General features: G+C 48.8%; 9 protein-coding genes, 1 non-coding gene and 1 pseudogene across 17 annotated transcripts; 3 read left to right on the top strand and 8 right to left on the bottom strand.

Annotated features, from left to right (window-relative positions):
• Positions 1-8,838: 8,838 nt before the first annotated feature.
• Positions 8,839-11,398, top strand: CD248 (CD248 molecule). Its single transcript, XM_030811256.1, has one exon. The coding sequence runs from the start codon at positions 8,850-8,852 to the stop codon at positions 11,121-11,123; it is 2,274 nt and encodes a 757-aa protein (XP_030667116.1). The 5' UTR covers positions 8,839-8,849; the 3' UTR covers positions 11,124-11,398.
• A 16,257-nt stretch (positions 11,399-27,655) lies between these two features.
• On the bottom strand, positions 27,656-32,607 carry TMEM151A (transmembrane protein 151A). The gene is made up of 2 exons (XM_030811255.1): positions 32,364-32,607; positions 27,656-30,115 (listed from the first exon to the last, which is right to left on the bottom strand). The coding sequence occupies exons 1-2, from the start codon at positions 32,436-32,438 to the stop codon at positions 28,784-28,786; spliced, it is 1,407 nt and encodes a 468-aa protein (XP_030667115.1). The 5' UTR covers positions 32,439-32,607; the 3' UTR covers positions 27,656-28,783.
• A 2,819-nt stretch (positions 32,608-35,426) lies between these two features.
• On the top strand, positions 35,427-40,090 carry YIF1A (Yip1 interacting factor homolog A, membrane trafficking protein). Of its 2 annotated transcripts, XM_003274227.3 has the most exons (8): positions 35,442-35,697; positions 36,383-36,594; positions 36,759-36,863; positions 36,993-37,071; positions 38,911-38,968; positions 39,133-39,288; positions 39,705-39,798; positions 39,887-40,090. In XM_003274227.3, exons 1-8 carry the CDS (start codon positions 35,667-35,669, stop codon positions 40,031-40,033), a joined length of 882 nt encoding a protein of 293 aa, XP_003274275.1. In that variant the 5' UTR covers positions 35,442-35,666; the 3' UTR covers positions 40,034-40,090. The 2 variants fall into 2 exon arrangements, with proteins under 2 accessions (XP_012352366.1, XP_003274275.1); XM_012496912.2 differs by lacking the exon at positions 39,133-39,288 and having other exon boundaries at positions 35,427-35,697.
• Positions 40,091-40,458: 368 nt separating this feature from the next.
• Positions 40,459-46,471, bottom strand: CNIH2 (cornichon family AMPA receptor auxiliary protein 2). The gene is made up of 6 exons (XM_030811254.1): positions 46,090-46,471; positions 42,323-42,391; positions 41,891-41,938; positions 41,523-41,635; positions 41,279-41,422; positions 40,459-41,100 (listed from the first exon to the last, which is right to left on the bottom strand). Exons 1-6 carry the CDS (start codon positions 46,168-46,170, stop codon positions 41,073-41,075), a joined length of 483 nt encoding a protein of 160 aa, XP_030667114.1. The 5' UTR covers positions 46,171-46,471; the 3' UTR covers positions 40,459-41,072.
• Positions 46,472-47,137: 666 nt separating this feature from the next.
• On the bottom strand, positions 47,138-56,024 carry RAB1B (RAB1B, member RAS oncogene family). Its single transcript, XM_003274228.4, has 6 exons — positions 55,869-56,024; positions 52,714-52,786; positions 52,331-52,426; positions 52,124-52,219; positions 48,676-48,807; positions 47,138-48,586 (listed from the first exon to the last, which is right to left on the bottom strand). The coding sequence occupies exons 1-6, from the start codon at positions 55,880-55,882 to the stop codon at positions 48,392-48,394; spliced, it is 606 nt and encodes a 201-aa protein (XP_003274276.1). The 5' UTR covers positions 55,883-56,024; the 3' UTR covers positions 47,138-48,391.
• Positions 56,025-56,700: 676 nt separating this feature from the next.
• Positions 56,701-66,896, bottom strand: KLC2 (kinesin light chain 2). 4 transcript variants are annotated; one of them, XM_030811252.1, is made up of 16 exons: positions 66,792-66,896; positions 65,700-65,975; positions 62,559-62,789; positions 62,339-62,408; positions 61,497-61,719; positions 60,788-60,875; positions 60,583-60,684; positions 60,316-60,489; positions 60,094-60,193; positions 59,462-59,511; positions 59,299-59,366; positions 58,790-58,898; positions 58,541-58,699; positions 58,336-58,460; positions 58,063-58,120; positions 56,701-57,678 (listed from the first exon to the last, which is right to left on the bottom strand). In XM_030811252.1, the coding sequence occupies exons 2-16, from the start codon at positions 65,925-65,927 to the stop codon at positions 57,595-57,597; spliced, it is 1,869 nt and encodes a 622-aa protein (XP_030667112.1). In that variant the 5' UTR covers positions 65,928-65,975; positions 66,792-66,896; the 3' UTR covers positions 56,701-57,594. The 4 variants fall into 4 exon arrangements, with proteins under 4 accessions (XP_030667112.1, XP_030667110.1, XP_030667111.1 ...); XM_030811250.1 differs by having other exon boundaries at positions 66,651-66,813; XM_030811251.1 differs by having other exon boundaries at positions 65,700-65,938; positions 66,651-66,813.
• A 13,541-nt stretch (positions 66,897-80,437) lies between these two features.
• On the bottom strand, positions 80,438-241,892 carry PACS1 (phosphofurin acidic cluster sorting protein 1). 2 transcript variants are annotated; one of them, XM_030811248.1, is made up of 24 exons: positions 241,273-241,892; positions 128,619-128,706; positions 114,859-114,948; positions 114,056-114,181; positions 108,934-109,078; positions 108,586-108,677; positions 108,422-108,502; positions 105,396-105,455; positions 104,412-104,572; positions 103,956-104,049; positions 97,606-97,686; positions 94,557-94,672; positions 94,280-94,415; positions 92,944-93,048; positions 92,158-92,264; positions 91,281-91,435; positions 90,978-91,088; positions 89,778-89,880; positions 89,252-89,294; positions 86,340-86,382; positions 85,909-86,044; positions 83,529-83,755; positions 82,151-82,270; positions 80,438-82,017 (listed from the first exon to the last, which is right to left on the bottom strand). In XM_030811248.1, exons 1-24 carry the CDS (start codon positions 241,623-241,625, stop codon positions 81,902-81,904), a joined length of 2,889 nt encoding a protein of 962 aa, XP_030667108.1. In that variant the 5' UTR covers positions 241,626-241,892; the 3' UTR covers positions 80,438-81,901. The 2 variants fall into 2 exon arrangements, with proteins under 2 accessions (XP_030667108.1, XP_030667109.1); XM_030811249.1 differs by lacking the exon at positions 241,273-241,892 and adding an exon at positions 197,058-197,080.
• LOC115834986 lies at positions 163,187-163,291 on the bottom strand. Its single transcript, XR_004029966.1, has one exon. It is a non-coding gene; the product is annotated as a small nucleolar RNA U13 (small nucleolar RNA).
• Positions 241,893-243,198: 1,306 nt separating the features above from the next.
• On the bottom strand, positions 243,199-259,638 carry SF3B2 (splicing factor 3b subunit 2). Of its 2 annotated transcripts, none has more exons than XM_030811246.1 (22): positions 259,452-259,638; positions 259,250-259,296; positions 258,863-258,940; positions 256,774-257,013; positions 256,504-256,554; positions 255,144-255,261; positions 254,723-254,832; positions 253,972-254,068; positions 253,717-253,808; positions 253,080-253,295; positions 252,785-252,922; positions 252,528-252,608; positions 252,114-252,341; positions 251,407-251,556; positions 250,374-250,463; positions 250,154-250,261; positions 249,021-249,128; positions 248,591-248,733; positions 248,404-248,505; positions 244,061-244,160; positions 243,773-243,958; positions 243,199-243,432 (listed from the first exon to the last, which is right to left on the bottom strand). In XM_030811246.1, exons 1-22 carry the CDS (start codon positions 259,582-259,584, stop codon positions 243,361-243,363), a joined length of 2,688 nt encoding a protein of 895 aa, XP_030667106.1. In that variant the 5' UTR covers positions 259,585-259,638; the 3' UTR covers positions 243,199-243,360. The 2 variants fall into 2 exon arrangements, with proteins under 2 accessions (XP_030667106.1, XP_030667107.1); XM_030811247.1 differs by having other exon boundaries at positions 256,504-256,551.
• LOC115834996 lies at positions 258,739-258,823 on the bottom strand (annotated as a pseudogene).
• Positions 259,639-262,775: 3,137 nt separating the features above from the next.
• On the top strand, positions 262,776-270,008 carry GAL3ST3 (galactose-3-O-sulfotransferase 3). Of its 2 annotated transcripts, none has more exons than XM_030811244.1 (3): positions 262,776-262,962; positions 266,418-266,654; positions 268,281-270,008. In XM_030811244.1, exons 2-3 carry the CDS (start codon positions 266,530-266,532, stop codon positions 269,449-269,451), a joined length of 1,296 nt encoding a protein of 431 aa, XP_030667104.1. In that variant the 5' UTR covers positions 262,776-262,962; positions 266,418-266,529; the 3' UTR covers positions 269,452-270,008. The 2 variants fall into 2 exon arrangements, with proteins under 2 accessions (XP_030667104.1, XP_030667105.1); XM_030811245.1 differs by lacking the exon at positions 262,776-262,962 and adding an exon at positions 268,041-268,068 and having other exon boundaries at positions 266,565-266,654.
• The last annotated feature ends 1,664 nt before the right edge of the window (positions 270,009-271,672 follow it).

The following is a 271,672-nucleotide window of genomic DNA, read 5'->3' as shown; positions in this document are numbered from 1 at the left end:
CCAGCAGCTGGGTGTCTAGCAGGGGTTAGGCCAAGGGTGGGGGCAGGGGTGTGGTGACCGTCTTGGCCCATTTTGGCCCCTCAGGCCCTCAGGCTCACGGCTAAGAGGCCCCAAAGGGCTGGGTCCGCCTGGCTGGGTCTGGGCCAACCGGGTTACAGCCCCGCACAGCCCTGCCAGGCGAGGTCTCTGCCAGAGAGCCGGGAACGCACGGGCTGTCCCCATGCCAGGGATGTTTTCCTGCTGAGATCGAGCCCTGTGTTCCTGCCACCCCCAGAACCCCTGTCTCCCGGGCCAGGCTGATGCTCAGAGGAGGTGGGGCCCGCAGCGCCCAGACCCAGCTGCAGGGTGACAGGAAGAAAGGATGGGGCTGGGGGCAGGGCGGGGGTGCAGGAAGTGCCTTTCTTGGAACTCTGCACAAAAATAGTCCATTCTGTCCCTACGCCAAGTCTCAGGGTCCCACGGGGAGGTGTGTGTCACCAAGGAGACCCTCAGCTGGGAGGGGCCGGTGCTGACCTTAGTCTGGCTTCTGCTAGCACCTCCCTCCCTCCACCCTCCACCCCTCCACCCCCACTGCGGCCTCTGCCCCACTTTGAAGTCCTAACATAAATATCATGTCTGCTTGGGTTCCCCTTCCCGGCCTGGTCACAGCCCCCAGACCTGGCTTCCACCCCAGCCAGCCCCGTGGGGGTGTGGTGCCAGGAGACAAGAGGGAGGTCTGGACCACCCAGGGAAGGTGTCGAGCCAGAGACCCTGAAACAGAGACAGGGAGATACCGGAGGTGGAGAGGGGAGACTGAAGTGATCAGAGAATGGAGAGACAGACCCCAGAAACCAAGCAGGGGACGATCCTGAGGGCAGGAGAGGAGAGACTCCAGAGACAGAGAGGGAAGAGAGGGGAGCAGAGAGAAAGAGACCCTGCAGCAGAGAAATGGAGTGAGACCCTGGGGACAGGAAGGGGCAGGAGGAAGAGGGCACAGGACAGGAAGCAAAGGGGAAAGTAAGAACCTTCAGAGAAGGTTCCAGAGATGGGGTGGGGGAAGGCAGGGACAGGGGTAGCAGGGGGAAGGATGTGGTGGAAAAAGAAGCGTCCCTGGCAAGTGGGACCAGCCATCTCGATTTCCTGGGATTGGCGGGGGTGTGGGGGTGTCCTAGGACATAGGACTTTCAGTGCTGAAACCAAGAAAGTGCTCAGCAAACCTGGACGAGTTGGTCGCCCTGGGTGGTAGGCCTCTGGCAGACACCATGGGGACCACAGTGTCCACTCCACAGCCACCCCTTGCACAGGTGAGGAAACTGTGACCCTGAGAAGGGCTGCTCCTACACTGGGCGGGAGGCCTGGGCTCTTCTAGCTCTGACACGTGCTCTGGGACTCCGGTTCTTGTGGGCAGATGGGGCCAGATGTTCAGGTCAGGATACTGCCAGGAGAGGGAACTGGGGTCCCAGCTGGGCCGAGGTTGGACAATCTGGGGGCAGCCATATGCTGCTCCCTCACAGCTCTGGGCACAGGTGTGGACTTGCGGGGACACACGCACATCACCCAGCTGTGCACTCACGGCAGTCCCAGGCCTTTGCAAGCACACACATGCACACGCACACACACATGCACACGCACACACACACGCACACGCACACACACACGCACATGCACACACACACGCACATGCACACACACATGCACACACACACACATGCTCACATGCAAGCACCCAGGAACACGAACATGGCCTCTCACCATGGTAAATACACCCCCAACCCTCAGCCCACCGAAGGGTCGGCAGGATCCTTTACCCTCGGGGCTAGGCCTGGTCTGGACCACACTTTCCTGGGCCCCCCTTCCCCAAGCCTATTCCTCCCACACGGCCCAGTCCCCAGCACCACTACCTCCCCTTTGGGCAGGGATCTCCCATCCAGAAGCACACAGGTTGGGGAGGGGGAGGAGGCTGCAGTCATTCCCTTCCCTCCCCAACTGGGGAGGTGCCTGGTCTTGGGTGGGAGGGACCTCCCAGCGCCCACCCAAAACCAGGGGCCTCCCACCCACCACACGTCAAAGCTTCCTCCTGACAGCCCGAAGGCTGGGGTGGTTTGGGAAGAATTTAGGCGTGGAGGGAGATGGGGGATGGGAACAGAAGAAAAGGAGAAAAGGAGGTGATTTGTACACAAAGCAATGTGCTGGCTCAGCGGCCTGGCGTGCCAAGGCCGTCCAGGACGCCTGCCTGGGGGGCGTCCCCTAATCACACTCGATACCCCACCCTGGCTGTTCCACTGGGCCCTCTCTGGGCCAGCCCCTCTTCAGGCCGTCCTCACCCTCACCCCCACCCCCACAAGCCCACACATGGCATCCCAAACCACTATCTGCTTCTTGCCTGTCCCAGTAGCTGCAAGACAAGGCTCCTTCTTGGGCCATGGGCTTCTGTGTTCATGCTCTTCTTCAGATGAGCTCCCCTCACATGGGCTATGATCAGAGCAGGGAACCCCAGCCTCCCGACCCCCAATGTGAGCTGAGCCTGGCCTCCTGAGCTTGGAAGGTACATTGTCCCTACCCTCAGCCAGGGAGACATGTTGGCCTCAGAATCCAGCAGAAAACAGGCTGTTTGGTACCACGAGAAGCATCACGCTTGATCCCTGCCAGTGGTAGTCTAAGTTGTCCTGTCCTCCTGGGCTGCACTTCTGCAGAGCCGCAGAGTTCTGTTCTGAGCATGTCATTCATCATGGTGGCTGCTAGTTATGACTCAGGACCTCCTACTTCTGCCTGTGGCCCTGTATCCAAACATGCATCTCAAAATCTTCTCATCCACACACCTGCCCACCTACCCATCTATCCATCCATCCACTTACTCATTTCTACATCCTTCCATTTAGCCTCCTGTCCACCCAACCACCCATCCACCTATTCTCCATGTAAACATCCTCCCACCCACCCATGCATCCATGCATCCATCCATCTATTCACTCACCCACCCATGCATCCATCCATCCATGCATCCACCCAACCATGCATTCATACATGCATGCATCCATCCATCCACCCACCCACCAATGCATTCATCCATTTGCCCATCTACTCATGCATCTACCCACCACACACCCATGCATCATCTATGCATGCCTCTGCCCACCCATCCACACACCCATGCATTCATCCACCCACCCACGCATCTGTCCAGCCACATACACCCCATGCATGCATACATCTATCCATCCATCCATCCACCCATCGATCCACCCATCCATCCATCTTCCGCCCAAGCATCATTCTACCCCCTCATGCATCTGTGCATACATGCATTCATCCATCTACCCATCTACTCATGTATCCACCCACCCACACACCCATGCATCATTCATGCATGCATGCATTCACCCATCCATGCATCCATCCACCCACACACCCACCCATTCATCAACATCCATGTATCCACCCAGTCAGCCACCTACTCATTCATTATCCATGCATGCATGCATCCATCCGTCCATCAATCTATCCACTCATGCATGCCTCCATCCATCCATGCATCCATCCATCCATATATCCACCCACCCATCCTCCAAGCATTTATTGAATCAATTAGCATCTTCTCTCTGCTAGGCTCAAAGACTAGCAGGAAGAACAAGACCCCAACCAACCACTCTCCAGCCCCTTAAACCCAGATCCCTGATGCTATGCCCACTACATCCCCCAGCCTCACTAGATAAAACAGTTCTTGGGCAGCCTCAACCTTACCTCACACAACCTTGGGGAGGCTGCTGGGTGCTGGGCACCCTCCCGAACTGAGCAACCAGATGCCTCTCCAAGTCTCATTCCTAATCCACCAGACACTTAGCCTCGCAGAGGCCAGAGGTGCCCCCTCCTGCCTTCTCCATCCCTCAGGCTGGCTCAGGCCTCCTTCCACTTGCTAGTAGGCCCAGCCAAGACATCTGGAATTTGGCCTTTGACCTTTCTTCTCCTGCTTTGCCTGCTTGCCCGCCAACCCCTCACCCCCGCAGAGGCTGGACTCCTGACCTCTGATCCCATCCACCCACTTGTCAGACGGCCTGCAGCCGTCCGTCCCCTTAGACGCCCTAGTACTGGCCATTGCCCGAATCATGACTGGGCTCGCCACACCCTTGGACCAGGCTCAGGGCTGCCCCTAAGGAGCCCCCGGAGGCTGCCTCCCCCAGCCCGGCCCGCCCTGCCGCCAGGCTCTCCAGCCAGCTCCCTCCCCTTTCCCAGACTATTGCAACAGCCTCCTAACTGGTCCCTGGCCTCCAAGCCCCCTCCACCCACCACACACAAGCCACAGAGATCTCTCATCATACCTCTCTTCCCCATGGCCTCCAGGAGGGAGCCCTGGACTTTTAGGGACAACTTCAACACCTTTCAAGACAGGCCCCTACTCCTTTTATCCACTCCTCACTGTCCCTAACAATGTCCCTCACTTCAGCCTGGTGGAGTCCTTTGTATTCTCCAAACCCATCTTGAGCTCTGCCACCTCAGTAATCTTGCCCAGGCTGTGCCTTCTTTCTGGTATGCCTTCCTCCCATCTTGTTTTTGTTTTTTCGAGATGGAGTCTCTGTTACCCAGGCTGGAGTGCAGTGCTGTGATCTCGGCTCACTGCAGCCTCCGCCTCCCGGGTTCAAGCGATTCTTGTGCCTCACCCTCCCGAGTAGCTGGGACCACAGGTACCCGCCAACACGCCGGGCTAATTTTTGTATTTTTAATAGAGATGAGTTTTCACCATGTTGTCCAGGCTGGTTTCGAACTCCTGGTCTCACGTGATCGGCCCACCTTGGCCTCCCAAAGTGCTGGGATTACAGGCGTGAGCCACTGTGCCGTGCCCCGTCTTTGGTTTTTGACTTGAGGCCTAACTTTCAGACTCTGCTCACATGATGCCTGAGGGTGCTACAGCAAAAAGAGAACTGGAAAAAGAATTAGGAGACCTTGGCTCTAGTCCCATTCCTGCCACCGACACTCTTTGAAACTCCTTGTACCTCAGTTTCCTCATCTGCAAAAAGGCCTGCCGATTGCCAGAGGTGGTCTGACTTCATGTGGAAAGCCAGTGAGTGTTGGGGACAAGTGGGCTTTGGCTGCAGGAAGAATCCCAGCTCCCCACTCTGTCTCCCTGAACCAGGTTCATCACTTCTTTGAAGTTCATTCACGAGGCATCGTGAATGAGTCAGGAGCTTTCTAGGCTTGGGGATAGAGCAGGGAACCAAATAACAACCCTGCTCTCATGGAGCTCACAGTCTCCAAGGGCAGAAGTTCTCCCCTGGGGGTGATGTTGCTCCCAGGGAACATGACATTTGGCAATGTCTGGAGTCCTTTTGGATGGTCCAACTGGAGGGATGCCACCGGCATCTAGACAGGAGCCAGGAACACTGCTAAACACCTTGCAATGCACCACGCGGTCCCTACAACAAGTAATTACCCAGCCCTGAATATCAGTAACTCCAAGGTTGAGAAACCCTGACTAGGGGAGATTTGGGCCATAAGCAATAAGCAAATCCACAAGTAAATTTATTTTTTTTCTTCCTTCCTTCCTTCCTCTTTCCTTCCTTCCTTCTTTCGTTCCTTCCTTCCTTCCTCCCTCCCTCCCTTCTTCCTTTCCCTTCCCTCCCCTCCGCACCCTTCCCTTCCTCTCCTTTCCTTCTTCCTTCCCCTTCCTTCCTTCCTTTCTTCCTTCCTTCCTTTTTTCCCTCTTTCTCTCTTTCTTTCATTCGTTCTCTCTTTCTGCCGAGACCAGCTCGGTCGGGGAGACCCTAACCCAGTGGCGCTAGAGGAATTAAAGACACACATACAGAAATCTAGAGGTGTGAAGTGGGAAATCAGGGGTCCCATAGCCTTCAGAGCTGAGAGCCCTGAACAGAGATTTACCCACATATTTATTAACAGCAAGCCAGTCATTAGTATTGTTTCTATATATATTAAATTAACTAAAGTATCCCTTATGGGAAACGAAGGGATGGGCCGAATTAAAGGAATAGGTTGGGCTAGTTAACTGCAGCAGGAACATGTCCTTAAGGCACAGATCACTCATGCTATTGTTTGTGGCTTAAGAATGCCTTTAAGCGGTTTTCCGCCCTGGGCGGGGCCAGGTGATCCTTGCTCTCATTCTGGTAAACCCACAGGCTTCCAGTGTGCGCGTCATGGCCATCATGAACATGTCACAGTGCTGCAGAGATTTTGTTTATGGCCAGTTTTGGGGCCAGTTTACGGCCAGATTTTGGGGGGCTTGTTCCCAACATCTTTCTTTCTTTTCTTTTTCTCTCCCGCTCGCCTCGCCTCTCCCCTCCCCTCCGCTCCTCTCCTCTTTTCTTTTCTTTTCTTTTCTTTTCCACAGTCTTGCTCTGTTGCCCAGGCTGGAGTGTGCGGTGGCGCAATCTTGGCTCACTGCAACCTCCACCTCCCAAGTTCAAATGATTCTCCTGCCTCAGTCTCCTGAGTAGCTGGGATTACAGGTGCACCACCACGCCCAACTAATTTCACAAGTAAATATATTTAATGTCAGATAGTGATAAGTGCAGAGGGGGAAAATGCAGGAAGATCCAGTGGTCAAGGAGCCCCGGGGGGCAGTGTGGGGTAGGGTGAGGTGGTCGAGGACTCTGGTACCTGAGCTGAGCCCTGGAGAAGGTAAAGAAGCAGAGCATTTTTATATTGCAGGAAGAGCATTCCAGGCAGCGGGAACAGCCAAGACCAAGGCTGTGAGGCAGAGTGTCTGGAGCATTTAAGGAACAGCAATGAGGCCAGAGTTTGGAGGCAGATCACACAGACCTGGAGGCCACGGCAAGGACTGTGGCCCTTCCTCTAAGCGAGATGGGGGCTCAGAGGGTTCTGAATGGAGAAGTGACCAAATCTGACTTGGATTTTGAAAGGATCCCTCTGGCAGGATGGAGAGGGCAAGAGAGAGACCAGGGGAGAGGCTGCTGGGGAACTCTAGAATGGCGTTGCTAGCCACCTGGGCTGGAGGTGGGTGGCAAAGAAGGTGTCCAGGAGTGGTCAGATTCTGGATCTCTTTAGAAAGTGAAGCCAACAGGATTTGCTAAGAGACTGGATGTGGGCTGTGGGAGAAAGAGAGGAGTCAAGCATGATCTCAAGGTTTGGGGCCTGAGCCAACAGAAGGATGAACTCCTCCATCTTGACTTTTGTCTCCTGAGAAGGGGAGTCATTCTGTGTGCGTCACATGTATAGACCTTGTAAGAAGGAATTTCCAGGCATATGGCAAGAACTTCCTAAGCCCTGGTTCTCGAGGGGCTGGCTGGGTCTGCAGGGCCAGCCTAGGCACTGTAAGGTGGTTTGCAAAAGCGCGCCCTGGTCTCCACCCACCACACATGCTCAGAAGACTGAGGAACGTTTGCTTCAGGCTCCACAGCTGACAAAGCACATTTGCAAACACTGAGTGCTGTGACACAATATCTCAGCCCTGCCGAGCTAAAAATCCTGGACTCATTGCCCTCATGTTGCAACTGAGAAAAAAGGAGACCCAGAGAGGGCCAGTGACCCCCCTGCAGTCACAAAGTCGATCCATCTGTGGCAGAGGGGGAAGCTGCATCAGGGCAGTTTACTGAAGGGCAGAAACTCTCCCCCACCTCCCCACCGTTTCTAACTTCTGCTAAGAGTGCGGCGGGTGTGCACGGGTTAATCCGCCAGCCAGCTCCCCAAAGGCCATCCTGGGTGATGGGCTCAGTGCACATGCCTCCAGAGGCCTCCAGGAGGGGCAGGAAGAGGACCCTGGCAAGGCCCACACAGCAGGCCCCGGGGGCAGGGAGGGCTCCACACACGTGATGCCTGTGTCACATACACACATATATGTCACTGTGTGCCCCATGCCCATACATGGCCTTGCATGGGTCCCCTCACAGCCTTGCACATCCTGAGTGCAGCCCAGCCCCCACCCAACCCCCTAAACCACGCACCCTGCCTTCCTGATGCAGGAGCCCAGAGAGGCATTTCCTGTTTAGGGGCTGCCTCCTCCCGCTCTAAGCCCAGGTTCCCAGGGCCCCAGGCTGAGCTGGGGTGAGGGGAGGGCAGCCCCTGGCCCCCTCACTCCCCCAACACCCCCACAGGCTGGCCCAGCTGGAACCAGAAAGCTTGAGGGTAGGGGAAGAGGCTGAGGCAGGGGCTCAGTAAATAAATGAGAGGCTGAGGATGCCTGTGCCTGGGCGACCAAGCTGTTTCCATTCACGCCCTGCACCCGAAGCGGAGGTCTTCATATGTCAGGCCATGTAGAATGCCACACCATTTTTGTATGTGCACCTAGGGTCTCAGCATGTCAGAATGTGTGTACGCGTGGGAAGGGAGTCATCTGCAAGCCGGCATAGGTCTACGGTGAGGTGAAGGGACAAACAGCTTGGCAGAGAGTGCACTCTTGCATGGGGTTGGGGGTGGGGGAGGAGCATGCGCGATTCTGTGGGGCAAGAAAGGAGTGGGCATGAGGGTGTTCCCGTGCATGGCGAGCAGCTGGGCTGAGACTGCTCCCGGGTGTGATGGGGCTGCTGTGTCCAGATTTGGGTCTCTGAGTCTCTGGGAAGCGACCTCACCCCACAGCCCCGAGCCCCAGCTTGAGGGTCACAGAGCTCGGCAGGCTGGCTTTTCCCACCCCCTGACTCTCAGCCCCATGGGGCCTGGGGCAGCCGTCAACTGCGCCTCCTCCCCTCCTCCGCCCCCCACCTTAGAGCCCCCCACCCCACTGCTTCCTGCTCTAGCGGCCCCCGGGGGGAGAGGGAGCAGGGAGCTGGCAGCCGCCCCAGCCCACTCCTTACAAGGCCTGAGCCCGGCCCCAGGCCCGCCCCCGGCCCGCCCGCAGGAGGCCCCAGGCCCTCCCCCTGTCAAGAGCTGCCGCCGGCCCGGGGCCGGACCAGTCCGGGGGCATCGCGATGCTGCTGCGCCTGTTGCTGGCCTGGGCGGCCGCAGGGCCCACACTGGGCCAGGACCCCTGGGCTGCTGAGCCCCGTGCCGCCTGCGGCCCCGGCAGCTGCTACGCTCTCTTCCCACGGCGCCGCACCTTCCTGGAGGCCTGGCGGGCCTGCCGCGAGCTGGGGGGCGACCTGGCCACTCCTCGGACCCCCGAGGAGGCCCAGCGTGTGGACCGCCTGGTGGGTGCAGGCCCAGCCAGCCGGCTGCTGTGGATCGGGCTGCAGCGGCAGGCCCGGCAATGCCAGCTGCAGCGCCCACTGCGCGGCTTCACGTGGACCACAGGGGACCAGGACACGGCTTTCACCAACTGGGCCCAGCCAGCCACTGGAGGCCCCTGCCCGGCCCAGCGCTGTGTGGCCCTGGAGGCAAGTGGCGAGCACCGCTGGCTGGAGGGCTCGTGCACACTGGCTGTCGACGGCTACCTGTGCCAGTTTGGCTTCGAGGGCGCCTGCCCGGCGCTGCAAGATGAGGCGGGCCAGGCCGGCCCAGCCGTCTATACCACGCCCTTCCACCTGGTCTCCACAGAGTTTGAGTGGCTGCCCTTCGGCTCCGTGGCCGCTGTGCAGTGCCAGGCTGGCAGGGGAGCCTCTCTGCTCTGCGTGAAGCAGCCCGAGGGAGGTGTGGGCTGGTCACGGGCTGGACCCCTGTGCCTGGGGACTGGCTGCAGCCCTGACAACGGGGGCTGCGAACACGAATGTGTGGAGGAGGTGGATGGTCACGTGTCCTGCCGCTGCACTGAGGGCTTCCGGCTGGCAGCAGACGGGCGCAGTTGTGAGGACCCCTGTGCCCAGGCTCCATGCGAGCAGCAGTGTGAGCCCGGTGGGCCACAAGGCTACAGCTGCCACTGTCGCCTGGGTTTCCGGCCAGCGGAGGATGATCCGCACCGCTGTGTGGACACAGATGAGTGCCAGATTGCCGGTGTGTGTCAGCAGATGTGTGTCAACTACGTTGGTGGCTTCGAGTGTTACTGTAGCGAGGGTCATGAGCTGGAGGCTGATGGCATCAGCTGCAGCCCTGCAGGGGCCATGGGTGCCCAGGCTTCCCAGGACCTCGGAGATGAGTTGCTGGATGACGGGGAGGATGAGGAAGATGAAGATGAGGCCTGGGAGGCCTTCGATGGTGGCTGGACGGAGATGCCTGGGATCCTGTGGATGGAGCCTACGCAGCCGCCTGACTTTGCCCTGGCCTATAGACCAAGCTTCCCAGAGGACAGAGAGCCACAGATACCCTACCCGGAGCCCACCTGGCCACCCCCGCTCAGTGCCCCCAGGGTCCCCTACCACTCCTCAGTGCTCTCCGTCACCCGACCTGTGGTGGTCTCTGCCACGCACCCCACACTGCCTTCTGCCCACCAGCCTCCTGTGATCCCTGCCACACACCCAGCTTTGTCCCGTGACCACCAGATCCCCGTGATCGCAGCCAACTATCCAGATCTGCCTTCTGCCTACCAACCCGGTATTCTCTCTGTCTCTCATCCAGCACAGCCCCCTGTCCACCAGCCCCCCATGATCTCAACCAAATATCCTGAGCTGTTCCCTGCCCACCAGTCCCCCATGTTTCCAGACACCCAGGTCGCTGGCACCCAGACCACCACTCATTTGCCTGGAATCCCACGTAACCGTGCCCCTCTGGTCACCACCCTCGGTGCCCAGCAACCCCCTAAAGCCCCAGATGCCCCTGTCCTCAGAACCCAGGCCACCCAGCTTCCCATTATCCCAACTGCCCAGCCCTCTCTGACCACCACCTCCAGGTCCCCTGTGTCTCCTGCCCATCAAGTCTCTGTGCCTGCTGCCACCCAGCCCCCAGCCCTCCCCACCCTCCTGCCCTCTCAGAGCCCCACTAACCAGACCTCACCTATTAGCCCTACACATCCCCATTCCAAAGCCCCCCAAATCCCAAGGGAAGATGGCCCCAGTCCCAAGTTGGCCCTGTGGCTGCCCTCACCAGCTCCCACAGCAGCCCCAACAGCCCTGGGGGAGGCTGGTCTTGCAGAGCACAGCCAGAGGGATGACCGGTGGCTGCTGGTGGCACTCCTGGTGCCAACGTGTGTCTTTTTGGTGGTCCTGCTTGCACTGGGCATCGTGTACTGCACCCGCTGTGGCCCCCATGCACCCAACAAACGCATCACTGACTGCTATCGCTGGGTCACCCATGCTGGGAGCAAGAGCCCAACGGAACCCATGCCCCCCAGGGGCAGCCTCACAGGGGTGCAGACCTGCAGAACCAGCGTGTGATGGGGTGCAGACCCCCCTCATGGAGTAGGGGGAAGGGATGTGCGCTGGACACATGGCTGGGGCTGCACCAGAGACCCATGGGGGCTGCCCAGCTGGACAGATGGCTTCCTGCACCCCAGGCCCAGCCAGGGTCCTCTCAACCACTAGACTTGGCTCTCAGGAACTCTGCCTCCTGGCCCAGCGCTTGTGGCCAAGGATACACCAAAGCCCTTAAGACCTCAGGGGGCGGGTGCTGGGGTCTTCTCCAATAAATGGGGTGTCAACCTTACCCAAGGCTTCTGATCCCCACTGGTGCTTGAGGGAGGTTCTGGGAGGACTCAGAAAAAAGGAAGGGATCTTCTTTCAGTTTGTCTGAGTCCTCAAAGAGATAAGGTAAGATCCCTTTAAGGGAAGGTATGCCTCAGAGATTCTTAGGGAAGCAGGAGCCCAGAGAGGGCAGAGCCTTGCCCAAGGTCACACAGTTGAGCCCCGCAGTGGGAGGTTTGGCATGGGGAGAATTTCGTATTTATTCCTCATTTTACCAAAGCTCCAAGAAGGTGGGGCTGAATCTGGGGGAGGGTTGTGGAATTAGGGCATCTGCTGAACTGGACTGCGGTTTAGGGGTCAAAGTAGGCTCTGGGGCTGGTGATTCAGAGGAGTGAAGGAGGGGTCTAGTGGGTGAGTTGCTCCTTTCTTCAGACACTTCCCTTCCCGTCCCTGTAAGCTTCGCAGAAGTTGGGGACTGGGGCTCAGGGTAACTCAAAGGGACTGCCAACCCCTGGTTTGTAGGTGCTCTTGAAGGCATTCCTCCGCTTGCTCCGGGGAGGAGGCTGGGAAGGGAAGGGCCGGGAACCCAGGAGAGATCCCATGCTAACTGCTTGGACAGCTGCAGGAGCAAGGCCTTCTTTTGCCAGGGCCGCACTTTGCTCCTGTCCGTGTTGGCTGGGGATGGTGGGAGACAGACAGAGCTCAGTAGACCTGAGCTTGAGCAAGGGCTCCGGCTGCTCAGGACTGAGGTGTCCCAGGAACTGGAGGGCCTGGTCAAAGATCACAGCCTGGTGGGAGTGACCTCCCTCATTTCGGGCTCACAGCTTTGGGGGGCGGGGGTGAGACCTGGGCAGGGGAGGCGCCAGTTCCCACCGCCTCTGTAATTTTTCAGTTACAGCCTCTCGGGGGCCTCTAATTAGGACGGGGCAGAGCCGCCACGACCACCCGGGCAGGCTAGGAGGAGTGGCCCAGCGCCCCCTTCGGGCCTGGACCTGAGCTGGAAGGCTGAGCTGGGCCCCAGGGAACCAGGAAAGGAGGGGCCGGAGCTGGGGATGAACCAGGGGGTCGCGGAGGGGGCGGAGGGAACGCTACGCACCGCCCCCGGTGCCGGCTCTCACGTTCCCCTAACTCAAACCAGACGTCCCCGCCAGATCCTGCACAGCTTTAACCTCGGAGACGCCGTCGGGCAGGTTTGCTGGATGCCCATGAGGGTTGCGAGGCGGCCCAGACGGCTGAGTCTGGGAAGGAGGTGAGGAAGCCTGGGGAGCGACAAGGCCTGCCAAGACGGGAAGGTCTGGAGTCCCCTCCTTGACCTCGGGTAGGGATCTAGAGCGCCTTGAGGGCAGGAAGGAGTTAAATACACTGCAGTCGGAGGCGGGGGATGGGAGTGGGGAAGGGGGCCCAGAGCCGGCTCTTTGTCATCTGGTAATGAGCACCAGATGCGGAGCTGCGTGCAGGCCTAAACAGACGGCCTCCTAGGGCAGAGCCCCCGCCTGCGCCCGGCCCGGGCTCAGCCCACTTACTCTCAGGCCCCGCCTCATTCGGGCGCGGCCGAGAACTGCATACTGCGGCGGTATCAGCCCGGACCCGGGAGCTACGAGCCACGCCTACTCGCTGCAGAACCGAAGGGAGCCCCCGGGAGCTCTCCAGAGGCCCCGCCCACAAAGCCACAAGCCCCGCCCCTGCCAACTCAAAGATTCCAGCAGCGCTTGTGCCCGCCCCCTGCCCTCTTGGCCCCGCCCAGTCACCCGCCCACAACCCACAAGCCCCGCCTCCTCCGCTCGGCGCGCGCAGATTGGCAGAACTATTAGTCTCGGCTTCTAGGAGGTATGAACTTCGCCCCGAGTTTACACATTCTCTTCACGCGGCGCTACAGGCCCCGCCCAACACAACTGCAAGCTTCGCCTCACAGAGCCCTGGACACTGCAGGGAAATCCCCCAGAGGTCTTAACTCTGTCGGGGGACGATGTAAACTCCGCCCTCCAGGGAAACGTGTGAAGTTCCCCTCAACCTCCTCTTCAGGCTCCGTCCCCAGCTACAAGCCCCGCCCCCTCTCAAGCTCACAAAAGTGGAAGAACTGCGCCCTTGCAGGACTGTCACACCACACGTCGAGCGGAGGTAGCAGTTCACCTACACGGAGCCCCGCCCCCGGGGCCGCCCACGAAAGATGCAAGCCACGCCCTCGAGGGGGGGCCCTCGAGTCCCGCCCACCCAGAGCGTCCTAGCTGCGGCCTAGCGCACAAATACCGCTCTGCGAAGAGCGCTACCGAGCCTCTTATCGCACGCCCCGCCTCCCACGGGTGCTAGCCCCGCCCACACTCAGGCTCACCCTCTTGGGCGCAAGCCCCGCCCACTCCCTTAGCACCTTCGGGATATGCCCAGATCCACCAGTCCTCCGAACCCCTCATCTCTCACCAGGATGCCCTTGAACCTGGCCCTGGAGCCCTCTTCTTCCTCCACCTACGGTTTCCGTTTGTCCAGATTTCGGGTTCTCTGGGCGAGCCCGGAGACTGGGCCTGGACAGCCGGGCAGATGGCGTCGATGGGCCTTTGGCGCCACCTGGCCTCGGCCCCGCGGACTTACAGCCACCGCGAGGCCTCGGCAAGGCCTCTCTCTCAAAGCGTACTTACTAATCGCTCAGTAAATAGCTGCTTAATTCATTAAATGTTAGTGTTACTTAAATATCTGCCGATTCCCCCCACGGGACAGCCCATCCTTTCGCAGATGCCCTTCGTCGTATGTGGAAATTCGTCCCTAAGGGAGCTTCGCACTGGCCCTCGAGCCACCCTATGAGCTGAGCGCCCTTGACAGTCTCTAAAGTGGCTGGCTGGTCGATCTCTTGCTGTCTCTCCCCGACAAATCCTTTCGCCTGGAGGGCGAAAGCATCGCCTCTCGTCTGGCGGCCTAGGATTCCTAGGACCACGTTTCCCCCGCCCCCACCTAGTGCTCCAAAGGCTAGACACCTTCCCTGGGGGGTGTGTTGCGAAGGGGTGGGTTTGGGCGAGGAAGCCCTCAATTAGGAGCTGAAGGTCGTAGTTTTTAGGGACAGTGTCTCAAGGGAGACCCTATCTCAGCTCTCATCTCTACCTCTGAAAATACCAGCCTGGAGGGCAGGAGACGCGGAAGTTGAGGGCTAGGAACCCAGTAAAATATTTTTCAAACATTAGTGCGACAGACAGGGAGCAACCCTTGAGGAGGAAGGGAGCTGACACCACTGAGCTCCAGCTGGGCCCTTTGCTTCCTGCCTTAGCTGCCAACTTTGCCCTTGCCCACCTCTGGGCAAATCAGGCCTGGGGAGAGGGATTCTTTCCAGACCAGGTTCCAATGCTCGTGCACTAGCCATTACAAATGTAAATAGGGTTTAGTGCTAAATAATGACGATAATAATAGTGAATGCTTGAAGCACTTCTGTTTTGTTTTTGTTTTTTGTTTTTTGGGTTTTTTTTTTGAGACGGAGTTTCTCTCTTGTTGCCCAGGCTGGAGTGCAATAGCGCGATCTCAGCTCACTGCAACCTCCGCCTCCCAGGTTCAAGCGATTCTCCTGCCACAGCCTCCCAAGTAGCTGGGATTACAGGCACCCACGACCATGCCTGGCTAATTTTTGTATTTTTAATACAGACAGGGTTTCACCATGTTGGTCAGGCTGGTTTCGAACTTTTCGCCTCAGGTGATCCACCTGCCTCAGCCTCCCAAAGTGCTGGGATTACAGGCATGAGCCACCATGCCCGGCCTTGAAGCACTTCTTACATGCCCGGTCCTTTTTTAAGGGCTTTACTTGGCTTAATCCATGTAAGATTCATAACAACCTCCAAGAAGTAAGTGCCATTCTTACCACAATTTACAGAGTAGGAAGCTGAAGGCACTTGCCTAACTGCATTAAGCCATCTGCCCTAGTTGACCAACTAGTAAGTGGAAGTTTGAACCCAGGCAGATCCTGTGATCTTTACCCCCTACAGCAAAGCCAGTCCATATGCGATAGCCAAGTCTCTAATCAGAAAATGCCCACACCTGGCCAGACGCGGTGACTCAAGCCTGTAATCCCAGCACTTCGGGAGGCTGAGGCGTGGGGATCACTTGAGGTCAGGAGTTCGAGGCCAGCCTGGCCAACATGGCAAAACCCTGTCTCTACTAAAAATACAAAAATTAGGCCGACGAGCCGGGAGGCGGGAGGCGGCGGCTGCGGCGGCTGCTGCTGCTGCTGCTGCTGCAGTGGGACAGGAGGCGGCGACCGGCGGCGTCCAAGGAGATGGAGGAACATTGGGAGGCTCTTTATTTTCTGCGTGCTAAGTAGTAGGAATATAAATCTGCACTCAGACTGAGCTGTGCAAAGGCATTCATAATTGCGGGCAGTTGCATCAGAGCTCAGAGTTCCATCTCTAAAACAAAAACATTTTCCTTCTTTTCTTTTCTTTTCTTTTCTTTTTCCCTCTGTGGCCCAGGCTGCATGTAATCTACTCGCCTCGCTGCTGCCCCGCACCGCGGACTGCCTGGGACTGCCAGCGCTCGCCAGCCTGCTTTTCCTCCTTTGGCTGCAGGCGCCGTTTCGCCATGTTGGCCACGCTGCTCTCCGGCTCCTGACCCCGTGCTCTGCCCGCCTCGGCCTCTCGAAGTGCTGGGACTGCGGGCGGAGTCTCGCTCACTCGGTGCTCCATGTGGCCCGGGCTGGAGTGCGGTGGCGTGGTCTTGGCTCGCGGCAGCCTCCGCCTCCCAGGCCTACCAGGGTGCTGGGATTGCAGCCTCTGCCCGGCCGCCGCCCTGTCTGGGAGGTGGGGAGCGTCTCTGCCCGGCCACCCATCGTCTGGGAGGTGAGGAGCGCCTCTGCCCGGCCACCCATCGTCTGGGAGGTGAGGAGCGCCTCTGCCCGGCCACCCATCGTCTGGGAAGTGAGGAGCGCCTCTGCCTGGCCGCCCTGTCTGGGAAGAAGTGGGGAGCGCCTCTGCCCGGCCGCCCCGTCCGGGAAGAAGTGAGGAGGCCTCTGCCCGGCCGCCCCGTCTGGGAAGAAGTGAGGAGCGCCTCTGCCCGGCCGCCCGTCTGGGAAGTGAGGAGCGCCTCTGCCCGGCCACCCATCGTCTGGGAAGTGAGGAGCGCCCCTGCCCGGCCACCCATCGTCTGGGAAGTGAGGCGCGCCCCTGCCCGGCCACCCATCGTCTGGGAAGTGAGGAGCGCCTCTGCCCGGCCGCCCCGTCTGGGAAGAAGTGAGGAGCGCCTCTGCCCGGCCGCCCCGTCTGGGATGTGGGGAGCACCTCTGCCTGACCGCCCCGTCTGGGAGGTCTACCACGGAGGCCAGAAGCAATCTGGGGGCTGGACGTGGTGGCTCACGCCTGTGGTCCCGGCACTCTGGGGGGCCGAGGCGGGTTGATCACTTCGGGCTAGGAGTTCGAGACCAGTCTGGCCAACATGGCGAAACATATGAAAAATACAACAGACAAACCAACCAACCAACTCAGTGACAACAAAACAGGTCTATCCTGGAGTCATACTCTAATTTTTTCTATTTTCCTCCCTTTCTGATCCTTTATCCCACTTTCTTTTTCTTCCTCTTCCTTCTCCTTCTTCGTCAAATAGAGGATTGAGTTATTATCACTGATCCATATAAAGTCCCTCTCTCATTTATTTTCATTCCCACTCCCCATTTCTATTCCCCGTCTTCCCATGTGCAACCTTCCTTATATGTTTGATACGCATCTTTTTGTTTGTATGTATTTTTAGAAAACGTTTATTGTTTTTGTGTGCAAAAAAAAAAAAAAAAAATTGTCTTATGCCCCAACCTTCTCCCTGGGTTGGTTTTTAATCCTGTCCTTCCTTTTTAAAACTTCTCTAGGTACAACTTGTATTCTGTACTATGTCATACACACCTTAAATTTTAAATACATATAATTTTCTTAAGCACAGAATAATTTTTCAAAGGGGTATGTCTACTCTTGACTTTGGAAACATACCATAAACTTGGTATTTACTGTCAAAAAAAAAAATACAAAAATTAGCCAGGCATGGTGAGGGCGCCTGTAATTCCAGCTACTCGGGAGGCTGAGGCAGGAGAATCGCTTGAACCCAGGAGGTGGAGGTTGCAGTGAGCTGAGATCATGCCATTGCACTCCAGCCTGGGCAACGAGTGAAACTCTGTTTAAAAAAAGAAAAGAAAAGAAAAGAAAATGCAAACACCCTGGGAAACTCACTTTTAAGGGTGAGGCTGCAAGACACAGACTCTCAGAGAGGCTGATGGAACTGAGATTGACCACAGAGATTGAAGCCTTCCTCCCCCAAGGAGAGTTTGTCGTCTGTGGCTTTGGCAGGTGATGCTGGTAAATAAAGCATTTGCTGGGATCGTGGAATCTGGACCATGTGCCCAGGCGAGGTGCGGCCTTGGGGCATCTGTCAACCCATGTGTTAGCCTGGTTTCAGTGAGTCCAGTGATTTTTCTGGGAGGCCAACTGGCACAATGGTAAGAGCTAGCACTCTGCATCAGCCTTGTTTGCATGCCAGCTCCACTGCTTAGTGGCTGGGGGAACTTAGGGACATTCCTTTATTGCTCTATGTTTGCCTCCTCATTTGAAAAGTGGAGATACTATAGAGGAGGAAGGATTCTATATGAGGAAAACCAAGGTTTCCTGCTTGAAGCCTATGAGTATCTTCAGGATGGTGCAGGAACCTGCTATCAAAGACACTGTCTGCTTTAGCTGGCTCTGGGAATCCCTGAAGACAGAGTCCAGAAACTGATCATGGGGAGAGCTGAATTGGCAGAAACTGACGTCTGAAGCCCACCACATCCCTGAGGTAGAGGCTTTGAACACTCTCCTAAACTTGTCTTGGGTGTCTCAGTAATTTTTTCCTGACACCATTGGCCGAAAAATACCTAACAGTTTCATTTCATAAATAGGTCCAACAACATAGTAATTTTTTCATGACACTATCGAACTGCTGTTAGGTATTTTTTGGCCTATGAATGTCATGAAAGAATTACTCCACAGTTCCATTTCATAATGCAGTGGCTCACGCCTGCAATTTGGAAGGCCGAGACGGGCAGATCACTTGAGCTCAGAAGTTTGAGACCAGTCCAGGCAACATGGCAAAGTCCTGTCTCTAAAAAAAAAAAAAAAAATACAAAAATACTAGCAGAGTGTGGTGGCATGTATCTGTGGTTCTAGCTACTCAGGAGGCTGAGGTGGGAGGATCACTTGAGCCCAGGAAGTGGAGGTTGTAGTGAGTCGAGATCATGCATCTGCATTCCAGCCTGGGTAACAGAGAGAGACCCTGCCTTTAAAAAAAAAAAAAAAAAGTTAGGTCCAAACAACATAAGAAATACTTGTTGGCGGCCGGGCATGGTGGCTCATGCCTATGATCCCAGCACTTTGGGAGGCTGAGGCAGGTGGAACCCGAGGTCAAGAGATCGAGACCATCCTGGCTAACATGGTGAAACCCCGTCTCTACTAAAAATACAAAAAATTATCCAGGCGTGGTGGCACACGCCTGTAGTCCCAGCTACTTGGGAGGCTGAGGCGAGAGAATTTCTTGAACCCAGGAGGCGAAATTGCGGTGAGACAAGATTGCACCACTGCATTCCAGCCTGGGCGACAGAGTGAGACTCTGTCTCAAAAAAAGAAAAGAAAAGAAATACTTGTTGGCCAGGCACAGTGGCACACACTTGTGATCTCAGAACTTTAGGAAGCTGAGACAGGAGGATCGCTTGAGGCCAGGAGTTTGAGGCCAGCCTAAGCAATATAGCAAGACTTAGTGTCTAAAACATTAATTAATTAAATAAAAAAGTATTTGTACAGAAAAGAGGTACTTGTGTTTTGGCTTTTTTTTGAGATGGAGTTTCACTCTTGTCGCCCAGGCTGGAGTGTAATGGCGTGATCTTGGCTCACTGCAAACTCCATCTCTGATCTTTGCACACTGCAACCTCCACCTTCTGGGTTCAAGCAATTCTCCTGCCTCAACCTCCCGAGTAGCTGGGATTACAGGCACCTGCCACCATACCTGGCTAATTTTTGTATTTTTAGTAGAGACGGGGGTTTCACCATGTTGGGCAGGCTGGTCTTGAACTCCTGACCTCAGGTGAACCTCCTGCCTTGGCCTCCCAAACTGTTGGGATTACAGGCGTGAGCCACCGCACTCGGCCACTTGTGTCTTAATACCAGCTAGATAAAAAGTGGTGGGCAACTTTTATGTGGCAGTTTCTCTCATTAATAGGCAAATAATAAAGTGTAGATTTAATTTTCTGCCCTCCCAGGTGTTTTACTGCAGGACTTGCCCACAGAGCACCTGCCTAGGCTATTTTCCTGGTTCCTAAGAGGGTAACTTACACTCAGAGTTCCCATATTGGCTTCTGACCCAGGGGCTATTTCAGGTAGAGGCCACTGGAGCCCCCTGCACACTAAGATAATAAACTGTTCATTCATTTATTCAATATTAATTGAGACCCTGCTATGCCTCAGAGACTCCACTAGGGATGAGGGATACTAAAGTAACTAGATAGGAGAATAGCAAGTATACTTATGATAAGACCACTTAGGGCACTGCCCAGGCAAGAAGAAATCTTAGGCAGAGGCAGAGTTGGAACAGGAGAAGATGGCAACATTGAGGGGTGGCCGGCAGGAAGATTTGAACAGGACTCAGTGACTGGCTGAATTGAAGGAGAAGAACTGTCCTCTCCTGGGTAATGCCATGCACGGAGATGGAGACATAGGTGAAAAAGGTGCTTTGGGACGATAGATGATGTGGTCAGCTTGGGCTATGTTGAGTTTGAGGTGTTGGGAAGTTATCTAAGTGGACTGCTTGGTAAGATACCTGGCTACCCAAATCTGGGGCTCAAAACCGAGGTCCCGGTTCAAGGTCAGATTTGAGTTTCCATTATACCCCACTGCTGGGAGAGTCCCAGAAACCACCAGCACCACCACCTTAAGCATGACAAGGAGTCCTAGCACTCCTACCCATGGTTTCCCAGTTTGGCTTTGGAAAGCGACAGAGGGCACTCCTACTCCTGACTTCATATATGTCCACATTGTTTGAGTTTCTACATGATTATGTTTTCATCTCAGAAGTTAATTATGGAGGTTTGAACTTGATCTTTTTAAAATTAGGCTGGGCGAGGTGGCTCACGCCTATAATCCCAGCACTTGGGGAGGCTGAGGCAAGAGAATCATTTGAGCCCAGGAATTTGAGACCAGTCTGGGTAACATAGTGAGACCCTGTCTCTTAAAATAAAACAAATGAAAAACGTGGTGGTGCATGCCTGTAGTCCCAGCTACTCAGGAGGCTGAGGAAGGAGGATCACTTGGGCCTGGGAGGTCAAGGCTGCAGTGAGCCGTGATCACAGCACTGAACTCCAGCCTGGGTGACAGAGTGAGATCCTGTCTCAAAAAACATTTTTTTTAACTTAATTTAACTAGAGATAGGGGTTTCGGTATGCTGCCCAGACTGGTCTGGAAATCCTGGCCTCAAGCAATCCTTTGGCCTTGGCCTCCCCAAATGCTGGGATTATAGCCATGCGCCACCATGCCCAACCGGAAGTTGATCTTTATTAAAATAGTCTCTATACTTTTGGCAGTCTTTTTTTTTTTCTTTTCTTTCTTTCTTTTTTTTTTTGAGATGGGCTCGCTCTGTTGCCCAGCCCAGGTTGGAGTGCAGTGGCACGATCTCGGCTCACGGCAGCCTCTGCCTCCTGGGTTCCAGCAATTCTCCTGCCTCAGCCTCCCAGTAGCTGGGATTACAGGCATGCGCGCACCACGACCCCCAACTAATTTTTGTATTTTTAGTAGAGACAGGGTTTCACCATGTTGGCCAGACTGGTCTCGAACCCCTGACCTCAGGTGATCTGCCCACCTCAGCCTCCCAAAGTTCTAGGATTACAGGCGTGAGTCACCACACCTGGCCCACTTTTGCAGTCTTTTATAGCACAATGTTATTGTCTTTTGTAATGTATCATGCTTTTTTCTTTTGAGACAGGGTCTCACTCTGTCACCCAGGTTGGAGTGTAGTGGTACAATCACGGCTCACTGCAGACTCGACCTCCCAAACTCAGGCGATCCTCCTACCTCAGCCTCCCAAGTAGCTGGAACTACAGGCGTGTACCACCACGCCCAGCTAATTTGTGTATTTTTTGTACAGACGAGGTTTTGCCCTGTTGGCCAGGCTGGTCTTGAACTCCTGACCTCAAGTGATCCGCCTACCTTGGCCTCCCAAAGTGCTAGGATTATAGGCATGAGCCACAGCGCCCAACCTGTATTGTGCTTTTATAACACATAAATTGAAACTATTCTACTGAAAAAAGTATTCGTATTTTGGTCTGTTTTGTTTTATATGTTTTTTAAAAAGAGAATTAAAATACATCTATGGCCAGGCATGGTGGCTCATGCCTGTAATCCCAGCACTTTGGGAGGCCAAGGTGGGTGGCTCATGAGGTCAGGAGATCGAGACCATCCTGGCTAACACGGTGAAACTCCGTCTCTACCAAAAATACAAAAAATTAGTCGGGCGTGGCGGCACACACCTGTAATCCCAGCTACTCGGGAGGCTGAGGCAGAAGAATCACTTGAACCCAGGAGGTGGAGGCTGCAGTGAGCTGAGATTGCACCACTGGATTCCAGCCTGGGCAACAGTGAGACTCCGTCTCAAAAAAAAAAAAAGAAAAAGAAAAAAGAAAAATACATCTATCTTTTGGACTATGACCATGGGTTACTGAGAACTAGCCAATTTTGAGACTAGAGTCTTGCTCTGTCACCCAAGTTGGAGTGCAGTGGCACAATCACGGCTCACTGCAGCCTTGACCTCTTGACCTTCCAGCTCAAGCAATCCTCCCACCTCAGCCTTCTGAGTAGCTGGAACCACAGGTGAGCTCCAACACACCTGGCCAATTGTTAAATTTTTGGTAGAGATGGGCTCTCACTGTCTTGCCCAGGCTGGTTTCAAACTCCCAAGCTCAAGTGATCGTCTCACCTCAGCCTCCCAAAATGCTGGGATTACAAGCTGAAATTTTACATAATACAAAGTTTTTTTTTTTTTTTTTTTTTTTGAGAAGGAGTCTCGCTTTGTCGCCCAGGCTGGAGTGCAGTGGCGCAATCTCGGCTCACTGCAAGCTCCGCCTCCCGGGTTCACGCCATTCTCCTGCCTCAGCCTCTCCGAGTAGCTGGGACTACAGGCGCCCGCAACCACGCCCGGCTAATTTTTTTTTTGTATTTTTAGTAGACACGGGGTTTCACTGTGGTCTCGATCTCCTGACCTCGTGATCCGCCTGCCTCGGCCTCCCAAAGTGCTGGGATTACAAGCGTAAGCCACCACGCCCGGCCCATAATACAAAGTTTTAAAGAAAGAACAGGCCAGGGGTGGTGGCTCATGCCTGTAACCCCAGCACTTTGGGAGGCTGAGGCAGGCAGATCACCTGAGGTTAGGAGTTCAAGACCAGCCTGGCCGACATGGAGGAACCTCATCTCTACTAAAAATACAAAAATTAGATGGGTGTGGTGGTGGGTGCCTGTAATCCCAGCTACTCGGGAGGCTGAGGCTGGAGAATCGCTTGAACCCTGGAGGCGGAGGTTGCTGCAGTGAATGGAGATCACGCCACAGCACTCCAGCCTGGGTGACAGAGTGAGGCTCGGTCTCAAAAAAAAAAGAAGAGGCAGCTGGGCCGGGTGGCTCACGCCTGTAATCTCAGCACTTTGGGGGCCTGAGGTGGGCAGATCACGAGGTCAGCAGTTTGAGACCAGCCTGACCAACATGGTGAAACCTCGTCTCTACTAAAAATACAAAACTTAGCCGGGCATGGTGGCATGCGCCTGTAATCTCAGCTACTCAGGTGGCTGAGGCAGGAGAATCGCTTGAACCCGGGAGGCGGAGATTGCAGTGAGCTGAGATCACGCCACTGCACTCTAGCCCAGGTGACAGCGAGACTCCATCTCAAAAAAAAAAAAAAAAAAAAAGAGGCGGCCGGGCACGGTGGTTCACGCCTGTAATCCCAGCACTTTGGGAGGCCAAGGCGGGCAGATCACAAGGTCAGGAGATCAAGACCATCCTGGCTAACACAGTGAAACCTCGTCTCTACTAAAAATACAAAAAATTAGCTGGGCATGGTGGTGGGCACCCGCAGCCCGAGCTATTTGGGAGGCTGAGGCAGGAGAATGGCGTGAACATGAACCTGGGAGGTGGAGCTTGCAGTGAGCCGAGATTGGCCACTGCATTCCAGCCTGGGCGACAGAGCGAGACTGCGTCTCAAAAAAAAAAAAAGAAGAGGCTTGCCGTGCAGGTGCCTGGCTTAGGCAACTGGCTGAATGGTAGCTCTATTTCCTGAGATGGAAGACAGAGAGAAGCAGTGGTGGTAGGGGTGGAAATTACAGGTTCTGTTCCTGCCATGCTGTGGGTAGCCCATGTCAGGAGAGAGCAGAGGCAGAGGCCACTGGGGTTTGGGAGCCAGGCTTTGCACCCCTCCTCAGGCATGAATTCTCCTCTTGAGAACGGTTTAGAACAGAACACCCTGGCTTGATGTTGACTCCAAGAGAGTCTGAACACGTGGCCACCCTGTCTCCCATCAGGAGATCGTGAGCTGAGAGCTGTCCATCAAACACTGGGGTTTCTGGGTCCCTCCTCTTCCTGGCTGTGCAGGCCCAGTGCCCTCCCTCATGAGGTGCAGGTGGGTTTAGAGCCTTGTGACAGTGATCATGTAACATGTGACAAATCACTCCAAAATGTAGTGGATTAAAACAAGGATTTATTTCCCCTCATTCTATAGGACAGCAGTCTGGGCTGGGATCAGCTTGGTAGTTCATCTGCTGGTCTCACCTTGGGTCACTCCTGAGGCTCCTGTCATCTGTGGCTCAACTGGGGCTACAGTGTCTAAGATGGCCTCAGTCATCCCATATCTGGAGCTGATGCTGGCTCTTGGCTGGGGGCCTCAGTTCTCCATGCAGCCTCAAATCTGTCAGGAGGCTTGGCTGGACATCTTTACAGATGGTGGTCTCAGGATTGCAAGAGGGCAAAGGTGGAAGCTACAAGAGTCCTTGAGGCCTAGCCTCCGAAGTGGGCTAACATCTCTTCCCTCACATCTGACCGGTCACGACAAATCACAAGTCCAGCCCAGATTTAAAGGGGGAACAGATTCTACTTCTTTTCTTTTCTTTTCTTTTCTTTTTTTTTTTTTGTGAGACGGAGCATTGCTCTGTTGCCCAGCCTGGAGTGCAGTGGCGTGATCTCAGCTCACTGCAACCTCTGCCTCCTGGGTTCAAGTGATTCTCCTGTCTCAGCTTCCTGGGTAGCTGGGACTACAGGTGCCCACCACCACGCCCGTAGTAGTTGTAGTTTTAATAGAGACGGGGTTTCATCATGTTGGCCAGGCTGGTCTTGAACTCCTGACCTCAAGTGATCCACCTGCCTCGGCCTCCCAAAGTGCTGGGATTACAGGCGTGAGCCACTGCGCCCGGCCTGTTTCCACCTCTTGAGGAGAGGAGTGGCAAAGAATTTGTGGCCATATTTAATCTACCATAGGCCTGAAGGTCCCCATAAATGATCTGAGCAGCTCACTCTGCCTGGAGTAGGCCCATATCTGACATGCCACCACCTTCCTCCCTTAAACAAGCACTATAAAGAGCTTGGTGTTCATTTTGCAGATCACTTCACAGGTATCAATCAGTTAGGAATGGCAAATGGCATTTGGCTCAGTGGTCGATTGCATTTTTGAAGATGGCCACTAATACATCTCCCATCCCACGTGCTTTTCTAACAATGTGACATTGACAAGCCTCCACAGAGAGATGAGATCCTATATTCCCTCCCCTTGAAACTGAGTGGACCTTCATAGTAGCCTTGACCAATGGAAAGGGGCAGAAGTGATGCCATGTGACTTCGGAGGCTAGATCATAAAGCGCAATACAGCTTTCACCCTCTCGGTACACTTGTTCTTGGAACCTAGCCACCATGTTATGAAGAAGGTCAAGCCGCTTGGAGAGGACCTGTGTGGGTGTTCCCACCAACAGCCCTAGTTAGGCTCTCAGCCCTCAGCCCTCAGCCAGCAACAACTGCCAGACATGTGAGTGAATGAGCATTCAGATGATTCAAGCCCCAGCTTTTGAGTCTTTCAGCAGAGGCCCTGGATGTCATGGAGCATAGAAGCCATCCCCATTGTGTCTTATCTGAGTTCTTGACCCACAGAAGCCAGGAGAGAGCATAGTAATTATTGCTCTTTTAAGCCACTAGGGTTAGGATAATTTGTTATGTGGCAGTAGATAATTAGTAAAAGCTGCTGGTAACAGAGACAAAAAAAATGGGCTTAAGCAGACTTACAGTTTATTTCTCTTTCTCATTGAAGTCTGGAGGTAGGCAACCCAAGGGATGATATGGAAACTTGCATGGTGTCATCAGAAGCCCAGGATCTTTTAAATTGTTGCTCTGCTATCTTCAGCATGTGGCTACAATTTTCAAAGTCACTTCCTGCTCCAAGATAGCTGCTGGTGTTCCAGCTATCACATATGCATCCAAGGCTGAATGCAGGCTGAAGCAGAGAGGACAAAAATGGCCTTCACCAATACTGCTTCTATTCAAGGGGCATTCTTGGAGACCCCTTCCAGCACCTTCTGTTTATATCTAATATCCTAGAATTCAGCCACACAGTCATACCATATATGCCAGGAAGGCTGGAAATGTTGCCTTTTAGCTGGGCACATTGCCATCTGCAGCAAAACTGGGGTTCTGTTTTTGGGGAAGGGAGGAGAATGGATAGTGGCCAGTGGGCAGTTGTTGGCTATGGTGTTAGAGCAGAATGGTGGAAAAAGTGTCTTTCCCATGGCAAGGAGCTGAAACCAGCATGCTGGCCTCCCTACACGCTGGAGCCTTTTTTTTTTTTTTTTTTTGAGACAGAGTCTCAGGTGGAGTGCAGTGGCGCAATTTCAGCTCACTGCATCCTTTGCCTCTCGGGCTCAAGCGATTCTCCTGCCTCAGCCTCCTGAGTAGCTGTCACAGGTGCCCGCCACCACACCTAGCTAATTTTTGTATTTTTTGTAGAGACGGGGTAGGGGGTCTCACCATTTTAGCCAGGCTGGTCTTGAACTCCTGACCTCAAATGATCTGCCTGCCCCAGCCTCCGAAAGTGCTGGAATTACAGGCATGAGCCACTGTGCCCGGCCACCCTCTGCGGCCTTGTTGAACGTTTGGGCACCATAGGGTTTTCCACCTAATTTGCTTCTGAACGAGGAACTGATTTCACACCCAAAGAAGAGAGGCTATGGGTTAACGCACAGGGAGAACTCTGGTCTTTCACTCCACCCTCCCCACAGAGCCAGCAGGTAGCTGGACTTTTGCTAAATATCCTAAAATGCAGCCTTGACTGTATCACGTCCCTGCCCAACCCCCTTCCATGGTTCCAGATTGCCCAGTTTGCTCCAGTTTAAGGACAAATTCTAGGATTTGGCATGGAAGCTGCAGCAAAGCCTTCCATGGCTTCTTGCTTCTATCTCTCTCCTCGTCACACCTCAGCTCATGCCCAGCAGCCAGGCCTTTGTCTGTCCAAGACGCTGCCTGCCCTGTCTTTGCTTAGGGAAATCCACCCATTCTCAGCACCCTTCCCGGGTCACCACTAGCCCTTATGCCACCTTTGCGTGAAAGGGAAAAGGGTCCCCCTTCTCCAAGTGGATGTAGCTCCATGCCAGAGTTTGGGGAGTGGCCTGTAGGCTGGATTCCATGCACGCTTGCCCCTTAGCCCACTGCCCTTGCCCTTTACTGCTGCACATGTGACAATGCCACGTCCAGGAATCTTTCAGAGCTCCATCAGGGAGTCAGGACCTTCCTTTTCCCTGATGTTTTCTCTGCCTTTGGATTCCATGCCAGCCTGCCCCGGTTTGGGGCTGCCCTTTCCAGCTTTGTGTCCTCTGACCTGCTTCATGCCCTTTCCCTCAGACTGATAATGTCAGTAGCCGCTGGGGGACACTGAACTCGAGTCACAGACCATAGCTCTTTCTCCCCACTTTGGGGACCGGCCACCACTCCCTTAGCCCTCAGCATGCCCAGCAGCAGAACGGAATGCCCCACTGAGCTGGAAGAAGGGCCACCTTGACAATGCCTTAGCAGTGACCCAGGCCCAGATACCAGAGTCAGGGGAGCCAGGTGCTCAGAGCGACTCACACTTGAGTCTCAGAGGCCCCAGGCTACACAGGGGAGGTTTCCTCTCCTCCCCTTACTTGGTTCCTGGGAACACTGGAGCCCAATTCTGAGTCCCTTCCCAGAACCCCTCATCGTGCCCTGAACCACAGGGGCCCATAATGCTTGCAATGGAGGGCTTAGACCCACGACCCAGGAATGCACAGGCCTTCCATTCCATACCTTTATTTAATCTGCATCTTCTCAGCCTCCTCCCTTCCCCACCACCCCTTAGAGGGCGTGGAAGCCCTCGTTGAAAGAGAAGGAACTCCTCTCTCCTCCCTGGGGGTCAGTGTCCCCTGGGCCAAGACTCGTTGATGGGAGAAGCAAGGGCCTGCGTGGTGGAGCAAGGACATCATCCAAGAGGCTGTGGCCGAGGCCCGGCCCCTCGGATGCCCTCTAGGCCTGGGACCCACGGATCATGAGGAAAGTGAAGAGTAGATAAGTCTGGGAGGGCAAGGAACGGGCATCCCTGCGTGTGTGTGGCTGATGGAGGCAGACATGGACTTTGGGAGGCAGGAGCAGAAGCCAGGGGATGTGGGGACCAGGTGAGGCCCTGAGAAGGAACCCCAGGTTGTAGGGGTAGCTGAATGTGGGGGGAGGGTGCGGTGGGCACCAGGGGAAACAGTACGGGTGGATGGGGCAAGGCTGTGCTCTAAGAACCAGGCTCCCAGTGGAGGAACGGCACTGCTAGGTCCGATCAGTGACTGGCCCTGAGCAGTGGGCGAGAGGGCAGGCAGGGAGAGGGGCCTATCAGGGGAGGATGGGAATGTTGGGTGAGTAGCAGGGCCAAGGCCATGGTGCCACCACAGCCAGCTCTTCAGCCCCAGGGAAGCCAACTTGGCTGGGCATGGCCCCAACCCTCCAATTTGTGCTTCTGCGTCACTAGGGGGGCTCCCAGCATGGCCTCAGCCCCGGCAGGGAAGTGTCCACAGGCAGCCTCTGCTGCAGGCAACAGCTGGCCGCAGGACTCCTCCTCCATCCCAGCCTTTCTGGAAGCTTCTTCTCCTGCCCTTTGTGAGAGGCCTTCAGGCCAGATCATCGGCCATGGGGGGGCGGGGGGGTGAAGCCATGTTGGGGGCGATTCTTAGGCTCCACTTAGGTGGCTTCCATTTCCTCCAAAATGACCACAGGTCACTGCATTTCAGTCTGTTTAAGGACCCCCCACCCCCACCCTCACCCCTGCCCCTTGTGTGTGGCTGGTCTGTTTTCCCGCCTGTTTTGGACAACAGTCACTCGGGCATCTAAGCCCATGGTGGAATGGTGGGGAGGGGGCCACTCTGGGGGCCGTGGGGGTCTCAGAGCGCGCCCTGCCCATCCCCCTGGCAGCCGCTGTCTCCGTGGACAATGAGCACCGGGAAGTAGAGGGCGTCCTCATAGCAGGGCGGGCTCTCAAGGGGTTCCGTGTCCTCTCCACGGCGCCCCAGCGGCCCCCCGCTCAGGCTGCGGAAGACCCCTGGTGTGGCCCGGCCGCCAGCACCCAGCGAGAGGCGGCTGCGGCTGAAGGGCAGGCGGGGCCCGCTGGGCCGGGCGGGGGGCAGCGAGTTGCTGCTGACGGAGCGGCGGCAGCGCTGGCAGCCTCTGAGGTAGGCGCCCGAGCCCGCGCCCATGACCACGGCCTCCGAGTAGCTGGGCACCAGCTGCCGGTTGGAGCAGATGTGCCACTCGAGCTCGGTGAAGTCCACTGTGGCCACGCGGGACAACGGGGGCCCGCTGGGCACGGCCCCCGGTGGGGGCGAGCTAGCGCCAAAGAGCTTCTCCACCTGGTAGTGCACGTGAGCCGTGCCATAGGCGGCCACGACGCGCAGGGGCCACGACAGCGTGGCCGCCGACACGAGCCAGAAGACCCAGGCGCGCGCGTACCAGGGTGGGCTGCGGGGGTCGGCGAAGACCATGAGCGACTCGCGGAAGTCCACGTCCTTCAGGTGCATGCCCTCGCGCGCCTCCAGGTAGTCGTCCAGGCCCTCGTTGGCGCTGAAGAAGCGCGCCCGCTGCGTGAGGTACGAGGCCTCGGCCTCCGCGCTGCCGAAGCTGAAGCACTTGGTGAAGCGCAGCCGCGTGGCCGCGTGCTCCGCCAGCCCCACCAGCTCCTTGGAGACGTCGCGGACGCCGTGCGCCGAGTAGTCAAACTCGCCGCGGGCCGTGCGGCTGTCGGCGCGCTCATGGTACACCTGTGTGGTGGTGTAGGCGTCGCCGTTGCGGTAGCGCGTGATCTGGCGGGTGCGCCGCACGTAGTGATAGCTGGTGGCCTTCCACCAGACGCATGGCGGCGCCTGCTGCAGCCGGCGGATCAGCGCCAGCACCGTGTGGGCGTCGGTGCGTGGCGCCTGGCAGGACCGCACGTGACAGTGCCAGCACTCAGCCAGGTAGAGGAGGTAGAGGAGGGAGACGAAGGCCAGCGGGATGTACAGGTAGCCATCGGAGCAGGGGCTGGCCGGGTAGGTCGGTGGCGGGTCCCCGGCTCCCCGGGCCAAGGCGGCCTCGGGCCCCAGGACCAGCCGTGGCACTGTGGCCAGGCGACACCAGGCCACCACGGCCCCGCAGGCGTGGATGAGCAGCGTGAGGAGCAGGCACTTCCAGTGCGACTCGCGGCACAGAGAGCTTCCCAGGGACTGTTTCAGGGGCCGCTGCTGCAGGTGGGCAGAGAAAGGGAAGTCTGTGTCAGGTGGGGCCATCAGTGGGGCCTGCCACTTTGCTTAACCCGGCTGAGGGAGGTGATACCGTGAGCCCCATTTTACAGAGGAGGAAACTGAGGCTTAGAGGGATGAGCAGCTTGCTCCAGGCTTCACATTTCCAGCTCACTCACAGTGGCGCTGCAGATTCAAACCCAGGACTCGCTGCCCCAAACCCATCCTCCACTGTGCCCTGCTAGCACTCGGCCAACCGCACACAGGACACAACAGGCCCACCTCAGCCAGGAGGGATGGATCCTTACACTGGCTATTGTGGGTTCTAGTCCTGGCTCTGCCCTGATTTGCTGTGTGGACTTGGCTACATCTCTGCCCTCTCTGGGCCTTGATTCTTGGTCCTGTTGGTCTGGGAAGCCAGGGTGGAAGGGGTCTGAGGTGTAAACAGCATGGGATTTGGAGTTCCACTGCCCAGGAGCCAGTGCTGGCTCCACCACTTACTGTATGACTTGGGCAGGTCCCTCATCCTCTCTGGACCTCAATTTCCTCATCTGTAAACTAGGTCTATTGTGAGGATTCAACAAGATCATATGTGTGAAGATGTGAGCACAGGGTCTGGCCATGGGAATAAATATGATCACCATTACCCTGAGACTCCCTCTGGTCCCTTGTTCCACAGGGACTCAGAAGTCTCGGCAGAGGCTTTTGAGTTGACGAGAAAGAGGGAGCCTCAAGAACGGGGGAAGTGCGAGTCTTGGGGTGGGGAGCAGATGGAGGGCCATCCTCCACTCCCCATCTGTGCTGAGCAAGGGGGTGGGACACAGCTACTCGGCAGCAGGGGCCACTCCCTGGCTCAGAGGGCTTGCCACACCCTCCCTGGCAGGGCTGCCAGCCTAGCCACATCACCCTCAGGTGCCCATGGAGAGAGAGGCAGGTAGGGATAAAGTGGGGAGAGGGGAAGGGTAAAAAGGGGAGGAAAAAAGTGGAAACAACAAAAGAGGGGTTAGGGGCCACCTCTCCTACCCCAGACCTACCAGGCCTCTAGAGGCCCAAGAGGAGAGGAACCACCCCCCAGCCCAGCCCAGATACAGCCTGTCCCCATCACTCAGCACGGGAGCACAGCGCCACCTGACCTGCAAGGCCTGTCAGGTGCACACACACTTGTCCACACCTCTCCAACACATGCTCCTCACAGACCCACCCACCATGGAGGGCCACACTGCCTGTCACCCAGGAAACTCCAGATCCTCGCCTGTCCCCAGGGCACAGACTCCCAGAATCGTAGCATGGTACACATACACAACACACACACACACAAACACACACACACACACCACATACCCATCCACCACAGGACACACACGTGCACATACACGTTGCACATGCAGTGAAGCCCAGAGACATACCAGACCTTCACTTGACCACAGTGCACATCTCCCCACCCCCCACTGCAAACTGACCCCCACGCTCCTCAGACTCCACAGAGAGAGACCCGCCCACAACGGGACTCACTCACATGCACACACCTAGAGCACTGGGTGACAACCCGAGCCAGGCACCCACTCGCCCCTCACCTGACTACAGGGCACACACATCCAATTCACACACCCACACAACACACACACAGAAGCAGGCTACATTCACCCAAATGCACACACAGCCCCACTCACCACCCTATCACCCCACACATCACCCGGGGCCCCAGGTCCTGCAGACCTTCCTGGCTAGGGCTGAGGAGGGGCCGTCGGGGGTCCCAGCCAGCAGAATGGGCCCTCAATCCTCACCTCGAGGACAAGGAGAAGGGGTACCCAGGCGCCTCCCTTCCTCTTCCCCTCCTCCCCTCTAGGCTCTCTGCGACTGCTGCTGCATTGCAGGCGCTGCCCGGACACCTCGTGAGCGGCTGGGCCGGGCTGGGGACCTGACCCCGCGGCCCTGGGGGTGGGGGCAGCATCCCCCGCTGCGCTGCGGCACTGGGACGCGTGGGGGCCAGGCGCTGACGTCACAGGACGGGCGAGGCTGGATGAGGGGGCGCCGGGGGCGGAAGTCGCCCCGTATATTGCTGTTCAGCCTCCCCACCCCTACCCCCAACGCGGGCCCCTGGACCCCTGGCAGGGCGCAGGTGACCCCAATGACGTCATTGGCCGTAAGGGCTCTGGGACTTCCCTCCTCAGCCCCTCTGTTGGGGTCGCCTTCTGCACTGGTCCCTCTCACGCCGCCCCAGGCCCGGCTCCGGCCCCCCCCGCGCCGGTACCTCTTCCCGCAGCGGCTCGCCGTCCGGGATGAGCGCGGGCACCTCCCCGCCGTCGCCAGCGCCGTCCTCGGGCATGGTGTCCTGGCTGCTTGGGCGGCCCCAGCCCGAGCACCGGGCATGATAGGGGGGAGCACGGAGGGCTGCGGCGCGGCCCCCGGGGGCGTCCGCTCGGCTCAGCGGCCGCGGAGGGAGTGCGCGGAGCTCGAGCCCAAGCGCCGCGGCAGCGGCTGCGGCGGCAGCAGCGTTGGCGGCCCGGGTGCCCGGCGCCCCGCCCTCCGCTGACCCCGCCCCCGCGGCACCGGCGGCGCCGCCGGCAGCGCCTGGCACCGCGGGCGCTCCGCCCGCCCCCGAGAAGCCCCCGCTGGGCGGCTGGACCCCTGGGTTCTCCTCCGGCCGCGCTCGCGCTCGCGACCTTGAGCTGTCTAACCCTCTGGCGCCTGAGCTTCCTGGGCTGTAAAACCCTCGAGGAAGGAGAATCTCCAAGGTGGGTGGGCGCTCGCAGGGTCCCATCTCTAAGGAGTAGGCCCAGAGTTAAGCCCACCCAGATCCCATCCCTGAAGCCTCACTTGGAGAAGAGGGTGGTTACAGCTGAGAAAAGCGTGGTGAGTCTCACTGGCTGGGCAGGGGTGCTGGGCTCAGCTTAGCACAGGCAGGCTGGGGCCAGGACACAAGGGACCCTAGGCTGCGTGACCTTGGGCCAGCATGCTCCACTCTCAACCTCAGTTTTCCCATCTGAGAAATGGGGATAGAAGCTGGACTGAATGGCTCATGCCTGTAATCCCAGCACTTTGGGAGACCGAGGTGGGAGGATCACTGGAGCCCAGGAATTCCAGCAGCCTTGGAAAGATGGTGAAACCCTGCCTATACAAAAAATTAAAAAATGAGCTGGGTATGATGGTGTGGTGTGCACCTGTATTCCCAGCTACTCGGGAGGCTAAGACAGGAGGATCAATTGAGTCTGAGAGTAAGAGGCTGCAGTGAGCTGTGTTTGCACCACTGTTCTCCAGCTGCGTGACAAAGTGAGACCCTGTCTAGAAGGAGAAGGAGAAAGAGAAGGAGAAGAAGAAGAAGAAGAAGAAGAAGGAGAAAGAACGAAAAAAGAAAGAAAGAAAGAAAAAGAAAAAGAAAGGACATAGAAAGGTTTTGGATTCAGTTTACAAGCATCCATCATGCCCTGTACTTCAGCCTGTGTGACAGAGTAAGACCCCGTCTTGAAGAAGAAGAAGAAGGAGGAGGAGGAGGAGGAAGAGGAAGAGGAGGAGGAGGAGGAAAGAAAGAAAGAAGGAAAGAAAGAAAAGAAAGAAAGAAAGAAGGAAAGAAAGAAAGAAAGAAAGAAAGAAAGGACATAGAAAGGTTTTGGATTCAGTTCACAAGCATCCATTGTGCCCTGCAGTGACATGGGAACTGACTTGCATTAGATGACCCCCTCCTAGGTACACGTGGCCCCAGTGCTACTTCCTAGCCCTTCAGGGCCTCAGATCTTCACATCTGAGCCTGGGTCTAGCTTTGCTCCCAAACCAGACAATCTGGGCAGAAAATGAGCTGCAATACTGGTGGGTTAATTCATTGAGTATGTGCGTGTGTTCAGGCAAACAGCAACTCAAAGACCATTCAATTAAACATCCTTACCCACTTAAAGATTAGGTAACTGAGATGTGGACACAGGAAAGGACTGGTCCAGGGTTTTGTCTATTTATTATGTATTTCTTGGACACAGATGTTTATTAGGTGTCTTCTATATGCAAGTATTGTGCTTGGCACTGGGAAGACAAGGGTGGAAGTGGAAAATGACAACAGGGCCTGTCCTCATGGAACTTAACATGCAGGGCAAATTGGGTGCACCCAGAGGGGGCCTAGAACCCAGCCTATGACCTCCACCCCTGACCAGGTCAGGTCTCTGTTCCCTTTGTCCCTCTGAGAGGCACGAGATGAACTGGCTCTTAAAGATAACTAGGCTTATGGACGAGTGGATATGAGGGGGAAGGGCATCCCAGGTGGAGGGGACCTCTGGGCAATGGCACTGCAATCAGACCACGTGGGCTGAGTTTGGGGAGCAGGAAGGTCATCTGGTGTAACTGGATACCTGGTAGCTAATTAGAGAGGTCGCAGAGAACCTGCTCATGCTCTCTAGAAAGCGGTGGCTGAAGGTCTGTGAGAGGGAGGCCCCCGAAGACTGTCTCCGCGGGGGTGGGAGTGATCAGAACCTAGGTGGAGAGAAAGGAACCCCCGGGACTACAAGTGAGGCTTGGGGGCCTCACTTCGAGAAGACCACAGGCCCCGCGATGACTCAGGAGTTTAGGCTGCAGCTTCAGGACGCATATCAGCACACCTCTGCCCCCAAATCTGCTGGACTACGGGAGAGTCTATGGGACATGCCCGAGGCAGGATCCTGCCCCACCTATACCACCCAATCTCTCAGACTTCGGATCCTCTGGGCCCCAGTTCTGCAGTATGCGTGTATGTGTGCGTGCGGCCACGCGCTCGCACCCCAAATCTTCCCATCCGCAGGCCCCCGGGAGTCTACAGGATGGCGGCAGAGGCGGGAGGGCATTTTCAGCACCGGACGACGGACAGCACCCGCGCGGAGAAGAGGAGTGGGAGGCGGGAGGAGTCAGCATCCTGGGGCTTGCTTGGCAGCTCTGTCACTGATAGGTCCGGACTCCCACCACCACCTCCGGGGCTGCCAGGGCTCCGTTCCAAGATTGGGTGAAGTGTAGGTGACGGGGGAGGAAAACAAGCCCAGAGAGGGAGGAACAGGCGCCCCGAAGGGCAGGGCTTGGTTGGAGCTCGACCGCCCCATTCCCTCCCGGAGTACGTCCCACCAAGGAAGCTTTGTTCCTGACTCCGGCCGCAGGTTACCTCTCGGCTCCCTGGTGTAGTCGTGGCAGGGTACGTCAAGTGCCTCACCGCGCAGGCGCGCAAATAATTCTCGCCCACCTTCTTCCTTAACTCTTCTATTGGCTGTTCCCACCGCGAACTGGCAAGCCCGTGATCCAATCCCAGGCACCGCAGGTGGCTCCGCCTATCCCTCACCCGGATGTTGCCTTCTGCCGAATCCGCTCAGGGCAGAGCTCGTCAGTGGCCAATTGGGAGAGGGGAGGGGCGAGCCGGCGCCGCCGAAGAGCCAATGGCAGGCGCGGGGGATGACGCCACGGACATGGTGGCCGAGACCGGCGAGGTGGGGGACGTGTTGCGCGGCCGGGTGGCCTCGGTCGGTACCCTGGGCGCGGAGCAGCTGCCTCATTAGTATTCGTACCCACGAGGCGGCGCAGCGGGCCCTCGGGGAGAGCGAGCGTCGCGGCCATGGCTTATCACTCGGGCTACGGAGCCCACGGTGCGTGGGGCGCGGGCGGGGCGCGGCGCGGCCGGCGGGGGGAGTCGGCGGCGCGGCCCGCTCACCCCGAGGGAGATAGCGACTGGGACCGCTGCCCAGGGCGGGGGTGTCACTCGGGTTCCTGCCCCTCGCAACACTCCAACGCGTCCCGGACTTCGCCCTCTCGGCCCAGTCCTGAGACCGGGCGGTGGTAGCACAGCTGGGAATCCTATGCCGGAGTCGGGCAAAAACGGGGTCCGCCTCCGCCTCCAGAAACTCCTTTGACTGTTGTGAACCTGGGGAGGTCCCTGAGCACTGTCCAGGGCCTCCGGGTAGCCAGCTGTCGCCTCTCTCCGCTTTGCTCACAGAAGGATGCCCTCCCAGTTATTCTCACCTAGCAAACTTCTACTCACTGTGGCTCAGTTCAGAGGTCACTTCCAATGAGAGGCCTTCAGAAACCCCGAGTGGGCAACCAGTTCTAGGCGCTGCCTCAGCTCTTCCTTTGCCTACATTTAGCAACGGATTTCTCGCAAAGGATCCGTCATCAAAGTTTTTTCTCAGTTAGCTCCCCCTCACCCAACTTGGGGTCCCCTCACTGATCGGTGCCTGCAGGACCCGTGCAGGGCTGTCCAGCCAGGGAAGGGGCGGTGGTTTGCGCTCATGCTTGGAATTTATGTCATCTATTCTGATACCTCCAAACCCACAGGCTCCAAGCACAGGGCCCGGGCAGCCCCGGATCCCCCTCCCCTCTTCGATGACACAAGCGGTGGTTATTCCAGCCAGCCCGGGGGATACCCAGCCTCAGGAGCAGACGTGGCCTTCAGTGTCAACCACTTGCTTGGGGACCCAATGGCCAATGTGGCTATGGCCTATGGCAGCTCCATCGCATCCCATGGGAAGGACATGGTGCACAAGGAGGTGTGACCTGCCCCCGGGGCACGGGTGGCAGAATTTTTGGCTAGGGCTGGGGCATCATGGGATTCCACCCGATTCCTCACAGTGCTCTCAGGGATGGAGCACACAGAGGGGCACCCTGAGGCCTGGGGTGCGGCTTGCCCACAGCCTCCTCTCTCCCCTCCCAGCTGCACCGTTTTGTGTCTGTGAGCAAACTCAAGTATTTTTTTGCTGTGGACACAGCCTACGTGGCCAAGAAGCTAGGGCTGCTGGTCTTCCCCTACACACACCAGGTGAGCTTCCTACCAAGGGAGCTGGTGGGCCTTCCTCATTCTGCCCGAGTCTGGCCCCCAGACCTCAACCCCCTTCTCTCCTCTTTTCTCTTTTTCCTCTCCTGATGTGGCCGCTGCTGCCACTGCCAGAACTGGGAAGTGCAGTACAGTCATGATGTTCCTCTGCCCCCCCGGCAAGACCTCAACGCCCCTGACCTCTATATCCCCAGTGAGTCTCCAACCTGGGCTGGGGAACATGGTGGGATGGGGTCGAGGGGGACTTGTGCCTTGAGGGATGAATGGGAAGAGAGGCTCAGCTAATGAGTCAGCATCTGTTCTTGGTGCTTTGTGTATGTGTGGCAGTTGCAAGACACCAGGCAGGCAGTGCAGGGTGACCAGTAAGGAGCTTCCTGAATGTGCCTTCAGTGTCCCCAGGACACCCTTTTGAGACCTTCCTGTCCCTTGATTTGGACTATATCCCTCCCCAGCCTGGAGCTCTGGGTTTAGACCTGGCTTTGCAGATTCCAGCTGTGGGACTTCAGGCTGGTTATTTGTACTTTTCGGTGAAACAGGACTAATGTAGTCCCTACCTCAAAGGACTGTTGGAGAGATTCAGCAAGGTGATGTTTGCTCAGCACCTCACCTGGCACACAGGAAGGACGTAGGAAACATTAACTCTTATCATCGTTATTGCTTGTCCTCCAAGGCGTGCTCCGTTATCCCTTCTTCCAAGAAGCCTTTCCTGACCCCCTGAGCAAGTGGTGGCTCCCTTCTGGGTTCCCACAACTGCCTGTCCACATGGCATTTTTCAGGCTGCCCACATGTACAGGTGACTCTTCTCTGTTTTGTTGGCTGCACAGGGCCAGGCCCATCGTGGACACCCAGGGTGAGTGAGTGTGCAGGGACCAGCCCGCAGATGAGCTTCCAGTGAGGGCAGCCAGTGGGACTGAGGGCAGGCAGCCAGCCTAGGTGTGCTGGGCAGCACAGGGGCTTCCATCCTTCATCACGTGTGCCCATCATAGCCACCGTGTAAGGCTGGAACTGGCATCCCCATTTTACATGTTGAAGCCAAGCCTCAGAGGACCTTCAGTGTCGTTGAGGCCTCAGAGTTGACAGGTGGTACAGCTGATTTCCTGACTCCAGAACTCCAGACACTCCCCGCTGGTGGTCATGTCAGTGCTTTTTTTTTTTTCTTCTTTTGAGACAGGGTCTCACTCTGTTACCCAGTCTGGGGTACAGTGGTGTGGTCTTGGCTCACTGCAACCTCTGCCTCTCAGGCTCAGGTGGCGATCCTCCTGCCTCAGTCTCCTGAGCAGCTGGGACTGCAGGCTACAGGCGCCTGCCACCAGGCCCAGCTAATTTTTGTATTTTTAGTAGAGACAGGGTTTTGCCATGTTGCCCAGGCTGGTCTTGAACTCCTGGGTTCAAGTGAGCTGCCTGCCTTGGCCTCCCAAAGTGCTGGGATTACAGGCATGAGCTACTGTGCCCAGCCAATTCTAGTGCTTTAAGCGGGGCAGAAGACAGAGTTAAAACTGCTACTAATGCCCGGCTCCCACTGGCTCTGAGCTTTTATGAATACTGCCCAAAGTTAAAGTTGGAGTTCCCTGCATTGTTGGGCAGCCAGAGCCCTAGCCAGTGCTGAGACTTAGAATTGCTGACTGCGGTGAGGTCATCTCCATGGCCCCAGACTCAGGACAGCATGGGTGTCCACTGAACCTGCATTCTGGTCTTGTCAGAAACCAGTTTGGTCCCTGTATAGGCGGAACAATGGCCTTGGCCCATGACACAGTTTCTGAGATGCAGCAGAAAACTGATGAGCTTCCCAGCACAGGGTAAGGAAAGGTGGCTTGTGGTCCTGGAAGAAGGGTCAGGTGGCATTTACACAGTGGGAGAGGGCTGATCGGAGACAGGCACCCCAGTCAGGGCATTTGGGAGCAGAATGTGGAGGTCAGGCCATGCTGGGCTATGCAGAGAAGGAAATATGGGACGTGTCAGTGAACCCGAATGCCTAGTAAGGCAGCTCTGATGGAGGAAGCCAAGCTGATCGCATCTCTCTGGCACTTGGCAGCGATGGCCTTCATTACTTACGTGCTTCTGGCTGGGATGGCACTGGGCATTCAGAAAAGGTCAGTGCCAAACCCCTCCCTTACCCTCCCCTCCCTGTGAGCTCTTCTCCCAACCTCCCTAGGGCATATGTGGTGGTCCCCAGCTCACCCTCTGTTGCCCCAGTCTATCTTCCTCACCCCTGCCTCAGGATGCCTGGCTCTGAGCCACCCCTGCTTTGGCGCAGGTTCTCCCCGGAGGTGCTGGGCCTGTGTGCAAGCACGGCGCTGGTGTGGGTGGTGATGGAGGTGCTGGCCTTGCTCCTGGGCCTCTACCTGGCCACCGTGCGCAGTGACCTGAGCACCTTTCACCTGCTGGCCTACAGTGGCTACAAATATGTGGGGTGAGCACTTGTGGGCCAGGGGGAGGTGGCCTTGGGTCTGGGCCTGCATAGCTGTAGCCTCGAACTGTGACCCTGGACATGTCTCGGCCACTAGTGACCTCTAGCACTGCTCTGTTAAGAGGGAGCAGCTGTCTCCAGCAGTCTCCTGAGGACCTGGGTGCCATGCAGAGGTTGGGGAGGTGTTGAGAGTCACTCTGCGAGAGTCTTGGGGAGAGAAGGGGGTCTCAGATCCAGGTCCTGGGGCTGAGTCCTGGGCCTTCCATATCCCTTTGGGGTCTGGTTCCCTGTGGGGACAGATTGAGAGTAAAAGGCGCTGTGGGAGGTGGGGTCTAGCTGGGCTCTGGGCATTGGGGGTAGGGCCAATCTCAGGCCTAGACCCCTGGGGGTCACCAACCCTTTCCTCCTCCCACCTCCAGAATGATCCTTAGTGTGCTCACGGGGCTGCTGTTCGGCAGCGATGGCTACTACGTGGCGCTGGCCTGGACCTCATCGGCACTCATGTACTTCATTGTGAGTCTGGCACGCCCCCCATTCCCCTGCCTTCACTTGAGGGCAAACCTCCCCCTCCTGGCCAGGCTTCAGCTCTCCTTTCTTCCAGGTGCGCTCTTTGCGGACAGCAGCCCTGGGCCCCGACAGCATGGGGGGCCCTGTCCCCCGGCAGCGTCTCCAGCTCTACCTGACTCTGGGAGCTGCAGCCTTCCAGCCCCTCATCATATACTGGCTGACTTTCCACCTGGTCCGGTGACCCCCTGGCCCCAGATGGCACTGAGTTTTTCATTCATTGAAGATTTGATTTCCTTGACTTTGTCTGGCCCTTGTTCCTGGGGCCTGATGGGGAGCTACAGATACCTCTGGGCCTCTATATTGCCCAGGGGACCAGGCTTGGGGCTGTCTAGGAAGAAGGTGGACCCAGGGAGGGCTTCATGACTTTGGTGACCTTGATACTGCCTTGTAAGGGTTTCAGCAGCCTCAGCTGGGAAAGAGAAGATGGAAGGAGGCTGCTGAGGGGACCTGGAAGGCCTCTGATCCCTCTGGGGGGCTCCAGCAGGGTCTGTGGGCTAGTGGGGTGAGACAAGCCAGGCTGGGGATTCAGCTTAGGGCTGCCCCCTATACAGTCCCTGTAATCAGCCCCCATCTCCTCTTCAAGCTTTCCAGGAGCAGAACCGGGGCCCACATATTTGCAGTAGTTTATTCATATTTTGTCACAAATGGCCGGGGAGGGGGTGCCGGACTCCTCCAGGCGACATAGAAAATAGGTCCAAGAGACAAGGTGGGCTGGGGTTGGGGCAGATGGAGACAGGGCTGGAGAAAGAGCCTAGGGGAGAGGGGAGGGCAGACTAGGGGTGGGGCTGCCCCCCTGCTGAGCCTGCTCATTCCCGGTGCGGGTACCCCCCCACCTGCAGGGGGAGCCTCAGGGTGGGGGTGGAGGGGGTGGCCCAGAATTTCCAGGGTCAAGCTCTGCCCCTTGGCAGGGCCCAAGTTTCCCCCGAAATGGACAAGTTTGGAGGTCCTGCCCCTTCCAGGAATGACTGCCATGCTCACAGGCTGGCAGAGGAGCCCCTGCCCCTGTTTCGAGCTCTGCCCAGCCGCTCTAGTCCAAGGGGGAGGGCTGTGAAGGCGGGGGGGGGGGTGGTTCCCCGCAGCAGCAGTTTGGGGGTTGGAGAGGCTGGGGGCACCAGTGCCCCCTCCCTCCCCAGGGCTGAGGCCTCTGCGGCCAAGGGGCAGGGCTGGGGGTGCACAGGCGTCCGGTCCATTCTGGGCTCGCTCCCTGGCCGGCTTCCCCCTTAGAAACTCACCAACGTATAAACCATACTGTGGGAAGATGAGCCAGTGAGCCTAGCCCTGCACACACACAGCCACCCAGATGCCCACCTGGCCACACCCCGGGCTGCCCTCAGTCCTCAAGGGCAAAAAGCAGGAACTTGGGATTGGAAGCATGATGCTGGGACATCCCTTCCCTGAGTTCTGACTGCCGTGGGCAAGGCCTCACCTGTACAGGTAATAGAAGAAGGAGAGCAGGTAGAAGGCAAGTTTGCACCAGGACTCCTTCTGGCAGTAGTTGAGAATGTCAGCATTCATGATGGAGACCGCATCATACATGACCTCAGAGCCATCTGCAGGACGGTGGAAGTACCTGAGGCAGACAGGGGCTTGAGTGTCTGCCATCAGGGCTCCCACCCCCATCCTGCCCGTGTTCCCCAACTCAGCCTCCCCAAGGCAGCTGCTACCCTCACCTCCAGAGGTGGTAGAAGAGGAGGGGGATGTTGAGGCCCAGGGTCACCCACTCTGCTGCACACAGAAACATCAGACAGAAGAGGCCGTGGATGGAATATTCTGGGACCACCAGCTGGGGGAGTGAGGGTGAGAGGTCAGCAGCCTGGTGCTATGACAGACCCAGGCTTCAAGGGCACAGAGAGGAGCTGGGGTTTGGGAGGTGCCCACCCACTGTGACCTCTGGGGATTAAAAGGCCTCTGGCTTCCCACTCCCTCCCAAGTAGAGTGGATCAAACAGGCCCAAAGCAGGGGAAGGCCTGGTTCTGGGCCACAGACAGTGGGGGCAGCGCTGGGCTAGGAGCCTCCTGCCCCCAGCCCTGACACTGACCTTCCTCAGGAGGCAGCAGATGCGTTCGATGTTTTTTAAACGCTCGCGCTGTTGGGGGAAGGAAAAGGCCGCGATGGGGGAGGCGGAGAAGCAGGTACTGGATCAGCTCCCACCGCCCCGCATGTGGCCGCCAGGGGGCGCCAGAGCGGTCTCTGCGGCACTGTCGGCGCGGCTGCTTCCCGGCCGCGCCGTCCCCATGGAGACCGTCACCATGGAGGGGCCTTCACCCGCGTCTCCATGGCAACGGCCCAGAGCCTGGCAACCACCGCCCCGCCAGGAGGAACTCAGCCCTGAGCCCGCGCCAGGTGTTTGCTGGGGGCGGAGACAGAGAGGAAGGGGGTACCCCCGTCTTCCCGTCTCCCACCCCCAGCTCACGACAGATGGAAAGACAGACGGACGGACACACCTCGGCACAGCACATGTATCACTTACTGCCCGCGCAGGGTTCCCCTGGTCGATGGGGTTCTTGAAGTCGGTCCGCAGCTCATCAAAGGCTATGATCTGGGGGAGGGGCGTGTGCCCGTCAGGGTTGGGGCAGCAGCTTATGTCCTCCCCTCAAGTCCTTCTATGGGATAGTTTACTGAAGAGGACCAGCCAGGTGGAGCTTGTTGCAAAGGTGGAGAAACCGAGGCCCAGGGAGGGGCAGGGCCTGGTCCAAGGTCATTACAACAGTCCAGAAGGGAACCCTAGCGTCTGGATGCCCAGTTCAGGCCCATGTCCACTACACCCCCTTCCAAAACATCCCAAGACATGGCCTCGTGTCTGTCCTGCCAGGTCTCAGGCCCTGTGCGGAGCACTGGGGCTCCAGAGGCCTGGGATGCAGCACCTGCCCGGGAGGAACCCAGGACCAGAGGGATGATCACTCTACCTTCCAGGTGATCAGGGTTTGGGGTACAGGGAGGACCTGAGGTGGGCGCTTAACCCTGTGTGGGGGGTGAGGGAGTTCAGGCTCGACTCGGAGTAGGTGTTGGTGAGCAAATGGGGGAAATGCAGTCCAAGCAGTAGAAGGTGCAATGGCAGAGGGGTGAAAGGTCAGGAGACATTCTGGAGGCTGTGGGTTTCATGGGGCTGGCATGACAGCGCAGCGAGCAGGAAGAAAAGAGAGTGGTGGAAGAGGAGTTGGAGAGTTCAGCAGAGCCAGACATGGGTGCCCTGCGAGGCCAGACCAGGATTTTGGACTTTAACACAAAAATATTGGGGGGAGGCATTGAAGAGTACACAGCAGCAGAGTGGGGTGGTCAGGTCCATGTCTTAGGATTGGTCCACGTCTCAGGATTGGTGGGGCAGGAAATCTGAGCTCAATGACAGTCACAGCTGAGATCTAAGTGGTGCTTCTGCTGGCCGGTATGTGGATTAACTCATTTAATTCTTACAACCTAATGACTTAGGTACTAGTTTCATTTTCATGTCTGTTTTGCAGATGAGGAAACTGGGGAAGGTTAAGTGACTTGTCCAGGGCCACACGGCTGGTTAGTGGATTCTAACCCAGTGTGACTCCAGAGTTAAAATTCCTAACCACTGTGTCATACTCAGGCCAGACCAGCAAGGGGACGGTTTGGAGGGTTAGGGGCAGGGCTGATGGTGGTCTGAGTGAGGAGAGTTGTAGTGGAGATGGAAGGCATGTATGGGATTCTACAGCTCTTTAGGAGCCAGACTCCAGAGGGTTCAAATGGCCGAGAAGTGAAGGCAGAAGTCTAAGGTGGCTTCAGGTGTTGGGGTGTCTGACAGACAGTGTCCTCATGGGTGGAAACTCTCCAGGGGAGCAAGTGTTTGAGGGGATGATGGGATGGGCCTGGAAGGAGCTGACAGGTGACTTGGGGGAAATGGGCTGGCAGAGGAGCCTGCTGGGGTCCCCTCCCGTCAGCTCCAGCCCCAGGATGAGGCAGCAGGCCCACCACCCCCACGCATCCCAGACCCCAGACGGCTCAGAGAGAAAGAACATGGACTTCCTGGAGGGAGCTGGGGCCATCTGGATCACCCCCGCCCCTGCCCAGCTCCCCATTGACTCTGGGCAGCCGCCGCTTGGCACGCACAGCAACAGGGTCCACAGGGAGCAGAAGGGTGCCGTCTGTGCCCCAGAGCTGGCACCACCAGCAGGCGGCGGGCGTCGCGCCTCCCACCCCCCAGCCTGCTTGGCGCTGACTCAGCCCCCCCGGAACAAACAATCCCCCATGGTGACAGCTGACACGCGTCACTCACCGCCAGGGTTGCCTAGGAACACTGGGGCCTGGGCTGAGGGTCTGAAGTGGGATCTGGGGTCCTGCCCTGTAAGAGTCTAGTTCTTAGCAGCTGTGGACTGAGGACCACACCTCCTATCCCCCTACCACCCAGCAGACCGCACTAGGCGCTCTGATGTGCACAGGCCCAGTTTGCCGGCGAGGAACCAGACTCGGGACAAATGACTTGCTAAGATTGTCCAGCTAAATGGCTGAGTGGACAAGAGTACCTCACACAGGTGCTCAATCAATATCTGTTGAATGAACAAAGACATTTCTTCAAAGCTTGGGCCTTTCCTCCTAGCCTGAGTACTCCACAAGGGCAAAGTCTGGGTTTTATTCATCCTTGACCCCCTCAAAGCCACCCAGAGCCTGATCTTTGGGAAGCATCAATGCAGGCGTGGTGGATAAACTGCTGAGAATCCCCTGAGGACAGGGACCCTACAGGGGCTGTGGGAAGGCCCTGGGTGGGGAAGGCCCCAAAAAGGGGCTTCTTGAATTCCAGGAGCCCTTCTCCCAGGAGCTGGTCAGCTCTGCATTCCCTAGCCTGTGGCCGCCAGCTCCCTCCAATCCTTAGAACCCTAGCCCTCCTGCCCCTACCCCACAGAAAGAAAAATAGAGTAACTCGGGGTGCGGGGGAGGGGGGGAAACACAAAGCAACCAAGACCCAGAGAGAGAGCAGAGCCAGGCCAGGGAGTGACAGTGCTGAGGTGCCTGTGGGGGCTCACTCCTCACACAGTAGGTGTTCAGTCAGTCTATGGAATCCCGATGTCAAAGAGCAAGGTGTCAGGGGATGGCAAAGGGAGCGCAGGGGGAACCATGGAGCAGGCGGCAGGTCCCAGGAAGAGAAAGGAGAGAGGAAGTGGGGAGCCCGGGAAAGAAGCAGGTGAGGCACCGGGAGGAAGGAGGGAAGGGCTATGGGAAATGGGATCGAGGGAGGGATAAGAGGACCCCCCGAAAGGGAATGACAATCAGGGAGGTGTGCGCGGGAGGTGTGAGCAGAGGATGCTGAGCTGAGCCGGCCAGGGCCGAGCTGGGCAGACTGTTACAGAGACAGGCACGGGGTTTGGGTGGGGGTGGGGAGGGAGGGCAGTAAAGTGGGGCGAGGGGCCCCCCAACAACCAGCTGGAGGCTGATTGATAGTTCTGTAGTGAGGGGAAGGGAGCCAGGCAGAGGAGGCCCTGGAGGAGAGGGGCTGGGAGGGGAGGAGGAGGGAGCCTGGGGGAAGCAATGGGTCGGATGCAGGATAAGGAATGGACATTTTGAAGAACCAGGTGTGAGGCTAGGCCAGGGTGAGGGACAGACCAAGGGGTATGTGAGACAAAGGGGAAGGGGAACAGGAAGAGGAGGGAAGCTGGAAAATGGAGAGGAAACCTGGGGGGCTGGGAAGCCCCCAACAGGAGGGGTAGGGAAACCCAAGGTGAGCCGGTGGTGGGGGCTAGGTCTCTGGGAGCTGATGAGAGCCAACTGCTGCTTGGTCAGGGAGGGGGCGGGGAAGGCAAAGGGTTAATGGGCTCTGAGATCTGTGGGTCCTGTAAACAGATGCAGTTGCCATAGCAACCAGCTCCATCACTCTGGCTGGAAAAACCCACAAAGGAGGGGGGGGGCAGCAGACAGACAAACTGCCCGACGGACTAATGGAGGCGGCTGGATGGTGTGGGGGGGGGGGACGTAGAAGAAGATAAAGGAGCAAAAATTCCAGAAATTCCACTCCCCACCTCACGGGCTGCATGGGGCAGAGGACGAGGGCAGAGGAGGGGGTCAGGGACCGACTGACATACACACAGACAGGCGGGGGCGGCGGAGGAAGGGGGGCCCCAGGAAGAAAGCCGACCATGGGGGTGTTAATAGGGGCGAAGCCGACAAGCCGACGGCTGGGGGATAGCAAGTTTCCCCTGGGCTCTGAGACCACCCGCCCTGGGTCCCTCCAGCTCCGCGTGGCCCCTGCCCCCCACCCCGCCCCCAGCCCCAGCCCGGCCTTACGTGCCAGATGACAAAGAAGATGAGGGAGGCGCACAGCACCAGGGTGAGCATGTAGCAGAACGCGGCGAAGGTGAACGCCATGGCCCCCGCGCCGGGCGGCGGCCCGGGGGGCGCCAGCGCGGGGCCCGGGCGCAAGGGGACGCCCCCCGGCCCGCGCTTAGGGCCGGCCGGGCATGGCCCGTGCGGCTCGGGGGAGGTGGGTGATGCGGCCGGGACCGGGACCGCGGGGCCGTGGGGGGCGCGGGGCGCGGGCCGGTGGGCTCGGGGGGCGCGTCCGCTGCCGGCTGCCCGGGCCCCGATCGCTCATCCTGCGATCCCTCGCCCGCGGCTCCCTCGCTCTCCAGCCCGCGAAGCCGGCGGGGCGGAGCCGGGGGCGGGGCCGCCGCTCGAGCGGCCTCGGGCGGGGCTGGGTCTCCGCGCGCCCCTCGTCTGCCCGCCCGGCTCGGGCGCCACCCCCAGCCCCGACGAGCTCGCGGCCGTTCACCCTCCGGACAGCATAGACGCGGCCGCCCCCCAGCACCCCGCACCCCTAGGCACTCCAGCCACCAGCACGGTCGCACTCGGCCCCCTCGGGCGGGCGCTCAGGGCAGAGGCTGAAGTGCGAGGCACTTGTCACTGTCGGAGGCGGCAGAAGCACCTGGCTGGGACACACAGTGAAGCCAGGACAGGGGCTGAATGGGGGCAGCGGGGTTTTGGGGGGCGCTGAAGGAGGTCGGGCCAGGTGCAGTGGAGGCCCTCTCATCGGCTGCCCGACCCCACACCTCTGCCGTGTGCCCCGCGGGAGTTGGCGAGGTCACGGCAGGTATGAGCTGAAGGCCGCCCGCCTCTTTCCCTGACAGAACGGTGCTGGGCCCTTGGGGACAGACCACAGAAGCACAAGCAGCTTTCCTGGCCCCAGGAAACGGGGTCAAGGGCTTTCGCCAGCAGCCTTAGGACACAGAAACCAAGCCAGGACCCCCGTGCACCCCACCAAGCCCAGGGTTCCAGTTCCATCCCCCCACCCCAAGGCTGGGCTTAGACCACAGACCACACTTGGCCACCACACAACTTCCTTGCAAAAACCCTCAGCTCACCCGAGGGCCAATGGAAATTTATTAATTTTTTTTGTCCTTTTCCATCTTTCCCCAAGTGGCTTTTCCTTGCAAAATGCCTGACATGACACCAGAGGGGAACCTGGGAGCGGGGGGCACCCCAAGGGGCAGCCCAGGGACTTAAATACAAGCTGGAGGGCAGGGCACAGGTGGGACAGGCAAGAGACAGCACAAGGGACATGGCTTCTCAGGGAGACCGAAGACTTGCTTTCTTGCAGGAAGCAGCTGTGCCAGAGGGCAGGGGACTAGGATCCTGGGTGCAGAGTGGGTGAGCAGAGAGGCCCCCAACCCTGGATGGAACCCACATTCCCCAGAGAAGTAGCGGCAGGGGATGGGGGCCTTCCCTGGTGGGCTCCAGAGACCGAGGGGAGAGTGAGCCAGATGTGCTGCCTCGGGGAAAGGGAGGAGGTGCTAGCAGAGTGAGGGTTAAGGCTGGTGCCCAGCCTCTGGCACGGTGGGCCTTCCGCCTCCACCTCACATGGGGACAAAGGGGCATGGTGGGCAGGCAGCGCATGGGTCTGTCTCTGGCAGGGCAGAGGGCGGCAGAAGCAGACTCCCTCCAGGCTCAAGACACAGGCCCAGCGCTGCTACCCGCCCACCCGCCCTAGATATACTCAGACCCCACCGCAGCTGGACGGCTCGAGCTGGGAGTGTGGGAGGGGAGAGGAGGCGGTGGGGAGAGGAAAGGGTGGGCTGCTGGGCCCCTGTGGCCTCCATGCCTGTCCTGAGGTCCAGCCCAGGGCGCTGGATCCCAGGTCCTGGATCCCCTGGCCACACTCCTGGCTCTGGGCACTGACTGCAGCCAGGGCAGTAGAGGCCGGGGAGACCCTCAGCTCTTGGGCAGGACAGCAGGAAGGAGGAGGAGAGAAACCCAGTGCAGCATACATGGGGGTGGGAGGGAGACCGACAGAAGAGCCCTCGTTCCAAAGAAAGGTGTGTAGGGGGGCATCTTGGAAAGTCACCTAGAGGCAGCAGCAGAGCAGGCCTCCGCCCTGCCTGGCCACAGGTCCTGAGTGTCCTCCCTTAGGGACCCTGACAGAACTGGGGCTCAGGGCAGCAGGCAGATGGGCCAGAGGGAGATGGGGAGCCCAGGACACCCCAAAGCCACAGACTCAAATGCCCCAGGAGAGGGAGAGGGAGGCACCTCCTGCCCCCTCCGGGGACATCATCTGGAGAAGGTGCCCCCTCTTGTCCCACTCCATGTGCCCCTCCTAGCAACAGCCACCGCCAGCCGGCTTTACAGGGGTGCTGTCGATCTTGAGATTGGGCCGCTCGCCCCCAGACGCTGCTCCAGGCCCCATCCGCTTTTTGATTTCAGCAGCCATGGTCATGAACGCCTGCTCGACATTGGTGGCATTCTTGGCACTCGTCTCCAAGAAGGGGATGCCCAGAGAGTCTGCAAACTCCTGACAAGGGAGAGGAGAGGAGGGGAGAGCAGGGTGAGGGGCAGCAGGCCCCAGTGCCCCCACCCTGGGCAGACCGGCCCATCTGCTACCTTGGCTGTGGTGTTGTCCACCACCTTCTTGGTGGTGAGGTCGCTCTTGTTGCCCACCAGGAGCTTATTGACGTTCTCGCTGGCATAGCGGTCAATCTCCTGCAGCCACTGCTTCACGTTGGCGTAGGACTCCTAAAGGGGGCCAGGGGCCAAAGTTGTTTTGCTCCTGTCACCCCTACCCCAGGCCCGGAGAACAAGACCTTCTCTGAGGGGAACAGTACAGCTCCGGGTGCCTTGAGTCCTGGGTTCAGGGATGTAGAGGAGGCCCTCTGCTCCAGGCTGAACCTTCCTCCTTGCCCTCCTCCATCCAAGACCCCGAACAGCCCCAGCAGCCTGCCAACTGCCCCAACACCTCAACAGCTGCCCCAACTTGGGCCTGCCAGCTCTGCTCCCTGCAGCTGTCTCTCTCCCTGAGACACTTGCAGGCCTAACCACATGTGAGAAGCAAAGAGAGGGCGGAAGGGAGACAGGAACAGAGAGTAACAGGTCCGCAAGTCACAATTCCCACCGTGGCCTGAAAATCCCTTTGAGGTTTGAAGCCTTGGAGCACAGAAGGTCGAGGGTCCTCTCAGAGGCGGCCCTGGCCTGTGGGGAGACAAGAATCCTGGGAACAGCCTAAAATTCATCCTACTTTTGGCACCAACAGCCTCATTACTCGGCTTCAGACTCTCCCAGCAGCTTGCGCCCCTACCCCACACACAAAGGCAGGACTTTCAGGAAAGTGCTCAAGCTAGGGCCACTTTTCCTCCTTAGGAGCCAGAGGCCTGGTGATATCACACGGGCTCAAACTTAGACCTCCTGCCATGTTCCAAGTTGGGTCCTGTGCTAAGTGCTGGGGACAAAGGGGGAAATCACACTTGGGCCCGGCCCTAACATGTTCACGGGACACTAGATGAATAGACCAGGCCACACACAAGGGCAAAACAGGTTAGAAGGCAGGGGCTGGGGAGCCCCCAGACCACCTCTGCTTGAGGTGGGAGCAACAGTGGACCTAAGCCTGCAGGTGATAACTGGCCTTGTGCAGGAGAGGTGCCAGCTGGGGAGCCAGCATGTGCCAGGTCACTGAATGGGAGGGGCATGGTGTCTCTGGGGAATGGGAGGAAATGGAATGTTGCTGGGATGCAGACACCCAACAGGGAGGGGAGAGGGGGAGGGGAATGGGGAGGGGGGAGGAGAAAGGGGAAGGGAGAAGCGGGGAGGAAAGAGGGGGGATTGGGGAGAGGCCAGAGCACAGACTGTCTTAGCCTGGCTAAGTCTTAGACTTAGACCAGGAGCCAGTGGGCGTTTCTTAGGCCAGAAGCAACAGAATCACACCTATGCTAGTCTTGACAGGAGGCAGAGGCCAGATCAGACTAGCAAGATAGAGACCAACTGCGAATGGTTGGAATAACCCAGGGAAGAGAACGTGCACCGAGCCAGGGAAGCACACAGGATTTGGTCAGACCACCGCTGCTGAAGGCCTGGCTCAGCCATTTACTGTGTGACCCCAGGTATGTCACCTGACCACTCTGAGCCTCAGTTTCCTCATTTCTATAAACAGTACCTCCCAGAAGGGCTGATTGTGAGCATGAAGAGAATGAATGCAGGCTTGTCTCATAACAAGTGCTTAATTGGCAAGAGCTGCTATTATCTTCATCACTGCTATTATTATGAGGGGACAGATTTGAGAAAGATGATGGGGAGGTAATAGAGGGGACTTGAGACTGACTGGATGGGGGAGGGAAGAGTTTTCTGGTCAGGCTGACAAGGATTGTGTCACAAAGATGGGGATGCAGCTGGGGCATGGTGATGTGTCTATAGTCCCAGTGACTTAGGAGGCTGAGGCAGGAGGATCCCTTAAGCCCAGGAGGTTGAGGTTACAATGAGCTATGATCACACCACTGCACTGCAGTCTGGGTGACAGAGTGAGACCCCACGTCTTAAAATAAATAAAAATATTAAAAATGGGGATGGAGGCACTGGTTTGGGGAGAGATAGGCCAGCGCTGGACATCTGAGTTCTGCAGAGGCTGCTTGAGGGTGGGAAAGGGTGTGCTCAAAAGCTAAGAGTCCTCCAAAACTGGCTTTGCCCTTCCTGTGAGACCAGCGGCAAGTTACTTAACACCTTTTCAAGCAAGTTTCCTCATCTAGAAAACACAAACCCCACCATTTAGTTTACTAGAGAAGATCATGAAGATCAGGATTAATACAGACACAAAGTGCCAGCGTAGACATGGACAGAGGAGGGACGCCACAGCCACGGCTGTTAAGATGGAGGAAATCACAGAACACAAGGCAGAAGCAAACCACAGAGTGGCCAGAGCCATGCACAAGAGTAAGGAGGAGAGTCCAGGGCAGTGGAGAAGCACCAAACACAGGATGATGGGAGGCAGCACTGGACAGACCAGCAAATAGACACTGACAATAGAGAATCGAGTGCTGCAGGAGACTGAGGAGCTGGGGACGGTCCACTTTTCAAGGAGAGAGAAGAGAACAGTGTCCAAAGCCACGAGAGGTCAATCTGCTGAAATAAGGTCACTGGATATATGGCAGTCAGGTGGGCCTTGGTAACCTCTCTAGGTGGTATGTAGCTTCCTCACAGCTCGTCCAGAGCTGGGGACATCGAGTCCCTGGTGAGCTAGAGCCCGGCTGCTCCTCAGACAGGGACTCTTCCCGGCCCACAGCTGATTTAAGCTTCTCCTTATCTCCAGGGCTTGGCCCTGTTAAGCAACAACATTCGGTAGAAAAAAACAAAGCAGGTGGAATGAGCCATCCAGGCTTTCTGCCTCTGCCACCGGACTAGCTGAAGGACCCTCGGCAAGTCACCTCACCATCCTGAGCCCAACTCCTTACCTGTGCGATGAGAACACAGACCTCTTCTGAGCATCAGAGGCAATCTGAGGGCTGGGCCAGGTTCTGTAAACTATAAGGTTTCATGGAACCATTTCCAGCTCTTGCTACCACCACTGCCAGTCACATGGTTCTAACGCTGCTGCTGGAGGCAGAGCTTCTGGATCTCTGCTCGCATTGGGCCCACATCTCAAGCTTCCCCACTTCTTTGTCTAAGGCCCTCTAATTGTCCCCCTGCACCGTGTCTTCACACAGGAAGCCACAGGCCCAGCACAGCAGCCAACTGCCTGACTAAACTCCCACAACACACAGGTGCCCAGAAGGTCTACAATAAGGTGGCAAGTTTGGCTTGGCGGGGAGGGAAGGTGTGAGGCCTTGTCCTGCCAGAACCTGCAGCAGGGCCTTCGGAGGATCCATTTCTGTGGCTGTTTCCCTCCTTGTGAAATGAGTCCAAGTACAGTCACCTATTTTTTTTCTTTTTCCTAATTAGTTCCTGCAAGCAGACAAATACAGTGTCCTTTCCAGGAAGCATCAGGAAAGAGAGGATGGAAGGAGGAAAAAGAAGAGTCAAAGACCTAAGGCTAAGGAGGCCAAGCTGAGGATGGCTAGTCCAGGAGTACCTGGTCAGTGACGTCATACACCACGATGATGCCATGAGCCCCCCGGTAGTAGCTGGAAGTGATGGTCCGGAACCGTTCCTGGCCCGCTGTGTCCCACTAGGAGACAGGAGGCAGAGGAGCAGGTCAGCTGAGGTCCAGAGTCCCAGAGTCCCTTCCCTCCAAGGCGGATACCTCTGTACCGGGGATTTTGGGAAGAGCGACACTCACGATCTGAAGTTTGATAGTTTTGCCATCCAGCTCAATGGTTCGGATCTTGAAGTCCACCCCGATGGTGCTGATGTAGCTCTCTGTGTATGTGTCATCCTGGAAGTTCAGGGGCCAGTGAAATGATGGGAGTGAATGAGGTGAGGCCCACTTGGAGAGCCTCCCTCCAGCTGCCTGCCCCAGCTGGGTCTCCGAACCACCAAGCCCCAATTCCCAGCACTCAGCTGGCCAGCCCTGTCTTGTTCAGGGCAGATGTGCTGGTGGCAGGTCTTACAGCTTCACCCCTGGTTCCCAGATCTTGAAACTACTGTGCTCTGGGTTGTCCCTTCTCCCCCCAGCTGCCAGTCAGGACCCCAGGTGGATGGTATGGGAGGCTTCTTACTCACAGCAAACCGCAGGAGCAGGCACGACTTGCCCACGCCTGAGTCGCCAATCAAAAGCAGCTTAAACAGGTAGTCACTGGAGAGAGAAGATGGGAAGGCGTGAAGGGAGGCAGGGAGCCCACCTACCATCATCCTGGAGTCACAATTACAGGATTCCCCCACCCCATGAGGCATCCCTTGGTTTATTTTTATTTTTTTTTTAGCAATAAGGTCTCACTCTGTCACCCAGGCTACAGTGCACTGAAGTGATCACGGCTCATTGCAGCCTCTGCCTCGCGGGCTCAAAGTGATCTTCCCACCTCAGCCTCCCGAGTAGCTGGGACTTCAGGTGTCCACATCCACCACCACTTCTAACTAATCTTTTTTTTTTTTTTTTTTTGAGACCGAGTTTCACTCTTGTTGCCCAGGCTGGAGTGCAATGGCACGATCTTGGCTCACTGCAACCTCCGCCTGCCGGGTTCAAGCAATTCTCCTGCCTCGGCCTCCCGAGTAGCTGGGATTACAGGCACCTGCCACCATGCCCGGCTAAGTTTTGTATTTTTAGTAGAGACAGGGTTTCACCATGTTGGCCAGGCTGGTCTCGAACTCCTGACCTCAGGTGATCCACTTGCCTTGGCCTCCCAAAGTGCTGGGATTACAGGTGTGGGCCACCACACCTGGCCCCTGGCTAATCTTTTCATTTTTTGTAGAGATGGGGTCTCACTATGTTGACCAGGCTGGTCTCAAACTCACGGGTTCAATTGATTCACCTGCCTTGGCCTCTGAAAGTGCTGGGATTACAGGGGTAAGCCACTACACCTGGCCATCCCTTGGTTTAGAATACTATGGTGCTCACCAGATCTTCCCACCAGTCCCGGTCAGGGAGGGCTGATGCCTCCCTCCACAAACAGCTAGCCCAAAGGGCTCTCAGCTTGCTGAGTCTAAATTCTCACTTTATGGAGAAAGAAATCAAGACACAGAGAGGCATGTGACCTGCCAAGGCAACAGAGCTGGGTATCCTACTCTGATTTCTGAGACTTCATGGTTTGGTCCAGTAGGGGCTATTTAGGGAATCCCCAGTACATGCCCTGTGGTGTGCCTGGCTTGGCAGAGGAGGCCCCAGAATTAGAAGCCAGGGCCCAGTCTAGAACCTATTAAGTGGAAAACCCACGTAAAGAGACTTGATGGCCAGGTGCTGTGGTGTGTGCCTGTGGTCCCAGCTACTGCGGAGGCTGAAGCAGGAGGATCCCTGGAGCCTAGGAGTGCATGACCAGCCTGGGTGATGCAGCATGACCCCGTCTCTCTTTTCTTTTGTTTTTTTGAGACGGAGTCTCACTCTGTCACCAGGCTGGAGTGCAGTGGCACGATCTCGGCTCACTGCAACCTCCAACTCCCTGGTTCAAGCGATTCTCCTGTCTCACCCTCCAGAGTAGCTGGGATTACAGGCACGCGCCACCATGCCTGGCTAATTTTTGTATTTTTAGTAGAGACAGGGTTTCACCATGTTGGCCAGGATGGTCTCGATCTCCTGACCTCGTGATCCACTCGCCTCGGCCTCCCAAATTGCTGGGATTACAGGCGTGAGCCACCGCACCCGGCCAACCCCATCTCTTTGGAGACAACAACAACAACAACAACAAAAAACCTGTTATAAAGTCACCAGGAAGAGGTGGTCAAGTTGCAATGAAAATTGCACTTGAGGCTGGGTGCAGTGGCTGACACCTGTAATCCCAACACTTTGGGAGCCCGAGGCACGAGGATCATTTAAGCCCAGGAGTTTGAGATCAGGCTGGGAAACATATCGAGACCCTGTCTTTACAAAAAATTTTAAAATGTGCCAGGTGCGGTGGTGTGCCTCTGTATTCCCAGCTACTCAGGAGGACAAGGCAGGAGGACTGCTTCAGCCCAAGAGCTGGAGACTGCAGTGAGCCATGATCGCACCACTGCACTCCAGCCTGGGTGACAGAGAGAGACCCTGTCTCAAAAAAAAAAAAAAAAGGTAAAAGGTAATCACATTTAATATTATTGAGTTCCAACCTGTGGACGGACCCTGTGTGAAGTACTTTAAATGCATCATCTCATTTAATCTTCACAACAGTTCAATGAAGTCAGTTTTGTCACTGTCAACTAATGAGGAAACCAGAGGCCAGAGAAGGGAAGTGACTTGCCCTAACTTACACAGTTTATCGCTTTAAGACTCAAACCAGGTTTGTCAGACTCCAAAGTCCCTTCGAGAGCCTGCTGGTTCCCTTCTCTGTTCCCCTCCCAATCCAGCTCAGAGCTTCACCCTTCCCCAAGGAAATCTGAGACCTGGATGTGGAGGAGAAAAAGGAAGTGGCAGAAGAGGAAGAAGATAACTGATACTTGGGGAAAACTATTAGTCCTGGGCATGAGATGTGGGCCACCTACCCGCAGGGGGAGTGACCAACAGTGAGGAGAGTTTGAGGACCAGAGAATCCCACTGGAAGGGGGAGAGCAAATTCCATATTCATCTAAACTTCACAGGCAGTGTGACAGCCAAGGGAAGGGGTGTGACGGTGGCGTTGGGGGCCTGAGCAAAAGCGAGGAGAGGGCGGGAAAGGACGGACCGCCGGGAGCGACAGGACAGCGCGACCCAGGCAAAGGGTAGGAGGCAGCCCCGGAAGAAAGGACCTGCGGGAGACGCGACCCAAGCGGCGCTTCGGGGCCTCCCGCGTAGTTGGCTAGCTTCTGGGCCGGCCCCAGGAGCCGGGCTTCAGGAGAAAGAGGATAGAGGGATTCACTGCCCGACCTAAAGGGCCCGAGCCTGAACCCGAGACCAGAAACTATCAAGACGGGCTCCAAAACTGCGGGACACTTGTCAAGCAGCAGGTGGGGAAACTGAGGCCTGAAGTGACCGGGACTGCGGGGTCATCTGACCGATAAGGCCTGGTAGGACCGGTGTCTCGGGCTCCAAGAGCTATCCCTCGAGGTCGCCACGTCTGGGCCCCGGGTGCGAAGGGTCGGGGTGTTGAGCCGGGGTCCCGGGGCCCCTGGGGGGAGGGGCAGAACCCGGATGTGGGGGGGGGAGGTCAGCGGAAGAGGGACCCGGATGTGGGGACGCCGCACAGTCCTGACACGGGCTAGACAACCCCGGTAAGCGTACGGCCCTGTATTCGGGATCGAGGCTGCGCTGGACGGCGCGGGCGGGGCTCACTCACTATTCGGGGTTCATGGCGGCGGCGGCGGCCCGCTCGGTCGCTCCCAGTCGGCTCTGCTCCGCCTCCCGTTCCAAGATGGTGGCCACTCCGCCCCAGAGGCCCCGCCCGCGACGCGCAGGCGCAAACGGTCTCTTCTCAGGCCTCGCCGCGCTGATTCTCGGAACTTGTAGTCTGAGACGTTCTCCAACTCAGCCCCGCTGCGCAGGCGTAGTCGGGGAGCCCGCGCCTCCGCGCCCACTCCCATCACTGCTGGCGCATTGCCTTCTGGGGCTTGTAGTTTGCACGCCGGACGCACTTAGGCTTGAGGACAGTGCTGGAAAGCCTGACCGCGACTCGGTGTTTAAAAAGCTCAATTTAGGGCTGGGCTTGGCACGTTTCACATCTGTCTGACGGAGGCAGTCATCCTTGCCCTCCCAATACCCACGTTGTGAACATTAAATGAGAATGTGGGTTCTAGTGAGACTAGTAAAAGTTCATTTGTCCAGGGTTCTTCGTGTACTGGGCACTCCTAACTCGCAGCCGCGTGTCATCACCCGCATTTCATAGATGAAAAAACTGAGTCTCGGGAAACTCACTCAAGGTCAAAAACTTTGTGAGGAGCAGAGCTCATAAGAGCCCGCGGTCTCCAGAACCCCACAACTGAGTGTTTTAGGGAAAGCCTGACTTGTGGGCCCCCACACAATTCCGGGGTGGGGCAGAGTATCTGGGCCCAGCTGCGCGGACAGCGGTTGACCGAGACACACTGTCCCCCACTCACGCACGACCCTTCCCGGCTCCACCCCAGTCTAGAGACGCTGGGGGACCCCGACCTCCGTCTCAAAACAAGCCCGGCTCAGATTCAAACCGTCTTTATTACTACAGCAACATCTGAAAATAGCAGCCGCCTCACCCGCAACAGGGGGAGCCCCTCCTGCCACCAGGGAACCGTCGCCGCCCCTCGCGAGAAGCTGCAGGCGTGGGAGGAGGCGTGGCAGGATGGCTCGGTGGGCGGTGCCCGGGGCGGGGTCTGGCCGTGCCTAGGCGGGGCCGGGTGGGAGGGGCAGTGCATAAGGCCGGGATGCGGGGCAGGGCCCGGCGGTGGGAGGACGGACTAAGGGAAGGCCCCCGTCCTGGGGCACGGGGCGATGGCGGGGGTAGGACGCATCCCTCAGAGGCCAGGAGGAGCGCGAGAAGGTCCCAGGACCCCCTTGGGAGGCGCCGCTCCCAAGAATGTGGAGCCTGGGAGATACCACCGCACGGAATGGGGGTGATTAAGGCCTGGGCGGTACCACTAGAAGAGGGACGAGGGGAGGCCCGGGTAGTACCGTGGACTGAAGGGAGGGGCGCGGCCAATAACTTATTTCTCTATATACAGAAGCAACGGCCGGGTTGAGTCGGGAGGGAGGGCGAGGGTGCCGAAGGGCCGGCGAGTGCTTAGTGTTCTTGGGTCTGGGGAGGCCAGGCCACTGAGTCTATGGTGGAGACTCCAGCCGGCACCTCCTGCTGGCCCCGAACCTAGGGAAGAGGGCCCTGCTGGAAGGAATAAATAAGGGATCGAGCTGGAGTGGGCAGGCCCAGCCTCCAGGGCTCAGGCTGAGATGACAAGGGAGAAGGTTACCCTGAGATTGAACAGAAAAGACAGGGGCTGTGGGAGAGACAGGTGGGACAAGCAGCAGGCCCATGCGCAGGGCTGGGGTGAGGGGGGTGTGCCAGGTGGGCGCTCTGGTGACTGGCTGCCCCTTCAGCATTAGCCCACCAGGGAGCTTCGTCGGGAGAGGTCCATGGAGCTGGAGCTGAGAGTGCGGCTGTCAGAGAGACCTGTGCCTCCAGGCTGTGGGCAGAGGGGGCAGGTGGCTCAGCCCTGTGCTGCTGCCAGTCTGTGCCGCCCTGGCCTGAAGGGGCCTGACCCGGCAGAGGCAGCCAGAGTCCCTGAGCTGGGCAGAGGCAATGGCAGTTCTGACCCAAGGCCACGCCCTGGTGCCCTGACACTCCCACCCATCTCCACGGTGACTGTGTTAGCACTGATCACTTACACGTCCACCCCCAGGAGAGGCTGGGTTCCCCTCATGTGTCTCCCCGTTGTCCAGCCCAAAGTAGGCCTGAGACAGAGCCAGGAACTGTTGCTGGATGAAGAGGCATGCTGGAGGGAAGCTTGGCAGCGCGCATGCAGCCCCGGCCGCAGCTTCCCAGTGCCCAGACACCCGCCTGCCCTTACCTGGGTCGGCTCTTCCACGCTTTTGTTGAGGAAGTTGAGGGAACTGGCCCGCTTCATCCTGAGGGAAAAGGACAGCCTGGGATTTGCCCAAGGAGGAACTCAGGGGAGACGGGGGCAGGGAGCAGGGTGGGGCTGGGGAGGGAGCAGACTGGTGGGTGGTGGAGCCTGAGAGGGATAGGGAGGTTGCCTGGGGTCAGTGGGGCACACTCTGGGTCAGGAGCTCATCCGGGGTTGCTGGGTGGTTCTTGAGGCTCACCTTGGTGGGGGGCTCACCTGGGGTTAGGGGGCTCCTGGGGGCTGCCCCCCTGCAGCTTCTTTACCAGCATCTCACTGCTGCGCCTCAGGGCGTCCCGGAGTTTCCCAAAGGAGCCGCTGCGCCGCAAGGAGCCACTGCCATCCTGCAGGTGGACAGGCTCGTCTCTAGGCCCCGCTGGCCACCTAGGCTCCCAGCCTGGCCCGGCCCAGCCACCAAACTCACCCCATTCCACTCAGCTGTAGGTCCCGCATCCTCGAGGTCAGACTCAGACCGAGGCCCGGCACCCCCGGCCACGTCTCGGCTGCCGCGGCGGTCTCCCCGCCCGCCACTGCCATCTTTCAGCAGTTCCACCACCTTGGTCTGGCTTGCAGGGTCCAAACCCTGAGGGAGGGGCAGGGATATCAAGCCGTGACTGGGACACACCCAGGGCCACACAGGTGTCTGCCCACCCCCTCCTGCATGGAGCCCCACCTGCTTGCGGTTACGGCTGGCACAGTCCTCTAGCGTGTGCGCGGCTTCCAGCTTGCCCTGGCGCCGGTACAGGGCCCCCAAGCTGCGCAGGGTGGTGTTGACTGTCGGGCTGTGGATGGGACAGTCTCAAACTCCATGTTCCCCCCAGACCCAGGGCCCATCCTGGCACCCAGCCCACAGGGGGCCCTGAAGAAGCATGGACCTCTGGGGTAGCCAGAATCCATTCCCTCCCATGTCAAGCCCTGTGCTGGGCCCACCCAGCCTCTTCTGTCCTGGGGAAATCACCCCAGGGCCCTCATGGCATGTTGTCACCAGGACCAAAAGCTGGGAGACCTGGAGCAAGAGAATTAGGCTGAGAATTAGGAGACAGAGCCTTCTTGGGACAGGTGACCTGTGAGTTGGGCCTTGCCAGATGAGCAGCAGAGGAGGGGTGTGTTGGGGGTGAGAGTATGGAATGTGGAGCCCGCCCTGTCGTGCCCTGCTCCCCAGCCCAGCCCTGACCCCCTCACCTGTCTACTTTACAGGCCTTGTACCAGCTGCCATATTCCCCATAGGGGGCGCTGTCCCGGCGCTTATCCTGGAGGAAAGAATGGTCACACGAAGTGAGAGCAGGCCCCCCTCTGCACATCCCAGCCTCCCCTGACAACCGCCCAGCCTGCCCCACAGAGCTACCTTGCTTTCCTCCCGCTCCTCTGCATGCATCCAGATGGGCTTGTTGTCCCCTGGGGAGAGAAAGGGGACTGTCACCAGCCTACCATATAGGTCTCACCTGTTGGGCTGGACACAGGACTGGGGTCAGGGGAGGGGAGACCACAGTTGGGCTTCGTTGAATGAATGAACAAGAATAAGACCCAAAACATTACTGACCCTCTTCTGGACAAAGAGATGAGCAGAACAGACCCTTGCACCTCAGGCCACAGCCCAAGACATGTGCTAGGCCTGAATGATTGGCCAGGCTCCAAGGGACTCAGGAGCAGGAGATGACTGACCATCCGGGGCCAGAGGTGGTTTCCCAGAGTGGGGGATGCTGGAGCAGGCCCTCAAGGTGAGCAAGAGTCGCCAGTGGAGAAGGGGGATGCAAAGGTGTGTGAGGCACTGGCAGGCCAAGGGGGCTACATGAGTTGGGTGTGTGCTCATGTGTGCAAACATGAGCACAGGTGGCTGGGCACCATCTGAGGGTGAGGCTGGGGACCAGCCAGGCCAAAGCCTGAGGGCCTGCCCTGCTGAGGGATTTGTCCTGGGTGCTGATGGCAGGGCGGGCCTGGGATGGATGGGCTAGAGGCATGTGGCGACCACGCACTCACCATTGACAGAGCCAAACTCTTTCTCATGAGCGCGGGTGAGGATCTCCTTGTACAGGGTCTCTGCATCCTGGTACTTGCCCTGCTTCAGGTAGCAGGAAGCCTGGAAGCGGGAGACCCAGAGAGTGAGCAGGATGCATGCAGCCAAGCCTTTTTCTCTCCTTCCCCAACCTCATCCCTGCTTCCCTCCTTCCCATCCTCCAGCCCCTCCCAGCCCCAAGGTACCAGGTTGTTCTTGGTCTTGGCCACATTGGGGTCATCGGGCCCGAGGCGTGTAGCATAGATCTCCAGCGCCCGCCGATAGTAGTATTCCACCTCCTCGGCTTTGCCCTGGTTCTGGCACAGCAGGGCCAGGTTGCTGAGCTGCTTGGCCACATCTGGGTGAAACTTGCCCAGGACCTGGGATGGGAGAGGGAGCCAGGGGTTGGGCTCAGGGCTGCCCAGGCCCCTGCCTCCCAGACCCCCGGCCTGCCCAGCCCTGCCTGTTCCCACCTTCTCCCGGATCTCCAGTGCCCGCTTGCACAACGGCTCAGCCTCCTTGTACTTGCCCCTCTTGCCATACAGGACCGCCAGGTTGTTTAGTGTCGCAGCCACCTGGAGGTGGGAGAACGGAAGCTTTGTGACCCAGGCCCTGCAGGACTCTGGGACCTGCAGGGGATAGGGCACAGCCCCCACCTCCCACCCAACCCTCACTCACGGCTGGGTGGTCCTTGCCCAGTGTTTTCTCCCGGATGGCCAGAGCATCATTGAGCAGGTGGGCAGCCTCCTTGTACTTGTTCTGATCCCTGGGAGCAGGTGGAGCATGGTCAGGCTGTCCTCCAGCTCAAGGCCCTCCCCAGTGGTCTGCAATCCCTGTGGTCACTCCTGTACTCACTGAGTGAGTATGACAGAGTGAGACCCAGAGTGTGGGGAGACCTGCTCAGCTCCTGCTCTCTGAGCTCCAGGGGCTGTAGGCAGTTTTCTCACAATTGGCTGGGGTGCGTGGTGCTGGGGTCCCACCGACTGCCTGGTGCCCAGTGTCCTTGGGTGCCACATGGCTCTCCTGCTGCCCCTTTAGCGTGTCCCGCTCTCCAGGTCCCAGTGCCTTTGCTCATGCTGGCTTTTTACCATGGGAACCTTTTCTAGCCCTCTTGTGTTTGGGCAAACTCACTTTCTGGCAAAGCCCCTCCTCCAGCCTTGGTGCCTGGAGAGGCTGTGCGGACTCCCCAGGACCCCTGGAGTCCTCATGTGCAGTCCCTCCCCAGTTCTGGCCAAGCCTCTCTCTTACACTAGACAGTTTTACTTGCATCTGTAGCCCAGCTCCATGCAGGTGGGCCACGAGTCCTGGCCCACAGCAGGCACCAAGGGTTAGTGATCCAGGGATGAAGCCTTCCAGAAGAATTTGGGCACCCCCAGAGAGTCCTCACCGATAGACCAGTGCCAGGATGTTCAGCATGGTGGCAACATCAGGGTGGTCGTGGCCTGACGTCTTCTCCAGGTCTTCGAGTGCCTGTTTGCAGAGTGGGACAGCTACCTCGTAGCGGCCCTGTGAGGCGTATTGGATCACCAGGTTGTGCAGGGTGCGGAGCCGGGCCGGGATCTCGTAGCCCCCATGCTGACCAGACACATCCCCTCCTCCTGGGCTAGGGGCTGCAGGGCCAAGGGCAGGAGGTCAGATGTACCATCTGCCCACTGGGCTGGGATGGCACATGCCAGCTGTACCTTTGAGCCACTTGACACATGGCACTGGGCAAGTCACTAACCACTCTTTCTCAGTTTCCCCATTTATAGAGTGGGTCTAGTTACCCCATAGAAAGAGTGGGTAGAGGCCCAGCTCCAGTACTTCAGGCTGTGTGTCCTGGGGCAATTTGCCTAACCTCTGAGCCTGTGTCCCTGTGTACAGTGTGGAGGCCCTGATGCATAACCAGTACCATGAGCAAAGCAGGCACTGGCCTCATTGTGGCTGCATGTGCCTCCCTCAGAGGTGACTCGGAGAGGAAGAGAACTCTCCCAAGGGTCAGGGGAGCTAGTGGCAGAGCAGCACTGGAAACCAGGCTGGGACTCCACAGCTCTTAACTGTGATGTCTGCTCCCCACAGAGCTGGGGGGATGTGAGAAGCAGCAGCACGTACAACCGTTCTTGAAGCTCTAATACACTAGGATGTCATGATCAGAAGTGAGGCAGGAAGGAACATGGCAGCCACTCGGTCCCAAGGACCAAGAGTTCACACAACCTTTCCTTCCCCCACTCCACAACTGCCCATCCGTACCTGGGCTCTGCTCATCCTCATTGGGGAACAGGTCATCCAGTGTGTCTTTGGGGACGTCCCCCTTCTCCTCCTGGGGAGGAAGACAGGATGAGCGTCAGGGAAGGAGGCACAGGGCAGCCGGGGTGTCCATGGGCTGGGGTGGAGCCGAATCTGCTCCATGCTGCCCCTCCCTGCTCCCAGGCCCCCTTGCTGGGCAACAGTGACCATGGCAGGAGCTCACGTTAGGGGAGGTGTCTTCATCCAACTTTCGGATCTGGCTCATGAACAGCAGGTGCTGCTTCTCCTCCTCGAGCTGGGCCACGGCCTGCTCACTGCGCTGCAGCTTCTGCTGTGTCCCCGCCAGCTCCTCACGCAGCCACTGGTTCTCCTGTACCAGGCGCCGCACCTGCGCCCGCAGCTTCTGCTTCTCTGATTCTACGGCCCCCAGGTGGCTCGACAATGCCAAGATCACCTGTGCAACCAGCCCAGGTAAGGGTCAGAGCCCTGTCGACCCCCTCGCCTATGACTGTAGCCTGGGCCTAGTTGGGCTCTGGGACCCAGTGAAGGGCCAGGCGTGGCCCTACAGTGAGGAGCTGCAGGTCTTTTCTCTCCTTGTCAAGGGATAATCCCCTCAAGGCCCCAAACACACCATAGTGCAAAGCCCAAACCCAGGAGGCTTGGGAGTCCCCAGTTCCTTCCTTCTGGGATCAGGAGAACCCCAAAAGGGCTAGTTGGGGTGCTGTGCTTTCCCTGAGATACTAGCCCCTTCCTTCGTCTCTCCCTGGGTTGTACTCAAGCCCCTGCTGCCACAGCCACTAGGTTACTGCTCCCTGCCCCAGGGCTAGCGCTTGCCCACAGAACTCTGCTAGATGGCTGAAGGGCCACCCAAAGACTCCATCCCCACTTCTGCTGAGGGGGCCACAGCATCCCCTGCCTTTCTGCAGCTCCCAGGTAGGGAAGGGGCATGTGTCCCAAATGCTCAGTGGGCATGAGGAGCCACAGGGGCAGGAAAAGTATCCAAAGGCCTTGGCCTCAACCCCCACCCCTCTCCCCAGCCTCTATAACTCCTTTCCTTAGTTTCCAGTCTCTTCCTGCCTTCCTGCCTAGGGTTCAACCTCCCTTCTTGCTCTCTCTCTCTTTTTTTATAAATTTGAGACAATGTCTCACTCTGTCACCTGGGCCAAAGGGCTATGGCACCGTCACAGCTCACTGCAGCCTCTATCTTCCAGGCTCAAGTGGTCCCTCCACCTCAGCCTCCTGAGTAACTGGGACTACAGGTGCACACCACCACACCTGGCTAATTTAAAAAATTTTTTGGCCAGGCACGGTGGCTCACGCCTGTAATCCTAGCACTTCAGGAGGCTGAGGCGGGCAGATCACGAGGTCAGAAGATCGAGACCATCCTGGCCAACATGGTGAAACCCCATCTCTACTAAACATACAAAAATTAGCTGGGTGTGGTGGCTCGTGCCTGTAGTCCCAGCTACTCAGGAGGCTGAGGCAGGAGAATCACTTGAACCTGAGAGGCAGAGGCTGCAGTGAGCTGAGATCGTGCCACTATACTCCAGCCTGGGCAACAGAGCGAGACTCTCAAAAAAAAAAATTTTTTTTTTTTGTAGATACGGGATCTCATGAACTCCTGGATTTAAGCAGTCTTCCCACCTGGGCCTCCCAAAGTGCTGGAATTACAGGCATGAGCCACCACACCTGGCCTCCACCCTTTCCCGGTCCTTCATGGTCCAGGGTCATTTCTGCAGTGGTGTCTCCAGCTAGTCACGCCTCCCGCTTTGCTCCAGCTTCACACTTGGCCTTGCTGCCCGTGCCCTCTGTGCAGACTGTTCCCCCCCTCTGTGAGAGTGCGTGTGCTCCACCAGGCATGGGGCCCCTGAGTGGTCCTCTCTGCCTCTGACGGCCAACTGGCAGGGAGTGAATGTCCTTGCAGAGGGCCAGGCTGTCTGAGACCCTGTACTTTGTAGTTGGTTAGCAAATGCCTAAGTGACAGGTGTTTCCATAACCACTAGCTTTAAAAAAAAAAAAAATTCCCCCAACAGCCTGGAAGTGTACACAGCAGATGGCATGATCCCTATTTTAGAGACAAGGAAACCAAAATGATACAACTTCCCCAGGGTTCCCATGCCAGGCAGGGGCTCAGCCAAGCTCTGAGGGGAATAAAACAAGTCTAACTCCTTGTACATCCCAGTGGCTCCTGGACATCTCCAACTGCATATCATCCTGGCAGCCTCAATTAAAGGGGGCCAAAACAAAGTTCTGATCCACCAAGGCCCTCTCCTCCCTTAATTTGCTTAAATCACAAACCTGGGAGTGATGCTGCCTTCCTCTCTCTCCCTTATTCCACCCCCAGGTCTTGCTGGATCTACCTCCAGAACATCCAGAACTGGTCCCTTTTCTCCACCGTCATAGCCACCCCTTAATTCCAAGCACCAGCTCTCATTTGAATTCCAGCAGTGGCTTCCTAACCACTCATTGGAGAGTGATTCCATCCTCGACCCACTGAGGTTTATTCTCCACATCTCAGCCAGAGAGAGTTTTTAGAAACTCAAGTCAGACTGTGTTGCCTGCCTGCTTAAAGCCCTCCAGAGGCTTTCTGATTTCCTGAGAATAAAACCCAAACCAACCAGGCCATGATCTGGCTCTTGGCTTCTTCCCAGGCCTCTTCTGTCCCTCTCTCGCTTCCATGAAGCTCCAGTCACACAGTTCTTCCCCGAGTTCCTCCACCACAAGCTCTTTCCTACCCCAGGACCTTTGCACATGCAACTTCTCCCCTGCCTCCCTTTCCTGGAGGCTGGTTCATTTCTTCCCTCAGGTTTCAGTTTGTCATTTCCTCACAGAAGTCCTGCCTGACCAGTAGACAAGACTCGCTGCTGTGAGCGATCATAAAATCTTGTTCTTTTCTTTGCAGAACTCATCACAATTTGTAACAACCAATTATTTCTGTATGTGTGTTTTTGTCTCTAATAGGGCAGGAATCTTGTCTATTTTGTTGGGCCCCGTATCCACCTAACACCCTGGCTGGCACTCAATAATTCATCTGTTGGCGAGTGAATAGAAGAGTGAATTGGTGGGAGGCTGTGTTTCCTTAAGGATTTTCTTTCTGTTCTCATATGCCATGCAGTCTCCCTTAGGTAGAGGGGAGCCGGAAATAGGGCTCTGCGTGGGGGCGAGGGTGATCATGGTCTCTTAGGGCAGGGCTGGGGTCGCCAAAGTGCATTAATTTCTTCAAAAGGTATTTACTGGGGTCCTAACATGGGGCTCCAGGAAACAGACGGTTCCCTGCTCAGATTCTTCTCCTACATTACCGGATTCCTCTTGAAGGCTCGATCCCTCCAGTGACCGCCCACCTCAGTACCCCAGACTGACCTACCTGGGCCTCCCCCAGCCCAAGCTCAATGGCTTCCAGGGAGCGACGCAGGAGGATGCAGCGCTCCTGCGAGCCAGGCTCGGCTTCGCCCGCCTCAGGCGCAACCAAAGGAGCCAGCAGGGCACGATGCTCCCCACGCAGAGTCTCCAGTCCCTGGATGACGGCCTTGGTGCCCAGCACGATCTCATCCTGGCTCAGCTTCTCCTCCCGCGGAAGCACCATCATGGCCATGGTTGTGGCGTCTGTGAGGACGAGGGTGCGGGCAGGCGGGCGCCGGGCCTGGGGCCACACCGCCGTCCGCCCCGGATTAGGTAAACAGGCGGTCCACGGACGCCTGAGTCTCCCGTGTGCCCAGGTCCCCCAGCCGGCAGCCCGCACCGTGCCCGCGCTTGGCCTACAGAGGGCGCGCCCGGCTTGTCTAGGCCTGGGAGACGCAATGCGGTGCAGCCGGATCGTGCTTCGGCCCCAGACCACCGGCTTAGGCCGACTTAGGCGGCTCAGTGTCCGGGTTTCCCCAGGGACCCCCTAACCAGGACAGGTATGGGGAACGTGGGGGCTCACTACTGTGCAGGAGACCCTGGCCCCTCCGGCGATCCGGGCCCAGCCCCTCGGACAGCCCCATCCCCAACAAGCAGGCCAAGCCGCGGAGCCCATCCTCCCGACGAGCCGACCCTGCGGAGGTCCTCCCGCTAGAGGGGCTGAGTACGCGGCCCCTAGTCCTTCTAGGCCACGCCCACGACGACCCCTCCCCTAGGCCAGCGCAACGCCCTGCGGCCTCCCCTGAAAAGGCCGCGCCCCCGCCCCGGGCCACCCGGGACCGCGCCCCCTACCAGGGCTGGCCCGATCCTCCCGCAGGCCGCGCCTACGACGACCCCCTCCCCTAGGCCGACCCGGAGCCTCCTCCCCCGCTTTAGAGCCTGACCGGGTCTCCCGGCCCAATCGGCCCGCGCCGACCTGCGCTTGGTGCTCGGGCCCGGCTCCGGCTCTGGCTGCCTCCCGCTTCACCCGGACCCGCAGCCGCGAGCTGGTCCCGCCGCCTCCATCCCGCCGGCCTTCCCAGCAGCCCCAGCGCCGCCTTAAAGGTGAAGCCGCTACCTCGGTGGCGTCGGAGGGGGCGAAACACGCTTCTCTCGGCCCGTTCGCTGCCTTAAAGGAGCGCGGGCCGGTCCGGCTCCAGCGGGAGGGGGACAGGGCGGGGCCATCGAGGCGGGGGCGGGGCCGTCGAGGCGGGGTCGGAGCGAGGACCCGCCCGGGGCGCAGTTCCCAGGGCCCGCCAGTCCCGAGGGGTGCCCTCGGCCGCAAAATGCCGCGGGGCCTCAGCGTGTAGAGCTGCTCGGGAGGTCGAACCCGAAGGTACCTAGTGTGGCGCCATGGCGCCACCAAGGACGTCGGGAGAAACTGAGGCGCAAGGAGAAGGTTGGGCTTCCTGGAGTACAGAGCGAGGCGCCACTAATTGAGCGCCTACTGCGTGTCGCGCTTTGGTGCCCTGGGTTCATTGACTTAATGCTCACGAAGACCCGAGAAGTGAGTGCCGCTGTTATCTGGCTCGCAGATCTGACCCCAGGCTCCGCATCCCGGGGTCACATCTGGTGGGGGATGCACCATCTCTGACAGAGGTGGTTCAGCGCCCTTAGCTCAAGCACATCCGGTGACAGGTAGCTTACTACGTTCGACTCTGAGACAACTCGAAAGGTTAGCAAAAATTTCCTCTGATAGACCCCGAAGTGCCTTCCTGCAGTGCTCATCCACAGCGCTAGCTCTGTCGTCAGAAAGAAGGCTGCTCCCTTGTGTCAGTTAAGGTATTTGGAGACAGCGATGGTGTCCCCCGTGGTCTCATCTCTTCCCTGGGCTGCCCCTGGTCCCTTCACTCAGTCCTACCGCAGTTTCCTGACCCTTCCCCATCCCAATTTCTCCTTTCTAGGTGTAGTCTAGCTTGTCAGTCTGGGTCCTGCTCAGAAGGTGGTGATCAGTCCAGGGCCCAGTGACCAGAGACAAGGAATGAACTGCACAGATCGGAGGGACAGTCCCCCCATAATAAGGATGCCACCTGTCCACACACAAAAAAGCTGCAAATCAGGCTGCCTTTGACACAAGTGAAGACCCTCTATTTTACACATCTCAGTTACATCCAACCAGGTTCTTCTCAAACCTGTGCTCTGCCAATGATTTTTTTTTAAGAGACAGGTTCTTACTTTATCATCCAAGCTGGTGTGCAGTGGTGTGATCATAGCTCACTGTAACCTCAAACTCCTTTTTTTCTTTTTGAATGGAGTCTGTCTCCCAGGCTGGAGTGTAGTGGCACGATCTTGGCTCACTGCAACCTCTGCCTCCAGGGTTCAAGCGATTCTCCTGCCTCAACCTCCCCAGTGGCTGAGATTATAGCACCCACCACCACACCTAGCTAATTTTTTGTATTTTTAGTAGATATGGGGTTTCACCATGTTGGCCAGGATAGTCTCAAATTCCTGACCTCAGGTGATCCACCCACCTTGGCCTCGGCCCAGCCTGTAACTTCAAACTCTTGGGCTCACAAAATCTTCCCATCATAGCCTCCCAAGAAGCTAGGATTACAAGTGCATGCCACTATACCTGGCTTTTTTTTTTCCAATTTATTTTCTTAGAGACAGGGTCTCGATATGTTGCCCAGGCTGGTCTCAAGTGGTCCTCCATCTCGGCCTCCCAAAGTGCTGGGATTACAGGCATGAGACACTGTGACTGGCATGTAGCTAATACTTTCATTTGTGCAACATTCAAAAGACATACAAAGACTGGGCTCAGTGGCTCACACCTGTAATCTCAGCACTTTGGGAGGCTGAGGCAGGTGGATCATCTGAGGTCAGGAGTTTGAGACCAGCTTGACCAACATAGTGAAACCCCGTCTCTACTAAAAATACAAAAATTAGCTGTGCGTGGTGGCGCACGCCTGTAGTCCCAGCTACTGGAGAGGCTGAGGCAAGAGAATCGCTTGAACCTGGGAGGCAGAGGTTGCAGTGAGCTGAGATGGCACCACTGCACTCCAGCCTGGGTGACAGAGACAGACTCTGTCTCAAAAAAAAAAAAAAACCTTAAAAAAAAAAAGGCAAACAAGAAGCAAGTTACAATGAAATGTAGTTATCTCTGTGACTGCTGTCCTCAGCCATCCAGCCCCCGTCTCCGGAAGCACCTTCTGTTGTTTCTTACGTCCATTGATTATGTTATTTGCATCAGTGCTGAGCTTGTGTTTATCCTTGTCCATTTCAGCTGGTCAGTTTTCCTCCAGGGCCCCTGAGGTTGGAGTCTTTTGCGTTTGGGATCTGTAGTCCTTCAGCCCTCACATTGGCCTTATTTTCCAGATATATTGCCACTGGTTGGGCTGGGCTCAGTGGCTCATACCTGTAATCCTAGCACTTTGTCAGGCCGAGGCGGGCAGATTGCTTGAGCTCATAAGTTCAAGACTAGCCTGGGCAACATGGTGAAACCCCATCTCTACAAAAATACAAAAATTAGCTAGGCATGGTGGTGTGTACCTGTAGTCCTAGCAAGTGAGGAGGCTGAGGTGGGAGGATGGCTCAAGCCAGGAGGTGGAGGTTGCAGTGAGCAGAGATAACATCATGCCACTGAACTCCAGCCTGGGTGGCAGAGCCAGACCCTGTCTCAAAATATATACATACATATATGTTGCACTGATTGCACTTTGGTAAGTCTGCCTCTGTGCATAGAGACTACATCCGACCATGACTGGAGGAAACAGAATATGGAGCGCAAGGCACTTTTGTTCTTCTTCATGACACTGGGTTTCAAAATCCTTTGAGAAATAACTTTCTTAGAAGGCTTTCCCTCTAGAGATTGAGATTTGGTGGTGCCAGGGTGAATCCTGGGCACCTCTTGGGACTTATTTTTTTTTTTTTTGAGATGGAGTCATGCTCTGTCGCCCAGGCTGGAGTGCAGTAGTGCAATCTTGGCTCACTGCAACCTCCGCCTCCTGGGTTCAAACGATTCTTCTGCCTCAGCCTCCCGAGTAGCTGGGACTACAGGCGCATGCCACCACACCTGGCTAATTTTTGTGTTTTTAGTAGAGATAGAGTTTTACCATTATTTTTACCATTTACCATGATCCGCCCACCTCAGCCTCCCAAAGTGGACTTTTTTTTTTTTTTAAGAGACGAGGTCCCACTGTCACCCAGGGTGCAGTGGAGTGCCACAATCATAGTTCACTGCAGCCTTGAACTCCTGGGCTCAAGTGATCCTCCTGCCTCAGCCTCTTGAGTAGCTGGGACTACAGGAAGGTGCTCACCATGCCCAGCTAATTTTTATTTTTTGTAGAGATGAGCTGTCCCCCCAGTAGTTCTTGAACTACTGGGATCAAGCGATCGTCCCACCTCAGCCTCACAAAGTGCTGGGATTACAGGTGTGAGCCACGGAGCCCGGCCGCCTCTTGTGTCTTTAAAACTTAAGTGGTGCCTGTGCTGTGCACCCTGGATTGAAAGTGCTGTTTCAGTGTCTCTGCTTTGCAGGTGAAGAAACTGAGGCTCAGAGAAGTGAAAGGCGGCTGCACCGGGCTCAGTGGGCTTTTTTGTTTGTTTGTTGGTTTTGAGACAGAGCCTTGCTGTGTTCCCCAGGCAGGAGCGCAGTGGCGTGATTTCGGCTCACTGCAACCTCCGCCTCCCAGGTTCACGCCATTCTCCTGCCTCAGCCTCTGGAGTAGCTGGGATTACAGGCGCCTGCCACCACACCTGGCTAATTTTTTGTATTTTTAGTAGAGATGGAGTTTTACCATGTTGGCCAGGCTGGTCTCAAACTCCTGACCTCAGGTGATCGGCTCGCCTCGGCCTCCCAAAGTGTTGGGATTACAGGCGTGAGCCACTGCGCCCGGCCAAGGAGCACATTTATTTTATCACCTTTTGCCCGGTAAATGGAGAGAACACTTCTCAATCACCCTTTGTGACTTGTGCAGGTTCCTCGCTCCGATTGTTCTGCTCACCGTCTGCAGGCTTCAGTGGTTCCTTTGTGATTCTCCTTAGGCGCTGGCTGCTGCGCCTGGTGTGCTGGTGGGGGAAGGCTGGGCCTTACCTGCTGGTTCTCATGCTCTGATCGCTTAGCCTCACATGTGTTCGGCCCTTTCAGCCACTTGGCTTTTTATCTTGTCTCTGAGGATTGCACTGTGTGTCTCCCAAAGGAAGAGACTATTACTTCATCCTGCACTCTCCTATGCTCCCCCAGCAGCTGCTGATCTCATGCCAGGCTGCTGATGGGCACTGAGTAAATGGAGAATAAAGGAAGAAATCCATGCCCAGTGGTGATTCAGCTCCTTATGCTCTTTCCACAGTGCTCAGCAGCCCCCTGTCATCCCATGCCTGGGAAGTTGTTCTTGCTACTTTTAATATTACTGTTTCCTCCCTGAAAATCACTCCCACTTCTCCTACTCCATCCCTTTAGATCCTCGGAAGCCCTCGTCCCACTGAAATCTGCTTTCTTAAATTATTCTTTTTCTTTTGGCTAGATTCCCTCCCTTTCTCTGAAGTGGCTGGGGCACTTTTGCCAAGGCTATCATCCCACTTGAAATGTCAGCAGATAAGGCTGAGCACAGTGGCCCACGTCTGTAATCCCAGCACTTTGGGAGGCCGAGATGGGTGGATCACTTGAGGTCAGGAGTTTGAGACTAGCCTGGCCAACATGGTGAAACCCCGTCTCTACTAAAAATACAAAAAATTAGCCAGGTGTGGTAGCTCTTGCCTGTAGTCCCAGCTACTTGGGAGGCTGAGGCAGAATTGCTTGAACCTGAGAGGCGGAGGTTGCAGTGAGCCGAGATCGTGCCACTGCACTCCAGCCTGGGCGACAGAGCGAGACTCTGTCTCAAAAAAAAAAAAAAAGTCAGCACATTCACCCATAAGTGCTCAAGATGGGAGGCTCCTTAAAGACCGTGTCTCCCCAGCTTCCTGAGCTTCCTGAGGGGCCCTTGTCTACCTTGGACACCACTAGTCGTTGGTTCTTTCTGCCACCGAGCCAAGAATCAGTCCACTCAAAGCTGTCCCCAGAGGCTCCTGGTTCCTGTCCTGTGGCCATATGGCAAATCTGCACCCTCTCTTCCTTGTGACCTCCCAGCCAGGGTAGATGGATCCTACCCTGCCCAGTGGAGGGACCGCAGGCCTTGGGGTCAGACACAGCTAAGTTCAGAGCCGCGTTTCTCCATTTGCTAGTGGTGTCACTTTTTAGGCATGGGCTGTTATTTTACCTGCTTCCTCATCTGTAAAGCAGGGTTCCTACTACCTACTTTGTTGGGTCATCCAGAGAATGCAATAAAATGGCATAAAGGGGCTGGGCGCGGTGGCTCACGCCTGTAATCCCAGCACTTTGGGAGGCCGAGGTGGGGGGATCACGAGGTCAGGAGATCGAGACCATCCTGGCTAACACTGTGAAACCCCATCTCTACTAAAAATACAAAAAATTAGCCGGGCGTGGTGGCTCGGGAGGCTGAGGCAGGAGAATGGCGTGAACCCGGGAGGCGGAGGTTGCAGTGAGCCGAGATCGCGCCACTGCACTCCAGCCTGGGGGACAGAGCAAGACTCCGTCTCAAAAAACAAAAACAAACAAACAAAAAAGGCATAAAGGCGGCCGGGCGCAGTGGCTCACACCTGTAATCCCAGCACTTTGGGAGGCCGAGGCGGGTGGATCACAAGGTCAGGAGATTGAGACCACGGTGAAACCCCGTCTTTACTAAAAATACAAAAGAAAAAATTAGCCGGGTGCGGTGGCGGGCGCCTGCAGTCCCAGCTACTCGGGAGGCTGAGGCAGGAGAATGGTGTGAACCCGGGAGGCGGAGCTTGCAGTGAGCCGAGATCGCGCCACTGCACTCCAGTCTGGGCAACAGAGCGAGACTCCATCTCAAAAAAAAAAAAAAGGCATAAAGGCTTAACATTAGGCCTTGTACATAACAGAAACTATTCCTAGTGGTTGTTTATTCTCATCACCATCAAGCTTAGTATTCAACAGACCCTGTGCTAGTGAGTGCAAGGTGTGGAAAAAGAATGAGAAATACGGGGCAGCTTCTGCCTGCAGTGTTGTTGGACAGAGATGCACTCAGAATGAAGGTGAGCCACAAATGAGGCGGCAGAGACTGAACGGAAGCAAGCATGAGCTTTATGGTGTGGACAGCAGGTGCCCATGTGATCAGGAAGGAGATCAGCCCAGCGAGGGATGAGCTCACTTTTCCCCAACGTCAGCTCTCCCACATGGTGGGGAGGCCCACATCTCCATCTCTGGCCCAGATCAGTACCCTGAGCTCTACCCAGAGCCATATATTCCATTTCCAGTTGGAATAGCACTAAGTCCTGTCCAAATCGCCTGCAGGGATGTTCACACAGGGCAGTCAGTCTGTCCTGGACTCTCTTTCAACTCTGTTTTCTTTTTTTTGAGATGGAGTTTCACTCTTGTTGCCCAGGCTGGAGTGCAATGGCGTGGTCTCGGCTTACTGTAACCTCTGCTACCAGGGTTCAAGTGATTTTCCTGCTTCAGCCTCCTGAGTAGCTGGGATTACAGGCATGCGCCACCATGCCCAGCTGATTTTATATTTTTAGTAGAGACGGGGTTTCACCATGTTGGTCAGGCTGGTTTTGAACTCCTGACCTCAGGTATCTGCCTGCCTCGGCCTCCCAAGGTGCTGGGATTAAAGGCATGAGCCACCATGCCAGGCCTCTTTTTTTGAGATGGAGTCTCACTCTGTCGCCCGCCCAGGCTGGAGTGCAGTGGCGCGATCTTGGCACACCGCAACCTCTGCCTTTCAGGTTCAAGCGATTCTCGTGGCTCAGCTTCCCAAGTAGCTGGGATTACAGGTGCCCGCCACTATGCCCAGCTAATGTTTGTATTTTTAGTAGAGACAGGGTTTCACCATGTTGGCCAGACTGGTCTCAAACTCCTGACCTCAAGTGGTCTGTCTGCCTCGGCCTCCCAGAGTGCTGGGATTACAGGCGTGAGCCGCCATGCCTGGCCTCAACTCTTGTTTTCTAACCAGCTACCAAAACCTGTTAATTCAACCTCTTAAGTCACTCTCAGATTTATCTATTTCCCTCCAACCCTTCCACCTTTACGATGTCCTCATCACATCTTTTCTAAATGGCTGCTGCAGCCTTCAAGCTCATCTGCTGGTCTGCAGAGCAGGTCTTGTTTCTCCCGGCGTGTTGTATTAAGATCTTTCTAAAATACATCGTCTCACTTCTCTGCCTAGGTCCCTTTGCCAGCTCCCCTGTCTCTCAGGACAGAGTGTGCAATCCTTGCTCCGGCTCACAGTAGTAACAGTAACAGCTACAAGGCTCCTCAGGGCCTAGACTCTTCCTCCACTCCTGCCCCATTGGCACTCATCATCCCCATCGTCTCCAGCTGTACTGAGCCCTGTGTGGTTCTTGGCATCGGCCACATTCTCCCTTATCTCTGCTTTTGACATATGCTACTTCCTATGCCCAGAACATCCATCCTTGTCAGATGTCTTCAGGATGCCACTCAGGTGTCATTCCTTTTGGGACATCTTCTTGGACACCTCTTCCTGCAGGGTGGACATCCCTCCTGTGTGCACCAGTGCAACCTGTCACGCTGTGTGGTGATGGTCTGTTTGTCTCCCCTACTGGCCTTAGAGTTCCTGTATATGTTGGGACCCAACCTAGGTTCATGCTGTACCTAGGACATGAACTAGTAGGAAGTTAATAAAAGCCAGATGTATGGATGGTTGGGAAGATGGGATCTGAGTAGGGCCCTGAGATATGGCCTGAGTCAGATGATGGGGTTTAGAAACCTGACCTCTTCTCAGCCGATCTGTGTGCATTGGACAAGTGACTTAACCCTCACTCACACGTTGAACCAACCTTTCTCGAGGGTCCGCCGCATGCCAGGGTGCTGGGTACTGCAACAATGAGTCCGGCGGCTTGGGTCTTTGTCCTCCTGGAGCTCTCATTCGAATGTGGTACAGAGACATTTGCTGCAGGTAATAGTGAACTCTATGACTGAAGAGACAGAGGCTAACAACCAGGCTTTGGGTGGGGTGGTTGGGGAAGGCTCTTGGAGGAGGTGATACAAAGGCCACATCTTAAAGGAAAAGGAGCTTACTCTGGGGTTGGGAGAGGGATGTGAGCACTGAAAGGTCAGGTGTGGCTCAAGGGTGGTGAGCATGGCAGGGGGAAAGCAACTAGAAGTGAAGGTAGTGAGCCAGACCACGGGCCTGGTGGACAGTGGTTGGCCTCTATTCAGAGGGCACTGGGAGGACAGGACGACAAAGGACTCTATGCGAGGAAGGTGCCCTGGCTTACAGTTGGAAACAGTGTTTGGGAGGCAGCATGGACAAGAGTTGTTGATGGATTGGGAGGGGTGGCGCAGGATGAGTCTGGGTTTCTGGCTGGAGTAACAGGATGGATGCTGGTGCCATTACCGACTGGGGAAGATCAAGGGAAATCAGGAGTCTTGCTTTGGCCATGTGAAGTCTGGGATGACTGTGAGTGTTCAGGTCGCAACATAAGTGGTTAGATGGGAGGCTCTAGAGTTGGGAGGAGAGGCTCTGACCTTTGGTTTCCTCCTTTGCAAAAGGAAGCATCAGCAGAATTGATTTCACAGGGAGGGCTGCTTTAAGGACTCAATGAAATAAACCATGTAAGGCACTCAGCAGCAGCCTGGCTCAAAGGAAATGCCCTGTAGGTGACGGTGACAGCTATTAATGCTATCAGTCCTTGGACACAGCAGGTGAAAGGGGTGGCGAAAGAAACAGTTTAAAGATTAGTCTGAAACCTCCTGTACAGGAGAATCCCAGATGATGCATGTAGGGATAATCAACGCCTCACCCGAGTGTGGGCTGTACCAGCGACTTCCTTCCAAAGAGAACAGCATGGGAGCAGGTGTGTGGGACTTTACAGTGAGGAGCCCAGGTCAACCTCATCAGAGATGTCATGTGGACGGCATGTGCCCTTGACAGGGTGCGCTGAGAAGGACATTCACCTTTGAGGTCTTCCTCCCCACAACCTATAACCTCCGTCCAGCCACAAGAAGAACATCAGACAATCCCCAACTGAGGGACATTCTACAAAATGCCTGACCAATACTCCTCAAAACTGTCAAGGTCATCAAAAATAGAGATCAAAAAGTCTAAGAAAATGTCACAGCCCAAAGGATCCTAAGAAGGCAGAATGGGCCGGATATGTTGGTTCACACCTGTAATCCTAGCACTTTGGGAGGCCAAGGTAGGATTGATAACTGAGGTCAGTTCAAGACCCTATCTCTATCAAAAAAAGAAAGAAAACAAAACAAAACAAAGAGCCAGGTGTAGTGACACATGTCTGTAGTCCCAGATACCCAGAAGCCTGAGGTGGGAGGATGGCTTGAGCCCAGGAGTTCCAGGCTGCAGTGAACTAAGATGGCACCACTGCACTCCAGCCTGGGCAACAGAGCAAGACCTGGTCTCTAAAATCAACAACAAAAAAGAAGACAGAATGACCAAGCGTAGTGTGGCATTCTGGGTGGGAGTCTGAAATGGAGAAAAGACATTAGGGAAAAACTAAGGACATGCATAAAATAGGGACATTTATTTATTTATTTGAGACAGAGTCTCACTCTGTCAACCCAGGTTGGAGTGCAGTGGTGCAATCTTGGCTCACTGCAACCTCCACCTCCCAAGTTCAAGCGATTTTCTTGCCTCAGCCTCCCAAGTAGCTGCGATTACAGGTGCCCGCCACCATGCCCGGCTAATTTTTGTATTTTTAGTAGAGACAGGGTTTCACCACATTGGCTAGGCTGGTCTTGAACTCCTGAACTCAGATGATCCACCTGCCTCAGCCTCCCCAAGTGCTGCGATTATGAGTGAACCATCGCGCCCGGCCAAAATAGGGACTTTAGTTAATAATCGTGCATCACGATTGACTCACTAGTTATGACAAATGCACATGAATGTAACATGTTAACAGTAGGGGAAACTGGCAGGGCGGTATATAGCCACTCTTTCTACTATTTTTGCAACTTTCCTGTAAATCTAAAGGTATTCTAAAATAAAATAGTTTACTTAAAAATAAAACCAGTCTGGAGTTGGCATGCGGGTTAGATAGAGGCTCTTCCACTTTCTGCACCAAAAGGGCATCCCTTTGCCTTTAGTCTCTGGCGGACCTTGGGCAGCTCTGCTCTGGTCCAGCCTTAACTCCTGGTGACTGGGCACAGCTGCTTCAGGGTCTGAGTCAGCACCTTCCACCTGAGTTGCCTTGTGCTCCAAACTGCCCCTACACAGCTGGTTTCCTCCTCTTTGCTCGGGGTAGGAGTCTATCTTCTTACTTCTGAGCCTATGAGAAAACCCAGGTGTCTTTGGGCTAAGGCATCAGTTAAAATGTCTCGAGTAGCACATCTGGATTTGGGACCCAATTCCAGCAGCAAGAGAGAACTTCATTCTGTAAACGAATATGTATTGTGCACCTGTGATGGGCCAAACAGTATTCTGGGTGCCAATGATACAACAGGGAAAAACATTTCCTCTTTTCTTGGAGCTTGCATTCTTGTGGGAGAGACAAATGAATAATTAATGCCAAGGAGTGAGAAATATGAGTAAGAAAAAAAAAAGAGGGATTGGAGAAGGGAAGGCCTCCTGAGGTGACATTTCAGCCAAGACCTGAATGAGGGAGCAAGTCACATGGGCCTGAGGGCAGCAGCAGGATGGACAGCACCAAAGGTCTGTGCAAAGGCCCCGAGGCTGAGTGGTATTTGAGGAATGTTGAGAGGCCAGTGAGGAAGTGTAAGAGGAATTAAGATCCAGCAGCTCCTGGGAGATCAGACCATGTGTCAGACCCTCACAGGTGAGGCTTCAGCTTACACACCTAGGTAGGTGGGACACTCTGCACAGTTTGGATCAGCAATCCAACATGATCTGCTCAGCTCTGAAAAATCTCTGGCTATTGAGTGGAGAACAGGCTACAGGGAGAAGAGGGTGGGAGCAGGGATAATTAGGAGCCTATTGCAATATCCAGACAAGAGATAATCGCAGTAGAGGAAGGGGCGAGGCACTGTCAGGGTAAGCCTGGAGGATTTGCTTATGGATTAGATGGTGGGTACAAGAGAAACAGGAATTGAGGAGGATTCCCCAGTTTTCGGCCTCGGAACTGAAGAACGGAGTTTGCATTTATTAGGAGGGAAGTCTCCCCAGGGGAGCACATTTCACACCATGGGGCCGAGTGAGCTCCCTTTAGGGCTGAGTGTGGGGAGAGAGGAGGCTACATTAGAGGCTGGAGCCCCGAGTCCTCCAGGGTTTCGAGGCTGGGAAGCTGAGGACACCGTAGCAAGGGAGGCCAAGAAGGAGAGGCCAGGGAGGTGAGAGGAGAGCACAGAGCTGTCCACAGGCCAGGTGGAAAGACTCCAGCGGGTGATTATTTGCATCCAACGCTACTGATAGGACTGGGCAACCTAGGTCACTGGCAACTGTGGAAAGGAAACTTTTGGTGGGATTGTGAGGAGAAAACTGGAAGGGAGTGGGCAGAAGTGGAGATGGGGAACACATACAGCTCTTTGGAAGAGTTTTGCTCTAAGGGGAGCAGAGACAAGCCATGGCAGCTGAAGGGAATCTGGAAGTCTCTGGTCTTTAATATTGAGCTATACCCACTTGGGATGCATGTAAGTGGGTGGAAAGTCCTGGCAGAGGGGAGAACCCGCGGTGCAGGAGAGAGGGCAACTGTAGGAGAAAAGCCCTCAAGGAGCGAAGAGGGATGGGCCCCGAGGATGGGAGCAGGGTGGGGCATTTATTGCCACAGAAGGGGAGGCTGAGGATATGGTGTCAGATGCAGATGGGCTGAGAGTTCACCCTTCACCCTCTCTCCTAGGTCTAAGCCAGAACCTAAGAGGGCCAGAAGCTGGGGTCCAAGTCTATTTGTCCCACCCCCTCCACTGGAACTCCCTGGCCCCCAGCTCTGCACAGCTCCTGCCCTGTAGCCCTCGCCTGGCTGTGCTCCGGGAAGGCCTCGTGGGCACTTCACCCTGCTCTGCAGCCACACTCACGCCCTGGTCCAGGTCACACAGGTATGATTTGCTTCTCCTGGCCTTTCCTCTCACCAGCGCTGCTATCACCTCATTTAGAAGGCAGGTATGATTTTCATTTTCTAGGCTCAGAGAGTTTGTGCAGGGCCACACAGCTGGGTCCCTGAGCCTCTCTATGTGAGGTCTTCTAGGCACAGGGCTTGGGGAACTCAAGACTGAGGCCAGTGACAGCAGGCTCTGGATGGCCATCCACTCCTCTGGGGCTATACCTGCAGGGCAAGGATGCCAAGCGCTGCCTCTCCTGCAAGCCTTCACTTCTGGACACTTCTTTTCTTTTGAGACCGAGTCTCATTCTGTTGTCCAGGCTGGAGTGCGGTGGCACGATCTCAGCTCACTGCAACCTCCGCCTCCCGGGTTCAAGTGATTCTTGTGCCTCAGCCTCCTGAATAGCTGAGATTACAGGCACACACCACGACGCCCAGCAAATTTTTTTTGTTTGTTTGTTTGTTTGTTTTTTTGAGACGGAGTCTCACTGTGTTGCCAGGCTGGAGTACAGTGGCGCGATCTCGGCTCACTGCAACCTCCACCTCCTGAGTTCAAGTGATTCTCCTGCCTCAGCCTCCCGAGTAGCTGGGATTACAGGCACGTGACACCACACTAAGCTAATTTTTGTATTTTTAGTAGAGACGGGGTTTCACCATGTTGGCCAGGATGGTCTTTTTTTTTTTGAGACAGAGTCTGGCTCTGTCCCCAGGCTGGAGTGCAGTGGCACCATCTCGGCTCACTGCAAGCTCCGCCTCCCGGGTTCACGCCATTCTCCTGCCTCAGCCTCCCAAGTAGCTGGGACTACAGGCACCCGCCACCACGCCCTGCTAATTTTTTTGTATTTTTAGTAGAGACAGGGTTTCACTATGTTGGCCAGGATGGTCTCAAACTCCTGACCTCGTGATCCGCCCACCTCGGCCTCCCAAAGTACTAGGATTACAGGCTTGAGCCACCGCGCCCAGCCATGGCCAGGATGGTCTTGATCTCCTGACCTCATGATCCACCCACCTCAGCCTCCCAAAGTGCTGGGATTACAGGTGTGAGCCACCGCACCCAGCCAATTTTTTATATTTTTTAGTAGAGACGGGGTTTTGCCACATTGCCCAGGCTGGTCTCAAACTGCTGAGTTCGGGCAAAATGCCTGCCTTGGCCTCCCAAAGTTCTGGGATTACAGGCGTGAGCCACTGCGCCTGGCCACCTCTGGGCACTTCTTCATGGGGGAGGCTGTGTGTGCAGGCCTGTCTTGGAAGCCAGTGGAAAAACCGGGTGCCCAGGGAACAGTGGCCACCACTGCTTTCCATCTCTAAGTCAAGGGCAGGCAGGAAAAGGAACTCCACAGATGTACCTCAGCCCTATTCCCTCCACCTGCAGAGGCAAAGACCCCACTGGCTCAGACTTCACCAACGTGGAGCAGGGGAGAGAAGCTAAGTTCTGACCTTTGATCAGAAGATGGGGAAGCCACACTCAACACGTCACTGCCTTGGGAGGTGGATTTGGGGATGGTGGGTCCTGGGGAAAAATGGGCTTTTGGTGTGGAAATGACATCTTTCCTGTTTCCGACCTCTGCCTGCCTCATGCCAGGTGAGACACCTTCATGCCTGTTTCCATGATTGAGAACATGGGAGTACGCTTCTTTCCACCTGCGTTCCTGGTAGATTTTCACTGGAGTTGGGCTGAACTGTGGAAAAGGGGTTGGGCAGCTCCTGTGGCACAGTGAGGGGGCACAGAAGCCCAAGGCAGTCGGTAAGAAATCACCAGTTTATTGAATGAAAAACCCAACATCAACTCAGTCCCTCCCACCCCCATCTCCTCTCTCTGGCCCAGGAGACACTCAGGACAGCAGGGCTGAGCCCTGGGAAGGGCTGGAGGAGAGCTTGGGGGAGGTATGGAGAATGAGAAAAACACTTTCAAAATGAAGTTCTGTGCAAAAACTTCTGGGGAGGAGTGAGAGGACAAGAGAAAAGCTCCAAAGGGGCTGTGGGGCATGGAGGGCCAGGCTGGGGGGCGCGGAGGGCTGGGCTGGGGCCCTGTGTCCTCAACCACTCCTGAGAACGTGGACGGTCAGGACTGAGGGGCTCAGACCCCGGGTTGGTGAGAGGGAGGTGACACGGAGGGAAGGAGCCTGCTGGAGGGAAACCTGGCTGGGAGGATGGGTCTAGGCCCAGGCCGGTGCCTAAGGAGGGGGAAGAACAGAGCAGGGAAAGGCAGAAAAACTGACACAGTAGGAGGAGGGAGATGAATGGGAGATGAAACAATGTCTGAGGGGCCACAGACAGCATGTATGGTGGTGGGGGTCTGCCTCCCATCTCTCCAAGTCCAGGCAGAGCTGTGCTGGGTGAGGGGCTGGGAGGCAGAGGCAGGAGCATCATCAAGGGTGGAAGCCACGAAGACAGCGACCAGTGCACAGGGTGTGTCACATGGTACAACCAAGAGACTTGGCATGCAAAGAACCAAAGAAACACTCAGGACACACACGACATCTGCAGGGAACCTGGGGGTGGTGAGGAAGTCGTGCACGGGTGGTGGGGGGAGACTGGGAGGCCCCTCTGTCCTAGAAACACTGCGTCACCATAGCAACAGGGTCCTGGAGGCGGGGGAGCTGCCTCCTGCCCCTGTGAGCTGTGGAGCAGGGATCCCCTGGGCTCAGGGTGCCCCCTTACCCTCCCTTGGGAAGCTCTGGGGCAGGTGGAGAACCCCACAAGAGTGGAAAGTGGCCCTGGGTCCTGCTGGAGGCGGCAGAGTGAGTGGATCTGGCAGCTGCATCTTAGAGGACACCCTGGTGGCTGGAGGGGCCGGGGGACGACTAGGCTCTCCTGCTGGGGACCAGGATTCCAGTTTTCTCATTTCCGGGAAGGAAACTGATACCACAAGGAAGAGGTTGGAAGTCGGGTGAAGGAAGGCCTGGAGGACTCAGTCCCGGGGACTATGGGCACCAGAAGGCAAAACCAACACGCCTTAGGCCTGGAGCAGGAGGGAGAAGGGGAAAAGCGGGAACCAGGAGGGGCTGTGCAGGGGTGGGCTGGAGGGGAGGGGAGGGGAGGGGAGGCGTCCCTGTGGCAGTGTCCTTCGGGACCTGGGCGAGTGAGAGGCAGACCCTGGTGCCAGGGAAGGGATGCTGGGCCCGGGCCTGCTGGCCTCCCCCTGCCCGCAGGCGGTGAGGCTGGTGGCAGTGCCAGGAGAGAAAGTGGCTGGGGGACAGGGCCTCAGGTGGCCTTGCTGCCACTGAAGAGTCCCACTGGAAAGTGCTTGACATGGGTGGGCCACTGGGCTGCCAGCTGGAAGAACTTGATGTCACTCCACTCGACCCCATCGATGGACACTGGGGGTGACAGGAGAGGAGGGGTGACCAGACTGCTCAGGCCATCTCCCCAGGGCCCCTTGGGAAAGGCCATTGCCTGCCTCCCTCTCCAGTCCCTTTCTTGCCCTCTTCCCAGCCCTGCCCGCCCTCGCACCTCTCAGCATAGTCTGCTGCTGCTTGGCTGAGCAGATGAGGCGGCTGATGCCTTCGATGACCTGGCTCTTGGAATCCACCTCCTTTTCTCGGGGTTTCTTGCTCAGGAAGATGGTGGGAACTGGAAAGCAAGTAAGGCCACCTGTGTCCCAGCCCCTGGGGAAGCCGCCACCCCTCTCCTCCCCAGCCCACTGTCCCCTTCTTCCCGTGGCGAGGGGAGGTGATCTGCAAACCAACCCCTCCTCCCTGGCGCTGGGCTGTGGGTCAGGATCTTCAGGTTCCTGACCCGGTCCCAGCACTGGGCTGGTGACTTTGGCTAAGGTCCCACTCCTCCCCCTGGGGCTCAATATCTTCGCCTGTTCAGCAAAGACCTTGGTCCAGATGGTCTCCGAAGTCCTTTCCAGCTGGAACGTTCTAGGCAGCCTGTGGGGCAGGGACCTGCCTCCCTATCAGGCGCATGCTCTATGCAGGGGCCAGTGCAGCATGAGTTTGTCCTCACGCTGTCCTGGGGATGCCGGGGAGTGCTCCCTGTTCCACTCCCACTCCAGAAAGGAAGCAAGGACAGGGAGGGCACTGCTGAGCAGGCAGCCGCCCCTTGCAAGTTTCCGTGCTGCAGGCCGTGGGTTTTGGCTGTGGGCCTGGCACAGCCCCCTGCCTCACCCCCCAGGGGAACTCTGCAGAGGGGAGTCACACACAGAAATAGGCACAGCTGCTTTGGAGCACCCAAAGGAGGCAGGGTCAGGGTCATGCCAGCGCTGCAGGTGTACTACCAGTTGTGAGTCCCCAGCTGGCACCAACGGTGGCAGGCACTGCTGCAGCACTGGCCCAGCCATGGGGGTTCCTGCCTCACTCCCACGCACAGGAGCCGGGCCAGCTCCAACTCCCCTCCAGCTCCTTAAGCTACCCTTTCTATCCAGAATGGACTGTATGCCCCTTGATCCTGAAAACACAACCACGTCCTTTTGCTCATGAGGCCTCTTTGGAGCGGCCTCCAGGGCTGGGTGCAAGTGCTCCACTCCTGCGTCACAGGGACCCGGAGCTGTGGTATAGAGAGGCCTCTCCCTGTCTGCAGTCCATCCCGGACAGCAGTAGCCAGAAAGGCCCCCTTCATTACACAGTAGCAGCTGCCTCAGCCCCTAAAGTACTGGAGCTCAGCAGAGAGTGACCAAGCGACTCTCTGCAGCCTCGGTTTCCTGCATGACAGAAGGAATGGCCTTGTCCCTCGAGGGGAGGTGGGACTGCCCCCTCTGCACCCCACGCCAGACCATGGGATGCTTCTTCATCCCAAATATCCCCAAAGCAGATTTATTCCCAGGCCCTGAGAGAGGAGATGGGAGGCCTGGTGGCCCCTGGTCTTCCCTGGCCTTGGGGGTACTTACCTTTCTTGTTCTTTTCTTTGGTGACCACAGTCATGGCCATGGTGCCAGAAAGCTGGGCCTCCCCACTATGGGGCAGGCGGGACACCTGCACCGAGCGGAAGACACTCTTGAGGGTGTTCTTCGAGCTGGCGTCCCTCTTGTCGCCTTCCCTCCTCCGCTCCCCGGGGTGGCCCAGCCAGTAGTCCACCTGGAGGCCAATCACGTCCCCATATGGGCTATTGGGGCTCCTGAGGAAAGGGAACAAAAAGGAGAGGTCAGCTCTGCCTTCAGCTCCCAACTACATAGGCCTGATGGGGTAGGGGCCACGCCAGCCCCTGGGAGGGCAGGCTGAGGAAGGCTGTGGCTCTGTTCCCTCCAGTCACACAGAGCAGTTCATGTAGGAGAGGAGAATCAGGCTGATCTGAGAACAAAGCCAGGGAGAATAAAGGCCCAAGTCACAAAAAGGAAACCAAATAAAAGCTTCACAGGATGACAAGGGCAGCAGAGAAGGAAGCTTCATGAAGGAAGTGTGTGTGTGTACCTAAGTGCATGCGTGCACACACATATAACACACACACACACACACACACACACACCCAGCAGGCAAAGCCTGGGCCAAACTGAGCCTCGAGCTGGAGAGAAGACCTGAGCCTGGCAGAAGCCCCTGCGGGCGGCTCCAGTGCAGCCTCAGGACAGCGGCTGGTGCCGCCCGACCTGCAGCTTTCTCCTTTTCATGGCACTGTTAGCTCAGCGATAATTTTAGCTCCCGGGAAAAGGGCTGATGTGTCTTGAAAGGAGGTGTCAGACACAATAGGTACACAGGCTAGGAAAGTCATCTGACTTTTCTCTTTCTGCCTCATTTCGGAGGTTCCATTAAAAAACAAGATTAACTTGGAAGGGAAAGGAGGTGGAGGGAAGGGTTGGTGCCAAGGCTCCCCACATCCATGCTGGACAGGAACCCTTCCACTGTGGGGTGAGATGAAAGAAAACGCCTCCAAGAGGCCAGGAACCTGAGGTCCCCAGGGCAGAACTTGGCCACGTGGGTACTTCCTCCTTTCCTCTACTGTTCCCTCCAGAAGACCCTGGAGGGAAGTGCCCCGAGGAGCAGAGAGCACCGAGGAGGTGAGGGAGACCAGGGACTGGGATTCTAGCTCTGGGGCAGACCTCGTGCCACCCAACACATTACTGGCACTTTGGGGGAAGCCACCGGCCAATGCCATCCTCGCTGTTGCTACAAGGAAAGGGAAGAGGTGAAGGTGGAAGGCAGCGAAATGGGGGAAGGGAAGGCAGGCTGATCCTTCCCAGCGCCGACCACGCCTGCTCTCCTCACCTCAGCCTTCTTGTCAGGAGCCCACCCCTCCACCCTCTCTCTGCCCCTTGCTCCTGGACCCTTGATCTAAGCTGTAGATACTTGAGATCCTAAAGACACGGCCTCCTGCTATATCACCGCTTCCAGTGGTCTCAGAGATTCAGCCTGAACCCAAGCTCCGCTGCTTGTTCCCGCTCCGGCTCCAGCTCTAGCGCCTCAGCAGGGCCGCTTCACTGTGCCAGGCGCTGACACACATGTTCTTTTTCTCTTCTTTTTTAGAGACGTGGATTGTTTCCTTTAGAGAGGCCCTCTGACTGTCACCAAAGGAGACAATCCACGTCCCTAAAAAAGAAGAAAAAAGGAGGACACTAGAAAGGACAGCCCAATCCACGTCACTACGTGGCCCAGGCCTAGCTTTGAACTCCTGGGCTCAAGCGATCCTCCAGCCTTGGCCTCCGGAATGGCTGGAACTACAGGATGAGGCCCAGTTTCCATGTTCTTATGTAACCTGCTCCACAGTCCTGTGAGGTGGCCACTTCACCTCTCTTCATTAGATGAAATTGAAGTTCAGTAACTTGTCTAAGCTAAGGCAGTGGAGAGACAAGACAGAACCACTCAAACCCACGTGTTTTATTTCCCAAGTGCCATGCTGGGAGGTCCCATAACAACACCTGGGAGGTCCCATAACAAGACACTTGCACAGCACTTTACAGGCCTCTCTGCCAACATTGTCTCATTCAACCCAATACTGTGAAACAGGGCAGAAAGTGTCCTCCCATGACCAGTGACCAGGCCAGCTAGTGATATGTCTCTGAATTCTAACTTCAGTGTTTTGGGTTTTTTTTTTTGAGAGACAGGGTCTTGCTGTCACACAGGCTACAGTGCAGTGGCGCAGTCATGGCTCACTGCCCAGCCTCAAACTCCTGGGCTCAAGCAATCCTCTTGCCTCAGCCTGAGTAGCTAGGACCACAGGTGTGCACTACCATGCCCGGCTTCCTGTGGTTACCTTCTAAGCCCATGTGCCTGTCACTGTAATCAGCCGGGTGGGCCTGATGGAGGGCATGGCAGGACAGGTACGGGCAGGAGCCTTACCCCACGATGGCCAGGGCGCTGCTCATGGATGGGGAGGAGGGAGGGGTGGCCGTGGCGTCTCGGCTCAGGCCCGAGCTGGAGGGTGGTGACGTGGAGGGCACAGTAAGGCTGACCACAGGAGAATCGTCCCCATCGCCTGTCAGGGGACAAACGACAAACACAGTTGGCCAGAGGAAGCTATCCCTGACTTGGTAGTGGCAAGGAGCTGGGGTTCCTCCCATCCCGTGGCCTGCTTTTCTCCTTTGGCCCCAGGCTCCTCCCACCTCCCCCAGCCACCACTGCAGCAGGGGAGTGAGGGTGCCCACAGGCTTCCTGCTCAAGCTCTGACTTCCCTCAGGGCATCCAGAGCTTAACTTTTGGCCTGCTGGACTAGAGGGAAGACAGGGAGGGCACCAGCCTTACTCCACAGAACAAGGGAGCCCCAGGCTCACCTGCTGTGGAGGGAGAGTCTTCAACCAGACCCACCTTCACCACCTGCAAGGAGAGAAGAGGCACTCATTAGATCCTCCTGTTAAAGCAGGCATGTTCTGATCCAACCAGAAACAGACGGGTGGCACAAGAGCCATCACTACACATTATTTTATTGTTGGCTTTAAAAACTTTGCAAATCTGGGCCGGGTGTGGTGGCTCACGCCTGTAATCCCAGCACTTTGGGAGGCTGAGGCAGGAGAATTGCTTGAACCCGGGAGGCGGAGGTTGCAGTGAGCTGAGATCGCGCCACTGCACTCCAGCCTGGGCGACAGAGCAAGACTCTATCTCAAAATAAATAAATACATTAAATAAATAAATAAGTAAATAAAAGAATCTTTGCAAATCTGGAGCAGCCCAGCTGTAGAAACAAAACAAAACAAAACCCAGTTGCAACAATGAGGTGGGGCATGTGAGACTTTGCAGCTCTTCTCTGGGGATAAAGGGCTGAAGGCAGGAACCACTGTGATGTCCTGATGTCGTTTCTCTAAGGTCCTATGGGCAGAGGGCCTAGGAAGATGGCTCTGTCTCTGCCAGGTGGGAGAGTCTAAAGGCCAAGTGGACGTGCTAAGGTGTGGACACCAGCCCTCTCCTCTCTGGTCTTCCTGGAATCTGGAGGTGTACTGAATGGGGGTGGGGGGATTCCTTATGAATTTTCAATTCTCCATAGAGAATTCTGGAAAGGACAGCCTGGGCCATCCAGTGGCTAGAAAAGAACACAGCCACAGACTAGGTGAGCATCCAGGCTGTGGTCTGAAGTGACAGGTAAAGTCCTGGGCCCTATCACCTGGGCCCAGTCCCAGGCAAAGAGGCAGCTGGGCTGGGAGTCCAGAGGGCTGGACCCTGGTGGGGCGAAGTCTACCACACAGGCCTGCAGGTGGTTGCCTGGAGGCTGCCGCTACAGCAACGCTGTGTTCGCTGAAGTCTGTCCCGATTCTCTATGCTCCCTTCTTTTGATTCCCGGAGAGGAACAAATTGCCACTCTGGGGCTTCCTGGATACAACTCCCCTTCTCCCCTTGTTCACCTGGCATTTGATGAGGTTGCTAGCTCTTTTGGTTTTTAATTTGTTTTAAATTTGTTATCTCTCTCTCTCTTTCAGTTGCGAGGCCTGAGTGAGCAGCAACTCACAGCTCCACGAAGATGTGTCAAACCACCAGCCACGGCTATGGGCCATGGTCTTGGGGCCTGTAATGTGGCTATGGGAGCAGCCCAGGGGCTAACCGGGGACTGGCTAGACTGCAGGACAGGAGGCTCTGCAAGGCATGAGAAGGGGCTGCTGGATTTCCCCAGCTCAGATGTCTCCTGAGATCACTCAAGACATCCACATCTTGGATGTGCAGAGAGCAGGGAGAGCAGGGAGCTAGGCCCCCTCATCCACATGAGCCCCTCCCTGTCTACAAGCTATGAGGGAGCCTCAGGGAAATTACAAAAAAAGATACAAGCTGGCCAGGCACAGTGGCTCAGGCCTGTAATCCCAGCACTTTGGGAGGCCGAGGCAGGTGGATCTCTTGAGTCCAAGAGTTTGAGATCAGCCTGGGCACCATGGCGAAATGCCATCTCAGCAAAAAAATACAAAAAGTACCTGGGTGTGCTGTGCACGGTGGCTCACGCCTGTAATCCCAGCACTTTGGGAGGTCAAGGCAGCCGGATCACGAGGTCAAGAGATCGAGACCATCCTGGCCAACATGGTGAAACCCCATCTCTACTAGAAATACAAAAATTAGCTGGGTGTGGTGGCACGCGCCTGTAATCCCAGCTACTCGGGAGGCTGAGGCAGAAGAATCACTTGAACCTGGGAGGCAGAGGTTGCAGTGAGTTGAGATCATGCCACTGCATTCCAGCCTGGCAAGAGAGTGAGACTCTGTCTCAAAAAAAAAAAAAAAAAATTTGCCAGGCGTGGTGGCATGTACCTATGGTCCCAGCTACTCAGGAGGCTGAGGCAGGAGGATCACTTGAACCCAGGAGGCAAAGGTTGCAGTGAGCTGAGATTGTGCCATTGCACTCCAGCATGGACAACAGAGTCAGACTCCATCTCATAAAAAAATAAAAAATAAAAAAAGATAGAAGCTGGTTTGGAAGGGAAATGCAAAGCTCTTGTAAGTGGAAATCAGAGTTTTCAGTCCTGCTCCGGTGCCATGCTCCGGCCTCTGGCAGGGCTGCACAGCTCCCCCAGACCCCTCCCTAGGTCAGGCTGAGCCTGTGGCCCAGCTGCTGATGAACAGACAGCCGGCAGTGCACCTGCCATGAGACATCCACGGGGTTCTTCCTTGACTTTCAAAGTTTACTAGTATAGAGATTTCTCCTTGGCTAAATAGAAAAGGAAAGAAGAAAGCCTTCCTCTCAGTGGCCTATCCAACCATGAAGACAGAAGTATCTGTTTTCAGACTTTTCTGAATGCTGCCTTCCACTACTGCCAAAGCAGCTCCCTTTCCCGTGAGCCACGTCTGGACATCACTCCCTGGGTGAAGGCAGCGAGGTCAGGGCCTGGTGTAATAAACAGGAGACACCAGTGAGGGACCCAGGAACAGTTCATGATTTGGAAAAGGCGGACACTAAAAGGGACAGCCCAATCCACGTCTCGGCCCAGAGTTTCTCCACCTCTGCACTACTGACACTTGGGGCCAAGCCATTCTCTGCTGTGGGACCTCCTGTGCACTGGAGGATGACCAGTGGCATCCCTGGCCTCCACCCACTGGATACCCCCAGTATAACAACCAAACACATCTCCAGACACTGCCAGGTAGTCCCTGGAGGCAAAATCTCCAGTGTTTGGAGAACCACTGTTCTAGATGAATCTTTTGTTTTCCTGTGTAAGGGGGAACAGGAAGACCAGGAGAACGGGTCAGGTGCGAAGCAGAGGGAGTCAGTACTCACGCCAATGAAGGGAATAAACTTCTGATAGGAGTCTTCATCAGGGCTGTTGGGAGACACAGGAGAGCTTCATAGTTAGTAGGAGAGTGCTGGGGAATGGGCCTTTCCTATTTCACTGTGGCTGCAGCAGAGTCCAGGATGCTGGGCTGCCTCTGCTCATCACATCCTGGGGCAGCATGGGGAAGGTCTGGGACTTGCTGTGCATGTGGAGCTCACAAAATGAGGGCAAATAACCTGATCATGTAAGCTACACTCCCTGCTTCCCACGTCTGAGTTCCAGCTACGAGGATGGGCTGCTTTATACTGAAGGGCAGGAAAGGAAACTGATGAACTCAGGCTCCTATGGGTGGGAGGCCCTGGGCAAGGAAGGAGTGCTGGGGAGGTGGTGGTAAAAACCACTCATATCCTTTTGGGTTCCTATGAAGGAATATAGCATGTGGAGAAGGAAAATGTGAAAAAGCAAGGAAGACTTAAGATTCCTCTAACCCACCCAACCTATTTTTAAGAAACCCCTCAAAGTCAAACTTACAACTTATGGCGGCAAGTCAGCATGGCTTCGGCCACAGGAAGCTGGTGTGTCGTGGCTGCCCCGTTGACGTACTGCATCACCCGCCCTGCCACGTCCAGTTGCTCTGCAGAAAAGCCAAGAGATCACTAACTGCCTACTGACTTCAGCTGGCAAACCTGCAGACCCTCTCGGAGAGGGCTCCCTTCCTGAAACCCGTCAGACTCTAGGAGTTGAGTGAAGGATGGGACTCTACGGTCCTTCTGGTTTGAAGGAATCATGAGCCCAAGGATGGTCCTCTCCCTTCCAATCTTTGCAGTTCCTTGAAGCCCTGCTCTTTCTTGGGCCACCCACACCCTTCTTCTCATGTCCACTTGCTCCTGCCTGTCCTTGCACATACCCGTCTGGTGGCCTGGAGGAGCCTCACCCCACGGACCTTTGCCATCACCTCCTTCTCAGCTGCGCCAGGCCCTCACTACCTCTGAGCCTGGAAGAGCTCAACCTCATTCTGATCCCTGCCACCTTTATTTTTTTATTTTTATTTTATTTTTGAGACAGAGTTTCACTCCGCTGCCCCGGCTGGAGGGCAGTGGCATGATCACACTGCAGCCTCAACCTTCTGGTCTCAAGCAATTCTCCCACCTCAGCCTCCCAAGTAGCTGGGACTACAGGCACACACCACCATGCCCAGCTAGTTTTTGTATTTTTGTAGAGACAGGGTCTTGCTATGTTGCCCAGGCTGGTCTTGAACTCCTGGGCTCAAGTGATCCACCCACCTTGGCCTCCTAAAGTGCTGGGATTACAGGTGTGAGCCACCATACCCTTGACCCCTGACACCTTTATTTGATATTCAAGAAAGCACCTGGTTGGTGTGGTGTTATTCATTTATCAAGTGACTGCTTTGTCACTCGACTGCTATTCTCTGCTCCTTGTATTTCATCTCTACAACTAGAGATGCCCTGGCCACTATGCCAGCATGGCCCTCGTTCCTTCCAGATGAACAGGAGCAGAGCAAATAGCAGAGGCTGAAAACTGGCAGAGTGGAGGGGCTGTGCACAGTGAGCCTCCGCTTAATAAACACTAATGGAAAAATGAATGGGCAGAGTGACTGGGAAGGTGAGAGCTGCAGGGAGGAAAGCAGCATGACCTCAGCCTCCTTCTGCAGCCAGGCTGGCACCTGTGGACCCCGGGGGTGGGAGTAAGCTCCTTACGTGGGGCCATTACCTGACACTGGTGGCTCCGAGCGACTGAACAGATCTCTCCAACCAGAATCCAGGAAGGAACTACTGTATTTACTGTCGACTGACCCCAAGTATTTGGCCACAGGGTGAGAACCTGGTAGATGGAAAACCAGAGGTGGTGAATTCATCAGGAGATGAGACAGTGTGGGAGCAGCTGTCCCTGGCCACGGCCTTGGTCTCCTTGACTGTCCCTTCCTAGGCCCCAATGCCACCGTCCTGTTCCAGATGAGGCATCTGTCTACGGAACCATCATGCCCAACGCCCTCCTGGTGCCTCCCGTCTTTACCGAGGGGGATGATGAGGAAGCGCATATAGCCAAGCCAGTCGGAGGTCTTGTTGGCCAGGGACTTGACAAAGAACCTGAGGATGGAGCTCAGGTAGCTCTGGCCTCCCACAGCAGCCACCTTCACGGGCCTCGGCATGGAAGAGTTGCAGTTGCAGCTGGGGAGGAAGGGGAGCGTCATAGGAGTGCTCAGGGGGTGCCAGGATCCTGCCCAGGGGGAGGCCCAGAGCTGACTTTCTGTGATCTCAACAACCCACAGGGGAAAAGCAAACCAATCCACAAAATAAAACAGAGAGGATCATACAGGGAATAAGCCACAGTGCTTTCACAATCAAGAGAAAAATCCAGGGTCAGAGGGCACTGCCCATGAAGCAGACAGAATAGCTGAGGCTAATGTAGGACTCAGCAGTGTGCCTGGGATGCCCGCAGAGTGCGTGCCCCCAGGCCTGGAATCCATAGTTCTCTTTCACAAGGGCAAGGGACTTGGGCCTTTTAAGAAGGCCCTGAGGGTGGGGAAAGCACTGACTCTTCAGTGTCTAGCAGCATGTTGCAGATGGAAGGAATAAAAGATCTTTTTAAAACCTGTGTGTCCTCTCCTTCATCATGGGTTTAAGAGGATGAAGCAAGTCAAGGCATGGTGGGAGTCCAGGCAGGGAGGCAGGGAGCACAGGAATTGATATTTCCACCCCCGATCCTCTGGGGTCTGCAGGGGCCTCGAGCCCTACAGCCTGCTGCCGCCACCCCCCTAAACATATACGCCCCTCTGCAGATTCTTGGTCTGATGAGGCCGGGAGGGTCTATCATTGCTTAGAATTCAGGGTAGGAAGATGAGGTCAGAGGGAATCTCTAAGGGCAGGAGAAGGGAGACCAGAGCCCTTACTAGCGCTGGATCCGGGTGAGCAGGGCGGACAGCACAGCCTGGACCTCCACAGTGGAGCAGGTGCACACCACAGGCTTCCGCTGGTCCTGGAGCAGCTCAGCCACATACTGGGATGGGGAGGGAGGAGAGCAGGGACACAGGTGAGAACACACCACTCCTTCACTAGGGCCAAGAGGCAAGCGAGACCCAGACTGAGCTGCAGGGCCCCTGTCCTCTGCAGTTCAGACCGAAGCTGGGCAAAGGCAGCCAGGTCTCCGGACTGCCAGTAAGGAGAGGGTGGGGCCGACCCACGAGACACGCAGAGTGTGAGAGATGGGAAGCCTTAGGGGGTTTCACATGCTAGGACACTCCAGGTGTCCCCGGCACCAGTGTCTAGGCCAGGTGGACAGCGGTGAGGGAGCATGCAGGGATGCTCTGCCCTGCTGACCTGCCTTCACAGGGCAGCCCCGGAGGTTACAGCCAGGTGCTTCTCCAGGGGCCTCCGTTCCGCTATGCTGCCTGATGCATGTGGTGCCCTGGAGGAATTACTGTTGCTTTTTGTTTGTTTTTTAACATATGAGGAAGCTGAGGTGCAGCAAACTTAGTTATTTAAGATCCTGCAAGTTGGACAATGACAGAAGTTGGACTAGAACTCAGAGTTCTGGGCTCAGTTCAGAGCAGGCAGGGGCGGATGGGGGGGTGAGTTTCCCACCTCCCCACCCAATAGCATGGAGGCCACACTGACAATGCAACCGGGCATCGCCTGCCCTCCAGGACCCCACATGGCCTCGCAGTTTCAGCACTTACCTGGCCCTGCCAGTCAGTGGTGTTCACCAGGATGACATTTTCTGGGAGGGCTGCATCTGACACCAGGATCTGATTCAGCTGGTCATACACCACCTTTCTTGGAATCTGCAGGAACAAAAGAAAGTGTCTCTTGTTAGGGAGGCCCCAGGGAGCCTGAGGACAGGGCTGCTGGATTGGTGCATGGGGAGTCTCTGGAGCAGGGGTGTTAGACAGAACAGATACGAGGACTTTGGGAGGGAGACTCAGTCTCCCACTGGCCAGACCAAGATGGAAAGGAGGAGAAAGAAGCAGCAAAGCGAGTCCCTAGAGGACACGTGGAGATGAGGAACAAAGCCACAGTGGTTGTCCTGCCAGGGCAGGTGGAGAGGATGGAGGTGCAGCAAGCCTCGCGGATGGGAAACGGTGTGGGTGGCAGGAGGAGCAGCAGTGTAAGAACCAGGAAGGGAGAGGCAGAGGGCAGCCACCAGGTGCTCAGAGAAACAGAAACGAGGGCAATAGGGAGAGAAATAATGAGAGTGGCAGCGAGTGCTGTGTGGGGACCTGCTGTCTGAGGGAACAAAAGGTATTTCAGGAGCAGTGATTAACAAGAAGGACAATACCTCACCCCAGGCACTGGGCTATTCTAGTCTCAAGTTCATTTTCAGCCATGTAATAGCATGGAGCTCAGGAGGCCACACTGACAATGCACTTGATAAGTTATCAGGGGAATAAACAGGCTGGCTGTTTAACCCTAGCAGAACTGGAACTGTGTAATGTGTGCTGGGAAAATCCCTGTCCCAGATCTCTGACACCACAGGCCTTCAAAAGGAGAACACAATTCCCGAGGACCAGTTCTTCTGACTTCTTCTCCAGCCCACTCTCAGGTCCTTCCATTGAAACAGTTTAACACTGTTGGCTTCCCGGCTTGAAAGCACGATGACCAACCATAGCAATACTCAGGTCGGGAGCTCAGGTCAGGGTGTCCCATGAGATCCAGAGGCTGCTGTCCTCTGCAACAGCGGATTCACGGCACAATCTCCAGACTGATGTCTGATGAAGGCAGAGACACTGGTGGTGTGGAATCGACACTCACAGCCATGACAGGCCAGGACCGCACTGCGTTTCTGGCTCCCCTACCTGCGCCCCAGAGGTCAGCGTGGAAGCCAGTTCCACGCTGGCAGTAAGCAAGGAATATAGGAGACCTCTCTAATTTAGTCTTTCTTCAAGAGTTTTTGTTCAGAGCATTTCCAAGTATTCCTCTTCTCTCCAACTAACTGTCCAAGGAAGCCAACAAAACAGAGCCTGAAGTTCAGGGAATCTCAGAGGGTCCTGGTGTTTTGGGGGCACCCAGAAGTACCTGCGTGCTGTGGCCCAGATCTGGGGAGCGCTCGCTGTCGGAACTGTTGGTCCTCTCACTTAGGGGCTTGGAGAGCTGCCGCTCCTTCAGGGGCGTGCTCCTCTTCTGCCGGGGTGTGTGCACCCCCTCCACTTTGCTGCCAGGGAGGTGGAAAAAGGGTGGTGAAATAGCCCCTCCAACCCCAAAGCTGCTGCCAGCCCCGCTTTCCCTCAGCTCCGAAGCCCACGCTAAGCACAGCTGCAGGCTGTACCCTCTGCTTCCTTTCCATCTGCAGTACCTGGGGGAGGCAGAGCCCTGGAGATCTGTTTTGCTGGACTTCATGGGAGTTTTGACTTTCTCCGGCACAACCAGACTCGTGCTGGCATCTCCAAACATGTCCTGGTCAGTGATTTCCTACCACGGAGGAGAGGAAACAGTGAAGATGACCTCCCACTCAGTGACCACCCAGGAGCCTCCTTGGACTGACCAGGCCCCATCACCATCCTGAGGAGAGAGTTACTCATTCTCTTTTCCCAAAAGCAAGTGGTCCTAAAGCCCCTGCCTCAGCCGAAGGAAAATCGCCACTGTTCACGGGTGACGAATACACCCCATATGGGCACCATATGCTGCAATCCAGTAAATAACCAGTTACAAATGACCTGCTGGCACACGAAGATTGGACTGATGATCTGCTGTCTCCAGGAGTGAAGAGGGGACCCCTAGATGCATCTCCCTGGTGCCCTGACCGGACCTTATCTGGTCTAGAAGACCAGGGAGGGCCATAGCCCCATTCCTTACCTTGGCCAAAGCCACCTGCATCTCCGTTGAGATTCTCCCTTCCTTCCTCGTCCCCATGCCACCACTGTCTGTCCCCACTCTGGCCACACTCTCACATCCACCCTCTCTATCCCACCTTCTGAGCCCAGGCCTTTGCCTTTCCTCAGATCACTTTTTTTTTTTTTTTTTGAGATGACTTTCACTCTTGTTGCCTAGGTTGGAGTGCAGTGGCGCAATCTTAGCGCAACCTTGGCTCACCGCAACCTCTGCCTCCCAAGTTCAAGCAATTCTCCTGCTTCAGCCTCCTGACTAGCTGGGATTACAAGCATGTGCCACCATACCTGGCTAATTTTGTATTTATTTTTTAGTAGAGACGGGGTTTCTCCATGTTGGTCAGGCTGGTCTCGAATTCCCGACATCCTTTTTTTATTTTATTTTATTTATTTATTTATTTATTTTATTTACTTTTGAGACGGAGTCTTGCTCTGTCACCCAGGCTGGAGTGCAGTGGCGTGATCTCAGCTCATTGCAAGCTCTGCCTCCCGGGTTCACGCCATTCTCCTGCCTCAGCCTCCTGAGTAGCTGGGACTACAGGCACCCGCCACCACGCCTGGCTAATTTTTTGTATTTTTAGTAGAGACGTGTTAGCCAGGATGGTCTCGATCTCCTGACCTCGTGATCCGCCCGCCTCGGCCTCCCAAAGTGCGAGGTTACAGGCATGAGCCACCGCCCCCAGCCTAATTCCTGACATCCTTTTAAATTTTTTTAGACAGGGTCTTGCTCTCTTGCACAGCCTGGAGTGCAGTGGCATGGTCTCAGCTCGCTGCAGCCTTGAACTCCTGGGCTCAAGTGGTTATCTTACCTCAGCCTTCCAAGTACAGGTGCATGCCAGCATGCCTGGCTAATTTTTTTGTATTACTATTTTTTTTTTTTTTTTATAGAGACGGGTTTTTCCATGTTGCCCGGGCTGGTCTTGAATCCCTAGGCTCAAACAATATGCCTGCCTCAGTCTCCCAAAAGTACTGGGATTACAGGTGTGAGCCACCACACCTGGCCAAGTCTGATTCTTTAGTGGGGCCTTTGAGGCCTGCCATGACCCAGCCTGGGCCACCTTTCTAAATTAATCTCCCATGCCTCCTCCCTGGGCCCACTACCTCCCTAATGCTCCAGCCCTCAGGGAGGACTCTGCTACCAATGCAGGCCGCGTACCTGCCTACTTCCCTGCCTCTGCCTGGACTTTATGTTTTCAAAATGTTTACTGAGGGCATAACTTCTATAAAGTAAGAAGCACAAATCTAGAATAGTCAACTTTAATTTTTATGCAAATATGCCCCCAGGTGACCATTAACCAGATCAAGACAGAACGTTCCAGCACTCCTGAGGGCTCCCTATGCCCCTCCATCTCCCCTGGGTAACACGTATGCTCACATCACCCTCATGGATTAGTTTGCCTGTTTGTGAGTTTCACAGAACTGGAATCCTATGGCGTGCATTTTTTGGCATTCGGCTTCTTTTACTCACTCAACATTAAATTGCTGAGATTTGGCCAGTCACTGAAGAGTTTTAATCAGGAAGTGACACAATTGGAATTTAATTTTGAAAAGGCTACACTGTACTTGCCATGTGCAGCATGGACTACGGTGGGGCCACAGTGGAAGCCGGATAATTCAGATTACTGGTGAACTAGAAAATATAAGTTAGGGTAGTGAGTTTCAAATTAATCTTGAATCAAGCCTAAATATATAGTATCTTTAATGTAGTCTTATTTACTATAGAAAACATAAGGCTAAAATAATTCTTTCACAGATTCTAGTCAACTCCAAGCAGGTCCCACCGTGAGGCTCGTCCCTAGATGGCATTCTGTAAAGTTCTCTGCTCCTTCCCCACAAGGGTCCTGCCTCTGGTCCCACGGGATGAACTTTGATGTAACCTGCAAAGCCCAGCTCAGATGTCGCTTCCCCAGTTTGCATCCCCTGTACCTCTCTGTGGAGGCCACAGAGAGGTACAGGGGATGCAAACTGTGGCTCGCTCATGTTTGCATCTTCAGTGTCCAGCACAAGCAGGTGCACAGTAAATGTTTCTGCAATTCGACCTGTAAAAAAACTGGGCATCCCAACCAACTCAATTCCACTTCACCGGGGCTTAGGCCTGCACTCCTGGGCAGCTCCAGCACCTCTTAGAACATGGACCAGTACCAGTCAGAGACTGAATGTTGTGGGTTGCCTGGCCACGGAAAGAGCAACATCCAATGAGGAAGGGATGATTTTCCAGGGAGAACGCTGGTGACAGATGGTGAGAAGTTTCCCCAACTAGCATTTGGTCAGCTCTTATTAAAGGGCAGAATGAGGACATTTCTGGTATACTAAGTTTGAGAGCAACCTGGTGTCTACACCAGCTAGTAGGTTGCATTCCACGGGTAAGGATTTCAGGAGAAAGAGAGTGCAGGACATTCATAAGCCTGTAGATTTAGGTGAAATTTCTACGGTGGTCCTGAAGGTCCTTCTGCCTTTATTTCTAAAGGGACAAACACTATTTGAAACAGCTGAAACAGGAAACTGACCCATACATACCAGAGTGTCTGTTTCAGTCAAGCTGTCATCTTGGTTTTTAATCCAAGTAGATTTAACTTTTTCTAGAGCAGCCAATTCCATCTGCAAAAATTATAAGAATTAGTTATCACTGATCCAAATAACTACCACTTTAATTTGTTTTACTAGGTCCCTATGAAGCTTAAAATACTTTCATTTAACCTCAAACCTCATAAAATCTTCAGGGCTTTTATCTTATGTGGGGGGGGGTACATTTCTGTGAAAAGCAGGTTTTGGAGGGATCAGTTATCTTTGTCATCAAGTCAATAACACGGAGATTCAGAACCCAGAAATTCTGACTCCACGAGATGTCACTAGGCAAGAGAAGCTCAAAATTTAGATGGCTTTGCTATTGCATCCATGAAGTCTTTGACCCTGGATCCAGTGAATACCCTTGCCCAGGAAGGACATAGAGGGGAGGCCTCCTTTGCTTGCCAGAGAAAGGAGTATGCTAGGTTCAGGTCTTTGATTTTGAGACTAAAGACATCCATGGTAGCCAAATGCTTTTTGCCTGGTGGCAACATCCAGAAAACCCTCTAACAGGATATACTAAGCAGAAAGACACCCAATGTTAAGTCATTTAGGTGTAAATTAATTCTCCATTTGACCCCAACTCTTATTAGCATTTCTCATAAATATTAAAAATTTCCTTTGCAAATATAGACACACAACCAGATTTTCGTATTTGTTAATATTGCTTCTTGCTGTGCAGACAGAAACTCAAAGTCACCAGCAGTGACTTGTGGGTTGTAGGTCTTAGATGCAGGGAAGGTACTGGCTTTAGTGAATCTTTTTGTTTCTTGTAGGGAACCACAGAGGCAGAAAGTATAAATGATATCCCACTTCCTCCCAATGACACAAAGTCCTTTCTCTGAGTCAATCATATAATACTGAGAAGCATCAGGCTAGTAAGTTCAGGGTCACCTGGTAAACTATGGAACAAGGATCACCACAGCAGGCTCCCTATGTCACACTCTAAACCAGGGTTCCTCCACCTTGGCACGACTGACATTTGGGGCTGGGTCATTCTTTATTGTGGGGGCCTGTCCTGTGTACTGTGGGATCTCTGGCAGCATCCCTGGCCTCTACTCACTAGGTGCTGGTAGTGGCAACTCTCCACTCCCTAATTTGTGACAAACAAAAATGTCTCCAATCATTGCCATATGTCTGGGAGGCAAAATCATCCCCAGTTGAGAACCCCTGCTCCAGGCCATTTGCAGGACTAACTCAGCATGCCTGAGCCAGACCCTGGGACCCCAGATCTTCAGACGGTTTGGCTTGTGTAATGGCTCACAGCCACAGAACAAGTTGCTTCCAGATTGCAGAGCTAGCTCATTTTCACCTTATCTATATGATCAGCCAATGTTGTTGTTGCTGTTGTTTTTTTGAGACTGAATCTCACTCTATTGCCCAGGCTGGGGTGTAGTGGTGTGATCTTGGCTCACTGCAACCTCTGCCTCCCGGGTTCAAGTGATTTTCCTGCCTCAGCTTCCTGATTAGCTGGGATTACAAGCGTCTGCCACCATGCCTGCATAATTTTTGTATTTTTAGCAGAAACAGGTTTTACTATGTCGATTGACCAGGCTGGTCTTGAACTCCTGACCTCAAGTGATCCGCCTGCCTCAGCCTCCCAAAGTGCTGGGATTACAGGTGTGAGCCACCACGCCCAGCCTCGGCCAACGTTAATAGAATCTAGAATCACAGAAAAGCTCTGGTTAGACCTGAGACTAAAGATAATTTCACTCCATTTTCGATCTCAATATGACAAATTAATTAAATGTGTTTTAAAGAGAATGAACTGGGTGATAACACAGGTCTGCTGGGAGGTTTTGAAGTAGCACGCCTTGTTGTTAAGCCATATGACAGCTACAGCATTGCTTCCATGTCAAAGCTGCAACATTTAGTAAGATCTTCCCCCCCCAGCTTTATTAAGCTATAATTGACAAATAAAAATTGTATATATTTACAGTATACAACATGTTTTGATGTATGGATACACTGTGAAATGATTAAATCAAGGTAATTAGCATATCCATCTCCTGATAATATCTTTAACTTGGATTGGGCTTAGAGGACACCTGCTAGCTATTTACTGGCTCTTCCAGATGTCCCAGACAATCCTCCTGGGGACAAATTCCCAACTTCACCACATTTCTCTTCCTGCTTCTATAAACACTAAAGGGCTTTTTCCCCCAAAAGATGCTGGAACACCAGCAGGACTCCAGCTGTGTCTGACCAAGTGTTTGGCATGGGATGTGGACGAGGCATCACTAGAGGTCCCAGAAGTCTGCACCACTGTGCTCATGGACAATGTCAGCTGCTGAAGGGTAAGAGTGTAGGCCCGCGTCAGAGAGAAGGGGGCAAGAGTGGGTAATGTGTACGCTATCATTTCATGAAGGACTAGGCTCTAATGCCATTATTTATAGTGCTGTGGAAATAGCGACTTGGCAGCAGGCAGTCCTGGCTGGAAGTCTGCATCTGTGGCTGCCCTAACTGAAGCACTGTCAGGGCTCATTGTTATCAGCTTGGAGAACCAAATTATGTTGCCATTGTGTGCTCAAGCCTTGGGAAAATTCAACAACTGGAATAATTTGTATCAGCAGAAATTCTTTCTGGTTCTAGCGATAAACTGAATCCTCTAAAATGTGGGGAACAAAAAGCAACATCAAGAAAAATAAACAAATAACAGTGCTAGGAAACCAGGGAAGAGAGGACACAAGTTGAGGTGGTGTGTGCACGCCTGCCTACATGTGCACAATCTCGTGGTTTTTCCTAATCCATTCAGAAGAAGTTCTCCATTTAAGAGCACAGCCTTGTTCTGCTGTTCCCAAAGCGCCTTTCATACCAAAGGATTCCAAAGTTTCACACCCACATCCAGACATATGGGGCTCTTCAAAATAGAAATATCAGCACAGAACCAGCAAAGTGAGTCTGAAACGTGGCCAAGGGAACCGGAATTTGAAGGACTCACTAAAAAGACATCTAGATTCTATCAATTTTAGGAGTCCACAACTGAAATGGCACTAAGGAATTATAATAATAAAAGCAATAGTAGTCGGTGAGCAATGAGCAGTGCTCCGTGTGCAATCAGTCAGTCAGGCACACCCCACGCGGCAGTCTGATGTGCATGATCCTGTTTCATCTCCTCACTACCTTGGGAGGCATGAGCTTTAACATGTACCTCGTAGATGAGGAAGCAAAGGCGTGGTAACATGCCCAAGATCACAGTCAGTGGAGTGGTGGAGTCAAGACTCAAACTCAGAAGCCCTACCCTGTGTAGGGCTTGCCAAATGTGTTTTTGCTCTGACAGGGGCCCTTAGGCCATCATATTATAAAGGCTGACACTCAACTGGCTTTTTTTTTTTTTTTTTTTTTGAGATGGAGTCTTGCTCTGTTACCCAGGCTGGAGTGCAGCGGCGGAATCTTGGCTCAATGCAACCTCTGCTTCCCAGGTTCAAGCAATTCTCTGCCTCAGCCTCGCGAGTAGCTGGGATTACAGGTGTGCACCACCATGCCTGGCTAATTTTGTATTTTTTGTAGAAACAGGGTTTTGCCATGTTGGCCAGGCTGGTCTCGAACTCCTGACCTCAAGTGATCCACCCACCTCGGCCTCCCAAAGTGCTGGGATTACAGGTGTGAGCCACCGTGTCCGCCCTCAATTGGCTTTTGAGCCAAATGGGCTCCTATACCGACACCACAACCCTACAGATGAGGCATCGAGGCTCAGAGTGTCTAGGTATTTTCTGTAAGTTTTATAAGTCAGGTAACTAACATTTATTGAACAGCCACAGTGTTAGGTGTTCTGCTTACTGCTTTTGGGGCACTGTCTCAGTAATTTAGTTACATTTTGTTACATTAGGGCACTTGCTCTACATTCCTGGAACACTGAGAAAGAGTCCTCCCTCAGCCAGCTCCCAGGTATCTTTCTAGAGTCACCCCATATAGTTAAGAGGGAATTTGGCTCTCATGGCCAGGGGTCGGGTTTGCCCACGTGGATGGTGTCAATTCAGCAGGGCCATTCAGCAGTTCCATGTGAGGAGAAGCAGCTCCAAGCCACGTCCTAAACACTAACACTAAAGAAAGTGAGGTGGCTGGGTACACACTGCACTCCAGCCTGGGGACTACAGCGAGACCCTATCTCAAAAAAAAAAAAAAAAAAAAAAAAAAAAAAAAAAAAAAAAAAAAAAAAAAAAAAAAAAGGCCAGGCACAGAGGCTCAAGCCTCTAATCCCAGCACTTTGGGAAGCTGAGGCGGGTGGATCACCTGTCAGGAGTTTGAGACCAGCCTGGCCAACATGGTGAAACCCCATCTCTACTAAAAATACAAAAATTAGCCGGGTGTGGGTGGCACGCGCCTGCAGTCCCAGCTACTCGGGAGGCTGAGGCAGGAGAATCGCTGGCACCCAGGAGGTGCAGGTTGCAGTGAGCCGAGATCACTCCATTGCACTCCTGCCTGGGCGATAAGAGCGAAACTCCAACTCAAATAAAATAAAATAAAAAATAAATTTAGAAAGGGTTTTTTTTTTTTTTAAAGCGAGGTCTCCTCAGTTCTTGGATCCCCATGAACCCGGCCTGGAACGGCGTCTAGGGTGCAGGGTCTGCAGGGGCAGGCCTGGGGTTTCTCCCAGGGAGGAGTCTATTTGGGCTGCAGTTTCCCACTCATTGCCTCACTAACATCACGTGGGGCGCTGTCCTAAGCAGGAAGAGCGGTGAGCTGGGAGAGAGCCCCACCTGGTGGCAGCAGGCAGAAGGGCAGCCAGGGGATGCCCCAAGAGAAGGTGATTTCCAGGACAGGCACCTGCCCTTTCAGACCCGTGCTTTTCAGCGGTAGAGGCCTCTCCTGTTTCCTATCATGTCCGCACAATTACTACCGATCTGCAGGGCGAGTTTGGTATTCCCCCTGGTGAACCATGACTAGGCTTCATCTGCCAGTAAAGCAGGTGAACAGGAGGACTTAAAGGATTTGTTTCTTTGATCTACAGAAAAGACACTGGGCTTTGGAGGGCAAATCCTAAGCTGGGCACTCACATCGCGACAACGCTCACTTGCCTTCCATTGTAAACGAAGGAAGAGCAGCTTCCTAGGGCCTGAGGTCACTTCAGGCTCACACCCACCCCTGCCTGTGATCTGCTGAGGGAGCAGGGCCTTTCTAGGAGGGGTGGAGCAAGGCCCAGGTCATGGCTCCGGCTGCTACAGTACATGCCCCCTTTTCCCCTTGCTCACCAGGAAAAATGGAAACCTCTTGACTGAATTATAAATTTTCTCGGGGCACTGCTCCCCTCTATGGATTCTTGGCCCAACAAAGCCTACTAGGGCCTCCTGAGCACATCTCAGTGGCTCCCCTCCTCTCCATACCTGCTCCTTCCCCAGCCTGGTGCGGGGCCACTCACCACTGGCCAAACGCCCACTCCATGCCACACTCTCAGCTACCACAGAACAGACATGAAGGGAGAGGTTTTTGTTTGTTGAGATAAGGTCTTGTTCTGTCACCTAGGCTGGAGAGCAGTGATGCGATCACAGCTCACCGCAGCCTCTGCCTCTTGGGCTCAAGGGATCCTCCTGCCTCAGCCTCCCGAGTAGCTGGGTCTACAGACGTGCACCACCATGCCTGGCTAACTTTTGCATTTTTCGTAGAGACGGGCTTTCGCCATGTTGCCCAGGCTGGTTTCGAACTCCTGGGCTCAAGTGATCCACCCGCCTTGGCCTCCCAAAGGGCTGGGATTATACATCTGAGTCACCGCGCCCAGCAGAGGGGGAGACTGTATGTGTTCTGAGAGGGAAGTCTCTGGGCCATGGCAGAAACAGACCAAAAGGAACAACCCGGCCTGACACAGCAATGACCCAAAAGAGCTAAGCTCCCAGCCAGACTGAGGGGAGGAAAACTGAGGCTGAAACAAGATGAGGCCATTTTCTTTCTTTCTTTTTTTTTTTTTTTTTTGAGGGAGTCTCGCTCTGTCGCCAGGCTGGAGTGCAGTGGCTCAATCTTGGCTCGCTGCAACCTCTGCCTCCTGGCTTCAAGTGATTCTCCTGCCTCAGGCTCCTGAGTAGCTGGGACTACAGGTGCACACCACCAGGCCCAGGTAATTTTTGTATTTTTAGTAGAGATGGGGTGTCACCATGTTGGCCAGGATGCTCTCGATCTCTTGACCTCATAATCTGCCCAACTCCACCTCCCAAAGTGCTAGGGTAACAGTCGTGATCCACCGTGCCCAGCCAATGGGGCCACTTTTCTAAGGTCACAACATGAGCCCTGATCAGAGATGCAGAGGGCTGGAGCGCCAAGCCCTGACATGCCACGGTCCCGCCCCGTCCCGCAGCCGCGGTCGCGCTCACAGGGCTGGTGGTGTCTTTTCCAAGGCTGCCCTTGCTGTTGAGGCTGCCAATCTCCGTCTGGGAGCTGGACTGCGACATCCCCTCAAAGAAAGGCCTGCGGTGAAGAGCACAGCCAGGGTCAGTGCTGCCAGGGCTCAGAACAGCACGCCGGGAGAGCTGAGTGGAGCTGGCATTCAGGGCGGGTCAACAAGCTACGGGTGTCCAGAACGCCCGGTGAGCAGGGAAGTGCAGGGTGAAGAGGCGGGGTGGGTCAGGAGAGGGGGTACTTCCTGAGAGTCCTATAGGACTTCTTTCAGTGAGAGGCAAAACAGTGACCTTCTCCAAGAGAGCCAGAGGTTCAGAAAGGATGAAGGATCAAGATTCCCTGGTAATAGAGGGGACAGCGAGGGAGGGGCCAGGAGACTGCTATGGCCAGGAAGGAGAGTCCGGAGGCCAGCTACAGAGAGGGGGGCTCACTTGAGCTTGGGCTTTGGAGTGCTGAGGATGCTTTCTGTCTCCTCCATCTCAGGGCCACTGTCGCTGGGGTTGTACATCTCCAGACTGTCATACAATTCATCCAAGTCCTCTTCCACCTCCCGGATCTGCTCGCGGGACACATGCTCCAGCCCAAAGCCCACCTGCAGGGAAAAAAGAGTCTCTGAATTTAGGGTCATCCCTATTAACAATTTTGGTCGACGAGCAGCTCCTTTCTCTTGGGCCACCCTTATAGTCCTGCTTAAGGGACACGCCAGAGCTTCACACTGGCTGGAGTAACCTTCACGTCATTTCCACGATCCAGTCTGAGGGCGGGGACATGGTGAGGCCACCTTCCCCCCAAGTTCCTGCCACCACTCCACACTGTGAAGCTGTGCCAGGAGGGACAGCTGAGGAATCCCAAGGCCCAACGCCCGTGTGGGCTCTTCTTACCCTCCTTACAGCCCACAGGAAGGCAAAGCAATCGCTCTCAATAATTTTCATCTTTATCCCTGTTAGCCCACTGAGAGGCCTGTGGAAACGGGCCCCTCCCGGAGCCCAGGGAAAAGACTGCTCCTCTCTCAGCGGCCCATTCCTGGTTATTCCAGGGCTGACCACCAAGGACATTTCCACCTCACAAGCTGCTGCTCACTGATGTTCCCGTGGGATAAGAGGGGAAATTAAGTGACAACCGCAGCAGCATCCGCCGGGTCTGTCCCTGTATTGCACGCCAGAGGCTTGGGCATCACCAAGGGTCGGGTGTAGATGTGCTGTCCTGCGTTGTGTGCATAGCCTCTTTCTCTCCTCCGCTCGCTTAAGTCCTTCTTAGCTACCCTCTCCCTTAGGGCTCTGCCAGGTATGCCACGGGGAGCAGGAATATTAATCCTGGAATCCTGACACTCAGTGGCAATAGAGTGTACTCCAGGGATACTGGGTGAAACCCGGGGAATTCTACTCACCATTAACCTTGGGAGTAAGAGGCCATACCTCATCTGAAACTTTAAACCGCTTCAGGAGGGCCACAAACTTCTGTTTGATGTTAGGTTGCTGTAGGGACAAATCGCACGATAGTTCTCAGCAACGTCCACTTGGGGTCAACTCAAGTCAATAAACACCCACCAGAGCCCACTTTCATGACAAGCTATGGGAGGACACGAAGACTGGAGGACTTGGTCTCTGCCCTTGGCACTCAAAGCCTGTCAGGAAGACAGGCCAAATTCCAGTGTAGCTCCTGGGCCTTGGGTGCAGCTGCGGGGAGAAGGAATGTCTATCCCCAGGTCCTCCACCCCCCTGTACCCCAACACCTCCCAAATATGGGTCTCCAGCTCATCTCTTTCTCTTGCCCTTTGGATTCACAGTGCCCACCGCTGACTCCTACGTGCACATGCACAGTGCGGGCACCTCAGCCTTACCACCTCCACGGTGGAATGCAGCGTCTTCTCTTTGCACTCCGATCCTCTTACTGATGTCGCCAACACACCTGAACCCACATCTACACCTGGAGTCTCTCCTCGTTCTCCCCGCAGGCCCATTCTAGCTACCCCAGATCCTCCCTTTTCCATCTGTGACACCACTGTTTCCAGTCAGGCCTTTCTCCTCGCCTCTCTGGGATCATAGCAACAGCCTTCAGCTGACATCTCATACCCTGCCCGCTTGTTTCTGGTCTTGTTCCCTCCACAGCCCACAGTGGTCCTTCCGAGTGCAAACCTGCTCATGCTACCCTCTGACTAGAAGTCTTCATTGGCCTCCACTACTTGAACAGAGCTCAGCAGTCAGGCCTGTACGTGTCCGAAGCCTGGGTCTGCCTGTTTCTAGCCTTATCTCTCTATTTGACCCTTCACACCCCATAGTCAAGTGGAAACTCACTGCCTCGAGTTCCTGGGAAAAACTGCATGCTGTTGTACTGGGCCTTTTTTTTTTTTTTTTGAGATACAGTCTTGCTCTGTCGCCAGGCTGGAGTGCAGTGGGGTGATCTCGGATCACTGCAACCTCTGCCTCCCTGGTTCAAGTGACTCTCCTGCCTCAGCCTCCTGAGTAGCTTGGATTACAGGCACGTGCCACCACACCAAGCTAATTTTTGTATTTTTAGGAGAGACAGGGTTTCACCATGTTGGCCAGGATGGTCTCGATCTCCTGACCTCATGATGCGCCTGCCTCGGCTTCCTAAAGTGCTGGGATTATAGGCGTGAGCCACAGCACTGTACTGGGCCTTTATACAGGGTATCTTCTGCCTTGAATAAAAATTTTCCCCCAATCCACTCGGTGAAGTTTTATTTCAAAAAACCCATCTCTCAGCATCTCATCTGGGAAGCTGTCCTGGCACTCCTGGGACAGGTGGCCACAGTCCCTTGGTGTCATTGCAAAGCTCTGTCTTATGGCACCTGTCCTACTGGGCTGTAATTATTTGTTGAAATGTGTGGTGTCACTAGACGCTGTGCACTTGATGGCATGGACTGGGCCTTATCTCTCTGTCTCTGGGCACGATGCTTAGCTTGTGGTTATATGTACTTCCTGCCTGAATGACAGACTCGCCATCTGGGGATGAAAACAATGAACTTGCGAGGCTGACAGGTGCTCAAAGAAAGGGCAGAAAGGACATTCACAGCAGAGAAAAAAAGTCAAGCTCCCAGTGACAGAGCAGCACGAGACATGTTCAGAGAAGGTCAAATACATCTGTGTTCTTGGTGGGAGAGAAGAATGCGCATGTACAGAGGAGATAGGCACTAAGGGAGGTCACTAAGTCTCTGGGATAGAACTGGAAAGTGCCTGCAGCTTAAAAAAACACCTCAGGGGGAGTGAACATTAGCAGGAACACTGAACTCCGGTCGTGTGCCAGGGTCATGACAAGGAGGAGACCCCACATAGGAAGAGGTGACTTATGAAGCTCTGGGGGCACCCGCTGGGAAGAAAATAGGGCCGCTTTCTGGTTACAGAGCAGGAAAAAGAAAGACTCAGCAGCAGGGGCTGACTAGAGAGAGATCCTACCGCCACTCCCTATTTCCAGAGTGCAATGGAGGTCAAGCATTTGGGGCACTGGTGACATACCTTATGGGGAGCATTTGGAGCACCAATCAAGAGGTGGATACCTGAGGACAAGGAAAAAGTCCTCCCGCTCCCTAGTTGCTGACTGGATGGGAAATCCAGGTCACAGTCTCACGGATTTACCTGAAGTCCAGTGACACCTCAGTGTGATGGAAGAGGTGACAGCATCTGGCCTCCGTTTCATCCCTGAAGGGGTGGGCATCTTGGCTCTCAGGGGGTTGGTCCCTAGGCTAGCTCTGCACTGGGGAGAATCAGGATGCCTCTGGGGAAATGGAGCCGTGAATTCCCCTTCGGAAATGCTCCCAGCACTTCTGGCCCTCCCACACTTCATGCAGGCACTCCAGAATCTGTCAAAGACCACCTAGGAATTCAGGTTTTTAGCTTCTCAGTTCAGGACTCAAATGTCATCAAAACAGTGACTCTTGAGGAAGTCTTATGGAGGAAAAGTATCAAAAGGCACCTGTTCTCCAAGGTTATGGATCCGTTAAGGCAGGAATGATATCTGATGTAATTAAAGCTTAGCAAGCCCAGGGTCATAGGAGCACCCCACAACTAGCCTATTATCTCTGCATAAGTTCAGCACATGATTAAAACTAGTGCTACTCCTAGAGGGAGCTGGCTTTCTCCTTGCAGAGGACAGCATGTGACATGAAGCAGCCACTGGAGTGGGTGGGAGGCGGTCTGTTCCCTGACAGACCACTATCTGTTCTGAATTCTACAAGAAGGGTTCTCCTCCTTTTTTCTATCTGACGATAACCCGAAGGATATAACACTCTTATCAGTAACTGTGGTTCCCAACAACAGTGAGTCTAATTGGGCGGTGGTGAGGATATAGAGTGTGCATCGGAATTGTTGAAGGGATGACCCTGTGTTGATTTTAAGAAGCCTCCACTAGGCCTGAATATGCTGCTGCCAACCTACCCCCAGACTGAAAATCTTAGCCAACCACTCCCCAGACCTTTGAGGCTCACCCTTGTGATGGCAGAGGTTGAAGTTAGTTTCCTCCGGGTCTTCTTCACTTTCCGGAGATCTTCGTCTTCGTAGAACAAGTCCTAAGTGGGTACAGGGACAGAATGAGTGTGGGAAACCCCAGGAGCTTCTTGGACACGCCATGTGAGGGACCACGGAAAGTTACCTGCCCATGCAATGGATCATCGCTGCCTTCCTGTTCTGATGAGAAACTCTCTTCCTCTTCCTCAGAATAATTGTCAATATCAGGAGAACGATCTGCAACAGACACCCGAGTAAGATAACCTTGCAATGGGAAGATCTGACCTAAGAGACTTCGATGGGCTGGAATCAATGGTTCTCTTTGGGTGGAAACACAGCCAGGGTGGAGGGGAGGGCCAGGGCCAAAGCCACATTTTACTTTCAGGGGTCTCTAAAGGTCTCTTGCCCAGGAACATCTTGGGCACTGTCTTGTTCAGCTTTCCCAGGATGGGCTCCCTCTTCGTAGGGTCTCCAGATGCTGCATGCATCTTACCAGAGAGCTTGGATTTGATTCCTTCATGGTCAATGGGCTGGCTGGACAGGGAGTAGATCTTTATTTCTGCCACAGGCACAGAGACATCCTTCACATTGCTGTGTAGGCCAAGCACCAGTGCGCCTTCATTAGGATGCTGCATCACCTAGGAGCCAGGGGAGGTGGTGGAGGCGTGTTACTACAGAGGCACCTGGAGAAACACAGCCAAGGAACGCACAAGCCCCCCAGTGGCAATGGCATTCTGCTGATATGTTTTCTTCCTTATTTTCAAATCCATGCCTACTGTCCTACTGCTTCACGGTCTTACTTAGTTTATTATTATTATTATTATTATTTTATTTTATTTTTTTTTTTTGAGACGGAGTCTCTCACTGTCGCCCAGGCTGGAGTGCAGTGACGTGATCTCGGCTCACTACAACCTCTGCCTCCCAGGTTCAAGCAATTCTCCTGCCTCAGCCTCCCAAGTAGCTGGGATTACAGGCGTCTGCTACCACGCTCAGCTAATATTTTTTGCATTTTTAGTAGAGACAGGGTTTCACTATGTTGGCCAGGCTGGTCTCAAACTCCTGACCTCGTGATCTGCCCGCCTCGGCCTCCCAAGTGCTGGGATTACAAGTGTGAGCCACTGCACCCAGCCTGTTTTTTATTATTTAAGGACGGTCTCACTCTGTCACCCAGGCTGGCACGCACTGGTGTGATCACAGCTCACTACAGTCTCGACCTCCCAGGCTCAAGTGATCCTCCCGTCTCAGCCTCAGTTGCTGGGACCACAGGCACATACCACCATGCCTGGCTAATTTTTAAATTTTATGTAGAGATGGGGTCTCACTATGTTGCCCAGGCTGATCTTGAACTCCTGGGCTCAAGCAATCCTCCTGCCTTGGCCTCCCAAAGTGCTGGGATTACAGGCATGAGCCACTGCACTTGGCCTAAGGTCTTAACTTTAAAATTATCCCCAGAAGTGCTGGTCAGGGCCATGTGCTTAAAGATAACAATAACGATTGAAAATGGCTGCTCAGGCTGGGTGCGGTGGCTCACACCTGTAATCCCAGCACTTTGGGAGGCTGAAGCAGGCGGATCACAAGGTCAGGAGATCAAGACCATCCTGGCTAACACAGTGAAACCCTGTCTCTACTAAAAATACAAAAAATTAGCCAGGCGTGGTGGTGGGCGCCTATAGTCCTAGCTACTCCAGAGGCTGAGGCAGGAGAATCGCTTGACCCCAGGAGGCAGAGGTTGCAGTGAGTCGTGATCGTGCCATTGCACTCCAGCCTGGGTCACAGAGCAACACTCCGTCTAAAAAAAAAGAAAAGAAAAGAAAAGAAAATGCTTGCTCGGCCAGGCACAGTGGCCTGTTCCTGCAATCCCAGCACGTTGGGAGGCTGAGGTGGGCAGATTGCTTGAGTCCAGGAGTTTGAGACCAGCCTGAGCAACATGGTGAAACCCTGTCTCTACTAAAAATAAAAAAATCAGCTGGGTATGGTGGTGCATGCCTGTAGTTGCAGCTACTCAGGAGGCTGAGATGGGAGAATCACCTGAGCCCAGGAAGTCAAGGCTGTAGTGAGCTGTGATTGCACCACTGCATTCCAGCCTGGGTGACAGAGTGAGACTCTATCTCGAAAAAAAAAAAAAAAGAAGAAGAAAGAAAAGAAAAAGAAAGAAGGAAGAAAGAAAGGGAGAGAGAGAGAGAGAAGGAAGGAAGGAAGGAAGGAAGGAAGGAAGGAAGGAAGGAAGGAAGGAAGGAAGATGGAGGGAGGGAGGGAAAGGAAGGAAAAGAGAAAGGAAGGAAGGAAGTTGGAGGGAGGGAGGGAAAGGAAAGGAAGGAAAGGAAAGAAAGGAAGACGGAAGGAAGGAAGAAAGGAAGGAAGGAAGGAAAGAAGGAAAGAAAGAAATGGTTGCTAATCTCTAGGACTAATTTTAGTGTAAGTCCTTCACAGAGAAACTCGCTCTTGAGTCTGGGTGAGGCCAGGCCTATAGGTGGTGGTCGCCTGTCACTGGCAATGAGGAAAAGGAGCCCAGTCTACAGGGAATGGCAGAGCCTGGCGTAGCAGGGGCAGTGGGTGCTGGTGGGAATTCACTGTCCCCTGTCTCCACACTGACACAAACACTGACTGAGCAGGACAGAAAGACAGGCTGGGACTATCTCAAATTTTCTATCATGGCCACAGAATTGTTCCTATTTAATTTACTAAAGTACAGAAATAATTTTAAAAACAGATTAGTGGCTGCTTTCTTCTTCCCGTTAGGATTGAGAGGAACTGCCTGGCACACAGGGAGCTGCACCAGTGAGTACATGCATTGAGAATAATCACAGCCTGACTTCTTTTTTTTTTTTTTTGAGATGGAGTCTCGCTTGATCACCCAGGCTGGAGTGCAGTGGCGCGTTCTTGGCTCACTGCAAGCTCCGCCTCCTGGGTTCACGCCATTCTCCTGCCTCAGCCTCCCGAGTAGCTGCGCCCACCACCACGCCTGGCTAATTTTTTGTATTTTTAGTAGAGATGGGGTTTCACCGTGTTAGCCAGGATGGTTTCAATCTCCTGACCTCGTGATCCGCCTGCCTCAGCCTCCCAAAGTGCTGGGATTACAGGCGTGAGCCACTGTGCCCGGCCCACAGCCTGACTTCTTACTATTCCAAAAGGGAATTAGAAACATGGAGAAAGAAAAGCTATAAAAAGGCATTGGGTTAGAACTGAAATTATCGATGTGTGCTCACGGTTAGATAGATCTGGACCTAGACCTGAAAGGAGCTGTGATGTGTGTGTAGACACGAGCACATGTGTGCATACAGACAGATCTTTCTCAGCTCTGTCTGCTCAGTGGGAGTGGATGACACCCAGCTGGGGACATGGGCACTCCTGGTACCCAGATCTTGGTTTCTGAACACCATTCTCCACTGAAAAGAACCAGGGCTCCTCGGAGAATCTGCTCATTCTGGGAGCTGGGTCAGGGAAAGTACAAGATGAGCCTGAAATGTTTTGTACCAGAAAGTATGGCAGGATGTAAAGAATGATGAGACACAGTACTAAGGACTCGAAGCCGGCATGAAGGGGCTCCCATGGGCCAAATCTGATAAGTTTGTGCATCAAAATAAAAAAATGTAGTACAGATGCAGCCCCATCAAATAAAACAGGAATCCACGGTCCATAACTGACACAAATAAATGAGAGCAAAGGAAAAGCACTATCTTACTAAAGAAAGCCAATTAATGAGGCCGGGAGCAATGGCTCACACCTGTAATCCCAGCACTTTGGGAGGCCAAAGCAGGCGGATCACTTGAGGCCAGGAGTTCAAGACCAGCCTGGACAACAAGGTGAAACCCCATCTCTACTAAAAACACAAAAAAATTAGCTGGGCATGGTGGCGGGCCCCTGTAATCCCAGCTACTCTGGAGGTTGACGCAGGAGAATCGCTGGAACCCGGGAGGTAGAGGTTGCAGTGAGCCGAGATTGTGCCAGCGCACTCCAGCCTGGGTGATGAAGTGAGACTCTGTCTCAAAAATAAATAAATAAATAAAGCCAATTAATAAATATGTAAGGAATGGTGGGATTAGAAATTCACTGTCTGGTAAGCATCAAAGTATAGTGATGAACAATTCAGCCAAGAATCATGAATAGATGCTAAAACTAGTGGGTGGAATGTGACAAGGAAAAAGATAGTTACCTATCTTTTTCTCCCCATAATATATTTATTGCCTCGAAAATATTTTTTTCCAGTAAGTACAAAATGCTTATTAATTAACTTTGTGGTGGAAAAACCCTGCAGACTCCCTGTTAACCAAGTGATAATATCGGGCCGGCACAGAGGCTCATGCCTGTAATCCCAGCACTTTGGGAGGCCAAGGAGGGAGGATTGCTTGAGCCTGGGAGTTTGAGACCAGCCTGGACAACAGAGCAAGACCTCGTCTCTAAAAAAAAAAAAAAAAAAAAAAAAAGTAAACGCCGGGTGCAGTGGCTCACGCCTGTAATCCTAGCACTTTGGGAGGCCAAGGTGGGTGGATCACAAGGTCAGGAGACTGAGACCATCCTGGCCAACATGGTGAAACCCCGTCTCTACTAAAAATACAAAAAAAAAAAAAAAAAAAATTAGCTGGGCATGGTGGTGCACGCCTGTAGTCCCAGCTACTCAGGAGGCTAAGGCAGGAGAATGACTTGAACCCAGGAGGCGGGGGTTTCAGTGAGCCAAGACTGTGCCACTGCACTCCAGCCTGGCGACAGAGCAAGACTCCGTCTCAAAAAAAAAAAAAGTAAAGATAAAAAAAATTAAAAGTTAATATCCCCAGGAAAGGAACCAATTGCTATCAGGTGCTGCCTAAGCTGCACTGAGAACAGAGTACTTCTGTGGTAATGCTGCCAGAAACACACAGGTAGAATCTAATCTTGAGGCAACATCAGGCAAACCTGGACTGAGGAGTATTCAAAAAAGTAACCAGCCTGTGCGCTTAAAAAAAGTCAAGGTCACGAAAGGTAAGGAAAACCTAGGGGCTGCTGCAGACTGAAGGGGACGAAGGACACAGTGATATGCGGCACGTAATCCTAGATCAGAACCCAGGCCCATAAAGGGTATCACTGAGACACTCAGCACAATCCGAACAGAGACTGTGGGTTAGACGGCAATCTTATCTCAATGTTAGTGTCCTGATCTTGATGGTGGCAGGGAGTTTAGGCAGCAGAGTATTCTGATGTTAAGGAAATTAACATGGTGCAGTATTAACGTGTAATGGGGCATAGTGCCTGCAACCTACTCTCAGATGGCTCAGAAAATAATACCTATCAACATATCTATGAGGAAAGCATAAGAAATGTGGTGATATGTTAAAGAACTTGGATGAATCCACATATGGGAATTCTTTGTACTATTCTTGCAACTTTTCTGAAAGTTTGAAATTTTATGTAATTTTTTGAGTTTTACCTTTTTAAAAATTAAAACTTTTCATGAAGGAGAAAGTACTTGATAAAAACAAGTATACTCTGAATTTCCAGCAAATAATTAACTTGTAAAACAGAATTAAGCACCTAGCCAGCAGGCTGGGAAAATCATCTGGAAGGCTCAACTGGCTGGGCTGGGGTCTCCCTTGGGCTCTGTGACTCAAAGGCCAACAGTCTGGAGACTGTGTTCCTCTCACCTCTGCCATGTTGATGAGTCCCACAGCCAAGGTCTTATAGCCCAAGATGGTCCGATTCTTGTAACGTTTTCTCCTTTGAAGCATGATCTGCAGCTTGTTGGCATCTCGCTTAAGGAAATGAGGGTACTACGAAATACAAAACAGAGTCGAGCATGGTTAATGAGCAGCTGGTCCTTGAGGGGTTCTAGAGGACACAGTCTTTCTGTGCTTCAATTCTTCCTGTCTCTAAAAGGGGGCAGTCAGGGTTGAAAGGAGAGCCATGAAGTTGCTGCTGGTGGAGCTGACTCGGCTTGATGCCTGGCTTCCATGCCACAGCTCTGGGGTCCACACCTGTTCATAAAACTGTCTCTTCCCTTGCCACTTTATCAAGTGTTTTCTCCGTGTGTTTCAATTCGGGCATGGAATTACTGGAATTATGATGAGAGGGACACCGACTAGGAGGGATACGGAGTAGAGGGGAAGGACGGAGATCCCGATGTGGAGGCTGAAGGTGGCGCGGTTCATGGGGTGTGCGAGGATCACTAAGGAGATGTGATGTGGTGCAGCAGATGGCTAACAGTGTTAGCCAAGGCAGAGGAAGGGAAGGGGCCACGGTGCCTACCCAGGTTTCCACACCCTTACCGTGGCTGGCTAAAGGGTTGCTTTGGCCCTCCAGGCCAGCCATACAACTCCAGGTGACTTTTATTCATTCCTGCCCAAGTTGGGGAATGGGGGCTCTGGGATAAAAGTCTCTGGGTTAGAGGACTGTCTGGCGACTAGCCAGGATATAACATGTTAGGGGCCTAAGATTAGGAGAGTCTCACCTGAAGGGAGAAGGTTAATTGGAGCTCTGTTTCCACCAGTCCACTAGCTGGAAGGACGATCTCGTTGGAGCGAAGAATTCTTTTTGAACCCTGAAACCGAGAAGAAAAGTCTGTTTGGCCAGGTGCAGTGGCTCATGCCATTAATCCCAGCAGTTTGGGAGGCTGAGGCAGAAGGACTGCTTGGACTCAGGAGTTTGAGACCAGCCTGGGGCAACATAGTGAGACTCCTGTTTCGACAAAAAATAAAAAAATTTACTGGGTGTGGTGGTACACATGCCTGCAGTCCCAGCTACTCAAGAGGCTGAGGTGCGAGGATCACTTGATCCCGGGAGTTCGAGCCCGCAGTGAGTCATGATCCTGCCACTGCACTCCAGCCTGGGTGACAGAGGGAGACCCTGTCTCAAATAATATTAATAATAAAAAGAAAAAAAAATCTGTCAAAGCTGTGTCACCAAAAATCAGACCAAAAGAAATACTATGTTTGCAAACAACTTCTAAACTCTACAAGCATTCTTTAAAAAAAAAAAAAAAATTAAATTTGTTTTTTTGAGATGAGTCTCATTCTGTCGCCCAGGCTGGACTGCAGCGGTGTGATCTCGGCTCACTGCAACCTCCACCTCCTGGGTTCAAGTGATTCTCCTGCCTCAGCCTCCTGAGAAGCTGGGACTACAGGCACCTGCCACAGTGCCTGGCTAATTTTTTTGTATTTTTAGTAGAGACAGGGTTTCACCATGTGCTGGCCTTGAACTCCTGACCTCAGATGATTGGCTCACTTCAGCCTCCCAAAGTGCTGGGATTACAGGCGTGAGTCACCGCACCCGGCCCAAACATTCTTACCAGTCCAAATATTTCATGAGTCTTTACTGTACTTATTTGAATCAAGCCTCTACCATAAGTCTGATTTTACATGTATGATGCTGCAGGGTGCATAAAAGGTTATCACAGCAAAATGATTTGTTAATGTCCGTGAGTTCCCAGCACTCCTGGGGAAGAGGCCGGTAGTGTCAGCCCCCAGGGTGTGTATGACCCTCCCTGCCCACTGTTCCTTTTTTTTCTCCCAGGAACTTCCTTTTTAACCTCCCTGCTCTCCAAACCTAATATTTGGGTTAGACAGCCCTCTTACTGCCATGTTGGCCAGGCTGGCCTCAAACTCCTGACTTCAAGTGATCCTCCCTCTGACTCCCCAGGCATACTGTCTTGTCTCTGGGCCTTTTCATGTGCTTTTCTCCTCTTCTTGGACGCTTTTTTAGCTTCTGAACACAAGTAACCAACTCATCTTTCAGGTCTCAGCTGAATTTTTTTTTTCCAGGAACTTCCTCTTTAACCTCCCCACCTCCAAACCTAGTATTTGGGTTAGACAGCCCTCTTACTGCCAGTTACTGAATCTCACTGAACTTCGAGATCCATGAGACAAAGATATGTCTTGTTCAATATGATTCCCAGCACACAAATAAACGGTGTTGAATAAATTTGTCTTAAAAAAATCAAGTTTTAAAATTAATACCAATAATAAAAAAAACCCACAACATCCACAGTTGGTAAGATCGTGGTAGGATTTCCAAATTCATTCATTGTTGAAGCAAAGTAAATTGCAATAACCCTTTTAGAAAGTAGCCTGGCAATAAAGAAACATTTCCATTCAAAAATTGTAATCCAAAAAAATAAATTCTAAGGGCATGATTTTTATACATTATTTTCTTTTTTCCCCCTTGATCCCTTGACCTTGGAGGGAATGATTTTTTTCTTTTTCTTTTTTTTTTTTTTAAATAAAAAGACGAGGTGTCACTATGTTGCCCAGGCTGGTCTTTAACTTCTGAGCTCAAATGATCTTCCCACTTCAGCCTCCCAAAGTGCTAGGATTATAGGCCACCATGCTGGGCTGGGAATGAGTTCTAAAAGGAAGCAAATCTGTAAACAAGGAGCTGTTCATTGAAACACTATTTTTACTATTTTTATTTTTTATTTGTAGAGACGGGGTATCACTACATTGCCCAGGTTGGTCTTGAATTCCTGGGCTCAAGGGATCCTCTTGCCATAGCCTCCCAAAGTGCTGGGATTACAGATTTGAGCCCCACACCCATCCCTGTTTATAATTAATGACAAATTTTTGAGCTGCTCATCTCTCACGTGTCTTCGGCAAAGCTGTGATTATGCTGGGAGCTGTTTCTGTTGAAATGGTAGTATCCCTTAGGGGAAAATTCCACACGTGGAAAAATGCCTCGGCCACTCATGAGGCCAAAATGAGACCAAGGAAGTGGAGCCCTGCTGGTTATGTCATTCTATAGCGATGCTGCCTATGGGTAACGGCCACAGGGAGAAGGCTGGGTATAAAATCAGCAGAAGGCTGGGTGTGGTGGCGCCTGTAATCCCAGCACTTTGGGAGGCTGAGGTGGGCGGATCACCTGAGCTCAGGAGTTCGAGACCAGCCTGGGCAACACTGGGAAACCTCGTCTCTACAAAAAATACAAAAATTAGCCGGGCATAGTGGTGGGCACTTGTAATCCCAGCTACTCAGGAGGCTGAAGTGGGAGAATCATTTGAGCCTAGAAGGCAGAGGTTGCAATAAGCCAAGATCGTATCACTGCACTCCAGCCTGGGCAACAGAGCAAGACTCTGTCTCAAAAAACAACAAAAATAACATAACATCAGCAGAAGCACACAGTCAGCCTGTACACAGGCCAGGGCCTCAGGACACCCAGAAGCTGGAGTGCTATAGTGGCAACTGAAGACCGAATGCGTCAAATAAACTATAAAAAGCAAAACCGACAGCCACTCTCTCCCATAAGACCCACCCATTTTTGAGATTCATGCCACAACTGGAAATTTGAACACTGATTTTGTGATATTAAGGTTTTTGTTTTGTTATTTTAGACAGAGTCTTGCTCTGTCGACTAGGCTGGAGTACAGTGGTGTGATCTTGGCTCACTGCAGTCTCCACCTCCCAGGTTCAAGTGACTCTCTTGCCTGAGCCTCCTGAGTAGCTGGGATTACAGGTGCATGCCATCACGCCCAGCTAATTTTTGTATTTTTAGTAGAGATGAGGTTTTATCACGTTGGCCAGGCTGGCCTTGAACTCCTGATCTCAAGTTATCCGCTCCCCTTGGCCTCCCAAAGTGCTGGCATTATAGGCGTGAGCCATTGCATCTGGCCAAGGTGTGATAATGGTGTCACGGTTTTGTTTAAAAATACTGCCTACATTTTTGAAACACATATTGACATATTTGTGGGTGAAATGCTATGATGTATGGATTGCCTCAAAATAACACTGGTGAAGGGAAACAAGTGGGGACACAGATGAAACGAGACTGGCCATGAGTTGATAACCATTGCAGCTTAGTAAGGGGTTTGAGGGAATTGTAAACTACTCTGTCTACTTTTGCACATGTTTGAGATTTTTCCAAAATAAAAGTTGAAAAAAGTAATCAGTGCTTAGGGTTCTTTTAAGATTTCTCAGTTCAGAGCATATATTCACAGACTATGAAGGCCTGAGGGCCTGGTCCTGGGTCTTCCCTCTGCCTGGAAGGCTCTTCTTCCAGATACCTGCACGGCCCTCACCTCCCTCAAAGTCTTTGGGTAAATGTCAACCAGGTCTACCGCGACCACCGTAGGGAATCCGTTAACTTCCTCCACCCCAGCCCTCTCCGTCCCCTTTATCTTATTTATTGTCACTATAGGACATCACCTTCCAACAGCAGTAGCCTCATTATATATGAACTCTCACCACCCAAGTATGTGCTCTAAATACCTGTAAAACTTTCTATCCCAAATTCACTATCTGAATTTCAAACTCGCTAGAAGGAATCTGCGTGTGCAGGTAGCAGGATGCGGAGTGCAGTGTGTCACGGGATCGCAGCCAGGCCCGGCCCAGCCCAGCCCCTTCAAGCATGGTGCGCTACTGTCCTCATCTTTCCTACCCTTCCCCAAGGGTTTAGCTTTCATGGGTTCCAGTATTTGCTTCTTCCAGGTGCCTGGGGCACTACCAACCAGGGTCCAATTTCAAAATTATTTTTAATATACTTTTGTATCATTTGCTTATCTATATAACAGTATATCTTCTTTTGCAGTATAGAAGCAAAACCATTTATATTTAATACTAAAGTAACATTATAGCACATTAAAATATCCAATATTAATATTAATATATTTTTAAAATTAGGTTACTAGTGTTTTATTATTATTATTTTGAGACAGAGTCTCACTCTGTTGCACAGGCTGGAGTGAAGCTATCAAGGCCTGGGCTTTTCTTTGCTGGAAGACTTTGTTAATGGCATCTAGCTCATTTTTTGTTATTGGTCTATTCAGGTTTTGAATTTCTTCATGGTTCAATCTTGGAAGGTTGTATCTTTCCAGGAATTTATCCATTTCTTCTAGGTTTTCCAGTTTATTGGTATATAGCTGCTCATAGCAGCCACTAATGATCCTTTGAATTTCTGCAGTGTCAGTCACCTCTTTTTTCATCTCTGATTTATTTGTGTCTTCTCTCTTTTTTTCTTAGTTGGTCTGGCTAAAGGTTTATCCATTTTGTCTTCTCAAAAAACAACTCTTTGGCTGGGTGTGATGGCTCACATCTGTAATCCCAGCACTGAAGGCCAAGGCGAGCAGATCACCTGAGGTTGGGAGTTCAAGACCAGCCTGGCCAATAAGGTGAAACCTCGTCTCTACTAAAAATACAAAAATTAGCCACCATGGTGGTATGTGCCTGTAATCCCAACTACTCGGGAGACTGAGGCAGGAGAATCGCTTGAACCTGGGAGACAGAGGTTGCAATGAGCTGAGATTGCACCACTGTACTCCAGCATGGGCAACAAGAGTAAAACTCCGTCTCAAAAAAAAAAAAAAAACACACAAAACATTTTGTTTTGTTGATCTTTTTTTTTTAAATTCATTTATTTCTGCTATGATGTTCATTATTTCTTTTCTTCTACTAATTTTGGGTTTGGTTTGCTCTTGCTTTTCTAGTTCTTTGAGAAGCATCATTAGGTTGTTTATTTGAAGTTTTTCTTCTTTTTTGATGTAGGCACTTATAGCTATGAACTTCCCTCTTGGTACTGCTTTTGATGTATCCCATAGGTTTTGATATATTGTGTTTCCATTATCATTTGTTTCAAGAAAATTTCAATTTCATTTTTAATCTATTCATTGACCCACTGGTCATTTAGGAGCATACTGTTTAATTCCATGTGTGCCTATTGCTTTCAAAATTCCTTGTTATTGATTTCTAGTTTTATTCCATTATGGTCAGGGAAGATGCTTGATATTATTTCACCTTTTTTTCTTTTTGAGACAGAGTCTCACTCTGTTGTCCAGGCTGGAGTGCAGTGGCACTATCTCCGCTCACTGCAACCTCCACCTCTAGGGTTCAAGCGATTCTCCTGCCTCAGCCTCCTGAGTAGCTGAGACTACAGGTGCCTGCCACCACGCCCAGCTAATTTTTGTATTTTTAGAACAGACGGGCTGTCACCATGTTGGCCAGGATGCTCTTGATCTCCTGACCTCATGACCCACCCACCTTGGCCTCCCAAAGTGCTGGGATTACAGGCGTGAGTCATCACGTCTGGCCTCAACTTTTTTTTTTGAATGTTTTAAGACTTGTTTTGTAACCTAACATATGGCCTATCCTTGAGAATGATCCACATGCTAAGAAAAAAAAAAAAGTGTATTCTGCAGCCATTGGAAGAAATGTTCTGTAAATATCTATTCGGTCCATTTGGTCTATAGTGCGGTTAAGTCTGATGTTTCTTTATTTTGTCTGGATGATCTTTCCAATGCTGCAAGTGTGGTGTTAGTCTCTAGCTATTGTTGTCATGGGGTCTAACACTCTCTTTAGCTCTAATGATATTTGCTTTATATATCTGGGTGCTCTAGTGTTAGGTGCATATATATTTACAATTGTTATATCCTCTTGCTGAGTTGACCCCTTTATCATTATATAATGAACTTGTCAATTTTTACAATTTTTGTCTTGAAATCTGTCTTGTCTGATATAAGTATAGCTACTCCTACTCTTTTTTTGTTTGTTTGTTTCCATTTGCATAGAGTATATTTTTCCAACCCTTTATTTTTAGTCCCTATGTGTCTTTACAGGTCAAGTGTGATTCTCGTAGGCAATAGATGTTTGGATCATGTTTTCATTTTTGTTTTTCTGAGACAGTGTCTCACTCTGTTGCCCAAGGTGGAGTGTGCTGGCACAATCATAGCTCACTTTAGCCTTAACCTCCTGAGCTCAAGTGATCCTCCTAACTCAGACTTGTGAGTAGATGACTCTACAGGTGCACACCACCACACCCAGCTAATTTTTCAAATTCTTTGTAGATGCAAGGTCCCACTATGTTGCCCAAGCTGGTCTCAAAACCCTGGGCTCAAGCAATACTCTTGCCTCAGCCTCCCAAAGTGCTGGGATTATAGGCATGAGTCACTATGCCTAGCTGGGTCTTTTTGTTTGTTTTTTTGAGACAGAGTCTCGCATAATTGCCTGGGTTGGAGTGCAGTGGTGCAATCTGGGCTCACTGCAACCTCCGCCTCCCAGATTCCAGCGATTCTCCTGCCTCAGCCTCCCGAGTAGCTGGGATTACAGGCGTGCACCACCACACCCAGCTAATTTTTTGTATTTTTAATAGAGATGGGGTTTCACTGTGTTGGCCAGGCTGGTCTTGAACTCCTGACCTCATGATTTGCCCGCCTTGGCCTCCCAAAGTGCTGGGATTACAGGCATGAGGCACCGTGCCCAGCTGGGTCTTGTTTTTTAATGCATTCAACTACTCCATGTCTTTTGATTGCAGAATTTTGTCCATTTACATTCAATGTTATCATTGATAAGTAAGGACTTACTATTGCCATTTTATTATTTGTTTTCTGGTTGTTTTGTGGTCTTCCTTCCTTCTTTCCTTCTTGTCTTTCTTTTTGTAGAAGTCATTTTCTCTGATGGTATGTTTTTAATTTCTTGCTTTTTATTTTTTGTGTATCTATCTGCTTTAGGGTTTTTTGATTTGCAGTTACCATGAGGCTTGCAAATAACATCTTATAACCCATTATTTTAAACTGAATGGTAACTTAACTCTGATTGCAAAAACAAAAAACAAAGAAGCAAAGAGAAAACCAATAAAAACTCTACACTTCATCCCCCCTCCCTCTTTTTTTTTTTTTTTGAGATGGAGTCTCACTCTGTTGCCAAGGCTACTCCGGAGTACAGTGGCGCCATCTTGGCTCACTGCAACCTCTGCCTCACGGGTTCAAGCGATTCTCCAGCCTCAGCCTCCTGAATAGCTTGGATTATAGGCATGTGCCACCACGCCTGGCTAATTTTGTATTTTTAGTGGAGACAGGGTTTCATCATGTTGGTCAGGCTGGTCTCAAACTCCTGACCTCAGGTGACCCAGCCGCCTTGGCCTCCCAAAGAGCTGGGATTACAGGCATGAGCCACCGTGCCTGGCCCATAGTTATTATTTTTGATAGGCTCATCTTTTAGTCTTCCTACTCAAAATATGAGTAATTTACACACCACAATTACAGTGTTGTGATATTCTTTATTTCTTATTTTTCCCACTTAAATAATAAAATACAGGCTTCTGCCATCCAACATATTTTCAGAAATGGATTAGATTTTTAAGGAATGTGGCTGGGTGTGGTGGCTCACACCTGTAATCCCAGCACTTTGGGAGGCCAAGGTGGGTGGATCACTTGAGGTCAGGAGTTCGAGACCAGCCTGACCAACATGGTGAAACCCCATGTCTACTAAAAATACAAAAATTATGAGGTGTGGTGGTGCATGCCTGTAATCCCAGTAACTTGGGAGGCTGAGGCAGGAGAATCATTTGAACCCGGGAGGCAGAGCATGCAGTGAGCTGAGATCACGCCATTGCACTCCAGCCTGGGCAACAAGAGAAAAACTCCATCTCAAAAAATAAAACAAAATTTTTCAGGAATGCCTATATATAATTTTCTTATTTTGTTTATTGTTTCTTTCCTTCTACTATAATAATTCTCAAATTTTTGGCCTCAGGACCTTTTTACGCTCTCTTTTTTTTTTTTTTTTTTGAGACAGAGTCTCACTCTGTCACCCAGGCTGGAGTGCAGTGGTGCGATCTCGGCTCACTGCAAGCTCCGACTCCTGGGTTCACGCCATTCTCCTGCCTCAGCCTCCCAAGTAGCTGGGACTACAGGTGCCCGCCACCATGCTTGGCTAATTTTTTGTATTTTTAGTAGAGATGGGGTTTCACCATGTTAGCCAGGATGGTCTCGATCTCCTGACCTCGCGATCCACCCACCTCAGCCTCCCAAAGTGCTGGGATTACAGGTGTGAGTCACCACGCCTGGCCCTTTTTACACTCTTATAAAGAATCCCAAATAGCTTTGTGTATGTAGGTATATCTATCAATATGTTGTTTATGTAGGTTTATCTATCAATAGTCACCATATTATGAATTAAAACAGATATTTAAAAATATTAATCCATTTAAAATTAACAATAAACCTATTATGTGTTTACATACAAAGTTTTAAAATGAAAAATCTATGTTCCCCAAACAAAAATAATTTAGGTTGAAAACATAGCTTTTTAAAAAAATTACAGCTTTACTGGGATATAATTCAAATACCATACAATTCACCCATTTAAAGTGTACAATTCAATGGCTTTCAGTATGTTCAGCGCTGTGCAACCATCACCACAGTCAGTGTCAGAACATTCTCATCATTCAACAAAGAAACCTCATATTCTTTAATTATCACCCTCCCCAGTCTGCCCACCCCCACCCCTAACCCCTGGCAACTACAATCTGTTTTCTGACCCTACAGATCTGCCTATTTCATATAAATGGAATCATACAATATGTGGTCTTTTGTGTCTTGCTTCTTTCACTTAGCATCATGTTTTCAAGGTTCATCCATCTGGAGCATGGATGTACTTCATTCTTTTTTATTGCCAAATAGTATTCCGAAGCTGTATGACTAGACCACATTTTATTTATCCATTGATCAGTTGATGGACTTGAATTGTTTCTACTTTTTAGCTTGTGAATAATTCTGTCATGAATATTTGCATGTTAGATTTTGTGTGTTTTCATTTCTCTTGGGGACATACCTAGGAGTAGAATTGCTAAGTCATATGGTTACTCTGTCTTTAACCTTTTGAGAACCAGGCATGGTGGCACAAGCCTATAATCCCAGCACTGGGAGGTCAAGGCGGGAAGATTGCTTGAGGCCAGGAGTTTGAGAGCAGCCTGGGAAACACAGCAAGACCTTGTCTCTAAAATAAAAACAAAGCAAAACAAAACAACACAGTGGCTGCATTATTTGACATTCCCAACAGCAGTGTATGAGGGAGATGGCATAGTTTTACATTTCTGTAAATCTTTTTAATGAATGACTTAATAGAAAACAATTAGATTCTCACTCCTATTTTGGACTCAATGTTTTGCAAAACATTACTTTGGTTGAGTATATGAAAAAAATCCAGACGCAAAGTGATACATAGTTGGAAAAAAGAGGAGCATTTTAACCACCTTTACAGACAACTGTGAACTTTTTTATTTATTTTTATTTTTTATTTTTAGAAACAAGGTCTCATTCTGTTGCCCAGGGTGGAGTGCAGTGGCGTGATCATAACTCATTGTAAACTTGAACTCCTGGGCTTAGGCAATCCTCCTGCCTCAGCCTCCCAAATAGCTGGGACTGCAGGCATATGCCACCATGCCCAGATAGTTTTTATTTTTGGTAAAGATGGGGTCTTGCTGTGTTGCCCAGGATGGTCTTGAACTCCTGGGCTTGAACAATCCTCTCACCTTGGCCTCCCAAAGTGCTGGGATTACAGGTATGAGCCATTGTGACCAGCCAGTTGTGGACTATTTTCCTTTGATACTACACCATTAACTCTCTAAGTGGTAGTTTCCTAAAGATTAGTTGCAAAGTAAAAATTTTTTTTCCAAAGTAGAATTTTAAATAATATCAATAAGACTTTTGTGCTCTTATATGTTAAAATCCAATTAACAGAAAAAGAACGTTAATGTAAAAACTAGGAAATCTGAAATCTAATTTAATTAATAGTATCATACTAATGATAATTTCTTAGTTTTGATAAATGTACCATGGTTAAGAGAGATATTAGTGTTGGGAGAAGCTGGGTGGGGTATACAAACTCTTTAGACTAACCCTGTATCTCTTGGGTACATTTAAAAGTATTTTAAAATAGAAAGTTAAAAACCCAATCCACTGGTCTATTTTATTCTTTGAAAGAAAATCTTTTATCCAGCATGATTTTGTAAACTCATGCATTAGTCATTTAGAAAATATTCAAATGTTACATATTATACAATATAAAAAACTCAAAATCTTTAATATCACTTCTGATTTCTTCAGAAAAGTCTTTAAGAACTGGGAAGCTGTTAAGCTTTCAGTGACAGAAACAAGTTTTCCAAAATTCTAATTTTTACTTAAAAGCTCAAATTTTGGCCAGGTGTGGTAGCTCATGCCTGTAATCCCAGCACTTTGGGAGGCCAAGGTGGGCAGATTACCTGAGGTCAGGGGTTCGAGACCAACCTGGCCAACATGGTGAAACCCCGTCTCTACTAAAAATACACAAATTAGCCAGGCATGGTGGTGGGCTCCTGTAGTCCCAGCTACTCGGGAGGCTGATGCAGGAGAATCGCTTGAACCCAGGAGATGGAGATTGCAGTGAGCTGAGATCAAGCCACTGAACAACAGGGGCAAGACTCTGTCTCAAACAACAAAAAAAAAGGTCAAATTTTATTTATCACTGGCAATCAATATTAAGTTGTTTTCCTTGAATTGATAGGGTAACTCTGTTCATTTTTAAGAAAACACTTTCCAAATACCTGAGTCTAAATAATCTGTTTGTCTGTAAGTCCCTCTTTGAAGTAAAAATGGTGTTCATGAAAAAAGCAGCTACTGTAGTTCACAACTCAGTAGCTCTACCTCACACAGGCACTAGTCTTAGACATTGTACTTTGCTTCGTGGCAGAAGTGCTCAGTGTATGCCTCCCATCTCATCACACACAGCATGAAAAAGATGCAGACTCAAGGTTGAGATATAATAAATTAGCAAGTTTTACTGCTTTCTTAAGAACATTCTTAAGCAAAACTGGCTTTCTCTCCCTTTTTTTGAGTTGGAGTCTCGCTCTGTTGCCCAGGCTGGAGTGCACTGGCACAAACAGCTCATTCCAGCCAGCTCCTAGGCTCAAGTGACCCTCCCGCCCCAGCCTCTCAAGTAGCTGAGACTACAGGGGTGTGCCACTGTGCCCAACCCTTTTATCTTCTTATTTCACTCATGAGATGGTAAACAACACAATGACCCCTAGGACATTGGGGGCATTTGTGCTGAGGCATCAGCAGCTTTATCCACTGTTGCTCTTGTACTTTCAGTGCAAAAGTCAACATGCTGAAAAAGGCAAATAATGCCACAGTATGATCATGAAAATAGTTGTGGCCTCCTGTACCCCCGAAAGTGTCTTAGAGACCTCAGGGTCTGCAGATCTCCTTTGGGGAATTACTGCTCAATGCTTCTTAAAGGCAGGGATTTTTGTCTGTTTTGATCACTGCTGTATCCCCTGTGCCTAGAACTATGTTTGGCACATAATAGATGCTCAATAAGTATTTGTTATATGAATGCATAAATAAGTGACTGAATAAATGAATGTTGTGACATCTGTAATTACTTTCAGCTGCTTGGAAGTAAAACAATTTAAAAATTCAAAATATTTGTAGTTGTGGTATAATTTAGAATTATAGAATGTTAAATATTTCATCAGGAAATAAATTATTTCTTTGGCAAAAGCATTTAGCTGCAGGGATGGCTAATGCAGTGGGGAACTTTCAAAACCACCCCAATGGTGTCGGCACAGGACAGCAACATTCTTTAGCAAAGGAAGCAATTCCTGAAAATGAGAACACTGCCTGTGACCTAGAAATGGGGACCAAAATCGGGAGAGGAGGACAAGACACTAATAGTTCACATCGCTGTCCCACACTTGCTTTCCCAACACAGTGTCTGGGAACATTTCATAGATTTGGAAGGAATTATGCACAAAATGAACAGGGAATTAGAATATAAGGTGGGAAACACAGGAATTCATGAGTAATTAAAACATTTTAAGTTTTTGTTGTTGTTGTTTTGAGATGGAGTCTCACTCTGTCACCCAGGCTGGAGTGCAATCGCACAATCTCAGCTCACTACAACCTCTCCCTCCCAGGCTCAAGCAATTCTCCTACCTCAGCCTCCTGAGTAGCTGGGACTACAGGCACGCCTGGCTAATTTTTGTATTTTTAGTAAAGACGGGGTTTCACCATGCTGGCCAGGCTGGTCTTGAACTCCTGACCTTGAGTGATCCACCACCTCAGCCTCCCAAAGTGCTGGGATTACAGGCGTGAGCCACCGCACCCGGCCCAACATTTTAAGTTTTGAGGACTAAATTTTGTATTTGGGACTAATGTCTTTATCCCAGAAAGAGGCCCAGGCACCTCAATGTATGATTCACACACTGAGAGTGATAATAGAAGTGGATTTTAATGAAGGTGATATAGTACAATAAACTGCAGCATAGTAGGTGAACTAGCCAATATAGGGAGTTATCATGCAGTTTGCTATTTTTCAATGAATAAGAATTCGGTAAATACACCATCCTTAAGCTGAAAACTCCAGTCATTATTTAGTGACTCCAGAGGCACTGCAGAATCTCACTCTACTCCAGGGAGTCATCAGCAGAAAGGACTAATCAGTTAAGGGAGGTCTGGTAATGGGATTTAATGAGCACACAAATTACCCTCTCTTTAGTTTCTGGTCCCAGTTCTGCCGCTTGGTAATTAACTGGCAACAGGTAAATTCCTGAGCCCCTCTATAATTCAGCTTTTCCTTTCTCCTTTCCTTAAATTCAGGAATACTTAAGAGTGCAAATGTTTGTGAAATATTTTGGGTCCTTTGAAAACACTAAATGTAAGGAGTTATACGTGGGATTTATACAGAAGATAAAATATCCCAGTAAACTTTAAATTGCCGAGTCTGAAATAACAATCTGTAAGTTTCTTCCACGCTGTAGAAAACCTCTAAAGTGTAGGCTGGGTGCGGTGGCGCACGCCTGTAATCCCAGCACTTTGGGAGGCTGAGGTGGGCGGATCACGAGGTCAGGAGATCGAGACCATCCTGGCTAACACAGTGAAACCCTGTCTCTATTAAAAATACAAAAAATTAGCCGAGTGTGGTGGCGGGCATCTGTAGTCCCAGCTACTCGGGAGGCCGAGGCAGGAGAATGGCATGAACCCAGGAGGCAGAGCTTGCAGTGAGCCGAGATCGCAACACTGCATTCCAGCCTGGGCAACAGAGCGAGACTTCATCTCAAAAAAAAAAAAAAAGAAAGAAAGAAAACCTCCGAAGTGCTTCCCACACCCATGCATCTACCTGGATCTAGCAATCCTGGGACTAATACCAAAACCAACGCTAGCCAGCCTAGTAATTTCTGAGTAGTTTACAATAAACACTTTAGGTCTATATCACTTGATCCTCACAGTATGTGTAGGAAAAACCATTTCTGTTCTTCAGACAAAGAAAGGTTTGAAGAAACTGAGTGTCTTAACCAAGAGGCAGAGCTGGGCTCAGAAGGTCCCGTGGGCTCTGTCATCTTTCCACTGTGCACCTTGCTGTGCTGAGAGGAGGAAGACAGAGGTGGTCCCAGTGGTGTTTCTGAAGCCCCAGCAGTGGACAAATGGTTATCCAGCTTCCCTGGGCCCTGAACAAACAGTCTTGCCCTGCTCACCTGCAGCTTCACAGCAATGACCACTGAGTTAAGATCTTTGTCCATTTCTTTTAGCATGACGAGTTTCTTCAGGGTCAAGCTGAATAGCCTAGAAAAACAGAGAAGGAAGATGCTGTCATATGCGAGGAACTTACGAGAAAAGTGATGAACAATTGGTTAGGCAACCTGCCTTACCTGAAGTAAGAATGTGAGAACGCTGTCCTCAGTCCCACGGGTCCCCTCTCAGTAGAAGAGCATCCCCTCTTATTTAATGTTTATACTTTTAAGAGATGGGTCTCACTATGTTGCCCAGACCAGACCCCTGGGCCTAAGGATCCTCCCATCTTGGCCTCCTGAGTAGCTGGGACCACAGGCACATGCCACCATGCCCAGCTTCTAAAGTTGTGTCAAAAGGTACATTATTGCGTGAACTTCCATGGATGTCATTTATCTCAAGCCAAAGGGCAACACATTTTCCATGCCTAGTATGTTGGAGCCATTTCTGAGGGGGAAGAGGAGATCAAGGGAGGAGAATCACACAGTTCCTCTTCTACTTTCCACCTGATCATACCTGACAGATGTACATATGTAAATCTTTAGCAAGAGGAGATAATCCACACAAACAAAACATACATCATTTGGCAGGAAATGGTTAAATGGTCACAAATTCTATTTCAGCTGCATTTTGCTCCAAATATGCAGAAAATCTTCAGTGCCCCAAATCAAGAAATTCCCTGCAACTCAAAAGTAACAGGATTGTCCCTCACTGTGGAGTCTCAGTAACTCTGCTCTGACTTGACCTTGGCCTTACCACAGCAGGGCCACCCTGGACTTCCAGCAGGAGTGGGAGGGAGATTCTGGACGCTGCCTTTCTGTGGCTGCCTGGGTGGTCAAAGTCTTTAAATATTTTTCTTCTGGAAGAGGTTCTGGGGAACAGGACACATGAGGGATGTTGCTGACCAGAGTCATGACAAGTCCAGAGAATCCGGCTGGATTTCATCCCTCTTTTTTGCTCCGTGCTGAGGCCCTCTAGGCCCTGCTCAGGTCCCTGTCTTGCGTCTCCACAGCCCTCCCTCAGCTCCAGCCACACTAACTTTCCTTTGGCTCCGTGGCAGTGCCACCCTCTCTCGCCTTGGGGCCTTTGGAGGCTGCTGTTCCTTCTGTTGGCACCATCCTGCCATCTAACGCCTCCTCAGCCTTGGGTTATGCATTTTTGCCAGAAGAACTTCCTCCAACGCCTTGCAAAGTCTGTGATGTGTCCCCAGCACAATTCCTATCCTGCCACTGGAGTGTAAACTTCCGGCGGGCAGGCAGCAGGCTTGCCTCTCCACCGTTCTCCCCCCAGCATCTGCCCAAATGCTGGGCACAGTATAGTTGCTCAGCAAATATTTGTTACATTAAGTTTCCTAAAACGGTTTCTAGCTAAAATCAGATTAACAAAAGTATGTGAAGAAATTAATATAATTCGTTTTTTTTTTTTTAAAGGAGGACAAATCCAGGTCAATAGAACTAAATTCTGGTTTTGAATTAACCTCACCCAAGTACTTTCTTTCTTTTTTTTTTGAGACAGGGTCTTGCCCAGGCTAGAGTACAGTGGCACGATCTTGGCTCACTGCAGCCTCCGCCTCCCGGGTTCCAGCAATTCTGCCGCCTTAGCCTCCTGGGTTCCTGGGATTACAGGCGCCCGCCATCATGCCCGGCTAATTTTTGTATTTTTAGTAGAGACCGGTTTCACCGTGTTGGCCAGGCTGGTCTCGAACTCCTGACCTCAGGTGATCTGCCTGCCTTGGCCTTGCAAAGTGCTAGGATTACAGGCGTGAGCCACCACGCCCAGTCACCCAAGTACTTTCAAAGACCTGCTGACTAACACAAAGAAAAACAAATAAATCTCTTTCTTTGCTTTAAGCTAGAATCAAAATCAAATACAATGTATGAAAGCTTATCAGGTCTCTTCATCTATATCATTTCACCTAGACCTCAAAAACAGGACTGTGTGGATGTGTGTTGGGGGCTCACTGATCTACGCATGCAACAGAAAACATTTCAAGTGGAGTAGTGACCTGCTCAAATTCACTAATAGCCAGTAAATGACAGAGCTGGATTCTAACTCTAATCTCCTTGTGGTGGACCGAATACCCAACCCCCACCACCCAGATGTCATCTCCTAATCCCCAAAACCTGTGAATATGGTACCTTGGCAAAGTCCCATGGCAAAAGGGACTGTGCAGATGTGATTAAGTTAAGGCTCCTGAGATGGGGAGATTATCCTGCATTATCTGGGTGGGCCCAATATGATCACAAGAGCCTTTAAAAGAGGGGGCCAGGAAGGGCAGAGTCAGAGGAGGAAGCAGGAACTGGAGATGTGGCTGATGGCCTTGAAGATGGAGGGAGGGGTCAGGAGCCAAGGAATATGCAGCCTCAAGAAGCAGGAAAAGGCAAGAAAATATGCAGCCTCCAGAAGAAGCACCGCCCTGCCCACACCTTCCGTGCTGCCCAGTGAAACCTATTTTGGACTTCTGACCTGCAGAACTGCAAGATAATAAACGTGTGTTGTGTGAAGTCACTAAGTTTGTGGCCACTCGTCACAGCAGCAGTAGGAAGTGAACCACCCCTCATCCCAGGGCCTGGCCCTTCCCCATCACGTCACTGCCTCCTCAGCCTGTGACCTGGGTGCCCTCAACTCTGATGTCCTAAAACACTCTCCTGACATCTGTTGCTCTGGAGCCATCTGGGTTCATGGTCTGTCTTCCAAAATCCCCCCTTCAATGACTGCCCACCACACTGCCTGTTTCTCCCTTCCCTTCAGAGCAGAGATGTGCTGTCTCACAGGGAACTCTGGTTCTACAGATGCCAAAGGGATTATTACAGTTCACAAATGGCTATTCAGAAATGTAGTTAACTCCTGCAGTTCCAGCTACTCAGGAGGCTGAGGTGGGAGGACTGCTTGAGCCCAGTAGTTTGAGGCCAGCCTCGGCAACATAGATCCGTCTCTTACAAATAAAAAGAAATGTGGGAGGCTGAGGCAAGAGAATCACTTGAACCCAGGAGGTGGAGGCTGCAGTGAGCCAAGACTGCGCCATTGCACTCCAGCCTGGGTGACAGAGTGAGACTCCAACTCAAAAAAAAAAAACAAAAAAAACACAAATGTAGTTAACTATGTAAATTGTTTAACTGAATTTTGTGCCTTCATCAAGGCACAAAATGATGGCTCAAAACGAAATGAGACATGACTGGGATGAGCAAATGGAAAAGGCTGGCTGAATATGCCCAACGTTCGTCCTCATCTGAGGCTTGCCAAAATCAAATAAAATAGAAACAAATCTCTGAAATTCAAATGTTTTATTTGAGAAGAAAAAAAACTGCTGCAATTGGGAGCATATCTGTAGATCAGGTAGTCTTCGGTATGTCCAAAGAACAAAGAGAAGCTTAGATGTTTTATAAAAAAGAGAAATGTTACTATTACTCTTCGAGAAAGTTCATCAGCACAAGTAAGGTTTTGGGAAACTGGCAAGCTCTGATAGCTGAGTGACAGTGGTGGGCAAAACTAGTCTTAGAGCTGCAGCACATCGTCACAGTAGACATCAGATAAAACGGGTTTCAGGTTATAGCAGGCAGTTTCAGCAGCCAGGTTTGCAGAGAATTCCATTTCTGGAGCAATGCCCTGAGTGCCTTTCCCCTAGTTTCTCAGCTCTGTTTTAGTTGGGTATGATGAGGATAACTCAATGTGTATGATCAGCTTTCGCAGACTGCTAATCATGAACGCTTCTGATGGGTTAGGTTTTTCCTTGTTTTCAAAGCAAACATTTTCCACCTTCAAATTGATTTGAGGCTGCTGAATAAACTCACTGCAAGATAAAAGTCTCACAGGAGTCAGTCAGGGACGTGCATTTCTTCTCTGCTTAAGATTCTTCACTCATCAACACTGCCCACATTTAGAGAACATTCGCTCTGCGCCTGGTACTGAACCAGTTGTTGGAGTTGTAGAAGGATGTGGGCTACACAGTCCAGCAGGAAAGGCAAACAATCACGTTACGCTCTGTGCCGCTGCTCTATTATGCCCCAGAAGGCTCTTACATAACATATAAAACATCATAGGATAATATGGCAGAATTATGTTACAAGGAAAAAACATCACAGACCAATAAATATTTGTTGAATAAATAGACAAGACAGACCTTTATGCCACAGCACTTCATGTTAACAAGATGGCCAAGAAAGATTTAGTACCTTAGGTAAAGCAACAGCAAGACTGGATATGTTCCATGTTTTCACAGAAATGCAACACAACACACTGATTTTGAAACCTGTGGCAATCAGTTCAACAGGATTTTTTTGTTTTCAATGGCATGACTCAAGGGGACTTGGGGACTCAAATGTATACTAATTCTTCAAAGTACAAGAAAATGTCTATCCCTCATTCAGCATCTATCAGGTACTAGTTGCTTGACACGCATTTCATTATCTCTTTTAAGTTTCACAGTAATGCTAAGAGGTGGGTATTATACCTATTTTACAGATACGGATGCTGGAAGAGTTAAGAAAATGTCCCCAGGTCACATAGGAAGTAGTCAAGACATGATGCACACTTAGGCCTATCGCAGTCCAGAGACCAATTTAAGTTGGTATAAAGCATTTTATCAGCAAATTAGAAGAAATTATTTTAATTATAAGTAACATTTTTAACATATATCTTAATATAACAGAGAACACTAAGGAAATAAGATAAATTTCTCCATAAACCTGCATTCGCACACATTTGATGGAAAGACTCCTAGATATAGTTGTGAGGATGACTCACGCTGACTGTGTCTGGCAAGACGTTGTAACAAAGTAGTCTCAGTGATTAGGAAGCTGAGTTAGTTAGCTGCCCACCCCAGTTTCCTGCTACCCTATGTTTCACTGGTGGGCGCTTCTCATGCAGTGAAAATGTAGGATCCAAGGCCTGAAGGGAAGAGTCTTTCCCTGATGACACTCCTGCTTTAATTGGTTTTTCTACAGCAGAGAATAATTTTACAGCAAAATTATAAAGGCTGATAATTCCAAGTGCTGGTGAAGATGTAGGGTAACCAGAACTTACACACATGGCTGGGGACAGTGGAAAATGTACAGTTACTTGAGAAAGCCATTTAGTAGTTGATTAGATTTTATATCTATGTGTGTGTGTGTGTGTGTGTGTGTGTCTACTCCTATACCCAGCTCCCAAGGGAACCCAAGAGAAAGGAAGGCACACCACAAGACAGGTACAAGAACGTTCAAAGCTTCTGCACACTAAAGGAAACAATCTACAGAGTGAAAAGAATAAGATAAAATACTTGCAAACTACTCATCTGATGGGGGATTAATATCCAGAATATACAAATAACTGAAATATCTCAACAGCAAAAAAAAAAAAAAATCCGATTAAAAAAATCGCCAAACGATCTGAACAGATATTTCTCAAAAGAAAACATACAAATAGCCAACGAACATATAAAAAAAAATTCAACATCCCTAATCATCAGGGAAACGCAAATCGAAACCACAATGAGGTATCATATTCCCCAGTTGGGCTGGCTACTATCAAAAAGACAAAAAATAACAAATGCTGGAGAGGATGCAGAGAAAAGTGAACTCTTCTACTCTTGTAACTAGTGAATGTGAACTAGTGCAGCCACTATGGAGAACAGCATGGAAGTTCCTTCAAAAAAACTACAGATAAAACTACCACATGATCCAGCAGTCCCACTACTGGGAATCTGTTCAAAGGAAAGGAAATTATTGTATCAGGGAGACAATGCAGACCCCCACGTTTACTGAGCACCGTTCACAACAGCCAAGAGACAGAATCAACCTAAGGGTCCGACAACAGAGGAACAGATAAAGAAAATGTGGTGTGCACACACCATGGAGTACTATTCAGCCATAAAAAAGTGTGAGATCCTGTCATTTGCAGCAACATGGATGGAACCGAGAATATTATGTTAAGTGAAATAAGCTGGCAATAGAAAGTAAAACACTGCATGTTCTCACTCACACATGGAAGCTAAAAAAGTTAATCTTATAGAAGTAAAAAGTAGAACAGATGATACCAGAGGCTGGGAATAGCAGGGGAAAGGGAGGTAAATGGAGAGATTTATTAAAAGGTACAAAATTAAAGCTAGATAGGAGGAATAAGCTCTAGTGCTCAGAAAGATGACTACAGTTAATAATAATATTAATTACAGATAGCTAGGAGGAGGAGAGTCAATGTTCTCAACACAAAGAGATGATCAGTGTTTGAGATGATGGGTATGCTAATTCTCCTGCTCTGTTCATCATACACTGTATGTATCAAAACATCTCTATGTACCCCATGAATATGTACAATTGGTCAATTTTAAAATTAAATAAAAACTTAAAAAATAAGGTTCAAAGCAGCTCCACTCACAATGGTCCTATACTGGAAACAACACGCCCACCAACAGAAGAATGAACAAACAAAATGTAGTATACAAAAAAGACCAAGCTATGATACATGTGACAACATGGATGATTCAGAACCACTACACTGAGCCGGAAGAGGCAGACCCAAAAGACCACGTACTGTCTTACCATCCATGTGAAGTTCAAGAACAGGTAAGACCAACATGTGTTGATGCCAGTACAGTGACCGAGGCAGGTGGAGGCACTGATTGGAAGGGATATGAGGGAGCCCTCTGGCTAATAATGGCAATGTTACGAGCCTACACACCAGCAGAAACCCATAGGGCTTATATCCAAAATCCATGCACTCCACTGTATGCAATCTGCACATTGATTAAAAAAAAAAAAAAGGCCTGAATGAAGGCTGTAGGGTCAGATACACTCTAGTTTGAACTGCAGCTCTGTCACGTTACTCTGTCACTCATCTATCAGCCTTATAATGAGGCACATGCTGTTCTGGTCACTTGTGATACATCAGTAAACAAAGCAGACAAAATGTCCTGTCCTTGAGTTCACATTCTAGTGAAAGGACACAGTCAATAAGCAATAAACATAATAATTAGGTAAATTATGTAGTAGGTCGGATTGTGTGAAAATACAGCTAGGTATTGAGAGCATGAGGCAGAGGAGGGCGGGGAGGGCTGTAATTCTGAGTTAGGTGGCCAGGGTAGGCCTCCTTGAGAAGTTCTAGGTTGAGGGGAAGAAGTACACAGGGGTTAAGCTGGCTGCATGCTTGGTCTGCCTGTGAAACAGCAAGGCCAGGGAGCCTATGTGGGGCTGCTTCACATGCAGGCCTCTGTAAACCATACGCATGATGTGGCTTTTTTTTTTTTTTTTTTTAAGAGACGGGGTCTTGCTCTGTCACCCAGACTGGAATGCAATGGCATGATCAAAGCTCACTGCAATCTTGAACTTCTGGGACTCAAGCAATCCTCCCATCTCAACCTCCTAAGTAGCTGAGACTACAGGTGCATTCCACCACACCCAGCTAATTAGAAAAAAAAAATTTTTTTGCAGCGATGGGGTCTCATTATGTTGCCCAGGCTGGTCTGTAACTCCTGGGCTCAAGCGATCCTCCTGCCTCGGCCTCCCAGAGTGCTGAAATCATAGGTGTGAGCCACTGCTCCCAGCTGATTTTTTCATTTTTATGTGAGAAAGAAAGAAACCTCTTCTTCATGGTTTTTCTGTGATGTATGCAGGTGAACCTATCTTTAAGTAATGTTCACCAGGAACAGATCCCCAACGTGTTAGGACTTTAGTTACAACCCCCCAAATATTAATACTTTCAAAAAGAACCAGCTGGCCAAATTATTCCCAAAGTCCATTTTAAAGGGCAGTGCCCTATCAGGAAACCCTGGGTCTCATCCTTATGAAGGAAGAGAAGATATCTCAAAAGCCGAAATAACAAAGTTCTCTCCAAGATCCCTAGGTGAGCCAAATCTCTACTTTCTGCTCTCTAGCTACCTCTGTGCTACAGTGGGCTGGAAGTCAGGTTCCATGGTCCGGCATGGGGATATAGCAGCTGGCTGAAGACTCCTCTGTCACTCCCCTCCCGTCCTTTTCATCTGGGGATCAGGCAGAAGAACACTTCTAGCTGAGTCCCTACTCAAAGGGATTTCAAACACAATGGACAGCTGGGGTTTTCCAGCGAGTCCACCTTTGGAAGGTCAGTGAAAAGGTGGATGAGACAAGCAGGGCTCAATGTGCTGGAACTCTTAAGAAGTTGAGTCTGCATTCAAAGTAAAACAGAATATTACAAAGATGATTAGAGTCCAAAGGACTTTTAAAGGAGGATCCCAGGTTACTCAGCTCAGAAATAATCTTCCTCTACACATAGGCATTCTGAAAATATATTAGTAACAGGTCATTTATTTTCAACTTTTAAAACTCCATTTGGAAATCCTAGACCATCATTAATAAAACAATAACAGAACACCAAATCTTGGTCCCTTGATCTGCTCTCACCCCTTACTTTTCATATTTTTATGAGTTCACTGTTTTAGCCTGTCTTTGGCTCTCTTTGGGATCAATTTCCTTCCAATAAGAGCAGTCCAATAAGAGCAGCGAAGCAACAGCTATTCTAATTAGGCCGAGAGTTCCTGGCCTGCCCCCTCATTCCCTGCACCTCAAGCCATTTCTCTTCCACTTCGTAGGCATGCAAGCCCTCGTGAGCCTTGCAGAGAACATTCCCATTGCCACCAGCAGGAAGGACAGAGTACCACTGATAGAGTGTTCCCAGAAAGATCTCCATCAGCCTTTTACTGTACATATTCTCTGTACTTAGCTCTGTGCTAGGAGCTGAAAAAGAAAAAAATGGGCATAATCTCTGCTTTTGAGCAATTCATAACCTAGTTGGAAGGACAGGATTTAAGTATATCAAACAATTAACCAACAAACGTGACAGTGCATAATTAGGTTCTGAATTACACAAAAGGAGATCACTGAGTAACTCGGCTAAGGCTTCAGTGAGGACATATTTGAGCACAAGCAAATTCTCTCAAGAAATTATTTAGCTCTCATTAGACTAAGTCTGAAAGAATAAGGCTGTCTACTTGATAACTGGGTACGGAAAAGAACAAAATATAGTGACAAGAATCTTTTGAAACCTTCTAAATAATTCTAGTTTCTACGTGACTGTAGGATAAACGAGAAACAGCCTTGAATAATTTCTACAAATGATCCTCAACTTGCATTTAACAGCTGTTTCTAACCTACTCTCATGCAAACTTGAGAGGCTCACTAAGAGAGAAATGGTCATATTCCATTCCCCTCTCATCTCCTTTTTTTTTCTTTTTTTTGAGACAGGGTCTCACTCTGTCACCCAGACTGGAGTGCAGTGGTGCGATCTTGGCTCACCGCAGCCTCCGCCTCTCAGGCTCAAGCGATTCTCCTGCCTCAGCCTCCCAAGTAGCTGGGATTACAGGTGCGTGCCACTACCACCCGGCTAATACCCTTCTAATAAGATATCAATAAACAGCAAAGTGGTCACATTTTGAACAGAAAAAAGGGGAAGAAAGGAGAAACAAAGATCTGGATGAAATAAAAACCTGAATAGTTAGACCCCAAATCAAAATGATGGTCGTGAGGTAGGAGGCAGAACTCTGGACCAGGTTGAAGACCGGCTGTAACAGAAAAGAGGCAACACCACCACTCCATAAGACACACCCACTGGTGTATGTCAGTTTACCACTGCCATGGCAACACCCAGATGTCACTACTCTTTTCCATGGCAACAACCTGGAGGTTACCACCTCTTTTCTAGAAAATTCTGAATAATCTGCCTCTTAATTTGCATGTAATTAAGAGTGGGTATAAATACGACTGCAGAACTGCCACTGAGTGGCTGCTCTTGAGGCTGCCTACAGGGTCTATCCCTGCTCTGTAGAGCAGTCACGGCGCTGTAACACTGCCATCTCAATAAAGCTGGTTTCTTCTACCACTGGCTCACTCTTGAATTCTTTCCTGAGCAAAGCAAAGAACCTTCCTGGGCTAAGCCCCAATTCTGGGGCTTGCCTGTCCTGCACTGGTCCCTTTGTGACCAGAGCAGATAAATGCAAGGAATAGAAGACAAGTGACCTGGATTACTCCTTTGTCCTACCAAGCAATGGCTGTGTCATATGAGCAAGGCATTTTCCTCTGGGTGAGTTCTTTAATCAGAAGATGGGAAGAATAAGCTCTGCCTCTTCCCTTAACAGAATTTATTCACATAAAGAGTAAACCAAGAGAAAAAAATTGTGAAAAAGGTTTCCTTTGTGAGAGTAAAAACATTTCTAAAATTGTTTCTATTTTACAGGCACCTGTGGAAGTCTCAACAAGCTTCAACAATAACACCAACAAGTAAATTTCTGAGCAGTATATTCTTACTGCTGAAGAAGTTACCCAAATATATGTAGATACTGAACCTATTATTTCATATGAAATAGCATAATTTTGATAGTGAAACAATGAACTAAGGCATTATTTATTTATTTATTTATTTATCTATTTATTTTTGAGACAGGGTCTCACTCTGTCACCCAGGCTGGAGTGCAGTGGGATGATCTCAGCTCACTGTGGCCTCCATCTCCTGGGCTCATGTGATACTCCCACCTCAGCCTCCCAAGTAGCTGCGACCACAGGTACACACCACCACACCCAGATAATTTTTGTATTTTTAGTAGAGACGAGGTTTCACCATGTTGCCCAGGCTGGTCTCAAACTCCAGTTCAAGTGATCTGCCCGCCTCAACCTCCTGAAGTGTTGGGATCACAGGTGTGAGCAACCACACCCAGCTTAAGGCATTATTTTTAAACCAGTAAGCTTAAAGCAGATTTTTCAAAAGCAAAGCAACTAGACCAGGTATGGTGCCCTATGCCTACAATCCCAGAACTTTGGAGGGCTGAGGCAGGAGGCTTGCTTGAGCTCAGGAGTTCAAGACCAGCCTTAGCACATAAGTGAGGCCTTGTTTCTACGAAAAATAAAAACATTAACAAACATTAGCCCAGGGTGGTGGCACATGCGCCCATGTGCCTACATGCCTGTTGTTCCAGCTACTCAGGAGGCTAAGGTGAGAGGATCACATGAACCTGGGAGATGAGAATGCAGTGGGCTATGATCATGCAACTGTACTCCAGCCTGGGTGACAGCAAGACCATGTCTCAAGAAAAAAAAAAAAAAAAAAGGCAAAGCAACTAAGCAACTAAATTTTCTTCCCGAAAATGTTTGAATGGGGCAATTTCATCCTGAAATCGCTCAAATGGGAGAATATCAGAGAATGAGAAAAAACTTAAGCCCAAACAATAAACAGAATCCAGGAACATCCTTAGGGATATTTTACTCCATAGCCATAGGATGTGGCTTTCTGTGAAATAGAGGGACATAAGATTCTAAGAAAATTTTCTGTTACTCAGGGTATGTTTATCTTTGGGTTATGAATGCCAATTACTTGCACAGACCAACACAATGTATGACATTTTCTATCTCTCTCTGCAATCTCCTTCATAATAATTTTCTGGATTGGGAAACAGGCCTCAAAGGTAGGGTGGGGACTTTTGCTTATTAAAACCAGATACAAAAATTCTCAGGTCCAAAGTAGCTCCTTTAGTATTGCAGAAGAGACTTAAATGTAAGCTTTCTCATCTATAAAATAGAATTGCTGTGCGAACTACCAAATGTGAAAAGCTCCTAGCATAGACTCTGGCATATCAGAAGTGCTCAAAAAGGTGAAGTGCCTTCCTTAAACTTTGCTGAAGAGAACCTTACATATCATCAGTATTTGACGAATCCTAGTCACTTAAATTCCAATTCTTCATTCATGACAACCCATTAGTCCATGTGTCTCAGTGACTGAGGCAAAGCAGCTACGTGGGAGGAACGAAAACAAACAGAAACTGTCCAGGGTGTGTGGGGAAAAAAAGAACACACAAAAAACCATCCAGGTTCCAGTCAAAACCAATGTGGGCAAGAACTAATCAAACAAAAATATATTATATCTAAGGGAGACTCCTAAGACAAGAAATATTAGGAACTTAATACATTATCATATTAATAAGCTCAAAAGAAAAAATAGGCATAATTATTTTATTAGATGCTAAAAAAAGTCATTTGACAAAATTCAACATACACTACTAATTTTAAAAGAGCAATAGGGCCGGGTGGGGTGGCTTACATCTATAATCCCAGCACTTTGGGAAGCTGAGGTGGGTGGATCACCTGAGGTCAGGAGTTCAAGACCAGCCTGGCCAACATGGCGAAATCCCATCTCTACTGAAAATACAAAAAATTAGCCGGGTGTGGTGGTGGACACCTGTAATCCCAGCTACTCAGGAGGCTGAGGCAGGAGAATCGTTTGAACCCCGGGAGGTAGAGGTTGCAGTGAGCTGAGATCCCGCCACCGCACTCCAGTCTGGAAGACGGAGTGAGACTCTATCTCAAAAAAAATAAAATAAAATAAAAATTAAAAAAAGAGCAATAGAAAAAATACTTCCTTAACATAAATTTAAAAAATATATACTTTCCATAAATATATACATCTACATATTTGTGTATAATTAGCATTAGGATTAACAATGAGAGACCAGAACATTCCTTCTGAAGACAAGAACAATATAAGGAAGGGCTTATCTGTATTACTTACATAAAACTCTGGAAAGCTGGCTGAAGTAATTAGAAATAAAAGGGATAATGGTTGAAAGGGCTGAGCATGGTGGCTCACACCTGCAATCCCAGCACTTTGGGAGGCCAAGGAGGGTGGATCACTTGAGCCCAGGGGTTTGAGACCAGCCTGGGCAACATGGTGAAACCACATTTCTACAAAAAATTAAAAAATCTGTCAAGTATGGTGGCTCATGCCTGTAGTCCCAGCTACTAGGGAGGCTGAGGTAGGAGGATCACTTGAGCCCAGGAGGTCAAGGCTGCAGTGGGTTATGATCATACCACTGCAATCCAGCCTGGTTGAGAGAGCAACATCCTATCTCAAAACTAAGTAAGTAAAAAAATAAGGCTGGGCACGGTGGCGCACGCCTGTAATTCCAGCACCTTGGGAGGCCGAGGTAGGCAGATCATGAGGTCAGGAGATCGAGACCATTTTGGCCAACATGGTGAAACCCTGTCTCTACTAAAAATACAAAAATTAGCTAGACGTGGTGGTGCACACCTGTAATCCCAGCTACTCAGGAAGCTGAGGCAGGAGAATCGCTTGAACCAGGGAGTGGGAGGTTGCAGTGAGCCGAGATCACGCCACTGCACTCCAGCTTGGTGACAGAGTGAGACTCCGTCTCACAAAAAAAAAAAAAAAAAAAAAAAGCTGAAAGACAGAGACAATACAATCCTCATTTGTAAATATATGACTGTGTACTATTGGATCTCAAGAGAATCAACCAAAAAAGCTGGTGGAAGCATTAAGATATTATCTTGTTTTTTGTTTTTTTGAGACAAAGTTTCTCACTGTTGCCCAGGCTAGAGTGCAGTGGTGTGTTTGCGCTCGGCCAAGATAATATCAAATTAAAATATAAAAAATCTTCTGGGTGCAGTGGCTCATGCCTGTAATCCCAGCACCTTGGGAGGCTGAGGCAGGTGGATCACCTGAGGTCAGGAGTTTGAGACCAGCCTGGCCAACATGGTGAAACCCCATCTCTACTAAAAAAAAAATACAAAAATTAGGCCAGGCCTGGTGGCTCACGCCTGTAATTCCAGCACTTTGGGAGGCTGAGGTGGGCGCATCACCTGAGGTCAGGACTTCAGCCAACATGATGAAACCTCATCTCTACTAAAAATACAAAAATTAGCCAGATGTGGTGGTGAATCCCAGCTGTTTGGGGAGGCTAAGGCATGAGAATCACTTGAACCTGGCAGGTGGAGGTTGCAGTGAGCCGAGATCATGCCACTGCACTCCAGCCTGGGCAAAAGATGGAGACTCTGTCTCAAAATAAATACATAAAAATAAACAAACAAATAAACAATGGGAGCAAAAGGAACAGGCTGAACAGAATTCAGAAGGCCACAATTAACTGTTAAAGGGCACTTAAAGAAAAAGTACCTATGGTTCAAGTTAATTTCAAGCCCCTTTATACAACTGAAGTAAAGATTAAACAAAGTCAATTAGAACCCAGAGTACTGGAGCTGAAAGTACTATTTCCAGTTTACTGATGGAAACTGAGGTCCAAAGAGATAATAGAAACCTTTTAAGTCAAGATACATTTCCTCTGATTAGAATGGGTATATATGTTAATACTGAATGTTATATTGACCCAAACATTATACAAGTTTCCCCCTGCAAAAGTGCCAGTTAATCGCTCCCAAAGAAATCTAGGAAACCGCTAGGCCTGGCACAGTGGTTTTAAACATAGCAGGACCCTGCCTCTACCAAAAAAAAAAACAAAAAACCCAAAACCAAAAAACATTTTAAGATAAAAACAGAGTTTACTACCAGAATACTCTCACTAATGTGTATTAATTACTGCTGTGTAACAAAACTGATAACACTTTTTTTTTTTTTTTGAGACAAGAGTCTCGCTCTGTAGCCAGTCTGGCATGCAGTGGCGCGATCTCAGCTCACTACAACCTCCACCTCCCGGGTTCAAGCGATTCTTCTGCCTCAGCCTCCCGAGTAGCTGGGACTACAGGTGCGCACCACTAGGCCCGGCTAATTTTTGTATGTTTAGTAGAGACAGGGTTTCACCATGTTGGCCAGGATAGTCTCAGTCTCTTGACCTTGTGATCTGGCTGCCTCAGCCTCCCAAAGTGCTGGGATGTGAGCCACCACACCTGGCTGCAAAACACATTTATTATCTCACAGTTTCTGTGTGTCAGAGATTCAGAAGCAGCTGGGCTAGGTGGTCCTAGCTCAGGGTCTCTTGTGAGGTTGCCATCCAGTTGGTGGCTGGGGCTACAGTCACCTTGATGGAGCTGCAGGATCTGCTTCCCGTGTGGCTGCCTTGCAAGGCTGGCAAGTTTGTACTGGCAGTTGACAGGGAGCCTCAGCTCCTCTCCACATGGAATCCTCCAAGGACTGCTTGATAACCTCATGACATGGCAGCCGGCATCCCACAGTGAGTGGCCCAAGAAAGAGCAAGGCAAAAAGGTGCAATGTATTTTATGATGTAGCCTCAGAAGTCACACTCCATCACTGCTGCAATGTTCCAATGGTTACACAGGTCAGCCCTCTTCAGTGTGGGCATGTGAATCACAGAGAGCCACAGTCACTGGGGAGACCCTGGAGGCTGGCTCACACATTTCATGAAATGTCTTAAGGATATACCATAAAAGTAAGGAAAGGTCCCAGAAAGAAGATCAAGGATAGAAAAAGAAATGATGGACGAAAAAAATTGTAAAAATATAGGGAAATTTAAACAAACATTGCTTTTATAAAACAAGAATGGCAATGTCTGATTTACACACAGTAAATGGTACAACAAGCGTGGTGGGAGGAACTGACTGGATTAAAGCATTTTTTAGGGACTTTAATTGTTTCAGAAGAGAATGGAAATTAACTTTAAACTCTTAAGTATTCACATTCAAAGCTTGAGAGTAAACTAAGAAAATAAAAATTGAATGTCTATCTTTCAAATGCATAGTTTAGAAACTGGCTAACACAGTGAAACCCCGTCTCTACTAAAAATATAAAAAATTAGCGGAGTGTGGTGGCGGGCGCCTGTAGTCCCAGCTACTCGGGAGGCTGAGTCAGGAGAATAGTGTGAACCTGGGAGGTGGAGCTTGCAGAGAGCCGAGATCGTCCCACTGCACTCCAGACTGGGTGACAGAGCGAGACTCCGTTTCAAAAAAAAAAAAGAAAAATGGAATGAGAGAAAAACTGTCAACAAATTCAAAAGGAGACAAAGAAGGCTAAAGAGTCATCCAGAAACAGAGACACCCCCCAAAAAAAAGAACAAATAGAAAGCATAAATTAAGATGGCAGAAAAAACACCTATGGATATCAAAAGCCACAGTAAGTATAAATGTGTTAAACTCGTAAGGTAAAATATATAGATTAGATTTATAAAACAAAACCCACTTATATGCTCTTCATAAGAATTCACCTAGAATAAGACTAGAAAGTTATACCAGATATATAATAATCAAAAGAAAGCTGGAATAGATAATATTAGACAAAACAGAATTACTAGAGACAGAATAATCAGGAAGATAATTCTAGACCTATATAAACTTAATAAAATGGCTTAAAAATAAATACCACAAAAACTGACAGAAGTATAAGACAGTGACAAGCTTACTTATCAGAGGGGCATATTTTAACATACCTCTCTTAGTAATTGATAGTTAAACAGAAAAAAATGCTAACATTACCAATATTCAAATGAACACATGGAATCCAGAACCCCACAACAGGAGAATACAGAATCTTTTCAAACATACATAGAATGTTTTCAAAAATTGATCTTGTATTTAGGTATAAAGTAAGTTACCAACAAATTTCCTTTTTTTTTTTTTTTTTTGAGACAGGGTTTTGTTCTGTCAACCAGGCTGGAGTGCAGTAGTGCAATATCGGCTCACTGCAATCTCTGCCTCCCGAGTAGCTAGGGCTAAGGTGCATGCCACCACACCCTGCAAATTTTTTTTTTTTTTTTTCAGAGATGAGGTTTCATCATGTTGCCCAGGCTGGTCTTGAACTCCTTGACTCAAGCTATCCACCTGTCTCAGCCTCCCAAAGTGCTAGGATTACAGGCATGAGCTACCATGCCCACCCAGCCTTTACCAATACATTTCAAAGAATCAGTAATATGAGAACTACTTTTTCTCATTAAAATGCAATTAAATTAGAAATCAGTAATAAGAAGGTAACTTTAAAGAGAATCCATTTGAAAGTATAAAAACATCCCTGTAAAGAACTCATGGGTCAAAGAAGAAGTTATAATATAAATCAGATAATATTCAGAACCAAACACTAAAATATGACATATCAAAACGTTGCTATGCCATTAAAGCAGGTATTAGGGGAAACTTTATTTTTTTTTAAAGGAAACAACAGCTGTAAGTAGTTATATGAGAAAAGAAGAAATGCTGAAATTAATGAATTAAGCAGCCATTAAGAAGTAAAAAATAAAGGGAGAGCCAAATAAGCCCAAAAATCTAAAAGAAAGCAGGATAAAAGCAAATTTCACAAAATAGAAAGCAAATATATATTAGTCTTAAGAGGCTAATAAAATCTAGAAACCTACAATTGTTTTTCAAGAACATACTCCAGATTAAGCGAAGATATACAAGATTAGACTATGCCACAAACCACTTTATGCAAGTAAAGCTGGAAACTTAGATGAAAAAAGTAGATTTCTAGAAACATATAATGTTACAGAAATTATTAAGGAAGCTAGAGAATGCCTGAAATGTTCTACAACTATTAAAGACAGTGATCAGTAGTTTACACTCTTCTGAAAATGAGAACACCAAGTCCAGATTATCTTCACAGGCAAATTCTACCAAACATTCAAAGAAAATATCATTTTAGTCTTATATACATTCTTCCAGAGGATCAAAAGGAGGAAACACTTTCCAATTCATTTCATAACATTAACATAACCTCAGTACCCAAGAAAGAAAAATTATAAGCCAATCTCTTTTATGATCAGTAATGAAAAATTTTAAAACAAAATATTAGCAAAACAAATAATGTATTTAAAAAATAGCCGGGCACGGTGACTCATGCCTGTAATCCCAGCACTTTGGGAGGCCAAGGTGGGTGGATCATGAGGTCAGGAGTTCGAGACCAGCCTGGCCAACATGGTGAATGAAACTCCATCTCTACTAAAGATACAAAAAAAAAAAAAAATTAGCTGGGCGTGGTGGTGCACACCTGTAATCCCAGCTACTCAGGAGGCTGAGGTAGGAGAATCGCTTGAACCTGGGAGGCAGAGGTCGCAATGAGCCAAGATCGAGCCACTGCATTCCAGCCTAGGTGGCAGGACGAGACTCTGTTTCAAAAAAAAAAAAAAAAAAGTCATGAACCAGTTAGATTTAGATTTATTCCAGGAATTTAAAGATGCTTTAACATTAGAAAACCTATGCATGTAATTCTCCATCATTAACAGATTAAAGGACAAAATATATTATCATTTCAACAGATTTATATCAAGAATTTGGTAAAACTCATCCATTTATGATAAGTCCTCTTATCAAACTTGGAATAGAAAACATTCCTTGACATAAAAGATACACACCAGAAATCTACAGCAAACACTTTAATAGTGAAACATTAGAATGTTCTATTAAAAACTAGGAATAAGACAAGCTGTTCACCATTCCCACTTTTATTCAAGGTTATACTGTTGTCAAGACTCTGGCTATTTGAGAAGGCTGTTCAGCTAAAAGCAAAAAAAGACCCTAGCCAGCTCAGTAACAGAACAAAAAAGACATAAAAATATGAAGTTTGAAATGGAAGAAACAAAAGCCATTATTTGCAGGTTGATTTATGACAGCCTATTTGGGAAATCCAGAAGAATTCTCATTATTAGGATTAATGAGAGATCAACCAGGTTGCTAGATTTCTGTAACTCAAATGCATTTCTAAACACCAGCAACAAAGAATTTAAAAATGTAATTAAAAAAAAATATATGTATACTATTTAGGAAGCAACAAAAAATGTGACACCTAGGGATAAAACAAAATAATAGCAACAGCTACCAACCACTGAGCATTTACTATGTGCCCCTATGAAGTAGAAACATTAGCCCCTATTTTACAGATGAGGAAAATGAAGCACAGAGAGGCTGACTTACCCAAGATGACATTGTAAGCAGCTAGGTGAGGACTGAAACCAACAGGAACCCAAGATGACACTGTAAGCAGCTAAGTGAGGATTGAAACCCATGCAGCCTGGTTCTGAAGCCTTTGCTCTTAAAACCACTACTCTATGCTGTCTCTACACTGTCTCACTCCGTAAGATGTGCAAGACCTGCGTGGAGTTGTAAGATATACTGTATGTATACAAATGTCATTGTAAGACAAAACAGATGCCATGTTCATGCATAAGAGACACTCTAGCATTGATATGTTGATTCTCCTCCGAATTGACATAAAAAATTAATACAACACTGATCAAAATTCCAACAGGATTTTCCACAGATGCTAATTCTAAAATTTATAAGGAGGAGCAGGCCAGGCACGGTGGTTCATGCCTGTCATCCCAACACTTTGGGAGGCCAGGGTGGGCAGATCACTTAAGCCCAGGAGTTCAAGATCATCCTGGGCAACATGGCGAGACCCCATCTCTACAAACAATTTTTAAAAAGTAGCCAGGCTTGGTGGTGGCATGTGCCTGTGGTCCCAGTTACTTGGGATGCTGAGGTGGGAAGATCGCTTGAGCCTGGGAAGTTGAGGTTGCAATGAGCCATGATCATACCACTACAAGACACTCTTGAAGAAAAGAAACAAGGTGGGGAAATTAGGCTATCAGGTATCTAGATTTATTGTAAAGAAACAGTAGTGGAAGCAGTATGGTATTAGTGAAGGAACAACAAAAAGATCAATGAAACAGAATAGAGTGCCCAGAAACAATCCCACAATCATGCAGAGACAATATAAGAAAAAGGCAGTATTTCAATAACTGGGAAAAAAAATAAACTATGAAATGCAAAAAAGGAAATCTGGATCCACACCTCACACCATACATAAAAATAGTCTTCATGTAGCCTAAATACTTATGTGTGAAAGGCAAAATTTTAGAATATTGGACAATATTTTTATGACTCTGAGGTAAGAGTAGATTTCTAAAACTAAGACATTGAAAACAATGAGAAATCCAACTATATTAAAATTAGGAAGTTCTATTCATCAAGAGACACCAAAAAGAGACTCAAAAGACAAGCCAAAGGCAGCTGTGGTAGCTCATGCCTGTAATTCCAGCACTTTGGGAGGCAGAGGTGGGAGGATCAGTTGAGGCCGGGAGTTCAAGTTCGAAGTTGCAGTGAGCTATGACTGTATTCCAGCCTGGATGACACAGAGCAAGACCCTGTCTCAAAAAAAAAAAAAAAAAAAAAAAAAAGACAAGCCAAAGCCATGAACCTGGAGAAGACTGAAACTCCTAATACTGACAAAGGGAAAGAACTATAAGTCTGTAAGAAAAAGACTGACAAATCAATGGAAAAGTGGGCAAAAGACAAGAACAGACGCTCCATGTTTCAGGAAGAGGAAACACTAATGGATAATAAATATACAAAAATATGCTCAAATCATTAGGAATCGGGGAAATGCAAATTGAAATCAAAATACCATTTTACACCCACGAAATTGGCAAAACTAGGTGTGTGTGAAGATGCAGCACGATGGGAACTCATATGCTGCTGGTGGGAGTATCAACTGGTACAATCACTTCAGAAACTATTAGGCATCATCTTTCGAGGCTAAACATATGTGAAGTCCATGATCCAGCAATTTCACTCATTACCAGATGACAAGGGTAAGTTACTCATCTTCCTATGCCTCTGCTCCCTCATCTGAAAAATGAGCATTGTAATAATACCAACTCATAGGGTTGCTCTTAGTGCCCATATATATAAAAGCACTGAGAACACTGCCTGGCCCATTATAAGTTCCTTATATACCTGACAATATTTGCACTGTTCTCATCAGAACCCAAGTGTACACTGTCAGAGGAGCAGACAAATCTGTAAATTCACACAATCAAAAGCTATCCAGCAATGAAAGTGAATGAACTAAGCTTAAGCTGCAGAAAACTACCTATAATATTGTACTATATCAAATTCAAAACCAAGCAAAAATAAATGATTAATTGTGCAGGGAAATACATATAGAGTAAAACTTAAAAGAAGAGGATGAAACCTAAATAAAGTGAGGCTGGGATATTTGAAGGAAACAAGGCAAGGATGTCTAGTGCATGGCAAATGAAGACAGCTGTAAGATGTGACGTCAGGCTGGGCACAGCCACTGCTCACGCCTGTGATCCCAGCACTTTGCGGGGCCAAGGCAGGTGGATCACCTGAGGTCAGGAGTTCGAGAGAGCCTGGCCAACATGGTGAAACCCCATCTCTACAAAAAATACAAAAATTAGCTGGGTGTAGTGGCGGGCACCTGCAGTCTCAGCTACTCGGGAGGCTGAGGCATGAGAATCGCTTGAACCCGGGAGGCGGAGGTTGCAGTGAGCCGAGACCATGCCATTGCACTGCAGCCTGGGTGACAGAGTAAGACTCTGTCTCAAAAACAGAACAAACAAACAAACAAAAAGATGTGAGGTCAGAGGCAAACGGAGGCTGGACCATGCAGTAGGGATCTTTATTTTGTTTATGATGGAAAGCCACTGAAGAATTATAAACAAGGGGGTGATAGATCTGATTTGTGCAAGATCACCCTGCTGCTAGGTGAATAATGGACAAAGAAAGGGGAGAGTGGAAACAGGAAAATCAGGAGGCTGTGGCATGGCCCAGGAAAGACAGGAAGAAGTTTGTTCTGAAGTAGTAGTAAAGCTGGATTTAAGTGTGGAACTCAGGAACACTGACAGAACTGACAGGTCTTGCTGATGATGAACTGAACGTGGGGTATGGGGCAAACAGAAAACTCCAAGATGTTTCTGGGCTTTTGGCTTGAGCAATAGGGTGGATGGATGGTGGTGCTGTTTCATCAGACAAAGGAGACTGGGAGAAGTTTTGGGGTGAATAGGGCAGAAAAGTCAGGACATGCAAGTTTGAGACATCTTAAATATCTGAGTAGAAAACTGAAGTACTATTAGGCCAGCTGCTTATGAGTTTTGATCTCAAGGGAAAGATCAGCCTAGAGAGACAGATTTAGGAGTCGAGGCATAGAGATGATATTTAAAGCAATGGGATTGGCTAAGATCTTCCAGAGGAGAGTTCAGGTAGAAAAGAGAATAGGCCAAGAATGGGACCCTGGGTATTCCAAGGCTTAGAAGTCTGGCAGAGGAGAAAAGTTCGGCAAAGGAAACCGAGGAGCTGCGGATGAGGGAGGAAAACCGGAAGGACGCGCCTTCACAACTTAGAGAAGAAAGTGGTCGAGAAGATGTGTCAGATGCTGACAAGGAGTGGAATGAGCTGAGAACAGAAAACTCATCACTGGATAGGGCAGAATGAAGAATACTGGTGACTACAATACTAGACATTTCAGTGGAGCAGGAAAAACATTTGACTAAAGGATCTTTCCTTCTTAGGAAGACAATCAGTTGCAGATGAAAAGTGAGGACAGAGGACAAGATTTCGAGCTGCAATAAAGGGCATGCTGTACAGCAGAAGGAACCTGCACCTGCAGCTTGGTCTCCACACTGGCCAGCAGTAAGGCCACCAACTCAATTTCTAGCACAGCTGGTTAAGATGTTGGGACCACATGTTCTCCTCTAAGATCTCTTGTGGTTCTGAGAATTCCCTGTTAAGAGAGAAGTGAAGTTTCACTTGAGAATATAGGGATGAGATGTGAAGGGGAACCGGAATGCAATGTCAACAAACTATATACAATATTTTAAAACTGTTATTTAAAAAAAATTTTAGAAGGCCAGGTGCGGTGGCTCACACTTGTAATTCCTGCACTTTGGGAGGCCGAGGCAGGAGGATCACTTGAGCTCAGGAGTTCAAGACCAGCCTGGGCAACATAATGAGACTTCGTCTTTACAAAAAAAAAAAATACATACATATATATATGTGAGTATATATATGTGTATATATATATGTGTATATATATGTGTGTATATATGTGTATATATGTGTATATATGTATATATATGTGTATACATGTGTATATATGTGCATATATGTATATATGTATATATGTGTGTATATATGTATATATGTGTGTATATGTGTATATATATGTGTATATATGTATATATGTGTGTATATATGTATATATATATCTGTATATATATATGTGTATATATATGTGTGTATATATATATGTGTATATATATATATGTATTAAGAGACAGTGATTTCACTATGTTGCCCAGGCTGGATTTGAACTCCTGGGCTCAAAGGATCCTCCTGCCTCAGCCTCCCCAGTAGCTGGGACTATACTAACAAATGAAAATTTTTTTTTAAATAGATCTGGTGTCACTCTAGAACTACATACAAGAAAAATGACATAGCACACAAGTGCCCAGAAAGGTTCAATTATGTCCTACTATATCATTACCCCAGGGTCACTGTGCTATTTTTGAAATCATATAGATCAGGAGTTGATCTGTATCTCCTCTGTAACAAGACCTGAGTGATGAACTGAAAAACGCACGTGGAAGAAATCTTTAACTCTGTAGAGTTCGAAAGCTGCACAGTAATACCAAGAGGCTAAATATGAAGATTTTTGCTCTTTTTCCCAATTATGTAGGCATTACATCCAGATTCTGCCACTTCCCATGAACCGAAAAGCCAGGACAGGAAACACCAACTTGTGATTTCACTCTTTTTCCTTTCTTACTTGCATTCTCTCCTCACTTGACTCCCCTCCCGCAAAGTTCAGCTTCTGACAGTCTTACAATGCTTAAACAGAGTAAGAAAACTGCAATTCGGACTCAAGATGTCTTTATCTACAAAGAAAATTAACATTTTTAAAAATAGGTCACGGAGGCCCAAACAACTTGCTATTTTACCTTTAAATGGTACATTTTAAAGCATTGTATAACCAGCTGGGGTTTTTTGACCAGAGATAATTCCATCTTTCTCTGATCTCCCTTTCTATCCCACCTCAAGGCAAGACCTGTATTTTGCTTTAGAAACAAACAGCTGCACTCAGAGAGAGAAAACAAAATAATCCTTAGACATTCCTGATAAAGGACTTCACAGACAGAAAATACCATTATCTTACTGTTTGAAACCAGAAGACTTTGATTCAAATAACAATACACGTCACATCATAGCTACCTATTCAAAGATCTTCCACCTTGTAAAGAATAATTCTGGGGTATGAATGAGCATCTTTAAGTCTACTGTTGAGACCCCAATACAGGAAGTATAAATTTTAGACCTAAGATCTGAATAATCATCTAGCTTTGTATCAGAAATGTTAGCAGCAATGCTGGGTGTGACTGAGATACTGAGATAGGAGAGCATCAGGTCAGACTACCAATAACTTTTTTATTTTTTTTTTGAGACAGGGTCTCACTCTGTCACCCAGGCTGGAATGCAGTGGAGTGATCTCAGCTCACTGCAACCTCTGCCCACCTCGTTCAAGCAGTTCTCTCACCTTAGCCTCCCTGAGTAGCTAAGACTACAGGCACGCACCACCACACCCAACTAATTTCTGTATTGTTTGGTAGAGATGATGTTGGCCAGGCTGGTCTCAAACTTCTGACCTCAAGTGATCCAACCACCTCGGTCTCCCAAAGTTCTGGGATTACAGGTGTGAGCCACCACACCCAGTCACCAGTAACTATTTTTAAGGAGAAACTGCAATAAACTTTTTTGTACTAATAGGAAATGAGACTTACTTGTATCACTTTTAGATTTCTAGTTATTCTCCAATGGCAAATTTAATAACCATATTCAGTCTTCAAATTTTCCAAATAAAAAGGGTCATCTTATTATACCCATCAGGATTGCTGATATCTAAAATGGTATCTTTGACTTCTCCAAACCCACATTTACTGCGGATAAAATTTTAACATTGCTTACTTGGTTTTACATAATAGACGCATTAGTCTTACCAAATATATTTTTGCATATGTACATAAAATAATTTTCCCATTGACAACTTCAAATTATGCCTTATTTTCATCTCCTAAAGCTGCCACAACAAATTACCACAAACTTGGTGGTTTAAGACAACAATAATTTATTCTCTCATAGCTCTGGAGGCCAGAAGAGCAACACCAAGGTGTAGGCAGGGCTGTGTGGCCTGTAAAGGCTCTAAGGGAGCATCCTGCCTGGCCCCTTCCAGCCCCCAGTGGCTGCTGGGAATCCTGGGCATTCTTGGCCCTGTCACTCCAACCTTGGCCTCTGTCTTCACATAGCCTTTCTCCCGTTTCTATGTCTTAAAACTCTCTCTCCTTCCTCTTATAAGAACACCTCTTACACAGGCACGGTGGCTCAGGCCTGTAATCCCAGCACTTTGGGAAGCTGAGGTGGGCAGATCACCTAAGGTCAGGAGTTCTAGACCAGCCTGGTCAACATGGAGAAACCCTGTCTCTACTAAAAATACAAAAATTAGCCTGGCGTGGTGATGGGTGCCTGTAATCCCAGCTACTGGGAAGGCTGTGGCAGGAGAATCACTTGAATCTGGGAGGCAGAGCTTGCGGTGAGCTGAGATCGCACCACTGCACTCCAGCCTGGGCAACAGAGATGCTGTCTCAAAAAAAAAAAAAAAAAAATAACCAACAACAACAAAAAAATACATCAGTCATTAGATTTCAGGTCTATCTTCAATCAAAGATTATCTTATCTTCAAAGACTCTCGATCTAAATAAGGTCACATTCCTAAGTACCAGGGGTTACTTGAGGGCCAATATTCAACCCACTACAGCAATTAATATCCATCAGGTTGGGCTCCTAAAATAATGCATGTTTGCCTCTCATGGCAATCATCACATTCCTCCTGGAATCCAACCTGACTCTGGAAAAGCTATTATTTATAGGAAGTCAATAGGGAATCTCTCGAGGCTGTGAATGCTCATTCTCTAATTTATCTGTTTTGCAAATCAGAGTAAGGGTTTTTCCGTAGGAAAAAAAAATGTAGCCAATTGAATTTCTACTTACTTTTCTGGCTGAGATTTAAAGTGGGAATTTATTCATTGTCCCAATGAAATTAGAGTAATAGGATCTTTTTTTTATTACCCACAATATAGACATTCTTATCTTTTACTTGAGTTTTAAACCATGGGTTTATTCACTTTTTTTTCTAATTGCCCAGGAAGAAATTATTTTCCATTTAGCTAGGGGGAACTAAGATTCCATCTGCTCTACTTCAGTTTCCTTTCTCCACTCTAGTGCCCTCTTTATTTTTATTTATTTGGTGTTTTTATTTTTGTTTTAGAGATAGATTCTTGCTCTGTCCCTCAGGCTAGAGTACAGTAATGTGATCTCAGCTCACTGAAGCTTTGAACTCCTGGGCTCTGATGATCCTAACCCCCTCAGCCTCCTGAGTAGCTGAAATGACAGGTACATGCCACCACGCCCGGCTAATTTTTTTTTAGTGCCTTTCAGCTATCTGCCAGGTCATGCAAATTACATATTTGTGTATGTTTGTTTATCCCCTGTAGCACTTCTTGCCTGCTGACACCACTCATTAGTGCTATATATATATACATATATATATATATTCTCTATTTCAGAAGCTGATGAAATTTCTTTAAACCTTGGCCATACACACAGAGAGAATAACAACAACACAAACACATACACTTACCTCTGCCTCACCTATTCTAGATGCTCTACATATATTAGCATCCTTTATCCTCACTAAGTGAGGGGTACTATTAGCCACATCTTACAGATGAGCAAACTGAGAGAGATGAACAGAGATTAGTAAAGAGTGGGACCTGAATATGAACCCAGGTAGGTGGCTTCAGAGTCCATGTTCTTAACCACAATGCAAGCAAGACTGCCTCTGAGGATGTGCCCAGATGCTAACACTGTTCTGTTAGTGGTGAGGTGATAGACGAGTTTTTAAAAAATGCATTTTGGTCAGGTGTGGTGGCTCACACCTATAATCCTAGCACTTTGGGAGGCCGAGGCAGGAGGATCGCTTGAGCCTAAGGAGTTCAAGACCAGCCTGGGAAACATAGCGAGACGTCATCCCCACCCTCACTCCCCTGCCAAAAAAAAAATCAGCCAGGCATGGTGGCACATGCCTGTAGTCCTAGCTACTTGGGAGGCTGAGGTGGAAGAATCACTCGAGCCCAGGAGATTGAGGATACAGTGAGTCATGTTGGGGCTACCGTACTCCATCTTGGCCAAGGGACCTCATCTCAAAAAAAAATAAGCTTTTCTATATATCCCACATTTCCTATAAAGATCATGCGTTAATTTTTTTAATCAGGAAAATTTTTTTTAAACAAAACTTTCACAATTTGTGGGGGTGTAACATCATAATGGCAAACATATAACACTATAAGCCAGATACTGTTATGTGCAATGTATATAATTTAATCCTCAAAACAATTATCATCATTATTTTATATTTGAGAAAACTGAGGTGCAGAAAAATTCAGTAGATTACCTGAGGTCACGCAGCTAGTAGGTGTCAGCCAGGATCTAGCACCAATCTGTGTTAACTAGGTTAGGCTGCCTAAATTAGATATAAAACTTCGGTGTCAAACTCCCATTTGAATTACAGTCACACTGCACTAATGCGTTGAAGAACACAGACCATGTCCAACTCTTATTTGAATCTAACTCCTAGCACAGTGGTTTAAAACAAAACAGGAAATGTGTAGCTTATTTAATTAAACTATAACCTTTACCATTCAATATAAATATACTAAGGGGAGAAAATAAATCTGTTTCACCACACAAAATATTAAAAAACCCAAGTGTTATCATTCTAACAGACTTCTTAATTGGACAATACTAGCCCAGATTAAAGGGCATTTAAATTACCCCTTTCTAAACAGTGTCACAAATGCAGAATATTTTCTCCCTCTGCCGCTGGATGAGCTGGGCATGTTGCCAGATCTTTTTCTAATTAGCTCCTGTGGTTAATTTCTTAATCTGTTAGCATTTCCTTACAGCTTGTTAAATGTAAAGATAGCTGAACTTTTTCCACTGTTTCTGTGAAAGTGGAGTAATCTTCCATGTCAGTCTCATAAGGGTGGATTAATCAACATTAAACAGCTGCCATCCTACACTTACCAGATCAGCAAATACCACTTGCTCCCCCGCCCCCCAAACTGAAAAACCTACGACAATCTCCTGGCCAGGCTGTGGGGAAGCAGGCACTAGTACCTAGCTTGTGGGAATGTAACTGGCACACCCCTATGGAGGGCAGTTTGGTAATGTCTCCCCACCTTGCATATGCACATACTCTTTGACTCAGTATTTCTTTTTTTTTTGAGACTGAGTTTTGCTCTTGTTGCCCAGGCTGGAGGGCAATGGCGTGATCTCGGGTCACCGCAACCTCCGCCTCCCGGGTTTAAGTGATTCTCCTGCCTCAGCTTCCTGAGTATCTGGGATTACAGACATGCACCACCATGCCCAGCTAATTTTGTATTTTTAGTAGACACGGGGTTTCTCCATGTTGGTCAGGCTGGTCTCGAACTCCCGACTTCAGGTGATCCACCAGCCTTGGCCTCCCAAAGTGCTGGGATTACAGGCGTGAGCCACCACACCCGGCCGAGACCCTGCATTTCTGAAAACATTTTTCACTCTTGATTTGACAGTTTGACTAGGAGTAGAATTATAGACTGAAAATTTTTCCATCAGGCTTTAGATGGCATTAATCTATTATCTTTTAGATCCCAGTGCTATTGTTAACTGGTCTAATATCACTTGTTTTAGATCATTTTTATGTGACTTTTCTCTCTGATGCCTTTAAAATTTGTCATCAGTGTCACAAAATTTTATGACAATGTACTGTTGAGGGTCTTTTTCATCACTTTTTTCATTCTGGACACTGGGTGAGCTCTTATCCATCTGAGACATTTTTGGGGAAAACCTCTTGTGTTGCTTTTTAAATAATGCCTTGTCCTTCACCTTTCTAGAACTCCAATAGTCAGATGTTGGACCTCCTAGATATCCTTTAATTTTCTTTTTTCTTCCACTTATTGTCTGTTATCTTTGACCAACTGCTTTACTTTACTCTCTCTGCCACCCAGGTTGGAGCGTGGTGGTGTGGTCATAGCTCACTGCACCCTAGAACTCCTGGGCTCACCCAATACTCCCACCTCAGCCACCCAAGTACTTAGAACTAGGGGTGTGCCCCACCACACCCAGTTAGTTTTTTCTATTTTTGTAGAGACAGGGTATCACCATATTGCACAGGCTGGTCTTAAAGTCTTGGTCTCAAGTGAGCCTTCTATACTGGCCTCCCAAAGTGTTGGGATTACAGTTGTAAGCCACCACGCCCGGCCTACCTTCCAACTGCTTTACTGCAATCTTCACTTAGTGAGATTTTTCAATTCTCAAGAACATTCTTGAATAGTTCCTTTACATGGCATCCTGCTCTTGTTTCCTTGATGTAACATCTTATCTCTGAGGAATTTGTTTTTCAAAGTGCAGGCCGGGCACAGTGGCTCACACGTGTAGTCCCAGCACTTTGGGAAGTCAAAGCCAGTGGATCACTCGAGCTCAGGAGTTCGCGACTAGTCTGGGCAACATGGCAAAACCTTGTCTCTACAAAAAATAAAAAAAAACTAGCCAGGTGTGGTGGTGCATATCTGTAGTCTCAGTTACTTGGGAGGCTGAGGTGAGATCACTTGAGTCCAGGGGAAGGAGGCTGCAGTGAGCCGAGACTGTGATCATGCCACTGCACTCCAGCCTGGGCAACAGAGCCAGACGCTGTCTCAAAAAACAAAAGAGGTGCTGAAGAGCTAACTAGAAATTCTATGTGGATGAGCACCGCTTGCTTACTGTGGGACCTCACAGCATGTGATGGGATAAGGAAATTCTAAATACTATGTTTGTTTGTTTTTTTTTCCCATAGGCTAGTCAATTTCCCCAGACAGAAATGTGATAATGTCCTGGCTGAGGGGCTTATAAATGAGTGTTCTAGGAGCCAAGGATGGGTCAGTTGCTCTGAGGTAAGTCTTTCAATGTCTTGGTGGGCAGAGATGGTGTCTGTGATAACAAGCCCCATAGCCAAGACAGTAGGAGCCAAGACAGGAAGGTAGGTGGAAAGATCTGGCTGAATATGCAGACATCAACTTGATCTACTATTTTAGGTAAGAAACCTGCCTCCCATCCTCATTTGTAACAGGGTTTCCCCAGGTTAGACTTTGACACACATATTCTTTGGGGATGGGGATCTGGGGTGCTAACTCTTCCACATTCAGACTTTCAACTCATTTTCCTGTTTTCAGCCCCAGCGTACATCCTATATTCGCAGGTACCTAAAACTTATCTCAGAACATGGCCCACATGTGGCTGAAAACAGGATTGCTTCCTGTTAGCTTCCTCCACTGCAAATACTTACTGGAGCAGATAAAGTTGAAACCTAAATTACTCATCATATATGCACCTACATTTCAGTTTTCAAAATTTTGTAGGGAAAAATTCTGGCCCACTGCGATCTCCTCTCCCAATCTCTTCATCCTTATAGATTTGTAACTTTTTAAAAAGAAAATTCCTTTACTGTCATTTTAGTGGGGTTGGGGAGGGAGGAAATATAATCCATCCCATTTCTCCATCTTTTCTAAAAGTCTCTCCTGACCCTGAAGACATCTGTTCATTTGTCATTGGTCACAACTTGGTAACATGTACCATCCTACGTAATTGAGGGGAGACAAAATTATCAAACAAAGCAAAATGACCAGAACTTGGGGTCAGAACATTCTTCCTAGAAGAACATCACCACAAAGAGGAATCTGATACCTGAACAAGAAAGAGGTTCTGGGAAAGAGAATAAACAACCTAAAGTATAATCATCACCTAGAGAGTGAATACTGAATAGCTGCCTTTATTAAACCACGGAAAGATTTTATTTTTGAGACAGAGTCTCGCTCTGTCGCCCAGGCTGGAGTGCAGTGGTGCCATCTTGGCTCACTGCAAGCTCTACCTCCCAAGTTCATGCCATTCTCCTGCCTCAGCCTCCCAAGTAGCTGGGATTACAGGTGCCCGCCACCATGCCCGGGTAATTTTTTGTATTTTTAGTAGAAACAGGGTTTCACCGTGTTAGCCAGGATGGTGTCGATCTCCTGACCTCGTGATCCGCCTGCCTCGGCCTTCCAAAGTGCTGGGATTACAGATATGAGCCACCGTGCCCGGCCGGTAAGATTTTTTTTTTAAATCAACCTTAGGCCGGGCACAGTGGCTCAGGCCTGTAATCCCAGCACTTTGAGAGGCCAAGACGGACGGATCACTTAAGGCCAGGAGTTCAAGATCAGCCTGGCCACCATGGTGAAACCCCATCGCTACTAAAAACACAAAAATTAGCTGGGCATGGTGGTGCATGCCTGTAATCCCAGCTGCGGGAAGCAGGAGAATCGCTTGAACCCGGGGGTGGGGGGCAGAGGTTGCAGTGAGCCGAGATCACATACCACTGCACTCCAGCCTGGGGGACACAGCAAGACTCTGTCTTAAAAAAAAAAAATATATATATATATATATAAAATTAAAAAAAGAAACAACTTTGTGGAGGATATAATTTACAGACAATAAACAAAATTTACATATAATTTACATAAAACATACCAGTGTCAACACCCCCACAATAAAGACACTGAGCATTTCCATCACCCATGAAAGTTCCTTTATGCCTCTTTGCAATCTTCCCTCCACCCAAGCCCCAGGCAATCACTCCTCTATTTTCTTGTCACTATCCACTGGTTTGCACCTTTGAGATTTTTATATAAGTATACAGCATGTACACCTCTGGGTCTGGCTTCTTTCGCAAAGCATGTTTTTGAGCCGGATACATGCTGTCTAGAGCTCCTTTTTCCTGTTCAGAGCTCTCATTGGACGGGGACAGCACAGTTTGTTCATCCATTTGCTGATGAGCCCCCGGATTGTTTCCAGCCTTTGGCCATCATGAATACACTGCTATGAACACTCATAGAGAAGCCTCTGCGTTTTCATTCCTCTCAGATAAATATCTAGGCATGGAATTACTGTATCCTTGAGTAACTGTTGTTTAACTTTAAAACAAAGTACTGTTTTCTGAACTAGTACTACTTCACATTCTCAACAGAGGATATGAAAGTTCTGCTTGTGCCACATACTTGCCAACACCTGGCGCTATCGGTCTCTTAAATTTTAGGCATACATAGAGGGTAAAGAGCGGTAGTTCAATATGGCTGGAAATTGCTTTTCTCTGATGATTAATAATATGAAGTATTTTCTGTAGCTCCTGGCTACTGTTTTATCTTACCTTGTGAAGTATACTTTGAAATCTTTTGTGCATTTAAAAAATGGGGTTACTATTATTGAATTGTAAGAGTTCTTTACAATCCTTCGTCAGATTTATCTATTGTAAACATTTTATCCCATATTGTACATTTTCTTCATTCCTTTCTGAAGAGCAAACATTTTAATTTTGATAAAGTCCAATTTAGCATTCATTTATTTTATGGCATGTGCTTTTTGTATCCTACTTAGAAAATGTTTTCACACCCAGAAGTCACATGAACGTTTTCCCCTGTAATTTTTCCAGAAGCTTTATAGTATTAACTCATTTAGGACTTTGGTCCGTTTTGAGTTTTCTGGGCAGCATATCAGGTATGGGTTAATGTCTGTTTTCTTCCACACAGATATTTAGTTGCTGCTGTACCATGTGTTGAAAAGATGTTCCTTTCCCCATTGAATTGCCTCAGGACCTTTGCTGCAAATCAATTAACTATTTACGTGTGGATCTATTTCTGGATTCCATCTTCTCATTTATGTACATGTCTATTATTTTGCCAGTATCACAGCCTTGCGGTGCTGTAAAAGTCAGTCTTCAATTTTTGCTGGCTTTGCCAGTTCTAAGTACTCTGCATTCCATACACATTCTAGAACCAGCTTTTCAATTTCTACAACGAAAATACAGCAGAAATTTTGATTGAGAATGTATTGAATCTACAGATGAATTTGTAGAAAATTGCTTATGTTTATGATACTGAGATTTCCAATCCACAAGCCTATTTATACTAATATTTTGTAGTTTTCGGTAAGTTTTACATACATTTTGTTAAATTTATCCCTAGTACTTCACGTATTTGAATGATACGGCAAGTGGAACACTATACTTAAAAATTTTTTTCCAGTTATGTTTTTTTTGGTATTCTGACCAAAACATAAATGGTTTTCTTGATATACTGACCTTGTATTCTCTTACAGTAGTGAGATCCTACTGTATCTCGCTAAACTCACTTACCAGTCCTAGTAGCCTTTTTATTTTTATTTTTTAGAGACAGGATTTCACTCTGTTGCCCAGGCTGGAGGGCAGTGGTGCTATCATAGCTCACTGCAGCCTTGAATTCCCAGGCTCAAGCAATTCTCCTGCCTCAGCCCCTAGAGCAGCTAGGACTACAGGTGTGCACCACTACAATGAGCTAATTTTTAAAACTTTTTTGCAGAGATGAGATCTCACTATGTTGCCCAGGCTGGTCTTGAATTCCTGGCCTCAAGCAATACTCTTGCCTTGGACTCTCAAAGCACTGGGATTACTGACGTGAGCCACTGCACCTGGTTCAGTATTTTGAAGCTGTTATCAGGGACATACACATTGAAGATTTTTATAGCTCTGTAAGATATTGACCTTTTTATCATTATAAAGTATCCTTCATCTCTAACAATATTCCTCGTTTTAAAATTTATTTCATTTGATGTTAATATCGCCACTTCAGCTTTCTTATGTGTATTCTTTTCATGATATAATCTTTTTCCATCCTTTTACTTTTAACCTGTGTCTCTGTGTTTAAAGTGTGTCTCTTCTAAGCAGGTAAAATGTACAAATCTTACAACAGTAAATTTCCATTTGCCCTGCCCCATCTTAGTGCTACTGTTGTCATAATTACACCTATATATACATTATATGTTTAAAAGGCTTTGTTTGTTTTTTGTTTTGTTTTTTTTTGAGACAGAATCTCACTCTGTCACCCAGGCTGGAGTGCAGTGGCGCCATCTCCGCTCACTGCAAGCTCCGCCTCCCGAGTTCACATCATTCTCTTGCCTCAGCCTCCCGAGTAGCTGGGACTACAGGTGCCTGCCACCACGCCTGGCTAATCTTTTGTATTTTTGGTAGAGATGGGGTTTCACCGTGTTAGCCAGGATGGTCTCCATCTCCCGACCTCGTGATCTGCCTGCCTCAGCCTCCCAAAGTGCTAGGATTACAGGCGTGAGCCACCGCGCCCGGGCAGGTTTTTTATTTTTTAGGTAGAGAAAAGGTCTCACTATGTTGCCCAAGCTGGCCTCAAATTTCTGGGCTCAAGCAATCCTCCCACCTTGGCTTCCCAAAGGGCTGAGATTATAGGTGTGAGCCACCGTGACCAACCTATATGTACATTATAAACCCAGCACTACAGTGTTAACAAAATCTTTAAAATCTTGTTTCTTATGTCACCAGCAGGCACAGTGGCACACGCCTGTAGTCTCTGCTACTCAGGAGGCTGAAGCAGGATGATAGCTTGAGCCCAGGAGTTCAAGGCTATAGTGCACCATAATTGTCCTTGTGAATAGCCAACGCACTCAAGCCTGGGCAACACAGTGAAACCCCCATCTCAAAAAAAAATCATATGTATCTTAAAGAAATTAGAGAAGGAAAAAAATTCATAGCCTTTTATATTTACCTTTTATATTTACTATTTCCAGTGCTCTTCATTTCTTCCTGTAGATGAGTTACCACCTGGTATCATTTCCCTTCATTCTGAAAACTTCTTTTAGTTGAAGTCTGCTGGTGATGAATTCTCTCAATTTTTGTTTTTCTGAAAATGTCTTTAGCCCTCATTTTTGAAAATTTGTTTCTCTAGATACTGGATTTTTGGTTGACAGGGTTTTTCTTTCAGTATTTGACTATACTATTCCAGTGTCTTTTGGCCTCCTTCATTTCTGATGAAAAGTCAGTCACATTTGTAACACTGATCCCTTTTATGTAATGTGTCACTTTTCTCTACCTGCTTCCCCTCCCCACGCAAGTTCAGAGATGTAATGTGCTGATGTTGTAACAAGGTTCAGAGGGTGGCACACCTCACACACATGCATGAACACCCAATTGTCACACTCATGAGCTGCAAAAGGATCTCTATCTGCTTTTAGGATTTTCTTTTTATCTTTGGTTTCAGCAATTTGACTATGATGTGCCTATGAGTGCTTTTTCTTTGTGCTTAGACTCCACTGAACTTCTTGAATCTACAGTGTTTTCTACCATATTTAAGAAGTTTGGGGATATTATTTCTTCAAATATTGTTTTTTGCCTATTTTTCTCTCCCCTTTCTAGGACTCCAGGTACACTTATATTAGGCTACCTGATATCGTCCTACAAATCTCTGAGGCTCTACTCACTTTTCTTCAATCTTTGCTCCTCTCTTCATTGGATGGGATAATTTCTATTGATCTATCTTCAATGGTACAGATTCTTTTCTCTGTCATTTCAAAACCGCTGTTGAGCACATCTAGTGAACTTTTTTTTTTCTTTTGAGACATGTTGTCAGCCAGGCTAGAGTGCAGTGGCACGATCACAGCTCACTGCAGCCTCGATCTCTTGGGCTCAAACGATCCTCCCACCTCAGCCTCCCAAGTAGCTGGGACTATGGGTACATACCATCATGCCTGGCTCATTTTAAAATTGCTTTGTAGAGGTGGGGTCTCACTATGTTGCCCGGGCTGGTCTCAAACTCCTGAGCTCAAGTGATCCTCTTGCCTTGACCTCCCAAAGTTGTGGGATTAGAGGTGTAAGCCACTGCACCCAGCCTCCAGTGAGTTTTTATTTCAGCTATTACTTATTTGAGCTCTACAACTTCCATTTTTTCACTTTCCATTTCTTTGTTACAATTTATCTGTTCACTTATTTTTCCTTTAATTCTTTTGATCAAATTTTCCTATAATTCTTTGATCATAGGACAGTGGCTTTGCAGTCTGCCTGCAAAATCCAACACTACCCACTTAGACGCTCAGAGTCAGTGTCTACTGACTGCTTTTCTTCCTGAGTATGAATTAAGACTTTCCACTTTATTTACATGTCTAGTAATCGTAGATTGAAAACTTGGCATTGTAGATAAAATGTTATAGCAACTCTGGATTCTACTGTGTTCTTCTGAGGACTTTCTCTTTTTATATTCTAGTAGGCAGTTAACTTGCCTGGATTCAAACTGCAAACTGTCTCTCCTGTCGTATGAAGCAGCTGCTATCTCTGCTCAGCTCTTACAACGTCTAGCCTAGCTCCCTGGGGTCTCCCATGCTTCTGTGTAATCTGGCAGACACCCAGGGATTTAGGCTGATCATACTCAGATTTAGGGGCTCACACTCTCTGTGACTTTTGTGTTCTTGTGATTTCCTCCTAAGTTTTCAGCTGCTTGGGCAATATTAGGGTCTTTCCTCTGAACCCCAAGCCAGTAAGGCTTCAGCTTTCCAGTGCTTCGCTGCTCACAGTTTAGGGATATACTGTTTTAAAAAGCATGAACCTCACAGATCTCATCTAGTATAGGTCTGTCTTTTTTTTTTTTGAGACGGAGTCTTGCTCTGTCGCCCAGGCTGGAGTGCAGTGGCGCGATCTTGGCTCACTGCAAGCTCCGCCTCCCAGGTTCACGCCATTCTCCTGCCTCAGCCTCCCGAGTAGCTGGGACTACAGGTGCCCACCACCACGCCCGGCTAATTTTTTGTATTTTTAGTAGAGACGGGGTTTCACTGTGTTAGCCAGGATGGTCTCGATCTCCTGACCTCGTGATCTGCCCGCCTTGGCCTCCCAAAGGTCTGTCTTTTAAGGGTAGATTCCTCTCTACCCTCTGCCTGCTTGCTGTTTCATTGGATGGCTGGTTTTTTTGTTTTTGTTTTGCTGGGCTCCCTGGGACTTCACTATACAATTAGAGTTTAATAGTCAACCAGGAATTTGGGCAGTTTTCACTCAGATGTGGGGCCTCACCCTTTCTGTAGTCCTCTCTTGTTTCCAGGATTCCCCCCTGAACTTTCCAGCTTCTCTTCTATCCCTGACTTCTCTTCTTTGGCACCTCTCATCTGTAAAGCTGCAGCTTTCCACTATCATTTCTTTCTACTGAAACCACCATGGGTACTGATGCATAACTTCTGGCAAAAAAGTCATAAACTTGCAACTTTTGCTCCTTCTATTATAGTGTTTCAGGGTCAATTCTCCTCAGATTCTAGGGAAAGCTTTTGGATGCTTTTAGTTGTTTCTTATATTTCACCCACATCTTTCAATTGTGATCTGTAGGAGGGTTTATGCAACCACTTCACTCAATCTCCCTTAATGGAAATTTCCTCTAATCCAACAGAAAGTAATTTACTTTTTGGATTTTTAAAAATAACACCTTACTTTTAAAAGCATAGTGCTATAAACAAAATATTTAAAAGTAACACGTTTTCAAGTAATGAACAATAACACTTCAGTGGCAAAGTCCTAATTGTCTTTAGAAATTTATTAGATCAAATAATCCAAATGTTGCATGTGATAAAGCCATATAGCAAAAGTAGAAAGGCTTAAAATGTTTTTTTTTTTCTATTTTAGTGAAAAGGAAACAACATAAAAGAAAAAGAATAGCTCAGTTAGACACAGGAATTCTGTTCCTAGAAACAGAATCTGTTTCCTGCCTAGAAGTCAGCAAAACCTAGTCTGTTCTACATTTAGTAACTGGAGAAGATGGGAAAAGCTAGAGCTCTTTGTTTCGGTTTTGTTTTGGTTTTGTTAGTCTCAATGGTTATTTTTGGGAGAAAGAGAAAGAACATATGTCAGTGGATCAAATAACTGTATTATAGATTACTGTATTGGATTCCAATTGCTGTAGAGAATAATTACTATTTTATATGTCTTTAATAAAGTATAAATATTCACAGATGGTCTGTTATGTGCAAAGCACTATATGATAGGAATAGAGAGAGGGGATGTGGGGGGAGGAATTGAACAAATATGAATAAGATCAGTTTTGGCCGGGCATGGTGGCTCAAGCCTATAATCCCAGCACTTTGGGAGGCTGAGACGGGTGGATCGCCTGAGGTCGCAAGTTTGAGACCAGCCTGACCAACATGGAGAAACCCCATCTCTACTAAAAATACAAAACTAGCCAGGTGTGGTGGTGCATGCCTGTAATCCCAGCTACTCAGGAGGCTGAGGCAGGAGAATTGCTTGAACCCGGGAGGCAGAGGTTGCAGTGAGCCGAGATCACACCACTGCACTCCAGCCTGGGCAACAAGAGCGAAACTCTGTCTCAAAAAAAAAGATCAGTTTTGCCCCCCAAAGATCTTATAATGTACAGAACAGATATGTAAAACACACACACACACACACACACACACACACGAACACAAGATGTGGAATGGATGTAGAAAGTGCTGTTTATAGACCGGGTACTTGATTTAATCTCACAATTTCAAATGCAAAGTTAATGTTATGCTATGAGCTACTTTTTAAAATGTATATGTTTATAAAATATTTGTTTTTAAAGTAATAGTTCAAAAAGTAGAAAAAGTAGAAACACACAGTAGAAAAAAAACTCTTATTTTGGAAATATATAATAAAGTGGAACAATCCTATAAATCACCAGAGAAGATCACTATTAAAAGTCTGAAGAAAAAGAAGTCTGGGGATGGTGGCTCACACCTGTAATCCCAGCACTTTGGGAGGCCGAGGCAGGTGCATCACCTGAGATCAGGAGTTCGAGACCAGCCTGACCAACGTGGTGAAAACCCGTCTCTACTAAAAATACAAAAATTAGTCGTGTGTGGTGGCGCACGCCTGTAATCCCAGCTACTCAGGAGGCTGAGGCAGGAGACTTGCTTGAACCCAGGAGGCAGAGGTTGCAATGAGCCGAGATCACACCATTACACTCCAGAATGGGTGACAGAGGGAGACTCTATCTCAAAAAAAAAAAAAGTGTGTGTGCATGTGCGCATGCTCACACATACCTTTGAGCATATACTTCTGTGCTGCTCAATCTCTTTTTGACCAAATGCATCACATTTAGCAACTGTTAAGTGGACACCTTTCCATGTTAAAACATATATAGTGACTTCATTCTTTTTTGTTTTGTTTTGTTTTGAGATGGAGCCTCACTCTGTCGCCCGGGCTGAAGTGCAGTGGTGCGATCTCGGCTCACTGCAACCTCCACCTCCCTGGTTCAAGCGATACTCATGCCTCAGCCTCCCAAGTAGCTGGGATTACAGGTGCACGCCAACATGCCCAGCTGATTTTTGTATTTTTAGTAGACAAGGGGTTTCACCATGTTGGCCAGGCTGGTCTTGAACTCCTGACCTCAAGTGATCCGCCCTCCTTGGCCTCCCAAAGTGCTGAGATTACAGGCCACAGCAGCCGGCCTGACTTCATTCCTTTTAATGGTTATAATATTTAGTCAAAATAAATATACTACTTACTTAATCAGTCCCTTTCTGATGGGCATTTGACTTTTTTATAGTTTTTAGTTATTACAAAGTTATTGTAGTGTTTCTATAATATATGTTCTTAAAACTGAAAGTGCTAAGTCAAAAGGACTAAACATTTAAATTTTTAATGGCAGGCCAGGCATGGTGCTCACACCTGTAATGCCAGCACTCTGGGAGGCCGAGGCAAGAGGATCATTTGAGGTCTGGAGTGTGAGTACAGCCTCACAAGACACCCATCTCTATAAAAAATACAACAATTAGCCAGGCATGCTGGTGTGCGCCTGTAGTCCCAGCCACCTGGGAGGCTAAGCTGAGAGGATCACTTAAGCCCAGGAGGTCAAGGCTGCAGTAAGCTGTGATCACACCACTGCACTCTAGCCTGGGCAACAGAGTGAGACTCTGTCTCAAAAAATAATAATAATAATTAATTTTTAAAAAGTAAATTTTTAATGGCTACTGCCCAACTAGCTTTCAAAAGGATTATGCCAATTACACTCAACAAACTACAAGAGAGTCTCAGGTATTTTTTTTCCTTATGTCTTTTGTTATTATGGCCGTATATTTCATTTCTAAATTTTAAAAATTTATTTTTAATTTTTGTGGGTACATAGAAGGTGTATATATTTATAGGTTATTTGAGATGCTTTGATATAGGCATGCAATGCATAATAATCACAACAGGGTAAATGGGGTATCCATCACCTTAAGTATTTATCATTTGTGTCACAGACAATAATTAGTTATTTTTATACCACAATTATTTCTGATTATAGTCACACTGTTGTGCTAGCAAATACTAGCTCTTATTCATTCTTTCTTTTTGTACCAATTAACTAACCCCACTTCCCTCCCACTCCCCCCTACCCTTCCCAGCCTCCAGGAATCACCCCTTTACTCTCTATTCTACATGTTTTAACTCCATAATACATTATTATTTTTGCTTTTTACTGTCTATTACCATTTAGAAAAATTACATTAGAAAATTTGTTATGTTTACCTACATACTTACTATTTTTAGCATTCTTTATTCCTTTAAATTGACCCAAGTTTCCATTGTTATCATTTTCCTCTTACCAGGAGAATACTCTTTACTACTTTGAGCCTCAGCTATTTTTATACATTATCTTACATTTACCCAAATATTTGGCAATTTTGGTGTTCTTCCTTTAGTCTTGTGGATCTGAATTACTGCCCATTGGTAGAATTTTCCTCTCAGTCAGAAAAACTTCTTTCAGGTAGATCTGGTAGCAAGCAATTCCTAGTATTTTTTTTATCTAGGAATGTCTTTATTTTGCCTTCATTTTTGAAGAATACTTTTGCTAGATATAAAAATTTTGTTTTGTTTTGTTTTTTATTTCAGTACTTTTAATATGTCATTCCATTGCCTTCTACCCTACACTGTTTCTGCTGAGAAGTCAGCAAACATTCATACTGTTACAATACAAAACTTGAGGAGTTATCTTTTTCTTGCTGCTTTCAAGACATTCTTATTCTTTTTGTCTTTGTTTGTTTGTTTTTAGACAGTGTCTTACTTGGTCGCCCAAGCTGGAGTGCAGTGGCATGATGTCGGCTCACTGCAAGCTCCACTTCCCAGGTTCAAGTGATTCTCCTGCCTCAGCCTCCCGAGTAGCTGGGACTACAGGCATGTGCCATTACGCCTAGCTAATTTTTGTATTTTTTAGTAGAGATGGGGGTTTCACCATGTTGGCCAGGCTGGTCTCGAATTCCTGACCTCAAGTGATCTGCCCACCTCGGCCTCCCAAAGTGCTAGGGTTATAGGCGTGAGCCACCGCACCCAGCCTCTTTTTGTCTTTGCCTGTCAATTATTTGACCAGGATATGCCTAGGTGTGGATCCCTCAGTATTTATCCGATTTGAAGTTTTCATAGATTCATGATTTTCATCAAATGTAGGAAGTTTCTGGCTGTTACTTCATACATTTTTTTTACTGACTTTCTTCTCCTTTCCTTGTAGGATTCTGCGACATGTGTGTTGGTATGCCTGATGTTGTCCCACAGATCTCTGAGGCTCTGTTCATTTTTTTCTCTCAGGTTCTTCAGATTGGCAGTTTCTATTGATCTATCTTTAAGTTCATTGATTCTCTCTGTGTCTCAAATCTGCTGTTGAATTCCTGTAGTGAATTTTTAATTTTAGTTACTGTATTTTTCATCTCCAGAATTTGCATTTGGTTCTTTTTTATAGTTTCTGTTTTATTGAGATTTATTGAGTCACTGTCATCATACATTTCTTTAAATATTTAAACATGACATACATAGTTTCCTGTATTTCCTGAACACATCTATAATAGCTGTGTTGAAGTCTTTGTTTACTAAACCTAACATCTAGGCTCTCTCAGAGACAGTTTCTATTGACTGATTATCTTCCCTGGATATGAACATCCTTTCCTGGTTTTTTTGTCCCATTAGTGTTTGTTTGTTTGTTTTCTGTAGCCATTCCTTACAGACATAACCATAATAAATTACAGACTTAATCATAATTTTAAAAAACTAGATGTTTTAGAGAATATATTGTAGCAACTCTCAACTGTAATTTTTCATGTGTGTTATTTCTTTAGTAATTTGCCTCGACTAAATCTACAAAATCTGTCTCCCCTGTGATGTGTGGCTATTTGATGTCTCTACTCAGTTTCTTTTCTTCTTTTTTTTTCCAGTTTTTCTTTTCAGATTCTTGTTTTTATTTTTAAGCCTGACTTGCTAACACACAGCTTAGTGATCAGACAATGATTGGTTACAGGTTGTGTTCGCATCTCTTGAGCCTGCTAGGCTTCCAACCTCTGCCCATGGGTCTGTGCAGGGTTAGGAAGCAGAAAGTTCAAGCAGTTTTCAAGTCTACCCCACTTTTCCTTTCAGATCAGCCCTCTCGCATTTCCTTTATACATTCATGCAGATTCCCAGCCAACCAGGGACAAACGGGTACCATGGGATCTCTCTAGTTTTACCTGCATGTGTGCAGAGGCTTCTAAGTCAGCCAGAAATGTGTGGACAGCCCTTCAGACCCCTCTGTAACTGTCTCATTTCCAGGATCTCTGTTAATTAAGTTTTGGGCTAGTTTGCCAGTCTGTTGCTTGACCCACTTGGGATAGCTCTCTCACTACCAGAACTGTTGGCCTTCCTTGTTCTCTTGCTACTGAGGGTCATTACTTCCACTGTCAATGCCACTGGACGGTGGCCGTTCACCTGCTCCAAATCAAGCGCGTTCCCTCTGGCAGCCAAGCTGTTAGTTTTCACGGCCTGCTCTACCCTGACAGAACTACCACACCAATGGCAGGAGGGGATGGGAGTAACCCTCTACCATTTAGGCAAGGATGTCAAAGACTCCCATTGTTCTCACCTGAAGTTCAGCAGTTTCTCTTGGATAAATGCTTCTCCATTTATTTCTTGCATTTATTCTATTTCTAGAGCCCTGAAACAGTTGTTTTTAACAATTTTGTCTGCTATTATTGTTGTTTTGTGGGGAGAGATTTTGATTTCCTCACTGTAACTACTAAAGTTCTGATTCTGTCCTCAGCTACTTTTAAATGCCCTCTTTCATCTTCAAACATATCACCTCATCACATGACATAAAAGTGCATTGTAAGTCAAATGTGAGACCAGGATAATGAACAGGCCTGGCGCGATGGCTCATGTCTGTGATCCCAGCACTTTGGGAGGCCAAAGTGGGTGGATCACCTGAGGTCAGGAGTTTGAGATCAGCCTGGCCAACATGGTGAAACCCCTCTCTACTATAAATACAAAAAATTAGCTGGGCGTCGTGGTGCATGCCTGTAATCCCAGCTACTTGGGAGGCCAAGGCAAGAGAATTGCTTGAACCCAGGAGGCGGAGGTTGCAGCGAGCGGAGATTGTGCCACTGCACTCCAGCCTGGGCAACAGAGTGAGACCCATCTCAGAGAAAAAAAAGAATAATGAACATACTTCATACCAGTTGTCTTTCTAAGCTATTATACCATGCATTTCTAGGTCTTGAGAGTGGAAAATGTAAAAGATTGCTGTACAACTCTATATTGATCTAACAGTAAACCAAATAAATGCCTGTGTTCCTTAAAGTCATATCTAAGCACCTCGAGCAAGTTTTACCTTCATTCTCACATGAAAGAAAACTCAGACAGCCCTGATAGCCTTCTATGTATATTTGTACAAATAACAAATTCAAGATTTGTTTTCCTCTTCTCTAAAAAACTTTGTTTACTCTCTCAACATGATACATTTCCTTTTTGTTATAGAAATGGTTCATACTGCTGTACCTCACCCTACTAAAACTGCAAATCACCTGGCTAGCTCTCGTCATACAGCAAACACATATTATTGTTACTATTAGTTAGTCTTCTCATTCTTTGATAAGGACCCAACCCAAGAAAAGGCTAAATATAGTCCATTATCAGTAAGAGGCAAACAGGAACCAAGGTTCAAGAACTTCTGACTCGTAGTTCATAAAATTAAAAGCATTTTTCAATATTGTTACCATGTTGACACCATTAAGTTTGTGACAAAGCATTTATTTCACACAGTCCACTCTAAATTAATTCCAATATTACTTACGAAACTTTTAAAAATGCTTTGTTTCACAAAAGTCTTTAACAGGGGCCAGGTGCAGTGGCTCACGTCTATAATCTCAGTACTTTGGGAGGCCAAGGCGGGCAGATCACTTGAGGTCAGGAGTTGGAGACCAGCCTGGCCAACATAGCGAAACCCCATTTCTACTAAAAATACAAAAATTAGCCGGGCATGGTGGTGTGTGCCTGTAAACCCAGCTACTTGGGAGGCTGAGACATGAGGATCGCCTGAACCCAGGAGGCAGAGGTTGCAATGAGCCGAGATTGTGCCACTGCGCTCCAGCCTGGGCAACAGAGTAAGACTCTGTCTTAAAAAAACAAGAAAGAAGGTCTTCAACAGCAAATGGCTTCCCAAACTAAGTACCATATGTTAAACCAGGACAAAAATCATGGCAAACTAAATTTCCCATTCATTTCTTCCTGGGGGTTAGTGGTAGAACATTACAGGCAGATGGGAATGGGAAGTGCAGTAATAATACTGACAAGGACTCAGAAGCAACCAGCCCCAGCCTCTGGAGAACCCGCAGCCCGTTGGCATCAAGCAGACAAATGAGCCCTTGCTCTGCAGGCTTCAGAACTGTTCCAGAACCCCTCCCAGCCAGGGCAGAGCTCATAACACTGCAGCCTCCAAAGTGCTCCAACAGGGGATGCTCCACCTGGGGAAGGGAAGACGCTACAGGTGATGTCTCCTTTACAGCAAGAAGTTTTAAATAATCCAGACTCAGTCTCTTGAAGCCAGCAGTCCGTTACAAGTAGAGTTAACTGATAAGGTGGAATTGATTACAAAAAGGTAATTCAATTGCAAGACTCCTGACAACACTATAATCTAATGCTGCTTAGGAGGGAAATCACTCTTTCTCTTTGGCATTTTCATTAACAGCACCACCTGACTGCAGTTTAAAAAGCACCATCACGAAAAATAGCCTCTTTCACTGTCCTTCCTAGATAGATTAATCTGACCTGTGTGTAAATAATGGAATTTCTATTCAAGCCCCAGCTTGTGATTCATTTTGTTTGCCCAGTAATGGCATGCGAGATGACAAATATTCATGGATTGCGGGTTTTTCCATGAAGGTGGCTAACAAGTAAGGGGACAGTGTTGAAACCCAAGACATCATTCAGAGAAACCCAAGTCTCATAGGGCTGCTCTCCTGGGAGAAGCAGTGTTAAATGGCAGCAGGTTGAACCTTCTTCCCTCTTTTTTTTTTTCTCTTAGTAGAGACGTTGCCCAGGCTGGTCACGAACCTTCTTTTTCAAGAGCCCCACTCCCATTCAGCTTAAATTGACAGTTCTAACTATCAGGTTTCGACGCAATTATCTCCATCCTCTTTTTTTTTTTTTTAATAAAATGCTGATAAGCCAGGCGCAGTGCCTCACGCCTGTAGTCCTAGCACCTTGGGAGGCCAAGGTGGGAGGATTGCCTGAGCTCAGGAGTTCAAGACAAGCCTGGGCACTGTGGCGATAACCCCATCTCTACTAAAAAATACAAAAAATTAGCTGGGCGTGGTGGCAAGTGCCCATGGTCCCAGCTACTCAGAAGGATCAGGTGTGAGGATCAGGTGGAGGTTGCAGTGAGCTGAGATTGCAGCACTGCACTCCAGCCTGGGCGACAGTGCGAGACCTCGTCTCACCCAAAAAAAATAAAAATAAAAAAAAAAAAATGCTGATTCTTGAGCGATGAACACATTTTACCTGGGTTTTGGAAAAAATATATGCAGCCCAGCTGGGCAGTGACTGCACACCCAGCACACATTGGTATAGATCAGTGTCCATAATCCCAGCACTCTGGGAGCCGGGGCAGGAGGATCAGTTGAGCCCAGGAGAGCAGCCTGGACAACATATCAAAACTGCATCTCTAGCCAGGAGTGGTGACTCATGCCTGTAATCCCAGTATTTTGGGAGACCGACGCAGGCAGATCGCTTGAGGTCAGGAGTTTGAGACCAGCCTGGCGGCCAACATGGTGAAACCCCGTCTCTACTAAAAATACCAAAAGTAGCTGGGTGTGGCGGCGGGGTGTAATCCCAGTTACTCAGAAGGCTGAGGCAGGAGAATCGCTTGAACCTGGGAGACAGAGGCTGCCATGAGCTGAGATTGCACCACTGCACTCCATTCTGGGTGACAAAGTGAGATTCCGTCTCAAAAAACAAAACAAAACAAACGAAAAACAACTGCGTCTCTATAAAAAACAACAAAAAATAGCTAGGTGTGGTGGTGCATACCTGTAGGGCCCATTACGTAGGAGGCTGAGGCACCAGGATTACTGGAGACCAGAAGTATGAGGTTACAATGAGCTTTTTTTTTTTTTTTTTTTTTTTTTTGAGATAGAGTCTCACTGTGTTGCCCAGGCTAGAGTGCAGTGGTGTGATCTCGGCTCACTGTAGTCTCCGCCTCCCAGGTTCAAGTGATTCTCCTGCCTCAGCCTCCTGAGTGGCCGGGACTACAGGCACCCACCACCATGCCCACCTAATTTTTATATTTTTAGTAGAGATGGGGTTCTACCATGTTGGTCAGGCTGGCCTCAAACTCCTGACCTCTGGTGATCCACCTGCCTTGGCATCTGAAACTGCTGGGATTACAGGTGTGAGCAACAGTGCCTGGCCTACAATGAGCTTTCATTGCACCACTGCACTCTAGCCTGGGCCACACGGCAAGACCCTGTCTCTAGGGAAAAAAAGGAAAAATGCATACAAATATATTTAATCTGTTCTGTGTTAATAACATTAGGAATGTGAAAATGCCTTCCAAACTCATCAAAGGAGAACTTAAAGATATAAAAATAATATTTCATTAAACATAAAAAGTTCAAGATACATAAAATTTTAAGACTTCATAAAATAGAATATTGCTGAATAAAACAAAATGTGTAATGTACATAAAATATACGAATGTGAATTTATTCTTTGCATTTATCAGCAAGAAATTGGAAACAATCTAAAGTCCATTAGTAAATAAGTTTCTAGTTAAATTATGGTAGATCCATACAATAAGATACTATCAAGCTGCTGAAAGAAAACAAAAAAAAGCTCTTCATGTGGACGTGTGGAAAGATCTCCAAGATTAATTTTTTCCTGAAAAAAGAAAATCAAGGTGCAGAACAATGTCCATACTATGTTAACATTAATTTGTTTTAAGGTGAGAAAGAGAAACTATATATAATTATATATGAATAAATTTATGTTTGCTTGTATATACATAAAATAGTTGGAAAGATACACAAGAAACTAATAAAGTACTTTTACTAATTTGGCAGAGTTGGAGGGGTGAGAAAAATTGGGAACTCAGCAGATGGGGAATTAAGGGGAGGGCACTACTCACTGTGTATCTCCTTCTATATCTTTTGAATTTTGAACCTTGTAAATGTATTGCCTATTCACACATTTAAAAAAACGAAACAAAGAGTTCCACCCAATGGGCATCCCTCTCTCAGCCATGCACCGTGATGGCAGAGTACAAGTTACAAGTCATGCCTGAGTCTGGGAGGTCCACGGTTGGGAATCCATCACTGGCTTTTGTGAACAAGGCAGGTCACGCAGATGCAAAGCATCTTTCCCTGTCTGCTGAAGTAAAATCCATGAATAACTTCTCCAAACATTCCTAACCAAAACTCTCACACGTTAGGAAAAAGTTCCGAACTAGAGGTCAGTCAAAAATCTCCTTGGTTTGCAAGCACAGCTGTAGAGCTAAAGCTTCATCACCCTCTAAAAGCTTGTCAGAAATGCAGAATTATAGGTCCCACCCCAGGCCAGGTGAATCAGAATCTGCATTTTAACAAGATACCCAGAAGATTCTTACCCGCATTAGAGTTTGAGAAGCACTGAGCTATGGTCCACTTTCAATTAAGGTTTTTACCACATAAGAGTTGGATTTTGAGCAAAAGCCACGTTATCAGATTCAGTACGTGGGTAAAGGTTAGTTTTGTCAAATACGAGCAGGCCTTCTCCTGTAGTTTGGCACCACTTGAGTAACTACTGTCAATATTTGCAACTTTACAACCACTATGGAGAATAGTTTGGAGGTTCCTCGAAAACTAAAAATAGAGCTACCTTACAATCCAGCAATCCCATTGCTAGGTATATACCCCAAATAAAGGAAATCAGTATAGAAAAGAGGTCTCTGCATTCCCATGTTTACTGCAGCACTATTCATGGTAGGCAAGATTTGAAAGCAAATGTCTATCAACAGATGAATGGATAAATAAATGCAGCTCATATACACAATGGAGTACTATTCGGCCACTATTTGGCCACAAAGAATGTGATCCTTTGGATGGATGGATGAATCATGGGTGGAACTAGATCATTATGTTAAATAAAATAAGCCAGGCACAGAAAGACAAACTTCACATGTTCTCACTTACTTGTGAGAGCTAAAAATTAATACAATTAAACTCACGGAGACAAAGAGTAGAAGGATGGTTACCACAGGCTGGGAAGGGTAGTGGTGGGGTTAGGGGGGTGGATGGGAGGGAAGTGGGGAGGGCTAATGGATTTAAAAAAAAAAACAGTTACGGCCGGGCGCGGTGGCTCACGCTTGTAATCCCAGCACTTTGGGAGGCCGAGGCGGGCGGATCACGAGGTCAGGAGATCGAGACCACGGTGAAACCCCGTCTCTACTAAAAATACAAAAAATTAGCCGGGCGTGGTGGCGGGCGCCTGTAGTCCCAGCTACTCGGAGAGGCTGAGGCAGGAGAATGGCGTGAACCCGGAAGGTGGAGCTTGCAGTGAGCCGAGATCGCGCCACTGCACTCCAGCCTGGGTGAAAGAGCAAGACTCCGTCTCAAAAAAAAAAAAAAAAAAACAGTTACAAAGCATGAATAAGACCTAGTATTTGCTAGCACAACAGGGTAACTACAGTACAAAACAATTTAATTATACATTTTAAAGTAACTACAAAGTATAAAAAGTATAACTGGATTGTCTGTAACACAAAGGATAAATGCTTGAGTTGGACACCCCACTTACCCTAATGTGATTATTATGCATTGCCTTCCTGTATCAAAACATCTTATGCAACTCATAAATATATACAACTACTATGTACCCACAAACATTAAAATTAAAAATTTATATATTTCGGGCTTAGCCACCACTATCTCAAGCACATCATGAAAACTAAAGGTAAACAGTAGCATGATGTTTTCAGGTTGCAAGCACTGGTTTCATAACAGGCTATAAATTAATCCTAAAAGTCAGAACTTCTCTTTTTCAGTGGTTCTCAAACTTTGGTGTGCCTAAGGGTCACCTGGGGAACCTGTTTAAGAATACAGACAGCGGCCAGTCACAATGGCTCACGCCTGTAATCCCAGCACTTTGGGAGGCTGAGGTGGGCGGATCATGAGGTCAAGATATCGAGACCATTCTGGCCAACATGGTGAAACCCTGTCTGTACTCCAAATACAAAAATTAGCTGGGTGTGGTGGCGCACGTCTGTAGTCCCAGCTACTCGGGAGGCTGAGGCAGGAGAATCACTTGAACCCAGGGGGTGGAGGTTGCAGTGAGCCAAGATCGCGCCACTGCACTCCGGCTTGGGCGGCAGAGCAAGACTTTGTCTCAAAAAAAAAAAAAAAAATGCAGACAGCAAGAGCTCACCTCTCAAGAGTCCTATTTAGTAGGTCCATCAGCAGTAAGCCTAACAATAATAAGAAACACAATATCAGGGCTGGGATTAGGGTGAGGCAAGCAAGGGACCCAGGGTACAAAACTTAAAGAAGTGCTTGCTCTCAGGTATGTGCAAGTGCCAAGACAGTAAGTGCCTCCTCACACACTTCGTGGGGCATGTCACTTGACTCACCCTAGTCTTGGTCCTGCAAAGTATAGGGTAGTCCATGGACCAGCAGCATCAGCATGGCCTGGGGACTTACTAAAAATGCAAAATCTGGCTGGGCACCATAGCTCACCCTGTAATCCCACTTTGGGTGGTTGCTTGGGGACAGGATTTCAATACCACCCCAGGTAATACGGCAAGACTCCCATCTCTATAGAAAAATTTTTTTAATTACCTGGGCATGGTGGCAGAAGTCTACAGTCCTATCTACTAAGGCTGAGGCAGGAGCATCACTTCAGTCCACGAGTTTTAGGCTGCAGTGAGCCATGATCAGGCCACTGCACTCTAGCCTGAGTGATAGAGTGTGATACTGTCCAATAAATAAATAAATAAATAAATGGGGCAAAATCTTGGCCTACCCCAGACCTACTGAATCAGAATTTGCATTTTATGCTGGGTGCTGTGACTCATGCCTGTAATACCAGCACTTTGGAAGGCCAAGGCAGGTGGATCACCTGAGGTCAGGAGTTCAAGACCAGCCTGGCCAACATGGTGAAACCCTGTCTCTACTAAAAATAAAAAAAAGAAAAAAAAAAAAGAATTTGGATTTTAACAAGATTCTCAGGTCATTCCTGTTCACATTAAAGTCTGAAAAACAATGAATAGAAGGGATGCTCAAATTTAGTTCTGCAACTGAAACCAAAACCCTAAGCACTTTTTAACCTATCATGCTGCATTTCTAAAATAGGAAAGAGTGAGTAATGGCTCTCCACTGGAGTCCAAAGGACAGCCCTACAATGGCCAACATTATTGTCACCCCTTGGTCAATGGCCTGGGTAACGACATAAGAGATGCTTATTAACCTGCAGGTGGCACAAAAGAGGAGGCTGCTGAGGCAGGAAGGAGCAGAGTCAGACCATCCCAACCGGCCAGATGCCAGGTAAGCACATAACAAGTTTTACATTTAGGTTAAAAATTTCAATAATGAAGGTATAAGATGTATGTGGTGGTTTGCTTGGAAATAAAACATATGAAACACTCTAGGAATAAATCCAAAAGTGTGTCATGAATTTAATATAATGGCATTTCAAAACAGCAGGAAAAAATGAGTAATTCAATAATGTTGGAGTAACTAGACAGCTAGCTGGAAAAAAAATTAATTTGAACCCCTACCTCACATCTTATCTTAAAATAAATTCTAGATGCATAAAAGATTTCAGTACATACACACACACAAACACAAACACACACACTCACACAAATCCATTTAAGTACTAGCAGAAAATATGGGTATTTTTTAAACAGCCTCAAGTGGACAAGGCCTTTCTAAGTATGAATAAACTCCAAACGCATGAAGTCCAGAGGTCATTTTTAAAAAGATGGCTACATTTTATCATATTAAAGAAAAAATTTGCACGGCAAACACCAATGTAAACAGAGCTTGGAGACAAATGACAAAATGAGGGTGGTGGAGGCAATTTGTGACTCATATCCAAGACATAGGGCTATTTTCAAAAATCCCCAAAAATCAAGAAGAAAAAAGCCCAACAAGCCAAAAGAAAAGTGGGCAATGCTGAGGCTGGAGAGCCTTCGGAGGCTGGGCACTGTCCTCCAATAGCTGAAGACCACTTCTGTGGGAGTGAAAAAACGGAGTCATTCGTTTTTACAAATGGTTAAATCAGGACTTACGGTGGAAATTCCCATGAGTTAAGTTTTAGCTGAACATAGAGAACTTACTAATAATTCGGGCAGTCCATACAATGGAATGGGCCTGCTTAAAAAACTGCTGAATTCTTGTTCAGTGGAAGCACTCTGGCCAAGGCTAGATGAGGGTCAACTTGCATGAAGTTTTTTGGAAGGCATGAGATGGGAAACTAAACTGCACGATTACTAAGGGTGCTTAAAACCCTAAAATTATGCAATTCTATTCAAAGACTACATCCACTCTGGAAAAGATAGGAGAATAAATCAATTAACAATGGGCTCTCACAGCTCCATAAAGACTGGAAGCCATGGTGCTCATCACTCCTAGCTTTTTATTCTAAGTAGGGTGTTCTCTGGAGTGGGGAAGGAAGAGGATATGAAGGTTTTGTTAAATCATAACTCCTGCACTCAGGAATATTTTGGTTTGTTTTGGTTGTGTGTGTGTGTGTGTGTGGTAGTGGGATTGGACAGTCATGTTTCACATTCCTGGCGTGTGGGGGGGGGGGGGGGGGGGTAGCAGGATTGGGCAGTCCTGTTTCACATTCCTGGCGCGTGTGCGTGTGTGTGTGTGTGTGTGTGTGTGTGTGTGGTAGCGGGATTGGGCAGTCCTGTTTCACATTCCTCTCCTGGGCTCCCCAAACACTAAAAGCAAAAGCATAATTTTGAAAGAGAGTGAATTAGTGCTGGAGGGTTGAGTGTGAGGTCTCAGCAGCACAGCCACATAACCCGTAGGACATACTTACGTATCTACGTCATTTACGATAGTCCAATTATGAGCTAAAAGTCAGACAAATCAGTAGCTCAATAATTCAACTGACAGGTGGACAGTGTTCCAGAAGCTAGTCTGGAAGGCACCTGGGCAGAATCTGAAACCACATAAAGAGGAGCGCAGGAGGCTGGGCGCGGTGGCTCACGCCTGTAATCCCAGCACTTCGGGAGGCCAAGTGGGGTGGATCACTTGAGGTCAGGAATTCAAGACCAGCCTGGCCAACATGGTGAAACCCTGTCTCTACTAAAAATAAAATAATTAGCCGGGCATGGTGATAGGCACCTGTAATCCCAGCTACTTGGGAGGCTGAGACAGAAGAATTGCTTGAACCCAGGAGGTGGAGGTTGCATTGAGCTGAGATTGCACCACTGCACTCCAGCCTGGGTGACAGAGCAAGGCTCTGTCTCAAAAAAAAAAAAAAAAAAAAAAAAAAAAAAAAAAAGTAGTGCAGGAGAGGAGGCCAGCAGGGAAGAGGGCAGGCCTCAGGCAGCCATGGTACACGCTGAACCTGTGCACCGTGTGTCTGGGTGACAGTGCTGGCATGTTTTCCACACAGAAAATCGTTCTGTAATACTAGTAATTTATCAACTAAAGTTAAAATGAAGAACTTTCATTTATCTTGAGTTCTAAAGCTTAAGCCAAAGCAATTTTAGTTGGAGAAAGCTGAGGAGCTAATAAAAACCCATAAAGATTCTGAAGGGCATGCCTTACCTATCTCAGAGCTTGTGAAGTTGGCAACCATGAGTCCTTAGCGTGGCTTCTAATTTCTCTTCAAAATCAAGGGCTTCCTTTCTTCTTGATATGGACACACCACTAAGCACTTTTTAGCCATTACCAGGACAAGCTTTTAGTTCAAAATATAATGAAAATAATGAGTGGTGAGAAGAAATAAGTTTTTTTTTTTTTTTTGAGATGGAGTCTATCTCTATTGCCCAGGCTGGAGTGCAGTGATGTGACCTCAGCTCACTGCAACCTCCACATCCCGGGTTCAAGCCATCCTCCTGCCTCAGCCTCCTGAGTAGCTGGAGTAGCATCACACCTGGCCAATTTTTGTATTTTTAGTAGAGACAGGGTTTCACCATGATGCCCAGGCTGGTCTCGAACTCCTGACCTCAGGTGATCCACCTGCCTCAGCCTCCCAAAGTGGCTGGGATTAGAGGCATGAGCCACTGCACTCGGCTGAAATAAGATATTTTTGAGGTAAGAGAGCAATAAATAAGAGAAGAAATAAGAAACCCAAAGAGGAGATAAGAAGGATTATCTCAGGCATAATTAGCTAAGATTCAAGACAGAATAAAAGTGAGTAAACGCTGGGGAGTGAAGGGAATCCCCAGTGATGGTGAGAAAAAGATGACACCATGACCAAGTTTCTACACTGGCCATCAGGGGGCACCATCGGTCAGAACAACGCTCTGGCGCCAGGGTACAGGAAGCCTACCTAACTGAACTTCCATATGTATAGGCTGCTCCCACTTTGGGAACACACACTAAACTATAAGCCATTGGAAATGCTTTTACAGCCAGATTAAGAGAGAAAAAAATACATAAAAAATAAACACAAACCCATCTGTCCCTATATTTGTACATCCAAATCAGAAATGGCAATGATATGTAGCGTGTCATTTGGATTCCAGAAGTAGGGAGGGCCAGAGAAAGCTGAAGAAATTTCATCACCTAGCCAGGTGTTGGTGGCAGGCACCTGTAGGTCCCAGCTACTAGGGAGGCTGAGGCACAAGAATCACTTGAACCCGGGAGGCAGAGGTTGCAGTGAGCCAAGATTGCGCCACTGTACTCCAGCTTGGGGGACAGAGCGAGACTCCGTCTCAAAAAAAAAAAAAAAAAAAGAAAAGAAAAAGAAAAAGAAAAAGAAATTTAATCACTGAGTCCCTGTTACTTCTGAAACTCAGCCAGCCTCAGAACAGTCGAGGGCAGCAGCACACGGTGGGGCAGTGGACTCCGCACAAGGGGATGGTGGGGAATTACGCTAATGGGGATTTCAGGGAGCACAGAGAGGAACCTGAACAATGACAATGTGATCAATGCCTCAGGAATAGGCATTTCATGCATATGTTAGAGCTAGGTTCTCATATCTTTAAGAAATTAGAATAAACATGGGGTATGTATCACAGGCATCTGAAGAAGGAAGTCAACAACTTGCCCAGTATCACACTTAGCCAGGACAAGTATCCGTTTGGCTTGCTAATCCAGTTTCTTTCCATTAGATATTTTTATAAATAATTAAATTTGTGATGGGAAAAAAAGAAGAAAGCATTGCTTTAAAGTACATTTAACAAAAAAGCCTGGGGCCGGGCGCGGTGGCTCACGCTTATAATCCCAGCACTTTGGGAGGCCGAAGCGGGCGGATCACGAGGTCAGGAGATCGAGACCACGGTGAAACCCCGTCTCTACTAAAAATACAAAAAGAATTAGCCGGGCATGGTGGCGGGAGCCTGTAGTCCCAGCTACTCGGAGAGGCTGAGGCAGGAGAATGGCGTGAACCCGGGAGGCGGAGCTTGCAGTGAGCCGAGATTGCGCCACTGCCCTCCAGCCTGGGCGACAGAGCGAGACTCTGTCTCAAAAAAAAAAAAGAACTTGCTGACAGATTACACACGCAGAGCATGAAAAAGAAGCAAAGATGACTCCGGGGTTTTTGGCTTGAGCAACAGGGTGGAAGGCAGCACCATTTACAGTCGGCCCTCTGTACCCACAGGTTCCATATCCATGAATCAAAAATATTTAGGAAAAAAGCCAGGTGCCATGGCTCACTTCTGTAATCCCAGCACTTTGGGAGGCCAAGGCAGGGAGATCACTTGAGGTCAGGAGTTCGAGACCAGCCTGGCCAACATGGTGAAACTCCGTCTCTACTAAAAATACAAAATTAGCTGGGCATGGTGGCGTGTACCTGTAATCCCAGCTAATCAGCAGACTAAGGCATGAGAATTGCTTGAACCTGGGAGGCAGAGGTTGCAGTGAGCAGAGACCCCACCACTGCACTCTAGCCTGAGCAAGAGAGTGAAACACCATCTCAAGAAATATGTACCTATGTGTATATTTAGGGGAAAAAAAAGGCTGGTTGCATCTATACTGAACAGGTACAGACTTTTTTTTTCTTGTTTATTCCCTACATAATACAGTATAACAACAATTTACATAGCATTTACATTGTATTAACTATTATAAGTATTCAAGAGATTAAAGTACGAGGGAGGATGTGTGTAGGTTTTATGCAAATACAGTGTCACTATATAAGGAACTTAAGCATCTGTGGATTTTGGTATCTGTATTAATCCGTTTTCACACTGCTATAAAGATACTACATGAAACTGGGTAATTTATAAAGCAAAGGGTTTTAATTGACTCGCAGTTCCACAGGGTAGGGGAGGCCTCAGGAAACTCACAATCATGGCGAAGGGGAAGCAAGCATGGAGTGTCTCACATGGTGGCAGGAGAGAGAGGTGTGTGAGAGCGCAGGAAAAAACTACCATTTAAAAAACCATCAGATCTTGTGAGAATTCACTCACTGTCACAAGAACAGCATGGAAGAAACCGCCCCCATAATCCGATCACTTCCCATCAGGTTCCTCCCTTAACACTCGGAGATTACAATTCAAGATGAGATTTGAGTGGGGACACAAAGCTAACCTGTATCAGTATCCACTGTGGAGGGCTGCTCGTGGAACCAATCCCCCAGAGATACCAAGGGACAAGTGTACTCAGATGAATAAAGATTGGGAGAGGAACAGATTTTTTTTTTTAATGATGAAGGGATAAAATAAGTTTTAGCAATGCTAAGTTTGACATATCTATTAGATATTTAGGTGGGGCTATCAGGTAGACAGTGAGTATACAAATTTAGAGATCAGAGAAAAGATCAAACCGGAGATGTAAATTTGAGACACATATAAACCTAATTAGAAGAAAATATAGGATAATGCCTTTTTTTTTTTTTTTTTTTACATACAGATGGAGTCTTGCTACGTTGCCCAGGCTGGTCTTGAACTCCTGGCTTCAAGCAATCCTTCCACCTTGGCCTCCCAAAGTGCTGGGATTACAGGCATGAGCCACTATGCCTGGCCCAGAAAAGATTTCTTAAGTAAGACATCAAAAGGCACAAATCTTTATAAATGGAAAAACCAAAGGAAATGTCTAAATTAAAACAGAAGATTTCTGCTGAATAAAGGACACCGTGAACAAAGTTAGCAGGTAGATGAGGAACAGAAGACATCTGAAACATTTATAACTGCCTTAGGATTCACAGCTACAATATATAAGAAACTCTACTGGAAAAATGGGAAAATGATATGACCAGGTCATTCATAAAAGGAAAATCCAAAAACTACCCAGTATATACAGAAATCTAGGCATGCTCATTAGTAATCAGAGACATGTGAGTTAAAAAAGATATTAATAACATGTGAAACCTGCCAAACTCACAAAGTTTTAAAGTCAAATACTAAGGACTGCACTTAGTGGAAATACAAATTAAGCAATCATGCATTACTTAGTGAAATTAAATATGATTATACTCTGTGACCCAACAATTATACTTGTTGGTATTTAGCCAGAGAAACTCTTGTACAAGTTCGTAAGAAGACATATATGAGGATTTTCTTATTAATTTATTTAGTTTTATCTTTTATTTTTTGGGACAGTCTCACTCTGTTGCCCAGGCTGGAGTGCAGTGGTGGCACAATCAAGGCTCACTGCAGCCTCAACCTCCTGGGCTCAAGCGATCCTCCCACCCCAGTCTCTCAAGTAGCTGGGACTACAGGCACATACCACTATGCCCAACTAAGTTTTTAATTTCTGGTAAAGATGAGGTTTTTGTCACATTGCCCGGGTTGGTCTTGAACTCCTGGGCTCAAGCGATCCTTCTGCCTCAGCCTCCCCAAAGTTCTGAGATTATAGGTATGAGCCACTATACCCGCAGAGCATTGTTTGTGGTACAGGGAGAACAAATGAGGTGTCTGTCACTAGGGGAACAGACAAATAAAATGCAGTAGACAGAGCAATAAAAATATAATGCAGTGGCTAAAAGCACCATATAAACACAACATCAACAGAACTTAAAAACATAGTTTTAAATGAAGAAAGGATAAGAATGAGAATTATCATGTAATACTATTTATATAAATTTACAGAAAACACCATATAAGGATACATATATATCCAAGGATACATATTAAACACATCAGAGAAGATGCTAATGGGAGTGGGATGGGAATGGGAGAAGAGATACAAAGTGACAACAGAAAACAATAAAAACACCAGGGACCCTTGCAATGTCAATATAATGGTATTGTAAAAATAACTAATTTTTATTTGGAAGAAAAAGTAACAAATTCATTGGGGCAGAAGGAAGTTTCCTTCTGCTTCAACTCTCCTTTCCAAACTGCCTGACATTTGGTTCATTTGACTTACCAAGTAAGGAAGGGGCTAGAGGGGAGGGAGGGAGGAGGCCAACATGTATAAATGTGGCCTACTACATTGTATCTTGTACCCACTTTGACCATGGCATTTGTCATGCTGCTGAAATTATACATATACGCAGCTATCTTCTCAACCTGAAAGTTATATCCTTAAGGGCAGGACTGTATCATATTCATCCTCATGCACCCAAAACCCAACTCGGGGGATGGTGCAAAGAATATATTCAATAAATGCTGACTGGCTGACTGGTTGGTTGGTTGGTAGACTGGATGGAAAATAAATCAAAATTAGAATCCAGCTGAATTGTTTTCAGCTCAGGTGTACCCTTAATGCTTGACTATTATAATGTAGCCAACTGAATGTTTAAAAAATTATCATAAATGGGTAGATATCCTCCTAAAATCATTTATTCTAGCATAAAAATGCATGTCCTTTTGGATGACAGACACATGGACAAACATCACAAAATTCAAGCTGACTCTACAGCTGCAAGGAGAAATTAGAGATACTACTGCAAAATCAGAAGTATGAACGATAAAGTTAACTTGAGGTGAAGGGAAAAATAAAGATGCAGCACAAGCCAGGTAATCCCTGCTCCTGGCAGTGCTGGGTGCCTCACACCTCTGACACTACTGATTCCACACTGTGTGTATAATACACAAAAACCCTTCTTACTGGCCAAGCACAGTGGCTCACACCATTATCCCAACACTTCGGGAGGCCGAGGGAGAATCGCTTGAGCCCAGGAGTTCGACATCAGCCTGGGCAATATAGTTAGGCCCTGTCTCCATTTTACTACTAATAATAACATTTTTAAACCCCCCCCCGGCTCTTTTTTTTTTGATATGGAGTCTTGCTCTGTCACCCAGCCTGGAGTGCAGTGGCGCGATCTCAACTCACTGCAACCTCCACCTTTCAGGTACAAGTGATTCTCCTGCCTCAACTTCCTAAGTAGCTGGGATTACAGGTGCACGCCACCACACCCGGCTAATTTTTGTATTTTTAGTAGAGACGGGGTTTCACCATCTTGGTCAGGCTGGTTTTAAACTCCTGACCTCAGGTGATCTGCCCACCTCGGCCTCCCCAAGTGCTGGGATTACAGGCATAAGCCATCACACCTGGCCCCTTCTTACTAATTTTAATCAATTTTTAAATTGACATTACAGTATAATTTACATACAACAAAATACACACATTTAAATGAAGTTTGATTAGTTTAAATGTACGTACCCATGAAATTGCCATCATAGCCAAGACGCAGATCATTCCCATCACCCCAAAAGATCCCTTGTGCCCCTCTGCAGCCACACCACCCCTTTACCCAGGCTCCAGGCAACCACTACTCCATCTTTTGTCAAGATATATTACTCACATTTTTTTTTTTTTTTTCTGAGATGGAGTCCGGCTCTGTTGCCCAGGCTGGAGTACAGTGGCGCGATCTCGGCTCACTGAAACCTTCGCCTCGTGTGTTCAAGTGATTCTCCTGCCTCAGCCTCTTGAGTAGCTGAGATTACAGGCGCGTGTCACTATGCCTGGCTAATTTTTGTAATTTTAGTAGAAACGGGGTTTCCCCATGTTGGCCAGGCTGGTCTCGAACTCCTAACTTCAGGTGATCCACTCTCCTCAGCCTCCCAGAGTGCTGGGATTACAGGCATGAGCCACTGTTCCCGGCCCTCACTCACTTGTTAAATTTTAAAATTTAACTCTAAAATTTTCAAACATATACACAGTAGGACAGTAGAATGAGCCTAGTTTGCCCAACACCCAGCTTCAACGATGTTTAATGCATAACCAATCCTGTGTCAGTGATTCTCCCACCTACTCCCTTGCCTGGGTTATTTTGAAGCAAATCACAGACAGCATTTCTTTTCATATGTAAATATTTCAATATACATGTCTCTTTAAAGAATATCTTTTAAAACGTATCCACAATTTTCACACTTAACAAATTTTTTTAATTTAATTATTCGTTGTCAATATTCAATATAAAATAAATTTCCTCTTGTCTTTTTTGGTTTGTTTTATAAAATAAACTTCTTAATACCATTAATACCATCAAATAATCAGTCAGTGTCCACATTTCCCAGATTGCCTCACATTTTCTTCATTTTGTCTGAATCAATCATATATGACTATTGGTTCATTCATCTCTTCAATCTCTTTTTCTCTATAGAGGCTTTTTTCTCACCTTTTCCCCTTGTGATTTATTTGTTGAAAAAACTGTTCTGTTTATCCTATAATGCAGTTTGGAATTTGCTGATTCTATCCCCAAAAAGCCATTTACAACGTTTCTCCATCCCTCGTATTTCCTATAAATACACAATAAGATCTAGGCGTTTTATCAAACTCGGGGTCTACTTTAGCAGCAAGGCTGCTTCATAGGTGGTGGTGTGCACACATACCAGCACATACATATAATGTCCCATATGCCTTTTTCTGTCTCACTTTTTGAAAAATACCATCTTTTTCCTCTACTGACTAAAAATAAAAGCATTTACTGTAGAGTATTAGGACCATTTAATCTAGAAAAGTGTCACAGGACGTCAACTCCCATTTAACAGACTGATTCTGGCCTACAGTGTTCCTACAAAGAGACAAGCAGTCCTTGAGCCGCTGTCTGAAATACACACAGTTCTGCCCACCACACTACGTCTGTTACTTATTTTAAGTTACACACTGAACGTACCCTGATGCACTTGCCTTTGTGTACATGTCCTGCTCCCCAATTACACAGAGAAGAAGCCTTCTTACACCTCTTCAACATCTCCCATGAGCGCCCTGCACACAGACAGCACGTGTGAGTGAGGAGGACCAGCCAGTTCTCTGCTGAGGAGAGGCCCTTGATGCAGTCGGGCCCACTGGTTCTTCTCCACTTTCCTCCAGAGTCAGGATCCTTGCCACTTCCCCAACCGGAAAACAGAGGCACAGAGAAGAAACAGGAACAGTGAAGCAGGGGAAGGTTGCACTGAGAACTCAAAATTCACTGGGGGTTCAGAAAACCTGTTGACGTAAATGTGTTTCTACTTGAATGCCTCCTCCTTCCCTTCGGGAGTCTCAACACTGAGTCTTTGAGAGAAGGGACTACAGACATTGTGTAGACAGGAACCAGAGGGCCTTCCCGTTCTCCTTCTCAGGACAAGTCCCTGCTTGACAGTTAAATAATTACTAAAAGAACAAGAATCAGTTAGAGAGAACCCATGATGGGCTTGGGATGGGAAAGAAAAGAAAGTCGTTTGCATCTTAATCTCACTGCAGGCCTGTAAAGACGAGGCATGCAGGGAAGTTAGAGTCATAAGCAGAAAAGGCCTCCCCTTCTTCCTGCTTTGATGAAACGCTCCTCCACCTGCAGCAGTGTTGCACTAATAGCGACGAGGCCCTTGCTGCCAGTCACCTCCCACTCTTCTCTCTGCTTGGCTGGCTCTTTACTGCCTCCGAAATAAAAGCTAGAATATGATACTTATTATGCTAATAATCACTCCCTAGTAAACATAAGTTCCAGAAGCACAAACCTCTGCTTACAAACAGTATAACTGCCAATGCAAAAGGACATCACTTCTCCCTCATCCCCGCCCCCACCTAGGACAAGTGCAGATTAAATTAACAATTCTCAAAATTCCCAATGGTGTCAAAAGCATTTAAAGTTGCTGGGTCAAAGATTCATTTTTGCAGCAGACAACCACAAAGGATTTCAGTGTTACATACAGTGGAAATGATTGCAAGAAATTCTAAATATGGACAGACCAGTAATTTAAATTCATTTTCTAATGGCTAACACTTTTTTTTTTTTTTCCCCAGTTCAATAGCTGATTCTAAGTCAGGTTCCAATTAAGGAAAACAAGACCCAGTTTTCTGGTTCCACTGGGATTTACTTGTTCAGGGATTACCTGTCTGCCAGTTGTGAACACAAGTGTGTTTCAGAACAAGGAAACACCCTGATTACTGGAAGTCAAGGGCAAAGTAAAGCCCAAAACAAGGAACTCTCACTTTCCGTCTGGTGTGTTCCCCAGCAGGCCACTGACTCTGTCTCTAACCAGAGATTACTGTATACAACCATGAAACCACTGGTGATAGAAATCAGAAAATAGAGCACGAGAAGCAAAATCCCACTAGTAATGTTGAACACTAACACATAAAGTGGACTACTGAAGCAAATACCTAAAAGTATTAGAGTTGCCCACAATTTTTTTTTTTTTTTTTTTTGAGGCAGAGTCTTGCTCTTGTCACCCAGGCTAGAGTGCAATGGTACAATCTCGGCTCACTGCAACCTCCGCTCCCTGGGCTCAAGCAATTCTCCTGCCTCAGCCTCCTGAGTAGCTGGGATTACAGGCATGTGCCACCATGCATGACTAATTTTTGTATTTTTAGTAGAGACGAGGTTTCACCATGTTGGCCAGGCTGGTCTTGAACTCCTGACCTCAAGTAATCTGCCTACCTCGGCCTCCCAAAGTGCTGGGATTACAGGCATGAGCCACCATGCCCGGCCTCCCCAGATATTTTAAACAGGAGTAATTTTCTTCAATTACTTGAATACCTGAATTATCCCAGTTTTCTACTTTATTTTATCTACACAGGCATAGTTAGACACTGGTTAGAGTAAGACTAGAGGCAAAAGACACCCCTGGCTACTCTACTTGAATCTGTGAGATAATGTATATTTTCATACACTTTGAATTATTTAACATGACTTAGCTCTCTGACCCTGGAAAATCACTCTGAATCCAGAACATCTTCAAAACAGAGGATGGAATAAAATTACTTCTAAGATCCTTTTGACTTATTTGGTTTATATCTTCTTTACTATGGGATCAAATCCCATTAAACAGCAAGCTAGTGGCTCAAAATATTTCAAATACTAGAACTTCATTGCAGCAAATGATGCTAAAAGTAGAAATTTAATTGCAATAAGATTTGGTCTACACATTAATTGATGTGGTACTTTAATTTTTTATTTTCATAGGGTTTTGAGATTTTGATGCACCCAACACCCAAGCAGTATACACTGTACCCAATTTGTAGTCTTTTATCCCTCACCTGCCTCCTGCCCTTTCCCCCGAGTCCCCAAAGTCCATTGTATCATTCTTATGCCTCTGCATCCTCATAGCTTAGCTCTCAGATGCTGTCTTTTTAAAAAGAATTTATTGTTCACCAATGTTCACAAGCAGCATTATTCACAATGGACAAAAGGTGGAAGCCACCCAAATGTTCATCAATAAAGAGACAGACATGGAAAGAAACAGTTCCTCCTCCTCAGTGGGATGTTCTGGTGTCTCCCTGTGGCAACTGGAACTGCGACAGGCCACCTGAGACCATGGGGAGCCAGCGGGCAAGCCTGTACTGAGGATGACAAAGCAGGAGGGCAAAATGAACTTGGCTCCTTGACGCCTTTGCCAGGCTGCTCAGTTAATCAGCACTGGACTTACCCTTGCCCCAGACTTCTGTTTTCTGAAATGATAAACATCTGTGTGTTTAAGTCATTGAGCTGGCTTTTCTGTTTCTTGAAGGTGAAAGCATTCTAACTGATGACACACACTGACCTAAGAAGTCTGACACACCATGAGACTTACGCAGTAATGAAAGGCAGAGTTTGATCTTCATAATTAACAAACTCACTGAAAGGCAAAATAGACCGTTCTTGTCATTAAAATGCAAGAAAGGTTTTAGAGCAGGTAAAAAGGTTAAAGTGCAGTAAGCAGATCCATACATTTAGCCATTCAATACATAAACGTGGACCCAGAAGTTATCCTGAATGAACCAATTATGCCCCACTTCAGAATATTAGATGATGACTTAAAATTCTGTCTTTATGATCACAACAACCCTAATTATATAACTCTAGGTTATATTATTCCCATTTTATAGATGAAGACACTGAAGCAGAGAAGAAGCTGAGTAACTTGCCCAAAGCCACTGTGTCCACAGTTTTCTCTGCCTGGAACTCTTCCTTCTCTTCACTTAGCTAATTCCCACACATCCTTCAGGTTTCAACTTAAATAAACAATCACTCCTTAGAAAAAAGGCTTCTTTGATGTGTTCAGACAAGGTCCAGAGCTCCTATTATGCTCCACTGCACTCCTGTTCTATGGCAGCATTTTGTACACTTGAGATTAAATATTTGTCTTCCCACTAGAACGCCCATGGCCTGAAACAGTTCCGTCTTGTTCACCACTAGATGGTATTGCCAAAGCTGAGCAGAATGCCTGCCCTTGACAGTCTCACAGTCTGATAGCGAGACAGCAAGTAAATAATTCCTTGGAGATATTGTGGCTTTAGTTCCAGACCACTGCAATAACGCAAGTCACATGAAATTATTTATTTCCCGGTGCATATAAAAGTTATGTTTACACTATACAGTAGTCTATCAACTGTGCAATAGCATTATGTCTTAAAAAAAAAAGTATATACTTTAATTTAAAAATGGGCTGGGCGCGGTGGCTCACGCCTGTAATCCCAACACTTTGGGAGGCTGAGGCGGGTGGATCACGAGGTCAGGAGATCGAGACCATCCTGGCTAACACGGTAAAACTCCGCCTCTACTAAAAATAACAAAAATTAGCCAGGCGTGGTGGCGGGCGCCTGTAGTCCCAGCTACTCAGGAGGCTGAGGCAGGAGAATGGTGTGAACCCGGGAGGCGGAGCTTGCAGTGAGCCGAGATCCCGCCACAGCACTCTAGCCTGGGCAACAGAGCGAAACTGTCTCAAATAAATAAATAAATAAAATAAATAAAAATGGCTTATTGAGCCGGGCACAGTGGCTCACGCCTATAATCCCAGCACTTTGGGAGGCTGAGGCAGATGGATCACCTTAGGTCAGGAGTTCAAGACCAGCCTGGCCAACATGGCAAAACTCTGTCTCTACTAAAAATACAAAAATTAGCTGGACATGGTGGCACATGCCTGTAATCCCAGCTACTTGGGAGGCTGAGACAGGAGAATCGCTTGAACCCGGGAGGCGGAGGTTGCAGTGAGCCAAGTTCGTGCTACCGCACTCCAGCCTGGGGGACTGAGCAAGACTCTGTCTCATAAAAAAAAAAAAAAAATGCCAAAATCTGAGCCCTCTGCAAGTTGCAATCTTTCTCCTGGTGGAGGGTCTTGCCTCAGTGTTGATGGCTGCTGACTGATCAGGATGGTGACTGCTATAGGTTGGGGTATCTGTGGCAATTTCTTAAAATAAGACAATGAAGTTTGTCACACTGACTCTTCCTTTCATTAAAGATTTCTCTAAAGCATGCAACACATTTGATAGCATGCTATCCACAGCAGAATTTCTCTCAAAATTGGATTCAATTCTCTCAAACCTTACTGCTGCTTTATCACTAAGTTTATGTAATATACAGTTATTGTTATAAATTATTGTAATACATTATCATTTCAACAGTGTTCACAGCATCTTTACCAGGAGTAGGTCCCATCTCGAGAAACCACTTTCTCTGCTCACCCATAAGAAACAACTGCTCATCCGTTCAAATTTTATCACGAGATTACAGCAATTCAGTCATATCCTCAGACCCCACTTCTAATTCTATTTCTCTTGCCATTTCCCCCACCTTTGCAGTTACTTCCTCCACTGAAGTCTTGAGCACCTTGAAATCATCCATGAGTCAAAATCAACTTCTTTCAAACTCCTGTTGATGTTGATACTTTGACCTCCTCCCATGAACCACAAATGTTCTTAATGGCATCTAAAATGGTGAATCCCTTCCAGAAGGTTTTAAATTTACTTTGCCCAGATCCACCAAAGGAATCACTACCTATGGCAGCTATAACCTTACAAAATGTTTCTTAACTAGTAACACTTGAAAATTGAAAATATTCCTTTATCCATGGGCTGCGGCATGGACATTGTGTTAACAGGCATGAAAACAACATTAACTTCTTTGTACATCTCCATCTGAATTTTGGGTGACCAGGTGCATTGTCAATGAGCAGTAATATTTTGAAAGGAATCTTTTCTTCTGAGCAGGTCTCAACAGTGGGCTTAGAATATTCAGTAAACCATGCTCTAAACAGATATGCTGTCATCCAGGCTTTTTTGTTCCATTTATAGAGCACAGGCAGAGTAGACTGAGCATTATTTTTAAGGGCTCTAGAATTTTCAGAATGGTTAACGAGCACTGGCTTCAACTTAAAGTCACCAGCTGCATTCACCCCTAACAAGAGAGTCAGCCTGTCCTTTGAAATTTTGAAGCCAGACACTGACTTCTCCTCTCTAGCTATGAAAGTCCTAGATGGCATCTTCTTCCAATAGAGCACTGTTTCATCTCCATTGAAAATCTGTTGTTTAGTGTAGCCACCTTCATTTCATCATCTAGCCACCTTAGCTATATCTTCTGGATAACTTGCTACAGCTTCTGCATCAGCACTTGCTGCTTCACCCTGCATTTTTATGTTGCTTTTTTTACTTAAAACTCATGAACCAACCTCTGCTAGCTTCAAACTTTTCTCCTGCAGCTTCCTCACCTCTCTGAGCCTTCATAAAATTGAAGAGAGTCAGGATCTTGCACTGAATCAAGCTTTGGCTTAAGGGAATGTTGTGGCTGGTTTGATCTTCTGTCCAGATCACTGAAACTTTCTCCGCATCAGCAATAAGGTTGTTTTGCTTTCTTAGCATTCCCGAGTTCACTGGAGTAGCACTTCTAATTTCCTTCAGGAACTTTTCTTTTACATTCACAACTTGGTTAACTGCTGCAAGACGCCTGGTTTTTAGCCTGTCTTGGCTTTCAATATTCCTTCCTTACTAAGCTTAATCGTTCCTAGCTTTTGATATAAAGTGAGAGACATGTAACTCTTCCTTTCACTTGAACATTTAAAAGCCATTGTAGGGTTATTAATTGGTCCAATTTCAATACTATATCTCATGAAATAGGCCTGAGGAGAGGAAGAGAGATGGGGGAATGGCCAGTCAGTGGAGCAGTCAGAGCACATGCCAACATTATCAATTAAGTCTAGCGTCTCGTACGGATGCGGTTCATGGCACCCCAAAACAATCACAATAACAGCATCAAAGATCACTGATCACCGTAACCAATACAATAACAAAAAAATTTTAAATACTGCAAGAATTACCAAAATGTGACACAGAGATACAAGGCAAGCACATGCTATTAGAAAAATAGTGCTGACAGACTTACTCAATGTAGGGTTGCCACAAATCTTCAATCTGTAAAAAATGCAGCATCTGCAAAGCACAATAAAGTGAAGCACAATAAAAGGAGGAGGTAGGGCCCGCACACAGCGGGAAGCAGAGAGAGGTGTGCACAGGTCCTGTGGAAGCACAGGGCTGGGGCGAGGGGGACTTCATGAAGACGTCCCTTGAACTGGGCTCTGAAGGATAAGTAAGTTAGGAGAATAGAGAAGTGAGGAGTTCTAGCAGACAGAGCATATGTATGTGTCCAGAGAGTAGGAAGCCATGAAACTTTAGAGTGGCACTACTTAGGTACCATGCTAAGCATTTCACATGGGTAATTTCATTTAATCTTCACAGCAAGTATTATTATCATTCCCAGGAGGAAATGGAAGGCCAAGATCATACACAGCTAGTAAGTAAATGGCAAAGCCAGGCTTTGAACCACAGCTATATTATATGGCTCCAAAGCGTATGCCCTTAACCACAATCTAATACATGTCTAGCTTCCTATGCATTGATATGATCTCATATAATTGGATGTAATTCAAATAATGTTGATTCTAGTAGAAGAGCTGGCTTTTAAAGGAACGCCATATCTCTTTCATTAAACAAATCCTAAATCCAGCTATTTCACAAATTGAGTTTGATTAAAATGAAGTATATAATTAGTATTCAGGCTGGGTCCGGTGGCTCACGCCTGTAATCCTAGCACTTTGGGAGGCCGAGGCAGGTGGATCACTTAAGGTCAGGAGTTCAAGACCAGCCTGGCCAATATGGTGAAACCCCATCTCTACTAAAAATACAAAAATTAGCCGAGAATGGTGGCACACAGGGGGCAGAGGTTGCAATGAGCCGAGATCGTGCCACTGTACTCCAGCCTGGGCAACAGAGCGAGACTCTGTCTCAAAAAAAAAAAAAAAAAGAGTTCACAGACATAATTTTCACAGTTATAGTAGATTAAATACCTATTAGTGCCGAGAGTTTTAAGCACATGATCTCAGTCCATTCTCATGAGGTCATTCTTACAGCCACATTTTCAGATGAGCTAACAAAGGCACACAGCATTTAGATAAGCTGCTCAAGGTCTCCTGGGCAGAAAGGGACAGAACCAGGATTCACACCGAGGTCACTCCTTCCACCATGCAGCAATGTCGCTACTGAGCTGAACGGTACCTAGAGATGATCTAGTGTAATCCCCAAACAATCCTACCATTTAGAGACCTGCAGGGAGGTTAAAGGACAGTTCTGACGTCCTTCAGCTAACAGCACACCAGGAGTGGATCCCGCATTTCCTATTCTCCAGGCAAGCATGTTCTATAATCATTCTGACTCATACCAGATACCCTCTTTTTGAGAGATATTAAAATATTCCCATAACTAAATTCAAAACAGACAAAACAAGAATGAGGCAAATGCCTGTGCCTATGCACTGAGATCCGCCTGAATTATGCTTTGGTGGGAGATAGGAAAAGAGATGTCTCAAATATATCCTGTGTACTACTTGCAACCAGCTAACAGAAGATAACAGGATTTCATGCATTCCTTTTGACTACCATCATTTTTTCTGCCTCCTGCCTTTCAGTAGGGCAGTTAAGGCATTAAACAGGAGCCAGCAAGCTTTCTCTGTAAAGGGCTTAATATTTCTGGCCTTGCAGGCCATAAGGTCTCTGATGCAACTGTTCAATTCTACCATTGTAGGGAGAAAGCAGCCACAGACCATATACAAACGAATGAGCATGGCTGTGTTCCAGTGAGGTTTACAGACAGAAATTTGAATTTCATATAATTTTCACATGTCACAAAATATTACTATTCTTTGATGTTTCTCAGCTATAGTACTTAGAAAGGTATGTCTTATGGGCTACACAAAAACAGGTTGTGGGCCACAGAGTCTGGCGATCCTGCATTAAACCAAAGAAGTATTAACAATACGCTCAGAAGAGAGCAGAAGACAAGCAGGGAGCAAGAGGCCTCTCCCTTGTCCATCTGGTGCTACTGGTTCAGGAAGCCTTCTTGGGCCACCCCCACTTCCACTCAGCTCAGGCGTCCCACTTCTGTGTTTTCCCTGACACTTGTGCCTACCTTTATCTTAGCACTTACCATAACATGTTGTGGTTGATTATTCAATTGTCTATATCTCCCCAACCACGAAGGCAAACACCGTTTTTTAGTTTCTGTATTCTTAGCTGACACAGATGCTCAAAAAAATATTTGGGAAGGGAGAGAAGGAAATAACAAGAAAACAAGCTCAGAATATCTTTTTTTCTTTTTTTTTTTTTTTTTTTGTAGACATGGGGTTTCGCCATGTTGCCTAAGCCCAGGCTGGTCTTAAACTCCTGAGCTCAGGTGATCGGCCCACTTCAGCCTCCCAAAGTGCTGGGATTACAGGCGTGAGCTACCACGCCTGGCCTAGAAAATATCCTTTTTATTTATTTATTTTTTAGAGACAAGGTCTCACTCTGTCACTCAGGCTGGAGTACAGTGGCACAATCATGGCTCACTGCAGCCTTGACTTCCCAGGCTCAAGTGATCCTCCCACCTCAGCCTCCCAAGGAGCTGGGACTACCAGTGCACACAACCACATCTGGCTGATATTTTCATTTTTTGCAAAGACAAGGTCTCCTTATGTTGCCTAGGGTGGTCTTGAGCTCCTGGGCTCAAGCAATCCTACTGCCTCAGCCTCCCAAAGTGCCCAGATTATAGGCATGAGCCGCAGCACCCGGCCCCTGGTTGGAAATTCTTATCTTTATACAGACACTAGGTAGCAGCTCAAGGTCTTGATAGTGGCTCAGTGGCATACACGTAACAGGTTAAATCAGTGGTTCGCCTGTGTTTAGCATCTGTTAACAATCTATGCTGTTTATGTTCCATAAATATGCACCAACCCCTTAGTCTATTCTCTTTACTTATACCTACCTCAAAGCCAGGCATCTGATTACTTGTTTAGACTAACGCAGACGAATAATCCAAATATACGTTTAAAATGACCCTCACGTGTGCCAAAAAGGCTTCAGGGTACCCTGGGGTTCTACAGAACACAAATGGAAAAAACATCCTACAAACACTAGTCTCAAAAGTGAATGACAGCTTCAAATAATTTAAAGCCACAATTACCAGATATAATAGGGAGATATGTGGAAAGTCTACCACATCATTATCACATAAAGCATCAAAGAGGAAACGAACATCTTTTTTTTTTTTCTTTTTTTTGAGATGGCATTTCACTCTTGTTGCCCAGGCTGGAGCGCAATGGCGCAATCTTGGCTCACTGCAACCTCACCTCCCAGGTTCAAGTAATTCTCCTGCCTCAGCCTCCCAAGTAGCTGGGATTACAGGGATGCGCCACTACGCCCGGCTAATTTTGTATTTTTAGTAGAGATGGGGTTTCTCCATGTTGGTCAGGCTGGTTGCGAACTCCCGAGCTCAGGTGATCCGCCTGCCTCGGCCTCCCAAAGTGCTGGGATTACAGGCATGGGCCACTGTGCCCGGCCATAACAAACATCTTTTAATCACATGTTGAGGGCTGGTCTTGTAACTCTAATGCGGGGTCCTTAACCTTTTCTTTTTCTTTCTTTTTTCTTTTTTTTTTGAGATGGAGTTTTCCTCTTGTTGCCCAGTCTAGAGTGCAGTGGTGCCATCTCAGCTCACTGCAACCTCTGCCTCCTGGGTTCAAGCGATTCTCCTGAGTCAGCCTCCTGAGTAGCTGGGATTACAGGTGCCCGCCACCATGCCTGGCTAATTTTTGTATTTTTAGGAGAGATGCGATTTCACCATGTTGGCTAGGCTGGCTTCAAACTCCTGACCTCAAGTGATCCATCCACCTAGGCCTCCCAAAGTGCTGGGATTACAGGTGTGAGCCACTGCGCCCAGCCTCCTTAACCCTTTCAATGCCAGGGTCCCTTTGGCAGTCTGGAGAAGTCAGAGGACCCCTTCTCAGAGCAATGCTTTAATGCATAATACACATAGTTTTTAAAAGGAAACAATTTATAATAATAAAGCCACAGTACTACCCCTGACACTTCCTGTCTTCTTCCCCTGCTTAGTTTTTTCTACCCAGCATTTGTCCCTACCGAATTCACTATACACTGCCCTTTATTTGTGTTATCTTATTTAGTATGTGTCTCCCCAGCTAGAATCTGGGTTGGTTTTTTTTTTTTTTTTTTTTTTTTTTGAGACGGAGTCTCACTTGGTCAACCAGGCTGGAGCACAGTGGCACGATCTTAGCTCACTGCAACCTCCACCTCCCAGGCTCAAGTGATCCTCTCACCTCAGTCTTGTGAGTAGCTGGGACCACAGACACATACCACCATGCCTGGCTAATATTTTGTATTTTTGGTAGGGATGGGATTTCAACATGTTGCCCAGGCTGGTCTTGAACTCCTGAGCTCAAGTAATCCACCTGCCTCAGCCAAAGTGCTGGGATTACAGACGTGAGCCACTGTGCCCAGCTAGAATCTAAGTTCTATGAAGGCAGAGATGTTCATCTATGTTGTTCACCACTCTATTTCCAAAAACCTAGAAAACTGCCTGGTATAGAATAGTTGCTCGTAAGTATTTGTGGGATTATTAAATGAACTTTATGTCTCATAAGAGCTGTTTTCTAGCATTAATCAAAGGCAGTTCTTCTAGGTTCTCACAACCTTAGGAAAGATAATATGTAATACTTCATATTTACAAACAGCTTTTGGTGAGCACTGGAACCCTTTTGTAGACCGTCTCATTCATCCACAGTAGACCTAATATCTAGCGACTGAGGGCAAAGAAGGGATGTGAGATGAGCAGTCAAATGCTTTCAGGCCAGAGAACAAAATCGATGACCCAGGCCCCTGCTTCTTCGCTCTGCCCTTTGCCCCTGGAGCTTTAGCTGCTTTGCCTTAGAGGACAGTCTCTCCCTCACTGAAGATACCTAATTGCACATTAGCAATAGGAAGGTTTCACTGGACCCAACCAGACTCATTCATAACAAATAGCGACACATTCCTTTGCAACAAGGTTCTAGGATTCCCAACTTCTTGCCAAGGCAATTCTTAAATAGAGGAAATGGTTTTCTTTTCAAATTCATCTTAATCACAATAAGTTAAAAGGTTAACAAGAATTTAAAACCCTCAGATACGACAGCTGCCTATATTATTTGTCCAAGAGGAAGAAAGCTTAAAGTCAAGATAACTGAAACCGCCAGAGAACATAATAATCTCTAACAACTGCAACGCCTTCGTGCTTTAAGCGTACTTGTAACAAATTGAAAAGGAAAACCAGAAACCAAAAAACGAAGGGGAGGAGGGAAGGTGAGGTTAATACCGAGGTCAGCTAATACAAAAGAAAACAGGGTCTCAGGCTGTTTCATAACTAAACATGCAGGCAAAACCTAACAGGAAGGCAATTTTGGTCCTTCTTGGGTAGCTAAGACAAATGTCAGCCTGCTCTGCAGCCCCACTATTTGCTGAAAAGCAGAGCTGAAGAAATATACTTGCCTCATGTGGGGTTTTGAAAGATTCAAATCCATCTACCTGAAATATAACTAATTCTGCTTAAACATCAGAATTTTCCATATTTGTGCATCTTCATATACAGGGCAAGGAGATGGAAAGACAAGTTTCTTGCTTGTTTTAAATATTTTGAGTGCTAATAAACCAGCAACAGCTGGTCACCAGTAGAGGCTGGTAGAAAGTTCCACAGAAATTAGTGTATTAACAGGATTTCAAACTGAAAAAGGGAGAGAGAAAAAACATTTTTCACAAATGCTTGGCTCCAGCTCCATGGGAAAACATTAACTTAAAGCACTCATTATAACCAACTGCTGATCATGTTACAACCAAAGGTCACTGTTCTAGTTATTATTATTATTTTTTTTTTGAGATGGGGTCTCGCTCTGTTACCTGGGCTGGAGTGCAGTGGCACAATCACAGCTTACTGCAGCCTTGACCTCCCAGGCTCAAGCAATCCTCTCCCACTGCAGCCTCCCAAGCAGCTGGGACCACAGCCATGAGCCAGCATGCCCAGCTAATTTTTGTCTTTTTTTTTTGTAGAGATGGGGTCTCGCTGGTCTCCAACTCCTGGGTGCAAATGATCCTCCCACCTCAGCCTACTAAAGTGCTGGGATTACAGGTGTGAGCCACCACACCTGGCTTATGGTTCTAGTTCTAATCGTTAGAGATGTATGCTTCTTTTGAATGAGGTATACAAACTGTAAGAAAATTATGTAACCACTTATAGTGCTTTTGGTTTATAATCACACCTAAAGAGAAAGCCCTGGAGACACAATGCTAATGAAGCCCGCAGTCACAGAGAACTTACATTCAACTTTTTCTTCTGAAACAAGGTTTTCAGTGTAGTTCTAACATTACAGTATCAGTGAGGCACTTCCCACCCTACTAAGCTTTTTAAAAAGGTAGAATAATGACATAACTAAATAAAAAATGAAAGACCCTAAAAACACAAATTATTTGCATTTTCTAAATTCATTTTTTGACTGTTAGAGTGAAAATTAGAAATAAATGTCCATTTAGTAGGTGAAAATTAGAAATAAATGTCCATTTAGTAGGATTAGTTAAATAAACTGTTTTCTCCATTCTATGGTATACTAAGCAGCCATTAAAAAGTATGAGATAAGCCTGTAAGTACAAAAACAGAAAAATCCCCCAGATACTTTTTTTTTTTTTTTTTTTGAGGTGGAGTCTCGCTCTGTCGCCCAGGCTGGAGTACAGCAGCGGGATCTCGGCTCACTGCAACCTCCACCTCCCCGGTTCACGCCATTCTCCTGCCTCAGCCTCCTGAGTAGCTGGGACTACAGGCGCCCGCCACCACTCTTGGCTAATTTTTTGTATTTTTGGTAGAGACGGGGTTTCACCGTGTTAGCCGGGATGGTCTCGATCTCCTGACCTCGTGATCCGCCCACCTCAGCCTCCCAAAGAGCTGGTATTACAGGTGTGAGCCACCGGACCCGGCTACCAAGATACATTTTTATGTGAAAAAAAAAACAAGCTGAACAACTCATAGTGATTCTGCTTATGTAAACAATGTCTATGTATCTGTACACATGTCCTATGTCGATGCTTAGGAAAAGATCTGGAAGAATGTCTGCCAAACTCTTAATCGTATTTTTGTCTGGGGAGGTGGAGAGACACAAGAGAGCTTCAGTGGCACTTTCACATTATACCCTATGTGTTGCTTGAGTACTTTATGTGGTCATATATCACTTGTAAAATAAAGTATTAATACAGGAAGAAAGGACTGAGTGATTCTGTGAACTAAAGGGAAGAAAAATAAAAGATGAAAATTAGACTTGATACTAAATAAAGTGTATTAATGTCAGAGCAAGAGTTTGATCACGAGACAGTCAACTATTCACCACATCTCTACACAGCTTTCAGTTCAGCTGCTGTATTAACAGGAACAGGAGGAATCCTAAACATAAAGACTATGACTTCTGAAGAGGAAGTCTGATCAAAGCATACAAGTCATCATACCTAAAGGAACTGAGAGTTTAAAATATACACTTCTTATGTCTTCTTGTCAAACTACATGTGCTGCAAACATTTTTTTTCCTTGCTTGTTACGTTGTAAAAGTGTCTGTTTGAAGACACTTAGTCTTTGAGGTGGAGACCCAACTAGCCTTGATGGTAAGTTCCAATAGCATATCTGAAGATAACCAGTAACCCTGCAATTAGATATTTTGCCAACTAGAGATCGAGGACAAGAGACCCAAAGGATGTTGGAACTGATTCAGAAACAGGAATGCAAGTACGTCTGGGACGAGTCAGCAGGTAGCTAGGAGATCTTGAAATTAAAAGAAAAGTCATCTGCCCAAGAAGTGGGTAGGTAAACAAAACAAAAGAAATCCAAAGTATATTTAAATGTCAGACACCAGTTCAACTTTGAGAAATAGTTTATATACAATAAAGTGGACCAATTTAATTGTACATTTTGATAAGTTCTGACAAATTTATACCTGTGTAATCACCACCATATTTAAGATACAGAACATTTCCATTACCCTAAAAGTTCTGTGTTCCATCCCAGTCAACCCTCTCCCATCCTGGGTTCTGGTTAGCCACTTTTCTCTTACTATAAATTAAATGTCCTTTCTAGAATTTCGTATCAATGGAATCCTAAGTATGTGCTCTTCTGTGTAAGGCTTCCTTTCACGCAGCATAATGCTTTCAAGATTCATCCATATTCCACCATGTATCAATTCATTCTTTTTATGGCCAAATCATAGCCACAGTTTATTCATTCATGTGTTAGATGGGCATTTGGGTTCTTTCCAGCTTTTGTTATTATGAACAAATCTGCTATGAATAAGCAAAGCACCAGAGGCTTTTGATAACTTTCATTTCCCCATTCAGCACTGCCCATGTACTCTCAGTTCACTACAGCTCGACCCCTGGCACTGGCCCACGCACAATGGGAAAAGCAGTCACTTATTCAACAAATAGATATAAAGGGTCTACTGGATGTCAGGAACTGTTCAGGCACTGAGAACTCAGTCATGAATGAGACAGATACAACCCCTCTTCTGTAAAACACACGAACAAAATCATGTCGGATAAGGTATGTGATAGAAAAAAAGTTTAAAGTAAAATATTAAAAAAGCAATGAGAGGCATGTGACTAACTGGGCGGCCAGGGAAGGCCTGTCCGCGCTGAGACCTGAATGACACCAAGGGGACAGCCACGTAACTTTCTGAGATCCAAGCATTCCCAAGAACTGCAAGTGGAAAGGCCCTAAGGAGAGACTGAGCCTCTCCTATCCAAGCAGCAGCAGAAGGCAGGCCATGTGGCAGGCATGCAGCGAACTAGGCGAAGCGGGTAAGAAACAGGCTGGAGAGCAGGCACAGGCCAAGCCAAACAGGATCTTGTAGGCCAGGAGAAAAAGTCTGGGTTTTACTGGAGGGTATTAAGCAGATGAGTGCAACAATCAGATCTGCATTTCAAAGAGACCACTCCATCGGCAGTGTAGAGAAGAACTGCACAGGCAGTGAAACAGATCAGTCTGGTGGCTACTGCGTAATGCAGGTGAGACAGGGTGGCGTGAACGACAGGAGAGCGAGGGAACCACGGTGGATGGGAAGGGTTCAGAATCAACAGCTCCCGCTGGTGGACTAGATGAGGCAGGCATTATAAAGAAGAATCTCAGCTGGGTGCAGTGGCTCACACCTGTAATTCCAGCACTCTGAGAGGCCAAGGCAGGCAGATCACTTGAGGCCAGGAGTTCGAGACCAGCCTGGCCAACATGGTGAAACCCCGTCTCTACAATATAAAAATTAGCTGGGCATGGTGGCGCGTGCCTGTGATCCCAGCACCTAGGGAGGCTGAGGCAGGAGAATCACTTGAACCTGGGAGGTGGAGGTTGCAGTGAGCTGAGATCACGCCACTGCACTCCAGCCTGGGCAGAGTTAGTGAGTCAAAAAAAAAAACAAAAAAAAGAAGAAGAATCTGGGACAATTCCTAGGTTTCTGGCTTAGGCAGCTAGGTGGATAATATAGTTTACTGAGGTGGGGAGAATTAGAGGAAAAATAGGTTTGGCGTTGTGGAGAGAATCAAGAGTTAGGTCCTTGTATTAAATTTGTGATGCTGATCGAATATCCAAATGCAGATGTCAAATAGGCACTTGGATACATGAGTCTGGAGTTAAGAAGAAAAGTCAGTGCCACATGTCTGATATTAGGAAATAGTACCTGAAGCTAAGAAGTGGATTATAGAGACAGTTTTGCTTTTAAAACTAGTACAGTCACGCACCGCATAACAACATGCAGTCAACAATAAACCACATATACAACAGGGGTCCCATAAGATTATAATGGAGTTGTTCTATACAGATGCAACATTTTCTATACCATATTTTTACTGTACATTTTCTATGTTTAGATCCACAAATACCACTGTGTTACAATTGCCTAAAGTATTCAGTGCTGTACAGGTTTGTAGCTTGGGAGCAATAGGCCATACCACACAGCCTAGGTGCGTAGTCGGTTACGCCATCTGGGTTTGTATAAGCATACTCAATGATGACACGTTTCTCAGAACACATTCTCATCCTTAAGTGACACATGACCCTGTATATATACCTCTAGCGGCGTACCAGGATAATACCAGTTAAACAGGTCAAGTGACTCCGAGGTCAATTTTACTTAGACTTGGGAGGGTTGGTAGGGAAGAAAGTTTTGTAGCTGAACACACATATAAAGAGTAAAATGTTGGCCGGGTGCTACAGCTCACGCCTGTAATGCCAGCACCTTGGGAGGCTGAGGCGGGAGCATCACTTGAGGTCAGAAGTTCATGGCCAGCCCGGCCAACATGGCAAAACCCTGTCTCTACTAAAATACAAAAATTAGCTGGGCGTGGTGGTGCACACCTGTAGTCCCAGGTACTCAGGAGGCTGAGGTGGGAGGATCACTTGAACTCAGGAGGCAGAGGCTGTAGTGAGCTGAGATCACATCACTGCACTCCGGCCTGGGCAACCAGAGTGAGACCCTTTCTCAAAAAAAAAAAAAAAGAAGAAAAAAAAGAAACTACAGGAAAGAGAAGGATCATAGAGAGTATCTATCAGACTTTAGAGTTCTTTGTGGAATGTGCTATGAAGACAAGACATGCCATTAAAATCAAGAGGCATTTAGCTAGGCACAGTGGCAGGTGCCTGTAGTCCCAGCTACTCAAGAAACTGAGGCGGGAGGATCCCTTGAGCCCAGGAGGGCGAGGCTGCAGTGAGCTATGATCATGCCTGTGAAAGCCACCGTACTCCAGCCTGGGTGACACAGTGAGAACTTGTCTATATATACACACACAAAAAAAATTTTTTTAAATCAGGAGGCATTTGATATGAGTGTTGGTAGTTTATCAAAGGGTCATGAAGCAATCAGGCATGTAATAAGTACTTTTTAATTATTTCAATTCCATGAATCATCAATGAGACTAAGGTAAGATATAGCTACTCCCTCAATCTCAATGCTTTCAGAGAAATCAATTATACTCTCATAAACATATCTGAGCACAGGCACCAGATCCGTTTAAAGTAAATGGCAACCAAGACAAACTTAATTTAATGTTATGTGTGTCCCGTTGAGAGGGGAAAAATAAATACTGGCATACTATGTGAAGAATTCTCTGGAGCTGTAACTTATCAAATCACTTGTGCCGTTTATATCTTAAGAACTTCACAAAATACTGCATCAGTAACTGTAATTTCATAAACAGAGTATTAATGCTGGCTGACAACCTCCCTTATCACTTATTAATGGCAAACAGTAGGCTCTAACAGGAACAGCTTTCACTTAACACCAGGAATTGCCTTTGTAGAAAGCGAGGAGATGAGGAGGGAGAACTAAAGGTTCAACCGAAACTTACTAAGGAAAAGAAATCAGAAACAAATCAAAATCAATTTTTACTTCATCATTAATAGAGTATGAACAGAAAAGTCACTGGCTGTTGAAACAACATGACAGAAAATTTGGAAGATAAAGGCTGGGGAGAGAGGCTGGAATAACTGTAGCAAAAGAATCAAAGCCAGGTAAAGATGAAGAAAAAGGGCTTAGGTTACAGTGTGAAGGAACTACCTTCTTGTTCCTTTAAAGATGGGTGATGACAATAACGATGGTGACATGACTCATATGCTGTTGTGTGGTAAACTATGCACACATTTCTTGACAGACCTGAAAGAACATATGGGACCTTCTCTTTTTCTTTTACTTTTTGTTAAAATAGAGATAGGGTCTCACTATGTTGCCCACGCTGGTCTCAAACTTCTTGGCTCAAGTGATCCACCTCAGCCTCTCAAAGTACTAGGATTACATGCGTAAGCCACCATGCCTGGCCATATGCGACCTTCTCAATGAAACCTTTCCTGACATATCCATCCATCCCCAGGTACTCACCACCCTTCTCTGAAACTGGCTCCATCTCCTCTACTGGTGGAGGGTATGGGATATCTCCTGCAGCTGGCATAAAACTTGGTACATAGTTTTGTCTTCAATAAATGCTAGTTTAAAAAGTGAATGAAGGCCATAGTGTCTGTGTGAGATATTGTACCTGAAGCATAAGGTTATTTGTTCCAGTCAAAGAGGTATCACTTGTTATGGACTGAGTTGTGTCATCCTAAAATTCTTAGTTTTGTTTTGTTTTTGGAGACATGGTCTTGCTGCTCTGTCATCCAGGCCGGAGTATAGTGGCACAAACATAGCTCATTGCAGCCCTGAACTCTTGGGCTCAAGCAATTCTCCTACCTCAGCCCCAAGTAGCTAGGACTACAGACACATCACCACGCCCAGCTAATTCATTCTTTCTTTTTTTCTTTCTTTCTCTTTTCTCTTTCTCTCTCTCTCGTCTCTTTCTTTTTGAGACAAGGCCTCTGTCACTCAGGCTAGAGTGCACTGGCACAATTATGGCTCACTGCAGCCTCAATTACCCAGGCTCTAGTAATCCTCCCACTTCAGCCTCCTAAGTAGCTTGGACTACAGGTACATACCACCCTGTCTGGTTAATTTTTTTTTTTTTTTTTTTTTTTTTTGTAGAGATAAGACCTTAATACCCAGGCTGCCAGCTTTTGTAGAGATGGGGGGGTCTTGCTATGATGCCCAGGCTGGTTTCAAACTCCTGGGCTCAAGCGATCCTCCCACTTTGGCCTCTCAAAGGTCTGAGATTGCAGGTGTGGGCAGCCGTACCTGGCCCTAAATTCCTATACTGAAGCCCTAATCCCTAAAGTGACTGTATTTGGAGATAGTGCCCTAAGGATGTAATATGGTTAAATGAGGTCAGAAGGGTGGGGCCCTAATCTGATAGGGCTGGCATCCTTATTAAAGGAAGACACAAGGGCTTACACATGCTCTCTGTGCACAGAGGAAAGGCCACGTGAAGACACACCTAGAATGCGCCCATCTGCAGCCAAGAAGAAAGGCTTCACCAGAAACCAACCCCTACTGGCACTTTAATCTTGGACTTCCAGTCTCCAGAACTGTGAGAAAATGTTTGCTTTTTAAGCCACTCATTCTATGGTATTTTGTTATGGTGGCCCGTGCAGACTAACACAACACTCAAACTAGAAAATGGGCCTTGTTGGGTTCTCTTGGCCTTGTTGGCAGCTGTCATGATGTACAAAAGGGAGCTCCTTAGTAGCAGATTATGAGATGGTGCCACATGCAGGGCATCAAGGCAAGGTCAGGACTAGTCCTATGAAGCTGGAATTAGATTTCTCCTAAGTGGGTAGATTAGGATGGGGCCTGCAAAATATGACAGCAAGCTAGATATGGCAGCTCCAAGAGTGAAACACTATTAAGCCAAACTGTTGTAATACTTGTTGCATTCTCTATGCTGGTTTCTCTACTGTTCTTAGTACTCAAAACAGTTCCTTGAACTCTCCAGCCTATCTCAGTTATGCTAAGAAAGAATCAAGAGAAGATGTTTTTGTCCTTGTTCATTAAAGGGGGAACAGAGCATCCCTGGCCAGCGTGGTATAGTGGTAACAATCATATAAGTAAAAGAATTCCAAGCAGAGGGTGAAACTCAGTGTCCCAGCCATTTCATTCATTCAACAAATATTTACCAAGCACTTACTATGTGGTTGACCCTAATCTAACCACTGGGGATAGAACAGTGAACAAAATCAGTAAAAATCATGGCCCTCATGGAGCTTTCATTCTAGCTGGAAACAGGGAGACAGTAAACAATCAGCATAGTATACAGGAAAAGGATATAGTGTGTTAGCAGTTGACAAGTGCTATGGAGAAAGGGAAGCAGGAATAATGTGGGGGGAGGGGAGCACAGGACAGGCCTCACTGGGACGGTGACACATGAGCAAACACTCTGAGGAGGAGTGAAAACGAACCATGACTCTATGTGGTAGAGGCAGTGCAGAGACCAAGGCAGATCATAATTGACATTTTCAGGAAAGAGCAAAGAAGCCTGCGTGGCTGCAAGGGAGTGACCTGGGAGGAAGTAGTAGGTGGTCAGACTGGGAGAGGGTGCTGTCCGCAGGGAGTCATTTCATGTAGACTCACAGACCACTGAATGGAGTTTGAATGAAATGAGAACAGGTACTTCATCGTCTTCCCAACTGCTAAACCTGGGAGGTACTATTCCCTTAAGGAGTAGGCTTCTCAAAGGGTAAAATCTTTAGTATTTTGTTTGTGCTGCATAATTCCTAACCCGGGCAAGAATGCTCACATGAAGCCCAGAGGCAATGGCTTGAACACCGACTGTAGATATCCTGGAAATGTAGTTTGGTATAAGAAACACAAAAACCTATTTAGCAGCAAACTCACCACACAACCTTGGGAAAGGTATAAAGAACAAAAGGTTTGCATGTGGAGAAACTGAGGTACAAAGACAAGATTTATCTCCTTTTTTTTTTCTCTGAGACAGGGTCTCGCTTTGTCATCCAGGTTGCAGTGCAGTGGTGTGATCCTGGCTTACTTCAGCCTCAACCTCTTGGGCTCAAGCGATCCTCCCACCTCAGCCTACCTCTTCACCTCCACCCAGTAGCTGGGATTACAGGCACGCACCACCACGCCTGGCTAACTTTTTTATTATTTTTTTTATTTTTTTGAGATGGAATCTCATTCTGTCACCCAGGCTGAAGTGCAGTGGCACAATCTCAGCTCACTGCAACCTCCCCAGGTTCAAGTGATTCTCATGTCTCAGCCTTCCAGGTAGCTGGGATTACAGGCACGTGTCACCATGCCTGGCTAATTTTTGTATTTTTAGTAGAGACGGGGTTTCACCATGTTGGCCAGGCTGGTCTTGAACTCCTGACCTCAAGTGATCTGCCCACCTCAGCCTCCCAAAGTGCTGCGATTACAGGCGTGAGCCACTGCACTCGGCCATTTTTGTATTTTTTATTTTTCATTTTTTATACGTTCTCCCTCTGTCGCCCAGGTTGGTCTTGAACTCCTGGGCTCATGCGATCCTCCCGCCTCGGCCTCCCAAAGTGCTGGGATTACAGGTGTGAGCCACAGCGGTGGGCCTCAGCTACATTTTTAAAGGCAGGCTGAAAGTGAAATGAGAAGAAAACCAAATGACTACTCCAAATGACTTGCATCTACTAGAAAACGTCGCCTTTACATGACACTGTGGAAACGCTAACCAGAATAAGAGGAAAGGAGGAATGATGCTTTGAGAAAACTCAAACATAAGACATTCTCACCCAGGCCACTCCTTTCTACCCTGCCTTTATAGGTTTCATCTCAAATAAAAAGGCTTTTATCTAAATGTAAGCTTGTAAACCCAATTCAGGTTCCAGCCAAAGATGCTTATAGGCATACTCCTCCCAGAAAGTATACCGTAGCTGTGTATCTCAGGATAAAGTGGAATATCTATCCATAAAGCCTATTCTCCTTACCAATGCTGACATTCAATACCATCTCTAATTTCTGATTATTGTGTTATTTGTGATCCACATTAAAGATTCTATTTCTGTACACAGTGCAGAGAAGGGCATGGAAAGTTTATACATATTTAAAATCGCTACTGAAAAGATGAGTAAGCAATAATATTAAAGAAAATTTTGGAGAGAAAAACCACCAAAAATTCCACTGTCTTAAAATGATTTCATTTTCACATTATCTTCCAGTCTTTGTCCATATTCATTCATATTTTAGGGAGGCAGTGTGCATAAGATTTTGACCTACCATAAACATTTCTCCTCATTTCTATAGTTATCATAATTACTAGTTTGTTTGTTTGTTTGTTTGTTTGTTTGTTTTGAAACAGAGTTTCGCTCTTATTGCCCAGGATGGAGTGCAATGGCACAATCTCAGCTCACTGCAACCTCTGCCTCCCCGGTTCAAGCAACTTTTCCGCCTCAGCCTCTGGAGTAGCTGGGATTATGGGCATGCACCACCATGCCTGGCTAATTTTGTATTTTTAGTAGAGACGGGGTTTCTCCATGTTGGTAAGGCTGATCTCGAACTCCCTACCTCAGATGATCTGCCCACCTCGGCCTCCCAAAGTGTTGGGATTACAGGAGTGAGCCACCGCGCCCAGACCATAATTACTAGTTTTAATTGCTGCTTACTACTCCATTGTACTAATGAAACAATTTTCTGAACTTTGGGGAAAAATTATAACAGATTTACATAATAACATAATTGCCACCTACAAATATATCATCCTTGTTCCCCCAAGAAACTCCAAATGTGTGTAATACAGAAGAGAAGCAAAAAGACTAAAATATTTGCTTACTTATTCAACAATTACTTACTGAATCCCTACTAAATGCCTGGCATTGATCCAGGCCCTGCCAATAGAGTAGTGAGGAAAAGACAAAAACCTCTGATTTCATAGACCTTAGTTCACAATATAAAATCAAATAATAATCAAACAGAGGCAGAGAGATTCTTAGACTTACTTTCTCAGGCTATAAAATGAATGATAAAGACAGAGCAAAACAAAGTCCACTGTTTCTGACTCCTGTATACCCCTATATATCACAAAGACATGGCTGTTTCTAATCTATATACTCTACTCAACTCCTCTGAGAGCAAGCACTAAATCCAGGGCCCAGTTTCTTCTAGATCAGAGGTTGGCAAACTTTTTCTATAAAGGGCCAGATAGTAGTAAGTATTTGAGGCTTTACAGGTCATAGAGTCTCTGCTGCAACTGCTTGACTCTGCCCATTGTGGGGTGAAAGCAGCCATACACAACAATACATCAACAAGTGGGTGTGGTTGTATTCCAGTAAAACTTTATTTACAAACACAGACTGAGAACAGGATTTGGGCTACAAACCATAGTTTGTCAACCCTGTTCTATAGGGTTCAAAATGACTACTATTAACCAGAAATAGAAGGAAGATATACATGCTGTCCTCAACTGGAAAATTCCATTAAGTTTACCTCTGCCATCACTGATATTTGCAATTTCCTTTCCGCCCAATGCCACAGCCCTAAATCAGACTTTTATTACCTTTCACTTACACACGGTCCCTGATTTTCCATGTGTTATTCTCTCTATCTGAATTCCCTTCCTCCCATTCACCATCTATTAAAATCTTCTCTTTGTAAATTCCAACTAAAGTGACTGCAAATCAAATAAAATTAAGGACTTACTATTAATTATTTTAAGAGAGTTAATGGTATTGTGGTTATGTATTTTTTAAAGTGTTCTTATCTTTTGAAGATACACATTGAAATTATTACAAAAGAAATGTGATGATATCTGGGATTTGCTTCAAGATAATCTGGGGGTGGGAGTGGAGGCAGGGGATGGGGGCACAGATAAAACAGCACTGCCCCCGAGCTGATAATAAAGCAGGGTGGTGAGTACATAGGGATTCATCACACACCTTTCTCTATTTTTGTATATTTAAAAAATTTTCCAGCTGGGCACAGTGGTTCATGCCTGTAATCCCAGCACTTTGGGAGGCTGAGGCGGATGGATCACTTGAAGTCAAGAGTTTGAGACCAGCCTGGCCAACATGGTGAAATCCCATCTCTACTTAACAAAACACAAAAATCGGCTGGGCGTGGTGGTGCACACCTGCAATCCCAGCTACTGGGGAGCCTGAGGTAAGAGAAACATTTGAACCCGGGAGGTGGAGGCTGCAGTGAGCTGAGATCGTGCCACTGCACTCCAGCCCCAGATTCTGCCTCAAAAAAAAAAAAAAAAAAAAATCCAAACAAAAAACTGAAAAGAAAAATTCCAGGTCAAATGCCAGATTCTAAAGGAACGAATGCCCTTTTCTCCTAAACTACCTCACATGTAACTCTAGTTGTTACTTATTTCAATCTGCTCTGTCTTGCAGTGAGCTGTATATACCAAGATGGGGAGCTCTCTAAAGACAGGCCTGAGTCACACACATCCTTGCAGCTTTCTCCATGTACTTTACATATAATTGACACCCCACGTTCTGTTGAACTTATCTGAAAAAAGACCAAACCAAACAGACTACAGGAAAAACCAACAAGAGGAATACCTTTCACTCACTTCCCCTAATCAAAATTAAATCTTAAGGACGTTTATCATTTCAACTGTGCCATTTATATAAAACTCACAGGTTGGCCAGGCTTGGTGGCTCATGCCTGTAATCCCAGCACTTTCAGAGGCCAAGGCAGACGGATCACTTCAGGTCAGGAGTTCCAGACCAGCCTGGCCAACATGGTAAAACCCATTCTCTACTAAAAATACAAAAATTAGCTGGGTGTGGTGGCACGCGCATTTAATCCCAGCTACTCGGGAAGCTGAGGCAGGAGAATGGCTTGAACCTGGGAGGTGGAGGTTGCAGTGAGCTGAGATCGTGCCACTGCACTCCAGCCCGGGACACAGAGTAAGATCTGTCTCCAAAATAAATAAAATGAAATAAATAAAAATAAATAAAACTCACAGGTCATCTCACTCTGAGCTTCAATAATCCAACTTACAAGGAGAAAATAACAACCATTTCCCTCAACTTTCCTACAGCTGGTGGGGCATGGGGAGAGCAATATTTTTATTCCTAAAAAGATGACATTATTATTTTACACTGATTTCAAGGCCACCAGTATTTTTAATAATAATAGTAAACTTGGCTGGGCACAGTGATTCAGGCCTGTAATCTCAGCATTTTAGGAGGCCAAGGTAGACAGATCACTTGAGGTCACGAGTTCCAGACCAGCCTGGCCAACATGGTGAAACCCCTTCTCTACTAAAAATAGAAAAATTAGCCTGGCGTGGTGGTACGAGCCTGTACTCCCAGCTGCTTGGGAGGCTGAGGCAGGAGACTCACTTCAACCTGGGAGGCGGAGGTTGCAGTGAGCCGAGATTGCACCACTGCACTCTAGCCTGGGTGCGAGAGTGAGACCCGTCTCAAAATAAAAAATAAAATAATAATAATAATAATAATAGTAAACCCGATGGAAGCAGAGTGGTTATCAGGGTCAGAATCACGTGTCTGTCCTGTTCATTCTGCATCCCTTTTGTAGCTGTACTGCGGATCTCCTCTGTAACATAAAAGGGACAAATAAATCCTTCTTCAGCCATTCAATTGAACTAATTATTACACGTGGCCTAGGTTGGTTTGATTTGGAGAAGAGATCAAGGATGTTCCCGCATCGGGTAGCTCTGGTTTGAAATTTTAAATGCCTTCAATGCCTCAGAAAGACTAGCAAACTCACATTGTTATATTTAGCAAAAGATTCCTTCAGCCCACACCATATAAAATGAAAATAAAAACTCTCCTTCTAAAAAACTGACAGCTTTTTAAAGATCAGAACTTAATGCATCAAGTATAAATACACTGGACCCTGGTCTGGAATGAAAATATTTCAGTCACTGTCTGGGCCCACCACTAACAGCAAGTGATGCTAAGCGAGACAGAGCTCTCCCTGCAGTAACCGTCTCCCTTTATAGCTTTGTCTATCAACTCCAGTCCTATCCTTGGACTCACTCCCTGCTCCTATGTATTCAACTGCCTGGTAGGTAATTTTAGTGCATACAAAAAAATACTCATTTCCCCGCTAAAACCAACCAACACACCTCCCCACCACCATTTTCCCAACTTCCCACCCACTTCGATGACACATCAGGTTGAAGACCCCAGGAATACCTAGTACTCCTCCTCTTTCTCATTCCTGACTACCCTTTCTTTGAAGCCTGTCCCTCTCTATTTCTATCCCCTCATGATCAAATAACCACATCAGAAAACAGAGTGTGTGCAGCATCTAAAAAGAAAAAATTAGAATGAAACCTCTTGATTTATAGGGATTTCTCCAAGGTGTTCAGAAAAACAGGATGCAAAAATTAGTTTCAATGTGATTCTATTTTTTAAAAACAATATTCCCAACCCACTGTATATATGTGTATATATATTTCTGTATCACACAAGAATGAAGAAAGCATGAACGGATGCATACATGAGTTAGCTGGCAGCAGGGTTCTGCAAAAAGAGAAAGTAAAGAGAAAAGGAAATGGGGCAAGCATACCTATATACCAGTAGATGTAAGTGTTTAAAACTTTTAAACAAAATGAATTAAAAATACTGAACAAATGCAACTGTACAAATGAATCTTCCATTCTTCCAGAAAATAGTATATTTTTAAATTCTGTGCCAGTCTTAAAACATATCTATAAATTCTTTAACAGTCCTCTCACGAAAAAGTGGAAACAAATTACCCTCCCTCTGAATATGGCTGGCTTTAGTGACTTCCTTCTAACCGGCAGAATGCAGTAGAAATGAGGCCGTGTGACTCTCCAGGCTGGAGGAGGCCAGGCACTGAGGCTTCCGCTGGCTCGCTCTTGCTTGTGTGATGCCTGCCCTTGGAACCCAGCCACCGTACTGTGAGGAAGCCAAGCAGCCACATGGAAAGGCCACTACAGGTGTTCCAGCCACAGTTCTCACAGAGGTCCCAGCTAATAGCTGATATCAGCCGCCAGACATCACATGGGTGAGGGAGCCTGCACAAGATTCTAGCCTCCGCCCCTGGACGCTCCAACTTTGAACCAGCCCACCTCACTTGAGTGCCGCAGAGAGAATTGAGTATTGCCCAAAGTGCAGTGTGTATGCAAAATAGTTCTGCCCTTATTTTAAGTGATAACTTTTGGAGAGGCTTTTTTACACAACAGTAGATAATGGAACAAATACTACTTATGATTTTGCAGAGTAAATCGGCTTCTCGCTTTCCACCTCTATTGTCTTATGAGTCACTGTTATGAAGTTTACACGTCTGTTTTCCTGCTTCCACCTACTAGTGCTCAAGGACACAGGGTGCTGAGGCGGGGGTGTGAGGGCACGTGCAGATGTGGTAGACAGAAGGCAAGGTCAGGGTAGTTGAAAGATCAGTTACAAGGAGCAAATAAGTAAATATACTGAGAATAGTGAAAGCCAGGTTTCTTCCAAGTGGTACTTACAAACATGCAAAGGGCTTAGGCTGGAGAGAACCCTAAAAATGTTACATTGGAATTTAACAGATCGGTCTGAATACATGGTTTTTAAGATATATAAAGAAAAAGGCAGGCCTGGTGGCCCACGCCTGTAATCCCAGCACTTTGGGAGGCTGAGGCAGGCAGATCACCTGAGGTCAGGAGTTCGAGACCAGCCTGACCAACGTGGCGAGACCATGTCTCTACTAAAAATACAAAATTAGCTGGGTGTGCTGGCGGATGCCTGTAATCCCAGCTACTCGGGGGCTGAGGCAGGAGAATTGCTTGAACCCAGGAGGCGGAGGTTGCAGTGAGACGAGGTTGCAGTGAGCCAAGGTTGCGGTGAACCGAGATTGCGCCACCGCACTCCAGCCTGGGCAACAAGAGCAAAACTCCATCTCAAAAAACAAAAACAGATATAGGCCAGACACGGTGGCTCATGCCTATAATCCCAGCATTTTAGGAGGCCAAGGTGGGTAGACCACTTGAGCTCAGGAGTTCAAGACCAGCCTGAATAACATGGCAAAATCCCAACTCTACAAAAAATACAAAAATTAGCTGGGTGTGGTGGCACATGTCTGTGGTCCCAGCTACTCGGGAGGCTGAGGTGGGAGGATGACTTGAGCCCAGGAGGCGGAGGTTGCAGTGAGCTGATATTGAGCGACTGTACTCCAGCCTAGGCGACAGAGCCAGACCCTGCCCTCAAAACCCCTCCCAAAAAGAAAACGATATAGAAAGTGATAGGCTGGGCACGGTGGCTTATGCCTGTAATCCCAGCACTTTGGGAGGCCGAGGTAGATGGATCACAAGGTCGGGAGATCAAGACCATCCTGGCTAACGCAGTGAAACCCCATCTCTACTAAAAATACAAAAAAATTAGCCGAGTGTGGTGGCGGGCGCCTGTAGTCCCAGCTACTCGGGAGGCTGAGGCAGGAGAATGGAGTGAACCTGGGAGGCAGAGCTTGTAGTGACTAGAGATCGTGCCATTGCACTGCAGCCTGGGTGACAGAGCAACACTCTGTCTCAAAAATAAATAAATAAATAAATAACTATTAGCCAGGTGTGGTGGCGTGCCCCTGTAGTACCAGCTACTCGGGAGGCTGAGGCAGGAGAACTACTTGAGCCCTGGAGGCAGAGGTTGCAGTGAGCCGAGATTGTGCCACTGCACTCCAGCTTGGGCTACAGAGTGAGACTCCGTCGAAAAGGGAAGGGAAAAGAGAAAAAAGAAAAGGAAAAGAAAAGAAAAGAAAAACAATGGCATTACAATAAGAAAAACAGAGATACCTGGAAGACACCAACATGAGCAGGTGATGAGGGCCAACAACAGCAGTAACAGGGCTGGTTAACAGAACGTGCCCCTTGATGTGATGTGCTGAGACTATTACAGCATCATTTTTGTGATACTTTTGTCAAGAAATCATGACCTGAATTTGGTCATAAGGAAATACTACAAGATCCGCCTTGCCAATCATCCTACAGGACATCTAACGGTTGTGGACAAGAATGACTGGGATGACAAAGGATGATCCCAGACTAGAGGGTGTGAAGAGACGCTGACAGCTAGGTGCAATGCACACTCCTCCCTGGGATTCTGGGACAAAACAGAAATGAGACATACTTGGGGCAGCAAAATGTGAATGGGGTCAATAGATTGGACAATAGGGTTTTATCACTGCAAACTGCCTGACTTAAAGGAGTATGTAGTGGTTATTTGGGAGTGCCCTTAACTGGGGGAAAATAAACACTGAAATATTTAAGGGTGCTAGGATAGCATGTGCATAACATGGTCTCAAATGACCCAGAAAAAACTGATTTAGAGAGAGAAATAGCACAATAGAGTAAATGCAGTAAAACGTGAACAGTTTGGAAATCTGCATGAGGTGAGAGGAATGTGCAAGTTCCTCCCCATCACAGACTAGAAGAAAACTCTATCATATACACACAAACATACAACACACATTCATGCAGAGACACACACACACACATCTGATAAAGAACTTAACCTGTCATATATAAAGAACTTCTACAAATAAATTATAAAAAGAAAAACATATCAATTATTATTATTATTATTTTTATTATTTTTGAGACGGAATCTCACTCTGTAGCCCAAGCTGGAGTGTGGTGGAGTGATCTGGGCTCACTGAAACTTCTATCTCCCGAGCTCAAGTGATTCTCATGCCTTAGCCTCCTGAGTAGCTGGGACTACAGGCACCCACCACCATGCCCGGCTAATTTTTTGTATCTTAGTAGAGACGATGTTTCACCATGTTGCCAGGGTGGTCTCGAACTCCTGAGCTCAGGCAATCCACCCACCTTGGCCTCCCAAAGTGCCAGGATTACAGGTGTAAACCACCATGCCCAGCATACCTATTTTTAAAATAGGAAAAAGACTCGAACAGATACTTTGCAAAAGAAGGTATCCAAATGTCCAATTAGCAGGTATTCAATGTCATCAGGGAATTGCAAATTAAAGCCTCAGAGTTTCCATTTCATGCCCACTAACATGGCTAAAATTTAAAAGACAGGCACTAAATGTCGGTGGAGATATAGGGCAACAGGAACTATATTGCTAGTATTAGTTATCTACTGTAGCATAATAATACTAGCAAAGCTTAGCAGCAGCTTAAACTAATGCATATTTATTATCTCACAGATCCTATAGGTCAAAAGCCCAGGCACAGCTTAGCTGGGTCCTCTATAAGGTGCCATCAAGGTGTTGGCTGAGACTACGGTCTCATCTGAGAACTGAGTGGGATAGGATCTGTTTCCAAGCACACATGGTTGTTGGCAATACTCAGTTCCTTGTGGGCTGCTGGACTGAGGGCCACAGTCTCTTGCTGGCTGTGGGTTTGAAGCTGCCCTGAGCTCCCTGCCACAGGGCCCTCTCCATAGGCAGCTCACAACACAGCACCAAAGCCAGCAAGGGAGAGAGTCTCCTCACAAGATGAGCATTACAATCTGACTGGGAATAATCAGGTATGCATGACCATACACGTCCTGTCACCTCTGCCATATTCTATCAGTGAGGAGTCAGTCACAGGTCCCACCTGCACCCAAGGGCACAGGACTACTAGGCCATAAATACCAGGAGACAGGGATCATGGGGGCCACTTCAGAATCTGTCTGCCTCAGTTAGTGGGAATGTAAACTGATACAAACGCTTTGAAAAATTGGCAGTTTCTTACAAAGTTTAAACATACACCTACTCTAAGACACACCATTCCACTCCAACATATGTACCCCCAAAGAAATGAAAATGGGGCTGGGCGTGGTAGCTCATGCCTGTAATCCCAGCACTTTGGGAGTGTGAGGCAAGAGGATTCCATGAAGCCAGGAGTTCAAAACCGGCATGGGCAACAAAGCGAGACTGTCTCTACATTAAAAAAAAAAAAAAAAAGAGAGACAGGGAGAAATGAAAATGTATGTCTGTAAAAACACTTGTATAAGAATGTTCATAGCAGCTGGGCGCGGTGGCTCAGGCCTATAATCCCAGCGCTTTGGGAGGCCGAGGCAGGCAGATCACCTGAGGTCAGGAGTTTGAGACCAGCCTGACCAACATGGAGAAACCCCATCTCTACAAAATACAAAAAATTAGCCGGGCATGGTGGTGCATGCCTGTAATCCCAGCTACTAGGGAGGTTGAGGCAGAAGAATCGCTTGAACCCGGGAGGCGGAGGTTGCAGTGAGCCAAGATCGCGCCATTGCACTCCAGCCTGGGCAACAAGAGTGAAACTCCCGACTCAAAAAAAAAAAAAAGTTCATAGCAACTTTATTCATAAAAGCCAAAAGCCGTAAAGAACCTATATGTCCATCAACAGGAGAATGGATATGCAAATTATATGTTTCAATGAAATACTTGGAAATAAAAAAAATGAACTACTAGCTGGGCGCAGTGGCTCAAGCCTCTAATCCCAGCACTTTGGGAGGCTGAGGCAGGTGGATCACTTGAGCTTGGGAAGTTAAGGCTGCAGTGAGCCATGATTGCATCACTGTACTCCAGCCTTGGTGACATAGCAAAACACCTTATCTCAAAAAAAAAAAGAAAAGAAATAAAAGGTAAAAAGGTAAAAAGAAAACCAGGCATGGTGGCTCACTTGAGGTCAGGAGTTCAAGACCAGCCTGGGCAACTGGCAAAACACTCTGTCTCTACTAAAAATAAAAAAAGTAGCTGAGCATGAGAGCATGCCTGTAATCACAGTTACTTGGAAAGCTGAGACAGAAGAATTCCTTCAACCCAGGAGATGGAGGTTGCAGTGAACTGAGATCACACCACCATTGCATTCCAGCCTGGGCAACAGAGTGAGACTCTGTCACCAAAATTAAAAAAAAAAAAAAAAGAAGAAATTACAAACTTACTGGGAAAATATGGGTGCTGATGAAAAAGCCAAACAGTCTTCGACAGCTGGAATTCACCAGATAATACCTAAAGATTGTTTTCTAAATAAGTCTGTAGAACTACTTGACTCTCTAAAATATATGTATAACTTTGATTAAAAATAAAAGCAATAATGAGGCCAGGCGTGGTGGCTCACGCCTGTAACCCCAGCACTTTGGGAGGCCAAGGCAGGTGGATCACTTGAGGTCAGGAGTTCGAGACCATCCTGGCCAACATGGTGAAACTCCGTCTCTACTAAAAATACAAAAATTAGCCAGGCATAGGAGCACGTGCCTGTAACCCCTGCTATTCAGGACGCTGAGGCAGGAGAATCACTTGAACCCAGGAGGTTGAGTTTGTAGTGAGCGGAGATCACATCACTGTACTCCAGACTGGGCAACAGAGTAAGTCTCCATCTCAAAACAACAATGAGAAAAAAAACTACTGGGGAATTTGGACTACCAAAAAATAAAACCAGGCTGGGCGTGGTGGCTCACGCCTGTAATCCTAGCACTTTGGGAGGCCGAGGTGGGTGGACTGCTTGAGCTCAGGAGTTCGAGACCAGGCTGGACCACTTGGTGAAACCCCGTCTCTACTAAAAATGCAAAAATCAGCTTGGTGTGGTGGCACACACCTGTAACCCTAGAGACTGGGGAGGCTGAGGCCTGAGAATCACTTTAACTCGGGAGGCGGAGGTTACAGTGATCTGAGATCCACCACTGCACTCCTGCCTGGGCTGGAGTCAGAGTCTGTCTCAAAAAATAAATAAATAAAACAAACCAGGGAGGAAAGTAATCAAATGCTGAAACTTCAAATGAAACAAAAACACAATTAAAAGGAGCATTTGTCTTTTATAAGAATCTGTATGCTAAATGTAATGCTAATTAAAGAGACTAAGATTTACTGGGGTGGAGAAGTCATATTGAAATTCAATATTTTATTTGTATTAGGAATATGCCTAACACTAAATTTTATTAATAATAAAATGAAATAAATGTTAAATTGTAAATAAAATAAAAATAAATATTAAAATTGTAAAAACTGTATCCCTTCTTCTTCACAACTTACATTCCAAGTTCTCATTATCTTTTTATCCACTAACAGGCCAAGGATTTCTCAATCCATTGGCTGGAAAGTCAGGGTTATCGTGAATTTACATGGAAGAAAATCTAATTATAATAATGTATCACCTATATTCATCTGATACCTTTCACTGAGGAACATAAAACTCTTTAGTGATTCTATCTTTCTCCTCAGAGCATTTCTAAGCAGTAAGACAATGAAGGGTCTGGAAAGTGAGTGGTTTGCCTACTTTCATTTACAAAATCAGAATTAAGACATAGGAATCCCAACAGATCAGTGCTCTTGTTGCCTTCCTACATACACACACTTTTAGAAAACAGGTGCCACTTTTAAGCAGGGCACAGTGGCTGATGCCTGTGATCCCAGCACTTTGGGAGGCTGAAGCAGGAGGATCGCTTGAGTCCAGGAGTTCACCAGGCTGGGCAACAGTGGGACCTTGTCTCTAAAAAAAATAAACAAAATTAGCTGGGTGTGGCAGCATGGGCCTGTAGTCCCAGCTACCTCCGAGGCTGAGATAGGAGGATTGCTTGGGCCCGGGAGGTTCAGGCTGCAGTGAGCTGAGATCATGCCACTGCGCTCCAGCATGGGCAACAGAGCAAGACCCTATCTGAAAAAAACAAAGAAGGGAAAGAAGAGAAAAGAGAGAAGAGAAGAGAAGAGCAGAGAAGAGAAGAGAAGAAAAGAGCCAAGCCAAGCCAAGTCAAGTCAAGCCAAGCCACTTTCTATAAGTTATGGCTAAAGTGTCCATGTTCGAAGAACCCCAACCTGGATGGATCCAAACTATTTAGAAGGTTTCCTCTTGGTAATTATGCCCACAGTCTCGGCAAAGAAGAGTTAACAAATATGTGAATTTATACCAATGGCATTTCTTTTTTCCTTTTTTTTTTTTTTTTTTTTTTTTGAGACGGAGTCTCGCTCTGTCCTCCAGGCTGGAGTACAGTGGCGCAATCTTGGCTCACTGCAAGCTCCGCCTCCCAGGTTCACGCCATTCTCCTGCCTCAGCCTCTCGAGTAGCTGGGACTACAGTGCCTGCCACCACACCTGGCTAATTTTTTGTATTTTTAGTAGAGATGGAGTTTCACCGTGTTAGCCAGGATGGTCTCGATCTCCTAACCTTGTGATCTGCCCATCTCGGCCTCCCAAAGTGCTGGGATTACAGACGTGAGCCACCGCGCCCGGCCACCAATGGCATTTCTAGTGCTCTGAGATACAAAGCATTTATAAGTTGTCTCATCTGTTCTTCCCAAGAACTCTGAGTAGTCAGCTAGATAGTTATATTTACTTATTTCTATTTCGAGGAGAAGATTGAGCCTCAAAAGGTCATAGACCCCAAATCACAGAGTTTCTAATTGTTAAAAGAAGGATTTAATTCTTCTGGTTCCAAGTCCGGCGTTCAATCCACTCTACCAGGAAGCTTGTAAACAGAAGTCTGTAAAGATTAATCATTTGCTAATTTTTAAAGTCTAGGTTGTATTAATAAATGGCAACACTTGAAACTGTTGACTTATTTTAGGTCTCTTCCTAAAACAAACAAGCAAAAAAATCACACACACTTGGGGACATTCAAGCATGCTTACATTTATGGACTATAATAACTGTCATAATAACAGCAAAATGTCTTTAACAGTTGAGTCTCAAAAGAATGACAGTGGTGGTAATGTCTCTGGGGTTGTCACAAAGATTGAGAATTCACCGACATTCAGTGGTTGGAAAAATAAGAATGCCAAACATCCTACAACCCACAGTTGTGGGAACCTTCGAGTCCTGCACAATTAAGAAATGACTAGCTTCCCACATGATTTTCAACATTCATGTAAGTGAAAACATTCTGCCCAGGGACAGAATGAGGTTTTTGTAGGGCCCACAGCTTAAAAAAGAGTCCTCTATAAGAAAAAGCATACAAAATTACAATTATAAAATTAGCTTTAGGGTTTAAAAATATCAAATATATAGGAATACATCTAAAGAAAGGTGCAGAATACTTCTATGCTAAAATATGCAAAACCATGACCTAAATAAAGGGACATATGTCTATGAATTAAAAGATTCAATTTTAAAGATTTCAATTCTCTGCAAATCAATCCATAGATCAATGCAATCCTGAATAAAATTTCTCCCCCAAGAGAAGTTTTTAAGGAAACTGAAAAGCTGATTCTAAAATTTCTAAGGAAATGCAAAAGGCAAAGACTCCTTAAGGCAATTATGAAGAAGCACAAAGCGGGAAGACACACTACGTAACAGGCCTATTATAAAGATACAGTCACTGAAACAGGGCAGCATTGATGCAAGGATGGACAGACTGAACGATGGTACAGAATAGAAAGCCTAAAATTAGAACTACATGTAAAATATCATGGGACTTATGATCAAGGTGATAATGCAGTGCAGAGGGAAAAGGATGACCTTGTAAATAAATGGTACAGGGTTGAGTATCCATATCAGAGGAAATGTGACTTAATCCATACCTCACATCACATACAAATATCAATTTCAGATGGACTGGAACTCTAAATGTTGAAGGCAAACAATAAAACTTTTAGAAGAAAACAGTAGAGGATATCTTCATGATCTTACAGTAGGCAGAGATTTCTTAAATAGAAAATAAAAGGTACTAAACAAAGGAAAAAACTGATAAATTGAATTATAAGATTAAGAATTTCTGTTCATCGAAAGACACCACTAAAAGAATAAAAAGGTTGCTTGATGATATCATGTCATAAGAATAAATAAATAAAGAGTAAAAAAGGAACACACAGAGTATGAGAAGATATTTTTGAGAAAAACAACTCCTAAAGGTAAATAAGAAACAGAGAGACAACCAAAATAGATAAATGTGCAACCAACCTGAACAGACAGTTCATAAAAGAGGATACACACATGGCCAACAAATACATGAAAAGGTGCTCAGCATCATCGGGGAAATGCAAATTAAAGCCATAGGAGAAACCATTTTACTCCAGCCTGATTCTTTGCCTTGAAAAAGGCAAAAACAAAAAACAAAAAACGGTTGTTGGTGGAGATGTGCAGCAACAGGAACTTTCATATATTGCTCAGCTGAATATACTGTCCATATACCCCACAACCCGGCAATCTGACTCCCTGGTATATACTCCAGAGAAATGAGTGCTTTGGTCTACCAATAGACATGTACACGAATGCCCACAGTAGCACTACTCAGCACAGCCCAAACTGGAAATCTCCCATATAGCCATCAACAGCAGACTGTTTACACAAACTGCGATATACTCACACCATGGAATACAGTACTACATAGCAACAAGATTACATTCACTACAACTCCATGCAACAAGGTGGATGCATCAGATAAACATAATGTTGAGCAGCAGAAGTTAGATACAAGTGTTCTTAGCTGGGCTCATCCCTGTAATCCCAGCACTGCGGGAGGCCAAGGCAGGTGGATCCCCTGAGGTCAGGCATTCAAGACCAGCCTGGCCAACATGATGAAACCCTTCCTCTACTAAAAATACAAAAAATTAGCGAGGCATGGTGGCGCATGCCTGTAATCCCAGCTACATGGGAATGCTGAGGCAGGAGAATCACTTGAACCTGGGAGGCAGAGGTTGCAGTGAGCCAAGATCGTGCCATTGCACTCCAGCCTGAGCGACAGAGCAAGACTCTGTCTCAAAAAAACAAACAAAAAAAAAAAACAAGTGTTTTGTACTTCATCCACTGTATGAAGTACAAAAGCAGGCAAAACTAATGCATGATGCTGGAAATTAGGAAACTAGTTATCATTGGTGGAGTGGGGGGGTGGTATTAGAAGGGGGCATGGTAATGTTCTGGGGAGTTGGTAATGTTGTTTCTTGATGTGAGTGCTGGTTATATATGTTCGGTTTATGAAAATGTATCAAGTTGGGCTTATTATATATGTCCTTTTCTGAGAGTACATTACATTTCAAACAAAAGGTTTTTTGTTTATTTCCATGATACAGCCTCAGAAGGCCCTGAAAACGTGCTCAAAAGGTGTTTGGGGCCGGCCCCACGCCTGTAATCCCAGCACTTTGGGAGGCAGAGGTGGGTGGATCACTCACTTGAGGTCAGGAGTTCGAAATCAGCCTGACCAACTTGGTGAAACCCCATTTCCACAAAAAAATTAAAACATTGGCCAGGCATGGTGGTGTGTACCTGTAATCCCAGATACTCAGGAGGCTGAGGCATGAAAATCACTTGAGCCTGGGAGGCGGAGGTTGCCATGAGCTGAGATCACACCACTACACTCCAGCCTGGCGGACAGAATGAGACCCTGTCTCAAGGGAAAAGAAAAAAGGTGTTTTTGCTTTGTTTTTCTAATTAGGGCCCTGGAAGTAGCCTGTGCATGTACAGGGCCCTAAAACTTAAGCTTCATCAGGTTCATAACAAATCGGCCTTTGGCCCTGCCAGACACATCATCTAAGTAAAAAGCAGTTTATAACTATCTTAGCCTAGACCTAAAGAGATCTTACAAAGAAATCATAAGCATTTTTTCACCACTAAATATACACTAAATTTTCCAGGAATGTAACTACTATGTAAATAAGGGAAAGATTATAATTTGTTTTGTGTAGAACTTTATGAAGATTTATTTACCATTTTAGAAAATCATATCGCCAATGGCACTGGTACATATCTGAGTCACCAACACAATACACCTGTATTGGCCTCTATTTATAGGTGTCATATTCACACAGATAAAGCCACGTGTACCCGCAAGCACCTAATGGCTCCAGTTTCCAATGTGCTGTGAGCATTTACATTTGTCTTCTGAGAATTTACACAGAAATACATATTTTATTACCATAATGTTTTATTACCATAATGTTCCTTTTCTTTCATATTACAGTTAAGACTTTGTAGACAGGTCAGTAGATTTTATCTGGGAATTTTATTTCAGGATATTAAAGGGAGTCATAGGGTATGACAGGCTTGAGAACTAGTTACAAACCATCAGTCTATTGTTAAGAACTGTAAAGAGAATTCTAATTCCTAAACTTGGTAACTATTCTTTTACACTACTCACCTCATCAAAATCACAAGTTGAATAATACACTTAACTAAAATGTAAAAGAACGAACGAAAGAAACAAATGAAAATCCAGCTGTCATTTTCAAGAGTAATTATCTAAGCATATCTATCATAAATTTGATCTAGACATAATGAGCAGAACGAGAGGGAAATAGGAGTTCAAACTGCAAACTCTGAGTCCTTCGCCTTTATAAAACAGTAAGATCCAGTTTGGCAATCTTGAGCAAAGGGCTCCATTATTTTTCTGTTCTCTTTCAAAAATAGCTCCACCTTCAAGATTACACAAATTAGATCATTCTGCAGCAGGATTCCTCCTCACAGAGCAGCTCCTAGAAGTGCAGACAGGCTGTCTGATACAGCAAACCAGTCTTTTAAAAAAGAAAAAACTCTTACATTAGAAAAGAAAAAAATATCAAAAAAGAAAAAAACATGATGTTTTGGACTTTTCTATTTCGCTGGGCTAGTGACAAAGGCTATGGGGCTACAGTTATTAATGGCTTCTGCAATCTACCTCTTTGGAAACCATCAAATAAATAAGGATTGCAGAGGGGACACCAGACAGCAAACACAATAGCAGAGTACTTAGGGATATTGAGACTCAGCCATTCCCACAGCATCACTGTGGCCTAAAACATAAGAAGAACTCATCCAGGTTTTTAAAACAATCAGGTGCCAACCTATGGATTATTCTATCACCCAGTACATTCCCAAGAAATTTTATTTCCAATTAATTACAAATGGCAAAAGTGGAAACAAAAAAACTTCCTCAAGAGCTCTGTTACACAGATCTCGTTCTCACAGAACGTAGCTAAGATAAAGAGATGACAATAATTATTTTTAAAGAAAACAAACAGAAAACTGACACAAAGAAGTTAAATGAAATATTGGTGTCATCCTTGAATCCTTTTGTTCTGTCACACCTCAAATCCAATCCATAGGCAAATCTTTCAGGCTTGACAATATGCCCAGACTCCCATCACTTTCTCATCTCCACCTCCACCATCCTAGTCCAAGCCAGCATCAGCTCCCACCTAGATCATCACAGCAGCCCCCCGACCGGACTCCCTGCTTCCACACACAGTGGTCAGGGGTTCTTTTAGGGTGGAAGTGACCATCATGCCTCTTCGCTGGCTCAAAAGCCCCAGTGACTTCCCATCTCACTCATGGTCAAAGCCAGAGTCCTACAATGGCCTGTGAGATCACCCCTTCTACCTCTCTGACTTTATCCATTACTCTCTTTAATTCACCTGGCTCCAGCCAAATTGGCCTCCTGGATGCTCTGGAACCTGCCAGTACTTCTTGTTCCCTCTACTGGGGGGCCTCATCCCATAAAATTCACCCAACTTACCTAAATGTGTGTTCCATGTGGCTGGCTCGCTTTCTGAGGTCTTTCTAGACCACCTTGTTTAAAACTGTGACCTCTTTCCTCTGCCCACTTATCCCCATCCAACTTTATTCTTCCCGTCCAACACACCCTAATATTTGCTCACTCACTCATCACTGCCTGCTGCCCACCCTGTCCCCAGAAGGTAAGCTCCGCAAGAGCTGGAATTTCTGTCTGTTTTGTTCACTGCTCTCTCCTCAGTATCCAAGCAGTGACTGGTCTGTAATGTGTGCTCAATAAGTATTTTTCAACTAAATGAGGAAACAGTAGAGGTATGTGCAGGAAGAGTTACAAAGACTTATCCAAACCCACATGGTGGGGTAAAACCAAGTGAGAAATCAAACTTTAATGTCAAAGCATTTCTGGCACATGGTTTTAAAGAGACTATAGCAATTTGCTGGCTTTTTTTCCTCCATATTTATTATAATTGGCAGAAACACCTAAATGACAAACAAGAAAACAGAGCCACAGTCCTAAACAGTCATTCTTCTATAGCTGTTCTCTTAAGTGGATTTAAATACAATGAAGCCTCTCCACACTTGATACAAGGCATTCATTTATCAGTGTGGCTGCCTTAGAATCAGGCCCTTCTGGAGCCTAAGTAAATATATCACTTGGCCCAAGTCCAAAGCATACCAAACTAAGATCTTCTGCCAGATCTTAGATTTGGGAGACCATGACCTATTTCCAGCCCAAGCTTGCTTCCCCAGTGAGATGATACTTTCCTTTTTCTCCATGGAGGGAAAAGTCAACCAAAGGGATTAATGGCCAGTGTTTAATAATTATGGCCATTCCTTTTACACTTTTTTTAAAAGGAGAGATAGGACTATCTACAAGTAATAAAAACAAAGCGATAATGACATTACATGCATTTAATGAACAATTCTCCCCACTAACGGCAAGGGCATAAACAATTTATTGCATATCTTGGTGGCAGAGAGGAAATACAATTAAATCCATTAATAGCCACAGGAGTTTTTATGTTCCCAGAGTACCTTGGTTTCCAGAGTTGCTTATTCATTTTCATCCACAGCAAAAACGGTGCATGGGAGAGATGACAGAATGCTGTCAACTACTTTCTACATATTTTAGCTCTGAGGACATAATTTCATAAACAATAGACTTAAGGCGTATTACACTGCCCCATTCCATAGCCTGTGATTTAAAGTACCAAACAAAAACCTGCTTGTGAAGACAACGTAAAAGGTGGCTAATATGAGAGCTGCTGCAGTATAAATATTATACCATCATATTCATAGTTTCACTGACACTCCTCAAAGATGTGAAGGTCATGATTTCTATGAACATAGATGCTCAGACATGTTTTTTATTTTATTTTATTTTATCTTATCTTATTTTATATTTTTTGAGACAGAGTTTCACTCTTGCTGCCCAGGCTGGAGTGCAATGGCATGATCTTGGCTCACTGCAAACTCTGCCTCTCAGGTTCAAGCGATTCTCCTGTCTCAGCCTCCCAAGCAGCTGAGATTACAGGTGACCGCCACACGCCGGCTAATTTTTTTGTATTTTTAGTAGAGATGGAGTTTCACCATGTTGGCCAGGTAACTCCTGACCTCAGGTAATCCACCCACCTCGGCCTCCCAAAGTGCTGGGATTACAGGCGTGAGCCACAGTGCCCGGCCTGATGTGCAAACATTTTACAAACAAACATTTTATCTATCTTCATAACAAATGAGGTGTTCTTTTTTTTTTTTTTTTTAAGGTGGCCAGACATAGTGGCTCACACCTGTAATCCCAATACTTTGCGAAGCTGAGGTGGGAGGATCACTTGAGGCCAGGGCAACATGGCAAAACCCCGTCTCTACAAATAATTTAAAAATTAGCCGGGTGTGGTGATGTGGACCTGTACTTGGAAGACTGAGGTTAGAGGATCACTTGAGTCCAGGAATTCGAGGCTGCAGTGAGCTATGATTGCACCACTGCACTCCAGCCTGGAGGACAGAGTAAGACTGTCTCAAAAACAAACAAACAAACAAACAAACAAAACCCAAAAAACTAAAGAAAGCAGTTGTGCCCCACGTACCAGTCTACACTCTTCATTAAGCCCTGATGTTTACCACGAGAATCCATTCATCATTAAGATCCAGATTCAAGGAAATGTCAATCTGTGTTTTATACATTCTTAAAGAAGAACCAGAAACAAGTAAATATAATTGTAGATTTCCAATCAAAATGGAAAAATAAAGTCCTGATGCTTATTAAAGTTGAAAATTAACATACACCCAAAGATCTACATGTTTCAGAAGAGACCACAAATGTATTATCAGGTTTCTCCTGTAAAAGTAGAATGTAGTTTTTCTATGATTTGAGACACAAAAAGGAAAACTTAGAAGACAAGAGAAAAAAAAATTAACTACATTTAAACCCTCATTTTCCTAGGAGTTGCTCAGTTTTCATTGGTGACAAATGGCAAGCTGTAAACCGGTTCAGTTGCTCTTCTGGCTGCCAAACCAGGGCTAAAGAAGTCAGCAGGTAAAATAGGGAAGCTGTCAAGTCAAGCTGGCTCAAAACAAAGCTGTGGTTTGCAGGCGGGGCCTGTACCATCTCTTCCGTTCATATAAGCTGGCAGGATGTAGAAACAGGATCCCGACCCAGCCACTGCTTCAGAGAACCAAAATATTTTGCTTTGACTTTGTAGTCTAATAAGCTTGGGGTTTGGCAGGATCTGTGCCTCAGGTGAACCCAAGACCTTGTGATGGTCCCACTGAGGAAATCTGAATATTACCCTAATTCTAGAAAGAAAGCATGTTTGTTTTGTTTTGGTTGAAAGCGGGGCAGGGAAGACAGAGAAATTAGGTTGACAAGAAAAATAGCAACAGTAATAGCTAATATTAAGTGCTTTCTATGTTGCCACACACATGATTAACATGTGTTAATAACAAAATTAACCTTATTTAATTCTGATGATAATCCTGTGAGATAGGGACTTTTTTTTTTTTTTTTTTTTGAGACAGGGTCTTGATCTGTCGCTCAGATTGGAGTGCAGTAGTGCGGACACAGCTCACTGCATTCTTGACTTCCTGAGCTCACACGATCCTCCAGCCTCAGCCTCCCAAGTAGCTGGGACCACAGACATGTGCCACCAAGCCCAGTTAATTTTTTTTTCTATTATTTGTACAGACGGGGTCTCCCTATGTTGGTCTCGAACTCCTGGGCTCAAGCAATCCTTCCACCTCAGCCTCCCAAATTGTTGGGGTTATAAGTGTAAGCCACCACACTCAGCAGGAACAATTATTATGCCTATTTACAGATGAAAAAAGTTGAAGCATTATACAGGTTAAAAACTTGTCCAGAGTCACTCAAATAGTAAAATCTGACCTGACTGGCTCCAGAACCCACACTCACAGCCACTATGCCACACAGCCTCTCACTGTCTATGATGGAAATTGAGCAACGTTCTGTAATTCCAGCTGGCAAAGAATAAGGCATTAAATATTATTTGTCAGCTATGAGAACCAGACAGGGCTTGGGGGATCAAGTTTAAACACAGAAACGGCTCTGGTGTCCGGCAATCATGAGTCATGAGACAAATCCCAGCCCCGCCCACTTTTAAACTGTGTAGTCTTAAAAAATTGCCTTCACCTCACAGGGCCTCAATTTTCCCTTCTGAGAAAAGGGATCGTAGCACTTGGCTCTGGCAGTTTTGTGGCACACAGTAAATGCTCAGGTCATCAGCTTCACTGCAGCGAGCATCAGCGCAACTGTCGCCTTACCAGAGGCCCTCCCTGACCAAGACAGCCTTTCCCCCCACACTCAGTTCCCCACCACACTATTCTTTGTGACCCTACTCGCTATCTGACCATTTTTCACAGATATAACAATATAATTGTTTCTCATCTGTCACCCCCACCAGAAAGCACACTCTTGGAGAGAATGGACTTTGTCAGCCTGTCTGCTGCTGCTTCTCCAGAGCCTAGATCAGTGCTTGGCACACAGAAACACTCAGTAAATATTTGGTGAATGGATGAATTGTGCATAACAGATAGTCATTCAATAAACATTATAAAACACTATAGGAAAATCAGTGTCATTGATTTGACAAATATAGTTATTGAGCATCTATAAAGTAACTAAATAAAGGAACAAGATTCTTTCCGGTAATGGCGAGTAGGTGTGAAGTAGCTTTATAAACTCCCAGAAGGGGTTGGGCAGGTGAGGACAGCCTTCCAAGGTAGAAGGTCAGTGAAGAGCTGAATGATACCCAGGAGCCAGTCTCAGTGATCCAAGGATCCAGGGAAAGAGTATCATAGGTAGAGGGAACAGCAAGTGCAAAAGCCCTAAGGCGAGGGTGACCCACCGCAGGAGCAAGGGGAGAATGCAAAGGTGTGGTCAAAGACATGGGAAGGGGCTGCATCGTTTAGCATCTCCTGAACCATGAAAAGGGGATCTTTTTTAAGTATGACGGAAAGTTATTGGATGGTGTCTCTTATCTTCAACCACTAGAATGCAGACTTCATGAGATCAAGGATTTTGCTTGCGGCACATGTCAGCTGGTCTATAAGCTTTTGCTGAATGAATGAACTGGAAGATTATAGAGGGGGTGTGACAAGTTCTGATTTTCATTTTAAAATATCACTCTGAACTGCCACTAGTGGTTACTTTCTGGGAAGGACTAGGATGGCAGAGGTTGGGAGGGATTACAATGCAATGTGTTTGAGAGGTTCCATGAAACAGAAAACAGAAGGGAAAAGCTGCTCCCTAAACCCTGAAGCCATTTGGTGTTTGTAAAAAAGAGGCAGGAAAAGGTTAGTGAGGAGGGATCAGTAAATGATGACTGATGCCCCAAGCCTTGTGTTCTAAACTTTTTTTTTTTACCCAGACCTTTTCCCAGCAATAAACCATTAAAAAAAAAAAAAAAAAAAAAAAAAAAAAAACCTGCTACAAAGAATGTCTCACCTACCAAGAGGAACAAAAGAAAACTCACAGACAGATACAGAAGTGCACATACTCACACACAAACACACACAATGTTTCAGAAAAACAACTGAAAAGAGGCTGGGCGGTGGCTCATGCCAGTAATCTGCTGAGGCGGGCTTGAGGTCAGGAGTTCAAGACTAGCCTGGCCATCATGGTGAAAGCCTGTCTCTACTAAAAATACAAAAATTAGTCGGGCATGGTGACATGCACCTGTAATCCCAGCTACTTGGGAGGCTGAGGCAGGAGAATCACTTGAACCCGGGAGACAGAGGTTGCAGTGAGCCAAGATCGTGCCACTGCACTCCAGCCTGGGCAAGAGAGCAAGACTCTGTCTCAAAAAGAAAAAAGAAAAAGAAAAGAAAACAGCTGAAAAGAAAAAACGCCTTCCTATATCTCAGCACAATAACCAGTCTAGTCTGGGTGCGGTGGCTTACGCCTGTAATCCCAACACTATGGGAGGCTGAGGCGGGAGGATTGCTTGAGCCCAGGAGTTTGATATCAGCTTGGGCAGCATAGTGGGAACTTGTCTCTGCAAAAAATTAAAAAGTTAGCAGGGCATGTTGGCATGTGCCTGTGGTTCCAGCTACTTGGGAGTCTAAGGAGGGAGGATCACTTGAACCCAGGAGGTTGAGGCTGCAGAGTGAGCTGTGTTCATGCCACTGCATTCCAGTTTGGGCATCAGAGTGAGAGCCTATCTCAAAATCAAAAACAAAATAACCAGTCTAAAATCCCTCAGAGACAATTAATATGCCAGCCATACCCAAAATGTTAGCTGGGGGAAATCCTATTCAAAATAAGGTTTTGAGAGGTAGTTTGGAAAACTAGTTTAGAAAGAAATCACATAACCGCTAACGTGTCCAAAAGATGTGTCATTTGGAGGAGTTACACAGACTACAAAGAGGGGAACAGGTGTTACAGTAGGGAACAAATTTAAGGCACCACTCCTTTCACATCTACCTATATTTATACCAGGTCACTCAAAAACATACACAGCAAATTACCCACGGCACAATTTCTAAGATGCATACAGTTCTAAAAAGTGTTTTTGCCAAAATGGCCTGTGGATACCACTGTATTTACAAAACTAAAAGTACTGAAAATGCTGAAAGGATGAAGGGAGCACAGGTTGATCTGAGAGTTGACATAGATCATTACTCACAAGGAGAAAAGAGGAAGAACGACATTTGAGATTCAGAAAAATTGTTGAAGCTAGCACTAAACTCAAATATTCCAACCTTTGTTGTACCTTAAAAACCTTACAGTTCACGCCATTCTCCTGCCTCAGCCTCCCCAGTAGCTGGGACTACAGGCGCCCGCCACTGCGCCCAGCTAATTTTTTGTATTTTTAGTAGAGACGGGGTTTCACCATGGTCTCGATTTCCCGACCTCGTGATCCGCCCGCCTCGGCCTCCCAAAGTGCTGGGATTACAGGCGTGAGCCACTGCGCCCGGCCCAGATCGCGCCACTGCACTCCAGCCTGGGCGACAGAGCGAGACTCAGTCTCAAAAAAAAAAAAAACCACGAAATCTTACAGTTGGCCAGGCATGGTTGCTTACACCTGTAATCCCAGCACCGTGGGAGGCTGAGGTAGGCGAATCACCTGAGGTCAGGAGTTCAAGACCAGCCTGGCCAACATGGTGAAACCCCGTCTCTACTAAAAATACAAAATTATCCATGCATGGTGGTGCATGCCTGGAATCCCAGCTACTTGGGAGGCTGAGGCAGGAGAATTGCTTGAACCTGGGAGGCGGAGGTTGCAGTGAGCTGAGGCTGCGCCTTTACACTTCAGCCTAGGTGACAAGAGCAAAACTCTGTCTCAAAAAAAACCTTACAGTTTAAAAGGATCTGCACAAAATTAAATAAACAAACCTGCCATCAACACTATTTTATCACCTATGCCTCGCCATCTACCTCAACACAAGGAAAGTAATGATTTAGAACATTCTCTATTCAACCATTTTTGTTTGAGACAGGGTCTTACTCTGTTGCCCAGGCTAGTGTACAGGGGCGAGATCATGGCTCATTGAAGCCTCGACCTCTAGAGCTCAAGTGCTCTTCCCACCTCAACCTCCTGAGTAGCTGGGACCACAGGCGCACACCACCATACCTGGCTAATTTTGTTTATTTTTTGTGGAGACGGGGTTGCCATGTTGTCTAGGCTGGTCTCGAACTCCTGGGCTCAAGTGATCCTTCCGCCTCAGCCTCCCAAAGTGCTGGGATGATAGGCGTAAGCCACCATGCCCAGCCTTGGAATGTTTTAACAAACTATTTTCTAGAAGTGTTCTAGATGTGTTTCATTGGTTAACTGTCTGTTCTACTGCGATTCCCAAGGTCAAGAGGCAGGGTGCAGGTCTGCCTAAGTGGCGATCCCTGAGCTGTGACCAAAGCCATTCTCTGGTTTTTAATGAGATAACAGGGAACACAGGTCCAGTCAACTGCCCTGTGAACGTCTATAAGGTGTAACACTCTAGAGCTGGTGCATATCTTGGTCTCTAGAACCTTTGGAAGCTGGTTATTCCTCTATCTAGGTCCACAAAGAAGACCCTGTCAGTGCTCGCCAACCTAAGAGCCGGCCCACCTTGCTTGATGGCCCTCTGAAAGAAGTTCTAAGTCCAACTCCAAACTCTGACTTTCCTCAAGAGCCCTCAATATCACCCCAAGCCCTATGCTGGAAGAAGACCAACGCTGGCAAATCATTCCCACAGCTACGCTAGATTCCCACAGAATTTCCAGAATGTGACAACATGGGTGCAAGCCAGGCCAACACCAAATTTCAGAGGACCCACCATATAGATGCATGCTGGCATCTACATCAACACCTTCAAGTCAGGGCCAGTCCAGGTGCAGTGACTCACATCTGTAATCCCAGCACTTTGGGAGGCCGAGGCCGGCGGATCACTTGAGGTCAGAAGTTCGAAACCAGCCTGGCCAACATGGGGAAACCCCGTCTCTACTAAAAATACAAAAATGTGCTGGGCGTGGTGGCGCGCACCTATAGTCCCAGCTACCTGAGAGGCTGAGGCTCAAGAATCCTGGGAGGCGGAGGTTGCAGTGAGCTGAGATCGCACCATTGCACTCCAGCCTGGGCGACAGAACAAGACTCTGTCTCGAAAAAAAAAAAAAAAAGTCCAGATCCAAACTGGACAAGCCTCCTGAACTGAGGTAGTGAAAAGACGCAGCTCAAACATTTTCTGACGCATACCCGCCCTCATTCCAGCACTGACAACAACAGTGACAACTTACTGGCTTAGCTAAGAAATTGGAAAACTAGTTTAGAAAGAAATCACATAACCGCTAAGGTGTCCAAAAGATCTGTAAATCAATACATGTAAAATGGACTCTGTGAAAGTCATTATCTTTCTAACTCAAGTAATCCGAGCTTCCACAGGGACGATGGATACTATTACCCTGATAGAGATGATATTCTATTACAACACTCACAATGTGAAATTCAAATCTCCTAAGGTACAAACATGCTTTTAAGACTTAATGTGGCTGAGTGCAGTGGCTCACATCTGTAATTCCAGCACTTTGGGAGGCCAAGGCAGGTGGATCATGAGGTCAGGAGATCAAGACCATCCTGGCTAACATGGTAAAACCCCGTCTCTACTAAAAATATAAAAAATTAGCCGGGCGTGGTGGCGGGCACCTGTAGTCCTAGCTACTTGTGAGGCTGACACAGGAGAATGGCGTGAACCCGGGAGGTGGAGCTTACAGTGAGCTGAGATTGCGCCACTGCATTCCAGCAGGGGGAAAGAGCGAGACTCCTTCTCAAAAAAAAAAAAAAAAAAAAAAAAGACTTTTAATGCTAGGGTAGTAATAGAAATTTCATCAGGTCTTTCTTATTTGATCAACGACATTTACTTTATACCTATAATTTAAGAAGTGCTTTCTCCCACGCTTCTATAGATCCAATTTTATATATATTTCATCCACATCTAAGAATGGATGGTAAGTAAAAGTATTCCCATAAAGATGAAAAAACTAAGGCATGGGCCAGGCACAGTGGTTCACGCCTGTATCCCAGTACTTTGGGAGACTGAGGCAGGAGGATCACTTGAGCCCAGGAGTTCGAGACCAGCCTGGACAACACAGCAAGACCCCATCTCTACAAAAAATCTTAAAATCAGCCTGGCACGGTGGCAAGTGCCTATGGTCCCAGCTACTCGGGAAGCTGAGGTGAGAGGAATGCTTGAGCCCAGGAGGTCTAGGTTGCAATGAGCCATGATTGTGTACTGCACTCCAACCTGAGTAACAAAGCAAGACTGTGTCTCAAAAAAACAAAACAAAGGCCAGGTGCGGTGGCTCACGCCTGTAATCCCAGCACTTTGGGAGGCCAAGGCGGGCGGATCATGAGCTCAGGAGATCGAGACCATCCTGGCTAAGACGGTAAAACCCCGTCTGTACAAAAAAATACAAAAAATTAGCCAGGCGTGGTGGCAGGCGCCTGTAGTCCCAGCTACTCGGGAGGCTGAGACAGGAGAATGGAGCGAACCTGGGAGGCAGAGCTTGCAGTGAGCTGAGATTGCATCACTGCACTCCAGCCTGGGTGACAGAGCGAGACTCCGTCTCAAAAAAAAAAAAAAAAAAAAAAACCACACGAAAAAATAAATTAATAAAATTAAACTAATGCATGGAAGAGTTTGTCCTAGTATATAGTAAGAAGATAGAGTAGTATATCTTGGCTTGTATAGTGCTTCTGTGGTTAAAGGGGCAACTGCCCCCAAGTGTTTTCAAGAAAGTAACACTTCTGCTGCAGGCCAGTCATGCCAACTCAACTATGGCCACCTTCTGTGGCTCCAACGCTTTTGTCCATTAAGGCTTGACCTCAGCACCCACTTAAAAAAACATGTGGCCTAAGGAGAAATGTGACTGATAACTGCCGAACTCCTACCCTAAGTTCACATACACATAAGGGTATGCAAATGGGCTTTGGATATGGTTTGTGAGTGATACAGCAGAGCACATTTCATCTCTTAATAATCACTTTTATGCCACTGAGGAAATTTTGAATGCTTGTAAAATTTAGTAATTTTTCTGCCTCTCCTACTTACAGCAACACAAAAAAAGAAAAGAACATCAGGGAAACCTCACCATACAAAGGCAGAAGGGAAGGGATCAACAATGAGGCTCTAAAACCCTTCCTTTAACATCAAGCAGCATGCCACCTGGTCCCCATAACCCTGCACCATGGTCCATGCCATACTGGATCATAGTAGAGAAAGTACTACTTAGCATGAAGGGAAAACAATGCTAACTTCTAAAGCTTGAATTTCATAAAAGGTAAAGGAACTATAGCAAAACTACCTTTTTGTAACAGAATCTTAAAAGCCAACTGTATTTCACAGTGATTACCTCTGGAAAGTGAGAAGACGGATGGACTGGGGGCTTTTTCCTTTGTGCTTTCCATCTTTCCATACTGCTCAAATTTCTAATCATGGACATATATTAATCATTTTGTCTTTAAAAAAAAAATGCTGGTAAAAGGCTGGGCACAGTGGCTTACACCTGTAATCTCAGCACTTTGGGAGTCCGAGGTAGGAGGATAGCTTGAAGCAAGGAGGTCAAGACCAGCCTGGGCAACATAGTGAGACCCTGTTTAAAAAACAAAAAAAATAGCCAGGTGTGGTGGCACGTGCCTATAGTCCCAGCTACTTGGGAGGCTGAGGCTGGAGGATTGCTGAGCCCAGGAGTTGGAAGCTGCAGTGAGCTATGACTGCACCACTGCACTGTAGCCTGGATGACAGAGCAAGACTCCATCTAAAGAAAAAAAACGAAAAATGCTGGTGAAAAATGTGATCAACAGAACAATTTCGTTCTTTTAAAACCAGCTGTGAGTAAGCTATTCATCTATATAAAGTTTTTCAAAAGTACTATGTATTCTGGGGGAATTTAACAGATGTTAAATAAGAGCAGACACTTACCTGAGGAACAACTATACTGCTCTTCATTTAAATATCTAATACAGGAAATGGTATTTTTTTCAAAAGAAAATTACATTTTGACAGGCATCAAGAAAAGCAGCAGGACCTTCCTAACACTGTACTGTTCGAGCCCCTCTTCTCTGCCCTAAGAGACCAAATCCCACGACATTCTTATGCACACCTAACCTTAGATCCACAATCACGTTTACATTTCTAAAGGGCATGTATCTCATATATTTGTGTCCCATTTGAGTTACATGAGACAAGAATGTTAATCCCTCCACAGAGTGCTGCACGTTGCCAATATATTCTAAACAACATGAACAAGGACACCCAGGAGACCTCAAATTAACCAGACAACTCTAATAATTGGAAAGACCAATGGCAGGCCATTTTCTCCCCACAGGGTGTTATTCCGGCCTGCAAAATGCTCAAAGAGCACACGTGTTCCACAAGGAGTGAGGAGGTACAAGGGCGATGGATGGAAAACAAGGTCAGAGCAGGACAGTGGACAAGCTCAAGGACTGGTCAGTAAACCGACATAACTGCACACTCCCAGAATGCAAAAATAAGTCCACCTAAGCCTCTCACAGCAAGTTAGCATAATAATTATACATTTGATCAGGATGCCTGGCTGTTTCTTGGGCTAATAATTTATTACGTGGACTTTGCAGTGACCAAGAGACCTAGGGGCAGACCAAACATCAACAGCAATGATTTTATTCACACCCCTCTGCTGCAGCTCCTTGCCAGTTGGCTCCCGCCTTTTCAACCTAACAAGATGGAGAAGGCAGCTGCCCAAACGTCACCAAACACAGGCATGGAAGTGAAGGAGGAATGGGAAAGGCTGGACTCACGTAGGAAGGAACACGGTGTTTCTACGTGTGAAAGAGGTGGGTTAGGATACTTCAGCGATAGATGGGCCTGTATAGAAAGAGACAGGCCTGCTTAGGATCAAGAGAGGAACACCATCACATACTCAACTCTCACTTGAGCTTGGTGTTGTGCTATGGGATATGGCCACAGCAAACTAAACTAATGTGGCTCCTGATTTCCCTAGAGAAAGGACAGAGAAAAAAAAACAATGTGTAAATCTGTTAAGTGATGTAGAAACAGAGTGGAAGGAGCCTGTGGAAACAATCTACCTTTGCCTAGTGGCGTCCCAGATCTATACCCTGCGAGCGGCAATCCCACCCCTCCATATGAATACAACCTAAAGAAACTTCTGCACAAGAGCACTAGGAGTCCTGGGGGGAAATGTGTGCATTACTGTGGGTGTTAAACAGGAAACAACCTACATATTCATCAAGAGAATTACGGTATATTCATTCACACAACAGAATACTACCCTTCATGAAAATATTTAAACTGTGGCTACCATACCACATGGATGATTCTCACAAACCTAATGCTGATTTTAAAAAAAATAAAAAAACCAATCAAGTCACAGAACACATACAGGGTGACACCATTTATACAAACTTCAAGAACATTCAGAACTATAAAATATAGAGAGATGCATTATGCGGTAAAACTAATTTTTTTCTAAAAAGGGAAATGATAAACACAATTCAAAATAGTGTTTACCTTTGTAGAAGGAAGAGGAGAGATGGTCAGGAAGGGGCACCCTGAGAGCTTCAACAGAAGTGATAATGCTCTGTTCGTTAAGCTGAGCGAAACAGAAAGATGTACTCTCATCATTCCTATCTGGGATATATATATAAAATAATATTATCCAGAATAAAGGTGGGGAAAGGAAGACAGTTGAGGGGGGAGCCCAGCAATGCTCTCTAACTCTGACTTACACATCCGTCTGCCTAACCAACAGTGAGGAGAGAGCCCAAGACTTCAAGGCAACAGAATCAACTCAGCTACAAGATGACAAAAAAGAACACCTCCAGGCACTTTTCTGGGCTTTCTGGGTGAAACCAGCTCCACACACCTTCTTATTCAAGTGGCAAACTGTAAGACACAGCACACTGTCCCCAGAGTTGGAGACAGACTGCCTTGCCAATACAGAAACAGAAAATATTCCCAAACTCAGGCCTAGTTTGCCAATGGAAGGAAAGTCCCCAGATGGTTCCAACAGACAGAGAGGAATGGATTGAATTTAGGAACAAGGCAGTAATTTCATAGAGTCCTGCAGAGCTGGGAGATTCTGGGACCAGTTGTAGTGGGGGAGGGGAGGTAAAGATACACTTGAGGACACATCAAATAGGGCCCCAAAACTAAGAGCCTAGGGCTTGGGACAGAACGTGTGTAATATGAAGTTCAAATGAACATGTGTGCCGAAGGCTAATGAGAAGCCCCTAGGGTGATTATATGAGCTTTACCTGCAAGAGGTGACAATCGAGTTTGGCACATGCTGAGTCTATTGGGAAATAATAATATCAAGAGATCTATACCACATCCATGTATGTACAGCCCCCGGCGCCAGCGAGGCAGGAGAGTGACTTACTCGGGTAAACTGACTGCCAGGAAGGCCGGATTCGGTCAGCCCAACCGGAGAAAGCCCGGGGGCGAGGCCAGAAGGTCCCTCGGGGAGGACAGAAGGGTGGTCCCGGCCCCAGGCAGAAGGTGGGGCTGCCAGGAGAGGGCGGGTGCCCGTGGCAGGAGTCCCGGGAGGCCTGGCTGGAGCCAGGCCGGGCCACGGGACAGTCGGGGAGATGGAGGGCGGGGACCCCTTGGGCGCTGGGGCGGGGAGGGCTGGGCCCCGGCGGCCACCCCGCTCCCACGGCGCTCCGCCGCACCCTCCCGCGCTCACCTAGGCACGCAGCTGGACGAGCTCCGGTCCACCTCCCAGGTGGCGTACAGGTTCATCTGCACCGGGGCGGGGGTGCGGCCTGGCCCCGGGCCGCCGGGAGGCGCGGAGCCCGAGGCCACCGCCACGGCCATGGAGGTGGAGGTAGACGAGGACGAGGAGGAGGCAGCCGCCGCCGAGGTGGACGAGGACGACGAGGTGGCCTGGGCCAGCTTGGGGGGCGTCGGCTGCTGCGGCGGCTGCTGCTGCTGCTGCGGCGGCGGCTGCTGAGGGGACTGGGCGACCCCGGATCCCCGCTGGCTGCTGCCGCCCCCGGCGCCTCCGGGACCACCGCCCGCCCCTCCGCGTTCCGCCATGGCCCGGCTAGGCGGGGGTTACGGAGGCCGAGGCGACGCCGATCTGGCTCCCAGGCTTCCCCCGCGGCGGCGGCAGCGGCGGAGGCTCGGCAGCCTCCTCAGCCCGCCTGCCTGAGCGCGAGCCGCCAGCGAGCTGCACGCACGCGCGGGGCTTCTGAGCGCGCGGGCCTCGCGCTCGACCGCCGCTGCCTGTTGCGGCTCGCGCAGCCGACACGGGTGGGCGTGTCCGGGAGGGGGCGGGGAGCCCGGCCCGCGCGGCCCCACCCAGCGCCGAGGGGCCGGGCCGGGCCGGGCGCGCTCGCGCCCTGCGTGTAGCGGCGCGCGCCCCTCGCTCCCGCGGAGTAGAAGGGGTGGTCTGTGGCCAGCGCGCGCCCACGGGTCCTGCCCTCAAATCCGCTGCCCGTCTGCCCCCGCTCCTCCCCTCCCCGCCCCGCCAGCGGAAACCCGGCTTTTCCGGGACTCTGTCCCTGCAGGGTGGGGGCTGCCGCAGGAGCGCGCCTCGGCCTCTCGGGTCTTCGGAGCCAATGCGGAACCCGCCGCCAGCGGTGGGGGTCTGCCCGGGGAAGCCGGCTCTCCGCCTGCCAACCTAGCTCTGCCTTGCGGCCCCGTCAGAGAGGTCGGCGGAGACCCGGGGCCCGCCGCCACCGCGGGTGCCTGTGATCCGGGAAGTTCCCGCCCCGAGGGCAAGCGGGGGCTCAGGGACCTGGAGTCCAGAAGGTTCTTCGCATAAGTGAATTCTCAAACTACCCCGGGGCCCATCTGGAGCCAACCTTCCTCTTCTTTCCCTACCCCCCAAATCCCTCTAGAGTGCCAGTGCTTTGTTGCTTACCAAATTTCTAAAATTCCATTCCTCCTAAGGCCTAGCTCAGCTGCCACGTCCTATCTGGATCACCCCCCCACGCCCCCGAACCCCGAGACCATCTTGAACCCTCCAGCAAGTGAGCGCCTCCACTGGTGCACTTAAACACCAACAGTAGTACAACAGCAGCGCATGACTCCCCTCCCCACAGGCTGGCAAATGCCCATGGGAGCCAGTGATCCAGCCTACTCTAGTCTGTCAGAAAGGCTGCTCAGGACCAGGGGATTACAACCTGGAGAAACTAAGTCCCTCCATCCCACACACAAACCCCAAACCCCAGCGACTAGTGTTGCTTGAACCCAAGGGTTCACATGGACTCAAGACAATTTAGCTTTTGAGCTATGTTATCGCACAGGTAAGGACTTGAACTTCTGGTCACAAGGTCAGTTGGGAAGGCCTGCCCTGGCCTACTTCCCAAGCCCACTGTTACTTCCTCCGCCGTGCTAGGGCGCTAATCTGGCTATTTTTACTCCCCAAGGATAAAGTAGTAAGGTCAAACCAGACCTAGAGGTCACTTCCCCCAAGCCTTCCTACAAAGCAGGGCAGTGGTGAAACACAGATTTCAGCCGGGGTTGGCGTCACCACCAGTCAAATACGCCGTCTGATCCCAGTTTATGTTCGTGGTTACTGGGGCAGCCCAGTGATTGTAGAAAGAGGCTATTTTAGTCCTTTTGCAAGAAGGGGCTAAAAGGAGATGAGGGAGGATCAGGAGTGTTAAATATTCATCTCTTTCCTTGGGAAACAGCTTTATTTACAAAACAGGTCTAAAATAAGAACATGAAATGACAAGTCCTTGGGAAATGCGGGAGAGGTGGCTCTTGTGTGAAGGCCAGGCATCCAGACGTAGGGCCAAAAAAAGGGCCAGTGTGAGGGGACCTAAAACTTGAACTCCTTATATTTCTTGCTGCCCCCACGGCTGTCCTGGGGCTGAGCTTTCCGTTTCTTTTGCTGTATAGGGAGAAAGAGACACAGGTTACAACAGGTTGAACCACCCCCGGACCCTCAAAACAAGGGTGGGCAGCCTGACATAGACATAGAAGTCTGTGGGAAAGGTGCTGAATCTGGATTCTCTTCGAGCTCCCTCTCAGACTTGGCTGAGTTCCTCCCCCTCATCGTCCTTAAAGAGGGCAGCCCACTGGAGGATTTCTAAGACTTCCAAATCTGAGGAAGCACGGGACAGCAAGCAGAGGCCACTCTCACTCTCACCACTAGAGGGCACCACGCCACTGAAAACGGCAGGCCAGGGTCCCTGGCTTTCACCCAGCCCAGCGGCCCTGGAAGCGCCTACCTTCTGTTTGGCAGCATGCTCAGCCACCATGTCGCTGAAGTCCTCCTTCTCTACTTGAGCCTGCTGCTCCCGCACATGCTCCTCATACTTCTGGGTCATGGCCATAGGATCCAGCTCCAACTCTTCAGGCGCCAGCGCCACTTCCACACCTTGCAGCTCAGGAGCCGGGCCCTTCCGGCTCATAACCTGGAAAGGAGATCAGGGCCTTGTCATCTCCAAAGAGTCAGAGAAGCCCTAGCTTCTGCTGCTTTTCTCAGCCTCCAAAAGCAGTATCCTCCAAGTACTCACCGTGGACATGTCATAAATGTGGGTTGATCCCATCATGGCTCCCCCAACAGTGGCTGTTCTCTTCTCTGGCAACACGGTGAAGAGCTGAGGTGTCTCACTTCTGCGAAGGACAATGGGATCAGACCCAAAAAGGAAGGGACAAAAGGGTCTCCAGAAGTGGAAACAAAAGATACAGGTGGCACCTCCACTCAGCGCCTTGGAGAGCTTCTGAGCTCCCCAAGGATGCAGCCTCTGCAGTTCTGCCCATGACAGAAAAGAATTGGGTCGGGGTGGGGGGAGGGGGCAGAGTGCTGACTCCAGGGAACACAGATGGAGCTAAGGGGCCCCCTGAATCAAGTCAGGGGATCACAGACCAGGACTCCCACATGCACATAAGGGTCAAAAGGTCAGAGAGGCTCAAAGTTTCCAAAATAACTTTGGTACAGAGAAGCTTGCAAGAGAGAGCAGGTGACAACAGTTCCCACCCGAAGAATGTCATGCCTGGAGTTCTCATGTACATAATTCACACTTCCAGGCCTTCCAACGCAAGAGCCATCCACAGCCAGTTTCACCACCAATTTCGAGGATTACACTAGGAACAAGAGCAAATCTACCACTGTCACCCCAGACTATGCCCATCATCTCCACCTCTCCCACTGGAAGAGGTGACAATCTATTCTCCACACAGGAGCCAGAGAAAATGCCTTAAAACGGATGTCGGGTCCTGTCAGACCTTTGCTCAAAACCCTCTGAGGCTTCTGATCATTATCTGAATAAAATCCAAACTCCTTAACATGAACTAAAGGGTTCATAGCCTGGTCCCTTACCCAAGCCCTCCTCACTATACTCTGTCCACAGTACCCTTCTTTATTTTTCTTCCTTGAATATGCAAAGCTTGAGACTTCTACTTCTTGACAAGGAGCAAGAGGAACCAGATACACCCTCCTGCCTGAAACAACCAAAAAATGGGCAAAATATATGAAACAGTGGTTTTCAAGACACTACACATGGAGCAACAAAGCACAGTGATTCCTGCGAGACAGGAAACAAATGCGATGAGCCCTTCAACTGCCCCAGCATACTGCACCTGAGAGTTTGCAGGCCACAGAACAGAGGGGAGACTCATGGAGAGCCCTGAGGACTCCAAGAGTTGGGAGGATGAAACTGAAAGTCCAGGGAGATCAAGGCAGCTAGAGTTCACACGATAGAGTACTGGAGAAAAGAGCAGAGAGAGAACTCAAGAGACCTACAGAAGGTCCTCAAGTATGCAGGGGAGTACTAAGCAGCACATGCCTACCAAGGACAGGGAAAGAAGCACCCTAAAGGATTCGTAACAGCACCTGCTGCTCACTCAGAACTGGGAATAGTGCCACTCCCACTAGCCAGACAGAAAAACCTCCTAATTCACAGGGTGGTGGGTAGAGTACACAGGTACTTGTGCCTCACAGTGGGGAGGACTGCTTCAGTCCTGCCTCAAGAACCCCAAAAGCAAGACCTGAAAGGATCAAACTATCTCCATATAACTATATTCCTGAATGAGCTGAAGAAAAGGTACAGGAATACAAAAATATCCTGGACCCAACAAGGTAAATTTCACAAAGCCTAGCATTCAATAAAAAATTACCAGGCACTGGACAGGCCTGGTGGCTCACACCTGTAATCCCAGCACTTTGGGAAGCTGAGGCAGGATGATTGCTTGAGCCCAGAAGTTCAAGACCAGCCTGGGCAACACAGTGAGAACCTCTCTCAAAAAAAGAAAGGAAAAGAAAACAAAATTACCAGGCATGCAAAAGAGTAGGAAAATACAATCCATAATGAGGAAAATGAATCAACTAATGGCAGTCAATCCAGAAATGGCACAGATGTTAGAGTTAGCAGACAATACATTAAAATGTTGTTATAGCCAGGTATGGTGGCTCATGCCTGTAATCCCAGCACTTTGGGAGGCTGAGGCAGGTGGATCACCTGAGGTTAGGAGTTCAAGAACAGCCTGGTCAACATGGTAAAACCCTGTCTCTACTAAAAATAGAAAAAAATTAGCTGGGTGGGGTGGCACACGCCTGTAGTCCCAGCTACTTGGGAGGCTGCGGCACAAGAATTGCTGGAACCTGCGCGGCAGAGGTTGCAGTAAGCCGAGATCACGCCGTTGCACTCCAGCGTAGGCAACAGGGCAAGACTCCATCATAAAATAAAATAAAATAACATAAAATAAAAATAAAATATTGTTATAACTGCATTCCACATGTTCAAAAAGAGAGAAAAAATAGATTTAAAAGACTCAAAATCAAGGAATAGATTTAAAAGACCCGAAATCAAACTTCTAGAAAGGAGAATTATATTGTATGGGATTACTGTTAGATCAGAAATTACAGAAGAAAATAATAGTAAACTTGAACACATAGCAATAGAAATTTTCTAAAGTGAAATACAAAGAGAGAAGAATTTCTTTAAAAATGAAGAGCATCAGTGAGCTCTTCATTTATTTTTTCATTTATTATTTCATTAATAGAGGAATAATTTGAGTTCCCAAAGAGAAGGGAACAGAGAAAATATTTGCAGAAATCATGACCAAAATTTTCCCCAAATTAATAAAAACTAAAAACCCAGATCTAAGATGCTTAAAAAACCCCAAGCAAAGAAACATTCAGAAACTACACCAAGGCACATTGTAGTCAAATTGTTAGAACTAGCGATAAAATCTTAAAAACAACCAAATAAAAATGACACATTATGTACACAGGAACAAAGGTAAGAATGACAGCAGCTTTCTCACTGGAAACAATGCAAGAAAGAAGACACTGGAGCAACATCTTAAAAGTACTGAAAGAAGGCTGATGCAGTGGCTCACGCCTGTAATCCCAACAAGCTGGGAGGCCGAGGCAGGCGCATCACTTGAAGCCAGGAGCTCGAGACCAGCCTGGCCAACATGGCAAAATCCCATCCCTACTAAAAATATAAAAATTAGTTGGGTGTGGTGGCATGCACATGTAATCTCAGCTACTCAGGAGGCTGAAACAGGAGAATCGCTTGAACCCAGGAGGTGGAGGTTACAGTGAGCCGAGATCACACCACTACACTCCAGCCTGGGTGACATAGCGAGATTCCATCTCGAAGAAGAAAAAAAAAAGTATTGAAAGAAAAAAAAATTGTCAACCTAGAATCCTATACCTGGCAAAGATCTTTCAAAAATGAAGGCCAAATAAAGAATTTTTAAGACTACTCAAGCAGAACGAATTCAAAACCAACAGACCCACAATACAAGAAATTTTTTTTAATATTTTGTAGAAATGGGGTCTCACTATGTTGCCCAGGCTGGTCTCAAATTCCTGGACTCTAGCAATCCTACCACCTCAGCCTTCTCCCAAAGTACTGAGATTACAGGCATAAGCCACCATGCCCCCTAACTTAAGAAACGTTAAAGGAAGCCCTTCAGGCAGAGGAAAAGCGGTATCAGATAGAAACCTGAATATACACAAAGAAGAAATGAAAGAAACAAAAATGGTAACTACATGGCTTCATGCATGATTCTTATTTAAACCTCCCTAAAAGATAACAGGCCATTTAAACAAAAATAATAACTATATAGCATAGGATTTATAACATATGTAAAAGTGAATATATGACAATATAGTGCAAAAATTGGGAGGAGAGAAATGAAGTATACTATAATGGCTCTTAATACTATCTGGAAGCAGTGTAACATCAAGAGAAGGTAGATCCTGATAAAGACATGATCTATAAACCCCAGAACAACCACTAAAATAACAAAGCAAAAACTTAACAGCTAATTAACCAACACTGGAGATAAAATGAAATCATAAAAATTGTTCAAGTAATCCAAAAGAAGGTAGAAAAACAAGAAAAAGGGAACAAAGAGCAGAATGGATAAAGAGAGGGTCATTTCATGATAAAGGGGTCAATTCATGAAGCCCTAATGACACTATACATTCAACTACTTAAAAATGGAGCTTCAAAATACTAGCCCATCCCTGTCTCAGGGCCTTTGCGCTTGCTTGCACTTACTGTTACTTCTGACCCAGATGATCCCGTGGCTGGCGCTTTTTCACTCGGGTCTCAGTTCAAGCACCACCTCCCCAATGAGGCCTTCCCAAAGGCCTCCCTGCCACCCCATCCCATTACCCACTTTCCTCTGCTTCAACATCCTTATCTACATCTGAAAGTATCTTGTTCTGTGATTACCAGTTTACCTCAACTGCTGACTCCTCACTGCCTAGAGTAGTGCCTGGCAGAGAGTTGGTTCAATAATTGTTTAAAAAGGGATGAGGGAGAAAGGAACGACAGTCAGCCAGCCAGCCAAAGGGAAGTGAAGGTCCTCCCCTCTCAGCCCTGTCTGGTACCCTTACCCGTCCATCGCCTCCTCAATCTTCTTCTTCCTCAGCTCAATGAGTTCAGGGGTCTCCATTCCAGCAGGCACTGATGAGAAGCCTCCAGGAGTGATGAGGCCACTGTGAAGAGAGGAACAAGCTCTGGAGTAAAGAGAAGGCCCCCAAAGATAGGCCACTTCCAAGCGGCATTCTCTGCTTCCCCCACCTGTCTGCAGGGGTAATAAAGCCTGTCTCATCTGGTTTGTCTTCATCACTTTCTTCCTCTTCCTCTTCTTCTGAGGATTCTTCATCAGACGGTTCCAGTTCCCCCCAAGGGGTCCGATCAATCTCTTCTTCCTCAGTCTTGGTCTGAAAGAGATCACTTAATCATTCAACAAATGTTTTCTAAGTACCTATTATGTGCCAGGCTGTTTTAAGCTGAAGGGGTGAAAGAGTCAACACACAGACAATAATTCCTACCTACCTAGAGCTCAAATTCTAGTGAGGAGCTTACATTAACATCTCAGGAAAACGTATGCCCTTTTCCAGGCTCTGCTGTGTCAGAACACACAACTCCCTGATAATGAAGCTATAAACCAACAATCTAACCTTCATGACATTAAGTAAAACCAAGATCGCCAGTACACGGCCCATACCTGAAATTCAGCAGCATTGGTTCCAAACACGTCCCCATAGAGCGGTTTCCCAGTCTCATCTACTGGAGGTTTACCCCAGCCACCAGCATGGTACCCAAAGGAACAGCTCTGCAAGACAGTGGGCATAATCAGTTCACTCCTTAGCTTCAAAAGAAATTCTGAAGCCCTAGAGAAAAGGCACACTCAAAAGTACAGAGCTGATACTTGGGAACTCTGGAAATTATGTCTGCAGAATAAAATTTAATGTTATGAAGCATTAGAAACCAAAATTAATAACTAAAATCTGGAGGCAACAGGATAAGGAGACAGGAGGCAGAAAGTATGTTAATAACTTCTGTCATGGCAGAGTCTTTGCTGTCTGAAACCAAAATATGTAGGTTGAAAACATGACTTCAATCTCTTATTGAGTTTTCCTAACTTTGGAAAGCTAGCTTGTTCAGAATCTATTTATCTTAAGGGGCAGAAATTTCTATCTAAAGTTTAACAATACTACTTTTTTTACTTTAATGACTCTTATCTGTCAATTTTTTTAATGCTTATTTTAAAATAAGAATAAATTTGAAGACATTCTTGAGATAAAATTATTTCTGAGAGATAGACTGAAATGAAACTAAAAAAAAATTATTTTTCTTTTTTTTTTTTTTTTTAAGTAGAGGTGCGGTTTCACTATGTTGCCCAGGCTAGTCTTAAACCCCTGGCCCCAAGGGATCCTCCCACCTCAGCCTCTCAAAGTGCTGGGATTACAGGTGTTGAGACACCACATCTAGCTGAGATAAAATTATTTCTCTCTGGTCATTCTTAATATTCAGAGACATATCTGGAAACACATTCACCAAATAGTGAATTTGGCTATTTCTGAGTGGTAAAATTGTGACTTGCTTTCATCTTTGTATTTGTCAATTCTGACTGAATATTTTATGATAAGCATGTCAGTTTTTTTAAAAAACAAAAACCATTACTTGTTTTTCTACACATACACATGGTATATGACAAATATTATGTGTCAATAAAATATTTTTTAAGTAAATAAAGAGACACACGGTGGAGTTAGAGAAGGAAAACAAACAAACAAAAAATTACCTTCCAGTTCAAAAGCAGAAACGGCCAAGAATGAACGAAAGGACAATGCTCACCTCAGGGATGGGCGAGTTCAGCCCAGGGATTTTCAGGTTGGGATACGATGGGGGTGGTCCGTATCGCTGCATGGCAATCAGCCATGGGGGAGGGACCTTGTGGGCATTCTGCAGGAAAAAGAGAACAGGATACCATCTGCCAAACCCTATCCCTGTCTCTGCCTTCCGCTCCAATCCCCACCCTCTTCGCTGCTTCCCCAGACAGCTAACTGATACTCACTGGTCCTACTGGCATCCCCAAGGAAATCCTTAGTTCATCAGACAGATCTCCTGGCTTCTTCTCCTTCAGTCGTGTCTCAAACTCCTTCCCCTAAGGGAAAAGCAGAGCATGCTACATTGTAGACCCAGACACTCAGTGGGAGCACAATCCTAACCCACATCAGATATAAAACCCCAGTGAGGGCTACCTGGCTCCCACTCTGATTCTCATCACTTCTTTCCCTGGCCAAAGTGGGGGAAGGAATAAGAACCAGGCCAGACTCACAGTGCTGTCAATAACCCACTATGAGAACACGGCCAACGTTAGGACCTGCCTCCTCATCTGTAAAATGAGGGCACTCGACAGGATGATCTGCAAAATTCTTCCACCTCATAAATTCCATGACATCATGGTGACTACAAGTTCAAGGATCAGAAAAAAATACCAATTTCTCTACCACCCCCAATATTAAAAGTTTCCTAAAAGCATCTGCCCCTTGGCCCCTCCATCCCTAAACCACCTACCACAAACGATTATCATTTCTAAGACAGGATACGAAGAGTCTATCAGGGAAAGAAGCCACCAGGTCTGCATCTCTCCTCCAAACAGAACCTCATTTTTAAATTCCATCTCATCTGAGGGTAGTCAATGGGCAATTCTAAGGCTGAAGAACTATGGTAGTTGCTTCAAAAGCCCTCCTTGGCCAGGTGCGGTGGTTCATGCCTATAAACCCAGCACTTTGGGAGGCTGAGGCGGGTGGATCACTTGAGCTCAGGAGTTCGAGACTAGCCTGGGCAACATAGCGAAACCATCTCTACCAAAGATACAAAAAATTAGCCAGGTGTGGTGTGCCTGTGGTCCCAGCTACTCGGGGGGCTGAGATGGGAGGACTGCTTGAGCCCACAAGGCAGAGGTTACAGTGAGCCGAGATCACACCACTGCACTCCAGCCTGGGTAACAGGGTGAGACTCCATGTTTTTTTTAAAAAGAAAAAAAACCCTAGACAGTCTCAACCCCAAGGCCCAGCCTGACCTCTCCCAGCCCCCTCCCGAACCTCATAGTACAGGTCCCCATGGATGGTCAGCTTTGGCTTGGTCTGCCACTTGAAGAAGGCATCATGCAGTTTCTGGTAGTCGATGTCAATTTTGCCCATCTTAGGCCGAACTTTCTCTCGCATTTTTGACTTCATGGTCTTCTGTTCTTCCTGTGGAGAATGGCAGAAGACAAGCCTTAACAAGTACTCACCAAATTCATGTAGCGAATCCAGCTCCCAACTCCAAAAGAGATCATGGGAAGCCTCAATTATCTCACCCTGAAAGTCACCAAAATCCTTCCTGCTCAAACCTTTCAAAATTACATAATCCATACCAAACAAAACAGACTATACAATATCAGCCTCAGCTGTGTATTTTTAAACCATCTCATCAAGAGGTGAATCTCGTCAGTTCTCTGGAAAGCAGATATCCCCGTGTTCTTTTCTACCTCCTGAATTCAAAGCATTTAACTAAAAGCTTTAAAATTAAGAAGTTACACAACCACCATGAATCTCTAGCCACAAAGTACATCTGAGAAAGGAGTCACCAGGTGAGCTGGCAAAGTGAAGGCAGAGGGGAGGAAGAGCAGAGGAGGAAAACAAAAGGATAATTAGACAAGTAACAAGTAGGTGGTAGGTGGGTTTCAAACCAGATTCCCATTTTGAAGCACACTGCTGTGAAGGATGGGGACACCCGAGGGCAGGTCTGAGCCCTGCCAGGCCCTCACCTTCTCCTGCAGGGCCTCACGCATCTCCTGGATGCCTGTGCGTTTGATGAAGTCTGGCAGCTCGAAGGGGGGCTTCTCAATGCCCCGTTTGCCCTGCAGGTATTTGCGCTTAAAACACCAGTGGCGTGGCACAGGCACAGAGTTCCGAGTGGCCTTGAGGTGAACCAAGAGCTTAGGGTCCTGCGCTGTCACATCGTGCATCTCCACGACATCGGGCCGAGCCACCAGCTGGAAAACACATAATAATGCATGTTCTTGAGAGCCCTAACTTCTCAGTTCTGAAGCTCTTCTTCCTCAAAGGACCCAAACCCACATCACCCACACCTCCTTCAAAGAACTCCTTTTCACCTCCCTGGCTTCCCAGGTGGTCTCCCAGCTGGGCTCCAGGGCCTGCAGGATCCTCTCAGGTCTTACCTGCTTGAGTTCAGCCACAGTGAAGCGGTTCATTCGGCGCAACTTCTTCTTGGACAGCTTGGGGGCTTCTGGCTTCTTTTCCTAGAACAGAACAATCAGCTCTTTTAAGCAGGACTCAGATGTGAATGAAACCACCCAACCCACCCCAACCTTAAGCCACCAAAGCTCTGCAAGAGTTCACCATGGTCCCTCTCTGGATGCATCTCAGCCACCTGTGCCCAGAGTCCCTGCTTCCCACCAGGAGGGCTGGGCCTGACCTGCTCGTCATCACTGCTGTCATCATCACTGTCCTTGTGCTCCTCTTCAAATCCCTTCTTCTTGGGGGCTGCAGAGTTCTCCAGTTTGTCGAGTTTTTCTGGCTCCTTCTCCTTCTCCTTCTTCACATCATCAGTGAGCTGAGGAGGCAGACAAGGTGAAACCCCTGCCCTCTGAGCCCCTTTCCCAGTTCCTAAGGCCAGCACTAAAAAGATGCCTGTTCACCGCTGCCTCTCACCCACCTCTGAGCCCCTTCCCTGTTTGGCACTGCCCCTTCCTAGGGTGCTCTCCTTGTACCTTAAAAGCCTCAAAGATCCTCTTAAAGAAGATAAAGTTGGGCTCGTAAATTTCAGGTTCTTCAGTCACATACTCAATCTCAACATCAGCTGCTGGGGAGTCAGAGCCACGGGACCGGGTTGAGTCTTTCTCCCGGTCCCCAGAGCTCTCAGAGGACACCCCTCGCACCCGCTGGGGCTTTTTCTTCTTCTTTCGGTTCCTACGCTTCCGGTTTTTCTGTCAAGAGGAAAACCAGCTGGGTCAGAGAATCCAAGCACTGTGCCAGCACCCCCACCCCTAAACTCCTCCCCCACTCTCCCCCACAGTTCAACAGTCAGGCTTTTCCCAAGGAGGCCATCTCATGAAGTAGCTGCAAAGGGGCCTTGGAGTCAGACTCCAAAGTTCTGCCATTCACAAGCTGTGTGCCTTTGGGTAAATTACTGTGCGTCTCAGAACCTCTGCTTTTTCAGCTGTAAAATGTAGGCATGCATAGTATTTGGAACTCAAAGCAATTAAATGAAAAATATCTGTAAGATGCTGAGGGCGGAAACTGGCACAAAATAGAAGCTATTACTTACTGAACACTTACAAATTGTGTTATTTCCGTACCCAAGTCCCATCTCCTGCGTTTCCTTCCAGACTCAGCTCCAATCCCTACCTCCTTTTTAGATACGGACACTGTGTCTTCCTCAGTCTCTGACGCTGACTGGCCCAGGGACGAGCGAGCATCTGTTTCCATTTCCTCTTCCTCTGTAAGGAAGAAGGTGGTGATGACTCTTCACGGTGCCACTGCCCTGCACTTGTTCACAGTAACCTGCTTTTACCAAGAGCCAGGGCAAGGGACAGAGGAATGAGGACTCAGCTCAGCCTCTCCAGGTTCTACGGCTACAGCATCAAAACGCCTGGCACTCACCCTGCTGAGAATTCATCTCTTCCTGGCGGCTCTCCTTCAGCTGCAGGATCTTCTCCAAAGCCTGGGGGATCTTGGGGCCCACAGAGGGGTCATCCATCTGCCAGAGACAACCAGTCAGAGAAGGCAAATCACAGTGCCCTTTTTCTTTTTTTTTGAGACGGAGTTTTGCTCTTGTTGCCCAGGCTGGAGTGCAATGGCGCGATCTCGGCTCACCACAACCTCCGCCTCCCAGGTTCAAGCAATTCTCCTGCCTCAGCCTCCCAAGTAGCTGGGATTACAGGCATGCACCACCATGCCCGGCTAATTTTGTATTTTTAGTAGAGACGGGGTTTCTCCATGTTGAGGCTGGTCTGGAACTCCTGACCTCAGGTCATCCGCCCGCCTCGGCCTCCCAAAGTGCTGGGATTACAGGTGTGAGCCACCATGCCCGGCCCACAGTGCCCTTTTTCCACCAACTTCCACCTCTTGGACTAGAAAGGCTGCTGCCCAAGTGATGTAAGCAGCAGAGAGTGGGCAACACCAACTGGGCTCAGTGAGGTTTAGTGTTCCTCAGAGGGACCCCAAGACTCTGCCTCAGTAATGTCTCCCCAGTCCCTCTGCCATACCCTTAGTTTAAATAAGCAGGGCTCCCCACTACCCCCAGGAACTTAAGTCCCCCCATCTTCTCACAGAACCGCTCTCTAAAAATCCAAAAACAGTCCCCTCCTAAACTACCACTCTCTTACCCCTAGGAATAAATCATCAGTCTCACCTCTCTGTTCTCATCTCCAGGGGGCGGTGGGGGACCACGAGGCCGCGCAACAGGGGCTCCCATGGGCAAAACTGTAGGAGTGGGGCCCACTGGGCCCACTGGAGCGGCTACTGAGAGATGGGAAAAAGAAATCCAATGTCAGAAGAGGCAAAACACTCACGTAAAAAATTACCTCTCTTGCTGAAAGGGTGATGGTAAACCTGCAGGGGAGGAGGGCATGTGGTGTGGCTTTTGGAATGCTGGTAATGTTTTGGATCATGGTCCAGGTGCTGGTTGTACGGGTGTGTTCAGTGTGTAAAAAACCATTAAACTATATATTTACTATATATGCCCTTTTTAAATGTGATAAGATACTTTAAAAGTCTTTTTAAAAATGTCTAAATCACCTTCTTTGCCCTTCCCCTCGGTTCCAGGGTCTCACCTCGAGGACCCAGAGGCGTGCGCACACCAATTTGGCCCATGTCTTGTGGGGGCCGAGGGACTGGGGTGCCCATCTTGGCAATCTCCTGCTGTCGTTCCTGCTCCAGTAACACAGCTGCCTACGGGAGGGAAGTGGGAGTAGACACTGCCTGAAAACGCGTTTGGCAGGCAGCCCCTGGCAAATGCATTCTTTCAGCCGGGTAATGGGCCCAAGGAGAACAATTACGAACCACTTGGGTGCTGACATCCCCTCCACCCCCACACTTCCAGGCTACTAATCCAAATGGAGGAGCCCTCTCATCACAACGGAAAATCCCTAGAAATAACACCAAGGAAAACCCCAGGAAACTTCTGGTTCCTAGCAGAGAATTTCATATTCAGCCAAACAGTGCCTTCTACTTTTCAGAGAGTTTTCTTCCCCAAAAGATTAAATTATACAGAAGAAACTTTTGAGCTCTTTTATCTACCCCTCAAGATCCAGCACAACCTGGGCAAAGACAGTACTTTATCCACAGGTCCAGACTTGTGGCTTTTTTTTTTTTTTTTAGACAGGGTCTGGCTCTGTTGCCTAGGCTGGAGTGCAGTGGCATGATCTCAGCTCACTGCAACCTCTGCCTCCCCGGCTCAAGCCATCATCCCACCTCAGCCTCCCAAGTAGTTGGGACTACAGGCATGCGCCGCCACACCTGGCTAATTTTTCTATTTCTGAGAGAGACAGGATTTCATAATGTTGGCCAAGCTGGTCTCGAACTCCTGAGCTCAAGCGATCCGCCCACCTCAGCCTCCCAAAGTGCTAGGATTACAGGTGTGAGCCACGGCACCCAGCTCATACTTGTTGCTTTTTAACACTTACTTTTTAATACTCCTGAGTAACCCACTGGGTAATGACTGATGCAATGCACCTCTGGGGCCAAACATCTTATATAACATTCCCAGACTTATAGTCCTATTCTGTCTAAATCCAATACAAATAACTCAATTACCCAGAGTCCTATCTAGAATGATGTCATGTAAGGCGAGCAGAGGTCAGCACGCTCTTTTTGTAATAGGTCAGAAGGTAAATATTTTAGGCTTTATGGGTTGCTGTACAGACTCTGGTACATATTTTTGGTCTGGGTTTTCTTATAACCCTTAAAAAATTTTGGAGTTATTTTTAGTTCACAGGCCATATACATGCAGGCCACAGGTCACAGTTTGTCAATTCCTGAACTTCAAGAAAAACTGAAAGCTTTGGAAGATGCTAGAACTTAGTTGAGAATAAAGTAGCCTCCAGGGAAAACTTGAATGGTGCACTCTAAGCACTATAAATGACAGCCAACAGACTGGACCACGAGGTCAAAGGTTAGGGGGAGGGGTATTACCCGCTTCTGCTGCTCCAAGAGCTCATGTTCCTTCAGCGAGTGATCTCCCTGCTTAAAAAAGAAAACAAGTTCATACCGGCGCCAATACCCAACAGGCCAATCTGTCACAACTCTTGTTTCTTGACATCTGCTTCCAGTCAAGGGCCCATGTTCCAATCTTTAGTCCCGACCTTCCCAGAAGCCTTAGTTCTAGGACCCAGCTTTCTCTAAGACTCCACTGCCCCTTCAGGGACGTAATGAGGCCAAGGCCAGGGCTTCCACCTGCCCTACCTGCTTGGCACGCTCCTCCTGCTGCATCAGCAATGCCGCCTGCTGCTGAGCCAACTTCAGTCGCTCCTCCTCTGACAGTGCCACTGGCTCACCCACACGGAGAGGAGGCGGGGGCCCCAAATTTGGTGGGTGAGCCATAGGAAAGCCAAGGCCAAGGCCTGGTGGAGGTGGTGGGGGTGGCGGAGGAGGCTGCAGAGGGGGGAGTCCCAAAGGTGGTGGTGGCATGGGAATTCCAGGGAGCTGTGGAGAAAATATGATCATAAAACTAGGAAGCATTTATCTACTCATTCTGCAAATATCTGGGGGATCTACTTTGAGTCAGGAGCTGGAATTCTAAGTCAAATGAAACATAGTTACCACTCCGTGAGAGAGAATGCTCCACAGCCCTATAAAGATATGAGAATGTTAACTTCTGGCACCAACCAAAGGAAGCTATCCACTCTCTCCAGAAAGATATCCTGAATACAGATTCTGCATACAATTCTAGGAGACTCAAAGACGCCTCTGAGGCCATCTAGGGACTCCTCATCCTACACACAGAGATCAGTAGATGCCAGGTCAGAGCCACCGCTTTAGAGAAAATGAGGCAAATCCTGGATCAGAAGGAACATGGGAATTGAGAGGACTTAAATAAACAGGAACCACTGTATCACGGCAATGCAAACCCCAATGACTACTAAACGCAAGGGGTACGAAATCAAATCAGGGAGCCCTCAATGTCACACAAAAGAACATGGGAACTGTGCCTGGGGCAGGCAAAGAAGAGGGTGATTGCTTCCAGCTGGGTAGGGACAAGTCAGGCTTCCTTGTATTCAAGCTGTATTTTTTTTTTTTTTTGAGACAAGAGTCTCGCTCTGTCACCCAGGCTGGAGTGCAATGGCGCAATCTCAGCTCACTGCAACCTCTGCTTTCCACGTGCAAGCAATTCTCATGCCTCAGCCTCCCAAGTAGCTGGGATTACAGGCACCTGCCATCACGCCTGGCTAATTTTTGTATTTTTAATAGAGACAAGGTTTCACCATGTTGGCCAGGTTGGTCTCGAACTCATGACCTCAAGTGATCGCCCGCCTCAGCCTCGCAAAGCGCTGGGATTACAGGCATGAGCCACCATGCCCTGCCCCTCTCTCTCTCTTTTTTTTTTTTTTTCTGAGACAGTCTCACTTTATTGCCCAGGCTGGAGTGCAGTGGCTTGATCTCGGCTCACTGCACCATCCGCCTCCTGGGTTCAAGTGATTCTCCTGCCTCAGCCTCCCAAGTAGCTGAGATTACAGACATGAGCCACCACGCCCTGCCTCTTTTTTTTTTCCCTATTTTTTTGTTTAATTTTATTTTATTGTAAGTTCTGGGGTACATGTGCAGTATGTGCAGGTTTGTCACATAGGTAAATGTGTGCCATGGTGGTTTGCTGCACCTATCAACCCACTGCCTAAGTATTAAGCCTGGCATGCATTAGCTATTTTTTCTGACACTCTCCCAGCCCCTGCCCCATCACTCCCCCTTTTATTTTTTTAAAGAAGCAAAGTCTCATTCTGTCACCCAGGATGGAGTACATGGAGTACAGTGGCGCAACCAGAGCTGACTGCAGCCTCGAACCCCAGGGTTCAAGCAATCCTCGAGCCTCTTTATAGGGACTTTATAGGCGCGTGCCACCGTGCCCAGCTAATTTTTAAAATTTTTTTGTAGTAACAGAGTCTCACTATGTTGCCCAGGCTGGTCTCGAACTCCTGGCTTCAAGCAATCCTCCCATCTAAGCATCCCGAAGTGGTGGGATTACAGGCATGCGCCACTGCACCTGGCCACAAGCTGCTTCTGGAGAAGCAGACAGTGGAAAAGGAGGCAAGTATCAGCATCAAAGAGAGAACTGAATAGCTCACAATTCTGTCATGGCAGTACCTCCCTGCCCAACACTGCAGGTGAGAGGAAGGGCTACCCTGAACGTATGGAATCTTTTTTTTTCCCCACTCAGGTCAGGCGAGTAATGTGCAAGGGTGTCACATCTCACACATGCACGTGAACACCCAATCATCATGCTCATGAACTACAAAAGGATCAGCAGATGGAATCTTAAAAAATGGAAGAACCTCCCTACCTGTGCTGACATGGGAGGTGGAGCGGCTTTGTCCCCATCTTCCCCTCTCAAAACCGGCCGATTCAGCACGATGCCAGTCTGCAAAAGAGAAAGGACTCTAGGTCAGTCCAAAACTAGCTGTTTCACTAAACGACGTTCGCTCCCAATTCATTCAACAAAACGTACCCAGTGTCCGTCTGCCAGCGCTCTGGCTGGGCACTGAAGAGGACCAAGATGGATACAAGAAATTACAACTAAGCTGGCAAAGGCAAGAACAAGCCAAAAAGGGCAAGCCTCCGCCTTGCTGTGCCGAGATAAAGAAAGAATGAAGACCGAGCCGTGATGGGGTATATAAGGTCTCCTGGAGAGAAACTTGGCCTATCCTGACGTCCCGCCGCCAACACCTACCTGGCGGGTGTAGGTCTGCAGCCGCTCCACCAGCTCCTCGCGATTACCTGCAGGGCAAAGTACACGATCAATGGGGCAGGCCAGCCCGGCCAGGTCGGGCCCCAGCGGCCCGCCTCCGCCCCTCGCGCCCGGGTCTCCCGGGTAACCAGGCTCCGCTTCTCCGCAGGCCCGTAAAGGCCCCTCGACTTCCCGTGTTCCTCACCCTGGATCGGAGCTCCGATCTCTGCCAACTTGGCCTGAAGCTCCTGGGCAGCCCAGGCGCCATAGTGGCCTGGAGGTGGCGGCGGCGGCAGCTGCAATTCCGCTTTGGGAGGCTCGGGATGCTCCGTCGCCATCTTAGCCGCAGGAAGGCGCGCGACCAACCCGGAAGCTCGGGCCAGCCTCAAGTCCCACTTTCCGGAACTTCCGGCGGCGCCGTAAGCCACGTCCTCTCTGGCTGGGAGGCGACGCTCACTGAGGCCCACCCGCTGCCGTGCGCTGGGCGACGAGATTCGCCGCAGACGCACCTTTCTCCAGTGGCCCCTCGGCGGTCTGGTCGCGAGGCCTCCTGGTAGTTGTAGTGCGCAGGTCTCGGTCTCTGCGGGCCCTGCGCCCGGCGACGGCCCCGAAGGCCGGCGGCGGGCCGGAGGGCGGGGCTACGAGGAGGGCTGGCACTGCCCGGAGGGAGTGTTTTCTGCTCCTCACCTGCGGGAGCGAAGGCTCTCAAGCTTTCCGACCCGGCTCCCCGGTCAGAGCCTCGGACGCTTACGCTCCCAGGGAGTCCCGAGAGACTCATTTCCCCGGCGGCCCCGCGTTGCGGGCGCCAAGCGGGAGGCTGGAGTCGATGCCTGGGATAAAACAGTGTCTGATTGTCTGCCCGCCCACCCCCGGGCCAGGCCCGGATGAATGGGCTGAAAGGGGATCCGAGCCGGGAGAGCAGCGGGCCTGCCCGGGCTGAGCTCCAGCTGCCGACCTGGGGGAAGGGCGACACTAAAGCCCCCTTTTCCACCTTCCAGGCCGGCTCAAATGTCGTCTTCTCCACTAAGCCTCCTCCCGCTTTCCTTTCCTTTCTTAGAGCTCCCATAATACATTCGAATCTCCACCGTTTAAGTCTTTCTTGCCCTTTCTTCCTACCTCCATCCCAAAAATGCGAGCAGGGACTTGATCTTTTTCAGTCTCGCATCGCCTGGCGTTCAAGAGGCGCCCAATAAATGATTACTGGAAAAAAAGGAACAATGTTTCTGGTGACAGCATTTGTGTCTTTTTTAGTCTCGAAAATAAACTCAGGCCCTTTTCCCTTGGCCGCACCTGCACTGGGGGCCCCACCTTGCCTCCCACTCCCCACCCCAAAAACCCGTGGCCTTTGGAGACAGAGGCAGAGACTGGCAGGGATTCTTGCCTGCCTAGCTTCCACCTCTCCCTGTCCCACACCATCAATTCAGTTTCTCTCCCCACCTCTGCCACTAGCTCTGCCCTCTCACTGACAGCTAGGCTCACTGTGTTTTTATGTGTGTTGAGAAAGGGAGTGGGGAGACTTAAGTGAAATGGTCACATTTTCCCCCTACACATCCCCTTCAGATCTTTTCTCCAGCTCCATTTTGCCAACTTCCCCCAGTGGAGAAGCTAGGAACAGGGAAAAAAAAGAATGGGGCACCAGGTCCGGGGAAGGTGAGGTTTGGGAGAGACAGGGAAAAGGACCGGGTTGAGAAAGGTTGGCTCACATCCTAGCACTGGGTGGGAAGTCCTCTTTCTCCTACCCAAACCTTGACCTTTCCCCTTTCCATCAATATCACTATGGCAGGCTCCTGCAGCCACTCCCAGAGGAGAAGCCAAACCCGGAAAGGACAGTAACGAAGACAGAACAACGGCGCCCTTCCCTCCAGCTTGTCAGCCCGCTCAGGCAGAACCTTTCTAGCCCAAAGGAAGGCTCTTCTGCCCCCTATAACTGGAGAGCCCAGGGAAGGTCATCTGAGGCTGAAGGCCCCAAGGCACATGCCTTGTGTAGGTGCTAGGGAAGGGGTCGGGGTCTCTGAGGCAGGATAAACTAAAGGCTGATGGTGGAGTCTCATTTTATTTATTTATTTATTTATTTATTTATTTATTTTTTATTTTTTTTTTTTGAGACAGAGTCTCGCTCAGTTGCCCAGGCTGGAGTGCAGTGGCTCTATCTCTGCTCACTGCAAGCTCCGCCTCCTGGGTTCACACCATTCTCCTGCCTCAGCCTCCCAAGTAGCTGGGACTACAGGCACCTGCCACCACGCCCAGCTAATTTTTTTGAATTTTTTTTTAGTAGAGACGGGGTTTCACCGTGTTAGCCAGGATGGTCTCAATCTCCTGACCTCGTGATCCGCCCGCCTCGGCCTTCCAAAGTGCTGGGATTACAGGTGTGAGCCACCGCACCCGGCCTGGAGTCTCATTTTATAACAGCCCTGGGAAGGAGGCAAGGTCTCAAGATCCCCCTCCCCCACGATTTTGTACACAGTGGAAGATTGATGGGCAGAGAAGGTGACATGCCCAAGGGGCCGAACTGGGGCCACCAGCAGTCCTTCTGACTCCGAGAGTCCCTATTTCCTCCTTCTCAACCATAACAAGGACCCTCACACTATTTCCTATGTGGTCCTAGAAGGGCATATACAGCCCCTTCCAGTCCCACCTTTGGGTGGCTACCCAGCTCCAGGATCCTTGCTTTACCAGGCCCAGAGCAAAATAGAAAGCAGGTGTGCAGGCCAGCCACAGAACCCAGTGTGGGGCTCTTGATGTCTGGCATGGCTTTGGGAGGTGCTGCTGCCCAGCTCCCAGGTGATGGGAACTGAGGACTAAGAAGTTCACATGGAGCCTTCGTGTGTATTATCTCTGCTACCTCAGAACAGCTTCCCATTTTAGAGCTGGAAGCAATAGGGCTCAGGGAGTTGCCTCTTGACTCTGGGATTTAAGAGCAAACCAGGATTGAACTTGGGTTCTTTGATGCCTGGTGGCAGGTGCCTAGGCAGGGGTCCCAGCCTCACTATAGCTCTGGTCAGGAGTGAGTGGGTCTGGAGTCCTAGTGAGGAAGAATGGGTGAGCAGCCAGAAGCTACATCAGAGGGTACGGGGGACACACTGGAAGGGAAGGGGGTGTGTGGGCAGAGATGGGACCAGACAAGGCTGGAGCACTGCTTCTCTGCTGGAGGAGGACAGAGAGGATGTGGGTACCTGCAAGTGTACCTGCGTCTTGCTCACCCAGAAGCCCAAGTATGACCGGTGGTGCCCCAGAATACCCAGCAATGCAGGAGTATCCAGACACCTTCCCGGCCTCAGTTTCCCTGCCTGAGTGAGAGAAGGGAGCTGGCCACATTAGTGTCCAACTCTGCAAGGTTGCCAGAGTAAGACAACTGCATCTGAAGATGCCACCCAGAGACTGTTCACGGCAGCCAGCGGGCAAGCCAGGGAACCCCCCCCACCCAGCCCGTCCCCCTTCCTTTCCCCTCTCTCCTACTTGCTCGAGGCCTGGCCCCGCCCCTCGCCTTCCTCCGGTGTGCGATGGGGGGCGGGGGGCGGGGGGCGGGCAGAGCCGGGAGGAGCGAGCCTAGCGGACGCCGCCACCTGATCCCATCCAGGCGCTGAGAGGCAAGCCACCGGCACTCGGCGCGCAGAGCCCCGGGCACCCTCGGACCCCGTGCGGATTTCGAGACAAGGGTCCAGAGATAGCGGCGGCCGCCCCCAACCCGGGCGAGAGGCAAAGCCCAGGCGCGCGGTGTGAGTACTGCAGTGGCCAGCATGGGGTTGGGGGGGTGGGAGTGGACCAGACCAGGATGGGGGCCGAGAGGCGGGCGGACGAGTGTCTTGGGGGCCTAGTGCCTGGAAAGCATGAGGAGGGGGGCGCTCTACCCCTGGAAAGTGGGAGAAGATAGGGTGAGCGGGCCAATCTGGCCTATCCCCTATGGTGATCAGATCCCACTGGCAGGATCCCTGGGGGATGCTGGGATGAAATTGAGGGAGTGGGAGGTATGGTGCGGGTGGGCAGTAATGGAGACAGGAGGATGGAGGGATTTCCGAGGCAGGGATGACGCGGGGGTGGACGAGAGAGAGAGGAGGCTGGGGGGGCCAGGGGCAGACCTGGTGCAAGCTGGTGGGTGGGGGAGGAGGAAAAAGAGGGAGGTGGAAAGATTTGCTCTCCCGGGCCAGTACTTTACAGACCCCCTCAGCCCTTCGCCCCTTCCTCTGGAGCACCCTGGGTCAGGGTCCCTCAACACTGGGCTGTCCCATCACTCAAGTCAGGACAGGATGGAGTCTCCAGGCCATCCAGCAGTCAGGTCCAAGTGGTCCAGTCCAGGGCACCCCTTCCTCTGAGTGCATCGGTTTCAGCTCTAGAGCTCAGAGGAGACGGAGGAGAAAGGGCTCCTTTAGGAGGGTGGGCACCCAGGCCCATTTTCAAAGCTCTGGTCGGCTCTACTATTTCTTTGGTTCCCTGGAGAAAAGCTAGCAATTTGCAAAACTGGGCAGCAGCGTGAGGTAGATTGTTCTGACTAAAATTAGCACTGACATTCTGATGAGTGGCATCCTGACCTGCCTGGGATAGCTGGGAGAACTCTCTCTCCATGGAGAAGACACCAGGCACAATGGGGAGTTGTGTGAAGCATCTGAGGGCAGGAGCCAGGGCCACTGCTCTAAAGCGTGGCTCCAGCGGCACCACCATGCACCCCACACAAGCCAGAAAATCCGATGGAAACCCAGCCCAGTGGCCCCCTCCCTGAGAGGCACTGCCTTGGCCCCATCTCCAAAACAGGCATCTTGGAGTCATATTGCCAAAGGAAGGCAGGCCTCCCACAATGTCCAAGCAGCACCCTCTCTCAGGACCTGGAATGTTTAGCCTGGCCAAGTGCCCACCCAGAGGAGACAGGGTTACTGCTTCCAAATACCTGAAGGTCTGTCATGGAGAAAAATGTTCTGTGTACTCTAGGAGGGCAGCAATACCAAGAGTGCAGAATGGGAGGTGGAAGGGGCAGGCCGAAGCAGGTGCTACCACTGGCAGTCCCGGAAAGAACCTGAACAGCTCTAAGTTGCTCGGAAATGGACCAGGCTGTATCGGGAGGTGATGAACACCCTGTTATTGACAGTGGCCATACAGAAGCTGGTGCCCACCTTCAGGGGCTGGTGTCCAGGGAATTCCTGCACTGAGGATGCCCTGTCCCCTGTCCTTAAGCAGGCCTCAGACTGGGGCCTGGCTAGCTCCCCAGAGCTCAGCCATGTGGGGAAGTGGGGAAAGGCCCGGGAGTGGGACGGAGGGGGATACCAGGCACCTGTCACTCTCTCTGTGCGGCCAGTAGAAGCTCTGCCCCCGGGAAAGGTCCCCCATAGCTAGGCTTGACTTCCTTGGCTGACCCTGAATCCTCTGAGAAACAGGGTGGTTTCTGCAAGTTTAGCAAAAGTGGATGTAGACTCCCCTCTTCCCATCTTGGGACACTTCTGTCTAACCACCAAGTTCTCTAAGCAGCAGGAGCGACAGAGGAAAAAGGTGTGTATCCTTAGAGGGCCAAGGGCTCTCACTTCCTCCTGCAAGCAGCCCCAGCCAGGCAAGGCTAGCCCTTCTCTGCACCAGCAATCCTTGAAGAGACAGGGAGGGCCTTAGACTTCCTCTGTTGTGCCCTTGGTTGCCCTCTGTGGCTAGACCCTTTACCCTTGGCTCCAGCCGGATTAAGTCTGTCTGCAGGCAGGTGGAGGGAAGCAGCGATAAGGCCTAGAGAGAATGGGAGGCATAAGCAGAACATCTTTCCACCCAAACAGGTTTAAATGTAATCCAGGATTAAGGGAGCAGGGTCAAGAAGAGAGACTGGAAGCCAAGCCCAGGGCTCCCAGAAAAGGTGATGATCAAAAGGTTTTTCACATTACCTCACCCCTCCTGGGACCCAGGTGTCCTAGTTCCACATGCACATGCCCATCAGGTTCCAGGCTCCCCTTCCCCCGTGGAGAAGGATACGTGTGAGGGCTGAAGCTAAACTTGAACCTGGAGACTGAGGCCCCACCCTAGCTTGGGGACAGGCATCACTGCTGAAGTGGAGCTGCCCAGGATTGGGCTGCCCTTAAGCCAAGGCATTCCTGTGGGGAAAGGAGACTTGTACGAGACCAAGCCCTCCTCCCTTCTCTTACTCCTGGGCTTACCTGGGATGGAAGCGCACCTTCTCCTGGAGATCCTCAGTAGGGCAACGAGCAGGAGCCACCTCTTACCCGACCCTCACCCCGCCCAGGCTGCCATCCCATTGCTTTGGTCAGGCACTTTTCCCTTCAGTCAGCTGATGGGGCCGCCTGGGTTTCAGGTGTCTGGGGATGGAATCCAGATAGGGCTCCAGGATTTCAAGACCTTCCTTTCCCTCATGAATTTCTCAGTCTTGGGCCCTCAGGGCAGGAGCCCAAATAGGAGCGCTCAGGACTCAGAAGCATGCAGAATTGCCAGAGTCTAGGGCAAGGTTGGGGAAATCAGTTCTCTACAGAAATAGCATATACAGTGTCTAAGGGCATGGACTTTGGAGCCAGAAACAGCAGGTATGAATCTCATTTCTACTGTTACCAGCTGTGTAGCTATGGACAAGTGATATAATCTCTTAGAGCCTCAGTTTCCTTATCTGTACAGTGGGAATAATACCTAGGTCAGGGCTGTGGTGAGGACTAAATTGGATTAAGTATGTAATAATATAGTACATAGAGTAAGCCTGCAGTGTCGACTCAAAGCCATATCGATCCAAGGAGGTGAAGGCCTGATCAGTGTTTCTGAGGAGCTCGGTTTCTCTGGGGAGTCAGGACCAACCCTGGGCTAAAGCAATTGGGCAAGGAGTCCCGGGGGAGAGGAAACTTTGAGTTGAGACCTCTATGTTCTGAGCCAAGCCCTGGCGCTGAAGCCACTCCACTGGGGAGACATGTACAAATGACCATGAGACAAAGACGAGTTAGGAGCAGGCAGAGAGACAGAGACAGGGCTGAGGAGTGGGAGTGGCTACAGCCTGAAGGGCTGGCTACACCCCAGACCCTGTAATTCCACCCAAGACTAGGTTATCTGGAGCAGCGAGGAGATAGGGTCTTGGTAACGGGAGGTAGGAATCCGATCTGCCCTGGCCTCTCTGCTTACCCCACCTCTTGGAGCTCTTTGCATCAGACCTGCTGGGGGCCAGATCCCATCTCCTCTGCCCACTGCAAACCCGTCTGCCTTCTTCTGCCAGGCTTCTCAGGAACACTGGCCCTGCTACCAGAGCCGCAGGATCCCCCATGAGTGCCTGTGAAGGGAGTCCTGGATAGTGAGGCCCTGGCTGGTCCAGGGGTAGGTACTCCGCCATGCCACCCATCCTCCAGCGCCTGCAGCAGGCCACCAAGATGATGAGCCGCCGGAAAATCCTGCTGCTGGTGCTAGGGTGCAGCACCGTAAGCCTTCTCATCCACCAGGGAGCGCAGCAAAGCTGGTAAGGGGGCGTGGCCCCGGCGAGGGGGCGGGGCCCCAGGGGGGCCAGAGCTCCCCTCCCCATTCTTCCATCTGTCAGAAGGGTCCCGCTAGGCTTTGCTCCTTCCCTCTATTCTGAAAGTGCTTTCCCTTTAGGGCCACACGGCCTCCCTGGACAGGGACTGCTCTTCAATGAAAGGATTGAGTGACTTGCTCAAAGTTACAGAATCAGCTGAGATCCGAATCCAGCTCAACTCCCCACAGCATGCAGCTAAGCATTTCACCAGTGGAAACAACTTCTCAGGACTTCCCTAGTGCTGGGCAAGGCCAAGTCCCCTCACTTCTCTGAGCCCCAGTTTTCTCATCTATAAAGTGAGACATGATATGTGTGACACAGCCAGTCACCCTCATACAGGATACCATGTGATTCATGGGAACCCCGAACCTATTCCTGACTCACTGTGTGAACCCAACAAATCCCTGCACCTCTCGGGGACTTCATGTTCCCATTTTCTACACTGTCTTCCCCTGAGAATGGTGTGAATGCGCCCAGCCCCCCTTGCCAGATAATTTGGTTTGAAATCCCAAACACCCATGTTTTAAGAATGAAGCAACACAAATGAAAGCTTCACGAGGGCTAAGATTGTTTTTGTATATTACTGTATTTCTTGAACCTAGCATAACCTGGCACATAGTGGACACCCAAAAAATATTTGATGACTGAATGAATGAGGCTCTAGAGGCCTCAAGGGAAACATAACAATGGGTTGCTGCAAAGCCCAGTGCCAACCATCTACAAAGTGAGGAGCCAGTTAAAGGGTAAAAATGAGAAAGAGCAAAAGGATTTAGTGACTATGTGAGTCATCTCCAGACTTTGTGTAAGTGATTGTTCTCCTTTTGGGCCTCAGTTTCTACATATACAAAGTGGGATTCCTCAAAGATCTCCAGGGGTCTTTGTCCCTTATTTATTACTGCATAAACAAATTATCTTAAAGCTTAGCAGCTGAAAACACAAACATCTGTTATTGTGGGTCAGGAAGCCAGGTGTGGCTTACTGGTAACTTCTGGACCAAGGTCTTTCATGGGGTTGCAACCAAGGTGTTTGCTGGTGATGCAGCCTCATCCCAAGGCTTGATTGGAAGGGATCAGCCTTCCAAGCTCACTCACGTGGTTTTGACAGGCTTCAGGTCTTCAAGCGGGCTGGTGGACTGAGGGCCTTAGATCCTTGTGGGCTTTTCCCACTTAGTGGTAGCTCCCTATAGGGCTGTCTACCATATGGCAGCTTGCTTCCCCCACCATCTGTCATCCCGGATTGAGTGGAAGACACCAAGATACTAGCCAGCCAGTCTTTCTATGATGAAACTTAAGAAGTGACATCCCATCATTTCTGCCCTCTTCTCTTCTTTAGATGCAATGATATGTCCAGCCTAACTCAGGTGAGGGGAATACTTAAGGGCGTGACTATCAGGAGGCCAGCAGGGATCACAGGGGGCATCTTAGAGGCTACCAAGCATCGCCCTCGACCTTTCCATGAGTGCAGCCCAAGCGAGGCCGCGCTGTGGGGCATCCCACAGTCCTTGGGTAAGGGCAGGGGTCAAGCGGCAGCCCCCTCACACCCTCCTCTCCGCACACCCCCTGGGCCCGGCAGGTACCCCAAGCTGTTCCCCCTGAGCTGCCCTCCTCTGCGGAACTCACCGCCACGCCCCAAGCACATGACCGTGGCCTTCCTGAAGACTCACAAGACGGCAGGCACGACGGTGCAGAACATCCTGTTCCGCTTCGCCGAGCGCCACAACCTGACGGTGGCCCTGCCGCACCCGAGCTGCGAGCACCAGTTCTGCTACCCACGCAACTTCTCGGCGCACTTCGTGCACCCGGCCACGCGGCCGCCGCACGTGCTGGCCAGCCACCTGCGCTTCGACCGTGCGGAGCTGGAGCGCCTCATGCCGCCCGGCACCGTCTATGTCACCATCTTGCGCGAGCCGGCCGCCATGTTCGAGTCGCTCTTCAGCTACTACAACCAGTACTGCCCGGCCTTCCGGCGCGTGCCCAACGCCTCCCTCGAGGCCTTCCTGCGCGCGCCCGAGGCCTACTACCGCGCCGGCGAGCACTTCGCCATGTTCGCACACAACACGCTGGCCTACGACCTGGGCGGAGACAATGAGCGTAGCCCGCGCGACGACGCCGCCTACCTGGCGGGCCTCATCCGCCAGGTGGAGGAGGTTTTCTCGCTCGTCATGATCGCCGAGTACTTCGACGAGTCGCTAGTGCTGCTGCGGCGCCTGCTGGCCTGGGACCTGGACGACGTGCTCTACGCCAAGCTCAACGCGCGCGCCGCCAGCTCGCGTCTGGGTGCCATCCCCGCGGCAATGGCGCGGGCGGCGCGCACCTGGAACGCCCTGGACGCCGGCCTCTACGACCACTTCAATGCCACCTTCTGGCGCCGCGTAGCGCGCGCGGGCCGCGCGTGCGTGGAGCGCGAGGCGCGCGAGCTGCGCGAGGCCCGCCAGCGCCTATTGCGGCGCTGCTTTGGGGACGAGCCAGTGCTGCGGCCTGCCGCGCAGATCCGCACCAAGCAGCTGCAGCCGTGGCAGCCCAGCCGCAAGGTGGACATTATGGGCTACGACCTGCCCGGCGGCGGCGCCGGCCCGGCCACCGAGGCCTGCCTCAAGCTGGCCATGCCCGAGGTCCAGTACTCGAACTACCTGCTGCGCAAGCAGAAGCGCCGGGGCGGTGCGCGCGCTCGGCCCGAGCCCGTCCTGGACAATCCCCCGCCTCGGCCCATCCGAGTGCTGCCTCGCGGCCCTCAAGGTCCCTGAGCTCTGCAGGCCTCCAGGAGTATGGGTCCTGCCCTGCCCTCCCAGGAGTCCAGCCAGGGGCTGCCTCCATGTCCCGCCCCATGAGAGCCCTTTCTTTTCAAGGGGCTTGAGTCCCTCGCTGAACTTTGGGGTACGCCTCCCTACCTGAGCCCCCGCTCCCGATCGTGGGCTGAACCCCGCCTTCGGGCACGGCGCTGATAGGCTGGATCCAGCGCTGGGCCACCCTCTCCTTCCCAGCTGGTTGGTGATTTTGACGAGAGGCCTGAGGGCTGTCCAGAACTGCTCACCCTGCCTTTTTCTGGGGGCTGAGTCCCCCCAACCTGTCTTTTCCAAGTGGATAAGCCCAGGCCCCGCGGAGAGAGGCTGAGCCCTAGGGAAAGGCTGCTGCTCTTGCTCTCCCTCCCAGGGCTTGAGGCTCCCTATGCTTTTCTGTCTTCCAGGTTCTACCCTCCCCACAGACCTAAGCTGCCCCCAGTATTTCAGAACCAAGAGTTCTTGGGTTGGGATTTTTGTTTGGTTGGTTTTTCTTTTTTTTAATAAAACATCTTTAAAATGTGCGAGTTGTATGTCAGTCATAGAAGCCGGATTCCCCACATTTGAGGATGAAACGGATGCCCAGGAGGAGCTGTGGCTGGAGCCATGAGAATGGGGGCCTGGACTCAAGTTCCCCGCCCCCCCCCCCCCCCCCGGCATGGGCCCACAACCCTCCTCAACCGCTTGACTGACTGGGCCACCAACACAGACTGGCCACCTCAGCCCCACTCACTTTCCACATCGTTCTTTTTCACAAAATTCTGCGACATTTACTGAGCATCATTTCTGTAACTTGGGGATACAGGTGAACCAGATAGATAGGGCCTTATTTTCATGGAGCTTATGGGGAAAGATTGGAACAGGAGCAAGGCAGGTAAGCAAAGAGGAAGGACTGGAGGGGTTAGAGCAAAACACCTCCTTGGGTGGAAGGAGTATCATTTTCAGTTAAGAGCTGCCTAACTCAGAATTTGACCTCCCCCTGTGAATCAGTGACTTCACTAATCGCCTGCTTTCTTCACAAGAAGACAACTTGGATTCAGATGAAGACCAGTCCCTTTCTGCAATTTCCTTTAACACAGCAAGATAGCCAGCACTTCCAGGTGAAATCTCCCTTAAGACTAGCAGAGAATCGGAACTTTTCTGTTGCTTTCTTCAGAGCTATATCGACATATCTGGACAAGTGATAAAAACAATAGCTATTATGCTCTACGGTGTGCCAGCCACCGTTTAGGGGCTTTATGTATATTAGCTTTGGAGATGGGTGCCGTTTTCCAGGTGAGGGAACTGAAACTTGGGGGAAATTAAGTCAGGGTCACACAGCCAGAAAGTGGCCACTAGGATCTCAACCAAGACAGTGCGGCTTCAGAGTCTGTGCTCACAAGTGCTGTCTGTAGTGCCATTCAAATAAAAAAGGTCACATGCCACAAGCTAGGCTGATTCCCAGCACCTTCCCCCAAAAGAATGTAAAGGGAAGAACCAGGACACTGCTATCAGCAACTCTTTATCCAGTTTTTCATGGAGACAACGGTTGACCTGTTTGGACAATGGACATTACAGTGATTGATTGGCAGGATGCATGACACGCTGGGCTTGAAAGGGGACTGTTTGTATGGCACCCCACTTTTTACCAGCAGAGCTCTGAAAAAGGCAAATAATTAGAATCATGCAAAAGCATAATTAAGTTTATGACATTAGGCAACAGTAAAGAATTGTACCAGACTCAAAGTGATCTATCCAAAAACAGATGTCCTCTGGCCCCCAGCCAATAAGGTGCTTGCCATTGTCTCCATCTGCACCCCCAGCCCTAGCCTCTGGTCATACCTCTGCCAGGAACATCCTTCACCTTGCCCTCAGTTGGCCTGGAAAATTCAGACGTGCCTTTAATTCTACTTTTTTTTTTTTTCTGGACAGTCTCACTCTGTCACCGAGTCTGGAGTGCAGTGGTGCAATCTCGGCTCACTGCAACCTCCACCTCCTGGGTTCAAGTGATTCTTCTGCCTCAGCCTCCTAAGTAGCTGGGATTACAGGTGTCTGCCACCACGCCTGGCTAATTTTTAGTAGAGACGGGGATTGGCCATGTTGGACAGGCTGGTCTCGAACTCCTGACCTCAGGTGATCTGCCCACCTCGGCCTCCTAAAGTGCTGGAATTACAGGCGTGAGCCACCATGCCCGGCCAAGTCTACTTTG

This window comes from Nomascus leucogenys, chromosome 4 (genome assembly GCF_006542625.1).
Source record: "Nomascus leucogenys isolate Asia chromosome 4, Asia_NLE_v1, whole genome shotgun sequence".
NCBI lineage: Eukaryota > Metazoa > Chordata > Mammalia > Primates > Hylobatidae > Nomascus > Nomascus leucogenys.
The sequence above is the reverse complement of the archived record's forward strand: the minus strand, read 5'-3'. Positions and strand labels throughout refer to the sequence as shown.

Excerpts from the sequence above, each read along its gene's own strand:
- GAL3ST3 (XM_030811244.1), top strand. The coding sequence starts at position 266,530 with ATGCCACCCATCCTCCAGCGCCTGCAGCAGGCCACCAAGATGATGAGC. Across the intron at positions 266,655-268,280 it reads CAGGGAGCGCAGCAAAGCTG|GTACCCCAAGCTGTTCCCCC; the intron begins GTAAGGGGGCGT and ends TGGGCCCGGCAG.
- TMEM151A (XM_030811255.1), bottom strand. The coding sequence starts at position 32,438 with ATGCCCGAGGACGGCGCTGGCGACGGCGGGGAGGTGCCCGCGCTCATC. Across the intron at positions 30,116-32,363 it reads GCGAGCCGCTGCGGGAAGAG|CAGCGGCCCCTGAAACAGTC; the intron begins GTACCGGCGCGG and ends GCCCACCTGCAG.
- SF3B2 (XM_030811246.1), bottom strand. The coding sequence starts at position 259,584 with ATGGCGACGGAGCATCCCGAGCCTCCCAAAGCGGAATTGCAGCTGCCG. Across the intron at positions 257,014-258,862 it reads CACCTCCCATGTCAGCACAG|CTCCCTGGAATTCCCATGCC; the intron begins GTAGGGAGGTTC and ends TTTTCTCCACAG. Across the intron at positions 243,433-243,772 it reads AGCATGCTGCCAAACAGAAG|CAAAAGAAACGGAAAGCTCA; the intron begins GTAGGCGCTTCC and ends CTCCCTATACAG.
- YIF1A (XM_003274227.3), top strand. The coding sequence starts at position 35,667 with ATGGCTTATCACTCGGGCTACGGAGCCCACG. Across the intron at positions 37,072-38,910 it reads CCCTGACCTCTATATCCCCA|CGATGGCCTTCATTACTTAC; the intron begins GTGAGTCTCCAA and ends GGCACTTGGCAG. Across the intron at positions 38,969-39,132 it reads GCACTGGGCATTCAGAAAAG|GTTCTCCCCGGAGGTGCTGG; the intron begins GTCAGTGCCAAA and ends GCTTTGGCGCAG.
- KLC2 (XM_030811252.1), bottom strand. The coding sequence starts at position 65,927 with ATGGCCATGATGGTGCTTCCGCGGGAGGAGAAGCTGAGCCAGGATGAG. Across the intron at positions 62,790-65,699 it reads TTGGGCTGGGGGAGGCCCAG|GTGATCTTGGCATTGTCGAG; the intron begins GTAGGTCAGTCT and ends CTGGTTGCACAG. Across the intron at positions 57,679-58,062 it reads GCGTGGAAGAGCCGACCCAG|CCTGGAGGCACAGGTCTCTC; the intron begins GTAAGGGCAGGC and ends CTCTGCCCACAG.
- CNIH2 (XM_030811254.1), bottom strand. The coding sequence starts at position 46,170 with ATGGCGTTCACCTTCGCCGCGTTCTGCTACATGCTCACCCTGGTGCTG. Across the intron at positions 42,392-46,089 it reads TCTTCTTTGTCATCTGGCAC|ATCATAGCCTTTGATGAGCT; the intron begins GTAAGGCCGGGC and ends CCCCTCCCCCAG. Across the intron at positions 41,423-41,522 it reads CTCTTCTACCACCTCTGGAG|GTACTTCCACCGTCCTGCAG; the intron begins GTGAGGGTAGCA and ends TGTCTGCCTCAG.
- RAB1B (XM_003274228.4), bottom strand. Across the intron at positions 52,220-52,330 it reads AAACTATCAAACTTCAGATC|TGGGACACAGCGGGCCAGGA; the intron begins GTGAGTGTCGCT and ends CCTGTCTCCTAG. Across the intron at positions 48,587-48,675 it reads TGGACAACACCACAGCCAAG|GAGTTTGCAGACTCTCTGGG; the intron begins GTAGCAGATGGG and ends CTCCCTTGTCAG.
- CD248 (XM_030811256.1), top strand. The coding sequence starts at position 8,850 with ATGCTGCTGCGCCTGTTGCTGGCCTGGGCGGCCGCAGGGCCCACACTG.
- PACS1 (XM_030811248.1), bottom strand. The coding sequence starts at position 241,625 with ATGGCGGAACGCGGAGGGGCGGGCGGTGGTCCCGGAGGCGCCGGGGGC. Across the intron at positions 109,079-114,055 it reads GACTCATCAACATGGCAGAG|GTGATGCAGCATCCTAATGA; the intron begins GTGAGAGGAACA and ends CCTGGCTCCTAG. Across the intron at positions 108,503-108,585 it reads ATGATCCATTGCATGGGCAG|GACTTGTTCTACGAAGACGA; the intron begins GTAACTTTCCGT and ends GTACCCACTTAG.